The sequence below is a fragment of the Pseudophryne corroboree genome, chromosome 2, assembly GCF_028390025.1.
Source record: "Pseudophryne corroboree isolate aPseCor3 chromosome 2, aPseCor3.hap2, whole genome shotgun sequence".
NCBI classification, from domain to species: domain Eukaryota; kingdom Metazoa; phylum Chordata; class Amphibia; order Anura; family Myobatrachidae; genus Pseudophryne; species Pseudophryne corroboree.
The window spans coordinates 210,366,915-210,612,947 of record NC_086445.1 but is presented as its reverse complement, the minus strand read 5'-3'; the positions used below and the strand labels follow the sequence as shown (position 1 = coordinate 210,612,947).

Genomic DNA, 246,033 nt, shown 5'->3' with positions numbered 1-246,033 from the left:
TAGGATAGAATGGGTGTGCACTGGCTCCTCCCTCTATGCCCCTCCTCCAGACCTCAGTTAGATCCTGTGCCCAGAGGAGACTGGGTGCATTGCAAGGGAGCTCTCCTGAGTTTCTCTGAAAAAGACTTTTGTTAGGTTTTTTATTTTCAGGGAGCACTGCTGGCAACAGGCTCCCTGCATCGTGGGACTGAGGGGAAAGAAGCAGACCTACTTAAATGATAGGCCCTGCTTCTTAGGCTACTGGACACCATTAGCTCCAGAGGGTCGGAACACAGGTCTCATCCTCGTCGTTCGTCCCGGAGCCGCGCCGCCGTCCCCCTCACAGAGCCGGAAGATAGAAGCCGGGTGAGTATGAGAAGAAAGAAGACTTCAAAGGCGGCAGAAGACTTCAGATCTTCACTGAGGTAACGCGCAGCGGTAACGCTGCGTGCCATTGCTCCCAACACACACACAGAAGGCACTGTACGGGTGCAGGGAGCAGGGGGGGCACCCAGGGCAGCAATTATTACCTCATAGACAGCACTGGCACAGATATTAGATACTGCTGAGGCAATATGGATATATATATATTATAAAACCCCCGCCAGTATAAAGAAAGTGAGCGGGACCGAAGCCCGCCATCGAGGGGGCGGGGCTTGATCCTCCAGCACTAACTAGCGCCATTTTTCTCCACAGCATGCTGCAGAGAAGTGCTCCCAGACTCTCCCCTGCTGAACAATAACAGGGGACAAAGACGAGGGGGGGGGGGGGCACATTTATTTGGTGCAGATTGTACATATATTTATATATATAAAGCGCTATTTAGGCTGGGACCGTATTTTCAGCATATTGTGGCGCTGGGTGTGTGCTGGCATTCTCTCTCTCTGTCTCTCCAAAGGGCCTTATTGTGGGTCAGTCCCCATATTTATTTATCCCAGTTTGTGTGGGGGTGTCAGTACGTGCGTGTCGACATGTCTGAAGCGGAAGGCTCGTCTTGGGAGGTGGTGGAGCAGATGGTGGTGGTGTCTCCGTCGGCACAGCCGACACCTGATTGGGTGGACATGTATAATGTTTTGAATGATAATGTGGCTTTATTACAGATTGGACAAAGCAGAGTCCAAAGACAAGCAGGGAATTAACCCATGGTTTTTACTGTGTCCCAGGACCCTTCAGGGTCCCATAAATGTCCCTTTACCCAGTTAGCAGACACTGATACCGACACGGATTCCGACTCCAGTGTCGACTAGGATGATGCAAGGTGGCACCCATGGGTCGCAACAGTATTCAATATAGGTTTATTGCAATAAACGTTGTTTTGCATATCAGAGGACTCCTCTGTCCCTGACACGAGGGTCTGCATATTTGAAGAAAAATAACCTAACTCATCTCATGAGCTGACCGTGTTATTTAAAACAGCTTGGGAGACTCCTGACATTAGACTGCAGGTTCCCAAGGGTATTATTATGGCGTATCCTTTCTCCTCAAAGGACAGGTTACGGTGGGAATCCTCGCCCACGCTGGACAACGCCCTAACGCCCTGGTCCAAGAAGGTAGCATTACCGTCCCCTGATACGGTGGCCCTATAGGATCCTGCGGATAGTAAGCAGGAATCTACCTTAAAATAAATTTTATGCGACTGCTGGAGCCCTATTTAGACCTGCAGTAGCGTCGGCATGAGTAGGTAACGCAATTACAGCTTGGGCTGGTAACTTGTCGTCTAACATTGACACCCTAGATAAAGATAGTATGGTGTTGGCCTTAGGTCACATCAAGGACGCAGCACTATATATGAGAGAGGTTGCGAGAAATATTGGGTGTTTGGGTTCAAAGGCTAAGGCCATGGCAGGTTCTGCTAGTAGGTCCCTGCGGACCCGTCAATGGACAGGTGATGCTGACTCAGAGAGTCATATGCAAGCTTTACCTAGCAAGGGTGAAGTTTTATTTGGGGAGGGTCTCGCGGACCTGGTTTTCACAGCTACCGCGGGTAAGTCGTCTTTTTTTTTGCCTTATGCTCCCCCACAGCAAAAGGAAACACCCTAATAACAGATGCAGTCCTTGTGGTCACGTAAGTTCAGTAAGGGGCGTGGCTTTATTTCCTCGCCAAAGGTAGAGGTAGAGGGAAAAGATCACCGGCTACGGCCAGTTCACAGAAAAAGTGTCCTCCCCGGCCTCTACCATATCCATCAAAGAGGTGCTTCCACACCGATTTTCAAATCGGCCTTGCCAGCTACTTCCCCGGAGAGGAAAGTAGTTTTGGCTGCCATACTAAAGCTGGGTCAACAGCAGGTGTTTATCATGGTTCCCCTAGTGCAACAGGGAAAAGGGTTTTATTCAGCCCTATTTGTGGTCCCAGAGCCGGATGGCTCGGTCAGACCAATTCTGAATCTAAAATCCCTAAACCTACATTTAAAGAGGTTCAGATTCAAGATGGAATCTCTCAAGGCAAGGATATCCAGCCTGGAAAGGGGGGGATTTTATGGTGTCACTAGACATAAAGGATGGATACCTTCATGTCCCCATATATCCTCCTCATCGGGCGTACCTAAGGTTCGCTGTACAGGATTGACAATACTAGTTTCAGATGTTGCCGTTGGGGCTTTCTACGGGCCCGAGAATTTCACCAAGGTAATGGCGGAAATAATGGTACTCCTGCACAAACGAGGGGGTCACAAGTATCGCATACTTGGACGATCTCCTGATAAAAGCGAGTTCAGGGGAACAGTTATTAAAGACTGTGTCTCTCTCCCTGAGAGTACTACAACAGCACAGCTGGATTCTAAATTTACCAAAGTAGCAGTGGGTTCCGACAACTCGGTTGTATTTTTTTGGGCATGATTCTGGATACAGGAAAACAGTGGGGTTTTTCTCCCGGTAGAAAAGAGCCCAGGAACCCCAGAACATGATCAAAGACCTGTTAAAGCCTATAAGAGTGTCAGTCCATCAATGCACTCGAGTACTGGGAAAATGGTGGCGACCTACGAGGCCATCCCCTTCGGCAGGTTTCATGCAAGGACTTTTCAGTGGGACCTTCTGGGCAAGTGGTCCGGGTCCCATCTTCAAATATATCAGAAAATAACCCTGTCCCCCAGGGCCAGGGTGTCTCTCCTGTGGTGGCTGCAGAGTGCTCACCTTCTAGAGGGTCGCAGGTTCGGCATTCACGACTGGGTTCTGGTGACCACGGACGCGAGCCTCCGAGGATGAGGAGCAGTCACACAAGGAAGGAATTTTCAGGGACTATGGTCAAGTCAGGAGGCTTGTCTACACATCAACATACTGGAATTGAGGGCCATATTGTTATGCACACCAGTGCCTGCAGGAATGTACTGGTGTCTGAACTGTTATGCACACCAGTGCCTGCAGGAATGTACTGGTGTTTGAACTGTTATGCACACCAGTGCCTGCAGGAATGTACTGGTGTCTGAACGGATAGGGATGCAAAACAAATGAACTCACAGACAGACTGAGGAATATGACATTACGTACACAGAAGGTGATAGGGTAACAAAATAAACACAAAGAGAACAGAGAAGCCCAGAGGCTAAGAAACTGGGTGTCTCCCTAGTATTAGTAATGCTCAGATGGAAAAAGCAAGATGTTGTGTTTTAATACGTAGAGAACCCGAAATGCTGTTGCTAAGGGCAACAGCAAAACCCTAAAGGGTTACCAACGGGTGTGGCAGTAAACTCCTTGGTCAGAGATGGAATAATAGACACAAGGAGAGTCTCCACAATCCTAGTCCTCACTTGCAGTGCACAGGTTCAGCTTACTGCCACTAAACTGACACCTGAACACCTTGCACAGTGAGAAAGGATTTTTGCAGGCAAGTCTGAGAATACAGCCGCAAACTTGCTAAGTTCACTGAGTAGCAAAAGAACCCCAGCAAGTTAAACGACTGACTCCAGTCTTACTGCTAGGTCTGGATTGGCAGAGTGTAGTACCAAATCCCAAGGCCTATTTGCAGTAAGCAACAAACAAATACAAAGCTACACAGTACTGGCTAACTTTCAGGAACTGACTAACCAACAAGGATTCAGCAGCATCTGCTTAACCTGAGAAGAGGCCTTATATAGCAGGTGCTGTCCACGCCCCACTCAGACCTCACAGACTGTGAGCACAAAAACCAGCACCGGATCCCCTGCCGTGCACAGAGCCTGTAACCACTGCACAGCAAAAGACCCGAACCGGAGTATTAGCTGCGCTCAGGTTACTCCGCTAGCACTTGTCTCCCGGTTGCCATGACGACGTCGCAGCACAGGGCAGGAGACCCTAACACATATACAACGGCCTACGACAAGCGGAGAATCTTCTTCGCGACCTACCAGTTCTGATTCAATCAGACAACGTCACAGCCGTGGCTCATGTAAACAGCCAAGGCGGGACAAGGAGCAGAGTGGCAATGGCGGAAGCCACCAGGATTCTGCGCTGGGCAGAAAATCACCTAAGCGCTCTGTCAGCGGTATTCATTCCGGGAGTGGATAACTGGGAAGTAGACTTCCTCAGCAGACACGATCTCCATCCAGGAGAGTGGGGGACTTCATCAAGAAGTTTTTGCAGAGATAACGAGTCTTTGGGGACTTCCTCACATAGACATGATGGTGTCACGCCTCAACAATAAGCTTCAGAGTTATTGTGCCAGGTCAAGGGACCCACAGGCAGTAGCGGTGGATGCCCTGGTGACACCATGGATGTTTCAGTCGGTCTATGTGTTCCCTCCTCTTCCTCTCATCTCAAAAATATTGAGAATCATAAGACGAAAAAGAGTGCAGACAATACTCATTGTTCCAGATTGGCCTCGAAGGGCCTGGTATTCAGATCTTCAGAAGATGCTCACAGAAGATCCTTGGCCTCTTCCTCTTAGGGAGGACCTGTTGCAGCAGGGGCCCTGCGTGTTGCAAGACTTACCGCGGTTACGTTTGACGGCATGGCGGTTGAACACAAAATCCTAGCTGGGAAGGGTATTCCGGAAGAAGTCATCCCTACTCTGATAAAGGCTAGGAAGGAGGTGATGGCGAAACATTATCACCGTATCTGAAGGAAGTATGTTTCTTGGTGTGAAACCAAGAATGCTCCTACAGAAGATTTCCACTTGGGCCGGTTTCTCCACTTTCTACAGACTGGAGTGGATATGGGCCTGAAGTTAGGCTCCATTAAGGTACAGATTTTGGCCCTTTCTATATTCTTCCAGAAAGAATCGGCTTTTATCCCAGAAGTCCAGACTTTTGTAAAAGGAGTGCTGCACATCCAGCCTCCTTTTGTGCCCCCAGTGGCACCATGGGACCTTAATGTGGTGTTAAAGTTCCTAAAATCTCACTGGTTTGAGCCCCTTCAAACTGTTGAGTTAAAATTTCTCATGGAAGGTGGTCATGTTGTTGGTCTTGGCATCTACAAGGCGGGTGTCCGAATTGGCGGACTTGTCTCATAAGAGCCCCTATCTCATTTTCCATGTGGATAGAACAGAATTGAGGACTCGTCCTCAATTTTTGCCTAAGGTGGTGTCATCGTTTCATATGAACCAACCTATTGTGGTGCCTGTGGCTACGGGAGACTTGGAGGATTCCAAATCCCTTGATGTAGTCAGGCCCTTAAAAATGTACGTAGCCAGGACGGCTCGAATTAGGAAAACAGAAGCTCTGTTTGTCCTGTATGCAGCCAACAAGGTTGGCGCTCCTGCTTCTAAGCAGGCTATTGCTCGCTGGATCTGTAACACAGTTCAGCAGGCTCATTCTTCTGCTGGATTGCCGGTACCAAATTTGGTAAAGGCCCATTCCACTAGGAAGGTGGGCTCTTCTTGGGCAGCTGCCCGAGGCGTCTCGGCTTTACAGCTTTGCCGAGAGACTACTTGGTCGGGTTCAAACACTTTTGATAAATTCTACAAGTTTGATACCCTGGCTGATGAGGACCTCATGTTTGCTCAATCGGTGCTGCAGAGTCATCCGCACTCTCCCGCCCGGTTTGGAGCTTTGGTATAATTCCCATGGTCCTTATGGAGTCCCTAGCATCCTCTAGGATGTAAGAGAAAATATGATTTTAAACCTACCGGTAAATCTTTTTCTCCTAGTCCGTAGAGGATGCTGGGCGCCCGTCCCAGTGCGGACATATTTCTGCATGAGTTGTATATAGTTGTTGCTTACATAAGGGTTATGTTACAGTTAAGATCAGTCGTTGGCTGATACTGTTTTGTTCATACTGTTAACTGGTTGCGTATATTCCAGGTTATACGGTGTGGATGGTGTGGGCTGGTATGAATCTCGCCCTTAGGTTAACAAAAATCATTTCCTCGTACTGTCCGTCTCCTCTGGGCACAGTTTCTCTAACTGAGGTCTGGAGGAGGGGCATAGAGGGAGGAGCCAGTGCACACCCATTCTATCCTAAAGTCTTTAGAGTGCCCATGTCTCCTGCGGAGCCCGTCTATACCCCATGGTCCTTACGGAGTCCCCAGCATCCTCTACAGACTAGGAGAAAAAGATTTACCGGTAGGTTTAAAATCTTATTTTTGACTATATCCCATCTGTAAAATTATGATTAGCTTATAAATAATATAAGGTATTCAGTAAATATATTACTTTGTTGCATGAATAACAACCTAGTATTAATGGCATTCACAGGTTTATGGACATACTTGCACAACTAATTGTACATTAGCGGCAATATTTTGTGGATTTGAACTAAAATTGTCACTTTCAGTTTCTTTTTTATGTACCTGTTAAGCAGCTCTTACACTCAGAGCGCAGCCTTTGTACTGAAACACAATGTGAAGATCTCTAAAAACGGAGATAACTGATGTATAAAACAGAGCACATTCAGAAACAACAAGTGATTAGTACTCAATCATTTGATATGTTTAATAAATAATAGCTGAATAAATTGCAGCTAAGTTATGATAAAATACATTTGGGCCTCATTTAAATTGTTGTTAATTTGTCTGAAAATGCAAATGTAACTAAGGTGTGCACACATAAGAGTATAAAACCCACTGGAGAGACAACTAAATTCTTACTGCTTCTTAGGAGGCATAAGGCAATGGAGGTGTAAAGTAGGAGGCGTAAGGTCATGGAGACGTAAGGTAGGAGGTGTAAAGTAATGGAGGCATAAGGTAGGAGGTGTAAGGTAATGGAGACGTAAGGTAGGAGGCGTAAGGTAATGGAGGCATAAGGTAGGAGGTGTAAGGTAATGGAGACGTAAGGTAGGAGGCGTAAGGTAACGGAGGCATAAGGTAGGAGTCGTAAGTTAATGGAGACACAAGGTAGGAGGTGTAAGGTAATGGAGACGTAAGGTAGGAGGTGTAAGGTAATGGAGGGATAAGGTAGGAGTCGTAAGGTAATTGAGGGTAAGGTAGGAGTCGTAAGGTAATGGAGGCATAAGGTAATGGAGACGTAAGGTAGGAGGTGTAAGGTAATGGAGGCATAAGGTAGGAGTCGTAAGGTAATGGAGGATAAGGTGGGAGTCGTAAGGTAATGGAGGTGTAAGGTAATGGAGGCATAAGGTAATGGAGTTGTAAGGTAGGAGGCGTAAGGTAATGGAGGCGTATGGTAATGGAGACGTAAGGTTGGAGGCGTAAGGTAATGGAGGCTTGCCATAAAGATACATGTTGATGATGATTATGAAGACACACTCAGCTTTATCTAGCTGATTCTGATTGTTTGCATATTGACTACTCCAGTTGATAATACCTAATTCATTAGCATTGTGGCTGCATTGTGTCAAATTAGGGTCAGTTATTTTGATTTCTAATTTGTCATTTCCCTGTGGACTGATGTGAGACATAATTATCCTATTGGATTTACAGTATAAAGTGGAAAATAATGAATGAGGGTGCGTTTGTATTTAATTACATTTTAAATAGAAAATGCAGCTTTTTTAAAGAATATTATGAATAAACAATTCTCTTGGGTATATAATACTTTATTACATTAACGGATGTAATGGAGTCCGAGTTTGCCCAATGGTGGTCATTCCGAGTTGTTCACTCGCAAGCTGCTTTTAGCAGCTTTGCACACGCTAAGCCGCCGCCTACTGGGAGTGAATCTTAGCTTCTTAAAATTGCGAACGAAAGATTCGCAATATTGCGATAAGACATCTCTGTGCAGTTTCTGAGTAACTCGAGACTTACTCGGCATCTGCGATCAGTTCAGTGCTTGTCGTTCCTGGTTTGACGTCACAAACACACCCAGCGTTCGCCCAGACACTCCTCCGTTTCTTCAGCCACTCCCGCGTTTTTCCCAGAAACGGTAGCGTTTTTTCACACACACCCATAAAACGGCCAGTTTCCGCCCAGAAACACCCACTTCCTGTCAATCACATTACGATCACCAGAACGAAGAAAAAACCGTGAGTAAAATTCCTAACTGCATAGCAAATTTACTTGGCGCAGTCGCAGTGCGGACATTGCGCATGCGCACTAAGCGGAAAATCGCTGCGATGCGAAGAAATTTACCGAGCGAACAACTCGAATGACCCCCAATGTGCGGGATGCTGGAGTAACTCGGATGTTTTTTTAAAGGGGCAGTCATTTACAAGGCATGGTTTTGCTGCGTAAATGATTGCCCCTTTAAAAAACAGTGTGCGATTTCGGACAGCATCCCGCAAGTCAGGCGAAGTCGTACTGCATTACATCCCGCCCATTGCGTTCAAATACAGTAATGCACGATTTGCATAGACACTATCAATCTGGAAACAGAAAATCTAGGTTTTGCTGGTCTAAAATAGCTTTTGTAGAACAAAAATAATAGTCTTAGTTAGGTGGCACAATGGATTATTATAAAATGGCCCTATATTTGTGTCATTGACGCACAGGCCCGAGACTGGAAGGTCAGTAGTTTAGGGTAGTGCCATTGTATGCGTGTCTGCCAGCTTGATACAACAGTGCTCTTTTAACATTACTGACAGAATTCTCATATTTCTGACATAAATTAGTTTCACACAGGTGGAAAGTGGTGGACAACAGGATCATGGATCTCTAAGAAGAGAGGGACGAGAACATAAAAGTGACCAGTGTAGTTCGGCAAGTTTAAGCAAAGACTCATTGTAACATCTAATAGTAACTATGGTATGTCAGTAGTGTGTGTGTTTTATTCACATCTATTATGTAGTTAACATATTCAATGCATGCTTACCTTCTATTCTGGATTGTCCGTGACATACCCAAATTTTGCTGAGCTTCCCGGACTCCCTGAGGGTAGACAAGCCTCTCAGGTCAATGGGGAAGTGAGTGATTGGAGAGCTTGATGACTTTGTGGTCAATCATGTAATTGTGGCCCCAGTTCCTACAAACCAAGGCATCGTATACAATGGAGGGCAAGGGCTAGATAGATCAATTCGCTGCACATGTCCCCTGCATCTTACAACTTGGTGATTCCCTCCAAGATCTCCCAGAGGGAACTTGAAAAAGTTGGCAAGTATGATTCAGTGTTACTCTGATTTTAAAACCTGACATGCAATGCATATATACATTGCAATTAGTTAAGTATGTATGAAGTGTGGTTCTGGCTTTTACTATGTAGGCATATATAGCATGCAGGTGAGATAAGTGCAACAGTGGCGTATTCATAATGGATGCAGTGTGTGCGGTGCACATGGGCCCCTGGGGTCCAGGGGGCCCCAGACTGTACACCCTGTACCCATTTTTGCAATACTCACCTCTCCAGAGTCCCCTGCAGGCAGCAGCATATCCAGGACCGGTTCTAGCCCTTGTGGCGCCCCGAAAATGGGGGCGTGGCTTCATAAAGGGGTGTGGTCAATGTGCCCCCAGTAGTATTGCCCCCGTTTGTGCCCCCAGTAGTATTGCCCCTGTTTGTGGCCCCAGTAGTATTGCCCCCGTTTGTGGCACCAGTCGTATTACCCCCATTTGTGGCCCCAGTCGTATTACCCCCGTTTGTGGCCCCAGTCGTATTGCCCCCATCTGTGGCCCCACTAGTATTGCCCCCGTTTGTGCCGCTTTGAAAAAAATAATAATAATAATACTTACCATCCCTGCTCCTGATTCCCGACCGCTGCTGCCCTCCGTCTCTGGCCGCTGGCGCCGCTCCTCTGATCTATGGGAGAGACGTCATGACGTCTCTCCATAGAACCGCATAGACACTAGAGGTCAATCATGACCCCTAGTGTCTAAGTGCCGCTCTCACAATGCAGTGCGGTGCGCAATGACTTCAACTTCATCGCGCACGCACAGCAGTACCGGCACCGGGGCGCGCGCGCGGGGGGGCACCACCAGTAGCGGATCTTGCCACGGCGGGGGCCTCCGGATGACGGCGGTGCCCTCCGGAGGGCGGCGCCCCAGGCAATAGTACCGTGTGCCCGTGGCAAGATCCGCTACTGAGCATATCCTGCGTTGGCGTCTGTTTGCCAGGAGTTTTTGTGCATGAGCAGTAGGGAAATCTCTGGGAAAATGGCGCCATTTTCTTAGTGATTTGTGCATGTGCAGTACAGTTTATGCACCTCTAGTGCTCAGACTCTATTGCGCTGCCGGGCACGGGCTGCAGAGGATGGGGCCCAGATGGAGGTAGTTGCACACCCATATATTATATATACTCAATACTGTATATACCAAGTTCTATGATCCAATTATTGATATGAGTTATATTTAATATGTTATATTTGATTTGTCTTAAAATTCCTGAGAAGTCACCAAGTATGGCAATCATGCAGTCTATGGGGGTCATTCCGAGTTGTTCGCTCGTTGCCGATTTTCGCAACAGAGCGATTAAGGCACAAATGCACATGGTACGCAGTGCGCATGCGCTAAGTATTTTAGCACAAAACTTAGTAGATTTACTCACGTCCCAACAAAGAATTTCCATCGTTGAAGTGATCGGAGTGTGATTGACAGGAAGTGGGTGTTTCTGGGCGGAAACTGACCGTTTTATGGGAGTGTGCGGAAAAACGCAGGCGTGCCAGAATAAAACGAGGGAGTGTCTGGAGAAACGGGGGAGTGGCTGGCCGAACGCAGGACATGTTTGTGACGTCAAACCAGGAACGAAACGGGCTGAGCTGATCGCAGTGTAGGAGTAAGTCTCGAGCTACTCAGAAACTGCTAAGAATTTTCTATTCGCAATTCTGCTAATCTTTCATTCGCAATTCTGCTAAGCTAAGATACACTCCCAGAGGGCGGCAGCTTAGCGTGTGCAATGCTGCTAAAATCTGCTAGCGAGCGAACAACTCGGAATGACCCCCATGGTAAGCAGGCACAAGTATTGAATGTACAATAAACATGAACTACACATGCTGTATGGCTGAATTTGTTGTACATTCATTCCTTGTGCCTGCTTACCATATTAGCTATGTATTTTCTGAAAACATAGATAATATACAGACTGCATGATTTACCATACTTGCCAACTTCTCAGAAGGGGTCTCTTGGAAGATCCGGTGGAGGGTCAACTAGCTGGGTATTAGGGGTTGTGGCTCTATGATTGTATCACCATGTAATGATAGAGTTACCATTGCATGTAGTTATCATTCCAGTGATGGTGATTTTACATTGTTTGCTCCTGTGTTGTCTGCTCTATGGTGGTGGCCATTTTTTGATGGGCAGTTGTATCAGTTGCATTAATCAGCCCGGGCCCCAGCAGGTAGGGTGAACCAGCCCAGCAGACAGGGTAATCCTGCCAGGCAAAAGGAGAATTGGTCCGGCCAAGTGGGAACTTACCCACTATCCTGACAGCCCAATCTGTCCCTGGGCCTATGTATTTTTAACTCCCAGGAAATGTCTGTTTCTGCTAAATAGACTTTATTAGAGTGTTGGCTTTTAGAAAAAGCAAGATAATGGGTCCTGGGGATGAGGATATTTGAGAGAAAAGAGGGCTCCATTCACAAGGCCCATTTTGGGTCTTTAGGCCTTCAACCTGAGAGCAGGTTAGTTAGTGCCTGCACCTGTAGGAGGCTGATATTAGCTGGGTCAGGGTTTTTGCTCAGGGTCTCACTAGCTGGAGAAACAGACAGCAGGCCTGTTATTAGACACTGTGATTTACTGACTGTAAGTACTATGCATATGCCTGTATTTGTGGAAGGGGCATTAGGTCCTATCACCCTGGGAGAGGAAATCTATTATGTTTAGTTAGTGCCCAGATGAGCTAGGATTTATGTTTATGTTTCGTTTTATGTACTGCACAATAAAACTAGCCATGGCTAGATTGTACAAAAACCCTGGACTGGTGTGCTGTTTTCCTGGCTGCTGTGTATTTGGAGGTGCCCATCTACCCCAGGAGAGGGCACTGCTACCCTGATCTCTGGACCCATTCATCCTGAAATGTCTCTCATGGCTCTGTGATTCCCCAGTGGCTTTGTCCCTCTCTGGCCTCCTATGGCAGTCGAGGAGATCTGCAGCCAGAGATAACGCTCACTGTGGAGGGACTTTTTGAACTCCCTGTAAGTTATGGGAGAATTGCATTTGGAATGCTTAGATATCAGTACTGTGAACTGTAGTTTTTTTTTTTTTTTTTTCAAGTTGAAGTGAACAATGCAGTAGGGGGTTGAGGGATTATTGTTGTTACCTCCCGGAGACTGTAGTAGTAGATGAGTGATAGATTACAGGAATCAATAGAAGGGTAGGAATAGCAGGCAAATTCCTCCCCTTCTATTGATTCCTGTAATTTTCCTGTAATTCCGAGAATTTTTAGTGTACTATTGTTTATGCTTGGGCACTGGCACACTGATCCTTCACTGACCTCCTTTTCGGCCTGTGCCTGGGTCTGCGGTCCTCCCTCGCTGACACCCCAAGCTTGACTAGACATGGAGCGGTGAGGGACCAGAGAGCCCTGTGACCTCCTGCCCCCCTGCGTGTGGCCCCCTCTACCCCCTGCCATCTGTGTGTGTCATCCTCTACCCCCCCCCCCCCTCATCCTGGTGTGTGTGTGACCCAGTGTGTGTGTAAGACGCCTTGTGCCCTACTGTCCCCCGCCCCGCTGTCTGTACGCTCCACCTTGTGCATGTGGCACTCTGTAACCCTCACCCTGGTGTCTGGCCCCCTATACAAATGTGTGTATGACATTTTGTGCCCCCCGTGTGTGATGCACTGTGCGTCCCCTGCTCTGTGTTTTTGACACCCTGTGCCCCCATCCGCCCTATATTTAATGCATTCTGCACCCCCTGCACCTCTGCATGTATGGCACCCAGTGCCCCCTATCCTCCCCTCCCCCCTCCCCGGTGTTTGACACCCTGTGCCCACTGCCTTTTGTGTGCGTGTGTGTGTGTCACCCTGTGCCCCCTACCCCTGTGTGTATGACATTCTGTGCCCCCTTGTGTCTTGTGACTCAAGCACCAATCGACAACCTTAGACAGATTCCAAACTATCCAGATATTCTGGTCTGTAAGTAGGCGCACATATCGTCATTGTTTTATTAGAAAGGTGGTGAGTGTCAATTAATGTACTGACTTTTCTTCATATATGTGGCTTATTTTCAATTAGCAGAATCTGGAAGCCACTTTCTCAAAGCCATGCCTGCTCTTTTTCCATATTAAATATCTAATATATAAGGTGCACAGTCAGTGGTGTAACTAGAAATTTTTCTCCCTCAAGCCATAAAATTCTCTGGTGCCCCCCCTCCCCCCTATAATTGGCACTAGTGAAGCGATGAATCTGTGCGCGCCAAAGGTGAGCGCCACAAAAGGGGCGTGGTCTTGCTGGAATGGGCATGGCTTTGCATAAAAGGGCGTGGCATTACAGGAAAAGACTACCCTATACCCCAGTTTTGCAACCTGATTTATGCCCCTTACATTATTTGTAATTTTTCCTCCTTATAGTTATGCCCAGTATACATTATGCCACATACTGCAATGGCCCTTAGACATTATGCCACACACAATAATGCCCGTGACACAATATGCCACACACCGTAATGCCTGACACAATACACCACACACTGTAATGCCTGTGACACATGACAGGAATCGCAATGCCCGTTATACATTATGCTACACACTGCAATGCCCCTGATACATTATAGCACATACAATGCCTGTGACACATTATGACACACACCGCAATGTCCGTGATACATTATGCACACACTGCAATGTCCGTAATACATTATGCCACGCACTGCAATGACCCTGAGACATTATACCACATACCACAATGCCCGTGATATAGTATACCACACACCGTAATGCCTGTGACACATACCGCAATGCCCGTTATACCATATGCCACACACCGCAATGCCCGTTATATATTATGCCACACACTGCAATGCCCCTGAGACATTATACCACATACCACAATGCCCGTGATATAGTATGCCACACACCGTAATGCCTGTGACACATTATGACACACACCACAATGTCCGTGATACATTATGCCACACACCGCAATGCCCATTACACATTAAGTCCTACAGTAAGGCTTCTAATTACTTTTAAATTACCTGCTCATTGCAGAGGGGTTTCATGCCCTTGGTTCCATGTACCGTGCCAGGGGTTTTCATGCTCAGGGTGTCATGCTCGTTGCCAGGGGTTTCATGCGATAGGCGTTATGCTTGTTGCCAGAGGTATCATGTGCTGGGTTTCAAGCTTGTTGCCAGGGGGTAATATTTGTTGCCAGGGGTTTCATGCACTGGGTGTCATGCTCGTTGCTAGGGGGTAATGCCTGTTGCCAGGGATATCATGAGCTGGGTGTTGTGCTTGTAACCAGGGGGTAATGTTTGTTGCTAGGGCTGTGCTCCCAGTGCCACGTATGCCCCCAGTGCCAGATATTCCCCCACAGTGCCAGGTACACATATGCCCCCAGTGCCAAATATGCCCCCCCAGTGCCAGGTACACATATACCCCCAGTGCCAAATATGCGCCCCCCCCCCCCCAGTGCCAGGTACACATATACCCCCTAGTGCCAAATATGCTCCCTCAGTGCCAGGTACCCCCCCCCCCCCCCGGCTCCCCCGCTGCTGCGCGTTTTTTGAAGGAGGACACGGAGGCACAGCGCGCGCCTTTCCTGTGTGTCCCTCATGCGTCTCCGGCGGCGTGTCTGCTAAATGAAGTGCCGGTTCATGAGCCAATCAGAGCTCATGAACAGGCACTTCATTTAACAGACACGCCGCTGCCACCGGAGACCCAGGAGGGACACACAGGAGAGGCGCGCTGTACCCTCCGTGTTTTTCCCAGCAGAAATCAGTGGCGGCAGCTAGGGCGCCCCGCAGCCCTGTGCGCCTCCAAGCGACTGCAGTGGCTGCGTACCCCTAGTTACGCCACTGTGCTTAGTCCTACTTGTGATATAACATTATTATACTAAAAATAGGATGCACAGTCGTACCTGTGATAGAGCATTATTATATTACAAATTTTTGGAACCTGTGATTCTTTTACATTGTGTGTTAATGTTGTGTGTCAATTATTTCGCCTTTTAAATTCTTGTGAGTATCCCTATCTCACTTTTATGATTAAACATTAAAAGTTATGTTTTACTAACTCTCTCTGAATATTCAGAGAGATCTGAATAATAGATCTCTCTGATCTTTGTTCTCAATATAACAAAGATCAGTTTTAGTGCTGCCCCTATGAGAGTCTAGTGCCGTGCTCTTCAGGCACTTTCTGTGTATTTGTTTATTTTCAATTATGTCAGTGTAATTACAACAGACTTTGGGCCTAATTCAGACCTGGGCGCACACAGGCTATTTTTTGCACTGCTGCGACCAGGTAATCGCCACCCACAGGGGAGGGGGTATGGGCTGTGCAGGGCTGCAATTACTTGTGCAGAGAGCTGCACAAACAAAAAGTTTGTGCAGTGTCTGCACAGCTCAGGACTTACTCACCCGTTGCGATGATCCTTGCTGGAGCTGACGTCAGGATCCCTCCCTGGAAACGGCTGGGCACGCCTGCGTTTTCCTCGACACTCCCAGAAAACGGTGAGTTGACACCCCCGGACGGCCTCTTCTTGTCAATCTTTCTTCGTTGTTTTCAGCGCTGCTCGTGATGGCCGTCACCGGCCAGTGACACGCCTGCGCATTGCAGCCCCCATGCATGTGCTGTTCGGACCCGATTGCATGGCTGCATAAAACTGCAGCGTGCGATCGGGGTCTGAATGACCCCCTATGTGTTGCCTAAGATTCTGTACTTATCGACAAAGTGCTACAGGGTTTACAAAGATATAGTAATCGCAATATATGTACAGTAACTCTCTTCACTGGATACATTGTTTCTATCAGAGTACATATACATACAGTATCAGCTCTGAGACATTTTAAAGTATTTTTGGTGGATGGTTGTCACTGTGGTAGCTATAGGATTTTTACTATTTACTATTTTTTGTTTCTTTTTTATTGACTCTGGTGTATACGTAATATAATTTTAATTATCATTATTTAATGTATTTTTATCCATTCTGTCACAACTGAGGGCCTGAGCTGACGGGAGGCAGCCTCAGTTGTAGGGGCTGAGATGTAACGGAACCTGGGAGGTTGTATCAGACCCCTAGACATGTAAGTAACATGTAGAATAACTGCCCGAAGGCGTGACCACGACAACCAGGATAAAAGTCAATGATGTTTATTATGACAAACTCCGTAACACAGCAGCAGTAAAAGGAAACATAAAAGTCAACAGAGGATAAATACAATTCCTGGGTACTACAGGGTGGCAAGGGCCACAGGCACTGGTAGTGTGAGACAGTTCTTATAATCTTCTAGTTGGAAAGTCCTTACCAGGCCTGACTGTAGCAATGGAGAGAACCCAGGATCGTACCAGCTGATGTTCCAGGAAAGGCTGGGCTGCTGAAGGTAAAACGGCTGCTGTGGATACTGGCTGGAACCAGACTGTTGTTGGTACGGAGTGGATACTGGCTGGAACCAGTTAAATAATAAACGAACTTGAGAGCGATGAAATAATAATGAAGTTTGGAGTTTGAGAGCGGTGAAATAATAATACCGGTGGAGAGTGGTAAACTGCAGAAAAGGACACCGGCCCTTTAAGAGAAGCTATACACTGCTGGAAGCTGGGCTGGAAGCAGGTGATTGTTTGAGAGCGGTGAAATAATAATACCGGTGGAGAGTGGTAAACTGCAGAAAGGACACCGGCCCTTTAAGAGAAGCTGTACACTGCTGGAAGCTGGGCTGGAAGCAGGTGATTGTTGTAGCTGGAAACAGGTGAGTCCAGAATGGATCGGAGAGTCAGGCTACACCGCAGATGGAATGCTGGTGCGGGTCTCTATAGCAGAAGTCTGGAGACAGGAGCTGGAACCTGGAAGACAACCACAGGAGAGAGACAAACTGGAACTAGGTTAGACAACCAAAGCACTGACGCCTTCCTTGCTCAGGCACAGCATACTTATACCTGCAGCAAGGAAGGGGTTGGCTAGGCAATTATGCAAATCAACAATACAGACAGCAGATTGGTGGAAATAATCAGATGACAAAATCCAAGATGGCTGCGCCCATGCAGACACTTGGAGGGAAGTTTGGTTTGTAATCCATGTGAGAATTGAAACAGTAATGGCGACGCCGGCAACAGGAGACAGGAGACGCCAGACTGACAAGCGCACATTTAACCACGCGGGCACAGCGGAGGCCGCGGCTGATGAAATCACCACTCTGACATTCTGCATGTGGAAACTCAGGAACAGCGGGATCCGGTCCTGGAACGCTGAGCCAGCCTTAGGAGGCATCTGAAGGGTAAGTAATGGCGTCCAGATACCCGGATCGTGACAGCACCCCCCCCTTTAGGAGTGGCCCCAGGACACTTCTTAGGCTTTAAAGGAAACTTTGCGTGGAAATTTCGGACCAAGGCAGGAGCATGGACGTCTGAGGCATTGGTCCAAGAGCGTTCTTCAGGACCATAGCCCTTCCAGTCAATGAGGTATTGTAACTGACCGTAACGGAAACGTGAGTCCAAAATCTTGGCCACCTCGTACTCGACTCCCCGTTGAGTCTGAACTTTGGGAGCTGGAGGAAGTGCGGAATGAAACCGATTCAGGATCAGCGGTTTCAACAAAGAAACATGAAATGTCCTGGGTATTTTCAAGAAGGATGGTAACTGTAACCTGTAGGCAACAGGATTGATGACTTGTTCAATCTTGAAGGGTCCGATGTAGCGAGGTGCAAATTTCATGCTGGGAACTCTCAACCTCAAATTCTTCGTGGACAGCCACACACGATCACCCACCTTGAGAGCAGGAACCGCTCTACGCTTCCTATCGGCAAACTTCTTATACCTGAATGAGGCTTTAAGCAGGGCTGCGCGGACGTTCCTCCAGTTATTTGAAAACTGACGCAAGGTGACATCCACTGCTGGAACAGAAGTTGCGGGAAGCGGTTGGAATTCTGGGACTTTAGGGTGGAATCCATAATTAATGAAGAATGGTGTAGAAGAAGATGAGGAATGGTATTGATTGTTGTGGCTGAACTCGGCCCAAGGAAGGAGTTGAACCCAGTCATCTTGAGAGGAAGACACATATATACGGAGGAAGGCCTCCAAGTCCTGATTCACGGTAAGCCGTGGAAAACTTTAACTTGACTTGGAGGGCTTGACACAAACTTCGCCAAAATTTGGCTACAAATTGTACTCCACGATCCGAGATGATCTCTTCAGGAAGACCGTGAAGTCGGAAGATCTCTTGTATAAACACTTGAGCCAACTTAGAAGCTGACGGAAGACCGGTGAGAGGGATGAAATGTGCCATCTTGGTGAACCGGTCAACTACCACCCAGATGGTATTAAACTTGTTGCAGATAGGTAGATCGGAAACAAAGTCCATCTACAAATGGGTCCAAGGTCGACGGGGAACAGATAATGGAACCAGTTGCCCCGCAGGCGACTGGCGGGAGACTTTGTGTTGGGCACACTTTGGGCAGGAGGCAATAAATTCCATAACGTCCTTCTTCAGAGTTGGCCACCAGTAGGACCTAGAAATAAATTCAAGGGTTTTCTGAATGCCTGTATGTCCAGCAAAACGGGAAGCATGGGCCCAATGCATGAGCTTCTTCCTTAGAACTGGCTTAACAAAACTTTTCCCTGGTGTAGGCGTAGAGTCCATCCCTACCGTGGAGAATGCCAACGGATTAATAATAGGATGCTTGTCTGCAGACTCGGACTCATTTTCTTGCTCCCATGAGCGGGAAAGGGCATCGGCCTTACGATTCTGAGAACCCGGACAGAACTGGAGTTTAAAGTCAAACCTAGAGAAGAAAAGTGCTCATCTGGCCTGACGAGGATTCAGACATTGTGCGCCTTTGAGATATAAAAGATTTTTGTGGTCGGTAAGTATGGTGATTGAGTGGGGAGCTCCCTCCAACAGGTATCTCCACTCCTCCAGAGCGAGCTTGATGGCTAGCAACTCCTGATCGCCAATGGCATAGTTGCGCTCAGCTGGGGAGAACTTCCGGGAGAAGAAACTGCAAGGATGTAGATGTCCATCTTTGGCCCTCTGGGATAACACTGCTCCTACTCCAACGGAGGAGGCATCTACCTCTAAGATAAAAGGAGAGTCGGTGTCGGGCTGTTTCAGAACTGGTGCAGAGATGAACCGTTGCTTCAGAAGGTGAAAGGCCTGTGTAGCTTCCTCGGACCACTTGGACGGATTAGCACCTTTCTTGGTTAATGCAGTGATAGGCGCCACGATGGTGGAAAAGTCTCGTATAAATTTTCTATAATAATTGGCGAACCCTAAGAACCTCTGGACCCCTTTGAGGCTTAAGGGTATAGGCCAATTCTGGATTGCTTGGAGTTTCTCAGGATCCATCTCTAGTCCGGAACCGGACACAATGTAACCTAGAAACGGAATGGTTTTAACTTCAAACACACACTTCTCCAATTTACAATAGAGGTGATTGACACGGAGACGGGAAAGAACCTCTTTTACCAAGAAACGATGATCTTCGAGATTATTAGCAAAGATGAGGATGTCGTCTAGATAAACCACGACATGGCGGTACAAGATGTCCCTGAAAATCTCATTCACGAAGTGCTGGAAGACTGCTGGAGCGTTGCTCAATCCGAAGGGCATGACGAGGTACTCATAATGTCCGTCACGGGTGTTAAAGGCGGTCTTCCACTCGTCACCCTCACGGATTCGGAGGAGATTGTAGGCACCCCTCAAGTCCAGCTTTGTGAAAATAGTTGCACCACTAACTCTATCAAAGAGCTCGGTAATCAGGGGTAAAGGGTATCGGTTCTTGACGGTAATGTCGTTCAGACCTCTGTAGTCGATGCACGGACGCAGACCACCGTATTTCTTCTTAACGAAGAAGAAGCCTGCGCCGGCTGGAGAAGAAGATGGTCGGATGAAACCCTTCGCCAGGTTCTCTTTGATGTACTCTTCCATGGAGTGTGTCTCAGGCAGAGACAACGGATAAGTTCGGCCTCGCGGTGGAACCTTTCCTGGAATGAGGTCGATTGGGCAGTCCCATTCTCTATGAGGAGGAAGGATATCAGCAGAGGCTTTACTGAACACGTCCGTGAAGTCTTGATATGGAGGAGGCGGAACATCAGATGACCTGGGGAAGGAAGAACAAACAGGAAGAACTTTGGCTAAACAAGTCTCAGCACAGGAGGGACCCCATGCCAGTATTTGCGTAGTCGTCCAGTCAATTGATGGGTTGTGGAGACGGAGCCATGGAAGGCCTAAAACCACTGGATGTGTGGCTTTTGGAATCACTAAAAAAGAAATATACTCAGAATGAAGAACTCCCACTCTCAGACGAACTGGAAGAGTCCTTAAGGAAATGACTGCGTCAAAAATCTTGCTGCCATCCACGGCAGTCAAAGAGATGGACGAGGACAGTCTCTCGGTGGGTAGGGACCACCGTTTAACATAAGCTTCGGTTATGAAATTCCCAGCTGCTCCGGAATCAAGGAGGGCAATGACGTTCCTGTAACGTTGAGCAATTTGGAGCGACACTGGGAGGTTACAGTCATGAGGAGATGGAGAGGAGATCATTACTCCTAGCCGGCCCTCTCCTTGGCGAGCTAGGATCTGGAGTTTCCCGGACGTTTGGGACAGGCATTGATAGTGTGCGACGGAGCTGCACAGTAGAGACAGAGAGACTCAGAGAGACGTCTTCGGCGCTCAGCGGGAGATAGACGGGAACGACTAATTTGCATAGGCTCATCCTTGGATGGAGATGGTTGACGAGGAGGAGGAGCAGAAGATTTAGGAGTAGATGATCTTCCTCGCTCGGTTGCTCTCTCTCTGAAACGTAGATCAACCTTCGTGCAAAGAGAAATTAGCTCATCCAACTTAGAGGGCAAGTCTCTGGTAGCTAACTCATCCTTGATGCGTTCTGATAAGCCATGCCAGAATGCAGCATACAGGGCCTCGTCGTTCCATGCCAGTTCGGATGCCAGGATTTTAAACTGTATAAGATACTGTCCCACAGTACGTGTTCCCTGGCGTAAACGGAGAATTTCAGATGAAGCAGATGTTATCCGGCCTGGCTCATCGAAGATGCGCCTGAATGTAGCTACAAAGTCAGTATAGGAGGATAGCAGGGGATCAGACTTCTCCCATAAAGGTGATGCCCAGTCAAGGGCTGAGCCACTGAGAAGGGAGATGATATAGGCAATTTTGGTACGGTCACTGAAGAAATTGCCAGGTAGAAGCTCAAAGTGGATTTCACATTGATTGAGAAATCCCCTGCAGAACCTTGGAGATCCATCAAATTTTGCTGGCGTTGGAAGATGAAGATGTGGACTGGAAATGGGTAAGGTGGGTGGGGTTACAGCTGGTGTTACTGTAGTGGACGCACCGGACGTGCCAGGTCCACGGAGGGTCGTTTGAATCCCATCCAGCCGTGTAGAGAGATCCTGGAGACAGCGGATGATGTGGCCCTGTGCAGCCTCCTGATGTTCAAGTCGGGCTGCCAGTTCTTGCATCGGCCTGGCCGCTTGATCCTGGTCTCCGGCTGGATTCATTAGGTCAGTGCTTACTGTCACAACTGAGGGCCTAAGCTGACGGGAGGCAGCCTCAGTTGTAGGGGCTGAGATGTAACGGAACCTGGGAGGTTGTATCAGACCCCTAGACATGTAAGTAACATGTAGAATAACTGCCCGAAGGCGTGACCACGACAACCAGGATAAAAGTCAATGATGTTTATTATGACAAACTCCGTAACACAGCAGCAGTAAAAGGAAACATAAAAGTCAACAGAGGATAAATACAATTCCTGGGTACTACAGGGTGGCAAGGGCCACAGGCACTGGTAGTGTGAGACAGTTCTTATAATCTTCTAGTTGGAAAGTCCTTACCAGGCCTGACTGTAGCAATGGAGAGAACCCAGGATCGTACCAGCTGATGTTCCAGGAAAGGCTGGGCTGCTGAAGGTAAAACGGCTGCTGTGGATACTGGCTGGAACCAGACTGTTGTTGGTACGGAGTGGATACTGGCTGGAACCAGTTAAATAATAAACGAACTTGAGAGCGATGAAATAATAATGAAGTTTGGAGTTTGAGAGCGGTGAAATAATAATACCGGTGGAGAGTGGTAAACTGCAGAAAAGGACACCGGCCCTTTAAGAGAAGCTATACACTGCTGGAAGCTGGGCTGGAAGCAGGTGATTGTTTGAGAGCGGTGAAATAATAATACCGGTGGAGAGTGGTAAACTGCAGAAAGGACACCGGCCCTTTAAGAGAAGCTGTACACTGCTGGAAGCTGGGCTGGAAGCAGGTGATTGTTGTAGCTGGAAACAGGTGAGTCCAGAATGGATCGGAGAGTCAGGTTACACCGCAGATGGAATGCTGGTGCGGGTCTCTATAGCAGAAGTCTGGAGACAGGAGCTGGAACCTGGAAGACAACCACAGGAGAGAGACAAACTGGAACTAGGTTAGACAACCAAAGCACTGACGCCTTCCTTGCTCAGGCACAGCATACTTATACCTGCAGCAAGGAAGGGGTTGGCTAGGCAATTATGCAAATCAACAATACAGACAGCAGATTGGTGGAAATAATCAGATGACAAAATCCAAGATGGCTGCGCCCATGCAGACACTTGGAGGGAAGTTTGGTTTGTAATCCATGTGAGAATTGAAACAGTAATGGCGACGCCGGCCACAGGAGACAGGAGACGCCAGACTGACAAGCGCACATTTAACCACGCGGGCACAGCGGAGGCCGCGGCTGATGAAATCACCACTCTGACATTCTGCATGTGGAAACTCAGGAACAGCGGGATCCGGTCCTGGAACGCTGAGCCAGCCTTAGGAGGCATCTGAAGGGTAAGTAATGGCGTCCAGATACCCGGATCGTGACACATTCCTTTTGTGCTCTCTCCTTGGTTTTATTTCTTGTTTCTGTTGTTGGGCTTGGCTATCCTTTGTGTATGAGAGAGCAGCTTTGAAATTGGGTCGGAGTACCCTGTGTATGGAGGCATTATGTGTAAAAGGCCATTAATAATGTGTGGCATATGTGTAAGAGTCATTACTGTGTGGCAATATGTGTATAAGGGCATTACTAATGTGTGGCAATATGTCTATAAGGACATTACTTATGTGTGGCATTGTGTGTATAAGGTGCACTACTGTGTTATGTAACATGTAGTAAGGGCACTACTGTGTAATGTGAATAAGGAGTAATACGGTGTGGTGTAATGTGAATAAGAGGCACTACTGTGAGGAGTAACGTGCATATTGTAAAGGGTTACTACTATGTGTCATAACCTGAATACGGGACAATGTGTGATATAATGTAAATAAGGTTGCACTACTGTGTGACATACTGTAATTTGAATTGGGGGTACTGTTGTGTGTCCACACCCCTTCCCATCTAGAACATGCCTCTTTTTCAGAGTGGGCACTGAAGGCACACACTATTCCTATTTAAAATATATGGGGTGGGGGTACCAATGCTCTTACTGGCACAGGGCACCAAAGTGAGGACTGCTAACAGTGAGGGGAGATGGTGCTGGGAAATGGGTGCAAGGTAAGAGGCGGCGATGCTAGGGGGCACCTGCCAAAATTTGCCTAGGGCATAAAATTGGTTAGGGCCGGCTCTGCTCCCACCAACTGATGAGACACACGGACTGTGCATTTGATCTTCCCCGAGGAAGGAGGCAGCAGAGCTGTGCTGCTGACCGAGGGAAGCATGTCCTGCTACTCAGACTGGCTGTATGAAGGAGGGGACCCCAGGACAGCAATGGGGGGCCTAGAGTGCGCGTCCTTCTTGTCTGCAGGGGAGCGGCTCAGTGAAAGCCTGGTCCTGCTGCTGGTGTCACTGCTTGAGAATTTCTGCGGAGGAACACCAAGGGAAGCTGGGGGACAGGGACCTGCCAGCAGACGCTGCACGTCCGGATAGCCTTGGCAAGAACCTGCTGCTGGTGGCTCTCTACCTGACATTTGGAGCGGAGGTCAGCTTTAAATTTGCCACCAAAACTGTCATATACCTGCTGAACCCCTGTCATCCAGTCACCTAATAATACAGTAATGATGCACCCACACATATGATTAGCATGTCACCCACTGTCGTAGCGTGCTGGGAAGCTAGGGGCACAAATCTGAATTTATATCTTGCCCCCGCCCCAACCTAAAAATGTTCTGACACCCCTGCGCAGGTGGGTATGAGGCCTAAAATTTCAAAACGATCACTGAGTGATTTTTGGGGGGCTTCTTAGATTCTGTATATTTATTTAAAAAATATATATACTTTGCACCATGGCCCTCATTCCGAGTTGATCGCTTGCTAGCTGCATTTAGCAGCAGTGCAAACGCTAAGCCGCCGCCCTGCAGCGCTGCTACAAAAAAAGATTGTGAAGTTTCAGAGTAGCTCGAGACCTACTCCTACCTTGCGATCACTTCAGACTATTTAGTTCCTGTTTTGACGTCACAAACACGCCCTGCGTTCAGCCAGCCACGCCTACGTTTCCCCAGCCACTCCTGAGTTTTTATCTGGCACGCCTGCGTTTTTTCACACACTCCCCGAAAACGGTCAGTTACCTCCCAGAAACACCCACTTCCTTTCAGTTGCACTGCGGTCAGCAGTGCAACTGAAAAGCGTCGCTCGACCTTGTGTGAAACTGCAATGGCTTTTGTGAAAGTACGATGCGCGTGCGCACTGCGCCCCATACGCAAGCGCAGAATTCCATTTTTTGACCTAATCGCTGCGCCGCGAACGAAAGCAGCTAGGGATCAACTCGGAATGAGGGCCCGTATTTTAATTCTAAATTGAAAACATTATGCATACATTCCTTAGTGTGACGTACCATCAGTATTGATTTGAAAATATAAAACAGTTCTACAAAGTATATTTAGACTCTAAATATTTTTGAAGTGTCTTTTTAATGATTTAAAAAAGATAAACAACAATAATGAAACAATATTACAAAAATTGACAGCTGTAATGATTAGCATGCATTGAAGACTGAAGCAATCTGACTTTTTTCATATTCTGTGGTAGCACATGTCATTTATATATAAAAGCTTGTATATGGCGCATCTCATCCATTATAACATACATCCCAAATTTTAAACTAGAAAAATCGGTACAGATGTGCATGCACAAGAAAGGGACAGATTCACACATCACAGGGGTGTGGCCATACATCACAGGGGTGTGACCATCGCTTCTGACATGCCTCCATCTATTTTCCCCACCTCTGACACTTTTTGAATGCCTAGCGTAGCGTGCCATATCAGGTGCACATAACACACCAGCAGCCGTGTTTCCAACTATTACAGGACCACCATTCTCTTATGATTTGCTGAAAATCATAACAAGTTAATTGAATACAGTTTTGGATCAAAGGGTCGACCTGAGAAATGTCGACAGTCATTAGGTCAATACCAAAAAGTCAACAGGTCAACATGTCAAAAAGGTCAGTATAACAAAAAGGTTGACACGGAAAAGTTCGACACATTGAAAGGTCGACATGAGGGTTTTTTGTGTCGTTTACTTCGTAAAGTGACCAGGAACCCCAATTAGTGCACCGCATCCCCTTGCATGCAGTATCTTGCTTTGCTACCGCTGCGCTTGCCTAAGTTATTGGGGGTCATTCCGAGTTGATCATAGCTGTGCTAAATTTAGCACAGCTACAAACTTCTTCCCTGACATGCGTGGGGATGCCCAGCACAGGGCTAGCCCGCCCCGCATGTCAGTCCGGCCCCCCTTCGCAGAAGTGCAAAGGCATCGCACAGCGGCGATGCCTTTGCACTTCAAGAGTAGCTCCCAGCCAGCGCAGCTCCTGCGGCTGGCCGAGAGCTACTCATCGCTCCCCGACCCGCAGCGGCTGCGTGTGGCGTCACGCAGCCGCTTTGGCCCGCCCCCCATTCGGTCCGGCCATGCCTGCGTTGGCCGGACCAAACCCATGAAACGGCATCTGTCATGCGCCGGCGCACTACGGCGCCGGTGCATGTGCAGCAGGGACCCATTCACTCTGCTGCGTTAAAACGCAGCGAGCAAACGGGTCAGAATGACCCCCTTTGTTCTAAATCGTAGTTCATGTCGTTGGTAAAGTATGAAGAAATTTTAAATTACAAAAAATTGTACAAAACTTAAGTTGACGTTTTCATGTGTCGACCTTTTCAGTGTCTACCTTTTGTCCATGTCGACCTTAGCCATGTAGACCGTTGCTTCTGGATACCATACTGCCGATTCTATTTAAGTTAGACAGATACCTGTCCTTTGTATAACATGCACAATAGGATTGACCACTTCAACTCAAGCTGAGCTGCTTCTCACAGTCATGTAGGTCATGAAGTGTGTATGTCTGTGTGTTTGTGTCAGTGTGTGTATATGTGTCAGTAAGTGTGTTTGTGTTAGTGTGTGTGTCAGGAAGTGTGTATGTCAGTAAGTGGTATCGGTCAATAAGTGGTGTCTGTGTCAGACTGTCAGTAAGCTGTATCTGTGTAAAGAAGTGTGTTGTGTGTTTCAGTAAGGGGTATCTGTGTTAGTAAGTTTTATCTGTGTTAGTAAGGTGTGTCTGTAAGTATGTATGATAATTTGCCAATAAACAGTGTCAGTAAGTGATATCTGTCAGTAAGTGGAATCTGTGGCAATAAGTGTGTGTTTCAGTAAGTGTTTGTATCAGTAAGGAGTGTCAGTAAATGTTTGTATCATTAACTTGTATCAGTAAGAGGTGGCTGTCAGTATGCATGTGCCAATAAGTGGTGTATGTGTCAATAAGGCGCATCTGTCAGCAAGTGTTGTCTGTGTCAGTAAGGGTGTCTGTCAGTAAGTGTGTTTATGTCAGCAAGAGGTGTCTGTGTAGTTAAGTGTGTGACCAGTAAGCAGTGTCTGTGTCATTAAGTGTGTGTGTCAGTGTTCCTATCTAAGATGTGTCTGTCCATCAATGGTATCTGTCAGTAAGAGGTATTCGTGTCATTAAGAGGTGTCTAATACCCCTTTCACACCACCAGCTTTGAACACGGGTTATTGGCACATGAGCGCGAATAACCCATTTTCCTGTGCGGTGTGAAAGGTACCGGGGGCAATATACCTGGTTGAGCGACTCGGTATTTCAACCCTGCTAGCGAGCAGGGTTAAACGCGTGTTCAACCCGGCTCGCTGTGCGGTGTGAACAGGAGCCTGTTTCCCATTCACAGTGTGTAGATGGGTGGCGCTTGGAGATCATGTGATCTAAAGCTAAGGTTGATTCCTGCACCAGACTATGAGTATTGAAAATATCAAGTTAGAACCAGCTAGAAAAGAGTTCTACAGGAAAATCCTGTATATAATTTATTTAAGCTGGAGGTGCTCCTGGAATTATGAAAAAACTTCACATGATCTGCTTTTTTTGGGGACTAGCCCCATAAAGAATTCCTTTTTGGAGCACTCTTTTAAATAAATTTAGAAAAAATGTGATGTAAAGATATGATGTATATGATTAAAACGTAACCTTTATTTCTTATTAGCATAATATATATAAGGAGGAAAAAGAATTATTTGTACAATACAGAAATATATTTTTTTTTCTCCTTACTGGGGTCAAATGCTTTCAAAGATTATAGACCCTAACAACACATAAATAAAAAATATATCCTCCCTAAAGGGGGGACAAAAAAGAGGGCTAATAGCTTGATGTTTGATGGAGTTCACAAAAACATGGATGTTAGTGGTCGCTGCTTATAATGATTGTTATAATCGATGTTATAAATTTTTTTATTGTTATATATAAATGAGTCCTACAGCTAGAACAAATGCAATAGGAAATATCAAACAATCACTTTCTCTTATCCATGTAGTGCTCCTTCAAAGCTGCTACATTTAACACAATTATACCTTTGCAACAGTATGTAATGACATTGTCATATTTAAAATTATGTCTCTGTAAGGTAGCAGTATTAGTAAGCATTCGACCATAACCCATGAATTAATTTACCACTTCATTAGTAATTAATAACCCACACATAAACCTCTCATTAGGTATGAGTTCAGCTGTTACCTTTATCTGATCATGTATCAAATAATTTAAGGTCTTGCATCGTGAAAGAGATAATCTTTTTATAGCCCTCAGATCAATTCTAAACAATTATAAAAGTATACAGATGTGTCTTATGCTGCAATACAATGTATCCGCATCCTCTAAAAAGAGCATAAATTTTTTCACAGAAGCATACAAAATATCAATTCCATATCCACAGTAAAACACATCTTATTTGTAGAGTCTGTGCACAAACATTGACAGCATCAATGTTTCCATTATTTAAAAATGGCATATAGTTAGACATCAATAGCAGTGCATACAGGAATTAGTCTCAAACTCAAAGTGGACCTTTACAGCTAATAAAGCCTATTGATGAATGGAGTGTATAGAGAAAAAAGAAAATCATAAAAATGAGTACAGCATATATGGCAGATCTTCCCATCTGCTGCCCTCCCTCATCATATGAGCGGAGGAAGAGTGAGAGTGGAAATACTGCAGTGCTGATAGAAAAACGGACCCCAGAGTCCCCCGTATCTCCGTGTTCGGTGTTAGAGAGGCCCTGTTACCAGGTGCATTGCAAGGCTTCAATGCGCCGCGGAGATCGGAGGGACACTTGTGAAAAAAAGAAGAAAAAGAAGGAAAATGTAATATATTACCAAATCTTCGATCACAATTGTTGTAACATAATAACGAGGTTCAGATCCTCTTCAGATCTGAACCTCGTTATTATGTTACAACAATTGTTTTTAGAGGATGCGGATACATTGTATTGCAGCATAAGACACATCTGTATACTTTTATAATTGTTTAGAATTGATCTGAGGGCTATAAAAAGATTATCTCTTTCACGATGCAAGACCTTAAATTATTTGATACATGATCAGATAAAGGTAACAGCTGAACTCATACCTAATGAGAGGTTTATGTGTGGGTTATTAATTACTAATGAAGTGGTAATTTAATTCATGGGTTATGGTCGAATGCTTACTAATACTGCTACCTTACAGAGACATCATTTTAAATATGACAATGTCATTACATACTGTTGCAAAGGTATAATTGTGTTAAATGTAGCAGCTTTGAAGGAGCACTACATGGATAAGAGAAAGTGATTGTTTGATATTTCCTATTGCATTTGTTCTAGCCGTAGGACTCATTTATATATAACAAGGAAAAATTTGATAACATCGATTATAACAATCATTATAAGCAGCGACCACTAACATCCATGTTTTTGTGAACTCCATCAAACATCAAGCCATTAGCCTTCTTTTTTGTCCCCCCTTTCAGGGAGGATATATTTTTTATTTATGTGTTGTTAGGGTCTATAATCTTTGAAAGCATTTGACCCCAGTAAGGAGAAAAAAATAAGAATTTACTTACCGATAATTCTATTTCTCGGAGTCCGTAATGGATGCTGGGGTTCCTGAAAGGACCATGGGGAATAGCGGCTCCGCAGGAGACAGGGCACAAAAAGTAAAGCTTTTCCAGATCAGGTGGTGTGCACTGGCTCCTCCCCCTATGACCCTCCTCCAGACTCCAGTTAGGTACTGTGCCCGGACGAGCGTACACAATAAGGGAGGATTTTGAATCCCGGGTAAGACTCATACCAGCCACACCAATCACACCGTACAACTTGTGATCTAAACCCAGTTAACAGTATGATAACAGAGGAGCCTCTGAAAGATGGCTCCCTAAACAATAACCCGAATTAGTTAACAATAACTATGTACAAGTATTGCAGATAATCCGCACTTGGGATGGGCGCCCAGCATCCACTACGGACTCCGAGAAATAGAATTATCGGTAAGTAAATTCTTATTTTCTCTATCGTCCTAGTGGATGCTGGGGTTCCTGAAAGGACCATGGGGATTATACCAAAGCTCCCAAACGGGCGGGAGAGTGCGGATGACTCTGCAGCACCGAATGAGAGAACTCCAGGTCCTCTTTTGCCAGGGTATCAAATTTGTAGAATTTTACAAACGTGTTCTCCCCTGACCACGTAGCTGCTCGGCAGAGTTGTAATGCCGAGACCCCTCGGGCAGCCGCCCAAGATGAGCCCACCTTCCTTGTGGAATGGGCCTTAACAGATTTAGGCTGTGGCAGGCCTGCCACAGAATGTGCAAGTTGAATTGTGTTACAAATCCAACGAGCAATCGACTGCTTAGAAGCAGGCGCACCCAACTTGTTGGGTGCATACAGTATAAACAGCGAGTCAGATTTTCTGACTCCAGCCGTCCTTGAAATGTATATTTTTAAAGCTCTGACAACGTCCAACAACTTGGAGTCCTCCAAGTCGCTTGTAGCCGCAGGCACTACAATAGGCTGGTTCAGGTGAAACGCTGATACCACCTTAGGGAGAAAATGCGGACGCGTCCGCAGCTCTGCCCTATCCGAATGGAAAATTAAATAAGGGCTTTTATAAGATAAAGCCGCCAGTTCAGATACTCTCCTGGCGGAAGCCAGGGCCAGTAACATAGTCACTTTCCATGTGAGATATTTCAAATCCACATTTTTTAGTGGTTCAAACCAATGGGATTTGAGGAAATCTAAAACTACATTTAGATCCCACGGTGCCACCGGAGGCACCACAGGAGGCTGTATATGCAGTACTCCTTTGACAAAAGTCTGGACCTCAGGGACTGAGGCCAATTCTTTTTGGAAGAATATTGACAGGGCCGAAATTTGAACCTTAATAGATCCCAATTTGAGACCCATAGACAATCCTGATTGCAGGAAATGTAGGAAACGACCCAGTTGAAATTCCTCCGTCGGAGCACTCCGATCCTCGCACCACGCAACATATTTCCGCCAAATGCGGTGATAATGCTTCGCGGTGACTTCCTTTCTTGCCTTAATCAAGGTAGGAATGACTTCTTCTGGAATGCCTTTTCCTTTTAGGATCTGGCGTTCAACCGCCATGCCGTCAAACGCAGCCGCGGTAAGTCTTGAAAGAGGCAGGGACCCTGTTGAAGCAGGTCCCTTCTCAGAGGTAGAGGCCACGGATCGTCCGTGACCATCTCTTGAAGTTCCGGGTACCAAGACCTTCTTGGCCAATCCGGAGCCACTAGTATCGTTCTTACTCCGCTTTGCCGTATGATTCTCAATACCTTTGGTATGAGAGGCAGAGGAGGAAACACATACACCGACTGGTACACCCAAGGTGTTACCAGCGCGTCCACAGCTATTGCCTGCGGATCTCTTGACCTGGCGCAATACCTGTCCAGTTTTTTGTTGAGGCGAGACGCCATCATGTCCACCATTGGTCTTTCCCAACGGTTTATTAGCATGTGGAAAACTTCTGGATGAAGTCCCCACTCTCCCGGGTGAAGATCGTGTCTGCTGAGGAAGTCTGCTTCCCAGTTGTCCACGCCCGGGATGAACACTGCTGACAGTGCTATCACGTGATTCTCCGCCCAGCGAAGGATCCTGGCAGCTTCTGCCATTGCACTCCTGCTTCTTGTGCCGCCCTGTCTGTTTACATGGGCGACTGCCGTGATGTTGTCCGACTGGATCAACACCGGTCTTCCTTGAAGCAGAGGTTCCGCCTGGCTTAGAGCATTGTAGATTGCTCTTAGTTCCAGAATGTTTATGTGAAGAGACTTTTCCAGGCTCGACCACACTCCCTGGAAGTTTCTTCCTTGTGTGACTGCTCCCCAGCCTCTCAGGCTGGCGTCCGTGGTCACCAGGATCCAATCCTGTATGCCGAATCTGCGGCCCTCCAATAGATGAGCCCTCTGCAACCACCACAGAAGAGATACCCTTGTCCTTGGAGACAGGGTTATCCGCAGGTGCATCTGAAGATGCGACCCTGACCATTTGTCCAACAGATCCCTTTGGAAAATTCTTGCATGGAATCTGCCGAATGGAATTGCTTCGTAAGAAGCCACCATTTTTCCCAGGACTCTTGTGCATTGATGCACAGACACCTTTCCTGGTTTTAGGAGGTTCCTGACCAGGTCGGATAACTCCTTGGCTTTTTCCTCGGGAAGAAAAACCTTTTTCTGAACCGTGTCCAGAATCATCCCTAGGAACAGCAGACGAGTTGTCGGCATTAATTGGGATTTTGGAATATTCAGAATCCATCCGTGCTGCTTTAGCACCTCTTGAGATAGTGCTAATCCCATCTCTAGCTGTTCTCTGGACCTTGCCCTTATTAGGAGATCGTCCAAGTATGGGATAATTAATACGCCTTTTCTTCGAAGAAGAATCATCATCTCGGCCATTACCTTTGTAAAGACCCGAGGTGCCGTGGACAAACCAAACGGCAGCGTCTGAAACTGATAGTGACAGTTTTGTACAACGAACCTGAGGTACCCCTGGTGTGAGGGGTAAATTGGAACGTGGAGATACGCATCCTTGATGTCCAAGGATACCATAAAGTCCCCTTCTTCCAGGTTCGCTATCACTGCTCTGAGTGACTCCATCTTGAACTTGAACTTCTTTATGTACAGGTTCAAGGACTTCAGATTTAGAATAGGCCTTACCGAGCCATCCGGCTTCGGTACCACAAATAGAGTGGAATAATACCCCTTCCCTTGTTGTAGAAGAGGTACCTTGACTATCACCTGCTGAGAGTACAGCTTGTGAATGGCTTCCAAAACCGTCTCCCTTTCGGAGGGGGACGTTGGTAAAGCAGACTTCAGGAAACGGCGAGGTGGATCTGTCTCTAATTCCAACCTGTACCCCTGAGATATTATCTGCAGGATCCAGGGATCTACCTGCGAGTGAGCCCACTGCGCGCTGTAATTTTTGAGACGACCGCCCACCGTCCCCGAGTCCGCTTGAGAAGCCCCAGCGTCATGCTGAGGCTTTTGTAGAAGCCGGGGAGGGCTTCTGTTCCTGGGAAGGAGCTGCCTGTTGCTGTCTCTTCCCTCGACCTCTGCCTCGTGGCAGATATGAATAGCCCTTTGCTCTCTTATTTTTAAAGGAACGAAAGGGCTGCGGTTGAAAAGTCGGTGCCTTTTTCTGTTGGGGAGTGACTTGAGGTAGAAAGGTGGATTTCCCGGCTGTAGCCGTGGCCACCAAATCTGATAGACCGACTCCAAATAACTCCTCCCCTTTATACGGCAAAACTTCCATATGCCGTTTTGAATCCGCATCGCCTGTCCACTGTCGCGTCCATAAAGCTCTTCTGGCCGAAATGGACATAGCACTTACCCGTGATGCCAGTGTGCAGATATCCCTCTGTGCATCACGCATATAAAGAAATGCATCCTTTATTTGTTCTAACGACAGTAAAATATTGTCCCTGTCCAGGGTATCAATATTTTCAATCAGGGACTCTGACCAAACTACCCCAGCACTGCACATCCAGGCAGTCGCTATAGCTGGTCGTAGTATAACACCTGCATGTGTGTATATACTTTTTTGGATATTTTCCATCCTCCTATCTGATGGATCTTTAAGTGCGGCCGTCTCAGGAGAGGGTAACGCCACTTGTTTAGATAAGCGTGTTAGCGCCTTGTCCACCCTAGGAGGTGTTTCCCAGCGCTCCCTAACCTCTGGCGGGAAAGGGTATAATGCCAATAATTTCTTTGAAATTATCAGCTTTTTATCAGGGGCAACCCACGCTTCATCACACACGTCATTTAATTCTTCTGATTCAGGAAAAACTATAGGTAGTTTTTTCACACCCCACATAATACCCTGTTTAGTGGTACCTGTAGTATCAGCTAAATGTAACGCCTCCTTCATTGCCAAAATCATATAACGTGTGGCCCTACTGGAAAATACGGTTGATTCGTCACCGTCACCACTGGAATCAGTGCCTGTGTCTGGGTCTGTGTCGACCGACTGAGGCAAAGGGCGTTTCACAGCCCCTGACGGTGTTTGAGGCGCCTGGACAGGCACTAATTGATTGTCCGGCCGCCTCATGTCGTCAAACGACTGCTTAAGCGAGTTGACGCTATCCCGTAATTCCACAAATAAAGGCATCCATTCTGGTGTCGACCCCCTAGGAGGTGACATCCCCATATTTGGCAATTGCTCCGCCTCCACACCAATATCGTCCTCATACATGTCGACACACACGTACCGACACACAGCAGACACACAGGGAATGCTCTACACGAAGACAGGACCCACTAGCCCTTTGGGGAGACAGAGGGAGAGTCTGCCAGCACACACCAAAAAAGCGCTATATATGACAGGGATAGCCTTATAATAAGTGCTCCCTTATAGCTGCTTTATATATATCAAAATATTGCCATTAAATTTGCCCCCCCTCTCTGTTTTACCCTGTTTCTGTAGTGCAGTGCAGGGGAGAGACCTGGGAGCCGTCCTGACCAGCGGAGCTGTGAGAGGAAATGGCGCCGTGTGCTGAGGAGATAGGCCCCGCCCCTTTTCCGGCGGGCTCGTCTCCCGCTATTTTGTGAATCCAGGCAGGGGTTAAATATCTCCATATAGCCTCTGGGGGCTATATGTGAGGTATTTTTAGCCTTTTAATAGGTTTTCATTTGCCTCCCAGGGCGCCCCCCCCCCAGCGCCCTGCACCCTCAGTGACTGCGTGTGAAGTGTGCTGAGAGGAAAATGGCGCACAGCTGCAGTGCTGTGCGCTACCTTTAGAAGACTGCAGGAGTCTTCAGCCGCCGATTCTGGACCTCTTCTTACTTCAGCATCTGCAAGGGGGCCGGCGGCGCGGCTCCGGTGACCATCCAGGCTGTACCTGTGATCGTCCCTCTGGAGCTGATGTCCAGTAGCCAAGAAGCCAATCCATCCTGCACGCAGGTGAGTTCACTTCTTCTCCCCTCTGTCCCTCGTTGCAGTGATCCTGTTGCCAGCAGGAATCACTGTAAAATAAAAAACCTAAGCTAAACTTTCTCTAAGCAGCTCTTTATGAGAGCCACCTAGAATTGCACCCTTCTCGGCCGGGCACAAAAATCTAACTGGAGTCTGGAGGAGGGTCATAGGGGGAGGAGCCAGTGCACACCACCTGATCTGGAAAAGCTTTACTTTTTGTGCCCTGTCTCCTGCGGAGCCGCTATTCCCCATGGTCCTTTCAGGAACCCCAGCATCCACTAGGACGATAGAGAAAATATATATTTCTGTATTGTACAAATAATAATTTTTCCTCCTTATATATATTATGCTAATAAGAAATAAAGGTTACGTTTTAATCATATACATCATATCTTTACATCACATTTTTTCTAAATTTATTTAAAAGAGTGCTCCAAAAAGGAATTCTTTATGGGGCTAGTCCCCAAAAAAAGCAGATCATGTGATCTCCCAGCACCGCCCACGCCGTGTGACCGCCGACGTCACCAACCCGGCATGTGTGACACTATGGGGGCAGTATGTGTGTATTGCTATGGGGGCAGTGTGTGTGTGTGTGTGTGTGTGTGTGTGTGTGTGTGTGTGTGTGAGAGAGAGAGAGAAACTGCATGCAGTTGGGGAAGGGAGGACCCAAACTGATGGTCTAAATCTGGCTCTGGATGTGGGTACAGGGAATTGCTGTTGCAGGGTGAGGAGGCACACACACATCAGACATAACCAGGGGGATGGTCCTGACAAGAGGCCCCCCCCTATCTTAAGTACCCCAGGCCCCCCAAAGGCTTAATCCGGCCCTGTCTCCCGGAATACAATAAGCAAAAGTAATTGAGTAAGACACATGGTTTAGACACTCTGAAATATCAGAGCCTCAATACAAGTGGGTCAATCTTCAGCATTAACATAAAGAAGTTATAGATTTTCAAACAACACTATTTGCAGTCAGTGGATGTTAATAAAGAAGGTAAATATGTAGAATGATGCTATCCTTCTGAAAAGGAGATATTAATTGTGTTGTAAACATGTACAGTGACATATTGGGGGTCATTCCGAGTTGTCCGCTCGTTGCCGATTTTTGCAACGGAGTGATTAAGGTAAATATGCGCATGGTATGCAGCGCGCATGCGCTAAGTATTTTAGCACAAAACTTAGTAGATTTACTCACGTCCGATCGAAGAATTTTCATTGAAGTGATTGGAGTGTGATTGACAGGAAGTGGGTGTTTCTGGGCGGAAACTGACAGTTTTCTGGGAGTGTGCGGAAAAACGCAGGCGTGCCAGGATAAAACGCGGGAGTATCTGGAGAAACGGGGGAGTGGCTGGCCAAACGCAGGACGTGTTTGTGACATCAAACCAGGAACGAAACGGGCTGAGCTGATCGCAGTGCAGGAGTAAGTCTCGAGCTACTCAGAAACTGCTAAGAATTATTTATTCGCAATTCTGCTACTCTTTCGTTCGCTATTCTGCTATGCTAAGATACACTCCCAGAGGGCGGCGGCCTAGCGTGTGCAATGCTGCTAAAATCTGCTAGCGAGCGAACAACTCGGAATGATGGCCATTGTTCCTTGGCTTATGTGGAGTAATTTATGTCCACATTAGCTACAGTTTTGAATCCTGTGTCTGTGTAGACATTGGTACGATCACTTGGTTTTCACAACCTGCATAAGATAAAGACAATGTTAATTTAAATAATAATAAAAAACAAACAAACAAACAAACAAACAAGAAAACAAAACACAAGCATAACAAATAGTAATTGAACATTTCCTTTATAGAGATGTTAAATACAGGTAGTGGACAAAAAACAACAATACACACAGGGCCAGATGTATCATTGCTTGGAAATTGATAAAATGGAGAGTGAAAAAGTATCAGCCAATCAGCTCCTAACTGCCATTTTTCAAACACATCCTGTGACATGGCAGTTAGGAGCTGATTGGCTGGCACTTTTTCTTTCTCCATTTTATCACTCTCCAAGCGATGATGCATCTAGCCCGCATGTGCAGCTGATATGGTCTTTATGGGGTATATTTACTAAAGTGCAGGTTTTCAGAAGTGGAGATGTTGCCCGCAGCAACCAATCAGATTCTCCATATCATTTATCTAGCACCTTCTAAAAATTAATAGCTAGAATCTGTTTGGTTGCTATGGGCAACATCTCGACTTGTAAAATCCTGCACTTTAGTAAATACACCCAGAAGTTTGTAATTGTGCAAGTGGCAAACAGCACCATTTTTACACAAGAGTCTTTCAACAACTGACCTGACATACATGTTAATTGGTGATAAAAAAAACAATGGGTCAAATGTAATAGAGTGAGAGTTTCAGAAATTGAGAGATTTGGTAAGGTTTTTCAGTTTTTTTTAAAGTGGCAATCATTTACACTGCAAAACCAGGTTGATCTTGCTGTGTAAATGATTGCCACTTTAAAAAAACTGCAAAACCTTACCAAATCTCTCACTTTCTGAAACTCTCACTCTATTACATCTTTGGTGTTGTTTAGTAGTGAATTGATTAACATTGACTTTGCCTTCAAAGGTAATGATTATACTCAAATCATGCCATGAATGCGCTAGACATGCACTGGTCAACGGTGAGAATGTCAACCATACTATCTAACCATAACCGCAGCCCAACCCTAATGCTCATAATGCATTTTGAACACGTCAACATTTTGTCAGTGTCGACACTATGAACGAATTTATCGACATTCTGAATCATTCAACACTACAGTATTGACATTCTGAATATCAATGATATGACTGTCAGTCAACACCATAGAATTGTAATTCCCTGTTCAGTGCATTGTCTGTGGTCTTTGCACCACTGAACCCACAAATGTTAATTGCTAGAAGTGGCGGAGCAGCCTCCCACCCCAGCACAGCATACAGCGGCAGTCTCTGCTTTCTCGAGTGTTACGGTGTTACCCCGAGGCTGGTGTGTACTCTACTCCCGGTGCCTGCCAGGACACGGCCTCCATGGTCTTACCCATGTCCCACAATTTGGAGAAATAGTTTGACCAACCGATTACCATTTGGAGTGAAGCTTTCTATGAAAACCCTAAAGATACCTTTATAGGAGTACGCACATGTATATTGAAGTAAGCAAGAAAGTGAGCATCCCTCGTTTATGATCGACACATCTTTCGGGTGACCCTTGAATATTTCCAAAAAGACACCAAGGAGGGGAGACTTTATATCCTATAGTCCCTCTATATGACTCTCATTATCTCATAAAGAACTTACTACATATTGGATATTTTTCCATTTTGTTTTTCTCCATTTATGTACTATCATGTTGGAGAAAACTCCGGAAGAAATCTAACAGAGACATTACGACCTCTTGGGAACAAATCGGTCTGAGATATTTCTTTTTTATCTATCCAGTGTTGAAGCGCAATTTGTATATAATTTCTTGTATTGTATTATTGTTCATTTTCCGGTCGATAACTCCGGAGCATATACATATTTGCAGCATCTACACTTCCAGCGCAGGGGAATATTTCCCCCTTGTTTCCTCTGCTTTCTCCCTGCCCTGATGTGCTGCACACCTACACTCTGCTGTTAGAGCCACCCATGCAGTGACAGCTGTAGGCAGGAGGGTAGTGTTACGGGAGGTGATCATCACGATGCCCCCTCTCCCCTTGTTCCGCCGCTGTTTGCTAGTTGTGCCGAGAAGTTGGAAACATAGAGGTAATAATGTGACCGTATAGTATAGTATATGGTGACTTTAACTAAAACAAAATGCTCAGTTCCAGATGCCCTACCTTTAGAGCCTGGCCCTGGCCCCAAAATGGTCAGCTGCATCGCCTCTCCAGGCTTCTCTTGGAGAGGAGCAACTAAAAGTCAGCAAGTATGCTTCATAGATAGGGGAAAACTAATGAAAATCCTATTGCTATTTTCGCCAGGGATGCTGCTTTTCTACATTTGATAAATAGAGCCATTGTGGTAAATTTACTAAGATGGGTCTTCTATTTAAGATGGGATGTTGCCCATAGCAACCAATCAGATTCCAGGTATTATCTTCTAGAACATGCTTGGCCAACCTGTGGCTCTCCAGCTGTTGTAAAACTACATGTCCCATCATGCCTTGCCACAACTTTGCCATAAGGGAATGCTAACATTGAGGCAGGGCATGCTGGGATGTGCAGTTTCACAACATCTGGAGAGCCCAAGGTTGGCCAGGCCTGTTCTAGAAGGTGCTAGATAAATGAGAAGTAGAATCTGATTGGTTGCTATGGGCAACATCCCATCTTAAATAGAACTCCCATCTTAGTAAATTTACCCCATTGTTTCTCCGGTTTTTAGTGAAAGTTTCACCACAATTTTTTGTTCTGAACGCTTATACTAAAGTATATATAGTTCTTACCATGAATCTTAATATACTGCAGTATTTCCATTTCAGTTTCACTTTAAAGAACTATAATAATTTTATGTTTTTTATCAATACTAGTTTTGTTTTTTTTAATCTGCAATGTGTTTTTTTGTTTGTTAATGAAGTGATTGGTAGCACCATCGCCCTATGGCAGGTGCTGTTTCTCCATTTGACTAGGGCCTTCTACGCCTGCATTGTGCATCACCACCCAGTAATGGCCGTCTCTTTTCCTCAGTATTTCTGATACCGTGCGTCTCAGTTGCACCAGCACCTTTGTGTAACTCGTGCTGTAGGGATTTTTAGGAACTTTCGTGCTTGTGCAATTGCAAATAAATGCTCAACTATGTGAACATTGCCCTTACATGTGATTTGTGTGTGGCTCTGAATCGGGCCCTAAATAAGAATGGTTGTGTATTCAGTTTGTATAAGATGAAAAATATAATTTGTAAGAAGATGCCTAATATAGATCTGTAATAAAAACAATACCGGAATATACCTGAATCATTCTGCTGCCTCCCAATCAGTACGTCAGTACCAACATTTGGTTGTGGATTCATTTCTTCAGGTGCTTGTGGTGTGGTGCAAGTAGCCGTATGGCCGACAGAGTCATTGTCTTCAGGTATACCTTTAGATTCTGATGAAACTGCAGTGTTGGAGCGTTGCATTCTGTTATCCTGAGATTTATGCTCCTCTTTGTCCCCTGTGCCCTTTTGCGTTCCTGATCTGGAATTAGCCTGTGTTCTATCATCTGAATCATTTTGTGTTATGTCCTCTGTGTCTTCCTGGCAATTGTCACTGAAAGACTCTTGTGAATTGTTCTTTGAATCCTCTGTAGTTGCATCTCCTGACTTGTCTGGGGTTCTATCACTGGATTCTACCATGTCCTGCATGCCTCCCATATCCTGGTGCACCATTTCAGCCTCTGATGGATATTTTGCATAAACTTGTGTTGTATTTTGTAAATTATCCTGCGGTGCATGCACTGAGCTCACTTGGTTTACATCATTTGAATGATGCTGTATACTTTTTCCGGTGTCTTTGGCTGTTGTGTCTCCAGCGTCCAGCTGTATTGTATCACCTGGACCTGCAGGTGCATGTTCATCTGCAACCGTTTCAATGCAGCGACCTGAATCTCCCAATGTACTGTCTTCAGTTCCACTTTGGCTTTGTGTTGTTATTATATCTGCATTTTCCAGTATCATTTTATCTGACTCCTTGTCTTCAGTAATTCCAGTACTATGCTGCGACACTTCTTCAGTGTCTGTGAAATCCTCACAAGCAGCATTTCTTTTTTCTAATTCAGTTGTTGTATTTTCCTCAGAGTACATCTCCTCTTTACATTCAGTTGTGTTGATCTGTACAAATCCCTCTGAATTCTCACTTTCAGATTCCTCCAATTGTTTCCCACAAACATCATCCGGATGAACTGGTGATACATCATGCACTACCTCCTCAGATAATGTACAAGAAAGGCCATCTATGGAGGGATCGTGTGGCTCACTGGCAGTGGAGGATAGGGAACTCTCCTCACACTTCTGATCTATGGACTCTTTTCCAGTAGTTGTAGTGTTTGTCCCAGGGTCTACTGAAGCCATGAAAAACGAATTGGTAGAACTTATGGGAGATGAGATCACCAGAGAATTTCTTTTACTGAAAAGTACAATATTTATATTAGCCAAAAAATGAATACTTGTCAGGAAATGAAGACAGGAAGAATATTTACAAGTACTAAAAGTGATCAAATATTAAGTATCTTCTTCAAGAAGAGGACTTTTTTTCCCATATTTGGGGACAATAAAGCTTATTTAGAAACTCTAATTACATGTGTGGGCAAATAATTTTTCTAATACAACCAATTATTATGGATGTGAAAAAGCATCTAGTCTAAGCCTGGAGACCACTGCTGTATTTTATTCATGTATATTGGGGTCGGTATATCAACTGTATTTTCCCTGTTTCGCACAAAAGAAAAAGCAGGGGGCGCAGATACAGTTTTTCTATTAAGATCACTTTTTGAATAAGCATTTCAGTAGCTATCAGACAAACAGCTAATTGTAATAGCCTCCGAGTTCCGGAGGTGCGGGAATTTTGTGCAAGTCTGACCATTTTTTTTTAAGCAGCAATAATTTACAAGGCAAACTCAACCTGGTTTTACCATGACTGCTGCTTTAAAAAAATGGGCAGACTCGCACAAAATTCCCGCACCTCCGGAACTCGGAGTCTATTACACTTAGCAGCATCTCTTCAAAACCAAGTCTAATGGCCCGTACACACTGGACGATATATCGGCCGTTCTATTGAACGGCCGATATATCGTGGGTCCGTCGACCAGTGGGTACGGGCGATATGTCTGTGAAATCCGTCGTTCACAGCCATATTGCGTCGGCACTGCAGCACAGCCGACGGCCAATATATCTACCGACTCCGGAGCAGCGCTGTAGCCCCCTCTTCCCCTGACCCCGGTTGCGGTTATGTGACCGGGGAGCAGGAGGTCAGCGCTGCACCGGGAGCTGTCAGGAGCCAGCACCCGGTGCAGCATCAGAAGCCCCGATAAGCCGCTGCTCGTACCGGCTTATCAGGGCTAATAGGATAGCCCCCGGTGGGACAATTAGCTCCGGTAATTGGATATCCAACTAAAACTTTTTAAAAAATCACTAAAGGTTGTTTCTAATAAGTAGGCGATGCAAGGATAGGGAGTTTGTGGGTTACATAGTACTAATACACTTCAGGCTAGCAGGGTGTAATACCAGGCACCCTGCTGGCCTTATGCATGGCCCGTGGGGCAGCTATCATGCCGCCCTCAGTTACTTGAATCCAAGGCGCTGGAACTGCTTGTGCCCCCATCCCTATGGTCCTGGTAAATCCTATTTGGAAATGTAGATATATCTATCAATAGGTGGCACAGATCCCTGGATCCCAACTCTCTCGGGGGGCCCCCTAGCTTTGGTTACAACTGCAGTGCAAAAGTGCACCTCAAGCTGTAAAAATTGAACAGAAGAGGAATCCGAGGTGGGGGATGGGGCTACATGGCACTGTGCTTTCTCTTCAGTGCACTTCTAGCACCATGTGAAAGGAGGGGAAGAGACAGGACAGTGTAAGAGGGAGGAGGGGGGACACTCACCATCTATATAGTATGTATATGTGCATAAGTGATATGTATGTGTGTGACTATACTGTATATCTGCATGTGTATATCAGGGACGTGCAGTCAGGGGAGGCAGGGGAGGCAGAGCCTCACCTGTCATGCTCCCTGTCATATTTTACAGTTTTGACTATAAAAATGATTGGAATAACACAAAGAAGATGCTTATAACTTCTAAGCATATTCTTTGTATTATTGCAAACATTTTATAGATAAAACTGGCCAGAGTTACAGGGAGAGACAGAGATGAGGCAGCCAGAGCTGAGCCTCATCTCACACACTGTCAGAGCCTGCCTGTACAGCGTGGATGGGCTACACAGCAGCCAATCATGCTGCTTAGAAAGGAGAAATGGGAGGCATGCCTCAGTGTGGCGGCGTACTTGTGCTCTGATGGGCAGCTCGGATTGGTCATGTGACCATTCCAGAAAGTGCAGGAACACAGACACCGAGCTGAGCAGCGTGACAGGGGAGGAGGGAGATGGGAATCTGAAGTGCCAGCAGCAGCCACCCGTGCACAGTGACTGGGCTGAGTAGCAGTGTGTGCATACCCTCCAACTGTACCTTTTTAGCAGGTACAGTACCTTTTTTTATGGTCTGTACCGATTTTTGGCTCTCCAAACTTCCATTGAAAGTATAGGGAAAGGGGCGTGGTTACCCGCAACCACGCCCTCTTTTCTAATTTGTACCGATTTTTATGTGTAAAATGTTGGAGGATATGTGTGTGTGTTCTGTAGTGAGTGTGGGGACAGGATTGTATATGTGTGTGTGGCATCTGTAGTGAGTGTGGGGACAGGATTGTATATGTGTGTGTGGCATCTGTAGTGAGTGTGGGGACAGGATTGTATATGTGTGTGTGGCATCTGTAGTGAGTGTGGGGACAGGATTGTATGTGTGTGTGTGTGTGTGGCATCTGTAGTGAGTGTTTGTGTATGTGTGTGTATGTGTGTGTGTGGCATCTGTAGTGAGTGTGGGGCAGGATTGTGTGTGTGTGTGTGTGTATGTATGTGTGTGTGTGTATATCACCTGTAGTGAGTGTGGGGAGAGGATTGTATGTGTGTGTGTGTGTGTGTGTGTGTGTGTGTGGCATCTGTAGTGAGTGTGGGGACAGGATTGTATGTGTGTGTGTGTGTGGCATCTGTAGTGAGTGTTTGTGTATGTGTGTGTGTGTGTGTGTGTTTGGCATCTGTTGGGAGTGTGGGCACAGGACTCCGTGTGTGTGTGTGTGTGTGTGTGCGCACCATGCAGCGGGGGAGCCAGTGTCAGAACTGGTGGGTGGCAGCGCAAGGGAGGGCGTGATCGCTCCCCTTCCTTTTATCACTATAGAGAGGACTGGCCACTGCTGAGCTGCCTGTCACTCCAGCACACGCCAGCATCTGCTGGACTGGGAGAGAGGCTGCTGCAGTGGTGGCCAGTCCTCTCTCTCCCCACCCGACATGCGTCTGTAAGCAACAAGGAAGGGGGAAGGCAGCTGGACCAGGGCCCCTCCAATGGGCCCGAGCCAGGTAGAGAGTACCATCCACCCCCTCTCGGCGCCACTGTGTGTGTGTGGCATTTGTAGTGAGTGTGGGGACAGGGCTCTGTGTGAGTGTGAGTGTGTATGTGTGTGTGGCATCTGTAGTGAGTGTGGGACGGGTGTGTGTGTTACATTGAATAGGAGATCACAGACTCCCAGCACCCAGACCCACCCCCATGTGTGCCTCACCAGCCTCTGACCTCACCGCACGTCACTGGTGTATATGTACATGTATATGACTGTGTGGGACAGTATGTATATTTGTGTATAAGTGTGTGACCTGGTTTTACCTTGTAAATGATTGCCGATTTAAAATTATGGTCATTCTCACCCAAAGTCCCATAGCTCTATCAACTTGGACTTACATTTACCCCAATATATGTGTATTTGACTGTACATAGATATATATATATATGTGTATTTGTGTGATCTGTTGTGTCATTGTCTATATGTATACAGTATATCTTTTTGTATTAATGTGTGACTATGTGTGTGACAGTTTATAACTGTAACATAGTAACATAGGGCCTAGTTCAGAGTTGATCACAGCAGCAAATTTGTTAGCAGTTGGGCAAAACCATGGCCCTCATTCCGACTTGATCGTAGCTGTGATAAGCGGCGATGCTTTTGTACTTGTTGAGTAATTCCCGGCCAGCGCAGCTCCTGCGGGTGACCGGGAGTTGCTCATCGCTGCCCCTGGTCGCAGCGGCTGCGTGTAACATCAGGCAGCCGTTGCGGCCCGCCCCCACACGATCCGGCCACGCCTGCGTTGGCCGGACCGCGCCCCCCAAAACGGTGGCCAAACGCCGCCGTGCCGCCCCCTCCGCCCAGCGACCGCCTCTGCCTGTCAATCAAGCAGAGGCGATCGCTAGGGAACGACGGCCTGCGGCATGTTATATCTGCCCCCCCCTCCCTGCAGTGCACATGGTTTTGCCCAGCTGCTAACAAATTTGCTGCTGCGATCAACTCTGAATTACCCATGTGCACTGCAGGGGCGGCAGATTTTACATGTGCAGAGTGAGTTAGATTTGGGTGTGGTGTGTTCAAACTGAAATCTAAATTGCAGTGTAAAAATAAAGCAGCCAGTATTCACCCTGCACAGAAACAAAATAACCACCCAAATCTAACTCTCTCTGCAAATGTTATATCTGCCACACCTGCAGTGCACATGGTTTTGCCCAATTGCTAACAAACTTGCTGCTGCGATCAACTCAGAATTACCCCCATGGTGTTGCCCAACTGCTAATTTGCTGCTGCAATCAACTCTGAATTATCCCCATAGTTAACATACCCTCCAACATTTTACACAGAAAAATCGGTACAAACCCGAAAAAGGGGCGTGGTCGCGTGTAAAGGGGGCGTGGCCACGCCCCTTTTCCTATACTTTCAATGGAAGTTTGGAGAGGCAAAAATCGGTACAGACCATGAAAAAAAGGTACTGTACCTATTAAAAAGGTACAGTTGGAGGGTATGAGTTAATGAGGCTGAAAAGAGGCAAAATGCCCATCGGGTTCAACCTGTATTCTGTATTAAGCTGTGCATATTATAATGTACGTGGTGAAGTAATGGTTTAGTACCAATTAACAACTATAATTCGTATCACTCCCAGATATTTAATGTCAATATATTAAATGCCACAGCCTAGGGATACTTTTCTCAGTTAGAAATTTGTCCAATCCGTTTTTAAATGCATTTACAGAGTCCGCCATTACCACCTTCTACTGCAGGGAGTTCCAAATCTTTATTGCCCTTACTGTGAAGAACCCTTTCCTACGTTGTGTACAGAATTTTCTCTTCTCTAGCCTATAAGATATTAATAATGTCTCCTCTTAGACGCCTCTTTTCTAGTGTATACATATTTAACCTAATAAGTCTTTCCTCGTACTCTAGTGCCTCAAACCCTTTAATCCAGGCATGTCCAAACTGCGGCCATCCAGCTGTTGAGAAACTACACATCCCAGCATGCCCTGACACAGCTTTAGCATTCTCTGACAGCAAAACTGTGTCAGGGCATGCTGGAATATGTAGTTTCACAACAGCTGGAGGGCCGCAGTTTGGACATGCCTGCCCTTTCGAGTTCCCTGATATCTTTTTTATAATGTGGTGCCCAAAATTGAACACAATATTCCAGGTGCGGATGTACCAACGATTTGTACAGCGGCAGCATTACATTCTCGCCCCTTGTCTCAATACCCGGTTTTATGCACGCTAGCACCTTACTTGCCTTCTTTGCTGGAATTTTACATTGTGTACTGTTATTAAGCCTATTATCTATGAGCACCCCCAAATCTTTTTCCACTACTGTTACCCACATATTTTCCCCATTTAATGTGTAGGATGCAAGTTTGTTTTTTTGTTTTTTATCCCAAAATGCATAACTTTGCATTTTTCTATATTGAACCTAATTCTCCATTTAGACGCGCAGGTTTCAAGTTTAAATAAGTCATTCTGTAGAGACTCTACATCGACTTCCGAATGAATTACCTTACACAGTTTAGTATCATCTGCAAAGATTGAGACTGTGCATTTCAGGCCTATTCCTAGATCATTAATACATATATTGAACAGTAGCGGGCCGAGTACAGACCCTTGTGGTATTCCGCTGACTACTGGTGCCCAGCTGGAGAACATCCCATTGACCACTATTCATTGTACCCTGTTATCCAGCCAATTACTTATCCATGTACAAATAGTTTTTCCTATGCCAAGCTCCCTTAATTTGATGAACAGTCTCCTGTGAGGCACTGTATCGAAGGCTTTTGCAAAATCTAAATAGACCACATCCACTGCTTTTCCTTGGTCAAGATTAATGCTCACTTCCTCATAGAAGCTAATTAAGTTAGTTTGACATGATCTGTCCCTCACAAACCCATGCTGACTCTTGCTAATAATCTTAGTAGTCTGCAGATAATCCTCTATGCTATCCTTCAAAATTCCTTTCAATATTTTACCCACTATAGAGGTCAAACAAACTGGTCTATAGTTGCCAGGATGATTTTTTGTTCCCTTTTTAAATAATGGCACTACCTCAGCTATACGCCAATCCTTCGGTACCATGCCTGATCTAATTGAACTATAGAAAATCAAGTATAGGGTTCTTGCAAGCTGTAACCTAAGCTTCATAAGAACCCTCGGGTGAAAACCATCTGGGCCAGGTGATTTATTAATCTTTATGTTGCTTAGTCTCTCCAGGACTACTTCCTCACTGATTTACTGTCGTTGTGCACTACTATCACCGTCTGATCCTCCCTGGTGAACACTGATGAAAAAAATTGTTCAGTATTTCCGCTTTTATTTTGTTATCGTTTATCAAGGCTCCCAGTTCATCTTTTAATGGGTCTACGTTCTCCCTTTTTAACCTTTTGCTGTATATGTATTTATAAAACTTTTTAGGATTGCTTTTACTCTCTATAGCGATTTGCTTTTCGTTTACAATTTTAGCTGCTCATTACTTTTTTGAATCTTTTATTACATTCCTTGTAGTACTGGAATGACTCCTCCCCTCCATTAGATTTAAATGCTTTGAAAGCACGCCTCTTTTTAGCCATTTCTTCTTTGAACTACTTATTAAGCCATATTGGTTTGAGTTTAGTACTCCTGCGTTTCTGCCCATGGGAATGAATCTGTGAATATTGCTATTGAGCAACGCTTTTAAAGCATCCCACATTTCTGTAGAGTCTTTACCATGAAACAAAACTTCCCAGTCAATGTCGTTTAGTGCTCGTCTCAGCATATTGAAGTTAGCTTTCCAAAGTTTAATGTTTTGGTTGATCCCTTATAGCTATGTTTCTTGAAACTGATGTCGAATGTGATCATTTAGTGATCACTGTTTCCCAAGGTTTCCCCAACTTTTGTGATTGATTTAATGTCCACATTATTGGTAATAACTAGGTCCAGAATAGTTTTACCTCTAGTTGGGTCGTCAACTAATTGAGACAAGTAGTGATCCTTTAACGTATCTAAGAACCTGTTGCCCCTAGCTTTTACATATGAATCGTTACTCCAATTTATATCAGCATAGTTAAAATCCCCGATCACTAGGATGTCCCCCATTCCCGCAGCTTTTTCAGTTTGCTGCAAGAGTTGTTCCTCCTCATGTATGTGTAACACTCACTAAATGGTGTAAGAGAATGCAGTGAAATCCAGCCAATCCTTACCAGACCTAGATCATGCAGTCGTCTTTGTGATCCTTTTGAGATGACAGAGAGGTAAGGAGGTCTACTCTTTGTTGTAAGGAATAATTGCAAATGTCTTTAAAAAGGTTTATCTTCATTTAATAAGAAAGTACCACCGCTCAGTTTGGAGCAACTGCAATAACCACTTTACATCAATATGTATATGTGCTAACTAATCATATTTAAAAAGAATACACATTAACAAAAGAATTGCATTTGATAATTACAGATCTATTTATGCATTCTATGCATTTTGACACTTCATAAAACATCAAATAAATATAATAGAGGAAACAGCTCCTGTATGTCCCTGCATCCTTTTCCTCCTCTAACTAATAACAGGGTTAATGTCATTAAAATATAGCAGTCCTATGTGTATGTGGTTTTAAAACTTTAAGTTACCCACTGAAAATATGCCTCAGCATCATAACTATATGCATGCATCTAAATACACTTATAAGCGAATAATCCCATGTACCCTAACTCCAGGCTATTCCTGGTAGTCCCTCCTGGCCAGGATATTGTTGGTGCACTTTCTAAAGAGTGAACGAATGAGCTGAATGTTATTTTGCCAAGTTTGTAAATCCACTAGAAAATTAGTTAGTTTTAAGGGTTCTGCAGTCTGGCTGTAAGGAAAGTTCACTGAGCCATGACCTGTTGTTTTGAGTCATGCTCTCTCCTGCTTGTTATATGAAATAGAGACAGGGCATACAGTAATCAGGGTTACTTTGCTGTCCCATATGTTGAGAGTCGATTTCTAGCTATTCCCCTATCATTTTCCTTTTGTTTTGATGTTGCAACACAGTTAATAGGCTTTGGAGGCAGTATTATGCAGATGGAGTAAATAGGGAGAAGCCGCTCTAAGAGGCCTCTGCTAGTCCTTCCTTTTGAAGCTTTAGACAGTTTTGACTGACGCGTTAGGTTAATACTGTTCCCCTACCATATACAGTAGCCAGGTGTTATGTGAGTAAATCATTAATGGCCAGTCAGTCTCTTAACAAGCATGATGCTATTTAGCACTTGTTCAATTGAGGGCTAGCTGTCTAGCTAGGGCAGAGGGGGATATTGTTCTGCTCTACACCTGCTGCTAATAGTGTCATGCAGCATTTGTAGCCATATTGGTATCAGTGCTGGGCCGCATAACTTAGGCTGTGCGAAAGTGAGGTACATCACCCACCTCACCGCTGCTCTCTCCTTCACTCAGGTCCCTGGACAGCTGCTGCTTTACTCCGTCCCTCCAGGCTGTCATTAACAGTATCCGATTGCAATGGTTACTGGGGACTAGCCTCAAGTGTCTTTTACACCCATAATATGTGCGTCTCCCATAGCCTCCTGTACTCTGTCCCCCTGCCAGCACACCAGACCTCTTGTTAGAGGGCAGCAAGGATCCTGCTCCCTGGACCGTTACCTCAGCTCTCCCAACTGTCAGTCAGAACTTTTATTTATAACCTCTGGCCAAGTTGCCGGATCTATCTCGCCTGCAGCGTGTGCAGGTTCAAATCCTTCCTCTCACCAACTGTCCTCTGTAGTGTCCTTGCGCAGTCAGAGACACATGAGAGCTCATTTAGCCCTGTGACTGTGGCAATACTGTTACTGAAAGCTCTACCAGTAAATATGATGGCACAGCATAAATTAATATACGTTTTATATACAGCAGGACGCAACATGTAGGTACACCGAGGGTCTGAGGTACCACATACTAGCCCACTAGAAATATGCGTGTCCTCACGCATTTACCATGTTATGAATTAATACTTATTTTTGTAAGGATCAAGTACATTCATCCACTTTATATCATGACCTTCCATTAGTTGTAATCACTAATACATAACATACCCCTCCTCCCCTTTGGGTAGCCCTATCCCTCCTGAAAAGAGAATATCCCTTTAAATTTGTAACCCAGTCGTCCCACCATGTCTCTGTAATACCTATAATATCATACTGATTCTTTGATATAAGACATTCCAATTCCCCCATTTTATCTGATAGGCTTCTTGCGTTCGCAAGCATACATTTTAGCTTATTATTTCCCTTGCCCGTTTGTTTTAATAGTATCCTATTATTTACAAGATTCTTTCTAGAATTACACTTACCAACTGTTATTCTCCTCCCTCCCTTTCTACCCCATCATACTTAATACAGCCTTCCTTACTACTATCTCTGTTTGACCTATTAAGTCTTTCTAAACTCCCCTGCAATGTAAGTATTTTCACTTGTGCTATGGACATCATTTTCTATATGCCGAACTGATTAACCATAATCGTCATTAGGTAATAATTTGGGAATACCTTGGGCAATACCCGTGTCAGTAATTCCTGTGTCAATACCCATGTAAATACCCTTGTGTGCTGATCTTTCCCTCCCCCCTTCTCCACCCCCATTTTGTTCACTACCTCCATCCTTACTGTTCTCACTGTTTGACCCGTAGTTTCTAACTAAACCCTCCCCACAGGCTCCTAGTTTAAAAGCTCCTCCAACCTTCTAACCATCCTGCCCCCAAGCACAGCAGCCCCCTCCTTATTCAGGTGCAATCCATCGCGACAAAAAAGATGGTGCCTGACTGAGAAGTTCGCCCAGTGTTCCAAGAACACAAACCCCTCTTTCCTACACCAGTCTCTAAGCCACACATTTACCTCCCTAATCTCCCTCTGCCTCCCTGGGCTAGCGCATGGCACTGGTAATATTTCAGAGAACATTACCTTAGATGTCCTTGCCTTAAGTTTCTGGCCTAAGTCCCTATAATCTTTCTTAAGGACATCCCACCTACCACTAACTTTGTCATTGGTGCGACATGCACCAAGACCGCCGGGTTGTTTCCAGCTTCTCTCAATAATCATTCTACCCAGTCTGCGATGTGCCATACCCGAGCACCCGGGAGACAACAGACTGTACGACGATCACGGTCCGGGTAGCAGATTGCCCTGTCTGTCTTCCTGATAATAGAATCCCCTACCACTTCAATCTGACTTGGTACCTCACTATCTTTTTTCCCATCTTTACCGGAGGGACCGCTTCTCTGGTTGCTATAGGTAACAGTCTCCTCCGGCTCCGTCATTTCCTCACTGCCATCCTCAGAATCTTCGTCCAGTTGGGCGAATTTGTTGGGGTTTGGAAGATTGGAGATGTCCTGTCTCCCCTTCTTCTTCTTCCTTCTAACCATGACCCAGCTGGCTACCTGTTCATCCTCATCTACCAGTGTCTTCCCCTACAACTCCTCCACCGTTCTATCTAAACTTTGCTTGAGATTGTGAATATCCCTCAGTCGTGTAATGGTCCGCTCTAGATCAGTTACCTGGGCTTCCAGGGCAGCCGTTCGCACACACCTCATGCAGATGTATTCACACTGGGATGGTTGCTCCTGGGGGGTCATTCAGACCTGATCGCACGCTACATTGTTTCGCAGCGCTGTGATCAGGTCAGAACTGGACATGCGTATGCTCCACAATGCGCAGGTGCGTCGCCCCTCCCCCCCCCCCCCGGCAACGGGGATCGCCGGACAGCGACAGGTTTAATGAAGAAAGCAATTGTAAGAAGATTGATAGGAAGAGGCCGTTTGTGGGTGTCAACTGACAATCTAGGGATTGTCTGGAAAAACGCAGGCGTTCCAAGCCGTTTGGAGGGAGGATTCCTGTCGTCAGCTCACGGCTGGATCATCGCAGCGGCTGAGTAAGTCCTGAGCTGTGCAGAGACTGCACAAACTTTTGTTTGTGCAGCTCTCTGCACAAGCGTTCGCACCCCTGCACATCAACTACCCCCTCCCCCTGTAGGTGGCAACTACCTGATCGCAGCACTGCAAAAAAAGTTTGCGTGCGATCAGGTCTGAAACGCCCTCCAGGTGCGCATACATCTTGCACGACATGCACTGAGTGAGATTCTCAATCACGGCCCCTCCCATTATGTTTTTTTTTTTAAAGCGCTAAGGGTGTGTACACACGGTGAGATATTTTCTTTCGATTTTGACTATATAGTCAAAATCGCAAGAAAAGTTAGTGCAGATCGCAAGGTGAAAGTCACCTTGCGATCCCGATTCGATCCCGATGCGCGGTCTCGCCAGGTCGGCATCGCAAGAAAAAATAGACTGTGCAGGCAAGTCAATCCTTGCTAGATCGGTGTACTATCTAGTTCATCTCACATGTCAATGACATCTCACATAAGCCAAAATCTCACATAAGCCAAAATCTCACATAAACCAAAATCGTAAGCACACATAGTCCATATCTCAAGAAAAGTTAGTCAAAATCTGTGCTATCTGAGCTCCAGGGAGTTCAAGGGAAATCGCAAGTGAAAATCGGGCATAGCAAGAATCTCACCGTGTGTACACACCCTAACTCCCTGTTACCCCCGGGAAAAAAGAAATAAATAGATAAAAATAAACAATAGAGACTATGCAATACAATACGGTACTACAGCCTACTAAGCTGTGGAGAGAAACAATAATCATACAAAACAGTAATTGGTAATTCAGACAGGGACAAAGGGGAGAAATGGGGGAGAGGAGGAGAGAAAACAAAAACGTATTTGTGTGTTACTGTTAATGTGTATGTGTGTGTGTGATTATGTATGCATGCATATCCCCCCAACCATCACAACTGGGTGGCACAGTCCTGTGTTCTGGGTACTGTCCCACCTGTGGGCTGGAGGAAAGGTAAGTAGGGAATCCTCCCACCTGTTCTGCGCACGAGGCTGGGGGAGAAATGTGCATGCCTCTAGTGTGAACTTAAATAGTGTCCCAGTTGTTGCCCCCCCAAGTCTTAAGTGCCCCGAGTCCCCCAAAGCCTTAATCCAGCTCTGTCAAAGCTGAGGACATCCGTGAAGAGCAGGAGTTGAAGACTGGATACAATAAGCTGCTCAGACCCTGATCTAACGCACCTTAAAACAAAGTATATGACTCACATTTAGTATGCATAATATTGTAGGTAAACAAAACATACCTTTTAACTCCTTTAATGACAAAAACTTTGTTGGAATGCTGCTTCTCTAGTTTACTCATGACTTCATATAGATCATGGTTAAGCTGCAGGGAAGATCATCAAGGACACATTGTATTATTCTTACATATTATTATTTTCTCTAACGTCCTAGTGGATGCTGGGGACTCAGTAAGGACCATGGGGAATAGATGGGCTCCGCAGGAGACTGGGCACTCTAAGAAAGATTTAGTACTACTGGTGTGCACTGGCTCCTCCCTCTATGCCCCTCCTCCAGACCTCAGTTAGAATCTGTGCCCGGACAGAGCTGGGTGCATTTTAGTGAGCTCTCCTGAGCTTGCTAATAAGAAAGTATTTTAGTTAGGTTTTTTTTATTTTCAGAGAGTTTCTGCTGGCAACAGACTCTGCTACGTGGGACTGAGGGGAGAGAAGCAAACCTACTAACTGCGGCTAGGTTGCGCTTCTTAGGCTACTGGACACCATTAGCTCCAGAGGGATCGAACACAGGAACCTAACCTTGGTCGCCCGTTCCCCGGAGCCGCGCCGCCGTCCCCCTCGCAGAGCCAGAAGACAGAAGCCGGCGGGTTGAAGCAAGAAGACGTCAAAATCGGCAGCAGAAGACTCCTGTCTCCATATGAGGTAGCGCACAGCACTGCAGTTGTGCGCCATTGCGCCCACACTACCCACACACTCCGGTCACTGTAGGGTGCAGGGTGCAGGGGGGGGGGCGCCCTGGGCAGCAATTAAGTACCTCCTGGCAAAAGCAGCATATATACAATTGGACACTGTTATATGCATGAGCCCCCGCCATTAATTTCACACAACATCGCGGGACAGAAGCCCGCCGCTGAGGGGGCGGGGCCTTCTTCCTCAGCACTCACCAGCGCCATTTTCTCTCCACAGCTCCGCTGAGAGGAAGCTCCCCAGGCTCTCCCCTGCAGACTCACGGTAGAAAGGGTAAAAAGAGAGGGGGGGCACATAAATTTAGCGCATTAATCATATATACAGCAGCTACTGGGTAAACACTAAGTTACTGTGTGATTCCTGGGTCATATAGCGCTGGGGTGTGTGCTGGCATACTCTCTCTCTGTCTCTCCAAAAGGCCTTGTGGGGGTCCTGTCCTCATATAGAGCATCCCCTGTGTGTGTGGTGTGTCGGTACGCGTGTGTCGACATGTTTGACGAAGAGGGCTATGTGGAGGCAGAGCAAGTGCAGATGAATGACGTGTCTCCGCCGACGGCGCCGACACCTGATTGGATGGATATGTGGAAGGTGTTAAATGATAATGTAAACTCCTTGCATAAAAGGTTGGATAAAGCTGATGCCTTGGGACAGTCGGGGTCTCAGCCCATGCCTGATCCTACAGCGCAGAGGCCCTTCGGGGTCTCAGAAGCGCCCACTATCCAAAATTGTTGACACAGATATCGACACGGATTCTGACTCCAGTGTCGATGAGGATGATGCAAAATTACAGCCTAAAATGGCTAAAGCCATCCGCTACATGATTATAGCAATGAAGGATGTTTTGCACATATCAGAGGTAAACCCTGTCCCTGACAAGAGGGTTTATATGTATGGGGAGAAAAAGCAAGAGGTGACTTTTCCCCCTTCACATGAGTTAAATGAATTATGTGAAAAAGCGTGGGATTCCCCCGATAGGAAAGTGCTGATTTCCAAAAGGTTACTTATGGCGTACCCTTTCCCGCCAACGGACAGGGTGCGCTGGGAATCCTTCCCTAGGGTAGATAAAGCTCTGACACGCTTATCTAAGAAGGTGGCCCTGCCGTCACAGGATACGGCCACCCTAAAGGATCCTGCAGATAGGAAGCAGGAAAGTATCCTGAAGTCTGTTTATACACATTCAGGTACTCTACTGAGGCCGGCAATTGCGTCGGCCTGGATGTGTAGTGCTGTAGCAGCATGGACAGATAATCTGTCTGAGGAAATGGATACCTTAGACAAGGATACCATTTTACTGACCCTGGGGCATATAAAAGACGCTGTCCTATATATGAGGGATGCCCAGAGGGACATTTGCCTACTGGGCTCTAGAATAAATGCAATGTCAATTTCTGCCAGAAGGGTCCTGTGGACTCGGCAATGGACAGGTGATGCCGACTCCAAAAAGCACATGGAGGTTTTACCTTACAAGGGTGAGGAATTGTTTGGGGACGGCCTCTCGGACCTAGTTTCCACAGCTACGGCTGGGAAGTCAAATTTTTTGCCATATATTCCCTCACAGCCTAAGAAAGCACCGTATTACCAAATGCAGTCCTTTCGATCACAAAGAAGCAAGAAGGTCAGAGGTGCGTCCTTTCTTGCCAGAGGCAGGGGTAGAGGAAAGAAGCTGCACCATACAGCTAGTTCCCAGGAACAGAAGTCCTCCCCGGCTTCTACTAAATCCACCGCATGACGCTGGGGCTCCACAGGAGCCAGAAGCGGTGGGGGCGCGTCTCCGAAATTTCAGCCACCAGTGGGTTCGTTCACAGGTGGATCCCTGGGCTAGACAGATTGTGTCTCAGGGATACAAGCTGGAATTCGAAGTGATGCCCCCTCACCGTTACCTCAAATCGGCCCTGCCAGCTTCCCCCATGGAACGGGAAGTAGTGTTAGCGGCAATTCACAAGTTATATCTCCAGCAGGTGGTGGTAAAGGTTCCCCTCCTTCAACATGGAAGAGGATACTATTCCACAATGTTTGTGGTACCGAAACCGGACGGTTCGGTCAGACCCATATTGAATTTAAAGTCCCTGAACATTTATCTGAAAAGATTCAAGTTCAAAATGGAATCGCTCAGAGCGGTCATTGCAAGCCTGGAAGAGGGGGATTTTATGGTGTCTCTGGACATCAAGGATGCTTACGTGCATGTCCCCATTTATCCACCTCATCAGGAGTACCTCAGATTTGTGGTACAGGACTGTCATTACCAATTCCAGACGTTGCCGTTTGGGCTCTCCATGGCACCGAGAATATTTACCAAGGTAATGGCAGAAATTATGGTGCTCCTTCGAAAGCAAGGAGTCACAGTTATCCCATACTTGGACGATCTCCTCATAAAGGCGAGGTCCAGAGAGCAGTTGCTGATCAGCGTAGCACACTCCCAGGAAGTGTTGCAACAGCACGGCTGGATTCTGAATATCCCAAAGTCGCAGCTGATTCCTACAACGCGTGTCTGCCTTTTCTGGGCATGATTCTGGACACGGACCAGAAGAAGGTGTTTCTCCCGGCGGAGAAGGCTCAAGAGCTCGTGACTCTAGTCAGAGACCTCTTAAAACCGAAACAGGTGTCGGTGCATCGCTGAACGCGAGTCCTGGGAAAGATGGTGGCATCATACGAAGCCATTCCCTTCGGCAGGTTCCATGCGAGGATCTTTCAGTGGGATCTGTTGGACAAGTGGTCCGGATCGCATCTTCAGATGCATCGGCTGATCACCCTGTGCCCGAGGGCCAGGGTGTCTCTTCTGTGGTGGCTACAGAGTGCTCACCTTCTCGAGAGCCGCAGGTTCGGCATACAGGACTGGGTCCTGGTGACCACGGATGAGAGCCTCGAGGGTGGGGGGCAGTCACTCAGGGAAGAAACTTCCAAGGGTTGTGGTCAAGTCAGGAGGCTTGTCTGCACATAAATATCCTGGAACTAAGGGCCATATACAACGCCCTGAGTCAAGCGGAGCCTCTGCTTCGCAACCAACCGGTGCTGATTCAGTCAGACAACATCACCGCAGTGGCTCATGTAAATCGCCAGGGCGGCGCAAGAAGCAGAGTGGCGATGGAGGAAGCCACCAGGATTCTTCGTTTGGCGGAGAATCACGTGCAAGCACTGTCAGCAGTGTTCATTCCGGGAGTGGACAACTGGGAAGCAGACTTCCTCAGCAGGCACGACCTCCACCCGGGAGAGTGGGGACTTCATCACGAAGTCTTCACTCAGATTACAAATCGATGGGAACTGCCACAGGTGGACATGATGGCGTCCCGTCTCAACAAAAAGCTACAAAGGTATTGCGCCAGGTCAAGAGACCCTCAGGCGATAGCTGTGGACGCACTGGTAACACCGTGGGTGTTCCAGTCAGTCTATGTGTTTCCTCCTCTTCCTCTCATACCCAAGGTGCTGAGAATCGTAAGAAAAAGAGGAGTGAGAACAATACTCATCGTTCCGGATTGGCCACGAAGGACTTGGTACCCGGAACTGCAAGAAATGCTCACAGAGGACCCATGGCCTCTGCCTCTTAGACAGGACCTGTTGCAACAGGGGCCCTGTCTGTTCCAAGACTTACCGCGGCTGCGTTTGACGGCATGGCGGTTGAACGCAGGATCCTAGCGGAAAAAGGCATTCCGGAGGAAGTTATTCCTACGCTGATAAAGGCTAGGAATGACGTGTCAGCAAGACACTATCACCGTATATGGCGAAAATATGTTGCCTGGTGTGAGGCCAGGAAGGCCCATACAGAGGAATTCCAGCTGGGCCGGTTCCTGCACTTCCTACAGTCTGGAGTGACTATAGGCCTGAAGTTGGGGTCCATAAAGGTCCAGATTTCGGCCCTATCCATTTTCTTTCAAAAGGAACTGGCTTCTCTTCCTGAAGTTCAGACGTTTGTTAAGGGAGTGCTGCATATTCAACCCCCTTTTGTGCCACCAGTGGCACCTTGGGATCTCAAAAAGTATCTCACGTGGAAGGTGGTCATGCTATTGGCCTTAGCTTCGGTTAGGCGTGTGTCAGAATTGGCGGCTTTGTCATGTAAAAGCCCCTATCTGGTTTTCCATATGGACAGGGCAGAATTACGGACTCGTCCGCAATTTCTGCCGAAGGTGGTGTCATCTTTTCATTTGAACCAACCTATTGTGGTGCCTGTGGCTTCTCGTGACTTGGAGGATTCCAAGTGGCTTGATGTAGTCAGGGCTTTGAAGATCTATGTAGCCAGGACGGCTGGAGTCAGGAAGACTGACTCGCTGTTTATCCTGTATGCATCCAACAAGCTGGGTGCTTCTGCTTCAAAGCAAACCATTGCTCGCTGGATCTGTAGCACGATTCAGCAGGTTCATTCTGCGGCTGGTTTGCCGCATCCAAAATCAGTGAAAGCCCATTCCACAAGGAAAGTGGGCTCTTCTTGGGCGGCTGCCCGAGGGGTCTCGGCATTACAGCTTTGCCGAGCAGCTACTTGGTCGGGTACAAACACATTTGCTAAGTTCTACAAGTTTGATACCCTGGCTGAGGAGGACCTTGTGTTTGCCCATTCGGTGCTGCAGAGTCATCCGCACTCTCCCGCCCATTTGGGAGCTTTGGTATAATCCCCATAGTCCTTACGGAGTCCCCAGCATCCACTAGGACGTTAGAGAAAATAAGATTTTACTCACCGGTAAATTTATTTCTCGTAGTCCGTAGTGGATGCTGGGCGCCCGTCCCAAGTGCGGACTTTCTGCAATACATGTACATAGTTATTGCTTAATAAAGGGTTATGTTATGTGGGCATCCATTGTTGATGCTCTGTTGTGGTTCATACTGTTGACTGGGTAAGTTTATCACAAGTTATACGGTGTGATTGGTGTGGCTGGTATGAGTCTTACCCTGGATTCCAAAATCCTTTCCTTATAATGTCAGCTCTTCCGGGCACAGTTTCCTTAACTGAGGTCTGGAGGAGGGGCATAGAGGGAGGAGCCAGTGCACACCAGTAGTACTAAATCTTTCTTAGAGTGCCCAGTCTCCTGCGGAGCCCGTCTATTCCCCATGGTCCTTACGGAGTCCCCAGCATCCACTACGGACAACGAGAAATAGATTTACCGGTGAGTAAAATCTTATTGTAAGAATGATGACCTGTGTTTGTAGCTGACGGTTGTTGCGTGAATTTTTTGGGACAAACTAAAGGTCCATACACACTGGGCGTTTTTGCCCAGCGTGTATGCACAGTGAGGATTGCTAACATCCCTGGGCTGAAAAGCGCACAGTGCATTCACACTGAGCGCTTTTCCCCCCGCCCAGCGATATCAGCGGGGGTGAGCGGCTCTCCATAGAGGCTATGGAAAGCTATGGAAAGCCGCTGCTATGGAATGCCGCTCACCCCGCCGTTCATCTACTGGTAATACCAGTAAATGAACGGCCCCCACCAGTGATGAAGTGGGAGCGCGTATCAGCGCTCACCGCTCATCGCTTGTTTATACACACTGGGCGGCTTTGAGCTGAGAGCAGCTCAACACAACAAAAGTGAGCTGCTTCCAGCTCAAAATCGCCCAGTGTGTATGGGCCTTTACACTATAAATTGAGGAGACAAAAAGGAGGCCCAGGAGAAACCCAGTTTAATTATGTACTGTAGTGTCTAGTGTCTAGTAACTAGAAATGCATGTGGGAGTAAGATAAGCTATGTATGTCACTGTCTTTCCTAGAATGCCGTGCAGGAATGTGCCCAAACAATACATTTGCCTTAAGGATACTTTATGCTTTGTCCCTTGTACCTTTAGAGCTGCAGATATTAAACATATAAAGAGATATAGACTACTGTACCTAACCCTAAATACATTGGACATAATGCAGTCATTGTACAAAGGATTATGGGCCTTATTCAGACTTGAATGCAGCCGATACGTGCCGCATTCAGAGGGTCTGCGCATGCGCAGCGACTACAGTGCGTGTGCACGACCCTTCACCATACAACCGCATTTCAGAAGGATGCGATCATATGGTGATTGACAGGCGATGGGCATCTGGTGGCGGTGACGTGGTGTTGGAGGGGGAGAACAGCAGGAAACACAGGCGTGCCATGGCCGTTTTCCTGGTGGTCCAATGACGCCGTCTGCATTTCCTGCAAGTGGAAACATGGTGGCCGTGCCCTGTGCTGGGTGACCCCCAGCATGTGAGTAGTATGGTCGTAGATGTTGCTGAATAACCCCCTACATATGTATCTCTGCAACATGACATGATCGCTAATCATCATATTATCATAGCACAATACTATTAGTTGTTATACAGGTATTACATAATACCAACTTAGGTGACATAACTTCTGAACATAACAATAAAACAGGTATTTATTTAATTTCTAGAAACAATAAACACAATCAACAGTATTCAGACATAGGGGGTTATTCAGAGTTGTTAGCAAACCATAAAAGCAAACTAATTGGCAAAACCATGTGCAGTGCAGGTGGGGCAGATATAACATGTGCTTAGAGATTAGATTTGGGTGGGGTGTGTTCAAACTGAAATCTAAATTGCAGTGTAAACATATAGCAGCCAGTATTTACCCTGCACAGAAACAATATAACCCACCCAAATCTAAATCTCTCTGCACATGTTACATCTGCCCCCCCTGCAGTGCACATGGTTTTGCCCAATTGCTAAGTTTTTTGTTTTGCTAACAACTGTGAATAATTCCCATAGGACACTACACCTACCCAACATGACCGCTGGATATAACCATAATACAATTCTAATCCAGGTTAATATAGCTGTAGTATGACCTGGATTTGGTAATAATCACTTTTTATTGTTTTAAATTAAAAACTTTACTGAATGATTTTTTTTACACCATTGAGAACTGGATGCAGCAACTTTTTCAGCCACATAAAAAAAAACCTAGTAGACAAAGATGCATTAAGGGGACTATCCTCGTCCTACAAAAGTACTTGTTTTTTCCACCAGCTCTGAGGACCTTGGAGGTCATTCTGGCTCGTTAGCTCACTGCTTTTTATTGCAGCCGAGCGAATGGGTCCCCACTGCACATGCTGCGGCGCCGTATTGCGCCGGCGCATGCCAGATGGGTGAAAGCCGTAGCAGAGCTGTGATCGCCTCTGCCTGATTGACAGGCAGGCGTGGCCGGACCGTGCGGGGGGCGGCTGCAACGGCTGCGGGCCGGGGAGCGACGAGTAGCTCCCGGGCCAGCACGCTAAAGCTGCGCTGGTCGGGAGCTACTCTTGAAGTGCAAAGGCATCGCCGCTGTGCGATGCCTTTGCACTTCTGCAGGGGGGGGGGGGGGGGGGGGGGGCGGCACTGACATGCGGGGCGGACTAGCCCTGTGCTGGGCGTCCCCCCGCATGTCAGTGTGAATGATCGTAGCTGTGCTAAATTTAGCACAGCTACGATCATCTAGAAATGAGGGCCCTTGTCCTGTACTTTGAATAAAATGCTTATTACACATTCCTTTTGTGGAAAAGCACCTTTCCATAAAGGCTCGTTGAGCCAGGTAAATAAACTTTTAAACACAAACAATGACACACGAAATAACACTTTGCCATTTTAAGATGTGTTTACAATTCTGCAAATATTGGTGCCATTCCAAACAGCTCCACATGCAAATAAAGAAGCAATGCGCCATCTGTATGTTTTGGCATTCAAAGCAAATGAGCCTTTTTCAAATGTACATTTTCAAACCATGAGGTCAATTTACTAAGGTGGGAGTTTTTTTAGAACTGGTGATGTTGCTCATAGCGGCCAATCAGATTCTACTTAATATTATCTAGCTGCTTCTAGAAGACAATAGATAGAATCTGATTGGTTGCTATGGGCTACGTCACCACTTCTCTCAAACACCTCTTCACAATAAAACATTAACTCATGAGAGCAACATTTGGCAAATAAAAGTTTTTGATACAGATTTGTAAAACAATATATCTGCTGAAATCAACAAGGGCAATTGAATTCCCCAACATTTAGTTGAGTCGTTCCAAAATGGCACTTCATGTCTGCCGGCATTGCAAGTTTTCCCTTGGTTTACCGTTACTGGCTGATATGCACAGCCAGGTATCACTGCAATGCCCAGTAGTACAATGGCAGGAACTGATTTCCACCCTATCAAGCTAACTTTAAAAAAAATATTTGTTATCTAAAAAATATGTTTTTGATTATTTTCAAAACACTGCAACAAATGCACACAATGTATCTACCTTACTCATCTCCTTGTAGAAAACATCCCTTAGATTTGAAATGTTCTGGAAAATAGTCACATAGCATCCGACTCGGCTGCAGAAAAACAAGGAAAATCGTCATAAAATTGGATATAATTATTGTATTCCAGTGATGGTGTTAAAATGGTCTATTTCATGATAGTTTACTTAAAGTGAGGTTTTACATCAGGACACTGCCCCAAGCTCTAGGCTCCCAGAATAGTTTATCCCTATTGAGTTGTACTGTAGCTATTAGTAATAACAGCACTTCTATATGACTTAAGGGAGTAGATTTACTATCTGACAGTTTCCGATGAGTGGTGGCTTTAACCTACTGATTTAAAGACTGGTTTAGCATTTATTTCTATTGCCGCTTTAAATGAAAAAACCCGATGGATAGTAAATGTAACCCAAGGTCTTTTTATTAAACTATAGCTTCCGCATGGTGTTAGTACTGCAAAAATGTAACAAATCCTAGCACAGAAAAAGCTAACTAAAGGGCCCTACACACTGGCAGATAAAATGCACGATATGAATGTTCTCATTCATTAATGAACGATAACTCATTCATATCGCTCAGTGTGTAGGCACCAACGATTAACGATGCGCGGCCCCGCGCTTGTTATTGTTGGTGCCCCGTCGCTTATGCATGCAGGCCAATATGTACGAGATTGTCCATATTAGCATGCAGTGCTATGGAGCCAGGTGACGGGTGGAGGGAAAAAACTTCACTCCCCCCATCACCTCCCCCCCGCCGTCAGGTCGCCCGTCGGCCATATCCGCCGTCGGGCAGCTCAGCGGCGGATCTGCCAGTGTGTAGGGCTCATTTGCCTTGTACACACCTGGCGGGTGCACGGGATGATATGAACGATAATGATCTTTTCTGCAAGATCTATCGTTCATATCGTCCAGCGTGTATGGATTATGCGCGCGCCACGTGTCGTTCTCAATCATCCATCATCTACCGAACATGCAGCTCAATGATAACAATATCTTTGAGCTGCATGTTCGGGAAGTGAGGGGAAATGACGTCACTGAACGATATCGTACATATCAAACATCGATGTTTTTCAGTGTGTATGCGCTGGAGAACTCCCCTAATTAGAAATCAGCGATATAGTGCTGATTGCTAACTAACTGAGTTCGCCCAGTGTGGCTTAATGCTGAAGATTGGAGTCTGGCATACAGGGCCGGTGCTAGGGTGTTCGGCGCCCCCCTGCAAACTATAAATTTGAGCCCTCCCATATTCCTTTGGCGCGCACCGGGAAAAGGGGTGTGGTCTCACAAGTAAGGGGCATAGCCACACAATAGTACCCCCATTCAAAATTACGCCACAATGTAGCACAATCTTATTCATCTTATACGTAATGCCCCACAAGTAGTAGTAGCGTCCTTATATGTAATGCACCCCAGTAGTAGTAGCATCCCTATGCATAATGCCCCCCCAGTAGTAGTAGCATCCTTATACATAGTGCACCCCCAGTAGTAGTAGCGTCCTTATACGTAAGGCCCCCCAAGTCAGTGCCGTAACTAGGCATTTTAGCGCTGTGTGCAAGAAACGACATTGGCCCCCCCATGCAAGATAGGGGCAGTGAGTGCCGTAGGCGCGCAAAATATATATAGGGGCGTGGCTTCATGGGGAAGGGGCGTGGCCACAAAATAATAAGAATTTACTCACCGGTAATTCTATTTCTCGTAGTCCGTAGTGGATGCTGGGGACTCCGTAAGGACCATGGGGAATAGACGGCTCCGCAGGAGACTGGGCACATCTAAGAAAGATTTAGGACTATCTGGTGTGCACTGGCTCCTCCCCCTATGACCCTCCTCCAAGCCTCAGTTAGGAACTGTGCCCGGAAGAGCTGACACAATAAGGAAGGATTTTTGAATCCCGGGTAAGACTCATACCAGCCACACCAATCACACCATATAACACGTGATAGGAACCCCGGTTAACAGTATGATAACAAATGGAGCCTCTGAAGAGATGGCTCACAACAAAACCCGATTTTTGTAACAATAACTATGTACAGGTATTGCAGACAATCCGCACTTGGGATGGGCGCCCAGCATCCACTACGGACTACGAGAAATAGAATTACCGGTGAGTAAATTCTTATTTTCTCTGACGTCCTAGTGGATGCTGGGGACTCCGTAAGGACCATGGGGATTATACCAAAGCTCCCAAACGGGCGGGAGAGTGCGGATGACTCTGCAGCACCGAATGAGAGAATTCCAGGTCCTCCTCAGCCAGGGTATCAAATTTGTAGAATTTTGCAAACGTGTTTGCCCCCGACCAAGTAGCTGCTCGGCAAAGTTGTAAAGCCGAGACCCCTCGGGCAGCCGCCCAAGATGAGCCCACCTTCCGTGTGGAATGGGCTTTTACAGATTTAGGCTGCGGTAAGCCCACCGCAGAATGCGCCAGCTGAATAGTGCTACAAATCCAGCGCGCAATAGACTGCTTAGAAGCAGGAGCACCCAGCTTAGCGGGTGCATACAGGATAAACAGCGAGTCAGTCTTTCTGACTCCAGCCGTCCTGGAAATATAAATTTTTAGGGCCCTGACTACGTCCAGCAACTTGGAATCCTCCAAGTCCCTAGTAGCCGCAGGCACCACAGTAGGTTGGTTCAAGTGAAAAGCTGAGACCACCTTTGGGAGAAACTGAGGACGAGTCCTCAATTCTGCCCTATCCATATGGAAAATCAGATAAGGGCTTTTACAAGACAAAGCCGCCAATTCTGAAACCCGCCTGGCCGACGCCAAGGCCAACAGCATGACCACTTTCCACGTGAGATATTTTAAATCCACAGTCTTAAGTGGTTCGAACCAATGTGATTTCAGGAATGCCAAAACCACATTGAGATCCCAAGGTGCCACTGGGGGCACAAAAGGAGGCTGAATATGCAGTACTCCTTTGACAAAAGTCTGAACTTCGGGTAGTGAAGCCAGTTCTTTTTGGAAGAAAATCGACAGAGCCGAAATCTGGACCTTTATGGACCCCAATTTGAGGCCCAACGTCACCCCTGCTTGCAGGAAGTGCAGGAATCGACCCAGTTGAAATTCCTCCGTCGGGGCCTTCATGGCCTCACACCAAGCAACATGTTTTCGCCAAATGCGGTGATAATGTCTTGCGGTGACATCCTTCCTGGCTTTGATCAGGGTAGGGATGACTTCCTCCGGAATACCCTTTTCCTTCAGGATCCGGTGTTCAACCGCCATGCCGTCAAACGCAGCCGCGGTAAGTCTTGGAACAGACAGGGTCCCTGCTGCAGCAGGTCTTGTCTGAGCGGCAGAGGCCAAGGGTCCTCTGTAAGCATCTCTTGAAGTTCCGGGTACCAAGCTCTTCTTGGCCAATCCGGAACCACGAGTATGGTTTTCACTCCTCGCCTTCTTATTATTCTCAGTACCTTGGGTATGAGAGGTAGAGGAGGAAACACATAAACCGACTGGTACACCCATGGTGTCACTAGAGCGTCCACCGCTATCGCCTGAGGGCCTCTTGACCGGGCGCAATATCTTTTCAACTTCTTGTTGAGGCGGGACGCCATCATGTCTACCTGTGGTTTTTCCCACCGGTTGACCAGCATTTGGAAGACTTCTGGATGAAGTCCCCATTCTCCCGGGTGGAGGTCGTGCCTGCTGAGGAAGTCTGCTTCCCAGTTGTCCACTCCCGGAATGAACACTGCCGTCAGTGCTAACACATGATTCTCTGCCCATCTGAGAATCCTTGTGGCTTCTGCCATCGCCATCCTGCTTCTCGTGCCGCCCTGTCTGTTTACATGGGCGACCGCCGTGATGTTGTCTGACTGGATCAGTACCGGCTGGTTTTGAAGCAGGGGTCTTGCCTGGCTTAGGGCATTGTAAATGGCCCTTAGCTCCAGGATATTTATGTGAAGAGAAATCTCCTGATTTGACCACAGTCCTTGGAAATTTCTTCCCTTTGTGACTGCCCCCCAGCCCCGAAGGCTGGCATCCGTGGTCACCAGGACCCAGTCCTGTATTCCGAATCTGCGGCCCTCTAGTAGATGAGCCCTCTGCAGCCACCATAGCAGCGACACCCTGGTTCTGGCCAATAGGGTTATCCGCTGTTGCATCTGGAGATGGGACCCGGACCATTTGTCCAACAGGTCCCACTGGAACGTCCTTGCGTGGAACCTTCCGAATGGAATTGCTTCGTACGAAGCTACCATTTTTCCCAGGACTCGTGTGCATTGATGTACCGACACTTTTCCTGGTTTTAGGATGTCTCTGACCAGAGATGACAATTCCTCTGCTTTTTCCAGTGGAAGAAACACTCTTTTCTGGTCTGTGTCCAGAATCATTCCCAGGAACAGAAGACGTGTCGTCGGGACCAGCTGTGACTTTGGAATGTTTAGAATCCAGCCGTGCTGTTGTAGCACTTCCTGAGAAAGTGCCACCCCCACTATCAACTGTTCTTTGGACCTCGCCTTTATCAGGAGATCGTCCAAGTACGGGATAATTAAAACTCCCTTCTTGCGAAGGAGTATCATCATTTCGGCCATTACCTTGGTAAAGACCCTCGGTGCCGTGGATAACCCGAACGGCAGCGTCTGGAACTGATAGTGACAGTCCTGTACCACAAATCTGAGGTACTCCTGGTGCGGAGGGTAAATGGGGACATGCAGGTACGCATCCTTGATGTCCAGGGATACCATGTAATCCCCCTCCTCCAGGCTCGCAATAACCGCCCTGAGCGATTCCATCTTGAACTTGAACCTTTTGATATAAGTGTTCAAGGTTTTTAAATTTAAGATGGGTCTCACCGAACCGTCCGGTTTCGGTACCACAAACATTGTGGAGTAGTAACCCTTTCCTTGCTGAAGGAGGGGTACCTTGACGATCACTTTCTGTGAATACAGTTTTTGAATAGCCACCAACACTGCCTCCCTGGCAGAGGGAGTTGCCGGCAAGGCAGATTTTAGGAAACGGCGGGGGGAGACGTCTCGAATTCCAGCCTGTACCCCTGAGATACTACTTGAAGGACCCAGGGATCCACTTGTGAGAGAGCCCACTGTGCGCTGAAAAACCTGAGACGTGCCCCCACCGTTCCCGATTCCGCCTGAGCAGCCCCAGCGTCATGCTGTGGACTTACCGGACGCAGGGGAGGACTTCTGCTCCTGGGAACTAGCTGTGTGCTGCAGCTTTTTCCCCCTTCCTCTGCCCCTCGGCAGAAAGGATGAGCCTCTAGCCCGCTTATTTTTCTGGGGCCGAAAGGACTGTACCTGATAATACGGTGCTTTCTTTTGCTGTGGGGTAGCCTGTGGCAAAAAAGGTCGATTTTCCAGCAGTAGCTGTGGAAACGAGGTCTGAAAGACCTTCCCCAAAAAGTTCCACCCCTTTATAGGGTAAAACTTCCATGTGCCGCTTGGAGTCGGCATCACCTGACCATTGCCTAGTCCATAACTCCCGTCTGGCAGCAATGGACATAGCGCTTATTTTTGATGCCAGCCGGCAAATATCCCTCTGTGCATCACGCATGTATAAGACCGCGTCTTTTATATGGTCAATCGTTAGCAAAATATTGTCCCTATCCATGGTATCAATGTTTTCCGACAGGGAGTCTGACCACGCAGCAGCAGCACTGCACATCCAAGCTGATGCAATAGCGGGTCTCAAGATAATGCCAGTGTGTGTGTATATAGCTTTTAGGGTACTTTCCAGCTTTCTATCAGCAGGTTCTTTTAGGGCGGCCGTATCCGGAGACGGTAGTGCCACCTTCTTTGATAAGCGTGTCAATGCTTTATCTAACCTATGGGGTGTTTCCCAGCGTGACCTATCCTCTGGCGGGAAAGGGTACGCAGCCATTAACCGTTTAGAAATGATCAATTTCTTATCTGGGGAAGTCCACGCTTCCTCACACACCTCATTTAATTCGTCAGATGCAGGAAAAACTACTGGTAGTTTTTTCTCACCAAACATAATACCCTTTTTTGTGGTACCTGGGGTATCATCAGAAATGTGTAAAACATTTTTCATAGCCTCAATCATATAACGGGTGGATCTATTGGAGGGTACACTCGTCTCATCATCATCGACACTGGAGTCGGTATCCGTGTCGACATCTGTATCTGTCATCTGAGGTAGCGGGCGTTTTATAGCCCCTGATGACATTTGAGACGCTCGGACAGGCACAAGCTGAGTAGCCGGCTGTCCTATGTCGTCAAACCTTTTATGTAAGGAGCTGACACTGTCACGTAATTCCTTCCATAAGTCCATCCACACTGGTGTCGACCCCGCAGGGGGTGACATCACATTCACAGGCATTTGCTCCGCCTCCACATCATTATCCTCATCATACATGTCGACACAGCAGTACCGACACACAGCAGACACACAGGGAATGCTCTTACAGAGGACAGGACCCCACAAAGCCCTTTGGGGAGACAGAGGGAGAGTATGCCAGCACACACCAGGGCGCTATATAACACAGGGATATCACTATACAGAGTGTTTTCCCCTATAGCTGCCTATAATATATATATATACTGCGCCTAAATTGTGCCCCCCTCTCTTTTTTACCCTTTATGTAGTGCAGGACTGCAGGGGAGAGCCAGGGAGCTTCCTTCCAGCGAAGCTGTGAGGGAATAATGGCGCCAGTGTGCTGAGGGAGTTGGCTCCGCCCCTTTTTCGGCGGGCTTTCTCCCGCTATTTTATCGTTTCTGGCAGGGGTTAATATACACCTATATAGCCTCTGGGGCTATATATGGTGTTAGTTTTGCCAGCCAAGGTGTTATTATTGCTGCTCAGGGCGCCCTCCCCCAGCGCCCTGCACCCATCAGTGACCGCAGTGTGTGGTGTGCATGAGGAGCAATGGCGCACAGCTGCAGTGCTGTGCGCTACCTTGGAGAAGACAGAAGTCTTCAGCCGCCGATTTTCCGGACCACCTTCTTGTTTCTGGCTCTGTAAGGGGGACGGCGGCGCGGCTCCGGGAACGGACGACGAGGTCGGGTCCTGTGTTCGATCCCTCTGGAGCTAATGGTGTCCAGTAGCCTAAGAAGCCCAAGCTACCACCACTTAGGTAGGTTCGCTTCTTCTCCCCTTAGTCCCTCGTTGCAGTGAGCCTGTTGCCAGCAGGACTCACTGAAAATAAAAAACCTAAACTATACTTTCTTCTAGGAGCTCAGGAGAGCCCCTAGTGTGCATCCAGCTCAGCCGGGCACAGAAATCTAACTGAGGCTTGGAGGAGGGTCATAGGGGGAGGAGCCAGTGCACACCAGATAGTCCTAAATCTTTCTTAGATGTGCCCAGTCTCCTGCGGAGCCGTCTATTCCCCATGGTCCTTACGGAGTCCCCAGCATCCACTAGGACGTCAGAGAAAATAGCAATTCATACTACGGTGCACAGTAGTCTACATTATTCAAATTACGCTGCACAGTAGCGCCACTACACCAGGTAGAGCCCCTTTTATACATTACAGCAGACAGCGTCCCCCTTTTTACACATTACAGCAGCCAGTCCCCCTTTTTACACATTGCGGCAGCCAGTCCCCGTTTTTACACATTGCAGCAGCCAGGCCCCCTTTTTACACATTGCGGCAGCCAGGACCCCTTTTTACACATTGCGGCAGCCAGTCCCCCTTTTTACACATTGCGGCAGCCAGGCCCCCTTTTTACACATTGCGGCAGCCAGTCCCCCTTTTTACACATTGAGGCAGCCAGGCCCCCTTTTTACACATTGCGGCAGCCAGTCCCCCTTTTTACACATTGCGGCAGCCAGGACCCCTTTTTACACATTGCGGCAGCCAGTCCCCCTTTTTACACATTGCGGCAGCCAGGCCCCCTTTTTACACATTGCGGCAGCCAGGACCCCTTTTTACACATTGCGGCAGCCAGTCCCCCTTTTTACACATTGCAGCAGCCAGGCCCCCTTTTTACACATTGCAGCAGCCAGGCCCCCTTTTTACACATTGCGGCAGCCAGTCCCCCTTTTTACACATTGCAGCAGCCAGGCCCCCTTTTTACACATTGCGGCAGCCAGGCCCCCTTTTTACACATTGCGGCAGCCAGGACCCCTTTTTACACATTATGGCAGACGGTGTCCCCCAGAGAGAGAGAGAGAGAGAGAGAGGGATATACTTACCTTCTCCCCTCTGACAGGCTCCTCGTCCTGGCATCTCCCTCTGTGCAGGCATCGGACAAGGAGGAGGAGGGAGGGGGACTGGAGCCGCAGCAGCGCTATGTCATTGGTAGTAAGCGCCGCTGCAGCATCCCCCTCTCCTTCCGTATAGGCTGCCTGGCGCTGCTGTGGATGCTGGGATGGAGGAACCGCATCCCAGCATCCACAGCAGCGCCGGGCAGCCTATACGGAAGGAGAGGGGGATGCTGCAGCGGCGCTTACTACCAATGAAATAGCGCTGCTGCGGCTCCAGTCCCCCTCCCTCCTCCTCCTTCTCAGCTGCCTCCGGCGCTTCTCTCTCCTCCAGCGCGGCTGTGGCGCACGGCTCAGACTTCAGAGGCGGCATGTAATGAGTCAATTTGACTCATTACATGCCGCTGGCCGTGCGCCCTCAGGGCAACTGCGCTGTGTGCCAAGTAGTTACGGCCCTGCCCCAAGTAGTAGTAGTATTGTTATATGTAATGCCCCCCAAGTAATAGTAGCATCCTATACATAATGCCCCCCTCAAGTAGTAGTATCGTCCTCATACGTAATGACCCCCCTAGTAGTAGCGTTGTTACACGTAATGACCCCCATTAGTAGCGTTGTTACACGTAATGGCCCCCCCATTAGTAGCGTTGTTACACGTAATGACCCCCCTAGTAGTAGCATTGTTACACGTAATGACCCCCCATTAGTAGCGTTGTTGGAGAAGACAGAAGTCTTCAGCCGCCGATTTTCCGGACCACCTTCTTGTTTCTGGCTCTGTAAGGGGGACGGCGGCGCGGCTCCGGGAACGGACGACGAGGTCGGGTCCTGTGTTCGATCCCTCTGGAGCTAATGGTGTCCAGTAGCCTAAGAAGCCCAAGCTACCACCACTTAGGTAGGTTCGCTTCTTCTCCCCTTAGTCCCTCGTTGCAGTGAGCCTGTTGCCAGCAGGACTCACTGAAAATAAAAAACCTAAACTATACTTTCTTCTAGGAGCTCAGGAGAGCCCCTAGTGTGCATCCAGCTCAGCCGGGCACAGAAATCTAACTGAGGCTTGGAGGAGGGTCATAGGGGGAGGAGCCAGTGCACACCAGATAGTCCTAAATCTTTCTTAGATGTGCCCAGTCTCCTGCGGAGCCGTCTATTCCCCATGGTCCTTACGGAGTCCCCAGCATCCACTAGGACGTCAGAGAAAATAGCAATTCATACTACGGTGCACAGTAGTCTACATTATTCAAATTACGCTGCACAGTAGCGCCACTACACCAGGTAGAGCCCCTTTTATACATTACAGCAGACAGCGTCCCCCTTTTTACACATTACAGCAGCCAGTCCCCCTTTTTACACATTGCGGCAGCCAGTCCCCGTTTTTACACATTGCAGCAGCCAGGCCCCCTTTTTACACATTGCGGCAGCCAGGACCCCTTTTTACACATTGCGGCAGCCAGTCCCCCTTTTTACACATTGCGGCAGCCAGGCCCCCTTTTTACACATTGCGGCAGCCAGTCCCCCTTTTTACACATTGAGGCAGCCAGGCCCCCTTTTTACACATTGCGGCAGCCAGTCCCCCTTTTTACACATTGCGGCAGCCAGGACCCCTTTTTACACATTGCGGCAGCCAGGCCCCCTTTTTACACATTGCAGCAGCCAGTCCCCCTTTTTACACATTGCGGCAGCCAGTCCCCCTTTTTACACATTGCAGCAGCCAGGCCCCCTTTTTACACATTGCGGCAGCCAGGCCCCCTTTTTACACATTGCGGCAGCCAGGACCCCTTTTTACACATTATGGCAGACGGTGTCCCCCAGAGAGAGAGAGAGAGAGAGAGAGGGATATACTTACCTTCTCCCCGCTGACAGGCTCCTCGTCCTGGCATCTCCCTCTGTGCAGGCATCGGACAAGGAGGAGGAGGGAGGGGGACTGGAGCCGCAGCAGCGCTATGTCATTGGTAGTAAGCGCCGCTGCAGCATCCCCCTCTCCTTCCGTATAGGCTGCCTGGCGCTGCTGTGGATGCTGGGATGGAGGAACCGCATCCCAGCATCCACAGCAGCGCCGGGCAGCCTATACGGAAGGAGAGGGGGATGCTGCAGCGGCGCTTACTACCAATGAAATAGCGCTGCTGCGGCTCCAGTCCCCCTCCCTCCTCCTCCTTCTCAGCTGCCTCCGGCGCTTCTCTCTCCTCCAGCGCGGCTGTGGCGCACGGCTCAGACTTCAGAGGCGGCATGTAATGAGTCAATTTGACTCATTACATGCCGCTGGCCGTGCGCCCTCAGGGCAACTGCGCTGTGTGCCAAGTAGTTACGGCCCTGCCCCAAGTAGTAGTAGTATTGTTATATGTAATGCCCCCCAAGTAATAGTAGCATCCTATACATAATGCCCCCCCCAAGTAGTAGTATCGTCCTCATACGTAATGACCCCCCTAGTAGTAGCGTTGTTACACGTAATGACCCCCATTAGTAGCGTTGTTACACGTAATGGCCCCCCCATTAGTAGCGTTGTTACACGTAATGACCCCCCTAGTAGTAGCATTGTTACACGTAATGACCCCCCATTAGTAGCGTTGTTACACGTAATGGCCCCCCCATTAGTAGCGACGTTACACGTAATGGCCCCCCCATTAGAAACGACGTTACACGTAATGCCCCCCTGTAGTAGTAGCGTCCTTAAAGCACACATAAACGCACACAGACATACCACACACACACACACACACACACACAGACACAATACACACACACTTCCCTCTCACCCTTCACTTACCTAAGCCAGTCTCCCTCTGAGTCTGTACACTATAGCAGCCTGGTCCGTGTAGCTCCGCCCCCTTTGGTCCCGTTTAGCTCCGCCCCTTCCGTCCTGTGTAGCTCCGCCCCCTTTTGTCCCATACACAGCGCTGTCCTGTCACACAGGGGAGGGGAGGGGAGCGGAGGGAGGAGGATTTTAATGCTACAAGCGCCGCTGCCAGTGCCTGTCATACAGGCGCAGCAGCAGCAGTATGGACAGGACGGCGCAGCAGGGAAGGAATGCAGAGCAGGGGGAGCGCCACTCCGTCCCAGCGCCTCCCTGCACTGCATCCCTTCGCTGAGCGGGTAGCGCCCGGCCTGCTGGCATATATCCAAAAGGCTAAGCTGTCACATACTTTCCTACTCTCTCTGTGCTTTCAGGAGGAGTCTCTCTGCTCCTGGAAATGTAGGCAACTCTCCTGCAACCTGCTAGCCACCACATTAGATCAAAAGGGTGGGCCATGATGGCAAGTCACTGTGAATCGCATCAAAATATCATGGGATGTGGCCATGATAATATTATCTGAAGCACCTTGCTCCATCCCATCCACATCCACCTCCCACTCCACAGACCTTCCTAAGAAGAACTTAGCAAGTTTGTGAGGATGAGCTGTTGTAGCCCTGTGATGTATATATTGCCAAGAGGGACATTCCTCCCTCCCTGGCATGCCTTCATGCTATTCCACACCGTTGTTTTTTTCTTTGCAGTTTGAATCTGTGCATGTGTGGTTATTATTTTATTGCCAACCTCGTCTTGTTGAAGCCACAATACCGATTCAATAGCCCTGAAAAATTATTTCTTATTGCTACAATATGTGGTGATAAGGCATGATACTGTTGAGATACCATATGAGTAGTATCACGGGGTCAATAACTGTAACTTGTTCCGGCCACACATATGGTAGACAGAGAACTGCAAAACAACTCAGCTGGTATGGCTGCACAGAGGCCCTCATTCCGAGTTTTTCGCTCGCTAGCTGCTTTTAGCAGCATTGCACACGCTAGGCGCCGCCCTCTGGGAGTGTATCTTAGTTTAGCAGAATAGCGAACGAAAGATTAGCAGAACTGCTACTAAATAATTCTTTGCAGTTTCTGAGTAGCTCCAGACCTACTCACAGATTGCGATCAGCTCAGTCCGTTCTGTTCCTGGTTTGACGTCACAAACACGCCCTGCGTTCGGCCAGCCACTCTCCCGTTTCTCCAGACACTCCCGCGTTTTTCCCTGACACGCCTGCGTTTTTTAGCACACTCTTGGAAAACGCACAGTTACCACCCAGAAATGCTCCTTTCCTGTCAATCATTCACCGATCAGCAGTGCGACTGAAAAGCGCCGCAGGATCAACAGCAAATCTGCTAAGTTTTTAGTTAAATAACTAAGCGCATGCGCCCTGCGTTCCTTGCGCATGCGCAATTAGCAACAAATCGCAGCATAGCGAAAATCGGCAACGAGCGAACAACTCGGAATGACCCCCCTAGTTCACAGTTAAGTAGGTACTGGACAAAAGCTACCAGTGTCAGGAACAGACAGGCGGGATAACCGATCAACTACACAGAATTCAGGGAAGACTATTCTATGAAACTATTGCCATTATTCCCACTAAAATAAATTAAAGATTTATCCAAGGATCTCTTAGTATGCATTTCCCAAGTGCTTTTGTACAAAGCTGTACTATCGTGAAAGCCCTGTCGCTCTGTGTTCTTTAGGCCAACTTCGCTGATTAAAACAATTTCCATGTACTGACACTTAATTGCTTAAGTCTCATTTTTTATTAAACAACTTGGGAAATAAAGGGACAAATTAGATGCAGGATTCTTACTTTTTATTTCTTTGCTTTCCAGTGTGCACATATGCAATTAAATCATCCGCTTAAATTATTACTGCTACTGGACCAGATGTCAACATACAATATAAACTATGCTTACAGTCCTCACCAATTATCCTTTAACAGTGTGGGTCAACCCGTAATGCCAACATGGTTGTATGCACCATCATTGTGCACTAAATTACAGTAATGTTGCAAATATGCAAAATGTATTATGTGCTGTTCTGCAATCCCATATGGAATATTTATGGACTAGTAAAGGTACCTGGCATATGCCAGGACACCTCAGCCTGACTCCACCCATCCAGCCTCCCAATCTGACTGCTCCGCCCCTCTCTCTGACTCTCCGTCCTACTCTCTCGGCCCCTGTCAGAGTGCTCCTGCTCTCCCCATGCTCCTCCATCCCGCCCTTATACTGACCCAACTCCTGGCCCCTGCAGGTCCTCCTCCTCTCCTAGGTCTGTCCTGTCATCCTGGCAGTGCGAGCCAATGGGCTCCCACTGCCCATGCTTGTTGGAGACTGGCCTGACCTTAGAGAATTATTATATAAACTGCAGCTGCTGGGCACTGTGGTAAGGGGAGACTGGGAGTGACTTGTTAGCCCCCAGGAGACGCTGCGGCTGGAGGGAGGAGGGGGTCATAGCATGCACTCAGCGCGGACCTCGCGGCTGCCGGGCACTGTGGTAAGGGGAGACTGGGAGTGACTGGTTAGCCCCCAGGAGACGCTGCGGCTGGAGGGAGGAGGGGGTCGGAGCCTGCAAGCAGCGCGGACTTCTGCAGCGCTGCCCAACGGCTAAAATGTGTGAAGGAGCTGGGAGCACCTCACTGCGGGCGACAGCGCTGCAGCTAGCGGTGGGGTTGCCGGGGCTGGAGATAACAGAGGCAATACGGAACTTGCACAGCGGCAGGTGCCCCACAAAACTGCAGCTAAGAAGCGTGAGTATGCCAGAAAGTGACGCTCCTCCGCGCCAGAGAGACCCTGCTGAGTATGCTGATGTGGGGGATCAAGCACACAGTGAGCCGGTGCCCGTCTGTCTGTATGGAATACCCATACTTACCGATATTTTCTCTGACGTCCTAGTGGATGCTGGGAACTCCGTAAGGACCATGGGGAATAGCGGCTCCGCAGGAGACTGGGCACAAAAGTAAAGCTTTAGGACTACCTGGTGTGCACTGGCTCCTCCCCCTATGACCCTCCTCCAAGCCTCAGTTAGATTTTTGTGCCCGGCCGAGAAGGGTGCACACTAGGGGCTCTCCTGAGCTTCTTAGTGAAAGTTTAGTTTTAGGTTTTTTATTTTCAGTGAGACCTGCTGGCAACAGGCTCACTGCATCGAGGGACTAAGGGGAGAAGAAGCGAACCTACCTAAGTGGTGGTAGCTTGGGCTTCTTAGGCTACTGGACACCATTAGCTCCAGAGGGACCGAACACAGGCCCAGCCTCGGAGCTCGGTCCCAGAGCCGCGCCGCCGGCCCCCTTACAGAGCCAGAAGCAAGAAGAGGTCCGGAAAAATCGGCGGCAGAAGACATCAGTCTTCAACAAGGTAGCGCACAGCACTGCAGCTGTGCGCCATTGTTACTCAGGCACACTTCACACTTCGGTCACTGAGGGTGCAGGGCGCTAGGGGGGGGCGCCCTGAGCAGCAATGTAAACACCTTGGCTGGCATAAATACACCACATATAACCCCCAGGGCTATATGGATGTATTTTAACCCCTGCCAGAACTCACCAAAAAGCGGGAGAAAAGGCCGCCGAGAAGGGGGCGGAGCCTATCTCCTCAGCACACGGGCGCCATTTTCCATCACAGCTCCGCTGGAAGGACGTCTCCCTGACTCTCCCCTGCAGTCCTGCACTACAGAAAAGGGTAAAAAAGAGAGGGGGGCACTAATTTGGCGCAGTTTTAATACTAACAGCAGCTATAAAGGGAAAAGCACATTTTATAGTGGTATTCCTGTCTATATATAGTGCTCTGGTGTGTGCTGGCATACTCTCCCTCTGTCTCCCCAAAGGGCTAGTGGGGTCCTGTCCTCTATCAGAGCATTCCCTGTGTGTGTGCGGTGTGTCGACATGTTTGAGGAGGAAAATGAGATGGAGGCGGAGCAATTGCCTATTATAGAGTTGTCACCCCCTAGGGAGTCGACACCTGAGTGGATGAGCTTATGGAAGGAATTGCGTGACAGTGTCAGCTCTTTACGACAGACAGTTGACGACATGAGACAGCCGGCTACTCAGCTTGTGCCTGTCCAGGGGTCTCAAACGCCATCAGGGGCTTTAAAACGCCCGTTACCTCAAATGGTAGACACAGACACGGATACTGACTCCAGTGTCGATGATGAGGAGACAAACGTGACTTCCACTAGGGCCACACGTTACATGATTGAAGCAATGAAAAATGTATTGCATATCTCTGATAATACAAGTACCACTAAAAAGGGTATTATGTTTGGTGAGAAAAAACTGCCTGTAGTTTTTCCTGTATCCGAGGAATTAAATGAAGTGTGTGATGAGGCGTGGGTTTCCCCCGATAAAAAACTGATAATTCCTAAAAGGTTATTGGCATCGTAGATCGTACCCTTTCCCGCAAGAGGATAGGGCACGTTGGGAAACACCCCCTAGGGTGGATAAAGCGCTCACACGCTTGTCTAAACAGGTAGCACTACCCTCTCCTGATACGGCCGCCCTAAAGGAACCTGCCGATAGAAAGCTGGAGAGTATCCTAAAATGTATATACACTCACACGGGTGTTATACTGCGACCAGCAATCGCCTCAGCCTGGATGTGCAGTGCGGGCCTGGCGTGGTCGGATTCCCTGACTGAAAATATTGATACCCTAGATAGGGACAGTATATTACTGACTATAGAGCATTTGAAGGATGCATTTCTATATATGCGTGATGCACAGAGGGATATTTGCCGACTGGCATCAAGAGTTAGCGCGCTGTCCATTTCTGCAAGAAGAGGTTTATGGACGCGGCAGTGGTCAGGTGATGCGGATTCTAAAAGGCACATGGAAGTATTGCCTTATAAGGGGGAGGAGTTATTTGGGGTAGGTCTATCAGACCTGGTAGCCACGGCAACTGCTGGAAAATCCACATTTTTACCCCAGGTAGCTTCTCAACCTAAGAAGACGCCGTATTATCAGGCGCAGTCCTTTCGGCCCCATAAGGGCAAGCGGGCAAAAGGCGCCTCATTTATGCCCCGTGGCAGAGGGAGAGGAAAAAGGCTGCAACAAACAGCCAGTTCCCAGGAACAAAAGCCCTCTCCCGCCTCCGCAAAGTCCTCAGCATGACGCTGGGGCTTTACAAGCGGACTCAGGCACGGTGGGGGCCCGTCTCAAGAAGTTCAGTGCGCAGTGGGCCCACTCGCAAGTGGACCCCTGGATCCTTCAGGTGGTATCTCAGGGGTACAAATTGGAATTCGAGACGTCTCCCCCTCGCCGTTTTCTAAAGTCTGCTTTACCGACGTCTCCCTCAGACAGGGAGGCAGTATTGGAAGCCATTCACAAGCTATATTCCCAGCAGGTGATAATCAAGGTACCCCTCCTACAACAGGGAAAGGGGTACTATTCCACACTATTTGTGGTACCGAAGCTGGACGGCTCGGTGAGACCAATTTTAAACCTAAAATCCTTGAACACTTGCATACAAAGGTTCAAATTCAAGATGGAGTCACTCAGAGCAGTGATTGCAAACCTGGAAGAAGGGGACTATATGGTGTCTCTGGACATCAAAGATGCTTACCTACATGTCCCAATTTACCCTTCTCACCAAGGGTACCTCAGGTTTGTGGTACAGAACTGTCACTATCAGTTTCAGACGCTGCCGTTTGGATTGTCCACGGCACCCCGGGTCTTTACCAAGGTAATGGCCGAAATGACGATACTCCTTCGAAGGAAGGGAGTTTTAGTTATCCCTTACTTGGACGATCTCCTGATAAGGGCAAGATCCAGGGAACAGTTGGAAGTCGGAGTAGCACTATCTCAGATAGTGCTGCGCCAGCACGGTTGGATTCTCAATATTCCAAAATCGCAGCTGATCCCGACGACACAACTTCTATTCCTAGGGATGATCCTGGACACAGTCCAGAAAAAGGTGTTTCTCCCGGAGGAGAAAGCCAGGGAGTTATCCGAACTAGTCAGAAATCTCCTAAAACCAGGCCAAGTCTCAGTGCATCAATGCACAAGAGTCCTGGGAAAGATGGTGGCTTCTTACGAAGCAATCCCATTCGGCAGATTCCACGCAAGAACCTTCCAGTGGGATCTGCTAGACAAATGGTCCGGGTCGCATCTTCAGATGCATCAGCGGATAATCTTGTCACCAAGGACAAGGGTGTCTCTCCTGTGGTGGTTGCAGAGTGCTCATCTTCTAGAGGGCCGCAGATTCGGCATTCAGGACTGGGTCCTGGTGACCACGGATGCCAGCCTGAGAGGCTGGGGAGCAGTCACACAGGGAAGAAATTTCCAGGGCTTGTGGTCAAGCCTGGAGACATCACTTCACATAAATATCCTGGAGCTAAGGGCCATCTACAATGCTCTAAGCCTAGCAAGACCTCTGCTTCAAGGTCAGCCGGTGCTGATCCAGTCAGACAACATCACGGCAGTCGCCCACGTAAACAGACAGGGCGGCACAAGAAGCAGGAGGGCAATGGCAGAAGTTGAAAGGATTCTTCGCTGGGCGGAAAATCATGTGATAGCACTGTCAGCAGTGTTCATTCCGGGAGTGGACAACTGGGAAGCAGACTTCCTCAGCAGACACGACCTCCACCCCGGAGAGTGGGGACTTCACCCAGAAGTCTTCCACATGATTGTGAACCGTTGGGAAAAACCAAAGGTGGACATGATGGCGTCCCGCCTCAACAAGAAACTAGACAGGTATTGCGCCAGGTCAAGGGAACCTCAGGCAATAGCTGTGGACGCTCTGGTAACGCCGTGGGTGTACCAGTCAGTGTATGTGTTCCCTCCTCTGCCTCTCATACCCAAGGTACTGAGAATCATAAGAAGGAGAGGAGTAAGGACTATACTCGTGGCTCCGGATTGGCCAAGAAGGACTTGGTACCCGGAACTTCAAGAGATGCTCACAGAGGACCCGTGGCCTCTACCTCTAAGAAAGGACCTGCTCCAGCAGGGACCCTGTCTGTTCCAAGACTTACCGCGGCTGCGTTTGACGGCATGGCGGTTGAACGCCGGATCCTGAAGGAAAAAGGCATTCCGGATGAAGTCATCCCTACCCTGATCAAAGCCAGGAAGGATGTAACCGTACAGCATTATCACCGTATTTGGCGTAAATATGTTGCGTGGTGCGAGGCCAGGAAGGCCCCTACAGAGGAATTTCAACTGGGTCGTTTCCTGCATTTCCTGCAAACAGGACTGTCTATGGGCCTAAAATTAGGGTCCATTAAGGTTCAAATTTCGGCCCTGTCGATTTTCTTCCAGAAAGAACTGGCTTCAGTTCCTGAAGTTCAGACGTTTGTCAAGGGGGTACTGCATATACAGCCTCCTTTTGTGCCTCCAGTGGCACCTTGGGATCTCAATGTAGTTTTGGGGTTCCTAAAATCACATTGGTTTGAACCACTCACCACTGTGGACTTAAAATATCTCACATGGAAAGTGGTAATGCTGTTGGCCCTGGCTTCAGCCAGGCGTGTCTCAGAATTAGCGGCTTTATCCTATAAAAGCCCTTACCTAATTTTTCATACGGACAGGGCAGAATTGAGGACTCGTCCTCAATTTCTCCCTAAGGTGGTTTCAGCGTTTCACTTGAACCAGCCTATTGTGGTACCTGCGGCTACTAGGGACTTGGAGGACTCCAAGTTGCTGGACGTAGTCAGGGCCCTGAAAATATATGCTTCCAGGACGGCTGGAGTCAGAAAATCTGACTCGCTGTTTATCCTGTATGCACCCAACAAGCTGGGTGCTCCTGCTTCTAAGCAGACTATTGCTCGTTGGATTTGTAGTACAATTCAGCTTGCACATTCTGTGGCAGGCCTGCCACAGCCAAAATCTGTAAAAGCCCATTCCACAAGGAAGGTGGGCTCATCTTGGGCGGCTGCCCGAGGGGTCTCGGCTTTACAACTTTGCCGAGCAGCTACTTGGTCAGGGGCAAACACGTTTGCTAAATTCTACAAATTTGATACCCTGGCTGAGGAGGACCTGGAGTTCTCTCATTCGGTGCTGCAGAGTCATCCGCACTCTCCCGCCCGTTTGGGAGCTTTGGTATAATCCCCATGGTCCTTACGGAGTTCCCAGCATCCACTAGGACGTCAGAGAAAATAAGAATTTACTTACCGATAATTCTATTTCTCGTAGTCCGTAGTGGATGCTGGGCGCCCATCCCAAGTGCGGATTGTCTGCAATACTTGTACATAGTTATTGTTACAAAAATCGGGTTATTATTGTTGTGAGCCATCTTTTCAGAGGCTCCTCTGTTATCATGCTGTTAACTGGGTTCAGATCACAGGTTGTACGGTGTGATTGGTGTGGCTGGTATGAGTCTTACCCGGGATTCAAAATCCTTCCTTAATGTGTACGCTCGTCCGTGCACAGTATCCTAACTGAGGCTTGGAGGAGGGTCATAGGGGGAGGAGCCAGTGCACACCAGGTAGTCCTAAAGCTTTACTTTTGTGCCCAGTCTCCTGCGGAGCCGCTATTCCCCATGGTCCTTACGGAGTTCCCAGCATCCACTACGGACTACGAGAAATAGAATTATCGGTAAGTAAATTCTTATTTTAAATCTCCTCTCCGGGAGATGACCGGAGAGGAGAAGCAGGTGGGCGGTGATGAGGGAGGAGCCAAGCTGATTACATCAGCAGGCCCCGCCCACCCACCGGGAAAAGACAGTAATTGGATGAAATTTTGATAGGGGCGGGGCTAAAATTACGCGATTAGCATCTGATCGCGTCATTAGGCTCCGCCCCCCCCCTCCGCCGGGTCCGTGATTTTACGGTGTTATTTTCCCTATTCTGCCCACTTCACTAGGAAGTGGGCAGAATGCGGGAGGGGTGCCCACTCTTCCGGGGGCTGCGGGGGACTACACGAAAACCGGGTGTCTCCCGCAGAATCCGGGAGAGTAGGTAGGTATGGGCATACCTCATCACACACCCCAGAGGCGTATCTAGCACGGGGCGAGCAGGGCACGTGCCCTGGGCGCTGTGGAAGCCCCAACAGAGGGGGCGCCACCCAGGGCCGTCTTAACGGCAGTGTAGGCACCTGGGCACAGCAATGCATTGGGCCCCCTACCCATCCTCCAGCGGTAGGGGTGGGGTGTGCTATCAGTGGCAGCTTTGTTGTCCCACGGGCGGTAGGGGGTGTTCTATCTTCCGCTCAGCATGTAGGACCTGGAGCAGTAATTTCTGCTAATTGCTCCTTTACTGCACAGATGGGGTGGGAGGGAGAACACTTTACTGTAGAAGGGGGCATTGGGCTGAATGAAGGCACCCTGGTACATGACTTCCGGGGTGGTAGGGGGTGTTTAATACGCAGGGGAGGGGTGGCTAATGGAGTGGGCTTAATATTCATCATTTTCTGGTGGGAGGGCAGCTTGCTTGACTGCAGATATCTCAAGTTTCTGAAAATATATTTCTTAGCTTTGAATGGGATAAAAAACTTGAGAGTCCCACCTTTCAGAAGGTTCTGTGAACTTGGGGATCAGAGGTCAGGAGCCAGAGCAATCCTCCAATGAATATATAAAACTGTATACCAGGCGTGTGGAGCTGGAGCAGGGACCAGCTGCTGGAAGGCTGATATCTCTGGTTCTGAGCACAGTAGAGACAAGCTGACAGTGTCCAGCAAAAGGGGAGAGTCTCAGATTTTGGATTATACCCTCAGAAAAACTCTAAGTCAGACAGAACCTGAGATATCTGGCTGGGAAGAGCAATTAACAGGCTTGGATGGGGACCACTGCTTTCACGTTGAATATCTCCGGTTCCCCAAGGCCGATTTTCAAAAATCTGGTACCCCTGGAAAGAGGGGACCCTCAGCTATCAGCCTAGGGCCCTTATACTCCTGGGGCCCTTGGGAAAGAGCCCATTGAGCCCATACGAAAAGACGGCCCTGGCGCCACCGGCACGGCCCGCTCACCCCATGCGACAGGGATTCCGCCGGCGCTACCTGTGGCGCTCTCCCTGTCTTCCCGGCTGCTGTTCCTGTCACACTGGACAGGCAGCGGCAGCCAGGAGCCTCCGCTCATCCCCCCCTCCTCCCTACACATTGTACAGTGCGCGATCGCGACCTCGGAGGTGCGCGCGACCGCGACCTCGGAGGTGCGCGCGACCGCGACCTCGGTGAGCGGGCTTTACAGGTGAGCGGCCTTTACATATGTTTATAGTTTTTTTCTGTCGGGAGAGGGGGGTGCGGGACAGTGTGTGTGTTAATTGTGTGTGTGTGGGACAGTGTGAGTGTGTGTTAATTGTGTGAGTGTGTTAATTGTGTGGGTGTGTGGGACAGTGTGAATGTGTGTTAATTGTGTGAGTGTGTTAATTGTGCGTGTGTGTGTGGGACAGTGTGAGTGTGTTAATTGTGTGTGTGGGACAGTGTGCGTGCGTGTGTGTTAATTGTGCGTGTGTGTGTGGGACAGTGAGTGTGTTAATTGTGTGTGTGTGGGACAGTGTGCGTGCGTGTTAATTGTGTGTGTGTGTGTGGGACAGTGTGCGTGTGTGTTAATTGTGTGTGTGTGGGACAGTGTGCGTGTGTGTTAATTGTGTGTGTGTGTGTGTGTGTGTGTGACAGTGTGCGTGTGTGTTAATTGTGTGTGTGTGTGGGACAGTGTGCGTGTGTGTTAATTGTGTGTGTGTGTGGGACAGTGTGTGTGTTAATTGTGTGTGTGTGTGTGGGACAGTGTGCGTGTGTGTTAATTGTGTGTGTGTGTGGGACAGTGTGCGTGTGTGTTAATTGTGTGTGTGTGGGACAGTGTGCGTGTGTGTTAATTGTGTGTGTGTGTGTGGGACAGTGTGCGTGTGTGTTAATTGTATGTGTGTGTGTGGGACAGTGTGCGTGTGTGTTAATTGTGTGTGTGTGGGACAGTGTGCGTGTGTGTTAATTGTGTGTGTGTTGGACAGTGTGCGTGTGTGTTAATTGTGTGTGTGTGTGGGACAGTGTGCGTGTGTGTTAATTGTGTGTGTGTGGGACAGTGTGTGTGTGTGTTAATTGTGTGTGTGTGTGTGACAGTGTGCGTGTGTGTTAATTGTGTGTGTGTGGGACAGTGTGCGTGTGTGTTAATTGTGTGTGTGTGACAGTGTGCGTGTGTGTGCGTGTGTGTGTGTGTGTGGGACAGTGTGCGTGTGTGTTAATTGTGTGTGTGTGTGTGTGTGTGGGACAGTGTGCGTGTGTGTTAATTGTGTGTGTGTGTGGGACAGTGTGCGTGTGTGTTAATTGTGTGTGTGTGGGACAGTGTGCGTGTGTGTTAATTGTGTGTGTGTTGGACAGTGTGCGTGTGTGTTAATTGTGTGTGTGTGTGGGACAGTGTGCGTGTGTGTTAATTGTGTGTGTGTGTGGGGGACAGTGTGCGTGTGTGTTAATTGTGTGTGTGTGACAGTGTGCGTGTGTGTTAATTGTGTGTGTGTGTGGGACAGTGTGCGTGTGTGTTAATTGTGTGTGTGTGTGACAGTGTGCGTGTGTGTGCGTGTGTGTGTGTGTGTGTGTGTGTGTGTGTGTGGGACAGTGTGCGTGTGTGTTAATTGTGTGTGTGTGTTAATTGTCCCGGCGGTGATTGGTGTTTGCAGTGTGCGCCCCCCCCCCTCCGCTGCCGCTGACAGGAGCGGTGTTGTGCGGCTCTCCCCCTCCTCCGCCGGCTCCGTCCTCCCGTCGTGGCCCTGCAGTGTGTGCCGGTCTCCCCAGCAGCAGCAGCAGCAGGTTAGTCTCTCTCTCTCCTCCCCCCCCCCCTCTCTTTCTCTCTCTCTCTCTCTCTCCTCCTCCTGTGGATTGAAGTTTGTAAGTATCATTTTCATTTTTACAGATTCCCCTATTGGATTCTACTGGACAAGTGGACGTGACTGGCGTGGGATGTAGGTAAGTAATCTGTCTCTCATTTTTACAGATTCCTCTACTGGATTCTACTGGACAAGTGGACGTGACCGGCGTGGGATGTAGGTAAGTAATCTGTCTCTCATTTTTACAGGTACCCCTATTGGATTCTACTGGACAAGTGGACGTGGCCGGCGTGGGATGTAGGTAAATAATCTGTCTCTCATTTTTACAGGTACCCCTATTGGATTCTACTGGACAAGTGGACGTGACCGGCGTGGGATGTAGGTAAGTAATCTCTCTCTCATTTTTACAGGTACCCCTATTGGATTCTACTGGACAAGTGGACGTGACCGGCGTGGGATGTAGGTAAGTAATCTGTCTCTCATTTTTACAGGTGCCCCTATTGGATTCTACTGGACAAGTGGACGTGACCGGCGTGGGATGTAGGTAAGTAATCTATCTCTCATTTTTACAGGTACCCCTATTGGATTCTACTGGACAAGTGGACGTGACCGGCGTGGGATATAGGTAAGTATGTGTGAGTGTGTCAGTGTGTTTTAATAAATTTTTACTGTCACGGTGTGTGAGTTGTGTTTTTATTTGGGTATTTTTTCTGTTGTAGAACTACAGGTACCAGCGGGCCCGTTATTTCCCCGCATGCTGGTACTTGAGGTTCTCCAAGTACCAGCAAGCGGGGGAGGCTTGCTGAGCCTTGTAGTTCCACAACAAAAAACAATATTCTTTTTTTTAATTACATGGCTATCAGCCTCCCATCCACCACCCACGGATGGGGGGACAGCCTCGGGCTTCACCCCTGGCCCTTGGGTGCCTGGAGGGGGGGTGACCCCTTGATTTAAGGGGACCCCACTCCTCCAGGGAACCCCGGCCAGTGGTGACTAGTTGGGGGGGTAATGCCACAGCCGCCGGGACCTACATAAATGTGTCCCCCGGCTGTGGCATTATGTCCCTGGCTAGTGGAGCCCGGTGCTGGTTTTAAAAATACGGGGGACCCCTACATCTTTTGTCCCCCGTATTTTTGGAACCAGGACCGGAATAAGAGCCCGGTGCTGGTTGTCTAAATACGGGGAACCCCTGTCCAATTTTTTCCCAGTGTTTAAACAACCAGGACTGGCTCAAAGAGCCCGAGGCTGGTTATACTTAGGAGGGGGGACCTCACGCATTTTTTTTTGTACATTTTTTAACCCATTCAGACCCTTCTCCATTAAGATAATGGAAGCCCTGGACAACAAAATTGCATTCATGTCCTCCTCCCACTCCCTTTCCAGTCCCAAACACTAATTATAATTTTTTCTATAAAAATGTACAATATATCACAAGTATGATGAGCAGGCAGGCAGCGGGCATTGGCGGCATCGGATTAGGATGCAAATTAGTGGCGGAGGGCTGGGTCAGTTGATGGTGGGCGGGTTTGTAAGCCATTGGTGGTGGCAGCGGGCATCGGCTCAGAGGCAGTGGCGACAATTGGCTCGGTGGCGGTAGGGGTCATCGACAGGATTCGGCGGACATTATGGCTGTAGTGCCTCACCAGCCACTAACCTCACCGCACGCCACTGGTGAGTGGGACAGTGTGCGTGTGTGTGTGGGACAGTGTGAGTGTGTGTTAATTTGTGTGTGTGGGACAGTGTGAGTGTGTAAATTTTTGCAGTCCAGTGTGTGTGGGGGAGGGAAAAGTATGAGAATGTGTGTGTAGTCTAAGTGGGTGTGTGTGGGGTTTGGGGGTGGCCAGTCTGTGTGTGTGTGTGTGTGTGTGTGTAGTCTACAGCGTGTGTGTGTGTGTAAGTAAGTGGGTCGGGCAGTCTGTGTGTGTGGGCGGGATGTACTAATGCCCATTTACCGAAGAGGGATATGTATTAAACCACGGGCACTGAGATGCCCTTCTCACTCACCATCCAGCTGGGTGGGCGAACCGGGCAGGTGGAAAGTCAGCAGCAGGGGCAGCATGCCGGATATCAGCAGCCGAGGGTGCGGACTGTAAGGCACGTGCGGAGCCCAAAGCCGGAGATCAGCAGCATGTTGACCGGCAATAAGCGGCTTCTACTTCCGCGTTCAACATGCTGTCGATCTCCGGCTTTGGGCTACGCAGGGTTCGGGGGATGGGTGTCCTCTGCCGGTGTACTGCAGCACCAGGGGTGCGGGCTCCGGAGGCTTTCAGCACTGTTGAATATCCAGCTGCCTCAAGTATGACTATGTACAGCCCGCATCCTCGGCTGCTGATATCCGGCATGCTGCTGGCTGTCCCCCCGCCCGGCTCGGCCACACAGCTGTATGGTGAGAAGGGCATCTCAGTTCCCGAGGTTTAACACATATGCCTCAGTAAATGGCCTCTGCGGTAAACGATACTAATGCTTACCGTGGCAGTAACAGCGGGGAGGACGGCGCACATCGGGATCCTGCAGCAGGAGAGAAGAACCCCTTCGGAGCGCAGCAGACCACACTGAAAAGGGTGCATCCGCGGTGCGGTGCTCTGCATCCCGGGTGGCGCCGAAGATGTGGAGTGTAGGAGGTGGCAGAAGTGCCGCAGCTTGGGGTGAGAAACCGCTGCAGCCCTTCCGCTGCTAAACTCTGCAATTAGTCTATTAAGGGGGTAGGCTCCCCTCACCACAGTGCCCCGCAGGATTAGTTAATTAAGGGGGTAGGATCCCCTCACTCTATAATGTGAATTTTGGCTCATACCATGTGCTGTAACGTGAATTTTGGCCCATACCATGTGCTATAATGTGAATTACGGCTCATACCGTGTGGGGTAATGTGAATTTCGGCTCATACCGTGTGGGGTAATGTGAATTACGGCTCATACCGTGTGGGGTAATGTGAATTTCGGCTCATACCATGTGGGTAATGTGAATTTCGGCTCATACCGTGTGGGGTAATGTGAATTTCGGCTCATACCGTGTGGGATAATGTGAATTTCGGCTCATACCGTGTGCTGTAATGTGAATTTCGTCTCATACCGTGTGCTGTAATGTGAATTTTGGCTCATACCATGTGCTATAATGTGAATTTCGGCTCATACCATGTGGGTTAATGTGAATTTCGGCTCATACTGTGTGCTATAATGGGAATTTCGGCTCATACCATGTGGGGTAATGTGAATTTCGGCTCAGGCCGTGTGCTATAATGTGAAAGGGGCACCAGTACTAGATAGTATAAGGGGTCCTACTACACTGAAGGACACGCCCCTTTTGAGTGACCACGCCCCTTTTCCGGAACGCTATCTACACTCTCATTCTGCCTTCAAAAATTCAACCACTGCACCTACATCTATACATACACACCCTGACATCTTTATATACAGTGACACCGGTGGCGTCTGCACATACTTTCCTTTTGTATTTTTTTTTTTTTTGTGGTGGTGGTGGGGGAGGGGGGGGCGCCATTATTGATCTTGCCCTGGGCTCCAAAAACCCTAGTTACGCCTCTGACACACCCCCATGCCTCCCAAGTGCAGAGCCGTAACTAAGGGGGGGCTAGGGGGGCATGTGACCTGGGCGCCGGATTGGAGGGGGTGCCGCAACGCTTACACCCCCTCCGAGTCCCGATGCGCACAGGTCCCTTCGTCGGAGCAGCACAAGCCAGTCCAGGCTCTACTAGCTGCCGTGTGATGAAACTGAAAATAAACTACAGCTCCCAGAAGCCCTTGCTGCGGGAGCTGTAGTTTAGTTTCAGTTTCTTCTATGTGGACAGTCGTGTGCTGCCTGTTGTGCCCTAAGAGGGGGCACAGGGAACAAGTTACCCCAGCCTCCCCCTGCTGCCTTTGATCCCCGCAGCAATGCACTATTGCACTGCTGAGCTGGAAAAATGAATGACAGCCGGAGATCTGAAAAGGGGGCGGAGCTACACGGCACTGTACTCACAGTGACAGGCCAGCCAGAACCATCGGATAGAGGAGGGGAGAGAAGAGCAGCAGCACAGCTTAAATAGTGAGTGTGACACAGTGAAGGGGCACTGTATGTGTGTGCAACTACTATATGTGTGTGTATGAATGTGCTGTGCATGTGTGTGACTGTATGTGAATAGGTGTGTCACTACATATGTGTATACGTGCTTGTGTGTCACTGTATGTATGTATGTATGTATGTATGTGTGACTATGTATGTATACAGGTGTGTGACTATGTATGTGAGTGAGTGAATGTATGCGTGCGTGTATGTGTTTAGATGTGTGACAGTATGTATGTGTGTGATTTTACATATGTATAACTGTATGGGGTATTATTTCCTTTTTAACTTCATCTGTAGCCCAAATGTCTAAAAAAGGGGGTCATTCTGAGTTAATCGCACGTAGCAACTTTTTGCTGCTCGTGCGATCAACTTGACGCCGCCTATGGGGTAGTGTATTTTAGCATAGCAGAGCTGTGATCGCTTGTACAGCCCTGCTATGCTAAAAAAGTTTTGTGTAAAACAAGACTAGCCCTGCAGTTACTTACCTTGTGCGATCGATCCAGCGATGAAAGTCCCGGAATTGACATCAGACATCCACCCTCCAAATGCCTGGACACACCTGCGTTCGGATCTCCACGTCCGGAAAACGGTGAGTTGACACCCCGGAACGCCTTCCTCCTGTCAATCTTCTTGCGGTCGCCTCTGCGACCGCTTTCTTCGTACGCGGCGTCACTGCCCGGAGACTGCCGTCACCGGGCAACGACGCGCCTGCACAATGCGGCCGCCGCACACGCGCAGTTCCGACCCGTTCGCACCGCTGCAATGAACCGCAGCGTGCGAACGGGTCGGAATGACCCCCTGAGTCCAGCTAAATGTCTAGAAAAGAAGCTATATAGCAGCTACCAGCCCTTTGCTCTCATGGAGTATATATGGGTTGGGGTTACGTGGCCGGTGCACGGTCAGCATACCAACGCCAGGTACCCGGCCGCCAGAATGCCGTCAGGGGGTGAGTGTAAAAAAGCCCCTTGTGGGCTTTGCTGCGCTCGCCACAGGTTCTATTCCCGCTCTATGGGTGTCGTGGACACCCATGAGTGGAAATAGCCCGTTAGCTGGTACTGGCTGATGGCATTGTCAGTCTTACACGTGGTGGTGGGTTGGTTGTCTGTGCGTGTGTGTGTGTGTGTGTGTCTGTAAGGGGGGGGGGGAGCCGGATTACTGTTTTGCCACGGGTGACAAAAATCCTAGTTTCGGCCCTGCCAAGTGTCCCGATTTTCGCGGGACAGTCCCATTTTTTTGGGGTCTGTCCCGCTGTCCCACCCACGTGCCGCAGTGTCCCGCAATGGGGGGGGGGGGGGGCAGTTGGGAAGCTCCTGAACTCGCTGTTCTGCTTAGCAGAGCAGCGGTGAATAGACGCTGTGCACATGCGCACAGCGTCTATTTAGTGGAGACAGAGGGGGTACGGATTAAGGGGAGTCCGGCAGCGGAGCCGGATTAAGGGGGAAAGGCCAGGGGGTACGTACCGCGGGCCCCACAGTTTTAGGGGGCCCTCCAGCTGGAGTAGCTCTGTCCCAGCTCTGAAGCTCCCCCGTCCTGCCAGCAACAGCAGCAGCATTGTGCTACGGTCAGCACACGCTGCTGCGTGTTGGCAGGTCTGAGGTGTGCTTTCTTCTGCCCGTGCGGGTGTGTAGGGGGGAGCGACCGCCCCCTCTGGATTTACCCCTAGCTGAGGGACCAAAATCCCATAAAAAAAAAAAAATCCCGGAATTTGCATTAGGGGGCGTGGCAACGCGGCACGCGATTAGGCTACGCCCCAAACCCACAGCAGGCACAGCAATGAGATAGGGCCACCCTGTCTCAAGTGCCCTGGGCCCCCCGGACTCATAATCCACCCCTGGGGGCATGCCAGCAGCTCACAGAGCGCTGGGCATGCCCCCTCACTGACGAAAACGGTGGCGTGGCTCGCGACCACGGGTCCTTCTGCGAAGCCACGCCCCCTTTTCGTTGACCACACCCCTTTTTGCCGCGCGTGTGTCCCTCCTTCTGCCTGAAGAAAGCTGGGAGGTATGCATCCCTGTCTGCCTGAAGAAAGCTGGGAGGTATGCACCTCTGCCTGTGCCATGCCCATACCATCTGCTTCTGCTTCTAGTCTCCTATAGATTTGCCCAGATCTGTGACTCATTTGACTAACTCCGCCCAGTGTTGTGACTCCGCCCAGCGTTAGCAAATGAGGCACAAAGTCACAGATCTGGGCTATTATATAGGAGATTATCTGGTCTCTCATTGAAGAATGAACCTAAATTTATGACCAGGGTCTAAGGGTGTGTACACACGGTGAGATCCTTGCTATGCTATTTTCACTTGCGATTTCCCTTGAACTCCCTGGAGCTCAGATAGCACAGATTTTGACTAATTTTTCTTGAGATATGGACTATGTGTGCTTACGATTTTGGCTTATGTGAGATTTTGGCTTATGTGAGATGTCATTGACATGTGAGATGAACTAGATAGTACACCGATCTTGCAAGGATTGACTTGCCTGCACAGTCTATCTTTTCTTGCGATGCTGACCTGGCGGAACCGCGCATCGGGATCGCAAGGTGACTTTCACCTTGCGATCTGCACTAACTTTTCTTGCGATTTTGACTATATAGTCAAAATCGAAAGAAAATATCTCACCTTGTGTACACACCCTTAGATACATATTTTAATTATTTAGCAGTATATTATTTCCCACATGATCTGTTAATACATGATGGACACTTTGTATATTGCGCAAATATATGCATTTCATCTTATAGAGATGTCTATGATAACTATATTAAAAGAGAATTTATTATATCTATTGGGCAATTATTTTGTATATAGAAATCAAATTAATGGAATATATGATTGTATTTATTAACACAGCACAAACATAATTACCTGGCATTAAATATTATTGTTCTCCTGACCACAAGATGGCACTAGTGGTGTTAGTTACTGGGAACAATTTTATGTCTTGTATGGCTGGCTCCTGTATAATTCTGTGTGAGAAGGTTGCCAAACTTTTCAAATGCGTTTTGCACTGAGTGCTAGATTATTATTATTATTATTATTATTATTATTTATTTTATTTTTTTCATGACAAAACCCAGTCTTTAAAAAATAAGATAGATCTTAATTTATTTTGTTAGCTACACAATTGGTGCATGAACCCAAGTGTTCTCCACAGTTTTATATGTGAGCATGCATGTAGATTAGATATTGATTAGTGAAATGAAAACTGATCACAGCAGAACACATCTAGGTATCAACAATATGCCAGATGTTTAATCAGATTTCTTGCTTGCTATTATACTAGTATAGACGGACACCTTGACTGTTGTTTTAGGCCCTAATTTACCTGCTGTATAGAACTGGCAACTCATCCCGCAGTTCCTTATTCAAATCTTCGAAGATCATCTGTACTTTATTAAAATCCTCTTCTGCCTGATTAAAAAACAAACAAACTTTATTTCCTTCATTAACAAGATGAATTCAAATATACATTTTGTCAAACTTTTATCAAATTAGCTTTTTTATAGCTTTAATTTTGGACATGTGACATGGCAATTGGAGGGTAGGGGCAATAGGGGACAAGTGAACGAAAAACCAATTAGATTCTAGATAGCATTTATCAAGGGCATTCTATAAAATGATAGGTAGAAGCTGATTGGTTACTATGGGCAACTTCTTGACTTTTCCACCTGGGTTTTATAATAGCCATTATACGTATATACAATTTCTGCATTAAAGCATGTTGCACACAAATAAATGTATTATTTTCACTTTTGTTATTGTGATAATTGTATTTATAGGAATGTATTTATGTACTGTATCATAAATCATAATTGTTCAAAATATTATTTGGGCTGTAACTCCATGAAGGCAGTTGTGTTTAGTTTATTGTTGTCTACTGCTCCCCTCTGGTTATTGAAACAATTCTGTATTGGCTGTTTTTTTTTTTTTTTTACGTTTTGCATTGCAAAACAGTTTATCATTTGGCAATACAAACCAAACATTATCCGCTCATCACTAGACACAACTAGACGCAAATAACAAATTTGTGATATATACGTCACAATGGTATCAAATATGACCATATGTTCTGTGTTGAGCAAGAGGGCAAACAAAACCATATGTTATCATCACAGAATAACCATGGATACAGTCCAGATGTGAACATACATATGGAAAATAAAATACAAAGTGGTAGCAATTAAATCAGGTAGCAAAATGTAAATGTGGCTGAAAGAACCTGGGAGGGAGTCGCCGGTAAGTGAAATACTGGTCAACACAACCATCCTGGTAAGATACAATGTGGTATGGCAGAGGCTGTGATGAATTTGTTCTCTGGTTATTTGTGGAAGGGTATCAGTATAAGATTCCCATAGCATAAAGAAGTATTCCACCTGTTGCTCCTTATTTCCACTCAATCCATTCTGAATAAAAAGTACAGTTTATAAAAAAAATAGCAGTATCTGAGGAGGTGCACTATCAATCCAGCCCTGTAAGCAGTGCCGAACTAACCATTACGTCGGGTACGCGGCTGTGTGTGGCACCACTTTGAGGAAGGTGCTGTGCAGAAGCCCAAAACAGGAAACAGGATTTTTTAATCGGCAATTAGTGCCTTCATTGGGACTCAGCCGGGTCACTGTGTGACTGTCAGTTGTCTGGGCACAGGAGGTGGGGGGATCACCGTCATGGAAATGATTTGGAGAATGGCCTAGCATTATCTAAAATAACAGCCATGCCCAGTGGCATATGGACACTCCCCCAGCTGAAAATCTACTCCTTCAGGCAGCCCTAATGGCGCAAAATGGCTGTTACTATAAAATTTTTAATGGTGACAGTATTGCCACCTGATTGGCTAATCCATTGCATCATCATAAGGGTCAATCCCAGCCTTGCAGAGACCATGGCAGAGTGAGACACTAGAGTGGGAAAGGAGGTTATGGCAGCCGACTGCTGTGTGTTATAATGAAGGGTAAAAGTTGTTTCAACATTAATGTTTGAAAGGACAAGTTAGAGTATGCTGCATGGCAAAGACTTTCAAATCACTGTTTGATATGATTGCACCCTGCTGCTGGAAAGCCTCCTAGCCAGTCATGATAAATATTGATGTGATATGGGTTTAATTGTGGAACCATAAGCTTGTACAATTAATTGATATTCTAATTAAATTAAGGTTCTGCTATTAAAGTTACCAGAATGTACTATGTTGTGTGCCAAGTTTGAGTCTTCCCTTTATAGCCATCTCACAGACAAAGACTGTGAGTTATGGCTAAGAGGCCAGATCTTCAATGTATTAAGAAAATCTTAATTTAATTATTTCAAACTATCCCACTTTTTGTAGGGTAGTCCTGCTTTTCGGACATTATAGGCAGTGTCAGTGGGAAAGGTGGTTAAATCTGCTACTGAAAAAATCTTATGCTCGGGGCAGCCCAGCACAGGGCGTTTGGGCTATCAATCAGGGGTATGTGTAAGGAATGAAAGGCATTTAGACCAGCTTGTGGTGGAGAATATTCCTGGTTATTCAAAGGAGTGGGTTTGCTTTCACAAGATCCGGTATCTTCTGGTTATGTTGATGGAAAATCCATGTCACCTGAAAAGCCCTGTTACAAAGAGGTATTTGTAAATGTGGAGTTTCTATATGCCAGTCATGCAAGTGTCTTAACATAGATGCATGGTTGTAGCAAAACGACTGGAAAATTTATACCATCACTTGATTTGGGTTGGTTATGTTTCTGCAGGCCATTCGAGAGCAAGTTGCAGCCCCCCTTCCAGATAAAGCTACAAAACTGGGCATTCATTTGTTGCACATACGATTTAGTTAGATTCACCAGGAGTGACTGCAACGGGTAGAGCAGCCTGGGAACCGCCATCATTTTAAGCAAGTTGACTCATTCAAGATAAGAGAATGGAAAGGTGGTCCCAACCCTTTGTATCATTAGAAAGAATGTGGGTAGCCCTTCCCACATTAAACCCATATAGGTACGACGGACAGCGGGACAAAAGTATTCCTAGGAATGGTATATCTGTTTTAGCCCATTGTAAGGGGAGTCGAACTGCCCAATGAGGACAAGTACAGATGTATCATCCTACATCTTGGCCCGCAATGCGATTACTTCGCAGGCCGCTTGCCGCGGCATGCTGTAGCGTATGTACACTGTGCAACAGCTCAGAGACCAGGCTAGGGCAGCGGAGAGCTGTGATCCCGCCACCCGGAAAGACAGGGAGAGCCAGTGGAGCTACAGTACTGTGGCAGGAAGCTACAGTATGCTTCCGCTACCCATTAATTATGAAACTGGGCTGCAGGAGGGGCTGGGGTAGAGGAGAGCAATGTTCCCGTTACCCAGAAAGACATGGAGAGCCGGCAGAGCCTCAATAATATAGCGGGGTACTGGGAAGCTACAGAATGCTCCCGCTACCCATTAATTATGAAGATGGGCTGCAGGAGAGGCTGGGGTAGCCTTTTATCCACCTTTCTGTGTTTAATTCCACATTCTGATAATTGTTTTCCTATTAATCAGGTCAAAAAATGTTCTACTGCCTGCCACATTCCAAGTTATCGTGCTGTTGTAACTTGTTCACTCCTGACCAAAAATTTACACTACCAGGTAGGCACATGGCATCACAGAACAAAAGGAAAGATCCTTTGCATCATGGTGATGTTTCCAGTCCTAAAAAAAAAACCCCGTAGGGCCAAATGTAATAGAGTGAGAGTTTCAGAAAGTGAGAGATTTGGTAAGGTTTTTCAGTTTTTTTAAAAGTGGCAATCATTTACAGTGCAAACCCAGGTTGACCTTGCCCTTAGTGTTTGTGCATGACTGTAGATAAAAGCCACCAATTTTCATGTGGCGGTGATATATAATAATAGCTGATCAGTTTCACTCTTACCTTAGTGATTTTTGCCTCATCTTTTTTCTTGGCGTTCTGTAGAGCCTCCAGGTGGTGCCTGGCACTGTCGTAATCCACCAATTTTCTTCCTCGTTTTGCAATTTTCTCCTGTGAAATGTTCAGTGTGACAAACTGTAAGTAACAGAGTACAACTGTAAAGCTACCTACTTGCTAATATATAATATATGGGTATGGTTCACAGGGTCCACCCTAAGTAGGTTGACAGCCATTTGGTTGACCACTATTGACATAGCAAAGGCTGACATGATGAAAATGTCGACATGTGAAAGGTCAAAAGGTAGATACCGGAAAAGTTTGACTGGGACAAAATGTCAACACTGGAATAGGTCGACATGACAAACGGTCCACACAAAAAAGTCGACACACCATTTTTCTTTTTTTGTGTGTGTGTAGTTTTAACCGTCACAGCACACAAAACCCCAATCAGTGTAGCACTTCACTTGCCATGCTTCAGGTTACTATTCCCGATCGTAGTCCACATGGATGGTAAAGTATGAAAAAGTAAAAAAAAAAATGGATCCCCCATCCCCCCCAAAAAAGCGGTGCTGACCATATGCAGGTTGACCATTTGCAACTGACGACCTTTTACATGTCAACCTAATGGATGTCAACCATTAGTAATCAACCTATTAACTGTCGACCTAATTAGGGTCGGCCTATTATCCGTATACCATAATATATACAGAGAACGTATCATAGCTACAAATAACTATAATTCTTCATATAATGTTACAACAGAATAGTTAGTCTCTATCCTGTATATCTGTTTGGCCCATGGATGATGTACACTGATTTATTTAATCTCTTTATTTATCAAAATAGTTGTAAGAGAATGCAAATTACAATAGCGCAATTGTATAAAGTGGACAATGCCAAGCACATAAAACTTTACCATCAGTAACAAGCTTGTACATCACAGTTATTGTTCAGCTATTAGTTTTATGGATGTACACTGATGGTTTATTTGGTGAACAGTATTTACTATTCAGCTGTTAGTGAAGTACTGTAATAATTAGTATTGTGAAACCTTCATTTCAGGAAACTGTGACATGTAATTCTCCATGATGTGCACAGCTTGGTCAGATAACTTCTGCTCATAATCACTCCACAGAAGGTCATTGTTCTAAAGGGGGAGAAAAAGTTTTGTTACAAAATAAAGAAAAGTGTTGTTCAGATTTATTGGTCCAATTGCTTCTATATAGCGGTTGTTTTCCATTTAATCTATGTCACAGAATGAAATGTCAAGTCTGACTGAAGGTAAACAGGGCTGCCATCTGACAAGATAGGCAGCCCCCCCCCCAAAGAAGTGGTCAGAGCTGTAGACAATGTGGGTGGATTCTTTAAGTATATAGATGGTAAAAGGCTAAAAAAGGAGAATATTGGACCACTAAATGGCGAGCTAGATGTCTTGATTAATGACGATAGGAAAAAAGCAGATTTATTAAAGAAATTATTTTCATCAGTATTCACTAGAGAGGACCGGTTGACGGGAGAAGTGCACAACATAAGCGTTAATAGCGACCCTTTGCTAAGTACTTGGTTAAATGAGAAAGTGGTCCGAGAGAGATTAAGTAAAATTAAGATAAATAAATCTCCTGGGCCGGATGGACTACACCCCAGGGTTCTTATGGAACTTAACTCAGAGCTATTGAGGCCCCTATATTAGAGTCAATTACATCAGGAATGATACAAAAAGACTGGCGTACAGTAGAGGTAGTCCTCCCATTATTTAAAAAGGGAATTAAAACTCATCCCGGCAACTAAAGACCGGTAAGTTTGACATCAATAGTGGGGAAAATACTGGAAGGAATATTAAGGGATAGTATACTAGAGTACTTAGATACCACCAAGGTTATTAATAGGCACCAACATGGTTTTGTGAAGGAAAGGTCATGCCAAACAAACTTAATAAGCTTCTATGAGAAAGTGAGTGACAATATTGATCAGGGTAAAGCAGTGGATGTGGTCTTTTTGGATTTTTCTAAGGCCTTTGACACAGTGCCACATACGAGACTAATTTTCAAATTGAGAGAGCTTGGGGTGGGAAACACTATTGTACTTGGGTAAGTAATTGGCTGTATAACAGAAAACAGCTAGTGGTGATAAATGGGATGTTTTCTGAATGGGCCTCAGTGCTTAGTGGAATATTGCAGGGTTCAGTACTCGGGCCATTGCTGTTTAACATATTCATTAATGACCTGGGAGTGGGCCTAGAAAGCACAGTGTCAATTTTCGCAGACGACACTAAACTGTGTCGAGTAATTAATTCAGACAAGGATGTTGAGTCTCTGCGGAATGATTTATGCAGACTGGAGGTCTGGGCAGACAAATGGGGAATGAATTTCAATATAGAAAAATGTAAAGTTATGCACTTTGGGACTAAGAATAATCAGGTAGCCTATAAATTAAATGTGGAAAATATAGGGATAACCTTAGTTGAAAAGGATTTGGGTGTGCTCATCGATAATAGACTTAGTAGCAGTATGCAGTGTCAAAATGCAGCAACAAAAGCAAATAAGGTGTTAGCATGCATAAAACGGGGAATGGAGACAAGAGATGAGAGTGTAATCCTGCCACTGTACAAATCATTGGTGCAGCCGCACCTGGAATATTGTGTACAGTTCTGGGCACCACACTATATAAAAGATATCTTGGAACTCGAAAGGGTTCAGAGGAGAACCACCAAACTGGTTAAGGGGTTAGAGGCACTGAATTATGAGGAAAGACTAACAAGGTTAGATATGTTTACACTGGAAATGAGGAGGCTGAGAGGGGACATTATTAACATTTATAAATACATTAAGGGACAATACAAGGACTTATCAGTCGATCTGTTTATAAAAAAAAAACGCTACACAGGACACTAGGACAGCCCCTGAGGTTAGAAGGAAAAAAAAAAACAATACACAATGGAGGAAAGGGTTCTTCACAGTAAGAACAATAAAGATCTGGAATTCCCTACCAGAGAAGGTAGTAATGGTGGACTCACTAAATAAGTTCAAAAATGGATTAAATAAATTCTTAACTGATAGAAATATCCAAGGCTACGGCATCTAAGTGATTTATAATTTAAAATACATGTTGAACTCGATGGACATCTTGTCGTTTTTCAACCTCACCAACTATATAACTATACAGGGGTGGGGGGTGAGCTATTAATTGGCTGCATGGTAGGGAGGGTTGGAACTGTGGGGGTGCAGGGCAGGGAGGGCTGGACCTGAGATGGGGGGCATGCCAGGGTGGGTTAGACCCAGGGAGGTCTGGGACAGGAAGGGCAGGACCTATTGAGAGCACATGGATGGCTAGTGGGGAGTGGAAAAGGGCAGGAAAGGCTGGACCTTGATGGAGGGCTTGACCTTGGGGGCACAGGACAGAGTAGGCTGGTCTGGGGTGAGACGGGGCACAGGGCAAGGACTGGACCTGAGGAGTGGCACAGTACAGGATATGCTGGACTTGGGGGGGGGGGGCACAGGGCAGGATGGGCTTGACCTTGGCAGGGTGGTGAAGAGCATCCACTGAGGCACGCACCTGGGATAGGAGAACCAGCTAATGGTGGGAGGTAGCTGCCACTGCTTCCGTTGCCTCCAAGGACTCCCTGCTTGTCAGGAACAAACACCAGGCTGCCTGGTATTTTTCCCGAGATACCTTGCTACACACCTCTTGCACCTCCTCTCTCTACAACCAGGTATGTCTTATTATCATTTAAGGCTCTGCATGAGCCCTCTCAAAATGCACTATTGCATTGCATATACTAATACCACTATTGCACATTCCACACACTGCGGGGTTTATATTTCATACTGAATACTTGCCAGCATTATATTTGTGTGTATCTATGCAAGTCTAGTGAATTTTATTCCATTCTAATTGATCATTGTTCTTATCACCCTGTGGAGTTTTTTTTAATTTCACTGCTGTACACTTGCCAGTATTATATTTCTGTGTATTCACATACCAGTTTAAGTGAATTTTAGTTTATTTTAATAGATTGTTTTCTCATGTTGTGGTTTTTTTTAAACAGACTCTTTTATCTATTATATACTGTGTTGAACAATTGATCAGTGCTATTTTTGTGTGCATCTCTATGCTATGTTTTATGCTCATTTATCTTGACTGTCATTCTATGCTTTACATTCAGTTCTAGAATAAATTGTCTGTTTTAGTTCTTAAATTAGAACTGTGTGATACATACACTGTATATTAAGAAATCTAGCACCAGAGGTCCGTGCTAATATCTTCACACATAAACTTACCTTTAAAGTGAATTAGGATCCCCCAGTATAGACCTAGGCTTGCTTAGTTTCCTGTACTTTTAAGGTACGTCCTCATAATTTCACATCAAATAATATTTATAGAGTTCCACATTTTGTTGCCATAAATAGTTTGGAAAACATATCATAGGTAAATACTTATAAATAAGGTGGCAATCTGCTTACAACCATTGTATTTGCTTTTTATAGAAATACGATTATGAAACCTCATGGTACGTCTTAAGGACTGGTCACTCTCTGTCATTATTTATATTTAATAATGAAATCTCCTTCAGGAATATTGACATCTACTGTAGATAGATGTGTCTCAGAATTACATGAAAGGTACAGTATAGTAATATAACATTTTACTTAGTTTTGTAATACCTATTGCCTTATAAGGTTGACAATGCCATTTTATATGCAAGCTATACCTTAAACACACCTTAAATACACTTTACCATGGAGCCACTGCACTTAATAAACACTCTACGTACTTTGTACGCTATTAGCGTACAAAGTCCTGTGCTGTGTACAGACTTAGCGTACAAACGCCGCGCTGACGGTACAAAGTACACACAGCGTGTACACACCCAATGAACACACTTTAAACCTTACACAGCAATGTGATGCGTTACTAATACACTTTAAACCTTATGCAGCAATGCAGTGTGATGTTATTACACTTTAAACCTTATGCAGCAATGCAGTGTGATGCTATTACACTTTAAACCTTATGCAGCAATGCAGTGTGATGCTATTACACTTTAAACCTTAGCAGGGAAAGGAAGACACGACACCAGTCTGTGGCTAAACCACTGGGTTCCGACACCACAGCGTTGTTAGGTTCCTGGTGCTCAGAACTAGGGAGATGTTGCGTAGTGAGTCCTGAGCACCAGAACGTGACGCTGAAATAAGGTGTGGTGTGGAAATAGCCCCTAGCACCCTACCTCCGTTGTTTTACCCGTGTGGTCAGTTCACGCCTGAGTGACTATGGTTTCTTGGGCCCACGGCAGCTGCGTTTGAAGGGCGGATTATGTGTGCCCAACTCCGATGCCCCCAGGTCTTAGCGTGAGACAAGGCGTGAACCGAGACAGGATAATAACAAGGGGACCTCTGACTAAAACAACAGAAAGCTAGGGGCTACTAACTACCCTAAAACTAAATATATGTGCGGCACGCCGCCAAAGGAAAAGAACAACCAAGGAAATGCTGTCCACTCGCCGACACAATACTGTTGTGTACCGGCGGTGACAGCATAAGCAGAACCCTCTGCAAAACACCAGTAACAAAATATAACCAAAGAATACTGCGGCCTAGGCCGACGGACGCGGCAAAGCCGCTACTCACGGAACCGTTACAAATACTGGCAAATGGATAGGAACCCCCAATGTAGCCGACACAGACTCTCAGAACCGGAGGACAGGCAGAATCCCAAACGACAGACCGGTGGACACCAAGAAGCCAGAGACTCGACTAGGCACAGACAAAGCCACAGGACTTCTGGACAGGAACACTTCACGGCAGGACACAGGAACCGACACAGGAATCGACACGGAAGCAGCTAGACAGACACTGCTAGACAGGAGCTCAGGAACTGGCAGGGACTAGCTCAGAACGCAAGAACTCTGGAACCCAGGAAATATCACCAGCGTCTGTGAATTGCACTGAGCCAGAATATAACAGAGAGTCTTAATTAATTATGTCGTGCAGCTGCCCTGCTGCACAACTGAGAGGTGCAATCAACAGACAGGTGAGGCTGAACACATGGGAACAAGCTGCAATTACACAGACTCACCACCGGCAGCAAACAAGAGTATTCTAAAACCAGAGCAACGTGAAAACCTGGCCTGCAAGACAACTATAAACATAAAATAGGAATGAACCACTACCTGTGGTTCATAACAGTACCCTTTCCTTAAGGGTGAGCTCCGAACACCCCATGACACCCATGGGGAACATGAACAGAAGTATAACATAAAATACATAACCAAAATGCAAAACAGGAATGAGCCACAGCCGTGGCTCATAACATTACCCCCCCCCCTTGAGGAGGGGTCAAAGGACCCCAAAATTCAGGTTATCCAAAACAAGGTATACATTAATAAACCTGACACTGAAATAAACAAACAAAGATAAGAAACAGAAACAAGCTGTGGCAACAACTTGTAACAGTGCCCCCCTCTTGACGGTGGCCACTGGACACAAGACAAGGAGAAAAAAAAATCTTTTTTTTTTTTTATATCTCAAGACAAGAGTCAATAATTATTTATTTTTCTTCTTCTTACTTTTACAAAGTTCTTGAGGTCTGACCAAGGTAATTCCCCAAACATTGTCTGAACTGATGGTACCTCCCAGCAAGGCTGGGTTCAAATCAGAGATTGGTTTCTTAAACTTGGGAGCTGAACTTTCAGGCAAAGTACTACAATTAGAAGAAGACAGAAAAGCACATCCTGCAGTCAAAACAACGGGCTGAGACTCTTGTGCCGTTTACAGTATACGGTGAGCTCTCAGCAGATAAGAAGGGTGACCTAGAGGGACCTGAACCAATTTCTTTGGAACCATATATTTTAATAACTGCATCACTGAATGCTGGGGGATCCTGAAGGATGGGATCTTCAGTTTTCATTAAATTGGATGCCCACTCAAAAGGCTCCCCTCTAAAGGAATATATCAGATAGAGCACAAGGTTCTCTGAAGTGACGCCCAGAAATGGTCTAGACAACATAATGATGTAATAGTGTTTGTAAAGCGCCAGAAATTGGACTAAGTCCCCATCAAAGATTATAGATGTTGAGATATCAACAGAGTCAGGATCTGCTTCCTTCCCATCTGACTGACTAGAGTGCTCTGCTAGGACCTGGTCACTATTGACCTTACTCGAGGCTGAGACTTTCTGAACCCCACCTGGGGCAGTGACTTTCTGAACCCCACCCGGGGCAGTGACTTTCTGAACCCCACCCGGGCAGTGACTTTCTGAACCCCACCCGGGGCAGTGACTTTCTGAACCCCACCCGGGGTAGTGACTTTCTGAACCCCACCCGGGGCAGTGGCCTTCGGGAACCCCGCTGGGGCAGTGGCCTTCGGGAACCCCGCTGGGGCAGTGGCCTCCGGGAACCCCGCTGGGGCAGTGGCCTCCGGGAACCCCGCTGGGGTCAGCACCTCGGATTCTTTTACTGGGACCGGACCGTCGGCCTCCCACTCAGGGACCGGGCCGTCGGCCTCCCTCTCTGAGTCGATAATTATCGAAACTTCTCCCGGGACTATGACTTCCGGGACTTTTGCTGAAGCTATAACCTTCAGAACCTCCACTAATGCTATGCTTTTTAAGTCCTTTCCTGGGGAAACGACTTCTAGACCCTTCTCTGGGGCTGTGTCTCTCGAGACCCCACTTGGGGATATTATTTCAAAGATCCCTTCTGGGGTTTTGCTTCTCGAGTTCCCTTCTAGAACTATGGTTTTAGACACCTTCTCTGGAGTTGCGCTTTTCAAGTCCTTACCTGGGGAAACAGCTTCTGAGACCCCTTCTGGTATTGACACCTGAGCTATAATATTCGATGTCCCTCTATAACCTAGAGCATCGGGTACCACTCCAGAACTCTGGGCACCGGGTACCGCTCCAGAACTCTGGGCACCGGGTACCGCTCCAGAACTCCGGGCACCGGGTACCGCTCCAGAACCATGGGCACCGGGTACCGCTCCAGGACCCTGGGCACCGGGTACTGCTCCAGGACCCTGGGCATCGGGCACCACTCCAGGACCCTGGGCATCGGGCACCACTCCAGGACCCTGGGCATCGGGCACCACTCCGGGTCCCTGGGCATCGGGCACCACTCCGGGACCCTGGGCATCGGGCACCACTCCGGGACCCTGGGCATCGGGCACCACTCCGGGACCCTGGGCATCGGGCACCGCTCCAGGGGTTTGCAACTTTGCTTCAACAGGAAAATCAAGAGAGGAGAGAAACATTCTCCTTTGGTTCCTGAATCTATAATGGGGCTCCCTAGCCCAAGGACCCCAATTATAGGACAGAGTGCTTTTTAGTGTGGGTTGTGTGACAAGTACCTCTGCCACAGTAGAGACAGGAGTAGGTCTTGTATCCTGACTAAACTTGGCCAGAGGGCAGGACTTGTCGCCACACTTTGGCTTGCGCAACTCACAGGTCTGCAAATAATGGCCTAAACCCCCACAATATAGGCATAAATCTAAGTTTCTGCGACGCAGACGCTCCTCTTCTGAGAGCCTGGGCCGCAGAAAACTTTCAAACTTTTTCTCTCTAATTAAACCTGAGGATTCTCTTGTCACCATATTGTGAGCAAGAGTCTCTTTAGAGGTAGATGAACTGTCAATAACTTCTGGCAAGATAAGCAAAATTTTAGTCAGAAGGTTTTGCAGTTGCTTTAAGGATTGCTGCAAAACTTCCAGTCGCTCAGGCTTCAAAGCACTGAAAGCAGAGTTCAGGGCTGAGAGAGATGCTTGCAGGGCTTGCATAGTAGGCATAGGAGGATTTCAAACTAGACAAGACAAGACTAGACACGATTTTTAAACACCGGACTGGATTTTTAAACACCGGACTGGATTCTGCACACTGAGTTCTAGACAGGACTGGATTCTAAACACCGGACTGGATTCTGCACACTGAATTCTAGACAGGACTGGATTCTAAACACCGGACTGAATTCTAGACCGGACTGGATTCTAAACACCGGACTGGATTCTGGACTAGACACTGGACCAAAAAAGAAAAAACTACTATTTAGCTTTGTTTCTTTTTTGTTGTATGGCTGGTGATAATGTTAGGTTCCTGGTGCTCAGAACTAGGGAGATGTTGCGTAGTGAGTCCTGAGCACCAGAACGTGACGCTGAAATAAGGTGTGGTGTGGAAATAGCCCCTAGCACCCTACCTCCGTTGTTTTACCCGTGTGGTCAGTTCACGCCTGAGTGACTATGGTTTCTTGGGCCCACGGCAGCCGCGTTTGAAGGGCGGATTATGTCTGCCCAACTCCGATGCCCCCAGGTCTTAGCATGAGACAAGGCGTGAACCGAGACAGGATAATAACAAGGGGACCTCTGACTAAAACAACAGAAAGCTAGGGGCTACTAACTACCCTAAAACTAAATATATGTGCGGCACGCCGCCAAAGGAAAAGAACAACCAAGGAAATGCTGTCCACTCGCCGACACAATACTGTTGTGTACCGGCGGTGACAGCATAAGCAGAACCCTCTGCAAAACACCAGTAACAAAATATAACCAAAGAATACTGCGGCCTAGGCCGACGGACGCGGCAAAGCCGCTACTCACAGAACCAGTACAAATACTGGCAAACGGACAGGAACCCCCAATGTAGCCGACACAGACTCTCAGAACCGGAGGACAGGCAGCATCCCAAACGACAGACCAGTGGACACCAAGAAGCCAGAGACTCGACTAGGCACAGACAAAGCCACAGGACTTCTGGACAGGAACACTTCACGGCAGGACACAGGAACCGACACAGGAATCGACACGGAATCAGCTAGACAGACACTGCTAGACAGGAGCTCAGGAACTGGCAGGGACTAGCTCAGAACGCAAGAACTCTGGAACCTAGGAAATATCACCAGCGTCTGTGAATTAGACTGAGCCAGAATATAACAGAGAGTCTTAATTAATTATGTCGTGCAGCTGCCCTGCTGCACAACTGAGAGGTGCAATCAACAGACAGGTGAGGCTGAACACATGGGAACAAGCTGCAATTACACAGACTCACCACCGGCAGCAAACAAAAGTATTCTAAAACCAGAGCAACGGGAAAACCTGGCCTGCAAGACAACTATAAACATAAAATAGGAATGAACCACTACCTGTGGTTCATAACAGTACCCTATCCTTAAGGGTGAGCACCGAACACCCCATGACACCCACGGGGAACATGAACAGAAGTATAACATAAAATACATAACCAAAATGCAAAACAGGAATGAGCCACAGCCGTGGCTCATAACAAGCGTATTATTGCTGAAAGGGGGTTACAATATAAACAATACAATACAACAGAATAATGGCTACAGTCAATGTTACATACATGAGTGGATTCGCCGCGCTACCCAGTCTGGTCCTCCATCATCTGATAGACAACGTTGTGAGTCTTGTGTCTGACCAGGCCTGCTGCAGGCTCTCTTTATACAATTCATCCAAAACATAACACAATGTATACTGTAATCTCTTTGTCCATTGGACACAGGGATGGTCATTTACAGTACAGGAGAGGTCATAGGTCGGTTTGAATAGGTAGGCGATGTCTTTCCCAACTGCTCTTGTGGGTGGTCTCCTCTGGATTCCCGCCGCATACATAATGTACAGTAAATACAGTTTATATCTATATTCTGCTCCTGCACATAACTATCCGCAGGAACATGCGATCTTTCGCAAACCAACACCGGAATGTTACCCTTAAAATACCCTTCAGCTGGATACCAAACACCACCTTATAACCTTGTTCTGTCCCCTCCTATCCTGTAAAGGTGAATCCCTTTGTTCTGATACCATTTAAACTACTGTTACTTTCTGATGTGGTGCAGGGAAACTATGTGTACATTGTGCACTGTTTGGATTAAATATGTAATATGTTTTGATAAGCCATCCATGCATTCACAAACTCTACCGTAAATTCTCATACCACGCACTAATACGCAGGACTGCGGGAGCGACCATACATAAATTGCGAATATGCGCACGCACAGCAGAGCAAGTACGCGCACGGAGGCCATCTGTGCGTAGTTTGTACGTGATGTGGGTACTGCAATATTTTTTCGACTTTGACAAGGTATAATATGATACAAAGTATTGGTGGCTCTGAAGCATTTTCCCATGTTTCTAAATGCAAAGATTCAGATCTCCAAATGTTTTCTCAGATATAGAAGAGAGCATAAATTTAATTACACCCTATAGTATATTATCTCGTATATACACAGACTTAGCCACATTTATCTCCTGATACATTAAAGTTTATACATTATCTATCCTGATTCCTGCCCCTTCATTTTCTTGCAAATACAGGATTATTACAAAAGAAATATACAATTTTAACAATTTATAAAGTAACGATTATTTATGATAATGACACTTAACATAACTGTTTTGTAAAGAAAGTTTATTACAGCAACCTACAGATGTTCCATGGGTTTACCTTGAGACAAATGGCTGATACTGTACTAGCAACACGGTAGTCTAACTTGTTCATCAAATACACGCATCTGCCAGGGCTTTTACCTTTACAAATCCACTTGTTTCAAATTTCTTGTGCTAACTGTAGATGGATTGTCTAGTCCAGTGGTTCTCAAACTTTTCTGAATCACGGTGCCTAGAGAATTTTAATTTTTTTCACGTCACCCCTAGGCCAAAAGTTTTTTATTGAGAAATGTAGAATGTAAATTGTGTTTATATGTCATTCTTAGGTTCAACTGTGTGGTGATGGACATGATTTGCTTGAGTTTGTAAACATATTTTATGACTGGCAGCCACCAGCACTGGTTTTACCTATTACATTGACCATAAATAATTTGAATTGGTCCTGGACCACCAACCTGATTCACCCCTGCAAGAGTCCCGTAGCACCACAAAGTGCCAACACAGTACACACACCGTTTGAGAACCACTGGTCTAGTTAGTGGTTAATTTCTGAATCGCATTCTAAAATTTTGTTGTACAACTGTAACGGAACCCGTTTTATTTACTTGGAGCAGACAAAACGCCTTCTCCACAGCATTAGTGGCCATCTTGCATAACTGGTCATGTGACACACTTCCAGGTGCTTATGTCACCATGGCCTTCTGTAGTTAAGACTTCCACAGTTTTTCTATGAAACTGTATGGTGCGTGTCATTATCTTAAATAGTCATTATTTCATAAATTGTAAAACTGTTAATTTCTTTGGTAATAACTCTGTATTAACTCATTCACACTCAATGTTTACCTCTACAATCGCTTTGAGCTCATTATATCCGTCCCAGTCAGCTCTGTAAATGGCATGGAGTGTTTCTGCTAATCTCTTAGAGCTTTCGTGCATTGCTGAAAGTATAAAAGACACAATACAATATATATAAGTGATTATCGTATCAATTAGGGAAAATAAATTAAGTATATATGATAATAAGCCTTGATATTGATACAAAAAATATAACATTCCAAAAAATAAATTGTTCTCAAAAATGTAGCTTAAAATACAGATGTATCCTAGTACATCATTGTTAAAATGCTAAAAGTCGCAGCATAGTGTACCGATGCGGTCGCGTACATACACATGCTCCCACTAACAGCATGGAGCATCGAGCAAGGAGAGCAGTCACAAGTAGTGGGCAGGGCTCTCACTACCCATGGTTATGCAGTGGTAAGACAGCGGCAGGAGTGAGATCACCAGCAAACAAAAGCAGACAATGGTGAAAGTATGGCTCCGGGATGTGATACTTATAATCATTCACTAAGATATCGCCTGATATTAGCATTCATACAGGAGGGATATTAGATAAGAACTTTGGCTGTTACTAATTCATTCTGAAGTGGTGAATTTACAATCATAGTAATCCACTATGACAACATTAAGAATCATCATATTTGTCCATCTCTTTCTGTGCGATAATAAACTCACAGCTGCTATAATATTTGGTGAATAATGATCAGATTACATTTACAAATATAAAATCAACATACTTATCTATATGGGGGTATCTTCTGAGTAGACATTCACAGTATTCTCAATATACTTACCTGCATGTATACTTACCCAGCAGACATTATACTCATTAATACTTACCAGTACAGAGCTTATTCTCAAGCACAAGCATTGCTCTACTCTCATCCACATTAAGAGATATATGATTGAAATCATAAATAGAAGTAACAGGTAGGTAGCGAGCCTTGGTTTTAGTATCATTTTAAACACTTGATTCACTGTGTGTATTATATGTATGTACAGTGGGCGGAATTCAATCCTTTTCACCCTTTTCCACACCTGTTCTGTTTCTGCCCTCAGAGATGTTGTATGATTATTTCAGCTCGCTACCCCCGAAGTAGCGAGGCACGCAACACTTTACACAGCTAAACCTGATTACTATGGGCGCAATATGCGCGATAACGGAGATCATTTTAGAAAGAAAATTGGGCGTGATGTATCATTTGAATCTCACCCAGTATGTCTAATTCTATTGACTTTACTTTGTGGTTGAACGTCTTTTAATTAACATAAAAAAATATATATTTTAATTTCATTTACATGCGCCAACAAAGAGACAATCTTTCTTCTTCTTTTTTCTTGTGGTTACTAATCTGGTCTTTGGTAGCACCCCTGACAACCTATCAACACATAGGGAACCTTTTGATGGTTATTAATCGGGGCCCCTCTCAGTAATATACTCATAAATTCACTGAACTAGTCATATCCCATTTCCCTATCCCTTTATGATATTACTAGTACTGTATTTACATGGGGTCTTACCTTTTACAGCACTGAAAGCAGACTTTAAATCTTTGTATAATTTATTACCTTCATTCTGAAATAAGAGGAATCAGTGTTAAAGCTCTTGGTGTATGATACAGATAATACTTGTTTCCAATGTATGAAAAGTATAAGAACCCCGCCGTTCCAGAGCGAACCTGCTATGAGAGGCGGATTGGGATGGAATACCAGCCTGAGAAATGTATGGAAGCAGCCCTAATGGGGATGCTATCTGATGAGGGGGGAGGGGTAGGTTGAGGGAGACAGGATCTCTTCTCATAGGGCCTGATTGGACGCAATCACTGTCTTCCTTGCGTCTTTTGCAGCAGTTGTGTCTGAGACCAGGGGCGGATTACAAATTAAAAGTGGCTCTGTAAAATTTTGTAGAAGTGGCCCGACATGGGCAGCACAAGAGGTATAACATACCGCGTAGACATGCCAGCATCACTGGATGGCAGAGTTGCTGTACTGCAGAGATGGAATAAGGGAATGAATGGGGACAATGCAGTGTACTGAGTGTGGTGGACTGCCTGTAATGTGGGGGGTGGGGGTCACATGACAACATACAAAACAGGCCCCACAGACATTTTGGCCTACCAGGAATCTTCCTGGGGAGCCCTATGGCCATTTCACCCCTGTCTGTATCTCTCCTGGAGTATACAAGCCCTGTGCTGAAAAATGGTGGGTCTCTTACCAAGATTACAACAAGTCCACACAACTCTGGAAGGCCCTTTATAGTGCTGTATCAATAGTCCCTGGAGGATGGGAAATTATTTTTTTCCCCCCTGTTCTCCATTGATACACTTACTGCCTATGGGTGGTTTGCAGCATAGCTGTAACAAGGCATTTTGGTGTCATGCCATAAAGAGCATTGGTGCACCCCCCCCCCCCCCATATTTTAAATACATACAGCCCACTACAAAATGGGCATGGTCTGGTTGGGAAGGGGCGTGGCCATACAATAGTACCACCAGTTCAAATTATGTCACCCAATAGTGCAACCTTATTCACATTACACCACACAGTAGTGCCCCCTTATTCACGTTATGCCACACATTACAGCTCCTTATTCACATTATGCCACAAAGTACTATCCCTTATACACATGTGGGGGTTATTCAGAGATGAATGCAGATGGCTGCATACGCAGCCAGTTCTGCCTTCATCTGTACACATGCTGGGGGCCCGCCCAGCACAGAGCAAGGCCATCCATCACGGGAGAGGCCACCCACCGATGCGTCTGCAATTCGATTGCAGAGGCATTGGATTTAACGTTGACCAGGCTGCGCTGTTAGGCAGTTGGTGGCCATCCTTTTTTTTTTTTGGGAGCAGCTGTGTAGCTCCTGACACGCCCCCATTCGGAACACCCCAACCCCCAATGTCATGATGATGCCCCTCCGATGGGCGCCTCTGTCAATCACACTGCAGTCGCATCCTTCCTGGATACGGTCACAATGTGTAAGGTCACACACAGGCACTGCATTCATTGCACTTGCACAGACCAGGTGGACGTGGCTGCTGTGAACAACCTCGCGGCTTTGTCCATCTCTGAATTAGGCCCATTATGCCACAAAGTAGTACCCCTTATAATAAGAATTTACTTACCGATAATTCTATTTCTCGTAGTCCGTAGTGGATGCTGGGGACTCCGTAAGGACCATGGGGAATAGCGGCCCCGCAGGAGACTGGGCACAAAAGTAAAGCTTTAGAACTACCTGGTGTGCACTGGCTCCTCCCCCTATGACCCTCCTCCAAGCCTCAGTTAGGATACTGTGCCCGGACGAGCGTACACAATAAGGAAGGATTTTGAATCCCGGGTAAGACTCATACCAGCCACACCAATCACACCATATAACTTGTGATCTAAACCCAGTTAACAGCATGATAACAGAGGAGCCTCTAGAAAAGATGGCTCACTACATCAATAACCCGATTTTTTTGGTAACAATAACTATGTACCAGTATTGCAGACAATCCGCACTTGGGATGGGCGCCCAGCATCCACTACGGACTACGAGAAATAGAATTATCGGTAAGTAAATTCTTATTTTCTCTGACGTCCTAGTGGATGCTGGGGACTCCGTAAGGACCATGGGGATTATACCAAAGCTCCCAAACGGGCGGGAGAGTGCGGATGACTCTGCAGCACCAAATGAGAGAACTCCAGGTCCTCCTCAGCCAGGGTATCAAATTTGTAGAATTTTACAAACGTATTTGCTCCTGACCAAGTAGCTGCTCGGCAAAGTTGTAAAGCCGAGATCCCTCGGGCAGCCGCCCAAGATGAGCCCCCCTTCCTTGTGGAATGGGCTTTTACAGATTTTGGCTGTGGCAGGCCTGCCACAGAATGTGCAAGCTGAATTGTACTACAAATCCAACGAGCAATAGTCTGCTTAGAAGCAGGAGCACCCAGCTTGTTGGGTGCATACAGAATAAACAACGAGTCAGATTTTCTGACTCCAGCCGTCCTGGAAACCTATATTTCCAGGGCCCTGACAACGTCTAGCAACTTGGAGTCCTCCAAGTCCCTAGTAGCCGCAGGCACCACAATAGGTTGATTCAGGTGAAACGCTGAAAACCACCTTAGGGAGAAACTGAGGACAAGTCCTCAATTCCGCCCTGTCCGAATGGAAAATCAGATGAGGGCTTTTACAGGATAAAGCCGCCAATTCTGACACGCACCTGGCCCAGGCCAGGGCCAACAGCATGACCACTTTCCATGTGAGATATTTTAACTCCACATATTTAAGTGGTTCAAACCAATGTGACTTTTGGAACCCAAAAACTACATTTAGATCCCAAGGTGCCACTGGAGGCACAAAAGGAGGCTGTATATACAGTACCCCTTTCACAAACGTCTGAACTTCAGGAACTGAAGCTAGTTCTTTTTGGAAGAAAATTGACAGGGCCGAAATTTGAACCTTAATGGACCCCCATTTCAGGCCCATAGACACTCCTGTTTGCAGGAAATGTAGGAATCGACCTAGTTGAAAATTCCTCCGTCGGGCCTTACTGGCCTCGCACCACGCAACATATTTTCGCCAAATGCGGTGATAATGTTTTGCGGTTATATCTTTCCTGGCTTTGATCAGGATAGGAATGACTTCATCCGGAATGCCTTTCTCCTTCAGGATCCGGCGTTCAACCGCCATGCCGTCAAACGCAGCCGCGGTAAGTCTTGGAACAGACAGGGTCCTTGCTGGAGCAGGTCCCTTCTTAGAGGTAGAGGCCACGGATCCTCCGTGAGCATCTCTTGAAGTTCCGGTTACCAAGTCCTTCTTGGCCAATCCGGAGCCACGAATATAGTGCTTACTCCTCTCCATCTTATAATTCTCAGTACCTTGGGTATGAGAGGCAGAGGAGGGAACACATACACTGACTGGTACACCCACTGTGTTACCAGAGCGTCTACAGCTATTGCCTGAGGGTCCCTTGACCTGGCGCAATACTTGTCGAGTTTTATAAACATGTGGAAGACTTCTGGGTGAAGTCCCCACTCTCCCGGGTGGGGGTCGTGTCTGCTGAGGAAGTCTGCTTCCCAGTTGTCCACTCCCGGAATGAATACTGCTGACAGTGCTATCACATGATTTTCGCCCAGCGAAGAATCCTTGCAGCTTCTGCCTTGCCCTCCTGCTTCTTGTGTCACCCTGTCTGTTTACGTGGGTGACTGCCGTGATGTTGTCCGAATGGATCAACTCCGGGTGACCTTGAAGCAGAGGTCTTGCTGAGCTTAGAGCATTGTAAATGGCCCTTAGCTTCAGGATATTTATGTGAAGTGATGTCTCCAGGCTTGACCATAAGCTCTGGAATTTCCTTCCCTGTGTGACTGCTCCCCAGCCTCGCAGGCTGGCATCCGTGGTCACCAGGACCCAGTCCTGAATGTCGAATCTGCGGCCCTCTAGAAGATGAGCACTCTGCAACCACCACAGGAGAGACACCCTTGTGCTTGGTAACAGGGTTATCCGCTGATGCATCTGAAGATGCGACCCGGACCATTTGTCCAGCAGGTCCCACTGGAAAGTTCTTGCGTGGAATCTGCCGAATGGGATTGCTTCGTAGGAAGCCACCATTTTTCCCAGAACCCTTTCATTGATGTACTGAGACTTGGCTCAGTTATAGGAGGTTCCCGACTAGCTCGGATAACTCCCTGACTTTCTCCTCCGGGAGAAACACCTTTTTCTGGACTGTGTCCAGGATCATCCCTAGGAACAGAAGACGAGTCGTCGGAATCAGCTGCGATTTTGGAATATTGAGAATCCAATCGTGCTGCCGCAACACTACCTGAGATAGTGCTACACCGACCTCCAACTGTTCCCTGGATCTTACCCTTATCAGGGAATCGTCCAAGTAAGGGATAACTAAAATTCCCTTCCTTCGAAAGAGTATCATCATTTCGGCCATTACCTTGGTAAAGACCCGGGGTGCCGTGGACCATCCATACGGCAGCGTCTGAAACTGATAGTGACAGTTCTGTACCACAAACCTGAGGTACCCTTGGTGAGAAGGGTAAATTGGGACATGAAGGTAAGCATCCTTGATGTCCCGAGACATCATGTAGTCCCCTTCTTCCAGGTTCGCAATCACTGCTCTGAGTGACTCAATCTTGAATTTGAACCTCCGTATGTAAGTGTTCAAGATTTTAGATTTAGAATCGGTCTCACCGAGCCGTCCGGCTTCGGTACCACAACAGTGTGGAATAATACCCCGTTCCCTGTTGCAGGAGGGGTACCTTGATTATCACCTGCTGGGAATACAGCTTGTGAATGGCTTCCAAAACTGCCTCCCTGTCAGAGGGAGACATCGGTAAAGCCGACTTTAGGAAATGGCGAGGGGGAGACGTCTCGAATTCCAATTTGTACCCCTGAGATATCATCTGAAGGATCCAGGGGTCTAATTGCGAGTGAGCCCACTGCGCGCTGAAATTCATTGAGACGGGCCCCCACCGTGCCTGATTCTGCTTGTAAAGCCCCAGCGTCATACTGAGGGCTTGGCAGAGGCGGGAGAGGGCTTCTGTTCCTGGGAACTGGCTGATTTCTGCAGCCTTTTTCCTCTCCCTCTGTCACGGGGCAGAAATGAGGAACCTTTTGCCCGCTTGCCCACGAAAGGACTGCGCCTGATAATACGGCGTCTTCTTATGTTGAGAGGCGACCTGGGGTACAAACGTGGATTTCCCAGCTGTTGCCGTGGCCACCAGGTCTGAAAGACCGACCCCAAATAACTCCTCCCCTTAATAAGGCAATACTTCCAAATGCCGTTTGGAATCCACATCACCTGACCACTGTCGTGTCCATAACCCTCTACTGGCAGAAATGGACAACGCACTTAGACTTGATGCCAGTCGGCAAATATTCCGCTGTGCATCACGCATATATAGAAATGCATCTTTTAAATGCTCTATAGGCAATAATATACTGTCCCTATCTAGGGTATCAATATTTTCAGTCAGGGAATCCGACCACGCCAACCCAGCACTGCACATCCAGGCTGAGGCGATTGCTGGTCGCAGTATAACACCAGTATGTGTGTAACTACATTTTAGGATACCCTCCTGCTTTCTATCAGCAGGATCCTTAAGGGCGGCCATCTCAGGAGAGGGTAGAGCCCTTGTTTTTACAAGCGTGTGAGCGCTTTATCCACCCTAGGGGGTGTTTCCCAACGCACCCTAACCTCTGGCGGGAAAGGATATAATGCCAATAACATTTTAGAAATTATCAGTTGTTATCGGGGGAAACCCACGCATCATCACACACCTCATTTAATTTCTCAGATTCAGGAAAACTACAGGTAGTTTTTCCTCACCGAACATAATACCCCTTTTTGGTGGTACTCGTATTATCAGAAATGTGTAAAATATTTTTCATTGCCTCAATCATGTAACGTGTGGCCCTACTGGAAGTCACATTTGTCTCTTCACCGTCGACACTGGAGTCAGTATCCGTGTCGGCGTCTATATCTGCCATCTGAGGTAACGGGCGCTTTAGAGCCCCTGACGGCCTATGAGACGTCTGGACAGGCACAAGCTGAGTAGCCGGCTGTCTCATGTCAACCACTGTCTTTTATACAGAGCTGACACTGTCACGTAATTCCTTCCAACAGTTCATCCACTCAGGTGTCGACCCCCTAGGGGGTGACATCACTATTACAGGCAATCTGCTCCGTCTCCACATCATTTTTCTCCTCATACATGTCGACACAAACGTACCGACACACAGCACACACACAGGGAATGCTCTGATAGAGGACAGGACCCCACTAGCCCTTTGGGGAGACAGAGGGAGAGTTTGCCAGCACACACCAGAGCGCTATATATATACAGGGATAACCTTATATAAGTGTTTTTCCCCTTATAGCTGCTGTATTTTTAATACTGCGCGTAATTAGTGCCCCCCTCTCTTTTTTAACCCTTTCTGTAGTGTAGTGACTGCAGGGGAGAGCCAGGGAGCTTCCCTCCAACGGAGCTGTGAGGGAAAATGGCGCCAGTGTGCTGAGGAGATAGGCTCCGCCCCCTTCTCGGCGGCCTTATCTCCCGTTTTTCTGTGTATTCTGGCAGGGGTTAAATGCATCCATATAGCCCAGGAGCTATATGTGATGCATTTTTTGCCATCCAAGGTGTTTTTATTGCGTCTCAGGGCGCCCCCCCCCAGCGCCCTGCACCCTCAGTGACCGGAGTGTGAAGTGTGCTGAGAGCAATGGCGCACAGCTGCAGTGCTGTACGCTACCTTGTTGAAGACAGGACGTCTTCTGCCGCCGATTTTCCGGACCTCTTCTGTCTTCTGGCTCTGTAAGGGGGCCGGCGGCGCGGCTCTGGGACCTATCCATGGCTGGGCCTGTGATCGGTCCCTCTGGAGCTAATGTCCAGTAGCCTAAGAAGCCCAATCCACTCTGCACGCAGGTGAGTTCGCTTCTTCTCCCCTTAGTCCCTCGATGCAGTGAGCCTGTTGCCAGCAGGTCTCACTGAACATAAAAAACCTAAAACTAAACTTTTCACTAAGCAGCTCAGGAGAGCCCCTAGTGTGCACCCTTCTCGTTCGGGCACAAAAATCTAACTGAGGCTTGGAGGAGGGTCATAGGGGGAGGAGCCAGTGCACACCAGGTAGTTCTAAAGCTTTACTTTTGTGCCCAGTCTCCTGCGGAGCCGCTATTCCCCATGGTCCTTACGGAGTCCCCAGCATCCACTAGGACGTCAGAGAAAACACATTATGCCACACAGTAATGCCCCCTACACATTATGCACACAGTAGTAGTGAGGGGAGAGTGGCAGCTGTGCTTGCAGCATCTTTCAGGCTGACATACAGCTGCTACAGCTGGGTCAGGTATAGGAGGAGGGAGGCCACTCCTCACTCACTGCTGCCCGCATCTACACCATGCTGTTGTGATGCCTCTCCTTCTGTGGCCAGTTGCACCGCTAGCAACATACATCACAGTGGGCGCCCAGCAAAAGTCATTGCGGCAGCATGCAGGTTTTCCACCTGGGCATCCTGAGCTCTGTGCGACAGCACCATTTGCACTGCCCTAGTTACAGTCCTGATTTGCAGTATAACAGGGGGATCTCATACTTATGGTCTATTATAGTGTTCTCAAGAACTGGGTCTGATTGTTGATTAGGTTTATGTTTTTGAGTGTGTGTTTGTACATGTTACAGAGGTTAGTTAAGTTTTATTGAAAGCATATTTTATTTTAAAAAATTGTTGGTGTGAGTACGTGTGACATATGACTGACATAAAACGAGGAACAGGCTCTATGCATGCAGAACTGCACGCCTCAGCATATGAGAGCAAATACACAATTTATTGTGGAATTTTATTTTTACCTCAGTACTTGCCTAACTGTACATCAGGCCCAGAATGTATGCAAACATGAAGTACACAAAAAAAATGTACTTACATGTGTATGTTGAGTCAGACAACGAAAAAGTAGTACAGTGCATCCGGAAAGTATTTACAGCACTTCACTTTTTCCACATTTTGTTATGTTACAGCCTATTCCAAACTGGAATAAATTCATTTATCCCTCAAAATTCTACACACAATACCCATAATGAGATTTTTGCTAATTTATTAAAAATAAAAAACTATGAAATCACATATACATAAGTATTCACAGCCTGTGCTCAATACTTTGTTGATGCACTTTTGGCAGAAATTGCAACCTCAAGTCTTTTTGAATATGATGCCACAAGCTTGGCACACCCATCTTTGGCCAGTTTCGCCCATTCCTCTTTGCAGCACCTCTCTGAAGGTCCATCAGGTTGGATGGGAAGGATTGGTGCAAAGCCATTTTCAGATCTCTCCAGAGATGTTCAATCGGATTCAAGTCTGGGCTCTGGCTGGACCACTCAAGGACATTCACAAAGTTGTCCTGAAGCCACTCCTTTGATATCTTGGCTGTGTGCTTAGGGTCGTTGTCCTGCTGAAAGATGAACCGTCGCCCCAGTCTGAGGCCAAGAGCGCTCTGGAGCAAGTTTTCATCCAGGGTGTCTCTGTACATTTCTGCATTCTTCTTTCCCTCTACCCTGACTAGTCACCCAGTTCCCTTCAGCTGAAAAATATCCCCACAGCATGATGCTGCCACCACCATGCTTCACGTAGGGATGGTATTGACTTGGTGATGAGCGGTTCCTGGTTTCCTCCAAACATGATGCCTGGCATTCATACCAAAGAGTTCAATCTTTGTCTCATCAGACCACAGAATTTTGTTTCTCATGGTCTGAGAGTCCTTCAGGTGCATTTTGGCAAACTCCAGGCGAGCTGCCATGTGCTTTAGTTTTTACTAAGGAGTGGTTTCCATCTAGCCACTCTACCATTCAGGCCTAAATGGTGGATTGCTGCAGAGATGGTTATCCTTCTGGAAGGTTCTCCTCTCTCCACAGAGAAATGCTGTAGCTCTGACAGAGTGACCATTGGGTTCTTGGTCCCTGACTAGGGCCCTTCTCCCCTGATTGCACAGTTTAGACCATCGGCCAGCTCTAGGAAGAATCCTGGTGGTTCCGAACTTCTTCCATTTTCAGATGATGGAGGCCACTGTGCTCATTGGGACCTTCAAAGCAGCAGATATTTTTCTATACCCTTCCCAAGATTTTTGCCTCAAGACAATCCTGTCTTGGAGGTCTACATACAATTCCTTTGACTTCATGCTTGGTTTGTGCTCAGACATGCACTGTCAAGTGTGGGACCTTATATAGACTAGAGATGTGCACTTGAAATTTTTCGGGTTTTGTGTTTTGGTTTTGGGTTCGGTTCCGCGGCCGTGTTTTGGGTTCGACCGCGTTTTGGCAAAACCTCACCGAATTTTTTTTGTCGGATTCGGGTGTGTTTTGGATTCGGGTGTTTTTTTCAAAAAACACTAAAAAACAGCTTAAATCATAGAATTTGGGGGTCATTTTGATCCCAAAGTATTATTAACCTCAAAAACCATAATTTCCACTCATTTTCAGTCTATTCTGAATACCTCACACCTCACAATATTATTTTTAGTCCTAAAATTTGCACCGAGGTCGCTGGATGACTAAGCTAAGCGACCCTAGTGGCCGACACAAACACCTGGCCCATCTAGGAGTGGCACTGCAGTGTCACGCAGGATGTCCCTTCCAAAAAACACTCCCCAAACAGCACATGACGCAAAGAAGAAAAAAAGAGGCGCAATGAGGTAGCTGTGTGAGTAAGCTAAGCGACCCTAGTGGCCGACACAAACACCTGGCCCATCTAGGAGTGGCACTGCAGTGTCACGCAGGATGTCCCTTCCAAAAAACACTCCCCAAACAGCACATGACGCAAAGAAGAAAAAAAGAGGCGCAATGAGGTAGCTGTGTGAGTAAGCTAAGCGACCCTAGTGGCCGACACAAACACCTGGCCCATCTAGGAGTGGCACTGCAGTGTCACGCAGGATGTCCCTTCCAAAAAACCCTCCCCAAACAGCACATGACGCAAAGAAAAAAAGAGGCGCAATGAGGTAGCTGTGTGAGTAAGATAAGCGACCCTAGTGGCCGACACAAACACCGGGCCCATCTAGGAGTGGCACTGCAGTGTCTCACGCAGGATGTCCCTTCCAAAAAACCCTCCCCAAACAGCACATGACGCAAAGAAGAAAAGAGGCGCAATGAGGTAGCTGTGTGAGTAAGATAAGCGAACCTAGTGGCCGACACAAACACCTGGCCCATCTAGGAGTGGCACTGCAGTGTCACGCAGGATGTCCCTTCCAAAAAACCCTCCCCAAACAGCACATGACGCAAAGAAAAAAAGAGGCGCAATGAGGTAGCTGTGTGAGTAAGATAAGCGACCCTAGTGGCCGACACAAACACCGGGCCCATCTAGGAGTGGCACTGCAGTGTCACGCAGGATGTCCCTTCCAAAAAACCCTCCCCAAACAGCACATGACGCAAAGAAAAAAAGAGGCGCAATGAGGTAGCTGTGTGACTAAGCTTAGCGACCCTAGTGGCCGACACAAACACCGGGCCCATCTAGGAGTGGCACTGCAGTGTCACACAGGATGGCCCTTCCAAAAAACACTCCCCAAACAGCACATGACGCAAAGAAGAAAAAAAGAGGCGCAATGAGGTAGCTGTGTGAGTAAGCTAAGCGACCCTAGTGGCCGACACAAACACCTGGCCCATCTAGGAGTGGCACTGCAGTGTCACGCAGGATGTCCCTTCCAAAAAACCCTCCCCAAACAGCACATGACGCAAAGAAAAAAAGAGGCGCAATGAGGTAGCTGTGTGAGTAAGATAAGCGACCCTAGTGGCCGACACAAACACCGGGCCCATCTAGGAGTGGCACTGCAGTGTCACGCAGGATGTCCCTTCCAAAAAACCCTCCCCAAACAGCACATGACGCAAAGAAAAAAAGAGGCGCAATGAGGTAGCTGTGTGAGTAAGATAAGCGACCCTAGTGGCCGACACAAACACCGGGCCCATCTAGGAGTGGCACTGCAGTGTCACGCAGGATGTCCCTTCCAAAAAACACTCCCCAAACAGCACATGACGCAAAGAAAAAAAGAGGCGCAATGAGGTAGCTGTGTGACTAAGCTTAGCGACCCTAGTGGCCGACACAAACACCGGGCCCATCTAGGAGTGGCACTGCAGTGTCACGCAGGATGGCCCTTCCAAAAAACACTCCCCAAACAGCACATGACGCAAAGAAGAAAAAAAGAGGCGCAATGAGGTAGCTGTGTGAGTAAGCTAAGCGACCCTAGTGGCCGACACAAACACCTGGCCCATCTAGGAGTGGCACTGCAGTGTCACGCAGGATGTCCCTTCCAAAAAACCCTCCCCAAACAGCACATGACGCAAAGAAAAAAAGAGGCGCAATGAGGTAGCTGTGTGAGTAAGATAAGCGACCCTAGTGGCCGACACAAACACCGGGCCCATCTAGGAGTGGCACTGCAGTGTCTCACGCAGGATGTCCCTTCCAAAAAACCCTCCCCAAACAGCACATGACGCAAAGAAAAAAAGAGGCGCAATGAGGTAGCTGTGTGACTAAGCTTAGCGACCCTAGTGGCTGACACAAACACCTGGCCCATCTAGGAGTGGCACTGCAGTGTCACGCAGGATGGCCCTTCCAAAAAACACTCCCCAAACAGCACATGACGCAAATAAAAATGAAAGAAAAAAGAGGTGCAAGATGGAATTGTCCTTGGGCCATCCCACCCACCCTTATGTTGTATAAACAGGACATGCACACTTTAACCAACCCATCATTTCAGTGACAGGGTCTGCCACACGACTGTGACTGAAATGACGGGTTGGTTTGGACCCCCACCTAAAAAGAAGCAATTAATCTCTCCTTGCACAAACTGGCTCTACAGAGGCAAGATGTCCACCTCATCATCATCCTCCGATATATCACCGTGTACATCCCCCTCCTCACAGATTATCAATTCGTCCCCACTGGAATCCACCATCTTAGCTCCCTGTGTACTTTGTGGAGGCAATTGCTGCTGGTCAATGTCTCCACGGAGGAATTGATTATAATTCATTTTAATGAACATCATCTTCTCCACATTTTCTGGATGTAACCTCGTACGCCGATTGCTGAGAAGGTGAGCGGCGGCACTAAACACTCTTTCGGAGTACACACTTGTGGGAGGGCAACTTAGGTAGAATAAAGCCAGTTTGTGCAAGGGCCTCCAAATTGCCTCTTTTTCCTGCCAGTATAAGTACGGACTGTCTGACGTGCCTACTTGGATGCGGTCACTCATATAATCCTCCACCATTCTTTCAATGGTGAGAGAATCATATGCAGTGACGGTAGACGACATGTCCGTAATCGTTGTCAGGTCCTTCAGTCCGGACCAGATGTCAGCATCAGCAGTCGCTCCAGACTGCCCTGCATCACCGCCAGCGGGTGGGCTCGGAATTCTGAGCCTTTTCCTCGCACCCCCAGTTGCGGGAGAATGTGAAGGAGGAGATGTTGACAGGTCGCGTTCCGCTTGACTTGACAATTTTCTCACCAGCAGGTCTTTGAACCCCAGCAGACTTGTGTCTGCCGGAAAGAGAGATCCAAGGTAGGCTTTAAATCTAGGATCGAGCATGGTGGCCAAAATGTAGTGCTCTGATTTCAACAGATTGACCACCCGTGAATCCTTGTTAAGCGAATTAAGGGCTCCATCCACAAGTCCCACATGCCTAGCGGAATCGCTCTGTGTTAGCTCCTCCTTCAATGTCTCCAGCTTCTTCTGCAAAAGCCTGATGAGGGGAATGACCTGACTCAGGCTGGCAGTGTCTGAACTGACTTCACGTGTGGCAAGTTCAAAGGGCATCAGAACCTTGCACAACGTTGAAATCATTCTCCACTGCGCTTGAGACAGGTGCATTCCACCTCCTATATCGTGCTGAATTGTATAGGCTTGAATGGCTTTTTGCTGCTCCTCCAACCTCTGAAGCATATAGAGGGTTGAATTCCACCTCGTTACCACTTCTTGCTTCAGATGATGGCAGGGCAGGTTCAGTTGTTTTTGGTGGTGCTCCAGTCTTCTGTACGTGGTGCCTGTACGCCGAAAGTGTCCCGCAATTCTTCTGGCCACCGACAGCATCTCTTGCACACCCCTGTCGTTTTTTAAAAAATTCTGCACCACCAAATTCAAGGTATGTGCAAAACATGGGACGTGCTGGAATTTGCCCATATTTAATGCACACACAATATTGCTGGCGTTGTCCGATGCCACAAATCCACAGGAGAGTCCAATTGGGGTAAGCCATTCCGCGATGATCTTCCTCAGTTGCCGTAAGAGGTTTTCAGCTGTGTGCGTATTCTGGAAAGCGGTGATACAAAGCGTAGCCTGCCTAGGAAAGAGTTGGCGTTTGCGAGATGCTGCTACTGGTGCCGCCGCTGCTGTTCTTGCGGCGGGAGTCCATACATCTACCCAGTGGGCTGTCACAGTCATATAGTCCTGACCCTGCCCTGCTCCACTTGTCCACATGTCCGTGGTTAAGTGGACATTGGGTACAACTGCATTTTTTAGGACACTGGTGAGTCTTTTTCTGACGTCCGTGTACATTCTCGGTATCGCCTGCCTAGAGAAGTGGAACCTAGATGGTATTTGGTAACAGGGGCACACTGCCTCAATAAATTGTCTAGTTCCCTGTGAACTAACGGCGGATACCGGACGCACGTCTAACACCAACATAGTTGTCAAGGCCTCAGTTATCCGCTTTGCAGCAGGATGACTGCTGTGATATTTCATCTTCCTCGCAAAGGACTGTTGGACAGTCAATTGCTTACTGGAAGTAGTACAAGTGGTCTTCCGACTTCCCCTCTGGGATGACGATCGACTCCCAGCAGCAACAACAGCAGCGCCAGCAGCAGTAGGCATTACACTCAAGGATGCATCAGAGGAATCCCAGGCAGGAGAGGACTCGTCAGAATTGCCAGTGACATGGCCTGCAGGACTATTGGCATTCCTGGGTAAGGAGGAAATTGACACTGAGGGAGTTGGTGGGGTGGTTTGCGTGAGCTTGGTTACAAGAGGAAGGGATTTACTGGTCAGTGGACTGCTTCCGCTGTCACCCAAAGTTTTTGAACTTGTCACTGACTTATTATGAATGCGCTGCAGGTGACATATAAGGGAGGATGTTCCGAGGTGGTTAACGTCCTTACCCCTACTTATTACAGCTTGACAAAGGCAACACACGGCTTGACACCTGTTGTCCGCATTTCTGTTGAAATACTTCCACACCGAAGAGCTGATTTTTTTGGTATTTTCACCAGGCATGTCAATGGCCATATTCCTCCCACGGACAACAGGTGTCTCCCCGGGTGCCTGACTTAAACAAACCACCTCACCATCAGAATCCTCCTGGTCAATTTCCTCCCCAGCGCCAGCAACACCCATATCCTCCTCATCCTGGTGTACTTCAACACTGACATCTTCAATCTGACTATCAGGAACTGGACTGCGGGTGCTCCTTCCAGCACTTGCAGGGGGCGTGCAAATGGTGGAAGGCGCATGCTCTTCACGTCCAGTGTTGGGAAGGTCAGGCATCGCAACCGACACAATTGGACTCTCCTTGTGGATTTGGGATTTCGAAGAACGCACAGTTCTTTGCGGTGCTTTTGCCAGCTTGAGTCTTTTCATTTTTCTAGCGAGAGGCTGAGTGCTTCCATCCTCATGTGAAGCTGAACCACTAGCCATGAACATAGGCCAGGGCCTCAGCCGTTCCTTGCCACTCCGTGTGGTAAATGGCATATTGGCAAGTTTACGCTTCTCCTCCGACAATTTTATTTTAGGTTTTGGAGTCATTTTTTTACTGATATTTGGTGTTTTGGATTTTACATGCTCTGTACTATGACATTGGGCATCGGCCTTGGCAGACGACGTTGCTGGCATTTCATCGTCTCGGCCATGACTAGTGGCAGCAGCTACAGCACGAGGTGGAAGTGGATCTTGATCTTTCCCTAATTTTGGAACCTCAACATTTTTGTTCTCCATATTTTAATAGGGACAACTAAAAGGCACCTCAGGTAAACAATGGAGATGGATGGATACTAGTATACTTATGGATGGACTGCCGAGTGCCGACACAGAGGTAGCTACAGCCGTGGACTACCGTACTGTGTCTGCTGCTAATATAGACTGGATGATAATGAGATGAAATCAATATATATGTATATATAATATCACTAGTACTGCAGCCGGACAGGTATATATTATATATTTATTATGTAATGACTGATGACGGACCTGCTGGACACTGTCAGCTCAGCAGCACCGCAGACTGCTACAGTAAGCTACTATAGTAGTATGTATAAAGAAGAAAGAAAAAAACAACAACCACGGGTAGGTGGTATACAATTATGGATGGACTGCCGAGTGCCGACACAGAGGTAGCTACAGCCGTGGACTAACGTACTGTGTCTGCTGCTAATATAGACTGGATGATAATGAGATGAAATCAATATATATGTATATATAATATCACTAGTACTGCAGCCGGACAGGTATATATTATATATTTATTATGTAATGACTGATGACGGACCTGCTGGACACTGTCAGCTCAGCAGCACCGCAGACTGCTACAGTAAGCTACTATAGTAGTATGTATAAAGAAGAAAGAAAAAAACAACAACCACGGGTAGGTGGTATACAATTATGGATGGACTGCCGAGTGCCGACACAGAGGTAGCTACAGCCGTGGACTAACGTACTGTGTCTGCTGCTAATATAGACTGGATGATAATGAGATGAAATCAATATATATGTATATATAATATCACTAGTACTGCAGCCGGACAGGTATATATTATATATTTATTATGTAATGACTGATGACGGACCTGCTGGACACTGTCAGCTCAGCAGCACCGCAGACTGCTACAGTAAGCTACTATAGTAGTATGTATAAAGAAGAAAGAAAAAAACAACAACCACGGGTAGGTGGTATACAATTATGGATGGACTGCCGAGTGCCGACACAGAGGTAGCTACAGCCGTGGACTAACGTACTGTGTCTGCTGCTAATATAGACTGGATGATAATGAGATGAAATCAATATATATGTATATATAATATCACTAGTACTGCAGCCGGACAGGTATATATTATATATTTATTATGTAATGACTGATGACGGACCTGCTGGACACTGTCAGCTCAGCAGCACCGCAGACTGCTACAGTAAGCTACTATAGTAGTATGTATAAAGAAGAAAGAAAAAAACAACAACCACGGGTAGGTGGTATACAATTATGGATGGACTGCTGAGTGCCGACACAGAGGTAGCTACAGCCGTGGACTAACGTACTGTGTCTGCTGATAATATAGACTGGATGATAATGAGATGAAATCAATATATATGTATATATAATATCACTAGTACTGCAGCCGGACAGGTATATATTATATATTTATTATGTAATGACTGATGACGGACCTGCTGGACACTGTCAGCTCAGCAGCACCGCAGACTGCTACAGTAAGCTACTATAGTAGTATGTATAAAGAAGAAAGAAAAAAACAACAACCACGGGTAGGTGGTATACAATTATGGATGGACTGTCGAGTGCCGACACAGAGGTAGCTACAGCCGTGGACTAACGTACTGTGTCTGCTGCTAATATAGACTGGATGATAATGAGATGAAATCAATATATATGTATATATAATATCACTAGTACTGCAGCCGGACAGGTGTATATTATATAGTTATTATGTAATGACTGATGACGGACCTGCTGGACACTGTCAGCTCAGCAGCACCGCAGACTGCTACAGTAAGCTACTATAGTAGTATGTATAAAGAAGAAAGAAAAAAAAAAAAAACACGGGTAGGTGCTAGGTGGTATACAATATTATATATATATTATATACAATTATATATATATATATATATATAATATATATTAAACTCATAAACTGGTGGTGATTTATTGAACTGGTGGTCAGGTCACTGGTCACACTATCAGCAACTTGCAAGTAGTACTCCTGAGTCCTAAGCAGACAATCACAATATATATTATACTGGTGGTCAGTGTGGTCACAAACAATGGCAGTGTGGCTGGCACTCTGGCAGCAAAAGTGTGCACTGTACGTTATATGTACTCCTGAGTCCTGAGTCCTGCTCTCAGACTCTAACTGCTCCCCACTGTCAGTGTCTCCCCCACAAGTCAGATAATACAGTCACACTATCTCTCTCTATCACTTCAGCAAGTACTAGTAGTAGTAGTACTCCTCCTAATGCTCCCCAAATTACTACTGTGTCTCTCTCTGTCTCACTCTCTTCTCGAATCTCTATAAACGGAGAGGACGCCAGACATGTCCTCTCCCTATGAATCTCAATGCACGTGTGAAAAATGGCGGCGACGCGCGGCTCCTTATATAGAATCCGAGTCTCGCGATAGAATCCGAGCCTCGCGAGAATCCGACAGCGTGATGATGACGTTCGGGCGCGCTCGGGTTAACCGAGCAAGGCGGGAAGATCCGAGTCGCTCGGACCCGTGTAAAAAAACATGAAGTTCGGGCGGGTTCGGATTCCGAGGAACCGAACCCGCTCATCTCTAATAGGTGTGTGCCTTTCCAAATCATGTCCAATCAACTGAATTTACAACAGCTGGACTCCAATTAAGCTGTAGGAACATCTCAGGGATGATCAGTGGAAACAGGATGCACCTGAGCTCAATTTCATAGCAAAGGCTGTGAATACTTATGTACATGTGATTTCTTAGTTTTTTACTTTTAATACATTTGCAAAGATCTTAAAAAAACTTTTTTCACGTTGTCATTATGGGGTATTGTGTGTAGAATTTTGAGGGAACAAATGAATTTATTCCATTTTGGAATAAGGCTCTAAGATAACATAATGTGGAAAAAGTGAAGTGCTGTGAATACTTTTCGGATGCACTGTATTTGTGCCAAACATACGTCAGGAATACAAGTGGGTATACTTTCACCTGACAAATATGTACATGTGTGGCTTGACATATTTGTTAGTAGTAAATACAAATCAAAATACAATCTCCTTTCCTACAGTAGTCCACATAGAAATAAATTGCAACTAATGTAAATAGAGGGTTCAGACTAGATTTGACCATTGACAAACAATGTTTATGAACCATCGATAGTGGGGATCCATTGGGTCTCACAAGTGGCACGTGCTTAGCCCTGTCCCCTTCCCTGATTGGCCCACCATGTCAGACATCAGCCATTGATGGTCTCATGCCATAGATGTAAAACACAATGGCACCCCTTGATGGAGACCTGCAATGGCCATATCTAGCCGAGATATGATATAAGATATCTATCGACAACACTACAGAATGAAATATTATCAGCTGGAGGGGACAATACACCAACAGTCAGTCAGATGCTGCTAGATAGTCATCATCATCATCATCAATGCGTATCTTTAGACCAGCCCTCTAATACCTGCAAGCTATACACCTACTGTATGTCTAGTTAGCATGCACTTACTTGATCATGCTGTTACTGAGCAAAGTTTAAACCCCATCCCCCTCTTTCTCCAATGGGTGCACTTTGAAAGAAAAAAGCTGTTTTGTGTTTATGTATTACACTTCTTGTTCCTCATCCATTGTGTGTGTTGTGTACTTATTTCCCATCACTCCTCATATCAATATGAGTGTAATATACTTACCTCCTGTGAAGGGGTGTATCTTCCTATTGGCCAGGATGGCACTTGCCAGGGGCGCAGGCCAAGGAGGGGGCGCCACCCGGCAGTGCCACCCACACCAGGGGGTAGAATCACATAGTTCTCACTGAGTACATCCCTTAGCAGTGCTCATCAGCTGTCGGACTCTTAGAAGCGTATTGCACTCTGACACTCTCTGTGACTACAGTCACAATGATGGTGAATATAGCCGGGGAGCGGGGCACTTCCAGGTATAGGGGGGGGGGGATCACTTCCTCTTCCTCATCCGCTCCCCTTCTCATTGGTCCCACGTGGTCTGTCACCAAACACCAGCCACTACAATCAGCACCAGTCAGCAGTGCAGCATGAGCATACCTGTACATTTTCTGCAGTACCGTAGCTGCACTGCATGGTCTATCCTGGCAGTCTGGATCACAGGTTACAAAGATCTCTGTATGGAGAGGTATCTAAACCAGTAACTGCCTGTCCAGCTGTGTTGAGACTACAAGTCCCAGCACATCTTGTCAACTGGATTTGCTGGGACATGTAGTGCCATCACACCTAGAGAGGTTTTTTTTTAACTGTATGTATGTGTGCATATATCCCCTCGATGTCCCTGTCCGCATCCTCCTTGTAATTCCCCCTCAGTGTTCCAGCCCACACCATGCCTGTAACTGCCCCCTCAGTGACCCTGCCCATACACTCCTGTAATTACCTCTCAGTGTCCCTGCCCACACCCTTCCCATAATTTCTCTTCAGTATCCCTGCCCACATCCTCCCCGTAATTCCCTCTGTGTCCATGCCCGCACCCTCCTCATAATTCCTCCTCAGTATCCCTTCCAGCACCCTCCCTGTAATTTCCCCTCAGTGTACTTGACCTCAGCCACCCTGTAGCCCCTCCCTCTCATTTTCCCTACCCGAACCCTCCCTGTAATTCCCCCTTAGTGTCCCTGACCTCAGCCTCCCTGTGACTCCCTCCTCAGTGTCTCTGCCCACACCCTCCTGTAATTCCACCTCAGTGCCCCTGCCCATACCCTCCCCGTAATTCCCCCTCAGTGTCCCTGCCCGCACACTCCTGTAATTCCCCCCCAGTGTCCCTGCCCACACACTCCCTGCAATTGCCCCTCAGTGTTCCTTACCTCAGCCTTCCTGTAAGCCCTCCAAGTCATTGTCCCTACCGGCATCCTCCCTGTAATTCTCCCTCAGTGTCCTTGACCTCAGCCTATCTGTAACTCCCCCCTCTGTGTCCCTAGGTGTGGGAGGCACCAGTTCCTTACTTTGCCAGGGGCGCTCAGACCCTTAGATACACCCCTGCTCCTGTGGCCTCTTCACTTCTGTCAGTGCAGTGTACTATGCACTAAGGACTCTTTCCAGTTTCCATATCACCATTAATTGAAAAATTTGTCAATAAATCCATTAGTTAGTACTGTGGTGCACAGTGACCTAAAGCTTGTAAGGTGCACCTTATTCTATAATTAATTAAATTGTAATTAAATGAATCTCCATAACCATAAGCCAGCCCATGCATAAGCAAACTGTAACTGTTCCTTTTTATCCTGAACCAAAGTTTCCTGCTGCTTTTTTTTTTTGACGGCTGTCCTATGTCTTCCCTAGCCTTATGTTATACCCCTTTCAGACTGCCAGCAATAACCTGAGTTATTGCATGTGAACGCTCAGCAACCCGCGTTGCGGCGCAGTCTGGATAGCGAGCATAGTTGAACGGGTTCAACCGGCTCCCGGTGCAGTGTGAACAGGTATACTGGGTCAATGCGACCTGGCATCCGTTCCCTGCATAGGAAGAGGCAACGCTTGGGAATCATCTCATCTCTAAGCACCGCCTCGGCATGCGTTGTCAGGGATGTCACCAACCTGGCAATAAGCTGGGTCGGGTTGCCACTCAAAGGGATATCAGCCGGGTCGCACACGGGAATTACCCATGTACAAAATCCAGGGTGCGACCCAGCAAAACGGTCTGAAAGGTGTATTAGAGAATAGAAATCGTAGGCATTATAGATCATTTTACTTTGAATTTGATACATTTACCTGTTGCTTATTAAAATTATAAGAACACTGTTCAAACATCTCATCTTTGGTTTCTATGGTTCTTCCTAGTTTTTGTAGAACCTGAAAAATTAAGGAAAAGAGTTGTATTAAAACAATAATCTGTTTTCCATGTTTCTCAATCTGGGTGGTATTACATTTTTCTGTTGCGGAATACAAAATTTCAGCTTCCACTCATAGTACACAACAAGTTGTTTATGCATATAGAATAATCTATAATAAAACATATGCACTGCATAAATTGGTTATATTTCTCATTATGATATGCTGTTGGTAAATGAATCCAATTACATTTGATTAACTTGAAAGCAACAACATCACCTTAAAATTCCTATGTCTTTTTAAAAAAAACTGTGGAGCTGCACGGAGGCCTGAGAATTCTGGATTACACCTGTCCCGGAAGAGCAGAACCCCAGACTCTGGACAAATCTTGCCTTTCCGGAAGAATGGTAATAATAAAAATAATAATACATGGGAAACTGACCTGGGGACTTCTTTTGATGATGACGTATGGGAATCTATATGACTGAATATTTCTAACTGTTCTATGGAGGTAATTCCAAGTTGATCGCAGCAGGAAATTTTTTAGCAGTTGGGCAAAACCATGTGCACTGCAGGGGAGGCAGATATAACATTTGCAGAGAGTTAGATTTGGGTGGGTTATTTTGTTTCTGTGCAGGGTAAATACTGGCTGCTTTATTTTTACACTGCAAATTAGATTGCAGATTGAATACACCACACCCAAATCTAACTCTCTCTGCACATGTTATATCTGCCTCCCCTGCAGTGCACATGGTTTTGCCCAATTGCTAACAGAATTCCTGCTGCGATCAACTTGGAATTACCCCCTATAAGCGTCTACATCGAGGAGAACTCCTACAAAATCTACACACATTGGTATTTAGTTCCTGAATGCTTACACCGAATATATCCACATACTTCAAACCTCTGTTGGCGCCAATGTGGCCAAGTAGGCTCGTATTTTCATATTTGGTGGAACTGCCCTAAAATTGTTTCTTTTTGGTCAATGGTCTGAATCCTTATTCGGTTCAATTATTCCAAAGCTTCTCTTGTGTGCCCCATCCTGTCAGCTATCCAAGCCTGAAAATTACAACAGACCATGTGACACGACTCGTGGCTAACTGGATCTATCTCTACCTCCCTAGTGAATTATTTATAACCCAAGTACTTTCTTAGCTTTATTTTTTATGTTTGTGACCTCACCTTCAGCCCACACTAACTACTTACAGTCCCTCTCACATGTGCTCACTTTGTGTTGTTCAACATTTACAAATAACTTTTACACCCTCTAATGCGTGCTGTCAGGGGCGGATTGGCCCACCAGGACACCATGACAGATTCCGATGGGGCGGTCCCATATCCTCCTCAGCCAGGCTGATTTACATTCAGGCTGGGCTGGCTCACACTGCTTCCAGTACTTGTGGTTCATTGGAACGCAATCCGGTAGTTAGACTAGTGGGCACTTCCACGTGCCGCTAGCCATTAAAAGTGATGAAGTTGTTCTACCAACGGAGGACCTGGAGAAAGTTAACCAGCCCAGCAGCATCATCTCTCTGGCCCCGGCTAAAGGTCTATTCAGCAAGCCCGGCCCAGGAGCAGCAACATAGCGATGGTCGGAGCCAGGGTACACTACACCCACCGCCACCCTATCTCCCGCATGCTCACTGAACTGGCCAGAGCGGCAACTGAGCACTGAAGGGGACCCGGTCACAGTGTATGGTTTGGGGACTGGACAGGAGCAGGACGTACCTTGTTCTCAGGATGTCAGCTGATCAGGCTGCACTCACAGCCAGCCCTGGGACAATCTCTAATGCAAAGTCCTTCAGCCCTATAGCTGCCCAATGTCTGTCCATGATGATGGGCCTATTTATGTAATGCTGTGGCTACGTATGTAATGTGGTGGCTATGTATGTAATGCGGTGGCTATGTACTGTATGTAATGTTGTGGCTATGTATGTAATGTGGTGCTATTTGTGTAATAGTAACATAGTAACTAAGGTTGAAAAAAGACAATTGTCCATCGAGTTGCTATACGTGTAATGAGGTGCTATAAATGTAATGTGGTGCTATACGTGTAGTGCGGTTCTATACGTGTAGTGCGGTGCTATACATGTTATGTGGTGCTATTCATGTTATGTGGTGCTATTTGTGTAATGCAGTGCTATACATGTATTGCTGTGCTATAAGTGTAATGTGGTTGCTATGTATGTAATCAGGGGCGGATTGGCCACTGGGACAGATTCCGCTGCGCTGGTCCCCTGTGTCTGTGTTTCGCTACTTGTGTGTGCTCCCTCCCTGTACTGTGCTGTATGTAGTGTGTGCCCCCCCTCCCTGTACTGTGCTGTATGTAGTGTGTGCTCCCTCCCTGTACTGTGCTGTATGTAGTGTGTGCTCCCTCCCTGTACTGTGCTGTATGTAGTGTGTGCTCCCTCCCTGTACTGTGCTGTATGTAGTGTGTGCTCCCTCCCTGTACTGTGCTGTATGTAGTGTGTGCTCCCCCTCCCTGTACTGTGCTGTATGTAGTGTGTGCTCCCTCCCTGTACTGTGCTGTATGTAGTGTGTGCTCCCCCTCCCTGTACTGTGCTGTATGTAGTGTGTGCCCCCCCTCCCTGTACTGTGCTGTATGTAGTGTGTGCTCCCTCCCTGTACTGTGCTGTATGTAGTGTGTGCTCCCTCCCTGTACTGTGCTGTATGTAGTGTGTGCTCCCTCCCTGTTCTGTGCTGTATGTAGTGTGTGCCCCCCCTCCCTGTACTGTGCTGTATGTAGTGTGTGCTCCCTCCCTGTACTGTGCTGTATGTAGTGTGTGCTCCCTCCCTGTACTGTGCTGTATGTAGTGTGTGCTCCTCCTCCCTGTACTGTGCTGTATGTAGTGTGTGCTCCCTCCCTGTACTGTGCTGTATGTAGCAGGGACGTGCAGTCAGGGGAGGCAGGGGAGGCAGTGCCTCCCCTGTCCTTAATGAGTAAAATAATACAAGGAAGATACTTATATGACACATATTCTGTGTCATAAGTATCTTCGTTATATTATTATAATCATTGTAAGGCCTGAAAGTAGGTCAGGAGGCACTGATAACAGTGCCTCCCGTTGTGAATGGGACTGAGGATAAAGCGGGAGGCGGGGCCAAGAACTGGGCTGTAAAAGCCCATTGAAAAACAACGAGAAAGCGGCACTATTATAAGTGCCTCGTCGATAGGGCCAGATGTGATTGGACAGCGGATCCAGGGCTGGATCCGCTGGTCCAATCACCCATAGGCAGAAAGAATGAGTGCTCACCTCCGTCTCCGTGGCCGCTTCCTGGTCAGGCACAGTCCCCCTCCTGCAGCATGTTCCCCCTCCTCTGTCCGCGCTGGGCGCTGCTGACAAGTCCGCTGTCAGAGCTGTCCCTCCGTCCCACACCTGCCGCACGTTCCCCCTCCTGTGTGTTTCTGTGCCCGGGGCCGACAGCTGAGAGGAGCCGCTGTCAGAGCTGCTCCGTCCGCCCCACGCCTGCCGCACGTTGTCCCTCCTGTGTGTTTCTGTGCCCGGGGCCGACAGCTGAGAGGAGCCGCTGTCAGAGCTGCTCCGTCCGCCCCACACCTGCCGCACGTTCCCCCTCCTGTGTGTTTGTGTGTCCGCGCCAGCCAGTGAGAGGAGCCGCTGTCAGACCTGCCGGAAAACACTTCACCCAAGAGGTTGGTTTTCTCTCTCTCTCTCTCTCTCTCTCTCTCTCTCTCTCTCTCCTTCCAAACTCCTCAGTTCTGTCCTGAGAGTACAAATTGTGTGCCTTCTCTCCTCTACAAGTACGGCCTATTGGATTCTACTAGACAAGTGGACGTGACCGGCGTGGGATGTAGGTGAGTAATCTCTCTCTCATTTTTACAGGTATCGGCCCTATTGGATTCTACTGGACAAGTGGACGTGACCGGCGTGGGATGTAGGTGAGTAATCTCTCTCTCATTTTTACAGGTATCGGCCCTATTGGATTCTACTGGACAAGAGGACGTGACCGGCGTGGGATGTAGGTGAGTAATCTCTCTCTCATTTTTACAGGTATCGGCCCTATTGGATTCTACTGGACAAGAGGACGTGACCAGCGTGGGATGTAGGTAAGTAATCTCTCTCTCATTTTTACAGGTACCCCTATTGGATTCTACTGGACAAGTGGACGTGACCGGCGTGGGATGTAGGTGAGTAATCTCTCTCTCATTTTTACAGGAACCACCTATTGGATTCTACTGGACAAGTGGACGTGACCGGCGTGGGATGTAGGTGAGTAATCTCTCTCTCATTTTTACAGGAACCACCTATTGGATTCTACTGGACAAGAGGACGTGGCCGGCGTGGGATGTAGGTAAGTAATCTCTCTCTCATTTTTACAGGAACCACCTATTGGATTCTACTGGACAAGTGGATGTGACCGGCGTGGGATGTAGGTGAGTAATCTCTCTCTCATTTTTACAGGAACCACCTATTGGATTCTACTGGACAAGAGGACGTGACCGGCGTGGGATGTAGGTAAGTACCGTATTTTTCGGACCATAAGACGCACCTAGTTTTTAGAGGAGGAAAACAGGAAAAAAAATATTCTGAACCAAATAGTGTAATATAATATTTAATAAACTATAACAGAATAACCTTGGCATTTGCTGAAATTGCGGTAGATCTTTACACACACACACACATACACACACACACACACACACACACACACACACACACACACACTCACTGTAAACACAGGTTCCCCGCATCCAGCCTGCATTAAACGCACACACACACACACACTGTAAACACAGGTTCCCCGCGTCCGGCCTGCATTAACCACTCTGAGAAAGGAAGAGGTGAGGGGGGAGGGGGAGCGGGGGGGCCTCACTTTATTGCCTGTCACAGCCTGTCAGTGTACGCTGCCCAAAGCGCTCTACTCTGAGGAAGGAATTGGAGGAGGTGAGGGGAGGGGAGGGAGCGGGGGAGTCACGTGATGCCGGCGCTCTCAGATGCCGGGCTCTGAGATGACGGCAAAGCAGCAGCAGACAGGACCCGCCGCTACCCGGACCCGATAACTGCTGCCTCTCCCACCCAGTGCGCTCCCACCCAGCGCACTGAGAGCGCTCCATAAGGTTTTTATTGCTTTGCATAAGTACTATTCGGACCATAAGACGCATGTACTTTTCCCCCCACATTTTTGGGGAGAAAAAGTGCGTCTTATGGTACGAAAAATACGGTAATCTCTCTCTCATTTTTACAGGAACCACCTATTGGATTCTACTGGGCAAGTGGACGTGACCGGCGTGGGATGTAGGTAAGTAATCTCTCTCTCATTTTTACAGGAACCACCTACTGGATTCTACTGGATAAGTGGACGTGACCGGCGTGGGATGTAGGTGAGTAATCTCTCTAATTTTTACAGGTATCGGCCCTATTGGATTCTACTGGACAAGTGGACGTGACCGGCGTGGGATGTAGGTGAGTAATCTCTCTCTCATTTTTACAGGAACCACCTATTGGATTCTACTGGACAGTGGACGTGACTGGCGTGGGATGTAGGTGAGTAATCTGTCTCTCATTTTTACAGGTATCGGCCCTATTGGATTCTACTGGACAAGTGGACGTGACCGGCGTGTGATGTAGGTGAGTAATCTCTCTCTCATTTTTACAGGAACCACCTATTGGATTCTACTGGATAAGTGGACGTGACCGGCGTGGGATGTAGGTGAGTAATCTCTCTAATTTTTACAGGTATCGGCCCTATTGGATTCTACTGGACAAGTGGACGTGACCGGCGTGGGATGTAGGTGAGTAATCTCTCTCTCATTTTTACAGGAACCACCTATTGGATTCTACTGGACAAGTGGACGTGACTGGCGTGGGATGTAGGTGAGTAATCTGTCTCTCATTTTTACAGGTATCGGCCCTATTGGATTCTACTGGACAAGTGGACGTGACCGGCGTGGGATGTAGGTGAGTAATCTCTCTCTCATTTTTACAGGAACAACCTATTGGATTCTACTGGATAAGTGGACGTGACCGGCGTGGGATGTAGGTGAGTAATCTCTCTAATTTTTACAGGTATCGGCCCTATTGGATTCTACTGGACAAGTGGACGTGACCGGCGTGGGATGTAGGTGAGTAATCTCTCATTTTTACAGGTATCGGCCCTATTGGATTCTACTGGACAAGAGGACGTGACCGGCGTGGGATGTAGGTGAGTAATCTCTCTCTCATTTTTACAGGAACCACCTATTGGATTCTACTGGATAAGTGGACGTGACCGGCGTGGGATGTAGGTGAGTAATCTGTCTCTCATTTTTACAGGTATTGGCCCTATTGGATTCTACTGGACAAGTGGACGTGACCGGCGTGGGATGTAGGTGAGTAATCTCTCTCTCATTTTTACAGGTATCGGCCCTATTGGATTCTACTGGACAAGAGGACGTGACCGGCGTGGGAAGTAGGTGAGTAATCTCTCTCTCATTTTTACAGGTATCGGCCCTATTGGATTCTACTGGACAAGAGGACGTGACCAGCGTGGGATGTAGGTAAGTAATCTCTCTCTCATTTTTACAGGTACCCCTATTGGATTCTACTGGACAAGTGGACGTGACCGGCGTGGGATGTAGGTGAGTAATCTCTCTCTCATTTTTACAGGAACCACCTATTGGATTCTACTGGACAAGTGGACGTGACCGGCGTGGGATGTAGGTGAGTAATCTCTCTCTCATTTTTACAGGAACCACCTATTGGATTCTACTGGACAAGAGGACGTGACCGGCGTGGGATGTAGGTGAGTAATCTCTCTCTCATTTTTACAGGAACCACCTATTGGATTCTACTGGACAAGTGGACGTGACCGGCGTGGGATGTAGGTGAGTAATCTCTCTCTCATTTTTACAGGAACCACCTATTGGATTCTACTGGACAAGAGGACGTGACCGGCGTGGGATGTAGGTAAGTAATCTCTCTCTCATTTTTACAGGAACCACCTATTGGATTCTACTGGACAAGTGGACGTGACCGGCGTGGGATGTAGGTAAGTAATCTCTCTCTCATTTTTACAGGAACCACCTATTGGATTCTACTGGATAAGTGGACGTGACCGGCGTGGGATGTAGGTGAGTAATCTCTCTAATTTTTACAGGTATCGGCCCTATTGGATTCTACTGGACAAGTGGACGTGACCGGCGTGGGATGTAGGTGAGTAATCTCTCTCTCATTTTTACAGGAACCACCTATTGGATTCTACTGGACAGTGGACGTGACCGGCGTGGGATGTAGGTGAGTAATCTGTCTCTCATTTTTACAGGTATCGGCCCTATTGGATTCTACTGGACAAGTGGACGTGACCGGCGTGGGATGTAGGTGAGTAATCTCTCTCTCATTTTTACAGGAACCACCTATTGGATTCTACTGGATAAGTGGACATGACCGGCGTGGGATGTAGGTGAGTAATCTCTCTAATTTATACAGGTATCGGCCCTATTGGATTCTACTGGACAAGTGGACGTGACCGGCGTGGGATGTAGGTGAGTAATCTCTCTCTCATTTTTACAGGAACCACCTATTGGATTCTACTGGACAAGTGGACGTGACTGGCGTGGGATGTAGGTGAGTAATCTGTCTCTCATTTTTACAGGTATCGGCCCTATTGGATTCTACTGGACAAGTGGACGTGACCGGCGTGGGATGTAGGTGAGTAATCTCTCTCTCATTTTTACAGGAACCACCTATTGGATTCTACTGGATAAGTGGACGTGACCGGCGTGGGATGTAGGTGAGTAATCTCTCTAATTTTTACAGGTATCGGCCCTATTGGATTCTACTGGACAAGTGGACATGACCGGCGTGGGATGTAGGTGAGTAATCTCTCATTTTTACAGGAACCACCTATTGGATTCTACTGGACAAGTAGACGTGACTGGCGTGGGATGTAGGTGAGTAAACTGTCTCTCATTTTTACAGGTATCGGCCCTATTGGATTCTACTGGACAAGAGGACGTGACCGGCGTGGGATGTAGGTGAGTAATCTCTCTCTCATTTTTACAGGAACCACCTATTGGATTCTACTGGATAAGTAGACGTGACCGGCGTGGGATGTAGGTGAGTAATCTGTCTCTCATTTTTACAGGTATCGGCCCTATTGGATTCTACTGGACAAGTGGACGTGACCGGCGTGAGATGTAGGTGAGTAATCTCTCTATCATTTTTACAGGTATCGGCCCTATTGGATTCTACTGGACAAGAGGACGTGACCGGCGTGGGATATAGGTGAGTAATCTCTCTCTCATTTTTACAGGTATCGGCCCTATTGGATTCTACTGGACAAGAGGACGTGACCAGCGTGGGATGTAGGTAAGTAATCTCTCTCTCATTTTTACTGGTACCCCTATTGGATTCTACTGGACAAGTGGACGTGACCGGCGTGGGATGTAGGTGAGTAATCCCTCTCTCATTTTTACAGGAACCACCTATTGGATTCTACTGGACAAGTGGACGTGACCGGCGTGGGATGTAGGTGAGTAATCTCTCTCTCATTTTTACAGGAACCACCTATTGGATTCTACTGGACAAGAGGACGTGACCGGCGTGGGATGTAGGTGAGTAATCTCTCTCTCATTTTTACAGGAACCACCTATTGGATTCTACTGGACAAGTGGACGTGACCGGCGTGGGATGTAGGTAAGTAATCTCTCTCTCATTTTTACAGGAACCACCTATTGGATTCTACTGGATAAGTGGACGTGACCGGCGTGGGATGTAGGTGAGTAATCTCTCTAATTTTTACAGGTATCGGCCCTATTGGATTCTACTGGACAAGTGGACGTGACCGGCGTGGGATGTAGGTGAGTAATCTCTCTCTCATTTTTACAGGAACCACCTATTGGATTCTACTGGACAGTGGACGTGACTGGCGTGGGATGTAGGTGAGTAATCTGTCTCTCATTTTTACAGGTATCGGCCCTATTGGATTCTACTGGACAAGTGGACGTGACCGGCGTGGGATGTAGGTGAGTAATCTCTCTCTCATTTTTACAGGAACCACCTATTGGATTCTACTGGATAAGTGGACGTGACCGTCGTGGGATGTAGGTGAGTAATCTCTCTAAGTTTTACAGGTATCGGCCCTATTGGATTCTACTGGACAAGTGGACGTGACCGGCGTGGGATGTAGGTGAGTAATCTCTCTCTCATTTTTACAGGAACCACCTATTGGATTCTACTGGACAAGTGGACGTGACTGGCGTGGGATGTAGGTGAGTAATCTGTCTCTCATTTTTACAGGTATCGGCCCTATTGGATTCTACTGGACAAGTGGACGTGACCGGCGTGGGATGTAGGTGAGTAATCTCTCTCTCATTTTTACAGGAACCACCTATTGGATTCTACTGGATAAGTGGACGTGACCGGCGTGGGATGTAGGTGAGTAATCTCTCTAATTTTTACAGGTATCGGCCCTATTGGATTCTACTGGACAAGTGGACATGACCGGCGTGGGATGTAGGTGAGTAATCTCTCATTTTTACAGGAACCACCTATTGGATTCTACTGGACAAGTAGACGTGACTGGCGTGGGATGTAGGTGAGTAAACTGTCTCTCATTTTTACAGGTATCGGCCCTATTGGATTCTACTGGACAAGAGGACGTGACCGGCGTGGGATGTAGGTGAGTAATCTCTCTCTCATTTTTACAGGAACCACCTATTGGATTCTACTGGATAAGTAGACGTGACCGGCGTGGGATGTAGGTGAGTAATCTCTCTCTCCTTTTTACAGGAACCACCTATTGGATTCTACTGGACAAGTGGACGTGACCGGCGTGGGATGTAGGTAAGTAATCTCTCTCTCATTTTTACAGGAACCACCTATTGGATTCTACTGGATAAGTGGACGTGACCGGCGTGGGATGTAGGTGAGTAATCTCTCTAATTTTTACAGGTATCGGCCCTATTGGATTCTACTGGACAAGTGGACGTGACCGGCGTGGGATGTAGGTGAGTAATCTCTCTCTCATTTTTACAGGAACCACCTATTGGATTCTACTGGACAGTGGACGTGACTGGCGTGGGATGTAGGTGAGTAATCTGTCTCTCATTTTTACAGGTATCGGCCCTATTGGATTCTACTGGACAAGTGGACGTGACCGGCGTGGGATGTAGGTGAGTAATCTCTCTCTCATTTTTACAGGAACCACCTATTGGATTCTACTGGATAAGTGGACGTGACCGGCGTGGGATGTAGGTGAGTAATCTCTCTAAGTTTTACAGGTATCGGCCCTATTGGATTCTACTGGACAAGTGGACGTGACCGGCGTGGGATGTAGGTGAGTAATCTCTCTCTCATTTTTACAGGAACCACCTATTGGATTCTACTGGACAAGTGGACGTGACTGGCGTGGGATGTAGGTGAGTAATCTGTCTCTCATTTTTACAGGTATCGGCCCTATTGGATTCTACTGGACAAGTGGACGTGACCGGCGTGGGATGTAGGTGAGTAATCTCTCTCTCATTTTTACAGGAACCACCTATTGGATTCTACTGGATAAGTGGACGTGACCGGCGTGGGATGTAGGTGAGTAATCTCTCTAATTTTTACAGGTATCGGCCCTATTGGATTCTACTGGACAAGTGGACATGACCGGCGTGGGATGTAGGTGAGTAATCTCTCATTTTTACAGGAACCACCTATTGGATTCTACTGGACAAGTAGACGTGACTGGCGTGGGATGTAGGTGAGTAAACTGTCTCTCATTTTTACAGGTATCGGCCCTATTGGATTCTACTGGACAAGAGGACGTGACCGGCGTGGGATGTAGGTGAGTAATCTCTCTCTCATTTTTACAGGAACCACCTATTGGATTCTACTGGATAAGTAGACGTGACCGGCGTGGCATGTAGGTGAGTAATCTGTCTCTCATTTTTACAGGTATCGGCCCTATTGGATTCTACTGGACAAGTGGACGTGACCTGCGTGGGATGTAGGTGAGTAATCTCTCTATCATTTTTACAGGTATCGGCCCTATTGGATTCTACTGGACAAGAGGACGTGACCGGCGTGGGATGTAGGTGAGTAATCTCTCTCTCATTTTTACAGGTATCGGCCCTATTGGATTCTACTGGACAAGAGGACGTGACCAGCGTGGGATGTAGGTAAGTAATCTCTCTCTCATTTTTACAGGTACCCCTATTGGATTCTACTGGACAAGTGGACGTGACCGGCGTGGGATGTAGGTGAGTAATCTCTCTCTCATTTTTACAGGAACCACCTATTGGATTCTACTGGACAAGTGGACGTGACCGGCGTGGGATGTAGGTGAGTAATCTCTCTCTCATTTTTACAGGAACCACCTATTGGATTCTACTGGACAAGAGGACGTGACCGGCGTGGGATGTAGGTAAGTAATCTCTCTCTCATTTTTACAGGAACCACCTATTGGATTCTACTGGACAAGTGGACGTGACCGGCGTGGGATGTAGGTAAGTAATCTCTCTCTCATTTTTACAGGAACCACCTATTGGATTCTACTGGATAAGTGGACGTGACCGGCGTGGGATGTAGGTGAGTAATCTCTCTCTCATTTTTACAGGAACCACCTATTGGATTCTACTGGACAGTGGACGTGACTGGCGTGGGATGTAGGTGAGTAATCTGTCTCTCATTTTTACAGGTATCGGCCCTATTGGATTCTACTGGACAAGTGGACGTGACCGGCGTGGGATGTAGGTGAGTAATCTCTCTCTCATTTTTAATGGAACCACCTATTGGATTCTACTGGACAGTGGACGTGACTGGCGTGGGATGTAGGTGAGTAATCTGTCTCTCATTTTTACAGGTATCGGCCCTATTGGATTCTACTGGACAAGTGGACGTGACCGGCGTGGGATGTAGGTGAGTAATCTCTCTCTCATTTTTACAGGAACCACCTATTGGATTCTACTGGATAAGTGGACGTGACCGGCGTGGGATGTAGGTGAGTAATCTCTCTAATTTTTACAGGTATCGGCCCTATTGGATTCTACTGGACAAGTGGACGTGACCGGCGTGGGATGTAGGTGAGTAATCTCTCTATCATTTTTACAGGTATCGGCCCTATTGGATTCTACTGGACAAGAGGACGTGACCGGCGTGGGATGTAGGTGAGTAATCTCTCTCTCATTTTTACAGGTATCGGCCCTATTGGATTCTACTGGACAAGAGGACGTGACCAGCGTGGGATGTAGGTAAGTAATCTCTCTCTCATTTTTACAGGTACCCCTATTGGATTCTACTGGACAAGTGGACGTGACCGGCGTGGGATGTAGGTGAGTAATCTCTCTAATTTTTACAGGTATCGGCCCTATTGGATTCTACTGGACAAGTGGACATGACCGGCGTGGGATGTAGGTGAGTAATCTCTCATTTTTACAGGAACCACCTATTGGATTCTACTGGACAAGTGGACGTGACTGGCGTGGGATGTAGGTGAGTAAACTGTCTCTCATTTTTACAGGTATCGGCCCTATTGGATTCTACTGGACAAGAGGACGTGACCGGCGTGGGATGTAGGTGAGTAATCTCTCTCTCATTTTTACAGGAACCACCTATTGGATTCTACTGGATAAGTGGACGTGACCGGCGTGGGATGTAGGTGAGTAATCTCTCTAATTTTTACAGGTATCGGCCCTATTGGATTCTACTGGACAAGTGGACATGACCGGCGTGGGATGTAGGTGAGTAATCTCTTATTTTTACAGGAACCACCTATTGGATTCTACTGGACAAGTGGACGTGACTGGCGTGGGATGTAGGTGAGTAAACTGTCTCTCATTTTTACAGGTATCAGCCCTATTGGATTCTACTGGACAAGAGGACGTGACCGGCGTGGGATGTAGGTGAGTAATCTCTCTCTCATTTTTACAGGAACCACCTATTGGATTCTACTGGACAAGTGGACGTGACTGGCGTGGGATGTAGGTGAGTAAACTGTCTCTCATTTTTACAGGTATCGGCCCTATTGGATTCTACTGGACAAGAGGACGTGACCGGCGTGGGATGTAGGCGAGTAATCTCTCTCTCATTTTTACCGGAACCACCTATTGGATTCTACTGGACAAGTGGACGTGACTGGCGTGGGATGTAGGTGAGTAAACTGTCTCTCATTTTTACAGGTATCGGCCCTATTGGATTCTACTGGACAAGAGGACGTGACCGGCGTGGGATGTAGGTGAGTAATCTCTCTCTCATTTTTACAGGAACCACCTATTGGATTCTACTGGATAAGTGGACGTGACCGGCGTGGGATGTAGGTGAGTAATCTGTCTCTCATTTTTACAGGTATCGGCCCTATTGGATTCTTCTGGACAAGTGGACGTGACTGGCGTGGGATGTAGGTGAGTAATCTGTCTTTCATTTTTACAGGTATCGGCCCTATTGGATTCTACTGGACAAGTGGACGTGACCGGCGTGGGATGTAGGTGAGTAATCTCTCTCTCATTTTTACAGGAACCACCTATTGGATTCTACTGGACAGTGGACGTGACCGGCGTGGGATGTAGGTGAGTAATCTGTCTCTCATTTTTACAGGTATTGGCCCTATTGGATTCTACTGGACAAGTGGACGTGACCGGCGTGGGATGTAGGTGAGTAATCTCTCTCTCATTTTTACAGGTATCGGCCCTATTGGATTCTACTGGACAAGAGGACGTGACCGGCGTGGGATGTAGGTGAGTAATCTCTCTCTCATTTTTACAGGTATCGGCCCTATTGGATTCTACTGGACAAGAGGACGTGACCAGCGTGGGATGTAGGTAAGTAATCTCTCTCTCATTTTTACAGGTACCCCTATTGGATTCTACTGGACAAGTGGACGTGACCGGCGTGGGATGTAGGTGAGTAATCTCTCTCTCATTTTTACAGGAACCACCTATTGGATTCTACTGGACAAGTGGACGTGACCGGCGTGGGATGTAGGTGAGTAATCTCTCTCTCATTTTTACAGGAACCACCTATTGGATTCTACTGGACAAGAGGACGTGACCGGCGTGGGATGTAGGTGAGTAATCTCTCTCTCATTTTTACAGGAACCACCTATTGGATTCTACTGGACAAGTGGACGTGACCGGCGTGGGATGTAGGTGAGTAATCTCTCTCTCATTTTTACAGGAACCACCTATTGGATTCTACTGGACAAGAGGACGTGACCGGCGTGGGATGTAGGTAAGTAATCTCTCTCTCATTTTTACAGGAACCACCTATTGGATTCTACTGGACAAGTGGACGTGACCGGCGTGGGATGTAGGTAAGTAATCTCTCTCTCATTTTTACAGGAACCACCTATTGGATTCTACTGGATAAGTGGACGTGACCGGCGTGGGATGTAGGTGAGTAATCTCTCTAATTTTTACAGGTATCGGCCCTATTGGATTCTACTGGACAAGTGGACGTGACCGGCGTGGGATGTAGGTGAGTAATCTCTCTCTCATTTTTACAGGAACCACCTATTGGATTCTACTGGATAAGTGGACGTGACCGGCGTGGGATGTAGGTGAGTAATCTGTCTCTCATTTTTACAGGTATCGGCCCTATTGGATTCTTCTGGACAAGTGGACGTGACTGGCGTGGGATGTAGGTGAGTAATCTGTCTTTCATTTTTACAGGTATCGGCCCTATTGGATTCTACTGGACAAGTGGACGTGACCGGCGTGGGATGTAGGTGAGTAATCTCTCATTTTTACAGGAACCACCTATTGGATTCTACTGGACAGTGGACGTGACCGGCGTGGGATGTAGGTGAGTAATCTGTCTCTCATTTTTACAGGTATTGGCCCTATTGGATTCTACTGGACAAGTGGACGTGACCGGCGTGGGATGTAGGTGAGTAATCTCTCTCTCATTTTTACAGGTATCGGCCCTATTGGATTCTACTGGACAAGAGGACGTGACCGGCGTGGGATGTAGGTGAGTAATCTCTCTCTCATTTTTACAGGTATCGGCCCTATTGGATTCTACTGGACAAGAGGACGTGACCAGCGTGGGATGTAGGTAAGTAATCTCTCTCTCATTTTTACAGGTACCCCTATTGGATTCTACTGGACAAGTGGACGTGACCGGCGTGGGATGTAGGTGAGTAATCTCTCTCTCATTTTTACAGGAACCACCTATTGGATTCTACTGGACAAGTGGACGTGACCGGCGTGGGATGTAGGTGAGTAATCTCTCTCTCATTTTTACAGGAACCACCTATTGGATTCTACTGGACAAGAGGACGTGACCGGCGTGGGATGTAGGTGAGTAATCTCTCTCTCATTTTTACAGGAACCACCTATTGGATTCTACTGGACAAGTGGACGTGACCGGCGTGGGATGTAGGTGAGTAATCTCTCTCTCATTTTTACAGGAACCACCTATTGGATTCTACTGGACAAGAGGACGTGACCGGCGTGGGATGTAGGTAAGTAATCTCTCTCTCATTTTTACAGGAACCACCTATTGGATTCTACTGGACAAGTGGACGTGACCGGCGTGGGATGTAGGTAAGTAATCTCTCTCTCATTTTTACAGGAACCACCTATTGGATTCTACTGGATAAGTGGACGTGACCGGCGTGGGATGTAGGTGAGTAATCTCTCTAATTTTTACAGGTATCGGCCCTATTGGATTCTACTGGACAAGTGGACGTGACCGGCGTGGGATGTAGGTGAGTAATCTCTCTCTCATTTTTACAGGAACCACCTATTGGATTCTACTGGACAGTGGACGTGACCGGCGTGGGATGTAGGTGAGTAATCTGTCTCTCATTTTTACAGGTATCGGCCCTATTGGATTCTACTGGACAAGTGGACGTGACCGGCGTGGGATGTAGGTGAGTAATCTCTCTCTCATTTTTACAGGAACCACCTATTGGATTCTACTGGATAAGTGGACGTGACCGGCGTGGGATGTAGGTGAGTAATCTCTCTAATTTTTACAGGTATCGGCCCTATTGGATTCTACTGGACAAGTGGACGTGACCGGCGTGGGATGTAGGTGAGTAATCTCTCTCTCATTTTTACAGGAACCACCTATTGGATTCTACTGGACAAGTGGACGTGACTGGCGTGGGATGTAGGTGAGTAATCTGTCTCTCATTTTTACAGGTATCGGCCCTATTGGATTCTACTGGACAAGTGGACGTGACCGGCGTGGGATGTAGGTGAGTAATCTCTCTCTCATTTTTACAGGAACCACCTATTGGATTCTACTGGATAAGTGGACGTGACCGGCGTGGGATGTAGGTGAGTAATCTCTCTAATTTTTACAGGTATCGGCCCTATTGGATTCTACTGGACAAGTGGACATGACCGGCGTGGGATGTAGGTGAGTAATCTCTCATTTTTACAGGAACCACCTATTGGATTCTACTGGACAAGTAGACGTGACTGGCGTGGGATGTAGGTGAGTAAACTGTCTCTCATTTTTACAGGTATCGGCCCTATTGGATTCTACTGGACAAGAGGACGTGACCGGCGTGGGATGTAGGTGAGTAATCTCTCTCTCATTTTTACAGGAACCACCTATTGGATTCTACTGGATAAGTAGACGTGACCGGCGTGGGATGTAGGTGAGTAATCTGTCTCTCATTTTTACAGGTATCGGCCCTATTGGATTCTACTGGACAAGTGGACGTGACCGGCATGAGATGTAGGTGAGTAATCTCTCTATCATTTTTACAGGTATCGGCCCTATTGGATTCTACTGGACAAGAGGACGTGACCGGCGTGGGATATAGGTGAGTAATCTCTCTCTCATTTTTACAGGTATCGGCCCTATTGGATTCTACTGGACAAGAGGACATGACCAGCGTGGGATGTAGGTAAGTAATCTCTCTCTCATTTTTACTGGTACCCCTATTGGATTCTACTGGACAAGTGGACGTGACCGGCGTGGGATGTAGGTGAGTAATCCCTCTCTCATTTTTACAGGAACCACCTATTGGATTCTACTGGACAAGAGGACGTGACCGGCGTGGGATGTAGGTGAGTAATCTCTCTCTCATTTTTACAGGAACCACCTATTGGATTCTACTGGACAAGTGGACGTGACCGGCGTGGGATGTAGGTAAGTAATCTCTCTCTCATTTTTACAGGAACCACCTATTGGATTCTACTGGATAAGTGGACGTGACCGGCGTGGGATGTAGGTGAGTAATCTCTCTAATTTTTACAGGTATCGGCCCTATTGGATTCTACTGGACAAGTGGACGTGACCGGCGTGGGATGTAGGTGAGTAATCTCTCTCTCATTTTTACAGGAACCACCTATTGGATTCTACTGGACAGTGGACGTGACTGGCGTGGGATGTAGGTGAGTAATCTGTCTCTCATTTTTACAGGTATCGGCCCTATTGGATTCTACTGGACAAGTGGACGTGACCGGCGTGGGATGTAGGTGAGTAATCTCTCTCTCATTTTTACAGGAACCACCTATTGGATTCTACTGGACAAGTGGACGTGACTGGCGTGGGATGTAGGTGAGTAATCTGTCTCTCATTTTTACAGGTATCGGCCCTATTGGATTCTACTGGACAAGTGGACGTGACCGGCGTGGGATGTAGGTGAGTAATCTCTCTCTCATTTTTACAGGAACCACCTATTGGATTCTACTGGATAAGTGGACGTGACCGGCGTGGGATGTAGGTGAGTAATCTCTCTAATTTTTACAGGTATCGGCCCTATTGGATTCTACTGGACAAGTGGACATGACCGGCGTGGGATGTAGGTGAGTAATCTCTCATTTTTACAGGAACCACCTATTGGATTCTACTGGACAAGTAGACGTGACTGGCGTGGGATGTAGGTGAGTAAACTGTCTCTCATTTTTACAGGTATCGGCCCTATTGGATTCTACTGGACAAGAGGACGTGACCGGCGTGGGATGTAGGTGAGTAATCTCTCTCTCATTTTTACAGGAACCACCTATTGGATTCTACTGGATAAGTAGACGTGACCGGCGTGGCATGTAGGTGAGTAATCTGTCTCTCATTTTTACAGGTATCGGCCCTATTGGATTCTACTGGACAAGTGGACGTGACCTGCGTGGGATGTAGGTGAGTAATCTCTCTATCATTTTTACAGGTATCGGCCCTATTGGATTCTACTGGACAAGAGGACGTGACCGGCGTGGGATGTAGGTGAGTAATCTCTCTCTCATTTTTACAGGTATCGGCCCTATTGGATTCTACTGGACAAGAGGACGTGACCAGCGTGGGATGTAGGTAAGTAATCTCTCTCTCATTTTTACAGGTACCCCTATTGGATTCTACTGGACAAGTGGACGTGACCGGCGTGGGATGTAGGTGAGTAATCTCTCTCTCATTTTTACAGGAACCACCTATTGGATTCTACTGGACAAGTGGACGTGACCGGCGTGGGATGTAGGTGAGTAATCTCTCTCTCATTTTTACAGGAACCACCTATTGGATTCTACTGGACAAGAGGACGTGACCGGCGTGGGATGTAGGTAAGTAATCTCTCTCTCATTTTTACAGGAACCACCTATTGGATTCTACTGGACAAGTGGACGTGACCGGCGTGGGATGTAGGTAAGTAATCTCTCTCTCATTTTTACAGGAACCACCTATTGGATTCTACTGGATAAGTGGACGTGACCGGCGTGGGATGTAGGTGAGTAATCTCTCTCTCATTTTTACAGGAACCACCTATTGGATTCTACTGGACAGTGGACGTGACTGGCGTGGGATGTAGGTGAGTAATCTGTCTCTCATTTTTACAGGTATCGGCCCTATTGGATTCTACTGGACAAGTGGACGTGACCGGCGTGGGATGTAGGTGAGTAATCTCTCTCTCATTTTTAATGGAACCACCTATTGGATTCTACTGGACAGTGGACGTGACTGGCGTGGGATGTAGGTGAGTAATCTGTCTCTCATTTTTACAGGTATCGGCCCTATTGGATTCTACTGGACAAGTGGACGTGACCGGCGTGGGATGTAGGTGAGTAATCTCTCTCTCATTTTTACAGGAACCACCTATTGGATTCTACTGGATAAGTGGACGTGACCGGCGTGGGATGTAGGTGAGTAATCTCTCTAATTTTTACAGGTATCGGCCCTATTGGATTCTACTGGACAAGTGGACGTGACCGGCGTGGGATGTAGGTGAGTAATCTCTCTATCATTTTTACAGGTATCGGCCCTATTGGATTCTACTGGACAAGAGGACGTGACCGGCGTGGGATGTAGGTGAGTAATCTCTCTCTCATTTTTACAGGTATCGGCCCTATTGGATTCTACTGGACAAGAGGACGTGACCAGCGTGGGATGTAGGTAAGTAATCTCTCTCTCATTTTTACAGGTACCCCTATTGGATTCTACTGGACAAGTGGACGTGACCGGCGTGGGATGTAGGTGAGTAATCTCTCTAATTTTTACAGGTATCGGCCCTATTGGATTCTACTGGACAAGTGGACATGACCGGCGTGGGATGTAGGTGAGTAATCTCTCATTTTTACAGGAACCACCTATTGGATTCTACTGGACAAGTGGACGTGACTGGCGTGGGATGTAGGTGAGTAAACTGTCTCTCATTTTTACAGGTATCGGCCCTATTGGATTCTACTGGACAAGAGGACGTGACCGGCGTGGGATGTAGGTGAGTAATCTCTCTCTCATTTTTACAGGAACCACCTATTGGATTCTACTGGATAAGTGGACGTGACCGGCGTGGGATGTAGGTGAGTAATCTCTCTAATTTTTACAGGTATCGGCCCTATTGGATTCTACTGGACAAGTGGACATGACCGGCGTGGGATGTAGGTGAGTAATCTCTTATTTTTACAGGAACCACCTATTGGATTCTACTGGACAAGTGGACGTGACTGGCGTGGGATGTAGGTGAGTAAACTGTCTCTCATTTTTACAGGTATCAGCCCTATTGGATTCTACTGGACAAGAGGACGTGACCGGCGTGGGATGTAGGTGAGTAATCTCTCTCTCATTTTTACAGGAACCACCTATTGGATTCTACTGGACAAGTGGACGTGACTGGCGTGGGATGTAGGTGAGTAAACTGTCTCTCATTTTTACAGGTATCGGCCCTATTGGATTCTACTGGACAAGAGGACGTGACCGGCGTGGGATGTAGGCGAGTAATCTCTCTCTCATTTTTACCGGAACCACCTATTGGATTCTACTGGACAAGTGGACGTGACTGGCGTGGGATGTAGGTGAGTAAACTGTCTCTCATTTTTACAGGTATCGGCCCTATTGGATTCTACTGGACAAGAGGACGTGACCGGCGTGGGATGTAGGTGAGTAATCTCTCTCTCATTTTTACAGGAACCACCTATTGGATTCTACTGGATAAGTGGACGTGACCGGCGTGGGATGTAGGTGAGTAATCTGTCTCTCATTTTTACAGGTATCGGCCCTATTGGATTCTTCTGGACAAGTGGACGTGACTGGCGTGGGATGTAGGTGAGTAATCTGTCTTTCATTTTTACAGGCATCGGCCCTATTGGATTCTACTGGACAAGTGGACGTGACCGGCGTGGGATGTAGGTGAGTAATCTCTCTCTCATTTTTACAGGAACCACCTATTGGATTCTACTGGACAGTGGACGTGACCGGCGTGGGATGTAGGTGAGTAATCTGTCTCTCATTTTTACAGGTATTGGCCCTATTGGATTCTACTGGACAAGTGGACGTGACCGGCGTGGGATGTAGGTGAGTAATCTCTCTCTCATTTTTACAGGTATCGGCCCTATTGGATTCTACTGGACAAGAGGACGTGACCGGCGTGGGATGTAGGTGAGTAATCTCTCTCTCATTTTTACAGGTATCGGCCCTATTGGATTCTACTGGACAAGAGGACGTGACCAGCGTGGGATGTAGGTAAGTAATCTCTCTCTCATTTTTACAGGTACCCCTATTGGATTCTACTGGACAAGTGGACGTGACCGGCGTGGGATGTAGGTGAGTAATCTCTCTCTCATTTTTACAGGAACCACCTATTGGATTCTACTGGACAAGTGGACGTGACCGGCGTGGGATGTAGGTGAGTAATCTCTCTCTCATTTTTACAGGAACCACCTATTGGATTCTACTGGACAAGAGGACGTGACCGGCGTGGGATGTAGGTGAGTAATCTCTCTCTCATTTTTACAGGAACCACCTATTGGATTCTACTGGACAAGTGGACGTGACCGGCGTGGGATGTAGGTGAGTAATCTCTCTCTCATTTTTACAGGAACCACCTATTGGATTCTACTGGACAAGAGGACGTGACCGGCGTGGGATGTAGGTAAGTAATCTCTCTCTCATTTTTACAGGAACCACCTATTGGATTCTACTGGACAAGTGGACGTGACCGGCGTGGGATGTAGGTAAGTAATCTCTCTCTCATTTTTACAGGAACCACCTATTGGATTCTACTGGATAAGTGGACGTGACCGGCGTGGGATGTAGGTGAGTAATCTCTCTAATTTTTACAGGTATCGGCCCTATTGGATTCTACTGGACAAGTGGACGTGACCGGCGTGGGATGTAGGTGAGTAATCTCTCTCTCATTTTTACAGGAACCACCTATTGGATTCTACTGGATAAGTGGACGTGACCGGCGTGGGATGTAGGTGAGTAATCTGTCTCTCATTTTTACAGGTATCGGCCCTATTGGATTCTTCTGGACAAGTGGACGTGACTGGCGTGGGATGTAGGTGAGTAATCTGTCTTTCATTTTTACAGGTATCGGCCCTATTGGATTCTACTGGACAAGTGGACGTGACCGGCGTGGGATGTAGGTGAGTAATCTCTCATTTTTACAGGAACCACCTATTGGATTCTACTGGACAGTGGACGTGACCGGCGTGGGATGTAGGTGAGTAATCTGTCTCTCATTTTTACAGGTATTGGCCCTATTGGATTCTACTGGACAAGTGGACGTGACCGGCGTGGGATGTAGGTGAGTAATCTCTCTCTCATTTTTACAGGTATCGGCCCTATTGGATTCTACTGGACAAGAGGACGTGACCGGCGTGGGATGTAGGTGAGTAATCTCTCTCTCATTTTTACAGGTATCGGCCCTATTGGATTCTACTGGACAAGAGGACGTGACCAGCGTGGGATGTAGGTAAGTAATCTCTCTCTCATTTTTACAGGTACCCCTATTGGATTCTACTGGACAAGTGGACGTGACCGGCGTGGGATGTAGGTGAGTAATCTCTCTCTCATTTTTACAGGAACCACCTATTGGATTCTACTGGACAAGTGGACGTGACCGGCGTGGGATGTAGGTGAGTAATCTCTCTCTCATTTTTACAGGAACCACCTATTGGATTCTACTGGACAAGAGGACGTGACCGGCGTGGGATGTAGGTGAGTAATCTCTCTCTCATTTTTACAGGAACCACCTATTGGATTCTACTGGACAAGTGGACGTGACCGGCGTGGGATGTAGGTGAGTAATCTCTCTCTCATTTTTACAGGAACCACCTATTGGATTCTACTGGACAAGAGGACGTGACCGGCGTGGGATGTAGGTAAGTAATCTCTCTCTCATTTTTACAGGAACCACCTATTGGATTCTACTGGACAAGTGGACGTGACCGGCGTGGGATGTAGGTAAGTAATCTCTCTCTCATTTTTACAGGAACCACCTATTGGATTCTACTGGATAAGTGGACGTGACCGGCGTGGGATGTAGGTGAGTAATCTCTCTAATTTTTACAGGTATCGGCCCTATTGGATTCTACTGGACAAGTGGACGTGACCGGCGTGGGATGTAGGTGAGTAATCTCTCTCTCATTTTTACAGGAACCACCTATTGGATTCTACTGGACAGTGGACGTGACCGGCGTGGGATGTAGGTGAGTAATCTGTCTCTCATTTTTACAGGTATCGGCCCTATTGGATTCTACTGGACAAGTGGACGTGACCGGCGTGGGATGTAGGTGAGTAATCTCTCTCTCATTTTTACAGGAACCACCTATTGGATTCTACTGGATAAGTGGACGTGACCGGCGTGGGATGTAGGTGAGTAATCTCTCTAATTTTTACAGGTATCGGCCCTATTGGATTCTACTGGACAAGTGGACGTGACCGGCGTGGGATGTAGGTGAGTAATCTCTCTCTCATTTTTACAGGAACCACCTATTGGATTCTACTGGACAAGTGGACGTGACTGGCGTGGGATGTAGGTGAGTAATCTGTCTCTCATTTTTACAGGTATCGGCCCTATTGGATTCTACTGGACAAGTGGACGTGACCGGCGTGGGATGTAGGTGAGTAATCTCTCTCTCATTTTTACAGGAACCACCTATTGGATTCTACTGGATAAGTGGACGTGACCGGCGTGGGATGTAGGTGAGTAATCTCTCTAATTTTTACAGGTATCGGCCCTATTGGATTCTACTGGACAAGTGGACATGACCGGCGTGGGATGTAGGTGAGTAATCTCTCATTTTTACAGGAACCACCTATTGGATTCTACTGGACAAGTAGACGTGACTGGCGTGGGATGTAGGTGAGTAAACTGTCTCTCATTTTTACAGGTATCGGCCCTATTGGATTCTACTGGACAAGAGGACGTGACCGGCGTGGGATGTAGGTGAGTAATCTCTCTCTCATTTTTACAGGAACCACCTATTGGATTCTACTGGATAAGTAGACGTGACCGGCGTGGGATGTAGGTGAGTAATCTGTCTCTCATTTTTACAGGTATCGGCCCTATTGGATTCTACTGGACAAGTGGACGTGACCGGCATGAGATGTAGGTGAGTAATCTCTCTATCATTTTTACAGGTATCGGCCCTATTGGATTCTACTGGACAAGAGGACGTGACCGGCGTGGGATATAGGTGAGTAATCTCTCTCTCATTTTTACAGGTATCGGCCCTATTGGATTCTACTGGACAAGAGGACATGACCAGCGTGGGATGTAGGTAAGTAATCTCTCTCTCATTTTTACTGGTACCCCTATTGGATTCTACTGGACAAGTGGACGTGACCGGCGTGGGATGTAGGTGAGTAATCCCTCTCTCATTTTTACAGGAACCACCTATTGGATTCTACTGGACAAGAGGACGTGACCGGCGTGGGATGTAGGTGAGTAATCTCTCTCTCATTTTTACAGGAACCACCTATTGGATTCTACTGGACAAGTGGACGTGACCGGCGTGGGATGTAGGTAAGTAATCTCTCTCTCATTTTTACAGGAACCACCTATTGGATTCTACTGGATAAGTGGACGTGACCGGCGTGGGATGTAGGTGAGTAATCTCTCTAATTTTTACAGGTATCGGCCCTATTGGATTCTACTGGACAAGTGGACGTGACCGGCGTGGGATGTAGGTGAGTAATCTCTCTCTCATTTTTACAGGAACCACCTATTGGATTCTACTGGACAGTGGACGTGACTGGCGTGGGATGTAGGTGAGTAATCTGTCTCTCATTTTTACAGGTATCGGCCCTATTGGATTCTACTGGACAAGTGGACGTGACCGGCGTGGGATGTAGGTGAGTAATCTCTCTCTCATTTTTACAGGAACCACCTATTGGATTCTACTGGACAAGTGGACGTGACTGGCGTGGGATGTAGGTGAGTAATCTGTCTCTCATTTTTACAGGTATCGGCCCTATTGGATTCTACTGGACAAGTGGACGTGACCGGCATGGGATGTAGGTGAGTAATCTCTCTCTCATTTTTACAGGAACCACCTATTGGATTCTACTGGATAAGTGGACGTGACCGGCGTGGGATGTAGGTGAGTAATCTCTCTAATTTTTACAGGTATCGGCCCTATTGGATTCTACTGGACAAGTGGACATGACCGGCGTGGGATGTAGGTGAGTAATCTCTCATTTTTACAGGAACCACCTATTGGATTCTACTGGACAAGTAGACGTGACTGGCGTGGGATGTAGGTGAGTAAACTGTCTCTCATTTTTACAGGTATCGGCCCTATTGGATTCTACTGGACAAGAGGACGTGACCGGCGTGGGATGTAGGTGAGTAATCTCTCTCTCATTTTTACAGGAACCACCTATTGGATTCTACTGGATAAGTAGACGTGACCGGCGTGGGATGTACGTGAGTAATCTCTCTCTCATTTTTACAGGAACCACCTATTGGATTCTACTGGACAAGTGGACGTGACCGGCGTGGGATGTAGGTAAGTAATCTCTCTCTCATTTTTACAGGAACCACCTATTGGATTCTACTGGATAAGTGGACGTGACCGGCGTGGGATGTAGGTGAGTAATCTCTCTAATTTTTACAGGTATCGGCCCTATTGGATTCTACTGGACAAGTGGACGTGACCGGCGTGGGATGTAGGTGAGTAATCTCTCTCTCATTTTTACAGGAACCACCTATTGGATTCTACTGGACAGTGGACGTGACTGGCGTGGGATGTAGGTGAGTAATCTGTCTCTCATTTTTACAGGTATCGGCCCTATAGGATTCTACTGGACAAGTGGACGTGACCGGCGTGGGATGTAGGTGAGTAATCTCTCTCTCATTTTTACAGGAACCACCTATTGGATTCTACTGGATAAGTGGACGTGACCGGCGTGGGATGTAGGTGAGTAATCTCTCTAAGTTTTACAGGTATCGGCCCTATTGGATTCTACTGGACAAGTGGACGTGACCGGCGTGGGATGTAGGTGAGTAATCTCTCTCTCATTTTTACAGGAACCACCTATTGGATTCTACTGGACAAGTGGACGTGACTGGCGTGGGATGTAGGTGAGTAATCTGTCTCTCATTTTTACAGGTATCGGCCCTATTGGATTCTACTGGACAAGTGGACGTGACCGGCGTGGGATGTAGGTGAGTAATCTCTCTCTCATTTTTACAGGAACCACCTATTGGATTCTACTGGATAAGTGGACGTGACCGGCGTGGGATGTAGGTGAGTAATCTCTCTAATTTTTACAGGTATCGGCCCTATTGGATTCTACTGGACAAGTGGACATGACCGGCGTGGGATGTAGGTGAGTAATCTCTCATTTTTACAGGAACCACCTATTGGATTCTACTGGACAAGTAGACGTGACTGGCGTGGGATGTAGGTGAGTAAACTGTCTCTCATTTTTACAGGTATCGGCCCTATTGGATTCTACTGGACAAGAGGACGTGACCGGCGTGGGATGTAGGTGAGTAATCTCTCTCTCATTTTTACAGGAACCACCTATTGGATTCTACTGGATAAGTAGACGTGACCGGCGTGGGATGTAGGTGAGTAATCTGTCTCTCATTTTTACAGGTATCGACCCTATTGGATTCTACTGGACAAGTGGACGTGACCGGCGTGGGATGTAGGTGAGTAATCTCTCTATCATTTTTACAGGTATCGGCCCTATTGGATTCTACTGGACAAGAGGACGTGACCGGCGTGGGATGTAGGTGAGTAATCTCTCTCTCATTTTTACAGGTATCGGCCCTATTGGATTCTACTGGACAAGAGGACGTGACCAGCGTGGGATGTAGGTAAGTAATCTCTCTCTCATTTTTACAGGTACCCCTATTGGATTCTACTGGACAAGTGGACGTGACCGGCGTGGGATGTAGGTGAGTAATCTCTCTCTCATTTTTACAGGAACCACCTATTGGATTCTACTGGACAAGTGGACGTGACCGGCGTGGGATGTAGGTAAGTAATCTCTCTCTCATTTTTACAGGAACCACCTATTGGATTCTACTGGATAAGTGGACGTGACCGGCGTGGGATGTAGGTGAGTAATCTCTCTAATTTTTACAGGTATCGGCCCTATTGGATTCTACTGGACAAGTGGACATGACCGGCGTGGGATGTAGGTGAGTAATCTCTCATTTTTACAGGAACCACCTATTGGATTCTACTGGACAAGTAGACGTGACTGGCGTGGGATGTAGGTGAGTAAACTGTCTCTCATTTTTACAGGTATCGGCCCTATTGGATTCTACTGGACAAGAGGACGTGACCGGCGTGGGATGTAGGTGAGTAATCTCTCTCTCATTTTTACAGGAACCACCTATTGGATTCTACTGGATAAGTAGACGTGACCGGCGTGGGATGTACGTGAGTAATCTCTCTCTCATTTTTACAGGAACCACCTATTGGATTCTACTGGACAAGTGGACGTGACCGGCGTGGGATGTAGGTAAGTAATCTCTCTCTCATTTTTACAGGAACCACCTATTGGATTCTACTGGATAAGTGGACGTGACCGGCGTGGGATGTAGGTGAGTAATCTCTCTAATTTTTACAGGTATCGGCCCTATTGGATTCTACTGGACAAGTGGACGTGACCGGCGTGGGATGTAGGTGAGTAATCTCTCTCTCATTTTTACAGGAACCACCTATTGGATTCTACTGGACAGTGGACGTGACTGGCGTGGGATGTAGGTGAGTAATCTGTCTCTCATTTTTACAGGTATCGGCCCTATAGGATTCTACTGGACAAGTGGACGTGACCGGCGTGGGATGTAGGTGAGTAATCTCTCTCTCATTTTTACAGGAACCACCTATTGGATTCTACTGGATAAGTGGACGTGACCGGCGTGGGATGTAGGTGAGTAATCTCTCTAAGTTTTACAGGTATCGGCCCTATTGGATTCTACTGGACAAGTGGACGTGACCGGCGTGGGATGTAGGTGAGTAATCTCTCTCTCATTTTTACAGGAACCACCTATTGGATTCTACTGGACAAGTGGACGTGACTGGCGTGGGATGTAGGTGAGTAATCTGTCTCTCATTTTTACAGGTATCGGCCCTATTGGATTCTACTGGACAAGTGGACGTGACCGGCGTGGGATGTAGGTGAGTAATCTCTCTCTCATTTTTACAGGAACCACCTATTGGATTCTACTGGATAAGTGGACGTGACCGGCGTGGGATGTAGGTGAGTAATCTCTCTAATTTTTACAGGTATCGGCCCTATTGGATTCTACTGGACAAGTGGACATGACCGGCGTGGGATGTAGGTGAGTAATCTCTCATTTTTACAGGAACCACCTATTGGATTCTACTGGACAAGTAGACGTGACTGGCGTGGGATGTAGGTGAGTAAACTGTCTCTCATTTTTACAGGTATCGGCCCTATTGGATTCTACTGGACAAGAGGACGTGACCGGCGTGGGATGTAGGTGAGTAATCTCTCTCTCATTTTTACAGGAACCACCTATTGGATTCTACTGGATAAGTAGACGTGACCGGCGTGGGATGTAGGTGAGTAATCTGTCTCTCATTTTTACAGGTATCGACCCTATTGGATTCTACTGGACAAGTGGACGTGACCGGCGTGGGATGTAGGTGAGTAATCTCTCTATCATTTTTACAGGTATCGGCCCTATTGGATTCTACTGGACAAGAGGACGTGACCGGCGTGGGATGTAGGTGAGTAATCTCTCTCTCATTTTTACAGGTATCGGCCCTATTGGATTCTACTGGACAAGAGGACGTGACCAGCGTGGGATGTAGGTAAGTAATCTCTCTCTCATTTTTACAGGTACCCCTATTGGATTCTACTGGACAAGTGGACGTGACCGGCGTGGGATGTAGGTGAGTAATCTCTCTCTCATTTTTACAGGAACCACCTATTGGATTCTACTGGACAAGTGGACGTGACCGGCGTGGGATGTAGGTAAGTAATCTCTCTCTCATTTTTACAGGAACCACCTATTGGATTCTACTGGATAAGTGGACGTGACCGGCGTGGGATGTAGGTGAGTAATCTCTCTAATTTTTACAGGTATCGGCCCTATTGGATTCTACTGGACAAGTGGACATGACCGGCGTGGGATGTAGGTGAGTAATCTCTCATTTTTACAGGAACCACCTATTGGATTCTACTGGACAAGTAGACGTGACTGGCGTGGGATGTAGGTGAGTAAACTGTCTCTCATTTTTACAGGTATCGGCCCTATTGGATTCTACTGGACAAGAGGACGTGACCGGCGTGGGATGTAGGTGAGTAATCTCTCTCTCATTTTTACAGGAACCACCTATTGGATTCTACTGGATAAGTAGACGTGACCGGCGTGGGATGTAGGTGAGTAATCTCTCTCTCATTTTTACAGGAACCACCTATTGGATTCTACTGGACAAGTGGACGTGACCGGCGTGGGATGTAGGTAAGTAATCTCTCTCTCATTTTTACAGGAACCACCTATTGGATTCTACTGGATAAGTGGACGTGACCGGCGTGGGATGTAGGTGAGTAATCTCTCTAATTTTTACAGGTATCGGCCCTATTGGATTCTACTGGACAAGTGGACGTGACCGGCGTGGGATGTAGGTGAGTAATCTCTCTCTCATTTTTACAGGAACCACCTATTGGATTCTACTGGACAGTGGACGTGACTGGCGTGGGATGTAGGTGAGTAATCTGTCTCTCATTTTTACAGGTATCGGCCCTATAGGATTCTACTGGACAAGTGGACGTGACCGGCGTGGGATGTAGGTGAGTAATCTCTCTCTCATTTTTACAGGAACCACCTATTGGATTCTACTGGATAAGTGGACGTGACCGGCGTGGGATGTAGGTGAGTAATCTCTCTAAGTTTTACAGGTATCGGCCCTATTGGATTCTACTGGACAAGTGGACGTGACCGGCGTGGGATGTAGGTGAGTAATCTCTCTCTCATTTTTACAGGAACCACCTATTGGATTCTACTGGACAAGTGGACGTGACTGGCGTGGGATGTAGGTGAGTAATCTGTCTCTCATTTTTACAGGTATCGGCCCTATTGGATTCTACTGGACAAGTGGACGTGACCGGCGTGGGATGTAGGTGAGTAATCTCTCTCTCATTTTTACAGGAACCACCTATTGGATTCTACTGGATAAGTGGACGTGACCGGCGTGGGATGTAGGTGAGTAATCTCTCTAATTTTTACAGGTATCGGCCCTATTGGATTCTACTGGACAAGTGGACATGACCGGCGTGGGATGTAGGTGAGTAATCTCTCATTTTTACAGGAACCACCTATTGGATTCTACTGGACAAGTAGACGTGACTGGCGTGGGATGTAGGTGAGTAAACTGTCTCTCATTTTTACAGGTATCGGCCCTATTGGATTCTACTGGACAAGAGGACGTGACCGGCGTGGGATGTAGGTGAGTAATCTCTCTCTCATTTTTACAGGAACCACCTATTGGATTCTACTGGATAAGTAGACGTGACCGGCGTGGGATGTAGGTGAGTAATCTGTCTCTCATTTTTACAGGTATCGGCCCTATTGGATTCTACTGGACAAGTGGACGTGACCGGCGTGGGATGTAGGTGAGTATTCTCTCTATCATTTTTACAGGTATCGGCCCTATTGGATTCTACTGGACAAGAGGACGTGACCGGCGTGGGATGTAGGTGAGTAATCTCTCTCTCATTTTTACAGGTATCGGCCCTATTGGATTCTACTGGACAAGAGGACGTGACCAGCGTGGGATGTAGGTAAGTAATCTCTCTCTCATTTTTACAGGTACCCCTATTGGATTCTACTGGACAAGTGGACGTGACCGGCGTGGGATGTAGGTGAGTAATCTCTCTCTCATTTTTACAGGAACCACCTATTGGATTCTACTGGACAAGTGGACGTGACCGGCGTGGGATGTAGGTGAGTAATCTCTCTCTCATTTTTACAGGAACCACCTATTGGATTCTACTGGACAAGAGGACGTGACCGGCGTGGGATGTAGGTGAGTAATCTCTCTATCATTTTTACAGGAACCACCTATTGGATTCTACTGGACAAGTGGACGTGACCGGCGTGGGATGTAGGTGAGTAATCTCTCTCTCATTTTTACAGGAACCACCTATTGGATTCTACTGGACAAGAGGACGTGACCGGCGTGGGATGTAGGTAAGTAATCTCTCTCTCATTTTTACAGGAACCACCTATTGGATTCTACTGGACAAGTGGACGTGACCGGCGTGGGATGTAGGTGAGTAATCTCTCTCTCATTTTTACAGGAACCACCTATTGGATTCTACTGGACAAGTGGACGTGACCGGCGTGGGATGTAGGTGAGTAATCTCTCTCTCATTTTTACAGGAACCACCTATTGGATTCTACTGGACAAGAGGACGTGGCCGGCGTGGGATGTAGGTAAGTAATCTCTCTCTCATTTTTACAGGAACCACCTATTGGATTCTACTGGACAAGTGGACGTGACCGGCGTGGGATGTAGGTGAGTAATCTCTCTCTCATTTTTACAGGAACCACCTATTGGATTCTACTGGACAAGAGGACGTGACCGGCGTGGGATGTAGGTAAGTACCGTATTTTTCGGACCATAAGACGCACCTAGTTTTTAGAGGAGGAAAACAGGAAAAAAAATATTCTGAACCAAATAGTGTAATATAATATTTAATAAACTATAACAGAATAACCTTGGCATTTGCTGAAATTGCGGTAGATCTTTACACACACACACACATACACACACACACACACACACACACACACACACTCACTGTAAACACAGGTTCCCCGCATCCAGCCTGCATTAAACGCACACACACACACACACACACACTGTAAACACAGGTTCCCCGCGTCCGGCCTGCATTAACCACTCTGAGAAAGGAAGAGGTGAGGGGGGAGGGGGAGCGGGGGGGCCTCACTTTATTGCCTGTCACAGCCTGTCAGTGTACGCTGCCCAAAGCGCTCTACTCTGAGGAAGGAATTGGAGGAGGTGAGGGGAGGGGAGGGAGCGGGGGAGTCACGTGATGCCGGCGCTCTCAGATGCCGGGCTCTGAGATGACGGCAAAGCAGCAGCAGACAGGACCCGCCGCTACCCGGACCCGATAACTGCTGCCTCTCCCACCCAGTGCGCTCCCACCCAGCGCACTGAGAGCACTCCATAAGGTTTTTATTGCTTTGCATAAGTACTATTCGGACCATAAGACGCATGTACTTTTCCCCCCACATTTTTGGGGAGAAAAAGTGCGTCTTATGGTACGAAAAATACGGTAATCTCTCTCTCATTTTTACAGGAACCACCTATTGGATTCTACTGGGCAAGTGGACGTGACCGGCGTGGGATGTAGGTAAGTAATCTCTCTCTCATTTTTACAGGAACCACCTACTGGATTCTACTGGATAAGTGGACGTGACCGGCGTGGGATGTAGGTGAGTAATCTCTCTAATTTTTACAGGTATCAGCCCTATTGGATTCTACTGGACAAGTGGACGTGACCGGCGTGGGATGTAGGTGAGTAATCTCTCTCTCATTTTTACAGGAACCACCTATTGGATTCTACTGGACAGTGGACGTGACTGGCGTGGGATGTAGGTGAGTAATCTGTCTCTCATTTTTACAGGTATCGGCCCTATTGGATTCTACTGGACAAGTGGACGTGACCGGCGTGTGATGTAGGTGAGTAATCTCTCTCTCATTTTTACAGGAACCACCTATTGGATTCTACTGGATAAGTGGACGTGACCGGCGTGGGATGTAGGTGAGTAATCTCTCTAATTTTTACAGGTATCGGCCCTATTGGATTCTACTGGACAAGTGGACGTGACCGGCGTGGGATGTAGGTGAGTAATCTCTCTCTCATTTTTACAGGAACCACCTATTGGATTCTACTGGACAAGTGGACGTGACTGGCGTGGGATGTAGGTGAGTAATCTGTCTCTCATTTTTACAGGTATCGGCCCTATTGGATTCTACTGGACAAGTGGACGTGACCGGCGTGGGATGTAGGTGAGTAATCTCTCTCTCATTTTTACAGGAACCACCTATTGGATTCTACTGGATAAGTGGACGTGACCGGCGTGGGATGTAGGTGAGTAATCTCTCTAATTTTTACAGGTATCGGCCCTATTGGATTCTACTGGACAAGTGGACGTGACCGGCGTGGGATGTAGGTGAGTAATCTCTCATTTTTACAGGTATCGGCCCTATTGGATTCTACTGGACAAGAGGACGTGACCGGCGTGGGATGTAGGTGAGTAATCTCTCTCTCATTTTTACAGGAACCACCTATTGGATTCTACTGGATAAGTGGACGTGACCGGCGTGGGATGTAGGTGAGTAATCTGTCTCTCATTTTTACAGGTATTGGCCCTATTGGATTCTACTGGACAAGTGGACGTGACCGGCGTGGGATGTAGGTGAGTAATCTCTCTCTCATTTTTACAGGTATCGGCCCTATTGGATTCTACTGGACAAGAGGACGTGACCGGCGTGGGATGTAGGTGAGTAATCTCTCTCTCATTTTTACAGGTATCGGCCCTATTGGATTCTACTGGACAAGAGGACGTGACCAGCGTGGGATGTAGGTAAGTAATCTCTCTCTCATTTTTACAGGTACCCCTATTGGATTCTACTGGACAAGTGGACGTGACCGGCGTGGGATGTAGGTGAGTAATCTCTCTCTCATTTTTACAGGAACCACCTATTGGATTCTACTGGACAAGTGGACGTGACCGGCGTGGGATGTAGGTGAGTAATCTCTCTCTCATTTTTACAGGAACCACCTATTGGATTCTACTGGACAAGAGGACGTGACCGGCGTGGGATGTAGGTGAGTAATCTCTCTCTCATTTTTACAGGAACCACCTATTGGATTCTACTGGACAAGTGGACGTGACCGGCGTGGGATGTAGGTGAGTAATCTCTCTCTCATTTTTACAGGAACCACCTATTGGATTCTACTGGACAAGAGGACGTGACCGGCGTGGGATGTAGGTAAGTAATCTCTCTCTCATTTTTACAGGAACCACCTATTGGATTCTACTGGACAAGTGGACGTGACCGGCGTGGGATGTAGGTAAGTAATCTCTCTCTCATTTTTACAGGAACCACCTATTGGATTCTACTGGATAAGTGGACGTGACCGGCGTGGGATGTAGGTGAGTAATCTCTCTAATTTTTACAGGTATCGGCCCTATTGGATTCTACTGGACAAGTGGACGTGACCGGCGTGGGATGTAGGTGAGTAATCTCTCTCTCATTTTTACAGGAACCACCTATTGGATTCTACTGGACAAGTGGACGTGACTGGCGTGGGATGTAGGTGAGTAATCTGTCTCTCATTTTTACAGGTATCGGCCCTATTGGATTCTACTGGACAAGTGGACGTGACCGGCGTGGGATGTAGGTGAGTAATCTCTCTCTCATTTTTACAGGAACCACCTATTGGATTCTACTGGATAAGTGGACGTGACCGGCGTGGGATGTAGGTGAGTAATCTCTCTAATTTTTACAGGTATCGGCCCTATTGGATTCTACTGGACAAGTGGACGTGACCGGCGTGGGATGTAGGTGAGAAATCTCTCATTTTTACAGGTATCGGCCCTATTGGATTCTACTGGACAAGAGGACGTGACCGGCGTGGGATGTAGGTGAGTAATCTCTCTCTCATTTTTACAGGAACCACCTATTGGATTCTACTGGATAAGTGGACGTGACCGGCGTGGGATGTAGGTGAGTAATCTGTCTCTCATTTTTACAGGTATTGGCCCTATTGGATTCTACTGGACAAGTGGACGTGACCGGCGTGGGATGTAGGTGAGTAATCTCTCTCTCATTTTTACAGGTATCGGCCCTATTGGATTCTACTGGACAAGAGGACGTGACCGGCGTGGGATGTAGGTGAGTAATCTCTCTCTCATTTTTACAGGTATCGGCCCTATTGGATTCTACTGGACAAGAGGACGTGACCAGCGTGGGATGTAGGTAAGTAATCTCTCTCTCATTTTTACAGGTACCCCTATTGGATTCTACTGGACAAGTGGACGTGACCGGCGTGGGATGTAGGTGAGTAATCTCTCTCTCATTTTTACAGGAACCACCTATTGGATTCTACTGGACAAGTGGACGTGACCGGCGTGGGATGTAGGTGAGTAATCTCTCTCTCATTTTTACAGGAACCACCTATTGGATTCTACTGGACAAGAGGACGTGACCGGCGTGGGATGTAGGTGAGTAATCTCTCTCTCATTTTTACAGGAACCACCTATTGGATTCTACTGGACAAGTGGACGTGACCGGCGTGGGATGTAGGTGAGTAATCTCTCTCTCATTTTTACAGGAACCACCTATTGGATTCTACTGGACAAGAGGACGTGACCGGCGTGGGATGTAGGTAAGTAATCTCTCTCTCATTTTTACAGGAACCACCTATTGGATTCTACTGGACAAGTGGACGTGACCGGCGTGGGATGTAGGTAAGTAATCTCTCTCTCATTTTTACAGGAACCACCTATTGGATTCTACTGGATAAGTGGACGTGACCGGCGTGGGATGTAGGTGAGTAATCTCTCTAATTTTTACAGGTATCGGCCCTATTGGATTCTACTGGACAAGTGGACGTGACCGGCGTGGGATGTAGGTGAGTAATCTCTCTCTCATTTTTACAGGAACCACCTATTGGATTCTACTGGACAGTGGACGTGACCGGCGTGGGATGTAGGTGAGTAATCTGTCTCTCATTTTTACAGGTATCGGCCCTATTGGATTCTACTGGACAAGTGGACGTGACCGGCGTGGGATGTAGGTGAGTAATCTCTCTCTCATTTTTACAGGAACCACCTATTGGATTCTACTGGATAAGTGGACATGACCGGCGTGGGATGTAGGTGAGTAATCTCTCTAATTTTTACAGGTATCGGCCCTATTGGATTCTACTGGACAAGTGGACGTGACCGGCGTGGGATGTAGGTGAGTAATCTCTCTCTCATTTTTACAGGAACCACCTATTGGATTCTACTGGACAAGTGGACGTGACTGGCGTGGGATGTAGGTGAGTAATCTGTCTCTCATTTTTACAGGTATCGGCCCTATTGGATTCTACTGGACAAGTGGACGTGACCGGCGTGGGATGTAGGTGAGTAATCTCTCTCTCATTTTTACAGGAACCACCTATTGGATTCTACTGGATAAGTGGACGTGACCGGCGTGGGATGTAGGTGAGTAATCTCTCTAATTTTTACAGGTATCGGCCCTATTGGATTCTACTGGACAAGTGGACATGGCCGGCGTGGGATGTAGGTGAGTAATCTCTCATTTTTACAGGAACCACCTATTGGATTCTACTGGACAAGTAGACGTGACTGGCGTGGGATGTAGGTGAGTAAACTGTCTCTCATTTTTACAGGTATCGGCCCTATTGGATTCTACTGGACAAGAGGACGTGACCGGCGTGGGATGTAGGTGAGTAATCTCTCTCTCATTTTTACAGGAACCACCTATTGGATTCTACTGGATAAGTAGACGTGACCGGCGTGGGATGTAGGTGAGTAATCTGTCTCTCATTTTTACAGGTATCGGCCCTATTGGATTCTACTGGACAAGTGGACGTGACCGGCGTGAGATGTAGGTGAGTAATCTCTCTATCATTTTTACAGGTATCGGCCCTATTGGATTCTACTGGACAAGAGGACGTGACCGGCGTGGGATATAGGTGAGTAATCTCTCTCTCATTTTTACAGGTATCGGCCCTATTGGATTCTACTGGACAAGAGGACGTGACCAGCGTGGGATGTAGGTAAGTAATCTCTCTCTCATTTTTACAGGTACCCCTATTGGATTCTACTGGACAAGTGGACGTGACCGGCGTGGGATGTAGGTGAGTAATCCCTCTCTCATTTTTACAGGAACCACCTATTGGATTCTACTGGACAAGTGGACGTGACCGGCGTGGGATGTAGGTGAGTAATCTCTCTCTCATTTTTACAGGAACCACCTATTGGATTCTACTGGACAAGAGGACGTGACCGGCGTGGGATGTAGGTGAGTAATCTCTCTCTCATTTTTACAGGAACCACCTATTGGATTCTACTGGACAAGTGGACGTGACCGGCGTGGGATGTAGGTAAGTAATCTCTCTCTCATTTTTACAGGAACCACCTATTGGATTCTACTGGATAAGTGGACGTGACCGGCGTGGGATGTAGGTGAGTAATCTCTCTAATTTTTACAGGTATCGGCCCTATTGGATTCTACTGGACAAGTGGACGTGACCGGCGTGGGATGTAGGTGAGTAATCTCTCTCTCATTTTTACAGGAACCACCTATTGGATTCTACTGGACAGTGGACGTGACTGGCGTGGGATGTAGGTGAGTAATCTGTCTCTCATTTTTACAGGTATCGGCCCTATTGGATTCTACTGGACAAGTGGACGTGACCGGCGTGGGATGTAGGTGAGTAATCTCTCTCTCATTTTTACAGGAACCACCTATTGGATTCTACTGGATAAGTGGACGTGACCGTCGTGGGATGTAGGTGAGTAATCTCTCTAAGTTTTACAGGTATCGGCCCTATTGGATTCTACTGGACAAGTGGACGTGACCGGCGTGGGATGTAGGTGAGTAATCTCTCTCTCATTTTTACAGGAACCACCTATTGGATTCTACTGGACAAGTGGACGTGACTGGCGTGGGATGTAGGTGAGTAATCTGTCTCTCATTTTTACAGGTATCGGCCCTATTGGATTCTACTGGACAAGTGGACGTGACCGGCGTGGGATGTAGGTGAGTAATCTCTCTCTCATTTTTACAGGAACCACCTATTGGATTCTACTGGATAAGTGGACGTGACCGGCGTGGGATGTAGGTGAGTAATCTCTCTAATTTTTACAGGTATCGGCCCTATTGGATTCTACTGGACAAGTGGACATGACCGGCGTGGGATGTAGGTGAGTAATCTCTCATTTTTACAGGAACCACCTATTGGATTCTACTGGACAAGTAGACGTGACTGGCGTGGGATGTAGGTGAGTAAACTGTCTCTCATTTTTACAGGTATCGGCCCTATTGGATTCTACTGGACAAGAGGACGTGACCGGCGTGGGATGTAGGTGAGTAATCTCTCTCTCATTTTTACAGGAACCACCTATTGGATTCTACTGGATAAGTAGACGTGACCGGCGTGGGATGTAGGTGAGTAATCTCTCTCTCATTTTTACAGGAACCACCTATTGGATTCTACTGGACAAGTGGACGTGACCGGCGTGGGATGTAGGTAAGTAATCTCTCTCTCATTTTTACAGGAACCACCTATTGGATTCTACTGGATAAGTGGACGTGACCGGCGTGGGATGTAGGTGAGTAATCTCTCTAATTTTTACAGGTATCGGCCCTATTGGATTCTACTGGACAAGTGGACGTGACCGGCGTGGGATGTAGGTGAGTAATCTCTCTCTCATTTTTACAGGAACCACCTATTGGATTCTACTGGACAGTGGACGTGACTGGCGTGGGATGTAGGTGAGTAATCTGTCTCTCATTTTTACAGGTATCGGCCCTATTGGATTCTACTGGACAAGTGGACGTGACCGGCGTGGGATGTAGGTGAGTAATCTCTCTCTCATTTTTACAGGAACCACCTATTGGATTCTACTGGATAAGTGGACGTGACCGGCGTGGGATGTAGGTGAGTAATCTCTCTAAGTTTTACAGGTATCGGCCCTATTGGATTCTACTGGACAAGTGGACGTGACCGGCGTGGGATGTAGGTGAGTAATCTCTCTCTCATTTTTACAGGAACCACCTATTGGATTCTACTGGACAAGTGGACGTGACTGGCGTGGGATGTAGGTGAGTAATCTGTCTCTCATTTTTACAGGTATCGGCCCTATTGGATTCTACTGGACAAGTGGACGTGACCGGCGTGGGATGTAGGTGAGTAATCTCTCTCTCATTTTTACAGGAACCACCTATTGGATTCTACTGGATAAGTGGACGTGACCGGCGTGGGATGTAGGTGAGTAATCTCTCTAATTTTTACAGGTATCGGCCCTATTGGATTCTACTGGACAAGTGGACATGACCGGCGTGGGATGTAGGTGAGTAATCTCTCATTTTTACAGGAACCACCTATTGGATTCTACTGGACAAGTAGACGTGACCAGCGTGGGATGTAGGTGAGTAAACTGTCTCTCATTTTTACAGGTATCGGCCCTATTGGATTCTACTGGACAAGAGGACGTGACCGGCGTGGGATGTAGGTGAGTAATCTCTCTCTCATTTTTACAGGAACCACCTATTGGATTCTACTGGATAAGTAGACGTGACCGGCGTGGGATGTAGGTGAGTAATCTGTCTCTCATTTTTACAGGTATCGGCCCTATTGGATTCTACTGGACAAGTGGACGTGACCGGCATGGGATGTAGGTGAGTAATCTCTCTATCATTTTTACAGGTATCGGCCCTATTGGATTCTACTGGACAAGAGGACGTGACCGGCGTGGGATGTAGGTGAGTAATCTCTCTCTCATTTTTACAGGTATCGGCCCTTTTGGATTCTACTGGACAAGAGGACGTGACCAGCGTGGGATGTAGGTAAGTAATCTCTCTCTCATTTTTACAGGTACCCCTATTGGATTCTACTGGACAAGTGGACGTGACCGGCGTGGGATGTAGGTGAGTAATCTCTCTCTCATTTTTACAGGAACCACCTATTGGATTCTACTGGACAAGTGGACGTGACCGGCGTGGGATGTAGGTGAGTAATCTCTCTCTCATTTTTACAGGAACCACCTATTGGATTCTACTGGACAAGAGGACGTGACCGGCGTGGGATGTAGGTAAGTAATCTCTCTCTCATTTTTACAGGAACCACCTATTGGATTCTACTGGACAAGTGGACGTGACCGGCGTGGGATGTAGGTAAGTAATCTCTCTCATTTTTACAGGAACCACCTATTGGATTCTACTGGATAAGTGGACGTGACCGGCGTGGGATGTAGGTGAGTAATCTCTCTCTCATTTTTACAGGAACCACCTATTGGATTCTACTGGACAGTGGACGTGACTGGCGTGGGATGTAGGTGAGTAATCTGTCTCTCATTTTTACAGGTATCGGCCCTATTGGATTCTACTGGACAAGTGGACGTGACCGGCGTGGGATGTAGGTGAGTAATCTCTCTCTCATTTTTACAGGAACCACCTATTGGATTCTACTGGACAGTGGACGTGACTGGCGTGGGATGTAGGTGAGTAATCTGTCTCTCATTTTTACAGGTATCGGCCCTATTGGATTCTACTGGACAAGTGGACGTGACCGGCGTGGGATGTAGGTGAGTAATCTCTCTCTCATTTTTAAAGGAACCACCTATTGGATTCTACTGGATAAGTGGACGTGACCGGCGTGGGATGTAGGTGAGTAATCTCTCTAATTTTTACAGGTATCGGCCCTATTGGATTCTACTGGACAAGTGGACGTGACCGCCGTGGGATGTAGGTGAGTAATCTCTCTATCATTTTTACAGGTATCGGCCCTATTGGATTCTACTGGACAAGAGGACGTGACCGGCGTGGGATGTAGGTGAGTAATCTCTCTCTCATTTTTACAGGTATCGGCCCTATTGGATTCTACTGGACAAGAGGACGTGACCAGCGTGGGATGTAGGTAAGTAATCTCTCTCTCATTTTTACAGGTACCCCTATTGGATTCTACTGGACAAGTGGACGTGACCGGCGTGGGATGTAGGTGAGTAATCTCTCTAATTTTTACAGGTATCGGCCCTATTGGATTCTACTGGACAAGTGGACATGACCGGCGTGGGATGTAGGTGAGTAATCTCTCATTTTTACAGGAACCACCTATTGGATTCTACTGGACAAGTGGACGTGACTGGCGTGGGATGTAGGTGAGTAAACTGTCTCTCATTTTTACAGGTATCGGCCCTATTGGATTCTACTGGACAAGAGGACGTGACCGGCGTGGGATGTAGGTGAGTAATCTCTCTCTCATTTTTACAGGAACCACCTATTGGATTCTACTGGATAAGTGGACGTGACCGGCGTGGGATGTAGGTGAGTAATCTCTCTAATTTTTACAGGTATCGGCCCTATTGGATTCTACTGGACAAGTGGACATGACCGGCGTGGGATGTAGGTGAGTAATCTCTCATTTTTACAGGAACCACCTATTGGATTCTACTGGACAAGTGGACGTGACTGGCGTGGGATGTAGGTGAGTAAACTGTCTCTCATTTTTACAGGTATCAGCCCTATTGGATTCTACTGGACAAGAGGACGTGACCGGCGTGGGATGTAGGTGAGTAATCTCTCTCTCATTTTTACAGGAACCACCTATTGGATTCTACTGGACAAGTGGACGTGACTGGCGTGGGATGTAGGTGAGTAAACTGTCTCTCATTTTTACAGTTATCGGCCCTATTGGATTCTACTGGACAAGAGGACGTGACCGGCGTGGGATGTAGGTGAGTAATCTCTCTCTCATTTTTACCGGAACCACCTATTGGATTCTACTGGACAAGTGGACGTGACTGGCGTGGGATGTAGGTGAGTAAACTGTCTCTCATTTTTACAGGTATCGGCCCTATTGGATTCTACTGGACAAGAGGACGTGACCGGCGTGGGATGTAGGTGAGTAATCTCTCTCTCATTTTTACAGGAACCACCTATTGGATTCTACTGGATAAGTGGACGTGACCGGCGTGGGATGTAGGTGAGTAATCTGTCTCTCATTTTTACAGGTATCGGCCCTATTGGATTCTACTGGACAAGTGGACGTGACTGGCGTGGGATGTAGGTGAGTAATCTGTCTTTCATTTTTACAGGTATCGGCCCTATTGGATTCTACTGGACAAGTGGACGTGACCGGCGTGGGATGTAGGTGAGTAATCTCTCTCTCATTTTTACAGGAACCACCTATTGGATTCTACTGGACAGTGGACGTGACCGGCGTGGGATGTAGGTGAGTAATCTGTCTCTCATTTTTACAGGTATCGGCCCTATTGGATTCTACTGGACAAGTGGACGTGACCGGCGTGGGATGTAGGTGAGTAATCTCTCTCTCATTTTTACAGGTACCACCTATTGGATTCTACTGGATAAGTGGACGTGACCGGCGTGGGATGTAGGTGAGTAATCTCTCTAATTTTTACAGGTATCGGCCCTATTGGATTCTACTGGACAAGTGGACGTGACCGGCGTGGGATGTAGGTGAGTAATCTCTCTCTCATTTTTACAGGAACCACCTATTGGATTCTACTGGACAAGTGGACGTGACTGGCGTGGGATGTAGGTGAGTAATCTGTCTCTCATTTTTACAGGTATCGGCCCTATTGGATTCTACTGGACAAGTGGACGTGACCGGCGTGGGATGTAGGTGAGTAATCTCTCTATCATTTTTACAGGTATCGGCCCTATTGGATTCTACTGGACAAGAGGACGTGACCGGCGTGGGATGTAGGTGAGTAATCTCTCTCTCATTTTTACAGGTATCGGCCCTATTGGATTCTACTGGACAAGAGGACGTGACCAGCGTGGGATGTAGGTAAGTAATCTCTCTCTCATTTTTACAGGTACCCCTATTGGATTCTACTGGACAAGTGGACGTGACCGGCGTGGGATGTAGGTGAGTAATCTCTCTCTCATTTTTACAGGAACCACCTATTGGATTCTACTGGACAAGTGGACGTGACCGGCGTGGGATGTAGGTGAGTAATCTCTCTCTCATTTTTACAGGAACCACCTATTGGATTCTACTGGATAAGTAGACGTGACCGGCGTGGGATGTAGGTGAGTAATCTGTCTCTCATTTTTACAGGTATCGGCCCTATTGGATTCTACTGGACAAGTGGACGTGACCGGCGTGGGATGTAGGTGAGTAATCTCTCTATCATTTTTACAGGTATCGGCCCTATTGGATTCTACTGGACAAGAGGACGTGACCGGCGTGGGATGTAGGTGAGTAATCTCTCTCTCATTTTTACAGGTATCGGCCCTATTGGATTCTACTGGACAAGAGGACGTGACCAGCGTGGGATGTAGGTAAGTAATCTCTCTCTCATTTTTACAGGTACCCCTATTGGATTCTACTGGACAAGTGGACGTGACCGGCGTGGGATGTAGGTGAGTAATCTCTCTCTCATTTTTACAGGAACCACCTATTGGATTCTACTGGACAAGTGGACGTGACCGGCGTGGGATGTAGGTGAGTAATCTCTCTCTCATTTTTACAGGAACCACCTATTGGATTCTACTGGACAAGAGGACGTGACCGGCGTGGGATGTAGGTGAGTAATCTCTCTCTCATTTTTACAGGAACCACCTATTGGATTCTACTGGACAAGTGGACGTGACCGGCGTGGGATGTAGGTGAGTAATCTCTCTCTCATTTTTACAGGAACCACCTATTGGATTCTACTGGACAAGAGGACGTGGCCGGCGTGGGATGTAGGTGAGTAATCTCTCTCTCATTTTTACAGGAACCACCTATTGGATTCTACTGGACAAGAGGACGTGACCGGCGTGGGATGTAGGTGAGTAATCTCTCTCTCATTTTTACAGGAACCACCTATTGGATTCTACTGGACAAGTGGACGTGACCGGCGTGGGATGTAGGTGAGTAATCTCTCTCTCATTTTTACAGGAACCACCTATTGGATTCTACTGGACAAGAGGACGTGACCGGCGTGGGATGTAGGTAAGTAATCTCTCTCTCATTTTTACAGGAACCACCTATTGGATTCTACTGGACAAGTGGACGTGACCGGCGTGGGATGTAGGTGAGTAATCTCTCTCTCATTTTTACAGGAACCACCTATTGGATTCTACTGGACAAGTGGACGTGACCGGCGTGGGATGTAGGTGAGTAATCTCTCTCTCATTTTTACAGGAACCACCTATTGGATTCTACTGGACAAGAGGACGTGGCCGGCGTGGGATGTAGGTAAGTAATCTCTCTCTCATTTTTACAGGAACCACCTATTGGATTCTACTGGACAAGTGGACGTGACCGGCGTGGGATGTAGGTGAGTAATCTCTCTCTCATTTTTACAGGAACCACCTATTGGATTCTACTGGACAAGAGGACGTGACCGGCGTGGGATGTAGGTAAGTACCGTATTTTTCGGACCATAAGACGCACCTAGTTTTTAGAGGAGGAAAACAGGAAAAAAAATATTCTGAACCAAATAGTGTAATATAATATTTAATAAACTATAACAGAATAACCTTGGCATTTGCTGAAATTGCGGTAGATCTTTACACACACATACACACACACACACACACACACACACACACACACTCACTGTAAACACAGGTTCCCCGCATCCAGCGTGCATTAAACGCACACACACACACACACTGTAAACACAGGTTCCCCGCGTCCGGCCTGCATTAACCACTCTGAGAAAGGAAGAGGTGAGGGGGGAGGGGGAGCGGGGGGGCCTCACTTTATTGCCTGTCACAGCCTGTCAGTGTACGCTGCCCAAAGCGCTCTACTCTGAGGAAGGAATTGGAGGAGGTGAGGGGAGGGGAGGGAGCGGGGGAGTCACGTGATGCCGGCGCTCTCAGATGCCGGGCTCTGAGATGACGGCAAAGCAGCAGCAGACAGGACCCGCCGCTACCCGGACCCGATAACTGCTGCCTCTCCCACCCAGTGCGCTCCCACCCAGCGCACTGAGAGCGCTCCATAAGGTTTTTATTGCTTTGCATAAGTACTATTCGGACCATAAGACGCATGTACTTTTCCCCCCACATTTTTGGGGAGAAAAAGTGCGTCTTATGGTACGAAAAATACGGTAATCTCTCTCTCATTTTTACAGGAACCACCTATTGGATTCTACTGGGCAAGTGGACGTGACCGGCGTGGGATGTAGGTAAGTAATCTCTCTCTCATTTTTACAGGAACCACCTACTGGATTCTACTGGATAAGTGGACGTGACCGGCGTGGGATGTAGGTGAGTAATCTCTCTAATTTTTACAGGTATCGGCCCTATTGGATTCTACTGGACAAGTGGACGTGACCGGCGTGGGATGTAGGTGAGTAATCTCTCTCTCATTTTTACAGGAACCACCTATTGGATTCTACTGGACAGTGGACGTGACTGGCGTGGGATGTAGGTGAGTAATCTGTCTCTCATTTTTACAGGTATCGGCCCTATTGGATTCTACTGGACAAGTGGACGTGACCGGCGTGTGATGTAGGTGAGTAATCTCTCTCTCATTTTTACAGGAACCACCTATTGGATTCTACTGGATAAGTGGACGTGACCGGCGTGGGATGTAGGTGAGTAATCTCTCTAATTTTTACAGGTATCGGCCCTATTGGATTCTACTGGACAAGTGGACGTGACCGGCGTGGGATGTAGGTGAGTAATCTCTCTCTCATTTTTACAGGAACCACCTATTGGATTCTACTGGACAAGTGGACGTGACTGGCGTGGGATGTAGGTGAGTAATCTGTCTCTCATTTTTACAGGTATCGGCCCTATTGGATTCTACTGGACAAGTGGATGTGACCGGCGTGGGATGTAGGTGAGTAATCTCTCTCTCATTTTTACAGGAACCACCTATTGGATTCTACTGGATAAGTGGACGTGACCGGCGTGGGATGTAGGTGAGTAATCTCTCTAATTTTTACAGGTATCGGCCCTATTGGATTCTACTGGACAAGTGGACGTGACCGGCGTGGGATGTAGGTGAGTAATCTCTCATTTTTACAGGTATCGGCCCTATTGGATTCTACTGGACAAGAGGACGTGACCGGCGTGCGATGTAGGTGAGTAATCTCTCTCTCATTTTTACAGGAACCACCTATTGGATTCTACTGGATAAGTGGACGTGACCGGCGTGGGATGTAGGTGAGTAATCTGTCTCTCATTTTTACAGGTATTGGCCCTATTGGATTCTACTGGACAAGTGGATGTGACCGGCGTGGGATGTAGGTGAGTAATCTCTCTCTCATTTTTACAGGTATCGGCCCTATTGGATTCTACTGGACAAGAGGACGTGACCGGCGTGGGATGTAGGTGAGTAATCTCTCTCTCATTTTTACAGGTATCGGCCCTATTGGATTCTACTGGACAAGAGGACGTGACCAGCGTGGGATGTAGGTAAGTAATCTCTCTCTCATTTTTACAGGTACCCCTATTGGATTCTACTGGACAAGTGGACGTGACCGGCGTGGGATGTAGGTGAGTAATCTCTCTCTCATTTTTACAGGAACCACCTATTGGATTCTACTGGACAAGTGGACGTGACCGGCGTGGGATGTAGGTGAGTAATCTCTCTCTCATTTTTACAGGAACCACCTATTGGATTCTACTGGACAAGAGGACGTGACCGGCGTGGGATGTAGGTGAGTAATCTCTCTCTCATTTTTACAGGAACCACCTATTGGATTCTACTGGACAAGTGGACGTGACCGGCGTGGGATGTAGGTGAGTAATCTCTCTCTCATTTTTACAGGAACCACCTATTGGATTCTACTGGACAAGAGGACGTGACCGGCGTGGGATGTAGGTAAGTAATCTCTCTCTCATTTTTACAGGAACCACCTATTGGATTCTACTGGACAAGTGGACGTGACCGGCGTGGGATGTAGGTAAGTAATCTCTCTCTCATTTTTACAGGAACCACCTATTGGATTCTACTGGATAAGTGGACGTGACCGGCGTGGGATGTAGGTGAGTAATCTCTCTAATTTTTACAGGTATCGGCCCTATTGGATTCTACTGGACAAGTGGACGTGACCGGCGTGGGATGTAGGTGAGTAATCTCTCTCTCATTTTTACAGGAACCACCTATTGGATTCTACTGGACAGTGGACGTGACCGGCGTGGGATGTAGGTGAGTAATCTGTCTCTCATTTTTACAGGTATCGGCCCTATTGGATTCTACTGGACAAGTGGACGTGACCGGCGTGGGATGTAGGTGAGTAATCTCTCTCTCATTTTTACAGGAACCACCTATTGGATTCTACTGGATAAGTGGACATGACCGGCGTGGGATGTAGGTGAGTAATCTCTCTAATTTTTACAGGTATCGGCCCTATTGGATTCTACTGGACAAGTGGACGTGACCGGCGTGGGATGTAGGTGAGTAATCTCTCTCTCATTTTTACAGGAACCACCTATTGGATTCTACTGGACAAGTGGACGTGACTGGCGTGGGATGTAGGTGAGTAATCTGTCTCTCATTTTTACAGGTATCGGCCCTATTGGATTCTACTGGACAAGTGGACGTGACCGGCGTGGGATGTAGGTGAGTAATCTCTCTCTCATTTTTACAGGAACCACCTATTGGATTCTACTGGATAAGTGGACGTGACCGGCGTGGGATGTAGGTGAGTAATCTCTCTAATTTTTACAGGTATCGGCCCTATTGGATTCTACTGGACAAGTGGACATGACCGGCGTGGGATGTAGGTGAGTAATCTCTCATTTTTACAGGAACCACCTATTGGATTCTACTGGACAAGTAGACGTGACTGGCGTGGGATGTAGGTGAGTAAACTGTCTCTCATTTTTACAGGTATCGGCCCTATTGGATTCTACTGGACAAGAGGACGTGACCGGCGTGGGATGTAGGTGAGTAATCTCTCTCTCATTTTTACAGGAACCACCTATTGGATTCTACTGGATAAGTAGACGTGACCGGCGTGGGATGTAGGTGAGTAATCTGTCTCTCATTTTTACAGGTATCGGCCCTATTGGATTCTACTGGACAAGTGGACGTGACCGGCGTGAGATGTAGGTGAGTAATCTCTCTATCATTTTTACAGGTATCGGCCCTATTGGATTCTACTGGACAAGAGGACGTGACCGGCGTGGGATATAGGTGAGTAATCTCTCTCTCATTTTTACAGGTATCGGCCCTATTGGATTCTACTGGACAAGAGGACGTGACCAGCGTGGGATGTAGGTAAGTAATCTCTCTCTCATTTTTACTGGTACCCCTATTGGATTCTACTGGACAAGTGGACGTGACCGGCGTGGGATGTAGGTGAGTAATCCCTCTCTCATTTTTACAGGAACCACCTATTGGATTCTACTGGACAAGTGGACGTGACCGGCGTGGGATGTAGGTGAGTAATCTCTCTCTCATTTTTACAGGAACCACCTATTGGATTCTACTGGACAAGAGGACGTGACCGGCGTGGGATGTAGGTGAGTAATCTCTCTCTCATTTTTACAGGAACCACCTATTGGATTCTACTGGACAAGTGGACGTGACCGGCGTGGGATGTAGGTAAGTAATCTCTCTCTCATTTTTACAGGAACCACCTATTGGATTCTACTGGATAAGTGGACGTGACCGGCGTGGGATGTAGGTGAGTAATCTCTCTAATTTTTACAGGTATCGGCCCTACTGGATTCTACTGGACAAGTGGACGTGACCGGCGTGGGATGTAGGTGAGTAATCTCTCTCTCATTTTTACAGGAACCACCTACTGGATTCTACTGGATAAGTGGACGTGACCGGCGTGGGATGTAGGTGAGTAATCTCTCTAATTTTTACAGGTATCGGCCCTATTGGATTCTACTGGACAAGTGGACGTGACCGGCGTGGGATGTAGGTGAGTAATCTCTCTCTCATTTTTACAGGAACCACCTATTGGATTCTGCTGGACAGTGGACGTGACTGGCGTGGGATGTAGGTGAGTAATCTGTCTCTCATTTTTACAGGTATCGGCCCTATTGGATTCTACTGGACAAGTGGACGTGACCGGCGTGTGATGTAGGTGAGTAATCTCTCTCTCATTTTTACAGGAACCACCTATTGGATTCTACTGGATAAGTGGACGTGACCGGCGTGGGATGTAGGTGAGTAATCTCTCTAATTTTTACAGGTATCGGCCCTATTGGATTCTACTGGACAAGTGGACGTGACCGGCGTGGGATGTAGGTGAGTAATCTCTCTCTCATTTTTACAGGAACCACCTATTGGATTCTACTGGACAAGTGGACGTGACTGGCGTGGGATGTAGGTGAGTAATCTGTCTCTCATTTTTACAGGTATCGGCCCTATTGGATTCTACTGGACAAGTGGATGTGACCGGCGTGGGATGTAGGTGAGTAATCTCTCTCTCATTTTTACAGGAACCACCTATTGGATTCTACTGGATAAGTGGACGTGACCGGCGTGGGATGTAGGTGAGTAATCTCTCTAATTTTTACAGGTATCGGCCCTATTGGATTCTACTGGACAAGTGGACGTGACCGGCGTGGGATGTAGGTGAGTAATCTCTCATTTTTACAGGTATCGGCCCTATTGGATTCTACTGGACAAGAGGACGTGACCGGCGTGCGATGTAGGTGAGTAATCTCTCTCTCATTTTTACAGGAACCACCTATTGGATTCTACTGGATAAGTGGACGTGACCGGCGTGGGATGTAGGTGAGTAATCTGTCTCTCATTTTTACAGGTATTGGCCCTATTGGATTCTACTGGACAAGTGGATGTGACCGGCGTGGGATGTAGGTGAGTAATCTCTCTCTCATTTTTACAGGTATCGGCCCTATTGGATTCTACTGGACAAGAGGACGTGACCGGCGTGGGATGTAGGTGAGTAATCTCTCTCTCATTTTTACAGGTATCGGCCCTATTGGATTCTACTGGACAAGAGGACGTGACCAGCGTGGGATGTAGGTAAGTAATCTCTCTCTCATTTTTACAGGTACCCCTATTGGATTCTACTGGACAAGTGGACGTGACCGGCGTGGGATGTAGGTGAGTAATCTCTCTCTCATTTTTACAGGAACCACCTATTGGATTCTACTGGACAAGTGGACGTGACCGGCGTGGGATGTAGGTGAGTAATCTCTCTCTCATTTTTACAGGAACCACCTATTGGATTCTACTGGACAAGAGGACGTGACCGGCGTGGGATGTAGGTGAGTAATCTCTCTCTCATTTTTACAGGAACCACCTATTGGATTCTACTGGACAAGTGGACGTGACCGGCGTGGGATGTAGGTGAGTAATCTCTCTCTCATTTTTACAGGAACCACCTATTGGATTCTACTGGACAAGAGGACGTGACCGGCGTGGGATGTAGGTAAGTAATCTCTCTCTCATTTTTACAGGAACCACCTATTGGATTCTACTGGACAAGTGGACGTGACCGGCGTGGGATGTAGGTAAGTAATCTCTCTCTCATTTTTACAGGAACCACCTATTGGATTCTACTGGATAAGTGGACGTGACCGGCGTGGGATGTAGGTGAGTAATCTCTCTAATTTTTACAGGTATCGGCCCTATTGGATTCTACTGGACAAGTGGACGTGACCGGCGTGGGATGTAGGTGAGTAATCTCTCTCTCATTTTTACAGGAACCACCTATTGGATTCTACTGGACAGTGGACGTGACCGGCGTGGGATGTAGGTGAGTAATCTGTCTCTCATTTTTACAGGTATCGGCCCTATTGGATTCTACTGGACAAGTGGACGTGACCGGCGTGGGATGTAGGTGAGTAATCTCTCTCTCATTTTTACAGGAACCACCTATTGGATTCTACTGGATAAGTGGACATGACCGGCGTGGGATGTAGGTGAGTAATCTCTCTAATTTTTACAGGTATCGGCCCTATTGGATTCTACTGGACAAGTGGACGTGACCGGCGTGGGATGTAGGTGAGTAATCTCTCTCTCATTTTTACAGGAACCACCTATTGGATTCTACTGGACAAGTGGACGTGACTGGCGTGGGATGTAGGTGAGTAATCTGTCTCTCATTTTTACAGGTATCGGCCCTATTGGATTCTACTGGACAAGTGGACGTGACCGGCGTGGGATGTAGGTGAGTAATCTCTCTCTCATTTTTACAGGAACCACCTATTGGATTCTACTGGATAAGTGGACGTGACCGGCGTGGGATGTAGGTGAGTAATCTCTCTAATTTTTACAGGTATCGGCCCTATTGGATTCTACTGGACAAGTGGACATGACCGGCGTGGGATGTAGGTGAGTAATCTCTCATTTTTACAGGAACCACCTATTGGATTCTACTGGACAAGTAGACGTGACTGGCGTGGGATGTAGGTGAGTAAACTGTCTCTCATTTTTACAGGTATCGGCCCTATTGGATTCTACTGGACAAGAGGACGTGACCGGCGTGGGATGTAGGTGAGTAATCTCTCTCTCATTTTTACAGGAACCACCTATTGGATTCTACTGGATAAGTAGACGTGACCGGCGTGGGATGTAGGTGAGTAATCTGTCTCTCATTTTTACAGGTATCGGCCCTATTGGATTCTACTGGACAAGTGGACGTGACCGGCGTGAGATGTAGGTGAGTAATCTCTCTATCATTTTTACAGGTATCGGCCCTATTGGATTCTACTGGACAAGAGGACGTGACCGGCGTGGGATATAGGTGAGTAATCTCTCTCTCATTTTTACAGGTATCGGCCCTATTGGATTCTACTGGACAAGAGGACGTGACCAGCGTGGGATGTAGGTAAGTAATCTCTCTCTCATTTTTACTGGTACCCCTATTGGATTCTACTGGACAAGTGGACGTGACCGGCGTGGGATGTAGGTGAGTAATCCCTCTCTCATTTTTACAGGAACCACCTATTGGATTCTACTGGACAAGTGGACGTGACCGGCGTGGGATGTAGGTGAGTAATCTCTCTCTCATTTTTACAGGAACCACCTATTGAATTCTACTGGACAAGAGGACGTGACCGGCGTGGGATGTAGGTGAGTAATCTCTCTCTCATTTTTACAGGAACCACCTATTGGATTCTACTGGACAAGTGGACGTGACCGGCGTGGGATGTAGGTAAGTAATCTCTCTCTCATTTTTACAGGAACCACCTATTGGATTCTACTGGATAAGTGGACGTGACCGGCGTGGGATGTAGGTGAGTAATCTCTCTAATTTTTACAGGTATCGGCCCTACTGGATTCTACTGGACAAGTGGACGTGACCGGCGTGGGATGTAGGTGAGTAATCTCTCTCTCATTTTTACAGGAACCACCTATTGGATTCTACTGGACAGTGGACGTGACTGGCGTGGGATGTAGGTGAGTAATCTGTCTCTCATTTTTACAGGTATCGGCCCTATTGGATTCTACTGGACAAGTGGACGTGACCGGCGTGGGATGTAGGTGAGTAATCTCTCTCTCATTTTTACAGGAACCACCTATTGGATTCTACTGGATAAGTGGACGTGACCGGCGTGGGATGTAGGTGAGTAATCTCTCTAATTTTTACAGGTATCGGCCCTATTGGATTCTACTGGACAAGTGGACGTGACCGGCGTGGGATGTAGGTGAGTAATCTCTCTCTCATTTTTACAGGAACCACCTATTGGATTCTACTGGACAAGTGGATGTGACTGGCGTGGGATGTAGGTGAGTAATCTGTCTCTCATTTTTACAGGTATCGGCCCTATTGGATTCTACTGGACAAGTGGACGTGACCGGCGTGGGATGTAGGTGAGTAATCTCTCTCTCATTTTTACAGGAACCACCTATTGGATTCTACTGGATAAGTGGACGTGACCGGCGTGGGATGTAGGTGAGTAATCTCTCTAATTTTTACAGGTATCGGCCCTATTGGATTCTACTGGACAAGTGGACATGACCGGCGTGGGATGTAGGTGAGTAATCTCTCATTTTTACAGGAACCACCTATTGGATTCTACTGGACAAGTAGACGTGACTGGCGTGGGATGTAGGTGAGTAAACTGTCTCTCATTTTTACAGGTATCGGCCCTATTGGATTCTACTGGACAAGAGGACGTGACCGGCGTGGGATGTAGGTGAGTAATCTCTCTCTCATTTTTACAGGAACCACCTATTGGATTCTACTGGATAAGTAGACGTGACCGGCGTGGGATGTAGGTGAGTAATCTCTCTCTCATTTTTACAGGAACCACCTATTGGATTCTACTGGACAAGTGGACGTGACCGGCGTGGGATGTAGGTAAGTAATCTCTCTCTCATTTTTACAGGAACCACCTATTGGATTCTACTGGATAAGTGGACGTGACCGGCGTGGGATGTAGGTGAGTAATCTCTCTAATTTTTACAGGTATCGGCCCTATTGGATTCTACTGGACAAGTGGACGTGACCGGCGTGGGATGTAGGTGAGTAATCTCTCTCTCATTTTTACAGGAACCACCTATTGGATTCTACTGGACAGTGGACGTGACTGGCGTGGGATGTAGGTGAGTAATCTGTCTCTCATTTTTACAGGTATCGGCCCTATTGGATTCTACTGGACAAGTGGACGTGACCGGCGGGGGATGTAGGTGAGTAATCTCTCATTTTTACAGGAACCACCTATTGGATTCTACTGGATAAGTGGACGTGACCGGCGTGGGATGTAGGTGAGTAATCTCTCTAAGTTTTACAGGTATCGGCCCTATTGGATTCTACTGGACAAGTGGACGTGACCGGCGTGGGATGTAGGTGAGTAATCTCTCTCTCATTTTTACAGGAACCACCTATTGGATTCTACTGGACAAGTGGACGTGACTGGCGTGGGATGTAGGTGAGTAATCTGTCTCTCATTTTTACAGGTATCGGCCCTATTGGATTCTACTGGACAAGTGGACGTGACCGGCGTGGGATGTAGGTGAGTAATCTCTCTCTCATTTTTACAGGAACCACCTATTGGATTCTACTGGACAAGTGGACGTGACCGGCGTGGGATGTAGGTAAGTAATCTCTCTCTCATTTTTACAGGAACCACCTATTGGATTCTACTGGATAAGTGGACGTGACCGGCGTGGGATGTAGGTGAGTAATCTCTCTAATTTTTACAGGTATCGGCCCTACTGGATTCTACTGGACAAGTGGACGTGACCGGCGTGGGATGTAGGTGAGTAATCTCTCTCTCATTTTTACAGGAACCACCTATTGGATTCTACTGGACAGTGGACGTGACTGGCGTGGGATGTAGGTGAGTAATCTGTCTCTCATTTTTACAGGTATCGGCCCTATTGGATTCTACTGGACAAGTGGACGTGACCGGCGTGGGATGTAGGTGAGTAATCTCTCTCTCATTTTTACAGGAACCACCTATTGGATTCTACTGGATAAGTGGACGTGACCGGCGTGGGATGTAGGTGAGTAATCTCTCTAATTTTTACAGGTATCGGCCCTATTGGATTCTACTGGACAAGTGGACGTGACCGGCGTGGGATGTAGGTGAGTAATCTCTCTCTCATTTTTACAGGAACCACCTATTGGATTCTACTGGACAAGTGGATGTGACTGGCGTGGGATGTAGGTGAGTAATCTGTCTCTCATTTTTACAGGTATCGGCCCTATTGGATTCTACTGGACAAGTGGACGTGACCGGCGTGGGATGTAGGTGAGTAATCTCTCTCTCATTTTTACAGGAACCACCTATTGGATTCTACTGGATAAGTGGACGTGACCGGCGTGGGATGTAGGTGAGTAATCTCTCTAATTTTTACAGGTATCGGCCCTATTGGATTCTACTGGACAAGTGGACATGACCGGCGTGGGATGTAGGTGAGTAATCTCTCATTTTTACAGGAACCACCTATTGGATTCTACTGGACAAGTAGACGTGACTGGCGTGGGATGTAGGTGAGTAAACTGTCTCTCATTTTTACAGGTATCGGCCCTATTGGATTCTACTGGACAAGAGGACGTGACCGGCGTGGGATGTAGGTGAGTAATCTCTCTCTCATTTTTACAGGAACCACCTATTGGATTCTACTGGATAAGTAGACGTGACCGGCGTGGGATGTAGGTGAGTAATCTCTCTCTCATTTTTACAGGAACCACCTATTGGATTCTACTGGACAAGTGGACGTGACCGGCGTGGGATGTAGGTAAGTAATCTCTCTCTCATTTTTACAGGAACCACCTATTGGATTCTACTGGATAAGTGGACGTGACCGGCGTGGGATGTAGGTGAGTAATCTCTCTAATTTTTACAGGTATCGGCCCTATTGGATTCTACTGGACAAGTGGACGTGACCGGCGTGGGATGTAGGTGAGTAATCTCTCTCTCATTTTTACAGGAACCACCTATTGGATTCTACTGGACAGTGGACGTGACTGGCGTGGGATGTAGGTGAGTAATCTGTCTCTCATTTTTACAGGTATCGGCCCTATTGGATTCTACTGGACAAGTGGACGTGACCGGCGGGGGATGTAGGTGAGTAATCTCTCATTTTTACAGGAACCACCTATTGGATTCTACTGGATAAGTGGACGTGACCGGCGTGGGATGTAGGTGAGTAATCTCTCTAAGTTTTACAGGTATCGGCCCTATTGGATTCTACTGGACAAGTGGACGTGACCGGCGTGGGATGTAGGTGAGTAATCTCTCTCTCATTTTTACAGGAACCACCTATTGGATTCTACTGGACAAGTGGACGTGACTGGCGTGGGATGTAGGTGAGTAATCTGTCTCTCATTTTTACAGGTATCGGCCCTATTGGATTCTACTGGACAAGTGGACGTGACCGGCGTGGGATGTAGGTGAGTAATCTCTCTCTCATTTTTACAGGAACCACCTATTGGATTCTACTGGATAAGTGGACGTGACCGGCGTGGGATGTAGGTGAGTAATCTCTCTAATTTTTACAGGTATCGGCCCTATTGGATTCTACTGGACAAGTGGACATGACCGGCGTGGGATGTAGGTGAGTAATCTCTCATTTTTACAGGAACCACCTATTGGATTCTACTGGACAAGTAGACGTGACTGGCGTGGGATGTAGGTGAGTAAACTGTCTCTCATTTTTACAGGTATCGGCCCTATTGGATTCTACTGGACAAGAGGACGTGACCGGCGTGGGATGTAGGTGAGTAATCTCTCTCTCATTTTTACAGGAACCACCTATTGGATTCTACTGGATAAGTAGACGTGACCGGCGTGGGATGTAGGTGAGTAATCTCTCTAATTTTTACAGGTATCGGCCCTATTGGATTCTACTGGACAAGTGGACATGACCGGCGTGGGATGTAGGTGAGTAATCTCTCATTTTTACAGGAACCACCTATTGGATTCTACTGGACAAGTAGACGTGACTGGCGTGGGATGTAGGTGAGTAAACTGTCTCTCATTTTTACAGGTATCGGCCCTATTGGATTCTACTGGACAAGTGGACGTGACCGGCGTGGGATGTAGGTGAGTAATCTCTCTATCATTTTTACAGGTATCGGCCCTATTGGATTCTACTGGACAAGAGGACGTGACCGGCGTGGGATGTAGGTGAGTAATCTCTCTCTCATTTTTACAGGTATCGGCCCTATTGGATTCTACTGGACAAGAGGACGTGACCAGCGTGGGATGTAGGTAAGTAATCTCTCTCTCATTTTTACAGGTACCCCTATTGGATTCTACTGGACAAGTGGACGTGACCGGCGTGGGATGTAGGTGAGTAATCTCTCTCTCATTTTTACAGGAACCACCTATTGGATTCTACTGGACAAGTGGACGTGACCGGCGTGGGATGTAGGTGAGTAATCTCTCTCTCATTTTTACAGGAACCACCTATTGGATTCTACTGGACAAGAGGACGTGACCGGCGTGGGATGTAGGTAAGTAATCTCTCTCTCATTTTTACAGGAACCACCTATTGGATTCTACTGGACAAGTGGACGTGACCGGCGTGGGATGTAGGTAAGTAATCTCTCTCTCATTTTTACAGGAACCACCTATTGGATTCTACTGGATAAGTGGACGTGACCGGCGTGGGATGCAGGTGAGTAATCTCTCTCTCATTTTTACAGGAACCACCTATTGGATTCTACTGGACAGTGGACGTGACTGGCGTGGGATGTAGGTGAGTAATCTGTCTCTCATTTTTACAGGTATCGGCCCTATTGGATTCTACTGGACAAGTGGACGTGACCGGCGTGGGATGTAGGTGAGTAATCTCTCTCTCATTTTTACAGGAACCACCTATTGGATTCTACTGGACAGTGGACGTGACTGGCGTGGGATGTAGGTGAGTAATCTGTCTCTCATTTTTACAGGTATCGGCCCTATTGGATTCTACTGGACAAGTGGACGTGACCGGCGTGGGATGTAGGTGAGTAATCTCTCTCTCATTTTTACAGGAACCACCTATTGGATTCTACTGGATAAGTGGACGTGACCGGCGTGGGATGTAGGTGAGTAATCTCTCTAATTTTTACAGGTATCGGCCCTATTGGATTCTACTGGACAAGTGGACGTGACCGGCGTGGGATGTAGGTGAGTAATCTCTCTATCATTTTTACAGGTATCGGCCCTATTGGATTCTACTGGACAAGAGGACGTGACCGGCGTGGGATGTAGGTGAGTAATCTCTCTCTCATTTTTACAGGTATCGGCCCTATTGGATTCTACTGGACAAGAGGACGTGACCAGCGTGGGATGTAGGTAAGTAATCTCTCTCTCATTTTTACAGGTACCCCTATTGGATTCTACTGGACAAGTGGACGTGACCGGCGTGGGATGTAGGTGAGTAATCTCTCTAATTTTTACAGGTATCGGCCCTATTGGATTCTACTGGACAAGTGGACATGACCGGCGTGGGATGTAGGTGAGTAATCTCTCATTTTTACAGGAACCACCTATTGGATTCTACTGGACAAGTGGACGTGACTGGCGTGGGATGTAGGTGAGTAAACTGTCTCTCATTTTTACAGGTATCGGCCCTATTGGATTCTACTGGACAAGAGGACGTGACCGGCGTGGGATGTAGGTGAGTAATCTCTCTCTCATTTTTACAGGAACCACCTATTGGATTCTACTGGATAAGTGGACGTGACCGGCGTGGGATGTAGGTGAGTAATCTCTCTAATTTTTACAGGTATCGGCCCTATTGGATTCTACTGGACAAGTGGACATGACCGGCGTGGGATGTAGGTGAGTAATCTCTCATTTTTACAGGAACCACCTATTGGATTCTACTGGACAAGTGGACGTGACTGGCGTGGGATGTAGGTGAGTAAACTGTCTCTCATTTTTACAGGTATCGGCCCTATTGGATTCTACTGGACAAGAGGACGTGACCGGCGTGGGATGTAGGTGAGTAATCTCTCTCTCATTTTTACAGGAACCACCTATTGGATTCTACTGGACAAGTGGACGTGACTGGCGTGGGATGTAGGTGAGTAAACTGTCTCTCATTTTTACAGGTATCGGCCCTATTGGATTCTACTGGACAAGAGGACGTGACCGGCGTGGGATGTAGGTGAGTAATCTCTCTCTCATTTTTACCGGAACCACCTATTGGATTCTACTGGACAAGTGGACGTGACTGGCGTGGGATGTAGGTGAGTAAACTATCTCTCATTTTTACAGGTATCGGCCCTATTGGATTCTACTGGACAAGAGGACGTGACCGGCGTGGGATGTAGGTGAGTAATCTCTCTCTCATTTTTACAGGAACCACCTATTGGATTCTACTGGATAAGTGGACGTGACCGGCGTGGGATGTAGGTGAGTAATCTGTCTCTCATTTTTACAGGTATCGGCCCTATTGGATTCTACTGGACAAGTGGACGTGACTGGCGTGGGATGTAGGTGAGTAATCTGTCTTTCATTTTTACAGGTATCGGCCCTATTGGATTCTACTGGACAAGTGGACGTGACCGGCGTGGGATGTAGGTGAGTAATCTCTCTCTCATTTTTACAGGAACCACCTATTGGATTCTACTGGACAGTGGACGTGACCGGCGTGGGATGTAGGTGAGTAATCTGTCTCTCATTTTTACAGGTATCGGCCCTATTGGATTCTACTGGACAAGTGGACGTGACCGGCGTGGGATGTAGGTGAGTAATCTCTCTCTCATTTTTACAGGAACCACCTATTGGATTCTACTGGATAAGTGGACGTGACCGGCGTGGGATGTAGCTGAGTAATCTCTCTAATTTTTACAGGTATCGGCCCTATTGGATTCTACTGGACAAGTGGACGTGACCGGCGTGGGATGTAGGTGAGTAATCTCTCTCTCATTTTTACAGGAACCACCTATTGGATTCTACTGGACAAGTGGACGTGACTGGCGTGGGATGTAGGTGAGTAATCTGTCTCTCATTTTTACAGGTATCGGCCCTATTGGATTCTACTGGACAAGTGGACGTGACCGGCGTGGGATGTAGGTGAGTAATCTCTCTATCATTTTTACAGGTATCGGCCCTATTGGATTCTACTGGACAAGAGGACGTGACCGGCGTGGGATGTAGGTGAGTAATCTCTCTCTCATTTTTACAGGTATCGGCCCTATTGGATTCTACTGGACAAGAGGACGTGACCAGCGTGGGATGTAGGTAAGTAATCTCTCTCTCATTTTTACAGGTACCCCTATTGGATTCTACTGGACAAGTGGACGTGACCGGCGTGGGATGTAGGTGAGTAATCTCTCTCTCATTTTTACAGGAACCACCTATTGGATTCTACTGGACAAGTGGACGTGACCGGCGTGGGATGTAGGTGAGTAATCTCTCTCTCATTTTTACAGGAACCACCTATTGGATTCTACTGGACAAGAGGACGTGACCGGCGTGGGATGTAGGTAAGTAATTTCTCTCTCATTTTTACAGGAACCACCTATTGGATTCTACTGGACAAGTGGACGTGACCGGCGTGGGATGTAGGTAAGTAATCTCTCTCTCATTTTTACAGGAACCACCTATTGGATTCTACTGGATAAGTGGACGTGACCGGCGTGGGATGTAGGTGAGTAATCTCTCTAATTTTTACAGGTATCGGCCCTATTGGATTCTACTGGACAAGTGGACGTGACCGGCGTGGGATGTAGGTGAGTAATCTCTCTCTCATTTTTACAGGAACCACCTATTGGATTCTACTGGACAGTGGACGTGACTGGCGTGGGATGTAGGTGAGTAATCTGTCTCTCATTTTTACAGGTATCGGCCCTATTGGATTCTACTGGACAAGTGGACGTGACCGGCGTGGGATGTAGGTGAGTAATCTCTCTCTCATTTTTACAGGAACCACCTATTGGATTCTACTGGATAAGTGGACGTGACCGGCGTGGGATGTAGGTGAGTAATCTCTCTAATTTTTACAGGTATCGGCCCTATTGGATTCTACTGGACAAGTGGACATGACCGGCGTGGGATGTAGGTGAGTAATCTCTCATTTTTACAGGAACCACCTATTGGATTCTACTGGACAAGTGGACGTGACTGGCGTGGGATGTAGGTGAGTAAACTGTCTCTCATTTTTACAGGTATCGGCCCTATTGGATTCTACTGGACAAGAGGACGTGACCGGCGTGGGATGTAGGTGAGTAATCTCTCTCTCATTTTTACAGGAACCACCCATTGGATTCTACTGGATAAGTGGACGTGACCGGCGTGGGATGTAGGTGAGTAATCTGTCTCTCATTTTTACAGGTATCGGCCCTATTGGATTCTACTGGACAAGAGGACGTGACCGGCGTGGGATGTAGGTGAGTAATCTCTCTCTCATTTTTACAGGAACCACCTATTGGATTCTACTGGACAAGTGGACGTGACTGGCGTGGGATGTAGGTGAGTAAACTGTCTCTCATTTTTACAGGTATCGGCCCTATTGGATTCTACTGGACAAGAGGACGTGACCGGCGTGGGATGTAGGTGAGTAATCTCTCTCTCATTTTTACAGGAACCACCTATTGGATTCTACTGGACAAGTGGACGTGACTGGCGTGGGATGTAAGTGAGTAAACTGTCTCTCATTTTTACAGGTATCGGCCCTATTGGATTCTACTGGACAAGAGGACGTGACCGGCGTGGGATGTAGGTGAGTAATCTCTCTCTCATTTTTACAGGAACCACCTATTGGATTCTACTGGATAAGTGGACGTGACCGGCGTGGGATGTAGGTGAGTAATCTGTCTCTCATTTTTACAGGTATCGGCCCTATTGGATTCTACTGGACAAGTGGACGTGACTGGCGTGGGATGTAGGTGAGTAATCTGTCTTTCATTTTTACAGGTATCGGCCCTATTGGATTCTACTGGACAAGTGGACGTGACCGGCGTGGGATGTAGGTGAGTAATCTCTCTCTCATTTTTACAGGAACCACCTATTGGATTCTACTGGACAGTGGACGTGACCGGCGTGGGATGTAGGTGAGTAATCTGTCTCTCATTTTTACAGGTATCGGCCCTATTGGATTCTACTGGACAAGTGGACGTGACCGGCGTGGGTTGTAGGTGAGTAATCTCTCTCTCATTTTTACAGGAACCACCTATTGGATTCTACTGGATAAGTGGACGTGACCGGCGTGGGATGTAGGTGAGTAATCTCTCTAATTTTTACAGGTATCGGCCCTATTGGATTCTACTGGACAAGTGGACGTGACCGGCGTGGGATGTAGGTGAGTAATCTCTCTCTCATTTTTACAGGAACCACCTATTGGATTCTACTGGACAAGTGGACGTGACTGGCGTGGGATGTAGGTGAGTAATCTGTCTCTCATTTTTACAGGTATCGGCCCTATTGGATTCTACTGGACAAGTGGACGTGACCGGCGTGGGATGTAGGTGAGTAATCTCTCTCTCATTTTTACAGGAACCACCTATTGGATTCTACTGGATAAGTGGACGTGACCGGCGTGGGATGTAGGTGAGTAATCTCTCTAATTTTTACAGGTATCGGCCCTATTGGATTCTACTGGACAAGTGGACATGACCGGCGTGGGATGTAGGTGAGTAATCTCTCATTTTTACAGGAACCACCTATTGGATTCTACTGGACAAGTAGACGTGACTGGCGTGGGATGTAGGTGAGTAAACTGTCTCTCATTTTTACAGGTATCGGCCCTATTGGATTCTACTGGACAAGAGGACGTGACCGGCGTGGGATGTAGGTGAGTAATCTCTCTCATTTTTACAGGAACCACCTATTGGATTCTACTGGATAAGTAGACGTGACCGGCGTGGGATGTAGGTGAGTAATCTGTCTCTCATTTTTACAGGTATCGGCCCTATTGGATTCTACTGGACAAGTGGACGTGACCGGCGTGAGATGTAGGTGAGTAATCTCTCTATCATTTTTACAGGTATCGGCCCTATTGGATTCTACTGGACAAGAGGACGTGACCGGCGTGGGATGTAGGTGAGTAATCTCTCTCTCATTTTTACAGGTATCGGCCCTATTGGATTCTACTGGACAAGAGGACGTGACCAGCGTGGGATGTAGGTAAGTAATCTCTCTCTCATTTTTACAGGTACCCCTATTGGATTCTACTGGACAAGTGGACGTGACCGGCGTGGGATGTAGGTGAGTAATCTCTCTCTCATTTTTACAGGAACCACCTATTGGATTCTACTGGAAAAGTGGACGTGACCGGCGTGGGATGTAGGTGAGTAATCTCTCTCTCATTTTTACAGGAACCACCTATTGGATTCTACTGGACAAGAGGACGTGACCGGCGTGGGATGTAGGTGAGTAATCTCTCTCTCATTTTTACAGGAACCACCTATTGGATTCTACTGGACAAGTGGACGTGACCGGCGTGGGATGTAGGTGAGTAATCTCTCTCTCATTTTTACAGGAACCACCTATTGGATTCTACTGGACAAGAGGACGTGACCGGCGTGGGATGTAGGTAAGTAATCTCTCTCTCATTTTTACAGGAACCACCTATTGGATTCTACTGGACAAGTGGACGTGACCGGCGTGGGATGTAGGTAAGTAATCTCTCTCTCATTTTTACAGGAACCACCTATTGGATTCTACTGGATAAGTGGACGTGACCGGCGTGGGATGTAGGTGAGTAATCTCTCTAATTTTTACAGGTATCGGCCCTATTGGATTCTACTGGACAAGTGGACGTGACCGGCGTGGGATGTAGGTGAGTAATCTCTCTCTCATTTTTACAGGAACCACCTATTGGATTCTACTGGACAGTGGACGTGACTGGCGTGGGATGTAGGTGAGTAATCTGTCTCTCATTTTTACAGGTATCGGCCGTATTGGATTCTACTGGACAAGTGGACGTGACCGGCGTGGGATGTAGGTGAGTAATCTCTCTCTCATTTTTACAGGAACCACCTATTGGATTCTACTGGATAAGTGGACGTGACCGGCGTGGGATGTAGGTGAGTAATCTCTCTAAGTTTTACAGGTATCGGCCCTATTGGATTCTACTGGACAAGTGGACGTGACCGGCGTGGGATGTAGGTGAGTAATCTCTCTCTCATTTTTACAGGAACCACCTATTGGATTCTACTGGACAAGTGGACGTGACTGGCGTGGGATGTAGGTGAGTAATCTGTCTCTCATTTTTACAGGTATCGGCCCTATTGGATTCTACTGGACAAGTGGACGTGACCGGCGTGGGATGTAGGTGAGTAATCTCTCTCTCATTTTTACAGGAACCACCTATTGGATTCTACTGGATAAGTGGACGTGACCGGCGTGGGATGTAGGTGAGTAATCTCTCTAATTTTTACAGGTATCGGCCCTATTGGATTCTACTGGACAAGTGGACATGACCGGCGTGGGATGTAGGTGAGTAATCTCTCATTTTTACAGGAACCACCTATTGGATTCTACTGGACAAGTAGACGTGACTGGCGTGGGATGTAGGTGAGTAAACTGTCTCTCATTTTTACAGGTATCGGCCCTATTGGATTCTACTGGACAAGAGGACGTGACCGGCGTGGGATGTAGGTGAGTAATCTCTCTCTCATTTTTACAGGAACCACCTATTGGATTCTACTGGATAAGTAGACGTGACCGGCGTGGGATGTAGGTGAGTAATCTGTCTCTCATTTTTACAGGTATCGGCCCTATTGGATTCTACTGGACAAGTGGACGTGACCGGCGTGGGATGTAGGTGAGTAATCTCTCTATCATTTTTACAGGTATCGGCCCTATTGGATTCTACTGGACAAGAGGACGTGACCAGCGTGGGATGTAGGTAAGTAATCTCTCTCTCATTTTTACAGGTACCCCTATTGGATTCTACTGGACAAGTGGACGTGACCGGCGTGGGATGTAGGTGAGTAATCTCTCTCTCATTTTTACAGGAACCACCTATTGGATTCTACTGGACAAGTGGACGTGACCGGCGTGGGATGTAGGTGAGTAATCTCTCTCTCATTTTTACAGGAACCACCTATTGGATTCTACTGGACAAGAGGACGTGACCGGCGTGGGATGTAGGTAAGTAATCTCTCTCTCATTTTTACAGGAACCACCTATTGGATTCTACTGGACAAGTGGACGTGACCGGCGTGGGATGTAGGTAAGTAATCTCTCTCTCATTTTTACAGGAACCACTTATTGGATTCTACTGGATAAGTGGACGTGACCGGCGTGGGATGTAGGTGAGTAATCTCTCTCTCATTTTTACAGGAACCACCTATTGGATTCTACTGGACAGTGGACGTGACTGGCGTGGGATGTAGGTGAGTAATCTGTCTCTCATTTTTACAGGTATCGGCCCTATTGGATTCTACTGGACAAGTGGACGTGACTGGCGTGGGATGTAGGTGAGTAATCTCTCTCTCATTTTTACAGGAACCACCTATTGGATTCTACTGGACAGTGGACGTGACTGGCGTGGGATGTAGGTGAGTAATCTGTCTCTCATTTTTACAGGTATCGGCCCTATTGGATTCTACTGGACAAGTGGACGTGACCGGCGTGGGATGTAGGTGAGTAATCTCTCTCTCATTTTTACAGGAACCACCTATTGGATTCTACTGGATAAGTGGACGTGACCGGCGTGGGATGTAGGTGAGTAATCTCTCTAATTTTTACAGGTATCGGCCCTATTGGATTCTACTGGACAAGTGGACGTGACCGGCGTGGGATGTAGGTGAGTAATCTCTCTATCATTTTTACAGGTATCGGCCCTATTGGATTCTACTGGACAAGAGGACGTGACCGGCGTGGGATGTAGGTGAGTAATCTCTCTCTCATTTTTACAGGTATCGGCCCTATTGGATTCTACTGGACAAGAGGACGTGACCAGCGTGGGATGTAGGTAAGTAATCTCTCTCTCATTTTTACAGGTACCCCTATTGGATTCTACTGGACAAGTGGACGTGACCGGCGTGGGATGTAGGTGAGTAATCTCTCTCTCATTTTTACAGGAACCACCTATTGGATTCTACTGGATAAGTAGACGTAACCGGCGTGGGATGTAGGTGAGTAATCTGTCTCTCATTTTTACAGGTATCGGCCCTATTGGATTCTACTGGACAAGTGGACGTGACCGGCGTAGGATGTAGGTGAGTAATCTCTCTATCATTTTTACAGGTATCGGCCCTATTGGATTCTACTGGACAAGAGGACGTGACTGGCGTGGGATGTAGGTGAGTAATCTCTCTCTCATTTTTACAGGTATCGGCCCTATTGGATTCTACTGGACAAGAGGACGTGACCAGCGTGGGATGTAGGTAAGTAATCTCTCTCTCATTTTTACAGGTACCCCTATTGGATTCTACTGGACAAGTGGACGTGACCGGCGTGGGATGTAGGTGAGTAATCTCTCTCTCATTTTTACAGGAACCACCTATTGGATTCTACTGGACAAGTGGACGTGACCGGCGTGGGATGTAGGTGAGTAATCTCTCTCTCATTTTTACAGGAACCACCTATTGGATTCTACTGGACTAGAGGACGTGACCGGCGTGGGATGTAGGTAAGTAATTTCTCTCTCATTTTTACAGGAACCACCTATTGGATTCTACTGGACAAGTGGACGTGACCGGCGTGGGATGTAGGTAAGTAATCTCTCTCTCATTTTTACAGGAACCACCTATTGGATTCTACTGGATAAGTGGACGTGACCGGCGTGGGATGTAGGTGAGTAATCTCTCTAATTTTTACAGGTATCGGCCCTATTGGATTCTACTGGACAAGTGGACGTGACCGGCGTGGGATGTAGGTGAGTAATCTCTCTCTCATTTTTACAGGAACCACCTATTGGATTCTACTGGACAGTGGACGTGACTGGCGTGGGATGTAGGTGAGTAATCTGTCTTTCATTTTTACAGGTATCGGCCCTATTGGATTCTACTGGACAAGTGGACGTGACCGGCGTGGGATGTAGGTGAGTAATCTCTCTCTCATTTTTACAGGAACCACCTATTGGATTCTACTGGATAAGTGGACGTGACCGGCGTGGGATGTAGGTGAGTAATCTCTCTAATTTTTACAGGTATCGGCCCTATTGGATTCTACTGGACAAGTGGACGTGACCGGCGTGGGATGTAGGTGAGTAATCTCTCTCTCATTTTTACAGGAACCACCTATTGGATTCTACTGGACAAGTGGACGTGACTGGCGTGGGATGTAGGTGAGTAATCTGTCTCTCATTTTTACAGGTATCGGCCCTATTGGATTCTACTGGACAAGTGGACGTGACCGGCGTGGGATGTAGGTGAGTAATCTCTCTCTCATTTTTACAGGAACCACCTATTGGATTCTACTGGATAAGTGGACGTGACCGGCGTGGGATGTAGGTGAGTAATCTCTCTAATTTTTACAGGTATCGGCCCTATTGGATTCTACTGGACAAGTGGACATGAGCGGCGTGGGATGTAGGTGAGTAATCTCTCATTTTTACAGGAACCACCTATTGGATTCTACTGGACAAGTGGACGTGACTGGCGTGGGATGTAGGTGAGTAAACTGTCTCTCATTTTTACAGGTATCGGCCCTATTGGATTCTACTGGACAAGAGGACGTGACCGGCGTGGGATGTAGGTGAGTAATCTCTCTCTCATTTTTACAGGAACCACCTATTGGATTCTACTGGATAAGTGGACGTGACCGGCGTGGGATGTAGGTGAGTAATCTGTCTCTCATTTTTACAGGTATCGGCCCTATTGGATTCTACTGGACAAGAGGACGTGACCGGCGTGGGATGTAGGTGAGTAATCTCTCTCTCATTTTTACAGGAACCACCTATTGGATTCTACTGGACAAGTGGACGTGACTGGCGTGGGATGTAGGTGAGTAAACTGTCTCTCATTTTTACAGGTATCGGCCCTATTGGATTCTACTGGACAAGAGGACGTGACCGGCGTGGGATGTAGGTGAGTAATCTCTCTCTCATTTTTACAGGAACCACCTATTGGATTCTACTGGACAAGTGGACGTGACTGGCGTGGGATGTAGGTGAGTAAACTGTCTCTCATTTTTACAGGTATCGGCCCTATTGGATTCTACTGGACAAGAGGACGTGACCGGCGTGGGATGTAGGTGAGTAATCTCTCTCTCATTTTTACAGGAACCACCTATTGGATTCTACTGGATAAGTGGACGTGACCGGCGTGGGATGTAGGTGAGTAATCTGTCTCTCATTTTTACAGGTATCGGCCCTATTGGATTCTACTGGACAAGTGGACGTGACTGGCGTGGGATGTAGGTGAGTAATCTGTCTTTCATTTTTACAGGTATCGGCCCTATTGGATTCTACTGGACAAGTGGACGTGACCGGCGTGGGATGTAGGTAAGTATGTGTGAGTGTGAGAGTGTGTTAATAAATTTTTACTTTCACGGTGTGTGTGTTGTTTTTTTATTTGGGTATTTTATTTGTTGTAGAACTACAGGTACCAGCGGGCCCGTTATTTCCCCGCACGCTGGTACTTGAGGTTCTCCAAGTACCAACAAGCGGGGGAGGCTTACTGGGCCTTGTAGTTCCACAACAAAAAAAATATATTATTTTTTTACACACTTATGGCTATCAGCCTGGCACCCACCGCCCAGGGGTGCTGGGGACAGCCTCGGGCTTCACCCCTGGCCCTTGGGTGCTTGGAGGGGGGGACCCCTTGATTTAAGGGGTCCCCACTCCTCCTGGGAACCCCGGCCAGTGGTGACTAGTTGGGGAGGTAATGCAACGGCCGCAGGGACCTACATAAATGTGTCCCCCGGCTGTGGCATTATGTCCCTGGCTAGTGGAGCCCGGTGCTGGTTTTAAAAATATGGGGGACCCCTACATCTTTTGTCCCCCGTATTTTTGGAACCAGGGCCGGACTAAGAGCCCGGTGCTGGTTGTCTAAATACGGGGTACCCCTGTCCAATTTTTCCCCAGTATTTAAACAACCAGGACCGGCTCAAAGAGCCCGAGGCTGGTTACACTTAGGAGGGGGGACCTCAGGCATTTCTTTTTTTAACTTTTTACCCATTCACACCCTTTTCCACAGATAAATATGCGTGGATCTCACTGATCCGTGCATGACTATCACAACACACCAGGAAAAAGCAGGTCTATTTGAAAGCTCCACTTTTTTACGAATTCCATCCTTTCCCGGCAGTGTTTGGCTATTGTCGGCAGTGATTGAGAATACAAATTCTTAGTAAATGACCAAGTTCTATTAAATAACAGCCGTGTTTGATGGTCTATTGATTCGTATTTGTGTGGTCGGCAGTGTATCTCAATAAGAATAGCCCCAACACTGCCGAGATTTGTGTTTAGTAAATTCCCGAGATCACACTTACAAAAAAAAAGCCAACTCGAATGAAATCGGGACCTTAGTAAATATACCCCAGTGAGTCCAGTCTGGCCAGAGGGGGAGAGGGGCAACAATCCCACGCTTCTCCCCTCCTCTCTCACTCTCGCTCCAGACCCCGGATTCCTGTTCAGGCTGCTCTTGTTACTGGCGATCCCCGCAGTTCTAGGCCCAGGTCCATGTAAGTAAATACCAATATAATTGTCATTCACTGTCTGCTCCCATCACCCTTTACGTCTTTCTTTTACACCCTCACCCGCTGCTAATTGCTGTTACCCTTTCCCTGGCATCACCCTCTCCCTGTCACCCACTGCTGTCACCCCCTCACTGGCGTCACCCTCGCTGTCACCCTCTCCATGGCATCACCCATTGCCGTCACCTTCTTCCTGGAACTACCCACTGCTGTCACCCTCTCCCTGGCGACCCTCTCCCTGGCGTCACGCTCTTCCTGACGTCACGCTTTTCCTGTCACTCACTCCTTGTCACCCACTGCTGTCACCCTCTCTGGCGTCACCCTCTCCCTGTCACCCACTGCTGGCTATTTTGTTGTCCAGGACTTCTATTAACTTAATAGCGCCGCATCCACGGTGCTATTAAGTTAATGGAAGCCCTGAACAACAAAATTGCATTCATGTCATTCTCCCACTCCCTTCCCAGTCCCAAACACTAATTTTTATTTTATTTTCTATAAAAATGTACAATATATCACAAGTATAATGAGCAGGCAGGCAGCGGGCATTGGCGGCAGTGGCTGTAGGGGTCATCGGCAGGATTCAGCAGAACATTATGGCTGCAGTGCCTCACCAGCCACTGACCTCACCGCACGCCACTGGTATGTAGTGTGTGCTCCCTCCCTGTACTGTGCTGTATGTAGTGTGTGCTCCCTCCCTGTACTGTGCTGTATGTAGTGTGTGATCCCCCTCCCTGTACTGTGCTGTATGTAGTGTGTGCTCCCTCCCTGTACTGTGCTGTATGTAGTGTGTGCTCCCCCTCCCTGTACTGTGCTGTATGTAGTATGTGCTCCTTCCCTGTACTGTGCTGTATGTAGTGTGTGCTCCCCCTCCCTGTACTGTGCTGTATGTAGTGTGTGCTCCTTCCCTGTACTGTGCTGTATGTAGTGTGTGCTCCCTCCCTGTACTGTGCTGTATGTAGTGTGTGCTCCCTCCCTGTACTGTGCTGTATGTAGTGTGTGATCCCCCTCCCTGTACTGTACTGTATGTAGTGTGTGCTCCCTCCCTGTACTGTGCTGTATGTAGTGTGTGATCCCCCTCCCTGTACTGTGCTGTATGTAGTGTGTGCTCCCTCCCTGTACTGTGCTGTATGTAGTGTGTGCTCCCTCCCTGTACTGTGCTGTATGTAGTGTGTGCTCCCCCTCCCTGTGCTGTACTGTATGTAGTGTGTGCTCCCTCCCTGTACTGTGCTGTATGTAGTGTGTGCTCCTCCTCCCTGTACTGTGCTGTATGTAGTGTGTGCTCCCTCCCTGTACTGTGCTGTATGTAGTGTGTGCTCCCCCTCCCTGTACTGTGCTGTATGTAGTGTGTGCTCCCTCCCTGTACTGTGCTGTATGTAGTGTGTGCTCCCTCCCTGTACTGTGCTGTATGTAGTGTGTGCTCCCCCTCCCTGTACTGTGCTGTATGTAGTGTGTGCTCCCTCCCTGTACTGTGCTGTATGTAGTGTGTGCTCCCTCCCTGTACTGTGCTGTATGTAGTGTGTGATCCCCCTCCCTGTACTGTGCTGTATGTAGTGTGTGCTCCCTCCCTGTACTGTGCTGTATGTAGTGTGTGATCCCCCTCCCTGTACTGTGCTGTATGTAGTGTGTGCTCCCTCCCTGTACTGTACTGTATGTAGTGTGTGCTCCCTACCTGTACTGTGCTGTATGTAGTGTGTGATCCCCCTCCCTGTGCTGTACTGTATGTAGTGTGTGCTCCCTACCTGTACTGTGCTGTATGTAGTATGTGCTCCTTCCCTGTACTGTGCTGTATGTAGTGTGTGCTCCCCCTCCCTCTACTTTGAAACATATAAAGTTAAAAAAGGGGGTTTGTAGAATGAAAAATCAATAAAATCAGAAGTAGATTAAAGACATGACAGCAGTGTCAGTAGACAGTAGACACTGAAAGTGGGCATATCAGTCCTTGTATATTCAGAGGTACAGATGTACATCAGGGAAGGGCATTGTAGCAGCATATGAATAAAGTCGCAGGTAAACATTAGCATAACGTAAAACAAAGGAGGCCCAAACTGCGTCTATCTCAGAATCAGGACCTCTGAAGAGTGACCCCGTTCTCTTGTCAGACCCCTCCCACTCAACAGACTCCTCCCCATAAGGGCTGCTTCCACAAATTTCCCGGGCTGGTGTTGGATCCCAATCCGCCCCTGCATGCTGTTACTATTTACTCCCTCTGTCAGTTTTGCTTAGCTATTTTATTTTTACAACCTCTTAGAGTGCATTGGAGAGTGACAGCAGCCGGGAGGCTGCTCCGCATACTTACCGACATTGCTGCTCATGCCTCCGGGAGGGGGCATCCTTGTCAGCGAACAGGGGGGGTGTCCGATGGGAAGGGGCTTGTTCGGCAAGCATGCCAGCACAAATACGGCATCATTGCTCCACCCCCACTATCCAGTGCCAAGGAAACAGGCTCTGGATAGCAGAGGGCAGAGCTACGATGACGCAATTTAGCGTGATTACGTCATTCGGTTCCCTTCGGACCACCCACTGGCGCTCCGTTGTGGGAGGCCGAGTGGTGGAGGGTGCAGGGTCTGGTGGGGGATGCGGGACACTTGTCCACCTTTCCATGGACCCGGGAGTGCCACCCGATTTTTGGGAGCCTCCAGGCCGTTCCAGGAGGCTAGGCAACTCTGTGCATTGCCTCCAGCACATGCTGCTCTGCTGCTCTCCACTGTGTTTTGTGCTGGCATGGGTATGACTTCCTGGCTGTGTGTGACTGCAGTTCTAAGTGAATCCCTCAGGTTGGTCCACTATATGCAAAATCTAATTATCCTAGAAAATATGGTGTCTGCAGTATGTGGTTACATTATTTTGGTTTTGTAGTATAATGATCAATGGATCTCTTTCCTTCTATACCATATGTACCTGGCTAAATACAGCAGCTCATTGGGTAGTGCTGGTACTATGTACAGTGCACAATTTCAGCTGCTGTGGTAGTTGGGCTATCAGCATGGATGCATGCACTGCCAGCTTCTATTTGTGAAATAAACGTTGTGCCTATCACTGTTTTCAATTGAAATATGCTATCTGATCTCACAGGAACACCCTGATACCCCCTCTCTGCACTCACAGCCTTTCCTAATACCCCCTTCACTGCACTCACAGCCGTGTACTAATACCCCCCTCTCTGCACTCACAGCCTTTCCTAATACCCCCTTCACTGCACTCACAGCCGTGTACTAATACCCCCCTCTCTGCACTCACAGCCTTTCCTAACACCCCCTCTCTGCACTCACAGCCCTGTACTAAAGCCCCCCTCTGCACTCACAGCCCTGTCCTAATACCCCCCCCTCTCTGCACTCACAGCTCTGTACTAACCCCCCCCCCCCCCCCCCCCCCCCCTCTGCATTCACAGCCCTGTCCTCATAGTTACTGACATTCTGGGTGCCCCATGCAGGAGGTCTGTAAAACAGGGGGCGTGGCTTCATCATGGGTGGGTGTATGGGGGCATGGATGTTTGATTGCATCATCATGTCCCCTCCCCCCACTCTTCAATGCCTAGATTACCGTCACTGAATGATGGGGGGCGGGACTGTGAAGAAACAATTCGTGTCATCTGCCTTCCCTGGACTGGCCACTTTGAAAGACAGCTGAGAGGGGTGCAGGTAGATGCGAAGGGGGTGAGGTAACTACGGGAAACTTATCTGCCCTTTTGGGGGGACCAGGAATGCCACACTATTTGGGAGCCTCCCGGTCGATCTGGGAGAGTAGGCAAGTATGGTCCTAATACACCCTCTCTGCACTCACAGCCCTATCCTAATACACCCTTCTCTGCACTCAGAGCCCTATCCTTATACTCCCTTCTCTGCACTCAGAGCCCTGTCCTAATACCCCCCTCTGTTCTCACAGCCCTATCCTAATACTCTCTTCTCTGCACTCAGAGCCCTATCCTAATACTCCCTTCTCTGCACTCAGAGCCCTGTCCTAACACCCCCCTCTGCACTCAGAGCCCTGTCCTAACCCCCCCCCCCCCCCCTCTCTGTACTGACAGTCCTGTCATAATACTCCCTTTCTGCACTTACATCCCTGCCGTAATCAGTGCCGGTCTGACGCATATGCAGGCTACGCAGCCACGTAGAGCGCCGGACAGTGGGGGGGCGCCGCTGCGGGATTCGGTGAACGCTGTACCGGTTCGGCTCACTGCAGCGACCTCTGCCACTGGGGAGCTGTGTAAGCGAGTCCCTGTCCGGGTGTGTGTCTGCGACGGGCTGTCAGCAGGGAGGGAGAGATCAGTGCCGGCTCCCTGCTCAAAGCTGCTGCTGCTCCCGCACTGCCAGGAGGCTGTCAGCCCTGCACAGTGGCACTGTATGTGCGCTGCTGTCACATGGTGGAACACTGTGCAGGGCTGACAGCCTCCTACCTACCCCGCTGCTGCTACCCTTGGGAAGAGGGAGGGAGGGATGGGGTGCACTGAGATAGCTGCTGGTGCTGCAGCTATCTATATAACTCTGGCTGCATACGAATGTTTGTAATGCAACATAAATAAATTAATTAATAATAAATGACCCCTTGCCCACTATTTTTGCACCCCAGCAGCAGAGGTGGCTGTAGGGAGCTGATCCGGTGCTACGCTCTGGAAACTTGTCCAGTCCAGGTTTCACCAAATTCCCACCGCTGCTGACAGTGAGTGATTCACCGTCACTCACTGTACAGCGCCGCGGCTGCCCGTCCGCCTTGGATACAGGCTGGTCTCTCTCCCATCGCCCATGTGAGTAATGGACGCTACTGTGCTATGTAATGTGACTAACAAACGGTACTGTGCAGTGTAATGTGACTAGCAAACAGTACTGTGTGGTGAAATGTGACTAGCGGACACTACTGTGCAGTGTAATGTGAGTAACTGATGCTGCTGTGTGGTGTAATTTGAATTGGTGCTATTCTGTGGCCGCGCCTCTTCCCCATGAAACCACGCCCCTATAAATTCCACTAAGGGGCACCAAAATATATTTCCGCTTACCAAAAAAATTAGCTTGGGCTGGCCCTGGCCGTAATAACCCCCTCTCTGCACTCAGAGCCCTGTCCTAACCCCCCGACCCCCTACGCTCACAGCCCTGTCCTAACCCCCACCCTTTCTACACTATCAGTCCTCTCCTAAACCCCCCTCTCTGCACTAAGAGTCCTGTACTAATACACCCTCTCTGCACTCTCAGCCCTGTCCTAATAGCCCCTCAAACAATGACTCGGGGGTGCTTATAAAACTGCACTGATGGACCCAAGGGTTCTTATGGAGCTTAGGTCACAACTAGCAAGACCCCTATACTTGATTTTCAATAGTTCAATTAGATCAGGCATGGTACTGAAGGATTGGCGTATAGCTGAGGTAGTGCCATTATTTAAAAAGGGATCCAAAAATCATCCGGGTAACTACAGACCGGTTAGTTTGACATATATAGTGGGGAAAATATTGGAAGAAATTCTAAGGGATAGCATACAGGAGTATCTACAGACTGCTGTGATTATTAGCAAGAACCAGCATGGGTTTGTGATCATGTCAAACTAACTTAATTCGCTTCTACGAGGAAGTGAGCAATAATCTTGACCAGGGAAAAGCAGTGGATGTGGTCTATCTAGATTTTGCAAAAGCCTTCGATACAGTGCCTCACAGGAGACTGATCATCAAATTAAAGGAGCTTGGCCTTGGAAAAACTGTTTGCACATGGATTAATAACTGGCTGGATAACAGAGTACAGCGAGTAGTGGTCAATGGGAAGTCCTCAAGCTGGACCCCAGTAGTCAGCGGAATACCACAAGGGTCCGTACTCGGGCCACTACTGTTCAACAAATTTATCAATGACCTAGAAAACGAGATTTATGGTAAGAACTTACCTTTGTTGTTAAAACTCTTTCTGCGAGGTACACTGGGCTCCACAAGGAAAGACATAGGGGTGTAGAGTAGGATCTTGATCCGAGGCACCAACAGGCTCAAAAGCTTTGACTGTTCCCAGAATGCATAGCGCCGCCTCCTCTATAACCCCGCCTCCCTGCACAGGAGCTCAGTTTTTAGTTAACCAGCCAAATGCAGTAGCAGGAAAAGAGACGACAACGGTTAGTAGCCACATACACCACACTCTCACGACAGGAGAAGTGTCAGCGGCTAATGCCATACCAACCCAAAGAAGCTAAGTGCGTCAGGGTGGGCGCCTTGTGGAGCCCAGTGTACCTCGCAGAAAGTTTTAACAAAGGTAAGTTCTTACCATAAAACTCGTTTTCTGCTGCGGGGTACACTGGGCTCCACAAGTAAAGACATAGGGGATGTCCTAAAGCAGTTCCTTATGGGAGGGGACGTACTGTAGCGGGCACAAGAACCCGGCGTCCAAAGGAAGCATCCTGGGAAGCGGCAGTATCGAAGGCATAGAACCTTATAAACGTGTTCACGGAGGACCACGTAGCCGCCTTGCACAATTGTTCAAGGGTCGCACCACGGCGGGCCGCCCAAGAAGGTCCAACAGACCGAGTAGAATGGGCTGTAATGTGAACAGGAGCTGAGAGACCAGCCCTCACATAAGCATGTGCAATCACCATTCTAATCCATCTGGCCAAAGTCTGCTTGTGAGCAGGCCAGACCCGTTTGTGAAATCCAAACAGCACAAAGAGAGAATCAGATTTCCTAACAGAAGCAGTTCTCTTCACATAGATACGGAGAGCCCGTACCACATCCAAAGACCGCTCTTTGGGAGACAGATCAGGAGAAACAAGTGCCGGAACCACAATCTCCTGGTTAAGGTGGAACAAAGAAACCATCTTAGGTAAATATCCGGGACGAGTCCTAAGAACCGCCCGGTCACGGTGAAATATCAGATATGGGGAACTACAGGACAAGGCACCCAAATCCGACACTATTCTAGCTGAAGCAATAGCCAGCAGAAACACCACCTTAAGGGAAAGCCACTTAAGATCAGCTGAACCAAGAGGTTCAAACGGAGACTCTTGTAGCGCCTCCAAAACCACCGACAAGTCCCAGGGAGCCACAGGTGGGACATAGGGAGGTTGGATACGCAACACACCCTGAGTAAAGGTATGCACATCAGGTAAGGTCACTATTTTTCTTTGAAACCACACAGACAAGGCAGATATTTGAACCTTGAGGGAGGCCAGACGCAGGCCTAAGTCCAGGCCCTGCTGAAGAAAAGCCAACAACTTGGCTATACTAAACTTGGAAGCATCATAATCGTTAGATGCGCACTAAACAGAGTAAGAATGCCAGACCCTATAGTAAATCCGAGCCGAAGCCGGTTTCCGGGCCCGCAACATAGTTTGACTGAACGCCCCAGAAAACCCTTTGGCCCTTAAGACGGAAGCTTCAAGAGCCACGCTGTCAAAGACAGCCGGGCTAGGTCCTGGTAGACACAGGGGCCCTGAACGAGGAGGTCTGGGCATTGTGGAAGTAGAATTGGACGCTCTGATGATAGGCCTTGCAGGTCTGAGAACCAGTGCCGTCTGGGCCACACTGGAGCTATGAGATGCAGATTTCCTTTTTCTTGCTTGAACTTACCCTGGGCAGGAGTGACACCGGAGGGAACACGTACGGCAGCCGAAACCTCCATGGCACCGCCAGCGCATCCATGAATGCTGCTAGAGGATCCCTTGTCCTTGCTCCGAAGACCGGAACCTTGTGATTGTGTCGAGACGCCATCAGATCTACATCTGGAAGGCCCCACTTTTCCACTAGGAGTTGAAACACTTCTGGATGGAGGCCCCACTCGCCGGCATGTACGTCCTGATGACTGAGAAAGTCCGCTTCCCAATTCAGGACTCCCGGAATGAATATTGCTGATATGGCCAGTAGATGGCGTTCCGCCCATTGAAGAATCCGTGAGACTTCCTTCATTGCCAAGCGGCTTCGAGTACCGCCTTGATGATTTATGTAAGCCACTGTGGTGGCGTTGTCCGACTGTACTTGAACAGGACGGTTCTGAATTAAATGCTGGGCCAGGTTCAACGCATGGAAGACCGCCCGCAATTCCAGAATGTTGATCGAGAGGAGAGATTCCTCCTTGGTCAACCGACCCTGAAGGGAGTGTTGCTCCAGCACCGCGCCCCAACCTCTTAGACTGGCATCTGTCGTCAACAGGACCCAGTTGGATATCCAGAATGGACGGCCCCTGCACAATTGTCGGTCCTGGACCCACCAGAGCATCGACAGACGGACCTCCGGAGTCAATGAGATCATGTGAGATCTGATCCGGTGAGGCAGGCCGTCCCACTTTGCTAGAATCAGCTTCCGGAGGGGGCGAGAATGGAATTGAGCATACTCCACCATGTCGAATGCTGATACCATGAGGCCCAGCACCTGCATCGCCGGATGTATCGACACTTGCGGACGAGAAAGGAAGCAACGAATACTGTCCTGAAGCTTCAGGACTTTCTCCTGAGACAAGAACAACCTCTGGTTGTAGGTGTCCAATAGTGCTCCCAGGTGCACCATGCTCTGAGCAGGGACAAGGGAGGACGTCTTCCAGTTGATGTTGATGTTGTAGAAACTGGACAGTCATATCTAGATGACATAGGAGAAGTTCTGAGGAATTGGCCAGGATTAACAAGTCGTCCAGATACGGCAGTATCCTGACCCCTTGACGGTGGAGTACCACCGTCACCACCGCCATAACTTTGGTGAAGACTCGCGGAGCTGTAGTTAAACCAAAAGGTAACGCCCAAAACTGGTAATGGAGGTTGCCAATCGCAAACCTCAGGTATTGCTGATGTGACGCTGCTATAGGAATATGCAGGTAAGCATCCTGTATGTCCAGGGAGACCATGTAGTCCCCAGTTTCCGAGGCCAGAACTATAGAGCGAAGGGTTTCCATATGGAACTTGGAAACCTTCACAAACCTGTTCAATGCCTTGAGGTTGAGAATGGGCCGGGAGGACCCATTCGGTTTCGGGACTAGAAACAGCGGAGAATAGTACCCCCGGCCCCTCTGCGCAAGAGGCACCTGTACTACGACTCCTGTATCCAGGAGGGTCTGTACCACCGAATGTAGAGTTTTTGCCTTTGTCTGGTCCAACGGGACGTCTGTCCAGCAAAATCGATGAGGGGGTCGGTTTTTGAAGGCTATGGCGTAACCTCGAGTGACGACTTACCGTACCCAGGCATCTGAAGTGATCTTCAACCATTCCTGGGTATACCCTAGAAGCCGGCCCCCCACCCTGGGATCCCCCAGGGGGAGGCCCGCCCCGTCATGCGGCAGGCTTATCGGTCTTGGAAGCTGGCTGACGGACAGCCCAGGCTCTTTTGGGCTTTGGCTTACCAGGTTTGGAAGTGTGGGCCTGTTTGTTGTACGCCTGACCTTTTGCTTTACCTGAAGGACAACAGGGGCAAAAGGAAGTACCTTTATCCTTCGACACAGAAGGAGCGGTACTTGGCAGACAGGCAGTTTTGGCAGTAGCCAAGTCAGCCACTATCTTATTTAAGTCCTCCCCAAACAGAATATCTCCCTTGAAAGGGAGTACCTCCAGGGTTTTTCTAGAGTCCAGATCCACAGAACAGGATCTCAGCCACAATATCCGGTGAGCCAGTAATGATGTAGTAGAGGCCTAGGATACCGGCATCAGAAGCCGCCTCTTTAATATAGCGAGAAGCTGTGACAATATATGACAAGCATTGTCTAGCATGGTCAGAAGAGGTTCCAGCTTCTAACTCCAAGGCCCATGCTTCAATAGCCTCTGCAGCCCATGTTGCTGCAATAGTGGGCCTTTATGCAGCACCCGTGAGGGTGTAAATCGCTTTCAGACAACCCTCCACACGTTTATCTGTAGGCTCTTTTAGAGACGTGATGGTAGTGACAGGTAGAGCTGAGGAAACCACCATCCTAGCCACATGTGAGTCTACTGGAGGAGGTGTTTCCCAATTTTTAGACAGCTCTGGCGCGAGGGGATAGCGAGCCAGCATCTTCTTTTGAGGCGCAAACTTCTTACCCGGGTTTCCCCAGGGTTCCTAACGTATATCCGCTAGGTGGTCAGAGTGAGGTAAAACTTGTTTAACCACCTGCTGACGCTTGAACCTATCTGGTTTCTTAGGAGAGACGGATGGCTCGGGATCATCCGTAATCTGTAAAATTAATTTAATAGCCTCCAAAAGATCAGGAACATCCACATGTGAACTACCCTCCCCATCAGCAGTATCTGAGTCAGAATCTGTGGGGTCAGTGTAAGTGCCATCTTCATCAGACGAGGTGTCAGTGACAGCAGTGGATTGTGAGGAGATAACAGCTCACCTAGAGGACCCCTTGGACTTAGGCGAGCGAGGGTCAGACCTTTTAGTAGTCAGGGACTGGTTCAACTTCTTCAGTTGAGCAGATAAATCGTCCGCCCAAGGCGGATTAGCTGCAGGGACCACATACGGTTGCACTGGCATAGGGGGTCCCATAGGGGCTGTTAGTTTATTAACTAGCGTATATAGAAGCGTGGAAAAAGCAGCCCACGGTGGGTCATTATGGACCTCCGTTGCCACAGTCCCACTGGGGGGCAAGGAGCCCCCAGTACCAGAGCCCACAGGTGCTATATTCTCCTCATATGGATCTGTGGCTTCAGCAACACCGGCAGTGTGTTCAGCCCCAGAACAGTTACCTTCAGAACAGGGGCGTTTTAAGAGAGGAGGAGGCCCGTGTTCAGCCTCCTCCGTCGGGCCCCCTCCTCTCTGCCCGTAGCGCCGTAGAGTCTGTGCACTAGAGGGCTCAGACTCTACTGCGCATGCGCAGATATCCGGGAAAATGGCGTGGCAGCCATTTTCTCTGAGATCTCTCTACTGCGCATGCGCAGAACGCCGTGAAAATGGCCTCTGGGCCATTTTCACTGTGTTCTAGCAGCGCTACGGATGCCGGCGCTGGACTTCGGAGGGGTAAGTATTTTACAAATGGGTGCAGTGTGTGCGGTGGGGGCCCCTTCTGGACTCAGGGGCCCGTGTGCACCGCACACACTGCACCCATTATAGAAACGCCAGTGCTTCAGAAGCAGACATGATATAACTTGCAGTATCAGGTAACACAGTACAATTGGCAGCAGCACAATACCTCTAGCCCAAACCCCTGCGCAGTGTAGTCAGCACCAGCAGAGATAAAGGAGAGATATGGTGACTAAATTCACAGAGAAAAATACGTCTCAGAGTATATCTTGTCAATATCCTATATTATTATAAAACCTGACGCACCAACACCCCTCAGGTTATAGAATATAGGGATAGCAAGTTGAGTGAGAGGCACGAATGGAAACTACTCAGCAAGCTAATGCACACACATAACGTCACAGTTTGTACAATGCAGAGGTTATTACAGACAATAATACTGCACTGAACCAGCATATATATAGCTATGTAGTCAATAGATATAACACTGCACAGTAAGAACTGGATGTATAGCACAGGGTAAATTGTACTAGAAAACCCTGACTAAATGCACTCTTTCTTAACTAACACTGTCTAAGTGACAGGTAGAATACTTAAGTGTCATGTTAAGTCACAGCGCTGACAACCAGGCGGCTTTACACAGGAGGATTTGCCCAAGCAGTCCCAGGAATAGTGTAGCTGAGAGAAATGGCGCCCAGACACTGACAGGGAGTGAGGAAGAGACAGATATGCAGCTCCAGGGCGGGAACAATTGCAGGAAATGGCACCCTGGGGCTGGGGGAGGGGCTCCAGGTCTAAGCCTTATCCCCCTGCTGGCAAAACCACCAGGTACTGTGGGCTACTATTAAAATGGTTTTAAGAGAAAACCTGACCTGCACCCATGCCCTGGTGATCTAGTGGGATCGCCTGTACTGCCACAGTGTCCACCGCCAGCGCGCGCGGCCCGCCTCCCACTGACCGCACCGGATCGCGATAAAGCATGGGTACCGCAAGCGGGACCCACTCACCACCTTCCGAAGCACGGCCACGCGATCCCGGAGAGCCCCCGTCGTGTGTGTCTGACCATGGAAGAAAACCGGAGCCTCCTGCTGTAGTTACCCGGCAACCAGGGCTCGGGAGTGTATGGCGCCGCTGGGGGAAGATGGAGCCGCAGCAGTGAATGTCAAAAGACATATACACAATGCTGCTGCCCTTGAAGTCTTCACTTTTCTTCTAAAAAGGTCTTCTCAGGGCTGCCCAGAGCAGCCCCTCTGTTATGTGCCTGCTATCTGCGGCACCAACTACAAAACTGAGCTCCTGTGCAGGGAGGTGGGGTTATAGAGGAGGCGGCGCTATGCATTCTGGGAACAGTCAAAGCTTTTGAGCCTGTTGGTGCCTCGGATCAAGATCCTACTCTACACCCCTATGTCTTTCCTTGTGGAGCCCAGTGTACCCTGCAGCAGAAATAGACTTGGAAAGCACAGTGTCAATCTATGCAGATGATACTAAATTGTGTAAGGTAATTAATTCAGAAATAGATGTGGAGTCTCTGCAGAATGATTTATCTAAACTTGAAATCTGGGAGTCTAAATGGAGAATGAGGTTCAATATAGAAGGTTATGCATTTCAGGACTAAAAACAAACTTTTAGACAAGGGACTAGGATGTAATCCTGCCGCTGTACAAATCATTGGTACGTCCACACCTGGAATATTGTGTTCAGTTTTGGGCACCACTGTATGAAAAAGATATCGGTGAACTCGAAAGAGTTCAAAGGTGAGCTACTAAATTGATTAAAGGGCTAGAGGGACTGGATTACGAGGAAAGGCTTACTAGGTTGAATATGTATACACTGGAAAAGAGGCGTCTAAGAGGAGACATTATTAATATCTTTAAATATGTAAAGGGGCATTACAAAGAGTTATCAGAGGAATTATTTATTAAAAGAACACTGTTTAGGACACGTGGGCACTCGCTGCGGCTGGAGGAGAGAAAATTCCGTACACAACGGAGGAAAGGGTCCTTCACTGTTAGGGCAATAAGGATTTGGAATTCCCTTCCAGGAAAGGTGGTAATGGCGGACTCTGTAAATGCATTTAAAGAAGGATTGGATAAATTTCTGATTGAAAGTTATAACATTTAAAATATTGACGTTGTTAATCTGGGTGTAACATGATTTATAGTTCTTAACTATTCATAAAACATTACTTCAGCAGGTACATTATAATCAACTCAACTTAATACAGGTTGAACACGATGGGCATTATGTCTCTATTCAACCTCAGTTACTATGTTACTAATAGCTGTAGAGATCAACATGCACACACACCCCTCACTGCAAGCAAAATCGTAAACGCACCTTGACACATGCGCAGTGCACTCATTGCGCATGCGCAGTCAGACAATAATCGCTCACTTGTGTGAACATCGGCCACAACTGCAATTGTGAATTAGGCTCATATAGTGCTATGGATTGTTTAAGGAAAGGGGGCCCCAAATTGGTGTCTTGCTTACGTCCCCATGAGATCTAAAACCGCCTCTGCATGTGACAATGACCATGCCTGCTTCTTATGTGCACCGGCGTGCACGTGTTTTTTCCTGATTTCTACATGTCACAAGTTTGGTGTGACATCTGTTAGTACAGACTTGTATTCTTTCCCTGCATATAAAATACAATAATTTGCCTTTAAAGATGTAACCATGACTGCTGTCACTAAAGGGCGAGGTCATAGAACCATTGTATACCAATGTATTTATTGCTTAACTCAGTGGTTCTCAAACTGTGTGCCGTGGCTCCCTGGGGTGACTCAGGACACTTGCAGGGGTGCCTTGGATTGGTGGTCAGGACCAATTTAAATGATTCATGGTCAATGTAATAGACAACACCAGTGCTGGTGGCTGCCAGTCATAAAATATGTGAACAAACAGAAGCAAATCTTGTCCCTCAGCACACAACTGACCCTAAGGATGACACATAAACACAATTTACTTTATTTAATATTTCTTTCTAAATTTCTCAATAAGAAAGTTCTGGCCTTGGGGTACTGTGAAAAAAAGTCTGATACTCTAGGGCGCCGTGATTCCAAAAAGTTTGTGAAATAAATACATTTTAATATATATATTTTAATATTTTAATATATTTAAATAAATACATCTTGCATGAAGTTTAAAATAAAGGTCAACTTTAAGTCAAGATGCATCTTCACTTTTGCTAGAAGACTTCCTGCTATGCTGCACTTAGCCTACTCACATATCTCTTGTGGTGAACAGGAAGTTAAAACCTAACCACAATGTACTGTGTGTGATACAAAGTTGCAGCACTCTGTTTTTCTCTGTAATTTGAAATAGATAAAGGTACAGACTTGTTTTTTAGAAACTGTTACAGTCATAACAAAGCCAAGCTTTATCACAGTGATACATATGACTGTGTTTCTTTCAGGCTATCATTATTACCTCCACAACTATGGCACTACACACTGCATTATAAAATACACTATAATCCCTATGCACTGCCCTAAACCTACAACAATGGGCCTAATTCAGACCCGATCGCAGCAGCAAAATCTTTCACTAATGGTCAAAACCATGGGGGTCATTCCGAGTTAATCGTACCCGTGCTAAATTTAGCACAGCTACGATAATCTTCCCTGACATGCGGGGGGACGCCCAGCACAGGGCTAGTCCGCCCCGCATGTCAGTCTGCCCCCCTTCCCCCGCACAAATACAAAAGCATCGCACAGCGGCAATGGTTTTGTATTTCTGGAGTAATTTCTGGCCGGGAGTTGTTCGTCACTGCCACTGGCCGCAGCAGCTGTGTGAGACGTCACGCAACCGTCGCGGCCCGCCCCCCCGAAGTTCTGGCCACGCCTGCGTTGGCTGGACTGCTCCCCCTAAACGGCGGCTTAACGCCGCCATCTAGCCCCCTCCCACCCAGCGACCGCCTCTGTCTCAGAGGCGATCGCTAGGCAACGACGGCTGTTTCAACCCGATCGCTGCGCTGTGACAAACTGCAGCGAGCGATCGGGTCGGAATGACCCCCCATGTGCACTGCAGGTAGGGCAGATATTACTGGATGTAGTTATGTAACCAACAGTCATATCCTCGGCATTGGAATGCTGACCGCCGGGATCTCGGCCTCTGGCAACGTGGCCCCAACCCGATATAACATGTGCAGAGAGAGTTAGATTTGGGTGGGTTATTTTGTTTCTGTGCAGTGTAAATACTGGGTGCTTTATTTTTGCACTGTAATTTAGATTTCAGTTTGAACACACCCCACCCCAATCTAACTCTCACTGCACATGTTTTATCTAGAGATTTGCGTTGGGCACTTTTCGTGTTTTGTGTTTTGGTTTTGGTTCTAATTCCACTTTTGTGTTTTGGTTTTGGCTTGTTTTTGCCAAAACCACCCTTTCGTGTTTTGGTTTTCGTTTTGGATCTGGATTATTTTTGAAAAAAACATAAAAACAGCTAAAATCACAGAATTTGGGGGTAATTTTGCTCCTACGGTAATATTAACCTCAATAACATTCATTTCCACTCATTTCCAGTCTATTCTGAACACCTCACACCTCACAATATTGTTTTTAGGCCTAAAAGTTGCACCGAGGTGGCTGTATGACTAAGCTAAGCGACACAAGTGTGCGGCACAAACACCTGGCCCATCTAGGAGTGGCACTGCATTTACAGACAGGATGGCACAAAAAAAAACTAGTCCCCTAACAGCACATGATGCAAAGAAGTAAAAGAGGTGCAATGAGGTAGCTGGATGGATAAGCTAAGCGACACAAGTGTACAGCACAAACACTTGACCCATCTAGGAGTGGCACTGCAGTTACAGACAGGCCACTGACAGCATCTCCTGCACACCCCTGTCATTTTAAAAAAAAATCTGCACCACCAAATTAATTGTATGTGCAGAACATGGGACATGCTGGAATTTGCCCAGATGTAATGCACGCACAATATTGGTGGCGTTATCCGATATCACAAATCCCCAGGAGAGTCCAGTTGGGGTAAGCCATTCTGCGGTGATGTTCCTCAGTTTCCGTAAAAGGTTGTCAGCTGTGTGCCTCTTAAGGAAAGCGGTGATGCATAGTGTAACCTGCCTAGGAACGAGTTGGCGTTTGCGAGATGCTGCGTCTGGTGCCGCTGCTGTTGTTGCTGCGGGAGGCCATACATCTACCCAGTGGGCTGTTACAGTCATATAGTCCTTAGTCCGTGGTTAAGTGGACACTGGATACAACCACATTTTGTAGGACACTGGTGACTCTTTTTCTGATGTCTGTACATTCTCGGTATCGCCTGCCTAGAGAAGTGGAACCTAGATGGGATTTGATACCGGGGACACAGTACCTCAAACAATTCTCTAAGTCCCACTGAACTAAATGGTGGATACCGGACGCACGTCTAACACCAACATAGCTATCAAGGCCTCAGTTATCTGCTTTGCAAAAGGATGACTGCTGTCATATTTCATCTTCCTCACAAAGGACTGTTGGACCGTCAATTGCTTACTGGAAGTAGTACAAGTGGTCTTCCGACTTCCCCTCTGGAATGATGATCGGCTCCCAGCAGCAACAACAGTAGCAGCAGCAACAGCTGGCATACTACTCAAGGATTCTACGGAGGAATCCCAGTTAGGAGAGGACTCCTCAGTCTTGACATTGACATGGCGTGTAGGACTACTGACGTTCCTGACTGAGGAGGAAGTTGACGTTGAGGGAGTTGCTGGTGTGGCTTGCAGGAGCTTGGGTACAGGAGGAAGAAGGGATTTAGGTGTCAGTGGACTGCTTACGCTCTTACCCAAGGTTTCACAACTAGACACTGACTTCGGATGAATGCGCAGAAGGTGACGTATAAGGGAGGATGTTCCTAGGTGGTTAACATCCTTACCCCTACTTATTACAGATTGACAGAGGCAACAGATGGCTTGACACCTGTTGTCCGGATTTGTGGAGAAATAATTCCACACCGAAGAGGTGGCTTTTTGGAAGTTTGCCTAGGCATCACAATGGGCTTCTTCGTCCCAAAGACAACAGGTGTCTCCCCTGGTGCCTGACTTAAACAAACCACATCACCATCAGAATCCTCATCGTCAACTTCCTCCTCAGCGCCAGCAACACCCATATCCTCATCCTGTTGTACTTCAACAGTGAAATCTTCAATTTCAATATCAGGAACTGGACTGTGGGTGCTCCTTCCAGCACTTACAGGGGGCGTGCAAATGGTGGAAGGAGCCACCTCTTCCTGTCCAGTGTTGGGAAGGTCAGGCATCGCAACCGCCGACACTCTTGGACTCTCCTTGGGGATTGTGATACCATCTCAGAACGCACAGTTCTTTTCTGTGCTCTTTCCATCTTAACTCTTTTAATTTTTCTAGTGGGAGGATGAGTGCTTCCATCGTCATGTGAAGCTGAACCACTAGCTATGAACATAGGCCAGGGCCTCAGCCGTTCCTTGCCACTCCGTGTCGTAAATGGCATATTGGCAAGTTTACGTTTCTCCTCAGATGATTTAAGTTTCATTTTTGGTTCTTTTTACTGAACTTTGGCTTTTTGGATTTTACATGCCCTCTACTATCACATTGGGCAACGGCCTTGCCAGACGACATTGATGGCATTTCATCGTCTATGTCATGGCTAGTTGCAGCAGCTTCAGCACTAGGAGGAAGTGGTTCTTCTTGATCTTTCCCTATTGTATCAGCAAACTTTTTGTTCTCCATTATTTTTTGGGAGTTATATGAGACAATATGCGGCACAGGAATGACTGATGGACAGAACACTACCACTGGTCTGATGCAGCACAACACAACAACACTGTAAGGGACTTGTGGTTGTTGTTGTCATTATTATTATATGTCAGCAGTGGACATATAGCAGCAGGGTATATCGTCACTGGAATGACTGATGAACAGGACACTACCACTGGTCTGATGCAGCACAACACAACAACACTGTAAGGGACTTGTGGTTGTTGTTATAATTATTATGCGGCAGCAGTGGACATATAGCAGCAGCGTATATCGTCACTGGAATGACTGATGAGACAGGACACTACCATTAGTCTGATGCAGCACAACACAACAACACTGTAAGGGACTTGTGGTTGTTGTTATAATTATTATGCGGCAGCAGTGGACATATAGCAGCAGCGTATATCGTCACTGGAATGACTGATGAACAGGACACTACCACTGGTCTGATGCAGCACAACAACACTTTATACTGCTACACTGGATATATGGCAGCAGAGAACACCAACACTGTGACTGGCTGGACTGATGCAGCACAATACACTGACTACACTGGACTGGACTGAGCAGCACAACACAGCACAAGACTCGCCACCCCACTTTCCCGCCCCCACACAGACACTGAACACTGAGGACACGTCCTTTCAATACACTCTCCGAGACTGGAGTGAAAATGGCCACGACGCGCGGCTCCTTATATGGATTCCAAATCCCGCGGGAATCCGACAGCGGGATGATGACATTTTGCCGCGTTCGGGTTTCCAACTCAGGCGGGAAAATCCGAGCCTGGTTCGGAACCAAACTCGGAAGGCAAAGTCCGGTAGGGTTAGGTTCTCTGAGAACCGAACCTGCTCATCTCTAGTTATATCTGCCCTCCCCTGCAGTGCACATGGTTTTGCTCATTAGAGAAAGATTTTACTGCTGCGATCAGGTCTGAATTAGGCCCAATGTCCCTTACATACTGCTTTATAAACATATACTGCCTATAGACTACACTAACCCCAAAATCACTGCACGCAACTTTCAAAAATACACTATACATATACACTGCACCACTGGCGTATCTATAATGAGTGCAGTGTGTGCGGTGCACACGGGCCCCTGGGTCCAGAGGGGGCGCACACTGCACCCATTTCTTCTATACTTACCTTTCCGGCATCCATCGTCGACTGTGTGTGGTCCCCGGCCTCCTCTCCTGTAGCCATCGCCGCCGCTGCTAGCGCACTGAACGCTAGAGACTCTGGCACAGTGCCAGAGTCTACAGCACATGTGCAGGACTCCTCCTCTCTAGAAGCGCAGCTGCACTGCACTAAACCCAAAACAACACACTGGCCTGACGCAGATGAATGTGCACACGTTTGGGGGGCACATCTAGAGAGTGGCTCTATAACCGAGTGTACGTAAGTACAGGTGATCATATGCATTTCAGTCCAATCCACTTGTAACCTAAGGGGCATAACATAATTGAACTAGATCGATCACACAAAAGTAACCCTCAGCGAGGGAATGCTGACAGAATTGCGGGCTATGTAAAGTTGGGCGGAAGCATAAGTACACCTGTTTTTAAACATCACTTTTGTACTAAAGATAAACCTGTGCGAGTGCACAATGATGATGACAACTGTGCATCAGCCCCATTATGCTACCTATAAACTGGAATAATCCTACAAAGAAGATCCTGGAACAAATGAATGTACAGTGGCCCTCATTCAGAGTTGTTCGCTCGCAAGCTGCTTTTAGCAGCATTGCACACGCTAAGCCGCCGCCCTCTGGGAGTGAATCTTAGCATAGCAGAATTGCGAACGAAAGATTAGCAGAATTGCGAATACAAAATTCTTAGCAGTTTCTGAGTAGCTCCAGACTTACTCCTACACTGCGATCAGTTAAGTCAGTTTCGTTCCTGGTTTGACGTCACAAACACACCCAGCGTTCGCCCAGACACTCCCCCGTTTCTCCAGCCACTCCCGCGTTTTTCCCTGAAACGCCTGCGTTTTTCCGCACACTCACAGAAAACGCCAGTTTCCACCCAGAAACACCCACTTCCTGTCAATCACTCACCGATCAGCAGAACGATGAAAAAGCTTCGTTATGCCGTGAGTAAAATACCTAACTTTTGTGTAAAATAACTAAGCGCATGCGTTCTGCGAACCTTGCGCATGCGCAGTAAGCGACTAATCGCAGTATAGCGAAAATCGGCAATGAGAGAACAACTCGGAATGACCCCCAGTATGTGGAAGGGGAACGTAAATGGGCCCGGAATAAACAGAGACAAAGCATTATTGGGTTATTGAGGAGAAGGGATTGTTGAGGTAACTAACGTCAGGGCTAAAGTTGACAATAGGGCTACGTAGTAAAAGGGCAAAGTGATCTCAGGTAGTAGTTTTGCAGTGACAGCATCTCCTGCCTGTTTGACTAGTCTTGTTGCTATGGAAAAGGTAATTTATGTAAATCCAAGCAGTATGGCAGTATGGTACAGTACACTACACTAAAGCTGCGGCAATCTCACATCACACTGCTTTGCTGTAGAAAACAAACCCCACTGCCTATACACTGCAGTTTCTGTGACACAAGAAAACATAGCTGTCCTTACCAATGAGAAATTTGTCCCTATTACACAGTTTAAAGATTTACTTATTGTACAAAAACATGTATTGGTGTATGTTACATATACAATATTGCACAATATGAGAACTATTGCACATAAAAATATAATAGGACCGAGTCACTCTAAGCATACAGTTTCATATAACTAGTTTTGGAAATATTTCACAATTGTTCACGATACTGCACCTTTTCCTGTGCACGAGAGATTCTCTTCTGGACATTTTTGGCAAAGACCCCTGCACCTCCTTGCTTGGCTTCTGCCATAGTTGTTTGGTAACAGATGTGGTTTCCTAATGTCTGCGAGGGGACTTTGCAGTTAAAGAGAAGTGTCAGCTCCTCCCAAGCTTTGCTTCTTCCGCTGCAAGACTTCTCAAAACACTTCACTTTTTAAACATTATTTCTCCTGACGTATGAATATTAGTTATCCGACACTTGCAGTTAGCCTATGTGAGAACACCCGGTTACAGCCCACGTAAACAGTAAGTGGTGGTGATGTGATGGAGATAACATACAAATCTGCATCACATGTAATTGTGCAAACTTTGTTCTGAAGCAAGCACAGTGTGAATTTAGGCAAGATAAGCTCAGCAAACTTGTGTTCAGCTCTGTATCAGCCCCTAAGTGTTTCTTCCAACATAATAATTTAAGATTTTGACACGTGTCTATAAAAATCTGTAGGTTTTTTGGGGGGTCTTCTAAAATATACCTATTAAGATATTATATTATCAACTTGTTAACCACATCACAGCTGTAGTGCAAAAAGCACCTGTTAGGATCTATCTTATCTGGATCCATGGAAACTGTGTTTGTTTGTGGGCTCAGGAACTGTGACCACTGGGCTATAGATGAAGCTGTAATAAGATTAGCTAAGTACTTAATGATGCTACAGTAGTTGCTGGAGTAGACTCTCGGGTGATGGACAGATAAGCAGTGCTGCAAGTATGGCGGTACAGGTCGGTACTGTGGGGTGTAGTATGTTATGCTGGCGGTTGGGATCACGGCGCCCAGCATACTGGCGCCGGGATCCCGAATGCTGGCATGCCAGCAGTGGGGCGAGCGCAAATGAGCCCCTTGCGGGCTCGCTGCCCTCGCCATGCTGCGGGTATGGTGTATTTATTCTCCCTCCAGGGGCGTCGTGGACCCCCAAGAGGGAGAATAGTTTTCGGTATTCCGGCTGTTGGGATTCCGGTGCTGGTATACTGAGCGCTGGGATCCCAACAGCCGACATACTGAATACCACCTGTACTGCGTACCCTGGGCTGGTGCTAGGGTTTTCGGCACCTTCTCTGCAAACTATAATTTTGCGCCCTCCCTTAACTAATAAAGGGACAGCATGCTCCTTCTGTGCAAAAAAGGGATCCGGTCTGAAAGTCGACACTGCCTAGGTCGACAATGTTTGAGTCGACCACAGAAGGTCGACAGGCATTAGGTTGACAGTGATGGTCCCTAGGTCAACATGTTCTATGTCGACAGTTCACAAGGTCGACATGAGTTGTTGTTTTTTTTTTTTACTTTTTCATACATAACGATCCACGTGGACTACGATTAGGAATAGTAATGCCGCGGAGTGAGGCACCATGTGCGAGGGGACACTGTACGGAGTAAACGACTCAAAAAACTTTAAAAACTAATGTCGACCTTTTGAACTGTCGACATAGAACATGTCGACCTAGAAACCATGTCGACCTTCCATCCCTGTTGACCTAGTTCCTGTTGACCTTCAGTGGTCGACTCAAACATTGTCGACCTAGATATTGTAGATTCTATGATCCACACCAGCAAAAAAAAGGGGGTGTGATCTCACAAGGAAGGGGCATGGCCTCACAACAGTACCTCCAATTCAAATATGGCACAGAGTAGCACAATCTTATTCACATTACACTGCACATAGGTGGTCATTCCGAATTGTTCGCTCGTTATTTTTTTCTCGCAACGGAGCGATTAGTCGCTAATGCGCATGCGCAATGTCCTCAGTGCGACTGCGCCAAGTAAATTTGCTATGCAGTTAGGTTTTTTACTCACGGCATTACGAGGTTTTTTTCTTCGTTCTGGTGATCGTAATGTGATTGACAGGAAGTGGGTGTTTCTGGGCGGAAACTGGCCGTTTTATGGGAGTGTGCGAAAAAACGCTACCGTTTCTGGGAAAAACGCGGGAGTGGCTGGAGAAACGGAGGAGTGTCTGGGCGAACGCTGGGTGTGTTTGTGACGTCAAACCAGGAACGACAAGCACTGAACTGATCGCAGATGCCGAGTAAGTCTGGAGCTACTCAGAAACTGCTAAGAAGTGTCTATTCGCAATTCTGCTAATCTTTCGTTCCGAATTTTGATAAGATAAGATTCACTCCCAGTAGGCGGCGGCTTAGCGTGTGCAAAGCTGCTAAAAGCAGCTTGCGAGCGAACAACTCGGAATGACCCCCATAGTCCCCATTATTCATATTACACCACACAGTAGTGCCCCTTATACAAGTTACGTTGCACAGTAGTGCCCCTTATACACAATACCGTAACAGCAGTATAGGCTCCTGGGCAAAGCAATGCACAGGAGCCCCTACCCTATTGGCTGCAGCTGTTATGTATGGGGGGAGGGAGGGGTGGCCAGGGACAAATGCAGGATTTTTAACATATAAAATATACCTGAGAACATTCAAAAATCATCAGACATGTCGGCAGATTAACACAATGGCCCAGGTGTATGCCAGCTTAACAGAAATATATATAACACACACTATATACAAATATATTAATGTGGGGATGTGTGTAGACGCTGGGGCGGTGTGTCCGCTCCCAGCGCCAGGCTCCCAGCAGAGGGCAGGGGATCTGTGTCCCCTGCAGTTCCTGGCTTTGGACAGTGCTGGGGCAGCTTGTCTGTCCCCAGCATTGGTGGAGCAGCAGCGGCGGGTGTCCGGTGCAGGGACCGCGTATTTGTTCCCTGCACCGGACCTGAAGCGGCGGCAAACAGCGCTGCCACAGCGGTGCTTCAAACTTGGCGCCGTTTTGGCAGCCAATTGGAAGCGCCGTCAGCGGGATTTTGAATCCGGCGCCGTCCGTGAGCCAATAATGGCTCGCGGGGCTCTGGCCAATGGGAGGCAGGCACGGTGAGACAATCGCCGCTCGCCGCGTCATAGGCCCTGTCCCCGGTGTGTGCCGAAGGATGCCGTCGGGAGAAGAGGAAGGAGACCATGCGGAAGAGCGCAGAAGAGCCGGGTGGCGCCGAAAAGAAGAGGACGCCGCAGGAAGAGCCCAGGTGGCCGCAGAAGAGGCCAGAAGACGCTTGCATCCAGGAAGAAGATGTCCAGCATCGGCTGGACGCGAATAAGAGTTGGTGGTGCCGCTGGCCAGGACGGGCCAGTGGCAGAAGAGCCCATCCAGGACTAAGAAACACTGCAGTGGTGGGAAGCAATAGAACTGTGAAGCTCCCCACTGCAGCCTTCTCCACCATACAGGTAGGCCCTCGGTAAGGGTGCCTGTCACCCACCCTTCCTCCCTAGACCATCAGGGTTTGGGCATTAGGCCCGTAGGCAGAGTCAGGCCCTCTCGGCCCGCGGCCACAAATAGTCGGGCCCTCCAGGCCCGTGGCCCCACTTAGCCGGGCCTTCCAGGCCCATGGCCCTCTTTAGCTGAGCACTAGGCCCATGGCCATAATTCAGGCAATAGGCCTGTGGGGACTGATAGAGGGCATTAGGCCCTATTCCAGTAACCCCCTTGTCAGGTATATAAGGTGACCCTGGGCATTAGGCCCAGGTCACCCAACTGGCCGCATATTAGGCGGGCGCTAGGCCTGTGGGAAAAAGTCAGGCCTCTGGCCTGTGCGCAGTTAAGGGCATTAGGCCCAGTATAATACAGTGACCATTGCAAGGTTCTGGGCAGTAGGCCCAATTAAGCAGCAGGGGAGGTGGGTAGGCTGTACGGCGCCCACTCCCCAGTAATCTAAGTAGGTTTTTCCCTGTGTGGAGGAGCGGTCCAGCTCCACACTCATAGCACAATAGTAGTCAGGGACAAGGAAGGGCTGGTCAGCGGCAGGTAGGGATTTAAAGGGACAGCACAGTTTAATCTTGTACTGTGATTGTCACGATCCTGACTGTAGTTCTCGTATTTGGTGACTTACCCCTGCCATCTGTCCTGGATCCTGTGCCTTTTGCTCACTGAGATAAACAGCATGCCAATTCCATGAATTTCCTGAGTTCTCTGCCTGGAAGATAATAGTTAACGAGCTCCACCTGTGGTGATCTTCTGTGTGAGCATGAATTCAGCAATCTGAAGTTTAGGCCTTAAGGCCAGCATCCTGTGTTTGCAGAAGTTCAGGCTTCAGTGTTCTCTCGGCCTGCTAGGCCTCGCTCCACTTCACAGCCTAGTCTAGAGTACTCACATGACAGTGACTGTTTCACCTGACCCAGAGCTGTCCAATCCTGTGCCCGCCTGAGGCTCTCTGAATCACCTGACACTGCTCACCAATCACCAAGGACCAGGAAGTATAAGTCGGGAGACTGAGTTGGAAACTGGGCCAGTTCCTCGTGTCACACACAGCTCTGTGTGAGCTTTGAAGCTGAGCTCCCTAAAGGTAACCCTTGTACTTTAGTTCCTGTAAAAACTCTGTTCCTTTGTTACCCAGTTTGGATTACATTTGTGTTGCCATTGATATCCAGTATTTCCACGAGTCTCAACTTAAAGGCACAGTATGGTATTCCACAGTCTCAACTTAAAGGCACAGTTGCAGTGTTTCATCTTAAAGGCACAGTACAGTATTCCACAGTCTCAACTTAAAGGCACAGTTGCAGTGTTTCATCTTAAAGGCACAGTACAGTATTCCACAGTCTCAACTTAAAGGCACAGTTGCAGTGTTTCATCTTAAAGGCACAGTACAGTATTCCACAGTCTCAACTTAAAGACACAGCTGCAGTGTTTCATCTTAAAGGTACAGTCGCAGTATTCCAGTCTCAACTGAAAACCACAGCTGCAGTATTCTACCATCACAGCCGCAGGGTCCTTCAGCCTCGTACTAGAGTTATAGCCACAGTCATTGTTCTACTTTCAGTTGCGTTTCCAGTTATATCCGGTACCAGCCCGCATTACAGTTGCATCCCAGTCTCACCAGTAACCAGTCCGTCTTACTATCTTGCCAGTAACCTTGAGTACATAAGCACCTACTCCTGTGACACTATATCCAGTACAGTCTCACCTATACATTCATCATCCTGCTATCAAAGTCCCTGGTGATCCAGTGGTCAGGATACGGCTTCCTCTGCCGAGGCCCGGGTTAGATCCCCGGTCAGGGATTGCTCCTTCTTCTCACTGATTCCTACAGACCAGCCTAATATACATAGTCCTCCAGTTGCCCGCACAAACTTCACTAAAACCGGGTTCACAAAACCACAGTCATGACAGTGATATTGTGATGCGTTTTGTTACCGTACAGGTAAAAGTGTTTGTTTTAAAGTTTGTGCATAGTTTGTGTTGCACCACCCACACCTGAGCTAGTTTGAGGGCTCTGTTCATGTAGCTTGTGTAGCGGACGCACACTAGAGTAGTTCTTAGCTCTGCACGGCTGTTGTTTTCTCTTTGCCTCCTTACAGGGACCTGTAAGTGGAGAAGATCGGAGTGCAAGATTTGTGATGGTGAGAAACATCTCTGTCCGTGTGTTCATTTTGCTTGTGTTTGTCCCTATCTGTCTCCCTTCCTTCAGGGCGAACAGTGAACCTTGCACACAGGTGCAAGGTTGAATTTACACCTGGTGCGAGAGTACCGATAGGTGAGGAGGATGACCGAGGATGACCTTCACCTAGCCCGAGAATTCTTTTTCTCTTGTTGGAGGGCGTTTCGGTCTGCAGTTAGGAGGAACGGCACTCAGCAATTTCCTTCCCCCTAGGTCATCGTGTCCGGGTCCATTTGGAGTTCCAGGTCTGTCGGAGTTTCCACGACCTGAAGGTGAGAGGGTGTGGCGCCTGGTAAGTAGTGAGTCTACACCTGCACGGCAGCAGGCACTACACCGCACCGCCACTCTCGCATTAACACACACTAAATGTAATGTCCAATGTTACATGGGTTTCATTTTATTTTTTTTAAGCTATTATCTCCAGCACTGCCTGATGCAATTTTTTTCTTCCCATTTTTTTCCTTCTCTCTCTCGACACTCCGAACCCCATCTGTTTTCCCTCCACTCTTTCCCCTTCTTACTCCCACTACTTTGGGAGTTAGAGGGAGGGTAAGGGCAGGGACGTTGACGGGGAGTTTGAGGGAGGGTGAGGGTAGGGACGCTGATGGGGAGTTAGAGGGAGGGTGAGGGTAGGGATGCTGACAGGGAGTTAGAGGGAGGGTGAGGGTAGGGATGCTGATGGGGAGTTAGAGGGAGGGTGAGGATAGGGACGCTGACAGGGAATTAGAAGGAGGGTGATGGTAGGGATGCTGACAGGGAGTTAGAGGGAGGGTGAGGGTAGGGATGCTGATGGGGAGTTAGAAGGAGGGTGTGGGTAGGGACGCTGACGGGGAATTAGGAGGGTGAGGGTAGGGACGCTGATGGGGAGTTAGAGGGAGGGTGAGTGTAGGAATGCTGATGGGGAATTAGAAGTAGGGTGACGGTAAGGACGCTGACAGGGAGTCAGAAGGAGGGTGAAGGTAGGGACCCTGACAGGGAGTCAGAAGGAGGGTGAAGGCATGTGTACATAAGACATATTTCTCCTGACATAGGCCTTCTGCAGAATTTTAATTAATGAATGTGTGTGAGTGTGTGTGTGTGTGTGTGTGTATTTGTGTCTATGTAACATTAAAAAATATAGTGAGTCTGTGCAATTTCAGCCTGTTTTCTATGGGTAAATTCTCACCTGCAGGTGTTTATGCAATTACCTTGTGCCTGGCTTCCAGCCTTCCTGATTGGGGCGTGTTCCCTTATTATCTAGCTACCTTTGCAGTTCTGAGCTGGTGATAGACGTTTGTAAAAGATACCTGAATGTTCCTGGCTTGTTTCATGTCCTATTTTGTATCGGTGTCCAGACCCTGTTTTATATTGGAATCCTGCATATTCAGTTCTGGCAGAATCTGGAGTTTACTACAGTTCACCTGCATTCCTACCCTCAGAGAGAACCTGTCAGCTTTTGGTGAACTGTTTCCTGCCCTGGAGCGTTCCTGTCCTGGAATCCTGTAGTTTGCCTATCCTTGATCCAGTAATCCTGTGTCTTGGTGTCCAGTGGTCTGTTGTCGGAATCCTGCAAGCCTTTCGGTCCTGTGAGCCTGCGGCTTTGGGGTTCCCGTCCTTCTGCCTGTATTCACACCGGTGTTGTGAGTAGCGGCTTGGCCGCACCTTACGGCCTTGGCCGTATCTTTCCGTTATATTTGTTTTGGAGTTTCTGCAGAGGATTCTGCGTTGGCTGTCCTCACTGGTATACAACAGTGTCATGTAGGCGTGTGGACAGCACTGCCTTTGTTGTTTAGCGCCCCTAACTTTGTATTTCTGTCTTTAGTTAGAGGTTCCCCTTGTCATCGCCTCGTCTCAGTCTACGCCTTGTCTCCAACTAAGACCGGGGGGGGCATCGGAGTTGGGCAGACATAATCCACCCTTCAAACGCGGCTGCCGTGGGCCCAAGAAACCATAGTCTCGCAGGCGTAAGCTGATCACGAGAGTGAGACAACGGAGTCAGGGCTCTTTAGGGGTTGCTGCTGAACTCCGTTCCTAGCCGCAGCATTACGTTCCTGTGCTTGGGGCTCATCCGCCCAGTTTCAGGAGTACCAAGTACAGTGAACGTAACACCATGCACACTCAATGTCACCTATTAGACCTGTCCCCGCACACTGTCATCTACCAGATCTGTCCACACACAGTGATATTTGAGAAGATGATGCTGGCCACTAGAGAGCAAAGTGCCAGAGTCTTTACCCTCTATGCTCCCTATGTGCAGCGACATCTTCCCGAAGATATCACACTACAGGTATACTGGGGGGGGGGGATAGCAGACCAAGGGGCATCACCTACCAGACATGTCCCCGCACAGTAGCGCATGCAGGGGAGGTTCCTGAGTACCCAGAAACACCCCTGATTAACTGAATTCCTTCTATTAGAAAGCCGCAACCTTGATCGCAGCTACCACCGTAGGGAACTCTTGCCGGCCAAGCTCTGTGTAATACCCCATATCTGTAGGTATTTTTTTTTTTTACAAAGGGTCCCCCTTTGGCTAAAACAGCCCCTTATTAATGGCTAGAATCACATAGCCCATAGGATAACATGGGCTGTGTATTAGGTCCCTGGCAACTTTGGTCAGGGAGAGATTTGGCGCCACTGTATGCTATTTTTAGCCCCCTAACTCAGCAACTGTATTCCCCGGGAAAACTGGCCCTGCATTGATTGGCCCCCTGGTGTTGCAGAGTAGAAAATCCCTTTGGCAGGCTGTTGCTGGGGCCCGGGAGCCAGTCATCCTGAAGGACGGGGGTGGCGTTGGTACCTGAAGTCCTTTATCTAGGTCCCCACAGCGCGGGAAGGCGAGTTCTGTTGCCTGGAGGAGAGAGAGAGAGAGGACTGCTTACCTGGACCGGGACGGAGATCTGGAGATCTGGAGGGGAGAGTGCCGAGGGAGCTGCTCCTGGATTCGGTGTGCTGGGATAGGCTGCTCTGGAGCCGCGCTGGAGGACGTCGGGGACCGAGGCGGGAGAACGGAGCTGCGCTGTGGCGGAAGGACCTCTATTGGCCGGAGGAGATGCCCGAGCTGTTGCCTGCCCGCTTCACTGTCCCGAAGACCGTTGGAAGAAGAGAGGCGGCTGCTGTGTGGGGAAGACGTCGACTGAAGGATCGGGGCCTAGAAGAAGACTAGTGTTCGGAGGACGATAAGAAGTGAAGGATCAGCGCTGGTCACCGCGGAAGATAACGGGCACCGCAGAGGACAACCGTCGCAGAGGAAGAAGGACCTTGGCGAGGACCCCTGCTCGGCTAGAAGGTGATCAACGGAGACTGGAGCCTGGAGTCGAGGACGGAGGACCCCACCGGAGAGTGGAGGACATCGCAAGCTGCCGGAATGAGGTGCCCGGTTTGCAGAGCCCAGGACAAGGGTGCATCCCTGGTGCGGTGCTCTGCATCCCGGGTGGCGCCGAAGACGAGGACCGGATCGGAGGTGGCACAAGCGCCGCAGCAGGGGGTGAGAACTTTGTTAAGCCCTTCCGCTGCATAACACTGCCCTGATATGCCCTCCGCTGCGTAACTCTGCAAGTAGGGAAAATTATTTAGAAATAGGGGGTAGGCTCCCCTATGTTGTGGCCCCGTGTTAACCCCTTCCACTGCATAAACTCTGCTGATGGGAACATGTAACAGGGGGTAGTCTCCTCTTATTGTATAAAGTCAGGGTTGGTTCCCTCACTCAGGTCCTCGGAGGACCAGTTAATTAATAAAGGGGGTAGGCTCGCCTTAATATATTGGTGCCTTGCAATAAATAATGGCAAACTGCTCTAATCAAGCTCGTAACATTCCTCAGGTGCTGCGGGAGGGGGTTACTCTAGACAAGAAAAACAAAGTGATTTTTCCCACGCACTCTGCTGGCTGTTAGTAAGAAGAACTATATACTATGTAATAATAGAAAATTTAGAGCTCTTCGTTACATATGTTTTGCAAAAGATATGATAAGCCTTCAGGCCACTTCACGGCTGCTCTATTACTGGAGGTCCCTAACTAAGCATAAGTCCAGGGCTTGGACCCCACAAAGTCGGCTCAGGCCCGACCACCTCAGGGCAGCACACCATTGAGATACTATAGTGTGAGGGTAGGAAATATGGGCAAAAGGTTATTACAGCTGGAGTCCCGTTGGATTCATAAGCTCAACACTTTAAGACCAGGAGGGCTTAATGATTCTCTCGGGCTTATTAACTTTTTATAATTAATTTTAGTATCATTTATAAGTGGTCTTACTTTGACCTTATTTAATAATGACAAATAAGTTCTTCTTGTTTACATTATAGTCTAGATTTCCAAAATTGCAGGTTGGTTATGGACTCCTATTTGTCTATACTGATAGCTGTATTTAATCTGTGGGAGTCTAATAGATATACAGGGTTTATCAGACACCATTTATTTTGTAGCAGACCTTGTCCTTTTATCACGAGTTATAGGCTGGTTGCCACAACATTAAGTTTCAATGCAGCTCTGTGTATGTTTTCTAATATGTATTATGTTTTTAGCACTGTTATTTGCTATATGATTTGATATTATGTACATACAGCCCTAAGACTGTTTTTTCACACATGCGCTGCACACAGTGCCTTTTACACGGTATTGATGTATTGTATGTTTTTTGTTTATAGCGTTGTCATGGCCACGCTACCAGGTCCTGCTGTGCTGTTTCCGCTCCCTGGGTTAAGGGCGGAAGTGGAGAGATGGGTGGCATGACAGCGTTTGTGGTGGGGGGAGCCTTTTGGAGTAAGTTATCTTATATATTTCATGTTTGGCACTTGCACTTTTGTCCTGAAGATGGGGAGTTGGTCTCCGAGTGCCGCCTCGTTTTGTTATATATATACTTTATTTAGACCCCCCCCAGTAAATCCTGCGTTTTTTACCTCTGCCCGCACACACTCAGGGAGTCATTCCGACCTGATCGCACGCTGCCGTTTTTCGCAGCGCATCGATCAGGTCACTACTGTGCATGCGTATGCACCACAATGTACGGGTACAAAGCGCATCGTTGCTGTTCGATGGATTTAACGAAGAATCCATTTGCACAGCCGATTGCAAGGAGATTGACAGGAAGAGGGCGTTTATGGGTGTCAACTGACCGTTTTCTGGGAGTGTTTGGAAAAACGCAGGCGTGGCCAAGTGTTTGCAGGGCGGGTATTACATAGTTACATAGTTGTTGAGGTTGAAAAAAGACAAATGTCCATCAAGTTCAACCTATATTATAAAAAAAAATTATGTTAATTAAATGCTGTATCCCCGGATATTTTTTTCCGCTCGGAATTTATCTAATACATTTTTAAACTTATTGACTGAGTCCACCATTACTACCTTCTCTGGCAGAAAATTCCAAATACTTACTGCTCTTACTGTGAAGAACCCTTTTCTCCGTTGAGTATGGCATTTTTTTTCTTCTAACCTCAGGGGGTGTCCTCGTGTCCTATGTAGTGTTTTTTTGGTAAACAAATCGTTTGCTAAATCCTTGTATTGTCCCTTAATGTATTTCGAAATATTAATAATGTCCCCTCTCAGTCGCCTCTTTTCCAGTGTGAACATATCTAAACTTTTAAGTCTTTCCTAATAATTCAGTGCCTCTAACCCCTTAATCAGTTTAGTGGCTCACCTCTGAACCCTTTTGAGTTCCAAGATATCTTTTTTTGTAGTATGGTACCCAAAACTGTACACAATATTCCAGGTGTCGCAGCACCAATGATTTATACAGTGGCAGGATTACACTCTCATCCCTTGTCTCCATACCCCGTTTTATGCATGCTAACACCTTATTAGCTTTTGTTGCTGCATTTTGACATTGCGTACTGCTACCAAGTTCATTATCGATGAGTACTCCCAAATCCCAAATAATACTTGTGTTGTGTGATATAATGAGACAATCTCTGTAAAGGAATTAAAAATGCACATAATTGGGTTATTTTTGTAAACTAAACATTGTAAAATTGTCAGTCTGAGTAGATCAGTTCACATCTGTATTCTATTTTTTTTACTTTGCATTACAAAGCATTGCAAAAATTTAAGTTATCTGGATTTTGTTATGCAGGAAAAGAGTATCAAAGATACACTAGTAACCATAACAACAACTATGTCACATGGGCTGAAATGTTTGACCAGTCTAGAATCCCTGAAAATGGAGTATCTGAAAATTTGCAAAAGTGTTCCATTGATATCTAATGACATTTAGTAGTATAGTCACTGACCTGCCATGGCCAACCATTTTTACCAGCATCGGCTCCACCTACGACACGTCCATTTTGAAAGCTTTCATTACAATGGACACCAGGTAAGAATGTTTTTACACTAAAGTATAATACTTCCATTTATAAAACCTTACTGTACATGACCCTAGATATCCTGCCATAATTACTGCATTTCAAGATCCATGTTGCCCTCTACTGGCGACTGATAAAGAAACAAATCTATCAAGTGCCTATGTTCCAACCTGTCCTGCGTCTCATGCAGTCCTCTCTACTCATCTTACCCCCTCTCTGAGCCCGATGAGATGACCCGGTAAATGGCGGCATGCATTGAATTGCAGGCATGAACGATATATTGAGCAGTCACGTGATAAATCATTCAGTGTGTACAGGACAACTGATGTATCGTTACATCAGCTGTCCCATTGGCTGGGTACACACATCGTTAAGTGTGTGCCCTGCTGGTGAGACCACAATACTGCTGTTAAACCCTGCATTAGCACTGTGTTCCTGCGTTAACCCTGTACCTGCTGTTTACCTATAACCCCAGCCAGCATCCTAGTTAAGGACTCTCTGTATGGCCTAACAGTCACTCTCACACCCACTATGCATATATTGTGACCACCACCCCAACAGCTCATATCAATAGTTTTAAGATCAGGAGCTTGCTTTATTTCTTCCAATATTTTGGGGTAGATGCTCCACTTGTTTACTGCAAAACATATGCAGCGTGCTTTGTTGTCTATATGAATAAACTTGCTGCCTGCTCTAAAGTGACTTCCGAAGTATACCATCAAACAGTGTCGAACTGGAGCATGTAGGGCCCACCGGGGGAATGCAATGTTAGGGGTGTGGCCAGTCTGCAGAGGGGGTTTGACTAACTATTAGAGAGTGCAACGTCTGGGCCCCTTCATAACTATATACAGTAAATTCAGCTGCTGCATGCATGATAATGTACCAGATTAATAACAGATTAATAACAACAATGCACTGTAGAAAATACACCATAGTCCAGTATAAGGTAACAAATGTATAATGTATAATTCAAGTGCACAATCTGGAACCTGATCCTAAGAGCAGGAGGTAGGCCCCCAGGCAGTGGGGCCCACCGGTGGTTTCCCCTGTACCCCTGAGGGCCAGTCCAAGCCTGCCAGCAAACCAGTGGCTGTGGGTCATGCACACATATGTTTCTGGAGTGGGGGCTGTGACTTGAGCAGCATGCCCCTTGCAGTACTGCTCTGCCTCTGTTCTTTTAAACTATTTAAGGCCTGATTCCTACGTAGACAGAGACGTGGACGCTGCTGTGTGAACGCTGAGTGGTTGAGCACCTGTGTATGTGACCAGCTTCACCAACACGTCTGTGACACTCCCCCTACATGCCCATAAAGACGGACCAACCCTACCACGGCTGTGGCTCAATAGAGCTACAGTAAAAGGATAGACATTCAATCGGTCTACCCCATATAGTCAACATGTAAATGCTGACAAGGTAAAAAGGTTGACAGTGTTTAAGGTTGACGGTCAAAAGGTCAACGTGCAAATGGTCAACACAATTTTATTTATGTTTTTTGGGGTGTCATTTTGTATGTTTTAGCACATGAGACCACAGTTAGTATACCGCTTGCCACAGGTTACTATTCTCAGTCTTAGTCCACGTAGACGGTAAATGAAGCGAAATAACAAAAAACAATTGAAAAACTTGCGTTGACCATTGTCATCTCGACCTTTTGAATCTGTTGACCTTAGACACATTCAATCTTTTACCTATAGTCCATGTCGACTTTTTGACCATGCAGAGTTATTGCATGTCAACCATATGGGGTCGACCTATTGACTTTTTTTACTAGACACGGTCTGTCCAGTGTCTGGAACCCCACTACCACTACCCTGTCCAAAGTTTTGTGTCTTGCAGCAGTTATCATTTATCTGCAAAATAACATAGTTATAAAATGAAAAAAAAAAAAAAAAAATACAGCCACTTCTCTCCTACCCAGATATTCTTTAACACTAAAGCTGGGTACACACTAGGCGATATTTTAAATGATATCGCTCATTTTGGCCCGTCTAATCAATATAATAATTTGTAATATCTTCCAGTGTGTACGCACTATTTTGTTATCGATGTGCGTTCCGCGGGTCGCAGCAGGGTCTTCTGTCATCTGTGCATGTAGCTTAATTTTATCTATGTCCTTAACATTATGGTTCATATTGTCAAGTGTGTACACGACGATAGACCCACATGAAATTCCTACCCAGTTGCTGAAAAACCCTAGTATCGGATGACTCCTGTATATCATTGGTTGTTGGTAAAAATCGCTTTGTGTGTACGCTCAATATCATTTTTCCAGGACTCTGGGAAGTTCAAGTGAAAACGTTTTAAGGTTATCGCTCATGGAGAATATCGTCTAGTGTGTACCCAGCTTAGCAAACAGCATTTCTGAGAGATTTGTTTTTTATACAAACTTTTATATCTATGTGATTTTATAATCCATTTTTTATAGGCCCAAAATACTTGACATATTAATCAGATTGTGACAAATATGTGCCATGTTATTTACAAATGCATATATAAGCAATGTGGCTAAAGCAGATCACTAAATAAGGAATAAGTTTGGATAAAAATTACAAAAAAATACCCCATATTCGCCTAAAAAACAAAAACTGCTGCTTAACCAGAGTTAAGTCATATGCAGCTTTCTCCAGTTCTAGCGGGAACTTCATATATATCTCCGTGTATTGGACTCAGGGTGGACAGTGTCTAGGTCGACACCTATTAGTCGACAGTGACTATGTCGACACAGGAAATGTTTTTTTTTTTTAAACAGGGAAAAATACTTGTAGAAGCGCTCAAAAACATGAAATATAATATAAAATATACATTCCTTATATATTATATGATATATGAGGTATCTTCTTCCGTATTCTATCCCCGGCAGTTTTGATCAGAAGCTCTCAATTCCAGTGGGTGTGTGGAAAAAAAATAGAACAAACAATGTGCAGAATTGTCTTATAACCAATCAGTTCTGTATAACCCACTGGACCCAAAGAGGAAACGATGGTAGTCGGGAAAGCGTACCCCAACTCACAATGGAACCCCACCAGATGTGTATATAAAGGTTTCTTTTATTCAAGACCACATGTGACCTTCACCACAAAATATCCAAAAGGGATACGTACACTACTCACTTATGAGCAGGGAAATTATAAACCACAAAAGGTTTCTTTGATCTTTGTAAGAATATTTTTATACTTTAGGATGCGTACCACACTCATAGGTTCAAATGATGATGTCAATCCTATCTGAGTTTCTTTATCCAATGTCTTAGGCAATTCCTCCAATTCAAAGGATCATGAACCGTTCCGGATACAATAAATAATGTGCCACAGTCCCCAAAGACTCAGAAAAAATCCAAACGAATAGTCCAGACCAGTTAGAAAACTATTTATATTCAAAAAATTGTTGATTACATAAACCCCATAGTTGGGGTGAATCAAATGGACAAAAACATAAAAACAGTACATAAATCCAATAAAAATAATTAAAAATCAGGTACCAAGGACAAACTAGCCAAAAATCACCATGAGAGGGGAAGTCCGGACCCCCAAACAGGTGAATGATGGAGTACTACCTTTGGTCGCTGATGCACCAAGAATTCGGTGTCACAATGCCAGAATCTATCAGAGATCATGATGCAGCAAGAATGACAGATTCTGGTATTGTGACACTGAATTCTTGCTGCATCAGTGGCCAAAACGGCCATGGATAGAAGACAGAAGAAGATACCTCATATATCATATAATATATATTCCACTTCTTTTGTAAATTGTATATTATCGACACAGGAAATGGGTCGCAATGACCATTAGGTCAACATGAACAAGGTGGAAAAAGGATGACATGAGTTTTTTATGTTTCTTTGGTGTCGTTTTCTTCGTAAAGTGATGGTAAACCCCAATTAGTGCACCGTGTCCTCTTGCATGGCTTGCTTCGCTTGCCATGCTTCGGGCAAGGTTACCATTCCCAATTATAGTACGCATGAATCGTAAAGTATTAAAGTTAAAAATACGAAAAAAAATGTGAAAAACTCATTGACCTTTTTACATGTCGCCCTTGTTCATGTTGACCTAATGGCCATGTCGACCTGTTTCTTGTGTCGACCTACTCAATATCGACCAATAGGTGTCAACCTAATGTGTGTCGACCTAGACAGTGTTGACCTAGAGTCTGGATACCATATCTTCACAGGTAGGCAATTCACAACTGAACATAAGCAGTTACCAGCAAGTCACAGGTTACAGAATAGTTCACAGCAGTTCTTAGCATACAAAGTGTAAATTCTCCAGAGACCATTGATCCAGGACCTCTAGCCTATCACCTGGGAAAACAGTTAACCATTAGGATCACTGGCTCTTGTGTCTGAAACCCTTTTAACAGCAGGCTGACAGGTGTCTGCAATCATGCTTGCTGTTGCTCAGACTTGATCAATCACCCCACTACCCAGAGCCGGCGCTACCCGCTCAGCCAGGGTATGCAGGGCAGGGAGGTGCCATGAATGAAGAGGTGCTCTCCCTGTTCTGCTACTCTGCTGCTGCCAGCTACAGCTATGCCTATCAAACTGTAAGGCAGGTAGCAGCGCTGGCAGCGTGTAGCACGGCTCCCAGTGCAAGGTCCCTCTGGCCTGGCTCCCTCCCCGCTGCTCCCGAGTCCCTGTCTGACATCCAATGCTGGCAGCTTTTGAGAGTTCTGCCGCCTGGATAACACTTTGGGGGCATGGCCTAATCGCGGGAGGTGCGGCCATGCCCCCTTATGCAAAAATCACAAAAATCTTTGCAAAGCCCAGCGGTGTGGAGTTGGGGGGCTCCTTGAGACCCTCAGCCAGAGGCAATTCGATTGTGGAGCGTGATCAGTGTGATCACTCCCCCCCTACCTGTACATGAACAGGCAGAGGTCCAGCCGCAGCAGAAACAGCCTGCCTCTCTGTCTCTGGCACTGCAGCACAGCACACTCTGCCAGGTCTGAGAGCTTATGCTATTGCTGGGGTGGTCTTCAGTTTGCCGGCGGCCGGGCTCCTGATGACCAGCATACCGGCGCCGGCATACCAACAGCTTTTCTCTTCCCCTGGAGGGAGAATAGATAGCATGGCGAGCGCAGCAAGCCCGCAGGGGGCTCATTTGCGCTCCCCCAGCCAGCGGTCAGGATTCCGGCACCGGTATGCTGGCCGCCAGGAGCCCGACCGCCGGCATAACATACTATACACCTATTGCTGCAGTCCAGTAAGGAGGGAGGGAAGAAGTGCAGCGGGCCAGGGATCCCCGCCGGGCCCCTCCGTCAGTCCCTGGCTCGGGTAAGTAGTACCCGTTTCCCCCCTCTCGGCATCACTTCCAACATCCTCCAGAGCTGCTGTTGCTGGAGTAATGGAGTCTGCAAGAGGGAGGAGGAGGAGGAGAAGTCAGAGAAGGAGCAGCGCCCGAGCCGGGACCTCCTGCAGGTCCCGGGGTCACGCTGTGGAGACATATGTGTAAGCGGCACGCAATACTGTGGGCATTATTTGTGACACTACTGTGGGCATTATATGAAAGGGGCACTATTACTGTGGGCATTATATGTGGCACTACGACTGTGGGCATTATGTGTAAGGGGCAGTGTAAGTGGTGAAGCAGAAGGTACTACATTTACAGTAGCAGGGTGGGTTTGAGGTGGTAGGTATGAGGTGGTTCAGCTATACCTGGCATAATGTGTTTAATGTTCTGTATCTGGCATAGCGTGTATAATGGGCTCTACCTGGCATAATGTGTATAATGGGCTTTACCTGGCATAACGTGTATAATGGTCTCTACCTTGCATAACGTGTATAATGGACTCTATCTGGCATAATGTGTATAAGCCACTCTACCTGGCATAACATGTATTAGGTGCTCTACTGTGGTGTAATGTGTATAAGCAGCTTTTCTGTGTGGCATAACATGTATAAGGACAGTACTGTGCAGTGTAATGTGACTAACGTACACTACTGTGCAGTCTAATGTGACTAACGGACACTACTGTGAGGTGTAATGTGACTAACGTACACTACTGTGCAGTGTAATGTGACTAACGGACACTACTGTGAGGTGTAATGTGAACTGGTACTATTCTGTGGCAATGGCCTTAGATTTTTGGTGCGCGGCTTCGGGGCGCACTGTCCCTGTCTTGAGCATGGTGGGCACCAAAGGAAACTTTCGTCCTTAGCTCCTCAAGGTCTAGAACAGGGGTGGGCAATTATTTCAGCTGGTGGGCCACTTAACACTTTCAGTGAATATTCGAGGGCCGCACACAAAATATCTTGTATATACAATACCTATCACATTGGAAAATCATTGGAAATGGGGACCAGCTCCTGCATGTCTTGGGCACACTTAAGGGCCCTACACACTGGCCAACTGGCTGCCGAGCTGCCCGACGGCTGATACGGCCTTCAGATGACCCAGCGGCGGCGGGGGGAAGTGGGTGGTGACGGGGAGAGTGAAGTTTCTGCACTCCCCCGTCACCCGGCCTCATAGCCCTACATGCTAATATAGACAATATTGTCCATATTGGCTTGCAGGCATAAACGAGCCGGCACCAACGATGAACGAGCGCGGGGCCGTGCATCGTTCATCGTTGGTGCATACACACTGAAAGATATGACCGATATCTCGTTCATTAATGAACGAGATCGTTCCTATCGCTCAGTGTAATCGACCAGTGTGTAGGGCCCATAATACAGAAGATACACTTCTATAAAATCACACTTCTAAAAGGTAAATGTGTCACAAAATCACCAGGTCTCCATAGGAATAGCATCTCAGAGCTTAACACAGCATGATGCTATGCTGCTTCATACACACATACGCCCTATACAAAGCACCCCTCGCCAGCTGTTTGTGTGCTACCAGGGGCGTAACTAGACCTTTGCGGGCCCCACAGCAAGATTTTGAAAAGGGCCCCGCGTGTTCCTCGTAAGAATGAGGGAGAGTGGGTGGTGGGCTGAGCGTGTTGGGGGACAGAACAGCAAAGAGGGGGTGGGTCCCACAAAGGTACATACAGTGTGTGTGTGTGTGTGTGTGTATATATATATATATATATATATATATATATATCGTACCTTGCTGCTCCGGCACTCCCCGTATCCACTAGGGAATATGTCTTGCTCCGGTGCCTTCCTCCGTGGAGGGTTGTTTGAGTTGACCCACCAACAATATTGGATAAATAAATGAAGCGGCACTCAGAGTCTGTGATGAAAACTTGTAATAGTGAACAAACAATCAACGTTTCGGGGACCAGTTCCCCTTCTTCAGGATAAATGTGCATATGTCATAACACCTCTATAAATACTTAACAGAAGTACTTACCCCCCTCCACTTCACCCTATCACCAGGCATCTCCTCTGGTCTCGCCGCCCATCGCCGCGACCGGAAGTGGCGTCTGCCGCAACCGGAAGTGACGTTGCGGGTGTGTGACGCGTTACCATGGAGACGCTACAAACAAATAATACAACCACACGTGTATACCACGGATCAAAATAATGTGCAAAATCAAGACTGGTTTACAAATTAGTGCAAATCTTTCATAAAGTGCTATAGTCATATATAAAAACAGCATGTTAATACACAAATCTTCACAAAAACACCTAATCTTAATAAAAGTACCCTACATATCCTGTTTATTACTACTAATAAATAATGCAAATCCTGTCTACCCTGATTTCGTCCGGTGTCCAACATATCTATGTCATGTGACTTAAATATTTAATTGGTATTAAAACTGGCACCGTGGCTTCTTATGACGGTTCACTCTTAAAAAGAGGGAAATACTTATGTTATCGTGACCAAGAGTCTATACATCACAAATGGCACCCATGGGACCTCTTGTCACTCACTTCTACAGCTACTTAAAGGAAATTAATGAGTCCTAAATTCTCATTTAACCCCCCTGGTTTAAGGGTTTGCAATCTGTGTATCCACAGGGATTCTAACTGTAGGAGTTTTTTGCCCCTATTTCCACCCCGGGGAGATTCTGGTACATGATCAATAATACGGTGTTTAAATGTTGCCATGTTGTGTCTGAACTCCACAAAGTGTTTTGCCACCGGTTGCTCACCACTGCCCGCTGCCGGTGCATTTCTAATGGCTTGTCTATGCTGTGCCATTCGCACCTTGAACTGGCACTCAGTCTTACCGATGTAATATCGGCCGCAAGGGCACATGATGGCATATATAACAAATTTGCTGCTGCACGTTAGGGGCCACCTGATCTTAAAACTTTTTCCTGAGAAAGGGTGAAAAATGCTATCTCCTGGGGACATATGGGCACAGGTCGTGCAGCCCGTGCATTTATAGCACCCATTTTTCCTGCTCAGGAAATGCTGGGTGGGGGCCACTTTAAGCTTAGCCATGTCGGTTTTAACAAGTATGTCTTTCATGCTACGTCCCTTAGAATAACTTGGCATGATGCGTTTGTTTTTAAACACTGCTAGATCAGGATCCGACGTCACTATGGGCCACCATCCCCGCAACCTGTTCTTCACCTGTCCACTATTCACATCGTATGAACTCACCCATGGGATACGGTTAGAGGTATCCTTGGGTGGTACAGGGAGAAGCATATCTTCTCTTCTCATGGCTATGGCTTTTTTACGTGCCTGACACAACAATTTGGGAGGATAACCTCTGTCCAGAAGTCTACCCTCCATTTCATCCAGTTGTTGATCCCTGACCGCCTCATCTGTATTGGACCTGCATACCCTCAAAAATTGTGAGTATGGCAGGCCCTTGATGGTGGATATCGGATGAAAGCTGTCATACCGCAGTACAGTGTTGCGGTCGGTGGGTTTTTTATACAGGCAGGTGTTAATCTTCCCATCGTGTAATTTAATCAAAATATCTAGGTAACACATCTCATGTTGACTCCAACTCATCGTGAATTTAACTGGGCTATCTGACACATTATGCCCGTCAATCAATGATATTAAATCCTTGACATCACCACGCCAGAAGATTAGTATGTCGTCTATATACCGATAGTAAATAAATAACCTACTAGATATTGCGACATTGGTCAAAAATAATTGGCGTTCTACGTCCCACATATAGGCATTGGCGAACGAGGGTGCCACGGAAGATCCCATGGCACACCCCGTTAGCTGTATATAATATTGCCCATCAAAAATAAAAAAATTGTGAGATAAGGTAAACTGTAGTAACTCCATAAAAAAATCTATATCTGGCCCGGTATACAGAGCATTCCCCGTGATTAAACCTCTTACTGCATTCAAACCCTGTTGGTGTGGTATGCAAGTGTATAGGCTGGTGACGTCGATGGTCACCAACGTCGTGTCAGTCGGTACCTGTGCTATGGAGTGGAATTTCCTTAATAATGTGCTGGAGTCCCTGAGATGTGTACTAGTGCCTTGTATACAAGGTTGCAGGTAACTATCCAAATAAATGGCCACTGGCTCGCACAGAGACCCCCTGGCAGAAATGATAGGTCTGCCAGGAGGTCTCTCCGCGTCCTTGTGGATTTTGGGAATCGTATAAAAGATAGGTGTTACTGGAAAATCAGGACCTAGCCTTGCAACCACATCTGCATTGATAATACCCTCAGCTTTGGCCTGCTCTAGAAGCTGGTTTAACTCAGTCTTAAAGGCTTGTGACGGGTCTTTTGTTAGTTTGCAATATGTGCTAACATCACTAAGAAGTCTCAAACATTCTTTGGTATAGTCTGTGGTGCTTTGGATCACTACGGAGCCACCCTTATCCGCTCCGCGGATCACTATGTCCTTTCTTTTACTCAATGCCTTCAACGCATCTCTTTCTTCATGCTGTAAATTGTGAAACTTACGTGTCCCAGTCTGTTTCTCGGAAGTTTCCAGCATTCTATGGAACATAGCCTCTCCTCTGGTCCCGCCGCCATCCTCGCCGCCCATCGCCGCGACCGGAAGTGGCGTCTGCCGCAACCGGAAGTGACGTTGCGGGTGTGTGACGCGTTACCATGGAGACGCTACAAACAAATAATACAACCACACGTGTATACCACGGATCAAAATAATGTGCAAAATCAAGACTGGTTTACAAATTAGTGCAAATCTTTCATAAAGTGCTATAGTCATATATAAAAACAGCATGTTAATACACAAATCTTCACAAAAACACCTAATCTTAATAAAAGAGGCGAGGGGGACAAAACAAGCGGCAAAAGCAGACCGAAAGCCCCAAAAACGAAGAAACGGTAATTTTCAATCTTTCACCGACACCACTGACACCTGCAGAGACGAGAGTCCTTAATAAGGGCCTATCGTATGTCCCGACAGACTTTGGAAACGAATTCAACCAGAAAGTTAGCCTTTATAAACTGCACCGCACTTTAAAGCTAAAGGAATTTTACAGTAAACAACCTCCTCAACAAACGAAGGCACCACTTCCACAGAGAGTATTACAATTGGGCCCTAGATCCAGGTTTGACCCGATCACGCACAACGCATCACTAAAGACGTTCCATAGAATGCTGGAAACTTCCGAGAAACAGACTGGGACACGTAAGTTTCACAATTTACAGCATGAAGAAAGAGATGCGTTGAAGGCATTGAGTAAAAGAAAGGACATAGTGATCCGCGGAGCGGATAAGGGTGGCTCCGTAGTGATCCAAAGCACCACAGACTATACCAAAGAATGTTTGAGACTTCTTAGTGATGTTAGCACATATTGCAAACTAACAAAAGACCCGTCACAAGCCTTTAAGGCTGAGTTAAACCAGCTTCTAGAGCAGGCCAAAGCTGAGGGTATTATCAATGCAGATGTGGTTGCAAGGCTAGGTCCTGATTTTCTAGTAACACCTATCTTTTATACGATTTCCAAAATCCACAAGGACGCGGAGAGACCTCCTGGCAGACCTATCATTTCTGCCAGGGGGTCTCTGTGCGAGCCAGTGGCCATTTATTTGGATTGTTACCTGCAACCTTGTATACAAGGCACTAGTACACATCTCAGGGACTCCAGCACATTATTAAGGAAATTCCACTCCATAGCACAGGTACCGACTGACACGACGTTGGTGACCATCGACGTCACCAGCCTATACACTTGCATACCACACCAACAGGGTTTGAATGCAGTAAGAGGTTTAATCACGGGGAATGCTCTGTATACCGGGCCAGATATAGATTTTTTTATGGAGTTACTACAGTTTACCTTATCTCACAATTTTTTTATTTTTGATGGGAAATATTATATACAGCTAACGGGGTGTGCCATGGGATCTTCCGTGGCACCCTCGTTCGCCAATGCCTATATGTGGGACGTAGAACGCCAATTATTTTTGACCAATGTCGCAATATCTAGTAGGTTATTTATTTACTATCGGTATATAGACGACATACTAATCTTCTGGCGTGGTGATGTCAAGGATTTAATATCATTGATTGACGGGTATAATGTGTCAGATAGCCCAGTTAAATTCACGATGAGTTGGAGTCAACATGAGATGTGTTACCTAGATATTTTGATTAAATTACACGATGGGAAGATTAACACCTGCCTGTATAAAAAACCCACCGACCGCAACACTGTACTGCGGTATGACAGCTTTCATCCGATATCCACCATCAAGGGCCTGCCATACTCACAATTTTTGAGGGTATGCAGGTCCAATACAGATGAGGCGGTCAGGGATCAACAACTGGATGAAATGGAGGGTAGACTTCTGGACAGAGGTTATCCTCCCAAATTGTTGTGTCAGGCACGTAAAAAAGCCATAGCCATGAGAAGAGAAGATATGCTTCTCCCTGTACCACCCAAGGATACCTCTAACCGTATCCCATGGGTGAGTTCATACGATGTGAATAGTGGACAGGTGAAGAACAGGTTGCGGGGATGGTGGCCCATAGTGACGTCGGATCCTGATCTAGCAGTGTTTAAAAACAAACGCATCATGCCAAGTTATTCTAAGGGACGTAGCATGAAAGACATACTTGTTAAAACCGACATGGCTAAGCTTAAAGTGGCCCCCACCCAGCATTTCCTGAGCAGGAAAAATGGGTGCTATAAATGCACGGGCTGCACGACCTGTGCCCATATGTCCCCAGGAGATAGCATTTTTCACCCTTTCTCAGGAAAAAGTTTTAAGATCAGGTGGCCCCTAACGTGCAGCAGCAAATTTGTTATATATGCCATCATGTGCCCTTGCGGCCGATATTACATCGGTAAGACTGAGTGCCAGTTCAAGGTGCGAATGGCACAGCATAGACAAGCCATTAGAAATGCACCGGCAGCGGGCAGTGGTGAGCAACCGGTGGCAAAACACTTTGTGGAGTTTAGACACAACATGGCAACATTTAAACACCGTATTATTGATCATGTACCAGAATCTCCCCGGGGTGGAAATAGGGGCAAAAAACTCCTACAGTTAGAATCCCTGTGGATACACAGATTGCAAACCCTTAAACCAGGGGGGTTAAATGAGAATTTAGGACTCATTAATTTCCTTTAAGTAGCTGTAGAAGTGAGTGACAAGAGGTCCCATGGGTGCCATTTGTGATGTATAGACTCTTGGTCACGATAACATAAGTATTTCCCTCTTTTTAAGAGTGAACCGTCATAAGAAGCCACGGTGCCAGTTTTAATACCAATTAAATATTTAAGTCACATGACATAGATATGTTGGACACCGGACGAAATCAGGGTAGACAGGATTTGCATTATTTATTAGTAGTAATAAACAGGATATGTAGGGTACTTTTATTAAGATTAGGTGTTTTTGTGAAGATTTGTGTATTAACATGCTGTTTTTATATATGACTATAGCACTTTATGAAAGATTTGCACTAATTTGTAAACCAGTCTTGATTTTGCACATTATTTTGATCCGTGGTATACACGTGTGGTTGTATTATTTGTTTGTAGCGTCTCCATGGTAACGCGTCACACACCCGCAACGTCACTTCCGGTTGCGGCAGACGCCACTTCCGGTCGCGGCGATGGGCGGCGAGGATGGCGGCGGGACCAGAGGAGATGCCTGGTGATAGGGTGAAGTGGAGGGGGGTAAGTACTTCTGTTAAGTATTTATAGAGGTGTTATGACATATGCACATTTATCCTGAAGAAGGGGAACTGGTCCCCGAAACGTTGATTGTTTGTTCACTATTACAAGTTTTCATCACAGACTCTGAGTGCCGCTTCATTTATTTATCCTATATATATATATATATATATATATATATATATATATATATATATATATATGAAGTATGGAACCACCATTCTTACATCAATCAGGGCCGTAACTAGGTGTGTGCCAGCGGTGCGTTGTACACAGCACACCTGCACTGAGGGCACATCCACTGGAACACACATGTGGCTGGGCCGCACAAATATTGGAGCGCCCGGCACCCTGTTTTTTCATTTACGGCCCTGGCAGCTATCAGCATGCACAGCTGCCGGGTACCGGCTGGCTTCTGTGCACAGCAGTGTGTACCGCGCGCCACCTGAGCTCTGCCCCCCCCCCCCCCCTTTCCCAGTCCTGTGGCCGCTGACACTCGGGGTGGGCAAGCAGGGTGATCCCAGTCACCCTGTAGGCACCGACACCCGTCCGCTTCCATCCTGTGCTGCCGTTCCCTCCCAGTGTCCCAGGCCGGAATGCACATGGCATAATGGCCGCGGGGGAGGACAGAGCATCGAACAGCCAGCAGCATCACACTGCAGCAGCGCATCTCAGTGTTGGGACTCGGGAGTAGCCTCAAACACCGGAGCGCTGCATCTGGCCACCCGGACTGAGCCCATCAGGACCCGGTAGCTGCCGTGAGCCAGAAGCTTGCCGTCTGCAGTGTGGAGGAGAGGATTTCTGTAAGTGCCCTGTCAGGGTTGGGGGAAGGGGGGGGGGAGGGGTGTGTGTGTGTGTGTGTGTGTGTGTGTGTGTGTGTGTGTGTGTGTGTGTGTGTAGGAAGGTGCTGCCGTAATGTGTAAAAAAGGGGGACTGGCTGCCGTAAAAGTGTAAAAAGGGAACGCTGTCTGCATAATGTGTAAAAAAGTGGACGCTGTCTGCCGTAATGTTTAAAAAGTGGACGCTGTCTGCCGCAAAAGTGTAAAACGGGGACGCTGTCTGCCTTAATGTTTAAAAAGGAGACGCTGTCTGCTGTAATGTGTAAAAAGGGGACACTGTCTGCCTTAATGTTTAAAAAGAGGACGCTGCCTGCCGTAATGTGTAAAAAGGGGACACTGTCTGCCGTAATGTGTAAAAAAGGGGACGCTATCTGCCGTAAAAGTGTAAAAAGGGACGCAGTCTGCCTTAATGTTTAAAAAGGGGACGCTGCCTGCCGTAATGTGTAAACAAGTGGACGCTGTCTGCCGTAATGTGTAAAAAGGGGGACGCTGTCTGCCTTAATGTTTAAAAAGGAGACGCTGTCTGCCGTAATGTGTAAAAAAAAAGTGGACGCTGTCTGCTGTAATGTTTAAAAAGGGGACGCTGTCTGCTGTAATGTTTAAAAAGGGGACGCTGTCTGCCTTAATGTTTAAAAAGGAGACGCTGTCTGCCGTAATGTGTAAAAAAGTGGACGCTGTCTGCCGTAATGTGTAAAAAAGGGACGCTGTCTGCCGTAATGTGTAAAAAAGGGGGACGCTGTCTGCCGTAAAAGTGTAAAAAGGGGGACTGTCTGCCGTATTGTGTAAAAAAAGGGACACACTGCGCTCGCTGCAGCCGGGAAGCGGGGAGGGAGGGAGGATTTGTAGCGGCTCTTGCCACGGCGGCGCCCTCAGGGTATATATATATATATATATATATATATATATATACACACATTCCCCGGAGATTATGGACCTTACTCGGCAGGGAGCTCCGTTTTTCTGTGCCCAGATCACCTGTGAAAGACGCAAAGCAGGCTGGGCTTGGCCAGGCAGCATCGTGAGCGAGTGTCAGCGTCTGGGAGACGGGAGTGCGGCCAGGAACTCACAGCTGCGGCGGAAGTGCGGGCGGGGACACAGAGTGGCATCAGCGGAGAAGCTACTTGTGTGCTGTAACGTGACGGTGCAGGGGAGCGGCAGCCAGCAGGCCCCACGCGTCTAGGAGCGAGCTGCTGTAGAGCAATGACAAGTAGCTCAGCTGCTCGTGCCGCTTGTCATTGCGCATTGGTGGGGGGCAGCGGGCCAGACAGGATCGGATAGCGGGCCGCATCCTGCCCGCGGGCCTCATGTTGCCCACCCCTAGTCTAGAACAAGCCCTGTCACAGATTTTAAAATATATTTTTCTTTTTAAATGTAACATGCCCCCAATTCAATAAAGGGAAAGGGGCGATGAAACATACCCTTGCTCTGGGCACCATGGCTCCTAGCTACACCTCTGATAAGGGGCACTACTGTGGGCCTTGTGTAAAAGGGGAAGTACTGTGTGGTGTAACGTGTACAAGAAGGGGCACTACTGTGTGACGCAATGTGAATAAGGGGCACTACTATGTGGTGTAATATGAATCAGGGGCACTACGTTGGGGGGTATTGTGAATAAGATTGTAATACTGTGTGGTGTAATTTGAATTGTGGGTACCATTGTGGCCTCGCCCTTTCCTTGTGTGACCACACCCCTTTTTGCAGCATGCGCTGTTCTTTTTTTTTTTTGGATGGGAGGGCGCAAATTTATGATTTGCAGGGGTGCGCCAAACACTCTAGCACCGGCCCTGCCACTACCCCTAACCCTGCATCTGCTCCGCACACACTCTACCTACACTACACTAACCCTAACCTTGCACCCGGACCCCGCACATGATACACTATACTACACTACATATTATACTACACTACACTGCACCCAATCCTTGCACACAGCATTGGCAGCAGTC

The 246,033-nt window shown here is 47.3% G+C and overlaps 1 protein-coding gene across 1 annotated transcript; it reads right to left on the bottom strand.

The window, feature by feature from the left end:
- Positions 1-35,425: 35,425 nt before the first annotated feature.
- On the bottom strand, positions 35,426-218,685 carry BIN2 (bridging integrator 2). The gene is made up of 11 exons (XM_063952273.1): positions 218,541-218,685; positions 129,859-129,939; positions 109,242-109,296; positions 107,724-107,818; positions 96,545-96,640; positions 95,497-95,604; positions 91,961-92,046; positions 62,020-62,095; positions 53,156-53,238; positions 39,891-41,044; positions 35,426-36,678 (listed from the first exon to the last, which is right to left on the bottom strand). The coding sequence occupies exons 1-11, from the start codon at positions 218,616-218,618 to the stop codon at positions 36,620-36,622; spliced, it is 1,971 nt and encodes a 656-aa protein (XP_063808343.1). The 5' UTR covers positions 218,619-218,685; the 3' UTR covers positions 35,426-36,619.
- Positions 218,686-246,033: the final 27,348 nt, after the last annotated feature.

What these genes read in the sequence shown, in the direction of transcription:
- BIN2 (XM_063952273.1), bottom strand. Translation starts at nt 218,618, where the DNA reads ATGGCAGAAGCCAAGCAAGGAGGTGCAGGGGTCTTTGCCAAAAATGTC. An exon ending in TCTCTCGTGCACAGGAAAAG is followed by an intron (nt 129,940 to 218,540) that starts GTGCAGTATCGT and finishes TTAATTTTTCAG; the next exon opens with GTTCTACAAAAACTAGGAAG. An exon ending in TCTACAAGGAGATGAGTAAG is followed by an intron (nt 53,239 to 62,019) that starts GTAGATACATTG and finishes TCTTCCCTGCAG; the next exon opens with CTTAACCATGATCTATATGA.